This window comes from Heloderma suspectum, chromosome 3 (genome assembly GCF_057233095.1).
Source record: "Heloderma suspectum isolate Gila_16-S chromosome 3, 16-S_ref, whole genome shotgun sequence".
Lineage (NCBI taxonomy): Eukaryota > Metazoa > Chordata > Lepidosauria > Squamata > Helodermatidae > Heloderma > Heloderma suspectum.
Window position 1 is genome coordinate 320522516 of NC_139460.1, and position 207772 is coordinate 320730287.

The following is a 207772-nucleotide window of genomic DNA, read 5'->3' on the forward strand; positions in this document are numbered from 1 at the left end:
CTCTTCACCCCAAGCCCTGGTAATGTCCATCACATCACCCTGGCACTCATAAAGGGCAGGCCTCGTCGATTTTCATTCTGCATGAATTTGTCTCCCGGGAGGCCTCCATCCTATCTGAGGGACCCGGATGTTTCCCAGCTTTGGGGAAAAGAGGCACTTTGCGTTCTCCTGCCTCTCCCTCCCTTCAGTCCATCCTCCAGCTGCAGTGGCGGCAGCAGCACGTCTGGCTCCAGAATGCCAAGTGGAGGAGGTGGGGCTCAGAGCTGCAGCCTCATTCAAGAGATTTTATGAATAAAAATGGGCAACATGCCTGCCTGGCTTTTCAATGGATAGACTCAGGGCTTCAAAGAAAGGCACTTTGCACGCATTCCTGTGCCAACTGCCACAGATGCCGCTCCTGGCAGAGAAACATAAGGACGGCACTGACACACACACGCACAGGGCAAAGACAGACAGACTGAGTCATTCACTGCTGGGCAGAATTGCACACTCTTCCCCCCAGTCATTTGCACAGCCTCCTCAAACTAGCCTCACACTCGTCAGCTACACGCCCACAGCCTTGACCATATTAGAGATATAGCTTTTGGCCATGGTAGCTAAATGAAACCTCCACATCCAGAGGCTATCGCCTCAATGGGCTTCCTGGGATCATCTGGGCAAAACAGGTTCTTGTGCTCTTCTTATGCTCTTCCTGAAGCAGCTGAGACACCCGCAGTGAGGCTCTCTGTTCACGAGCTCTTGCAAACCCACAGCATCGTGGTCCCCTGCAGCAGGTGTGGGCAAGCAAAAGCCACATGTGGCCTGCAGAGTTTCCCTGTCTAGCCTGATGACTTCTCCCCAGGTCTCCTCTCCTTTTCCCTGAATGGTGTGGGGGGATAGTATGTGTGTGTGTGTGAGGGGGGGGGGAAGGTAAAGTGGTTTGTGGCCCCTGACCACTTCTCCCCACACAAGCGAATAAACTCCCCCACCCCTGCCATACTGGAGCCCTTGCTCACCCATGTACATTGCCTTCCCTGCCTTGCCCCAAAGAGTCCTGTGGCACCCGAAGGACTGGCAGATTTATTGTGGCATAAATGTTCACCCAAGAAATGGTTGAGTGTTTTCTGTAACACAGCCGAACACAGCTACCCCTCTGGGATTTGCCTCGCTGATCCCATTTCAACTCCCTTGCACTCAGCAGCTTGCATCTTCCCAAATCCTTGCACATCCCCACTCCATTTCCTCGCACACCTGCCCAAATCTGCAGGCACCCCGCACGCCAGCATTCTGTATGCCAGCCTTCCCCCGTGTGCCCTCCAGACGTTTTGGATCACAGCTCCCAGAACTCCTGATGATTAGCAATGCTGGCTGGGGCTGATGGGAGTGGAGGTCCCAAACATCTGGAAGGCACCAGGTCGGGAAGGCAGCTGAACACCTCCTTGACACAAGCACGGGAGTTTTGCCTTCTCCGCTTTGTTGTCTTTGCCCAGAGGCGCCCAGCTCACTCCTCCACTGGATCCAGCCAGAGGGATGGAGGGTTCGCAGCTATCCCAGCCCAGACTGAGCGATGCCACTGACCTCCTTTCCCCCGCTTCCCGGCTGGAGGGGGCAGGTGGTGATCACGGAGGCTGGCGGCTCCGATGTCGGTGGGGCGCTGCATCCGCTCCGGGTTGCGGTCAGACCGGCCAGAACGCCAAAGGAGCTCTCCAAGGTGCTTGGAGGTGCACCTTGGTGCACCTTGGAGAGCTCCTTTGGCGTTCTGGCCGGTTCTCTCCTTCAGAGTTCTGACCGGTTCTGTCCGCAGCCCGGAGCGGGCGCCCCGCCCCGCTGACATCGGAGCCGCCAGCCTCCGCTGCTGGCGACAGGGGGCTGCTCTCGCTCTCGCCCTTTGCGGCGGCGACCACGGGGAAGCGGGAGCGCCGCGCTGCAGGCAGCCCCGCCGGCGGACTTTCGCGAGGCGGCCCGGCAGACGGAGCGGCGGCGCGGCGAGGAGCTGGCCGCGGCGCGGCGCATTCACCCGGCCCCGTTTGCGCCCAAGGCGGCAGCTCGGCAGAGCTCCGCCGCTGCCTCACCCTGGCTGCGGGAGAGATGGGGAGCGGCGGGAGGAGCAGCCTCGGCCGCGCTCGTGGCTCCGGGAGCGCCCCTGGCCTGCTGCCTCTGCGACATCAACGACCCTGTGCGGGCAGAAGAATCGCAGAACGAGGAAAGAGCCAGCACGTTACGCGGCCCGGCCCGGCCCGGCCCTAGTCCTAGTCTCCAGTCACCACGGAGGGTCTTTGCCAGCCAAGATGCAGCAGGGAGAGTGATTTTTCGAGGGGTGGGGTGGCGGGGCTGGGAGGGGAGGGGAGGGGAGGGGAGGGTTAGCAGCGCCCTGCCCGCCGAAACAATCCCATCCTCATTTGCAGCTTGGGAGGGAGGGAACTCCCTTACCGGAGAAAAAGGCCAGGAGGGTCCCCATCACTGTCCTAGCGCATAATGACATCTACCTAGAACTGCCCCCTTCACTGAAAACTTCAAAAGGGAAAGGTTTCCCTCACCGCCTGAACAACTCATAAGAAGGGGGCAGATTGTCCCAGTGCACCATGGCTTCATTTAAGATGCGACTTTATTTATTTGCTTATATAGCACCAGCAATGTAGTCTTGTTTTAGAGCTCAGAGGGACAAGCCTCTGCCCCAAGGAGCTTAGGAGCGAAAATCTGACACAGGGAAAACAACAGAACATAGGATCATATGAAGCTGCTGCCTCATGAGGGAGACCACTGGTCCATCTAACCCAGTATTGTCAGCACTGACAGGCAGCGAGCCAGCAAGCCTGGGTTTCAAGCAGGAATTTTTCCAGCCTTACCTGGAGATGCTGAGATTGAACCTGGAACCTTCTGTAAGCAAAGCGGGGGTTCGACCACTGAGCTACAGCACCTCCCCTGAAGAAGGGGAGTGATGGGGATGCTCACAGGCGTGTAAACAGGAATAGAATATTGTGATTGCTTCAGTTATATGAACTTAGGCCTAGTCACAGTAGGGCAGCCTTTCCCTACCTGGTGCCCTCCACTGGCCATGCTGTCTGGGGATGATGGGAGCTGTAGTCCAACACACCTAGAGGGCACCAGGTTAGGGAAGGCTGTAATAGGGTATGGGAATTAGAGGTTTGTGCCAAAGGCCTTCAAGGAAAAGGTAGATTTTGAGGAAGGAAGAGAGACGGGGGCCAACACACAGGTGACCTGGAAGCCAGTTCCAAGAATACAGTGCAAAGCCTTTATGTAAGACTTTCCCATGATTTCTCTGCTCACATCCCTTTGGTTTTTAGGATTTGGGACTAGGTCTTCAGACAGTTTGGGCAGTCATGGGGACACTGCTTTACTTATTATGCACTGTGATTTGTTTATATTTTTGGTGCTTCAATAATACCCTGTGCTTTATATTCCTTTACTTCATTTGGCCTGCGTGACCATGTAGGATAGTCCACTCCCGTTTTACAGAGGGGAAAACCTGAGGTTGAGGTGGGCTTACCTAAGGCCATTCAGTGAGCTGGTGGCCAAGCAGTGGCTGGATCCCAAATCAACACTCTGGTACTGTAGTGATGGCTGCACAAGGGGCCAACGGGTCTTGTACAACATGGGTGGGCAGAAGGTAGATTGGGATCTACTAATAGATTGCCATGTGATCTCAGCAAGGGCTTCTGGCTTTCAGTTGTCTAACAGCAACAACTAAAAATCCCCCCCCCCCCGTTGCTGAAAAAGAATGCCTGGGGGAAAACCAGGAGTGGATTTTTATGTGAAAGGACTTGTGGGCTTGGTTCTGGTACAAATCAGTAATTCCTGGGATGAGCATGTGATCAGAGGCAGCCTGTCCCTTAATTCTTAGTGTATATTCACCTATCTCAGTGACTATTTTCCACCAGGCTTTGGTTGATGATCTTCTGGGTTTCAGTAAAATACCAAGTAGACCTTGGAAGCCTCACATCTGCCTGTCCCTGCTGTACAAAACATAGTCAAGCTCCTTGACTATTGGGGCTTAACAGCTGCCTTTGGATGGCAAGACTGGGGTGTAGGAGGGAGCTAGAGTTGGATGGATGAGTAGTAGAGATGGAGTAGAGGAGAGCTAGGTAATGGCCAAATGATAGATAAGGTAAGGTGGAGGTCCAGGAAAGGCTGGAGCTCTTGAGAAGAAGCACAGAGAAAGACAAGAAAGTGGCTTGGAGATCAGAGGAGAGAAGGCTGATCCACTGAATAGAGAGCCACTTGGTAGAAGTCACAGAGGCAGAAGTGGGAGATAGAGACAGCAGCCACTAATAGCAGAGAAGCCTGGATGAAGCAGAGAGGTCAGCAAAACAAGGTGAGACATCAAGACAAATTTCCAGGTGTAATGACATAAATAAGTCACCACTCAGATCAAATGATACATTTTGCTGCAATCAGACCATGCAGTCAGGCACAACTCATCAGGTATTGAGCAATCAAGTGATGACAAAGCAAATGACAAACATGCATGTGTGGGGGTGGCGGCACTGCATTTGCTCACCATTTGTCCCTTATTCCTGTTGCCCTCACTACTGCCTGTCTTCTCTCTGTATGCTTGTTATCTTTGTCTCTCTCCCTAATATTGTTTCTGCTACTGGCAGAATTTAGATCAGCCTTCCCCAGCCTGGTGTGTTCTAGATGTATTGGACTACAGATCCCAGCATCCCCACTCTGGGGAAGGTAGGAGCTGTAGTCCAAGGCATTTGAAGGAAGCTGGGTAGGAAAAAGCTGATTTAGTTTGTATCTTCTTTGGAGTAGCATTGTTGTTTGCCTATGTTATGCTGTAATGCCATTAAGGTTACGTTCATGTATGAATGAATGAATGATCAGTCCTCAGTGAGAGTGGAATATGAAACAGGCTAAAAATGAAGAGTAGAGGTTTGTTGTTTATGATGAGACCATGAACCTGCTGGACCTCACTCATGCTGATTTCTGTTGCATTTGTTATACGAGTGGTTTACAGAGCCCCCAAGTAGCCTGTTAAATCCACAGACGTGGCAGAAAAGCAGCGTTGCGGATCACAGGCACTGTAGGATGACAACTCACTCTATTCGTGTGGGCGATAATGGGCTCCCCATTTTGATCACTGTCAGCGGTGCAGGAAAAGGATCCCTTATCGCCGTTATACACAGCTCATTCTGCGTCAAGGTGATGCAGATGTTAATTACGTTTCCCTTAAAATCCAGCAGAGGCATTGGCGGCAACACCAGGGGAAAATGAATGAAGCTTTCTCCCCTCCAGCCCCCCCCCCGCCCCTGCCGGGAACTATTGAGAAAAAAAATGATAGAAAGGGAAAGATATATATTTGTGTGTGGTTTCTTCTCAAATTTAACAAAAAATATACATACCTGAAGTTCTGAGAAATGTTTTATTTCATGTATTTTATTTAAATAAAATAAAATGTTGTTTTTAGTGGGAGAATGGCTTTACAGACGCTCACAGACAGTCCCTGCGCACATATTGAGAATCTGGTGGCATCTCCTAACATTATGGAACATCAAGAAACATTCCCTAAATAAAGAATATAAACAGAGAATAGACGTTGTCAATTGCAGAGCTGCCAATCACAGTGGCATGGAGCACAAGTTCCAAGCAAAACGATATGGCGTAGGTGTGTCTGTCCGTGTGTGTTTTAGAAGCAATTGCCAATACCCTTTATTTGCCACTTTTGCCAAATGCTTCTGGAGCGGTGGTTGCATTCAGTATGACCTTCACTAGGCATTAGTGAGGATGTTACCACTCATCTCCCTTCATCTTCCCAACGGTCCCACCACCTGAATCGGAAGGAGGGATTGGCATGCAGCTGTTTATTCATTCTCTGCCAATGTAGCATTTTGAGACTCAAGTTATTAATGGGATGTTCTTCCTCACAGCAGCACTGCAAGCAAAGGGAAGAAGGATTTCCGCTCTTCCCACCCCCGCCCTGCTTCAGCAGAGAAGCGATGCAGCAGGAAAGCACTGCCCAGGGAATCTGAGCTGGAGGGAAGCATCCATATACAGGTGCAATCCTATGCATGTTAAGACAGAAATAAGTCCTGCAACTCCCAGCATCCTCCAGCCAGCCGTGGCTTTTCAAAGCATACAAAGTCTGCAGCAACATGTGGCCCAGGGACCACATACGCCATCCCCTCCAGGCCATGAGTGTGGCTCCCGCCACCCCTGCTGCCACCCCCCCCCACTGCTGAAATTCGGTGGTGTGGCAGCAAAACATTTGGCAGTTTGCTGCTGAAGTGTGGCATCAAACCACTCCAGAGACTCAAAAGTGCGAAATGTAGCTTGCTTTCAAGTAAAATGTGGCTCTTTTGCGTCTCTGTAGGGTTCCCCCCCCCCCGCCGTGGCTGGTGATGCAGGACTGTGGCCCCTGGGGTAGTCCAGGGGATGGAAATTGGTCCCAGAACACCCACAGTTGCTCACCCCTGGACTGAGGAGGGGTGGCTCTGACCACATTGTAAGCCACTGAATCTGGCTTGCAACATGGATAGCATTGCATCCCTGACCATTTCCATTTGAGTGTGCGCGTTAATATACTGGCTTGTATTCTGGATGCACAAACCCACATCCCTGGATGCTACTAGAAGGGGCAACAGAATTCCTACAGCCCAATTTTTTTTCACCCATCAGTAGTTGGGCTTGCTCTGCGCTGGACTGCTGTCCTCTATTATGAAATAAATGGCATCTCCTGCATCTTGACTGCGAGATGTACAAATGTCAGTCTTTAAAGACTTTCATAGACTGGGACTGCACATGTACCAAACTCCAGCTTTTAGTACAGGGAATGTACAGGTGTGACATTCCACCACCACCACCCTCCAGCCTTTAATAAAGGGAGGAGGAACCACTGCCCCCCGCTCCCGAGTTGTCCATCTGGCCTGCAAACTTCTTTTGCTGTTCCTCCAGTTTCTGAGTCACTCTGTGTGACTTCATGGACCTTTCTGGTCATTCTCCAACCTCACACCTCCATTAATGAGGGCATGAACAATACAATGATGCTTGGGCCTCAGTCACTATGTTCAGGAGCCTTGGGCTCTTGAACTCCAAGGTGACCTGTCTGCACCCCCTCAAAAGCCTTTTGCCAGCAAGCAAAGGCCTTCCTATTCAGACAGTTCTTTGGCTTGTCAGGATGATTATGTTCTCCTGCTGCCAACTGATCATTTTTTATTTTAATTGGTGGTGGTTTTTAACCTACTCATATGTTTTTGAGACAGCTGTTTTAAAATCTGTTATGTTGTAATTGCAGGTTTTATTGTTGCTAGCGGCCTTGGCCTCTTAGTGTGGTGAACTTTGGCCATTCTTGGTCAGCTGGTGAGCTACTAGCTTTCCACCTGCAGGTAGTGGAGGCTGGTGACTCCAGTGTCAGTGGAGTGATGGATTCGCTCCAGGTTTCAGTCAGAACCAGTCAGAACTGTGAAGGAGCCTGTGGGAAGCTGGTTGGCCACTGCCTGCAGGACTGTTTGAGAGATACAATTGGATCAGCCTTCCCCAAGCTGGTGCTCTCCAGATGATGTTCGACTCCCATCAGCCCGCGATATCTACAGGGCACCAGATTGGGGAAGGTGGAATTAGATAGCCTGTGTAAACCACTTTCAGGAAGAGGGGGATACAAATAGAATAAAGAGCTGATACCTCTTCACGAGAACCTGGATTCAGTGAACCTGGTTGACCAAAACCCCACCAAGAAAGCCAATTCCATGGGAAAGAGCTATGCATAAGAACATCAGAAAAGCCCTGCTAGATCAGAATAAGGGTTCATCTAGTCCGCATTCTGTTTGCACAGTGGCCAACCAGCTGCCCACTGGAAACCCCCAAGCAGGACATAACTGCAGCAGCCACCTCTTGCCCCTGTTCCCCAGCAACTGGCCTGCAATCAGCCCTGCTCTCTTGCTTGTGTCATTCAGAAGTGCATGCCCCATCCCTAGCCATTTCAGAGCAGCTAAGCTACCACAGAGCAGGGGTTACCTTAAAACTGCAGCACAGAGGCTAAGGGCCGACTGGGGAATGCTGGGAGTTGCAGGACTTTTTCTCTCTCTAAACATGCATAGGCTTGCGCCCTAAGAGTATTAGCTATGTGAACTAGGAACTGTCTGAACTCATCATCCATGAGATCACTACGTGGCCTTAGGCAGACTGCTCTCTCTCAGCCTCAGTTTGTCCCATCTTGACCTACCTTACAGGATTGCTGTATGAATTACTGCATATTAAGTGTTTTGAACAATCAAAACATGCTGAGTAAATGTTGGTGTTGACTATTGGCCATGAGGGATAGAAACCTTGTGTTTGTTTGTTTAAGTGAAGCTCTCCGTCTAATCAAAGCTATGGTTTTTCCAGTAGTAAAGTATGGCTGTGAGAGCTGGACTATAAGGAAGGCTGAGCGCCGAAGAATCAATGCTTTCGAACTGTGGTGCTGGAGAAGACTCTAACGAGTCCCCTGGACTGCAAGGAGGTCAAATCAGTCAATCCTAAAGGAAATCAACCCTGAGTGCTCATTGGAAGGACAGATACTGAAGCTGAAATATTTTGGTCACCTAATGCGAAGATAAAACTCTCTGGAAAAGATGCTGATGCTGGGAAAGACTGAAGGCAAAAGGAGAAGGGGACGGCAGAGGATGAGATGGCTAGATAGCATCACTGATGCAATAAATATGGACTTGAGCACACTCCAGGAGAGAGCGCAGGACGGGAAGGCCTGGCATGCTATGGTCCATGGGGTCACGAAGAGTCGGACACGACTGAACAACAACAACAACTATGCAAATTACTGGATTATACTGCATTAGGGACCTACTTTGTGCTCTGCAGGGCAAATGTAGCTATGCCTAGTCCTGGATACCCCACACCTGTGTTTGTGCTGGAAAGGTGTGCTGTAACAAGTCTTTCAAGGGATTGCTCTTTCTCCACCAGCACCGACTCTGCCTGGCTTGACAAATGTAGTACCTCTCAGTGAGTTGTGATGACATTTCCTGCCCTAAACATTCAGGATCTGTGAGTTCTCTCTGTGGCTTGAATGCTGCAGACAGTCTGTGCAGCTTCCTAAAATGTGGGCTGCGCCTTCTGCACATCTCTTCCTGGACTATCACTTTGCCTTGTGAGAAAGGAATGAGGCCAGGAGGAGGAAGAAGATGGGCTCGTGATGGAGTTCAGCATTTGAAAGAATTGCTCAGGAGATGGAGAAGATTCAGATCTGAATTGTTCACTCATTGTCACAACAATGACAATCACCACACATCAAAAAGGATATTGCAGAGCTGGAAAAGGTGCAGAAAGGGGCAGCCGACATGATGGAGGGGCTGGCTGGGGCAGCTCTTCTGTGAGGAATCGTTACAATGTTTGGTGCTGCTTAGCTTAGAAAAAAGGCGCGGAAGGGGAAACTTGAAATGGGGGTACAAAATTGTGCAAGGTGCGGAGAAAGTAGGTGAGACATTTTTCTCCCTCTCTCGTAATACTAGAATCCAACGGGGTCATCCCAAGAAGCTGGATGGTGGGAGATTCAGGAGAGATAAAAAAGAAGTACTTCTTCACATAGTGCATAGTTAAACTATGGAACTCACTTCCACAAGACGTAGAGATGGCCACCAATTTGGATGGCTTTCGAAGGGGGTTGGACAAATGCATGGAGGAGAAGGCTATCAATGGCTGCTAGTCCTGATGACTATGTGCTACCTCCAGGATGCCCTTATATACTAGTTGCTGGGGAACATGGGCAGGAGGCTGCTGTTGCAGTTGTGTCCTGCTTGAGGGGTTCCCGTGGGCAGCTGGTTGGCCACTGTGTGAACAGAAGGCTGGACTAGATGGATCCTAGGTCTGATCCAGCTGGGCTTGTCTTATTTAACAACAACAGGGTTGTCACAGTGCCTGTTGCTGTAACTTCATTGCCTGCCTGCATAGCCAACTCCAGAGGGAGTCAGGGTAGGACGTTTGCTAACAGTGCTGGAATTACAAGGGGGCCCCATTGCCTCTTGCACCAGCCACACAGCCCCAACAGAACTGTCATTCTCACTCTGAACAAAAGACCCAAGGTGGCCAAAGGCAGTGAGAAAGAATTCTCAGTTTGCACACCCATCTTTCAGGAGAAGGGGGCACACTGGGTCACCTTGCCTAAAGGCCCTCCAAAATCCTGGGGCCAGCATTGCCTATGACTCTGCATTCAGTATTGTTACATGCTCCCCACTTCCAAGTGATGAAACGTTCCAGGGGTTTGACTTCCCTTGTGGAGGAGAAGTTACTGGAGATTTATAATATTTCATTTATTTACAAATATACAAGGAGAACATGAGCTTTTCTACACAAAACATTTATAGTGCATTCATGATTCCTTACTCATGGTTGTTTTGGGGTTCTTTAGACATCAGTGATCCTCTAGTTACCCTTCTGTTTTTTCAGAGCACTTTCCCCAGGTTTTTTAGAATAGGGGAAATGGAGTATTATATCTGAAAGCGAAATAAAAGCTATCTTCCTGCTAGTGTAATTGAGATATTCCACTACAGCACAGTGCCATCTAGAGGTTATGTAGGTAAAAATCAGGAAAGGAAAAGCTCTTTGTGTAGAGCTTGGATTTCAATTCTGAAGTGAAACTGACAGTAGATACAGCAATTAACAGCCTCGTGTAGAAAAGCTCCACAAGCAGAGGCACACACACATACAACCCTACTAGGCAGCAGATCCACAAGCCCAAATCAGATCCCTAAAGAGGAGTAGCTGCACCCCAAGATGCCTTCTAGCCTACAGCTCGGAGTTCCTCCTCTGTCTCTTGAAAAACTGCAATTTCTTCCCACAGACAGACCCTAGACCAGCCCCCATGAAATGCATCACCTTCCCTAGCCTCCTCCCTTGAGAAGACACCACCCATCATGAGCAATTAGTCAGCCATCTCCCTAGCAAAAGGATGGTGTGGCCAGGAATGGCTGGCCATAGCAGGTTACATGTGGCGGGCTAAGGCAGCACTGCCTCTTCTAGCAAACAAAAGGGCCACAGAGAAGAACAAATGACAAGGCTCAAATGCTCTCACATTCATGAAGCTGGAACCTGCATGAGCCCAACTGCCAGGACTCTGGTGGGATGACCTGAATGTTCTTTTAAAAGCTCCAGATAATGTTGTTAATATATATTGCCATGAACCTACATTTCATTTCATTCCTTGCATTTCCATACCACCCAATAGCCAAAGCTCTCTAGGTAGCTAAACATACATAATATAAAACCAACATACAAAAATATAACAATTTTAAAAAAATGAACAGTAAATCCCAGGACCCATTAAAAACCTTATCATATGCTGTCAAATGCCTGGGAGTAGAGGAAAGTCTTAACCGAGTACCCAAAAGATGACAAGGTTGGTGCCAGACAGGCCTCACTGGGGAGAGGGCCACCATCAAAAAGGCCTTCTTGCCATCCTCTGACCCTCCCTTGGAGGAGGCACTTGGAAGAGGGCCTTAGATGATGTGCATAGCATACAGGTAGGTTCACACTGGAAGTATACAGATAGGCTCATACAAGGTCCTTGACAAAGTAATGCAACCCACCCACGCTTTCGCCCACAAGGCGTGTACAAGCTGTATATTAACTGTGAAGGAGAGGAAGGCAAAAGCTACTAGGAGGGAAAGAATGGGAAGAGCTCCAGTAAGTTGGGATGAATGAAATGGAATTACACCTGCTATGGGGTTTCTTCCAATCCCCACTGGATTTCAAATAATTTCTCTCATTCAGTGTTCCCCAACCTGGTGACCTCCAGGTATGTTGGACTACAACTCCCATCATTTCTAGCCAGCATGCTGGAACACACCTGGAGGATGCCAGGTAGGGAAAGTCTGCCCTGCCTTAATCTTTCTTTAAATATCAAAACAGAAGCAAAAGAAAAAAGAACTGTTGCTCACTTTTTGAACCTTTCCCGTATGACCTGTCCTATGATGGTCCTACTTGGGGCTTTCATATGCGTCTTTTCTCTTTTGGAAGTGACACATGGGGCAAACTGACGCAAGATGCCAAAGACAATGTTGCCAGCATCAAATAGGAGGGCGCTACAGTCTTCTTGAGCCTTGGACATGATGTTTCTGTTAACACAAGCCAAATGGCACTGACCTTTAAGGCCACAGCATCACATCTTTTGAGTCATATTCCGAACATGGTGAGACCAGCAGCGCTGGAATTTTTCTGTCCCAATTAACTGCTCCAAATGCCACTCAGATACCCAGTCAGGATCCACAATGGGGAAGAAATCTCACATGTACATCTGTTTTCATACTCAAAGCAATACAATGAATCAACACTCCTTTGCCCATTAAAAACATTTATGCCATCCTTCATAGCAGTAAGTGGTCACCGCCGAATAAAAGCAAAACCACAGAGCTAAAAGGTGTTTGGTAGGAGGCTAGGAGAAAACTCTCTTTCCATTCTTTGCCACAGGTGACTATGGGCTTCTTCACACGGAGCTTTTCTCCTGCTATTGAGATTACTCACTCACAGAAATTCTCGGGCCCTTTAGATGACGGTAACCTCCAGGGCGTCTCCTGCACTAGATGACCTTTATTCCATTTTTAAACAGATCAGAGATAATGAACTGTCAAATTACCCTGCTTGAGTTCCCTCTGTGGAAAGAAGGAGGGGGAAGGGGAGGGGGGAAAGGAAGCGTGTGTAAAGGGAGTCGGTAGTGATCCTGCATTTAAAATGGAAGCAGAAAGCCCCCTCTTAAATGCAGGATTTTAGGCTGGTGTAGAGATGCTCCTAGAGGTTGGATTTGGTTGGGTTGTAGGCATGTCTATTTCCCCCAGCTTTTCTGCTCTGAAGATGTGGGTCAAGCAATAGATGGTCCTAACCCACACTGGGGCAAAAGGAAAGTGGAAGAGTTTCAATTTCAGTGGGAAATGTTGGATGGGATGTAAGTAGGGAAAGGGTCTCACTTGGATGGGAAACAAGGGATGGGATTGTTCAGGGTAGGAGAGGAGTAGTGGGGTGGCGGTCATGGGATCCCTGTTCTTTCCTCACAATGAATTTCCTAAGAATAGCTGTTGTAGTAGCTGAGAACTGTACCATAAAGACTGAGACTGATTTTTGAGTTATGAATTCAGATTTTGCTCCTACCATGAACTAAGTTGCCTTAAGCAAGCCACTTTCTCTTAACCCCCCCCCACACACACACACACACACATGCACACATATTTGCAATATGGGGACAGGAGTTCTAGAAATTCCTGAGATCTGAACACTTGCAAGGGCTATATAATGCTAAGTGGCATTATTAGTTTATTTGCTGCAGTGGACAAGAATTCCTACTAGAACTCTTCTGTGTTCCCTCTAGGAACTTCTCAAACACTCAAAAGACAAAAGACGACATGGCACAAGCAAACCTCATCATAGAATCATAGAATAGTAGGGTTGGAAGGGGCCTATAAGACCATCGAGTCCAACCCCCTGCTCAGTGCAGGAATCCAAGTCAGAGCATCCCTGACAGATGGCTGTCCAGCCTCGTCTTGAATGCCTCCAGTGTGGGAGAGCCCACCGCCTCCCTAGGTCATTGGGTCCATTGTCGCATTGCTCTAACAGTCAGGACGTTTTTCCTGATGTTCAGCCAGAATCTGGCTTCCTGGAACTTCAGCCCATTACTCTATGTCCTGCATTCTGGGATGATCGAGAAGAGGTGCTGGCCTTCCTCTCTGTGACAACCCTTCAAGTACTTGAAGAGTGCTATCCTATCTCCCCTCAATCTTCTCTTCTCTGGTACTGGTACTTCCCGGGATTTGGAAGCTATGCTTCTATTAATGCAGCCCAAAAGAGTATTTGCCTTTTTTGCAGCCACATCACATTGTTGGCTCATATTCAGCTTGTGGTCGACAACAATTCCAAGATCCTTCTCGCTTGTAGTGTGGTTGAGCCATGTATCCCCCATCTTGTAACTGTGCATTTGGTTTCTTTTTCCTAGGTGCAGAACTTGGCCTTTATCCCTATTAAATGTCATTCTGTTGTTTTCTGCCCAGTGCTCCAGTCTATCAAGATCACTTTGATTTTTGTTTCTGTCTTCCAAAGTATTAGCTATCCTGCCCAATTTTATGTCATCTGCAAATTTGATCAGCATTCCCTGCACCTCCTCCCCCAAGTCATTAATAAAAATGTTGAAGAGCGCTGGGCCCAGGACTGAGCCCTGCGGTACCCCGCTCGTTACCTCTCCCCAGTTTGAGAAGATCCCATTAATAAGCACTCTTTGAGTCTGATTCCGCAGCCAACTGTGGATCCACCAGATCGTTCTTTCATCTAGCCCACTTTGAGCTAGTTTGCTCATCAGAATATCATGGGGCACTTTGTCAAAAGCTTTGCTGAAGTCGAGGTATATGATGTCCACAGCATTCCCACAGTCCACAAGGGAGGTGACCTGATCCAAAAATGAGATCAGATTGGTCTGGCAGGATTTGTTCTTGACAAATCCATGTTGGCTTCGAGTAATCACTGCATTGTTTTCAAGGTGCTTACCGATGGATTGCTTTATCATCTGCTCCAGAATTTTCCCAGGGATAATCACCGAGGAGCACATGGCTTCATGAATAGCAAGCATCAAGATACAAAATGTGCTCCAAGCCCTACTTTGCCTGAAAAGGCCCAATACATCGATCACATTTGCAACCCATATTTCCATCAAAGCGCTCAAGGTCGCATACTTGGGTCTACTAAATTCCATCCTCACAATAACCCTGCAGGGTAGATTTGGTTGAGGGACAGCTGCCCACAGCCACCTAGTGTGTTTTATAGGGACTTGAATCCAGGCCTTTTTTATCCAAGTCCAACACTCTGTGTACAGCACCAATGCAGGAAAGTGTTGAAAGCAGGATTTCAGCCCGAGGACTGAATTCAGTTTTGGAGAAGCTTTTGGGGGCCACAGTCTCACAGGCCATGTTGGGCAGGGGACAAAGGGGGCCAAAATAGCAAAAGCATCCACACTTTAGCATAAGCCTCTTACTGCCAGCAACTTGGGCTCAGCAGAGGCATGTCAACCTTTTAGAAATGCCACTACGCCAAAGCCAGGAAACCACCAAACAACCCGCCTTGGAGGAGTATTTGGGGAACACCAGCAGGCTGGGTAGAGACCTAAGTAGGCCAGATTTGGCCTGCGGGCCTGAGGTTCGACACCCTTGGTTTAAAGACATTGGTTTAGACACAGACTAAATTACTCGCTCCACTTGGTTCCCATTGAAATCAATGTGTCTTAAGACAGGACTAACTGGCCTCATTGATTTCAATGGGACCCATGTGTATTTATTATTATTAAGGGCACAATCCTATGCATGTTTAGACAGAAAAAAGTCCTACAACTCCGAGCATGCTGGGAACTGTAGGACTTTTTTCTGTCTAAACATGCACAGGATTGCACCCTTAATAGATTTATATACCGCTGTCTGTATTTAAAAATATCTCTAAGCAGTTCACAATTTTTTTTAAAAAAAACATCAAAATACATCATGATATGCATTAAAAGACAATTAAAATACATGATACCAAAACATTTATATAAAACATTAATAAAAACATTAAAACCAATTTAAAACCACTACAACACATAATTGCAGACCAACTGACCAGGCAGTTTGAACTAGTTGAACTAATGTAAGCTGCAGTCCTATGCATGTTTAGACAGAAAAAAGTCCTACAATGCCCTGGACTTTTTTGTGTCTAAACATGCATAGGACTGCATCTTTTGTCTGTATCCAGGCTGTTTACATTTGTCTACACCCCTGCAGCCTTTTACCAAAATCTAAGGGTTTCAGGCCTTATCCTCAGAATTTCTTGGTTTCTTACATAGAAATCATTGTGTCAGGGCGAGGTTCGGCTCATGAGCTGCCGTATGGTACATACCTGAGCCAAGGTCTCTTGGGCATGTTCTCTATCCTAGTGTCTTTGGGGTCAGCAACCAGAGTTGGAGAAACTGAACAAATTTGCGCTTCAGATAATGCATTACTGGCCAGTCAACAGCAGAAGGTCCGCCTCTGAGAATCTAGACTAAACCTGACCAATCCAGGGGCTTTGTGCTGCCTGCCAATTGCAGGAATCAATGTTGCACAATCACCTCCCCTCTCCTGCATGAAAATGGTGCTGAGGCCCGAGCATACACAGGTCCACTAAGTTCACTATGCCAGGTCCAAGACTCACTGAGGTGTCTTTCTTTACACAGAACAGTCCCCTAGCTTGGAGAGCTGGCAGAGGAAAGACCTCTGTTTGACGGGGTCTTCTATTTGGAAGGCTGTCCCCTTTGGGTCTGGTTCAAAGTCAAAGAAACATAAGGTGGGAGAGAGCAAGGGCCTTGAAGTTGCCCATCCATAGGTAACACCTGGACAGCACACTGAGCAGACATACAGGTCAATTGGTCAAAGTCTTCCCCACTAGGGTGAAATGTACTGTATTTCTATTAAAGTGATTATTAATTTATTATGATGATTAATCTAGATTATTATAGATTTTTTATTATTATTTTATTATTATTATTATAGATATTATTATTAATCTAGATTATTATAGATTTGCACCTATACATGTAAATTTGCATATGCAAATATTATGTAAATTGATACCCCTCTTTTGTCCTCCATTTTGTTGAATCATTTCCCTTTTTTCTCTTCTTCTTCTTCTTCTTCTTCTTCTGCTGGTGCTGCTGCTGCTGCTGGTGGCAATGTGGCCATGCTATTCCTTCCTTCCTTCCTTCCTTCCTTCCTTCCTTCCTTCCTATATATTTCTAGGCCACTTTTCTACTTTAAAAAAATCCAAAGTGGCTTAGAAAAAAATGAAACCAACTATATTAAACTAGTAGCAAGTATAAACTGTAAGATTTTTTAAAGAAAAAAACCTCTTCAAAACAAGGGGGATTAACAAAAGTTAGGTAAAATCAGCAGAGTGGCAATAACAGACAAACAAACCATGGTAGCATTAAAAGCTACTAAAAGCCTCGTAGAACCAAAAGGTCTTGATGTCTTCTGATGGGTGAAAAGTCCCCTTACCTTGTCAGGGAAGAGCATTCCACAAGCGGAACACCAACCCTAAAAAGGTCCTCTCCCTGGTTGCCTTTCTTGGTGAGGTCCCCAAAGGAGGGCCTCTTATACAGATCTTAAGGTTCAGGCAGGTCCATATGGAAGAAGGCAGCCTGTAAGAACTCATTCAAATTGAAGATGGAGGAGATGTTGGGAGACAGAGACTGGGTTCATACAGCACAATAACCTATACTCAAGGCTGAGTGTGGGTTGTCGTTGAACCATGGGTTGTTGTGTTGTTAACCACAAACAACCCACGAAGGGAATCCATGGTTTGTTGTTGGATTGTGAAGCTCAATGGCACACAAGAGGAGTGGCAGAGGCCACACATGGCCTTTGGGCTGCAGGGTGCCCATGTCTGGTGTAAGGGAAGGATCCTCCATCAATGACTGGGGCTGCAGGGCAGGGACAAAGCCCTCCCCGTAAATCCCTTCCCCTTCAGGAGTTGCGTGTTGCCACCCATGGTCTGGTACTTCATGAGCTCATTAAGCTATTCAGTATGTCAAGTAAGTTCTCATCAATGTAACATTTTCAATGATATTCCTTCTGCACTTCCCACTAATCTTGGGGTTACCAAGGCCTGTCTAAATGCAGGGTGGAGTATGTCACAGTGTCACTTTGCCTGATGAAAGATTCTTCCCCTTCTCTACACTTGTCGTAAAGAGAATCATATATCCCTAGAAATCTCACAGCTAGCTTAGTTCCACTTTTCAGGCCCTGACAGAAGTAGGGTGATGAGATGCAAAGGAGCTCCTGTGCCCCATTTATAGTTGTGCAGAAGATGAGGCTTTGGCAAGCACAGACTGGCAGGAGAAAAGTAGCGCTTTCCAACCTTCCCTCTTCTACACAGGTATTAAGAGTCCTTTTACCTCTGGTCAGCTCTTGTGGGGGTGGGCTCAATTCCCCATACTCACTCGAAATAGCCAATCAAGTTCCTTTGGCCAGAGGCCCCTAGGAACTCTACAATGGAACAAGATCTTTCCTCTGCTCACTTGGGCAATTCTAGAAGGAGTTCATAGAATCACAGGGTTGGAAGGGGCCTAGAAGACAATCGAGTCCAACCCCCTGCTCAATGCAGGAAGCCCAATTCCCAGGCGGTCTCCCATCCAAGTGCTAACCAGGGCTGACCCTGCTTAGCTTCTGAGATCAGAGGAGATCAGGCACATCCAGCCATGCTTCCTCCACCTCCTGCAACATTGCAGAGTTTTAGGTGCACCTTTAGACTGTAGCCCTCCCTAAATCTAAAGGGTAGGTGGATGGGACAGGGAAGCTGCCTCCAGATCGGCCCTGGGTGGGCAGTAGTATCACCTAGTACTTGAGAGGGCTGGATGTTACTGCTCTTAGACAAGGTCTAAGGGAAGAGGAGGCTATTTCCAGGAACCACATAGCCAAAGGGACAAAAGTGTGGAGGATACCAAGGGGCTGCCCTTAGGTTTGTTGTAGGAAATGCAGTTGCCTTTTAGACTGCTGCATTGATTTCTGTGCTTTGCCAGTGTTCTTCATGTCTGAACAGAATCTATAAACAAACTGATGCTATCAGGTGATGCTTCATAAGACATGCCCTTTGGCTTAGGACAATTCTTTGCCATACATTGCTCTCTGTACTCCCTTCCTCTTCTTTCTTCTGCCACAACAAACAGTCACACTTTCAGTCCCTTTCTTGCACTTCTGAAGAATTCCTTTTGATTTATGATCAGTGTTTTGAACAACAACAAAAAGTTTAATTCCAAGAACTCCATCAGATTCTTGGTCTATTCACCCTGTGCATTTCATAACTTGGCCAGCAAAAGTGTGGGGAGGAGAGAGAGAGAGCTGTAATCAAAGGTGTCCTACATTCTCTGGAGGCTACAATAGACTTTTTGTTCTTTTTGTAGCTTTTGCTTGCTGGATCGAATAAGAAATGAAATGAAATAAAAATTCTTCCCAATGGCTGTGTTTGAGGAGATGCTCTGACTGTGACAGAAGAAGTTGGGGATGTGAAAGGGCAGCCCTCAGCATGATGGCTAGTTTCCTGTTCTATAGATTTTTAAAAAGTGATTTGAGGAATTTAAAAATATGAAGTATTAATAACAGATCTGATCTAAATGTTGGTAATGAGGGAAACAGGAAACGGAGAGTATCAGCCAATACATTGGATAAATGTGAGGAAACATAGCTAAATATACTTACAATGCAATCCTATACATCTCTACACAGAAGTAAGTTCTACTGAATAGGGGATGAGTGGCTTATAGGATTGCAGCCTTAAGCAAAACGTACGTGTACCTCCTTCCAGTAAAAGGAATGAGGGGCTAAACCAAAGGCAGCATATAAAAAGAAGATTCGAAGGAGGGACTGAGCACCACATAGGACAATCTTCCCCAACTTCACACCCTGCAGATGTGTTGAACTACAACTTCCATCATCCCCAGCCAACATAGTGCCATCTGGAAGGCACCAGGTTGGGGAAAGCTGGCATGGAAGTTCCAGGAAAACATTTCAGGCCCATGATGAGCAACAAAAAAGATGAGAGTCTCGTCACACCTTCAGGAGTCTAACAGATTTATTATGGTGTAAGGTTTAGTGGACTAAAGCCTACTCCAATGGAAGCGTGTGCTGTAGTCAATGACCAGGTTAGCCACAGTGGTTTGTTCACCACCCCTGCATGTGCCAGGTGCATGCCGCCCAATTTCCCTACCTAGCCTTTCCAAGCACAGTTTGTTGTTACATGTGAACCCAGCGAGGGTGGCTGGCTGGGGTGGTTAACAAATCACCCAGCAACTCTACAACAGAGTGTGGGTTCTGGGTGGTTTATTAACCACCCCAGCCACTCACCCTCACCAGGTTCACATGTAACAACAAAGCTGTGCTTGGCAAGGCTAGTTAGGGAAACTGGGCGGCATGTGAATGGCCTGAGTGCAGCATGCACACGGGTGGTCAATAAGCCACTGTAGCCAGTGGTGGCTGGTGGCTCTTTCAGAAGGCTGAGCACCGAAGAATTGATGCTTTCGAACTGTGGTGCTGGAGAAGACTCTTACTAGTCCCCTGGACTGCAAGGAGGTCAGATCAGTCAGTCCTAAAGGAAATCAACCCTGAGTGCTCATTGGAAGGACAGATACTAAAACTGAAGCTCAAATATTTTGGCCACCTAATGCGAAGAGAAAACTCACTGGAAAAGACCCTGATGCTGGGAAAGATTGAAGGCAAAAGGAGAAGGGGACGGCAGAGGATGAGATGGCTGGATAGCATCACCGATGCAATGAATATGAACTTGAGCACGCTCCGGGAGAGAGCGCAGGACAGGAAGGCCTGGCGTGCTATGGTCCATGGGGTCATGAAGAGTCGGACACGACTTAACAACTGAACAAATAAATCAATTCTGGGTTTCAGTCAGAACTAGCCAGAACTCTCAAGGAGCTATCCAAGATGCTGAACCCTGTCCCCCAAATAGGTTCAATTTCTTGGACAGTTCCTTTAGAGTTCTGGCTGGTTCTGACTGAAACCCAGAATGGATTTACACCCCCGCCAAAATCGGAGCCACCAGCCTCCACTGACATAGCTTATTACCCCACTCCACCCCTGGCACATGCGAATGCAGTCAATCTGTTCATCTTTATGGTGCCACAAAACTCTTTGGTGCTTTTGCAGCAACAGACAAGCATGGGAGCCACTCCTCTGGAAACTGTTGCGGACTGCTTTATGAGTCAGTAAACAGGAGATGGGTGCAGCCCGTGCCTCAAGTGTCATCATCCATATTAGAAAGCCAGAAATGGTATTGCTGCAGGATGCGCCTTCCTACAGCTCCACGTGATGAAAGAGCAGATGGACTGTTCCTTCTTGCTGATCAATGACCAGTGGCCAATCAGGAAATGCAGAGGATGGAGCCACAACCTTTTCTTCCTTAAAAGGGGCTCATTGGCCCCCAGGCTCCTGACTGACACAGCAAAAGAAGACCATAGCTCCTGTTCTCAGCTCAGAAATGGGGGCAGCTTTTGTGGCTCCGACGTAGCCTGACTTTGCTTAAAAACATAAGAACATAAGAAGAGCCCTGCTAGACCAGATCAAGGGTCCATCTAGTCCAGCATTCTGTTCACACAGTGGCCAACCAGCTGCCGACCAGGGACCCACAAGCAGGGCATGAATGCAACAGCACCCTCCCGCCCATGTTCCCTAGCAACTGGTGCACATAAGTCCACTGCCTCTGGTACTGGAGGTAGCATATAGCCATCAAGACTAGTAACTTACCTCCTTTGAAAAGCACCCAATACTGGCTTTGATCCCACCTTCCATTGTAGCCCTGAGCGCAATCCTGCTTGATGTGATGAAGGCTGTGATGAAGCCGGTGAATATTATCTCAGCAGCCCCAAACTCATGCTCCAAGATGGGGGGGGGGGAGCGAGGAGATCAGAACCCTTCAGGAAGCCTCTGTTTTGCATGCAGAATTTTGTATTATGCAAATGAAGCATATGTGCAGGTATATGTTTAGCTGCTCTGTAGGTTTTAATCTGCTCCCAAGAAGGACCAAGCAAGGAGCAGGCAAGGCAAGAGGAGAGATACACAGGGGCTGGGTACAGGTGGGCAACAGAGAAGTGACAGGTACAAGTGGCCTTTGGAAAAGCGAAGAGGGTTTTGAAGGCTCTTGAATCCTGGACATGGGGAAGTCTGGGGAGCTTCCAGCGAGCATCACCAGGGCAGAAGATTGATCCTGGGCACTGTGGGTTCAGGCATCAGTACAATCACTGTTGAGGGGGCTGATTATATGGCAGAGTGGGGGACCTCAGGCCTGGGGGCCAAATATGGCTCTCCTGGGATCCCAACCTGAACCTCCAGGGCTCCTCAGATTGCAATGCCCCTTCCCCTGGCCCCTCTCCCTTTCCCCCAGCCATGACCACTTGCTGTTTCCCGGCTTTTGTGCAGCCCCCGCCCCCACTCCAAAAGGTGTAAATGCCTCTCCTAGGACTGAGTTATGGGCAGGAAGAGTTTCAAGCTCAATTTTGGCCACACGCCTTTTGCCTTTGGCCATGGCCACCACTGGAAGGCAGCCCCTGTGAGCTTCTCTGAAATATACGGACTCCAAATATACGGACCATATGCCACCGCTACTCCAAGTTACATACAAGATACCACTGACTTCCTGAGGGAGCTATGATCCATTGACATCTTCCAAAAAACACCATACTCCCTACTGCGGATGTTGAGGCGCTTTACACCAATACACCCCACAAAGATGGATGACAAGCCATCAGAAATTCCATCTGTGATGGTGCTACAGCATATCTAGCCACCAGTGGAAGCTAGTGGCTCCGATGTCAGTGGGGCGGTGAATCCGCTCTGGGTTTCAGTCAGAACCATTGAGAGCTCTGTTGCTTTGCACCTTGGATAGCTCCTTTGGAGTTCTGACTGGTTCTGACTGAAACCCGGAGTGGATTCACTGCCCCACTGACATCGGAGCCACCAGCCTCCACTGCTAGCCACCAAAGTAACTAATGGAACCTCTGGAGATTCATTTTAAAAATAATAATACAGAGCCTCCAGTAGGGATGGGCAAAAGAGTGACACGTCTTGCCACTCATCTCGTCCCAGATTCCTGTTCACATTTGTGATTGTTGCTTGCGCTGTGCAAACAGGAAATTTGTGCAAAGTGAGCAGCGATTGAACAGGAGATCTGGGCAAATTCCCCCAATTTCCCAGAGAGCTTCAGCTATTGGGCAGTATAGAAATAAATAAATAAATAAATAAATAAATAAATTTTCTCCACAGACTGAAGCAGGACTGATTCAGTCCACAGAGGAAAATTAGGAAACGTGTGCGAATAGGACTGGGAATTGGGAATGAGACGAATGCGAGCACATGTTTGACAATTTAAGACTATTTTCAATGGACACAAGGGAGCATTGAATTGGGCATGCTCACATTGTCACAGAGTATGAATGTAATGTGCATTGTTGATAAAAATACATTGTATTTCATAGGAGTGCTATTCCTAATTACCTGTGTATGGTAACTGTATGTGATCAGTAACAGATGTGATTAGTTCTGTCTGTGTTGTAAAATAACTGTAAGTAATGGAATATATTCTTGGAAATAGAGGAGGGTTGACACAAGTGGGTCAGTCAAATACTGGAACTAGAAAGCTGCTTAGATTAGCAAGGATACCATCATCTAAGTGTTAACTGGTGTCACTGGCAAACCTGGCTACATTGGGAAAAATAGCAATAGTGGTATGACCAGGTCCAAACCTTGGAATGAGGTTATCATAAGCATAAGAGCTATAAAAGCAGACGTTTGATCTGATTGCTGAGAGAGATCCCAGGAGAACAGGAAGCCTACCAAACATGATTACCTAAGCTCTGCAAACCATGCTTGCCAGATAGCTAACTATAAGAGCTTAATGATGACTGCTTTGTTGGTTGAGAGGAACAGAACTTTAATTTTAAGAAATATGCAAGCCACACTTTCTATTATGCTTCTAATTATCCTAATTGCATAGTGTGTAGTATTTTGTTTGTGTTTTGTTTGTTTCATCATTTCAAAGATTTGTTTTTCTCTAATACCATTTGATCAATAATTGTACATTTTGTGGTACCACTGTGTGTTATTTGGCTTGAGAGAAGTTTCAGGGACCACAACCCATACATATTAATCCTTGAAGCCCAAACACCCAGCTAGATTCATAAATCTGCTGCTGTGCGGGGTCTGTCCATATTGCCGCCGTTTCCAGTCTTGGTCAAGTGAGTCACAGACACAGGTGTTCAAGTTTGGGAAATGAGCTAGTCAGACGGAGCGGGAAGAAGTTGCCCATTTTTGTGAGCAAAAACAAAAATCCTATATATCCCTGGCCTCAGGATGCCACTTCATGTGACCTAATGCACCTGGGCCAATGTGTTCTTAGAACTCTTGCATGCTTGGGTTGTCCTGTTCATCTCAATAATGGGAGCAGCTCTGTCCATCTAGTTCAGGAATGTATGGCCTTCTAGATGTTGGTGGACTGCAACTCCCACCAGACCTTCCCAGCATAGCCAATGGTGAGGAACGGTGGGAACTGCAGTCCAATAATATCTGGAGAGCCATGTGTCCCCCACCCAGGGACTAGTTCCTTCCACTGAAATAAACTGGCCAGACTTGGTGAGCACGGAAGCCTCATGTGTGCACTGGAGCTCGTGTGCACATGAAACATCACCAGACTGTGATGACACAGAGTACACTCTGTCCTGGTTTTGGGCCACAATGGATGCAGGCTTAGGGACTGATGGTTTTAACACAGTAACGAGTTCTCCGTTTAAGTATGAAAACATATTATGAATTATTGCTTTGGCTTAGGATCAGCATGAATTCTCCAGGAATGCCTGCATCTCTCTGCTTTTTCTGTGGTCCCATTAACAAATAGGCACAGGAAGAGATGCATTTTTGGCTGCAAGCTGCAGAAAGAGCTAACCACCTGACAGTGCCTCCAAGGACATTATGATAACAGTAGGAGCTTAAGTTCAAGAGTTTTCCTGACATCATCAAGTCCTTTCCCCTCTCCCTGCTATGCAAGGCCTGATTCATCGCTCTGCCGCATTTGTGTTTCAAGCCTTTGATGCTTCACAAAAAGATTTTGCAAAGAGCAGCCAGCTGGCTTACCCGTCTCTGACATAAAAATGGCCCCAAGTTTCAGAATCTCAGTGCTGTTAATTTCATTCTTGGACATGTGTCTCTGTCTAAAAGAACAGGTGCTTAGAGGCACATTGCAGCCAATGCCAGGGAAATGCTTTTAAGACCATTGTCTTCCTCCCCCATTTCTTATTTATAAAAATAATATTTGGTGGAAAAATGGGTAATATTGTATAGCTGTTTCCCTTCATTATCACTGAAAGGGGGGAAGCCAAGTGGAAGACCACAAAAGGGGCATCGACATTTTGACATTGAAGGTGGATAGTCCAAAAGCATTTCAAGCTGCAATGGCTCTTCATCAGAGGATAAATGTTAAAATACAATGAACAATAAAAGAAATGTTATACACACACACACACACACACACACAAGCTAACACTTTGTCAGCCAAAGTTTCATTATCCAATTTGCCTAGTTACTCATGGTATGTCCCTGATTTCAGGGGTGGGCAGGCTTCATGCCTGCAGGTCTACTTGGCTGGTTTGTTTGAACTAGAGATCCACCAACTGGAGCTGGTGCAAAAAACATACACTTAGAATTAAAAAATTCTGAGCCCTATAATTTGTTTTAAGTACCCAAACTCACAGTTCTTCCACACACAAAACCACTCCTGATTACTCCAGGAGTAATTTCCTCATTTCAATGGTTCAACTTAGGGCTAGGAGGGAGTCTTTTTGTTGCTGCAATCCAGAGGTCCCCAACTTTTTTGGGTCAGTGGCACATTAGGAATTCTGAGAGAGTGTTGTGGGTGCTCTCACAAAATGGCTGCCATGGGCGGGCTTGCCTATTCAAATGGTGGGCATGGCCAGTCACAAAACACTCATTTCCCAGAAGGCAAACTGATACAATTAAAAGAAAAGTAACTACCGAAATACCAATAGAACCTTAAGCTGCCCAAAAACCTAAGTATAAAGCAGACGTGGGCTCGGAGTTCCAAAACACAAAACCATTCTTTTCAATCCCTCCCCCCCCCCATGGCACTGGAGGGAAACACCTCACTTTGCATCATGACAGCTTCCCAGTTTAAAACATTGCTTTTCATTTAAAAAACAAACTTCTGAACTAAAATTAACATCAGGAGGGGGCAGGGAGCTGGCAAATTTGTGTCCATGAAGACCAAGTTGGGGATCCCAATGTTATAAATTGGGAGTCAGAAATCTTTGCTGATCTATTTCAAATCACTAGAGTTCTGCCAGTTGATCTGTATCTACCTAATGCCCAGCCTTGCCTTGCCTCTTTATTTCTTAAAGACCTGTTTCAGCTAAAAAGATTTGTACATGTGAACAGGCTCCTTTGTATGTATCACTTGGTGGACTGGGAACTGGGGGCGGGGGGCGTGAAGGAGATGTGACTTCAGATGAAGTCACATCTTACAACCCCTTTCAACAAAGCCTTGATCAAGCAGGACTTACAACCCCCTTGAAAATCCCAGGGATCTTGCATTTTAGTGCACCTGCATGAGGATGCAGTCCATCTGCACTGCATTAGATATCATGCAGATCCATAGACATTGTCTACTTGGACTTTCAGGGGCATTTTGCAAAGTCCCTCACCAAAGGCTCCTGGGTTAACTTAGTAATCATGGGATAAGAGGAAGGGTTTCTTGTGAATTGGCAACTAGGAAACAGAGATGAGGAATAAACAGTCAATTCTCCCAATGGAGGGATGTAAACAGTGGAGTCCCACAAGGAACTGCATTGGGGATTGGTGCTTTTAAACTTGTTCATTAATTATCTGGAGTTTGGGGTGAGCACCGAAGAGCCCAGCCAGTCCCTTGGTTTACCAGAGAGCTGGGCATGAGGATGACTTTACTTCTCTGCCTCCATTGCACCCTTGGGCAGCTGTCTGACAGACCTCTTTTGAGTGATAATGGGGCTTACATCTGGATCCCAGGAAAGTTATGTTGGAAGCTCCAGACTCTATTAATGTCCAGATTAGATTGGATTACTGAATTGCATTATACATGGATCTGCCCTTGGTAACCGTTCGGAAGCTTCAGTTAGTACAGAATTTGTCTGCTAGGTTTCTAGCTGGTTTAGATACAGCTATGTTACATCAGTTCTGAAGGAACTACATTGGTACCAAGTCCAATTCAAGATGCTAGTATTTGCCTTTAAAGCCCTAAATGCTTTGGGACACTAATATCTGGCTACAGAATCGGACTCAAAGAGTGCGTCTCAACGGGACCTTCTCCAACCAGGGAGAGGTAACGACTGGGGTACCGCAGGGCTCAGTCCTGGGCCCAGTGCTCTTCAACATTTGTATGAATGACTTGCAGGAGGAGCTGCAGGGAATGCTGATCAAATTTGCAGATGACACCAAATTGGGAGGGATAGCTAATACTTTGGAAGACAGAAACACAATTCAAAGTGATCTTGATAGACTGGAGTGCTGGGCAAAAAACAACAGAATGACATTTAATAGGGATAAAGGCCAAGTTCTGCACCTAGGAAAAAGAAACCAAATGCACAGTTACAAGATGGGGGATACGTGGCTCAACAACACTACAAGCGAGAAGGATCTTGGAATTGTTGTCGATCACAAGCTGAATATGAGCCAACAATGTGATGTGGCTGCAAAAAAGGCAAATGCTATTTTGGGCTGCATTCATAGAAGCATAGCTTCCAAATCCCGGGAAGTACTAGTTCCCCTCTACTCAGCACTGGTTAGGCCACATCTGGAGTACTGTGTCCAGTTCTGGGCACCACACTTTAAGAAGGATTCAGACAAACTGGAGAGGGTACAGAGGAGGGCAACAAAGATGATCAGGGGACTGGAAACAAAGCCCTATGAGGAGAGACTGAAAGAACTGGGCATGTTTAGCCTTGAGAAGAGAAGACTGAGGGGAGATAGGATAGTGCTCTTCAAGTACTTGAAAGGTTGTCACAGAGAGGAAGGCCAGGATCTCTTCTTGATCATCCCAGAATGCAGGACACGGAAGAATGGGCTGAAGTTACAGGAAGACAGATTCCGGCTGAACATCAGGAAAAACTTCCTGACTGTTAGAGCAATACGACAATGGAACCCATTACCTAGGGAGGTAGTGGGCTCTCCCACACTGGAGGCATTCAAGATGAGGCTGGACAGCCATCTGTCAGGGATGCTCTGACTTGGATTCCTGCACTGAGCAGGGGGTTGGACTCGATGGCCTTGTAGGCCCCTTCCAGCCCTACTATTCTATGATACTATTCTATGATCTGAAGGAGCACCTCCTCCTCCCGTATCAACCTGCCCAGGCATTAAGCCTGTCAAAGAGGCTCTTCTCTGTATTGCATCTATAAGCAAAGTATTTTTTCCTGTACAACAGAAGGGGCCTACTCTGTGGTGGTGCCCTGACTTTTGAATGCCCTCCTATTGTGTCAAAATTGTATTCCTTTCAGTACCCAGTGAAAACCTTTAAATGCCTGAGCATTTAAAATTTGTAATTTTTACTGGTTGAAATAGTTTGTATGCCTCTCGATTTTACTGTATTTTGATTCTATTGAATATTTTATTTTTGTGTATGCTGTCCTGAAATCCATTTTCTGGATGAAGGCATGGTTTACAAATGTTTGAAATATGAAATTAATAACCACACACACACACACACACACACACACACCTGCCCCATCCCTTCAGCTGCAGGGGGGGTCACCTTCCCCAAACGGAGGCACCTCCCCACCCAGATCATTCCAGAGAAATCTCCAACAGCTTCTTAAGCATTGGCTTCCACTGAGGGCCATTCACGCTGTTTTGCCAAGTCCCAGGCTCTGACCAGCTATGACCTTAGGGAAGGGGTGGCCAGCCTGCGGCAACCTGGAACCCAAGTTAGTGACAGGGACTAGGGACTGACTTATCAGGAAGCAACCTAAAGCAGTAGCTTGGAACAGCATGTTCCAGACTCTTTTCTTCTTCTTTGCCTCCAGGCTCCATCTCTTGAGTATGCATGATTTTTTTTTTAAATGGACATGTGTTCAGAGTGTGGGGGCATCATTTTCACTTTCCATATCAGGAGCAAAATGACACTAGCCAAATTATGTATTTTTTTTTTTAATGTGATATACATCTGCCTGTACGCAGATGTATATCACAATTTTTTTTTAAAAAAAATACATAATTTGGCTAGTGTCATTTTGCTCCTGATATGGAAAGTGAAAATGATGCCCCCACACTCTGACCACCCTCCTCCTCCTCCACCCGCATACACACACACACCCTGACCTGAGAAACCACTCCCCAACCCCAGATGGGCCTGTATGTGTGAGAGAGTGGGGTATGGCAGTATGTTCTAATGGGTGAATGCAATCCTGTGCTCTGTCTCATGACATTATCTTTTGTTTCACTGTTGAATCCTTGCATATTGGCTATCTACAATTGTATTTTATAATATCTGGTCATGGCCTTTGGCAGTGGAGGCTGTGGCTCCGATTTCGGTGGACTGTGCACCCATTCTGAGTTTCAGTCGGAACTCTAAAGGAGCTTTCCAAGGTGCTGAACCCTGTCCCCTCCGAAATCGGAGCCACCAGCCTCCGCTGGTCTTTGGCTATATACAATGAAGATGGCAGTGGGGCTCTTCAGTACAAATACTTCCAAGAGCGGATAACCCGCAGTAATTCAGCGGTGAGGGGGAAGCCCTTTGCACATGCTCAGAAGCACCACGTGACTCCGCAACGTTCCGGAGCCGAGCCCCTCCTCCCCCGCCGCCGGGTGTCCTGTGGCTCCAACGAAGCTTTGCTGCTGACAGGCAAGTAACAAGACAGGGAACGCGAGCAAGGCCGTCGTCTGTTGTTGCATAAAAGGGGAAACACGGTGACGCCTGGCAGCGGGAGGGCTCAGGGGCGCGGGGATCCCCCGGGGATCTGGGCCAGGGGGGACTGGGGGGGCCCGCAACTCCCCAGGGCTCTGGGCTCTCGGGGATTGGGGAGGGAGCCCCCACGCCCGCGTCGCCCCCCCTCCTGTCCGGATGCCTCCCGCTCCCCCGCGGCTTCCGCTGCAGCCTCACCGCCCTGCCTCGCCCGCCCCCTGATGCCTCCTCCTCCTCCTCCCTTCGCTGCCACGCAGGAGGGGCCGGGGCGGGGCCGGGGGAGGGCCTTCCCGGGCAGGGGCCCGGGCGCTCAGCCCCGGATGCATGACTTCATCCTTCCGCCTGGGTTTCCTTTATGATGTAGGGCTGTCCCGAGCGCTCTGCTCAGACGCCGTCGAGGCTGCTGGACGTCGCACGCGCTCGCCCTAGCCGCACGGACTCTCGCCTCCCTCCCGGAGCCCCGTGCCTCCCTCCCTCCCTCCTTCCCTCCCTCTTGATCTCTCTGGGTATCGCCGAGAAAACTGACCGAGCCGCCGCCGCCGCCGCCGCCGCGATGTCCGAGATTCTGCCCTACAACGACGACAAAGTGGCTCGCTATGGCACCGACTCGGAAGTCAACGACATCTCCTTCAGCTGCCGCCTCCAGGACACCAACTCCTGGGGCAACCAGTCCAAGAGGCCCCCCAAGCTGGGCCAGATTGGCAGAGCCAAGAGAGGTAAGCGGCGCCCGTGCGTGGCTGCCTGGCTTTGGCGCACTGGGGGGGACCCCCCACCCCCCCATAACGCCCCATAACACCATCGCCCCCTCCCGGCTTTTGCCCATAGACGGGGCAGGGAAGGCGGGCATCTCAGCCACCCCGCGAACCGGATTTCAGCGTTGTCCCCGGAGTAAATCGAACCCCCCCACCATGGTGTTGGTTGGTTCCCCTCACTACCATCTCCGTGTCTCTCTTTTTTGCATCTGGCGCTGCAGTTATAAATTCTAGACGGATTGGTGAAGCCGGGTCCTGCCGCAGAGGGAGAGGGATGGTGGCGGTGGATGGATCTGAGCCCCTCTAAGGCCCCCCCCCGGCACGCTTTGAGATCCCCATTTTCATATGCAGCTGGACTTCGATCTGCTCGATTTGCCGCATAAATTCCACTCCTCCCCCCCAACACACACGTTTTCCCCAAAGCTAAGGTGCTCTACCGGGGCCCGCGCCTGCCCGCCCGGCCCCTCCGGCACGTTCCACTGGCTGGCGGCGCTCGCTTTTTAATCCCCTTAGCTGGCTGGCTCTGCGCTCCAGCTGGAAAAGGCAGGGAGCCATTTTCGTGGAGCGGATTTCATTGCCAGATGTTGAGTGGGGAGGGAGGCAAGTCAAGCGCAAACGGGTGCCGGGCGCCTCTCCTGCTGCCTGTTCTGACGGCGTGATGTGTGTTTACTCTCCTGTCCCTGCAGTTGTGATTGAAGATGATAGAATAGACGAGGTGTTGAAGGGGATGGCGGACAAGTCGCCTTCTGGGGTATAAATCTGCACGGAAGCGCCTGCACCCAGCTGCAGACTGATCCCTGAATTTTTAAGCACTTTTGGCTGTGCATGTTTGTTGGGATTGTGGACAAACAAGGAAAGCAAAGGAAGGAGATGAGGCTGCTGGCAACACCCTCCACCCCCAACGCAGACCCCAACCCGAAGAGGTAACCGATGGGGGTCACCCTCTCACCCTCCTCCGCATCCATCGGAGAGCCAAGGGGCAAAGAGACCTTGTCACCCAACGCTGCCCTGGTTACCAATGCTTGATGCCCAACCCCGGAGTTGCAACTTCCACAACCCTTCTAGAAGGAGCTTCCTTTTTCGGCGGAATGGAAGCTCTTGCGCCGCGAGGAGCTGTCCATTTCAGCACCGTCGCTCGACGCGTGAGGCTGCCCGCACCAGCACCATCTTCCCACGCGCCTGCACTTGGGGAGCTATCCATTTCAGCACCCCGCCTTGGATGCTCTGGCTGCAGAGCCGTCCACTGCAGCGTCTCTTCCTGCGCCCATGCTGGGGTGCTGTCTGTTTTCCCGCCTGCCAGAACCTTCTATCCCGCCTCCCCCTATTCCTTCCACCTGATCCACAGCAGCAGCCGCAGCAATGTAGAGCCCCCTCTTTTGTCTTGGGTGACCCCATGCCATGATATGAAGGTGCTGTTCCTCTGAGAGCTCTGAGCTATGGGATCGCCCAGTGCTCTCCATTTTTAAGGCGGGGGGGGGGTCTCCTTTAGCAATGCACTTTACAGCTTTCACTTTTTTGCAGGGTGGCTGTGTAGCTGACACCTGCATAAACATAAATACACATGCACATATTCAGACACACACTAATCTAACTATGACAGGTTCATTGTATTTGCAGTCATCACTTCTGTATTTCAAACTGACAACCTCTCCATAATACGCAGTAGCCCCACCACCACCACCCCCCAAAACCCAATCAGTTTGCAAAATACCAGCAGTTTAGAAGGAAACCCAAAGCCAGCAGTGCTGAGTGGAAGACAGAGAGGTTCTGACGTGGATGGACTATAACAATAATTTAAAAAAGACAGTGATTGTTTTGCTGTCAAGGGACATTTTTGCTCCATCTTTTTTGCATGAGCTTCCTGGTCTTGGTGCCACATCTTGGTGCCACTAGTCATCCCACTATGGCACGCTTCTTTTTAACAGAAACTCCTCATATTTGTATTTTTATATCTAAATATTTGTTAACAACAATCTGCTAATGTCTAATGTCAAAACGTTGCATCTAAAGATTGTTTGTATTTTTTCCCCCATAAAAGAAAGTCAGACAAGGTTTTTATAAGACGGATTTCCCTTTGGAAGGCAGATATATTGAAATAATTGGCTACCTTAATTATATATCAGTATTGGGCAGGACTTCTTGAATGTGTTTCAGGTTTTGCACACATCATCATTAACAAGAAATGTATTTAAAGAGTCTTATACTGTGATCAATGGCTTTGTTGATGGACTTTGTAGGAACATGATGAATTTAGGGGAAAAAAACTATTGCACTGTTTATGAATGTGTTCAGATAACTTGCTGGATATTTGATGCCTCTTTCTTAGGAGGGGATGTTCAGAGTTGTTTTTAATTTTGTACTTTAATTTAATTTTTTTTAAAGAAGCTAATTCTTGTCCATTGTGCATGAGAAACCATCATCTTTTCAATAATATACAATGACATTTTATGAAGACAAGCAAAAAAAAATATTGTCATAACATTCTAAGAATGACCCATTGTAAATTTTAATGCCATTTTTCACTGTACTGGTGAACAAAGCTCAAATGAATAAATACATACATGTACTGAAATAGAACAAGCCAGATCTGAGTATCTTCCTTGGTAAAGATCAAGCATGATCTAGGAGCCAGTTGATAGCAACACAACACCTGCCACTGCAACTTCACCACTGGCCAGGGACTTGGATCCACTGACAGAAATGGCTGAGAGATTGTTTAAACTGTGTTCTCTGAGGAATTCTATAGGAACCCTGCCAAGAACTGAACTGAGCTGAGCTACAGACCTTGACACAGGTACTACCTCTCTCTTTTTCTCTCTCTGGGCAAAATGCTTAGGGTTTAGGAACTGGGCAGAGAGATCCAGGTTTTGAGGAAGAGATATTCCAGCTATGGAAGCCTAAATCTCTGCAGTTGCCCAATTGGGATGGCAAGAACTAAATGACCTAGTTTTGCTTTATAGACAGAAATAGAAATTCAAACACCTGAGCAGCTTGCTGGATGTTAAATATTTTAGCAGAGCCTCTCAAAGGATTTGCCCTTTTTGCCTTTGGGAAAGGGAATGGGCTCTGTGGAGGAAAACGGCGGTGCAGAAATCTGCTCATCAGGGGCGCCTGCCTTGTGCTGGAGAGTGGATGCCTGACCAGAGAAGACTGCTGCATTTTGTCTGTAGTCTCAATCGAGAAGGTGGCAGGCTGACGGCAGCAGAACAGAAGGGGTGGCCCAGGGAGAAATGGTCATGACAATTAGCAAGTCCTTTGCTGGAAAAGATCACACCTGGGGACCATCTGTGTGAGGTTCCTGGATCCATTCCAAGCAGGAGGCCTTGGGAACGTCCTTCAGACCCTTGGGAAATGTTTGCAATGAGGGAGGACCCTAAGGAGAGATGTGTCTTTATTTCTCCTTCTATTTACCCTGAGATTGCTCTGGTCTCTTTTTAAAACTTTTTTTTAAAACAAAACAAAACATTCCTTTGGTTTCTTTAGTGGGATGCTGCTTCTGTTTTGTTTGTGTCATTTAACTCAAAAGGACTGTATTGCACCTCCTAAGTCAATAAGTCCCTGCCAATGCCACTGATAATGCAACACAGCAAGCTACAAAGCTACACACATGCAGATCTATGGGCATGCAAGCACAGAGAAAAAAATACAGCAGGTGACCACAAGTGCAAATGCAAAGCCAGACACAAACACACCATTACAAACAAGGCAGTGTGAGCCATTCAGCACACAATTCATTGGTACGTCTACAGGCACGCATGTATCCTCATACAGAGATCCAACAGCTGTATCATCAATACAGGTATTCAGAGCAATAGATGTCCATGAACACATTCATGCATGCATAGAGGTAAGCAGGTATACATACACTCTCACAAACAACTGTGTAGCATTGCACTCACAGCTAGGTGCATTAGAGGTGTGAACACACATACAGGCAACTACACCCGAAGAGTCAGAAAACAAATACACCCATTTCTAACCCCACCCCTACAATTCCAAAAGAGTTATCGGGGCAGGGAGAATTTCAGATTTTCTGAAATGTTGCTCTGCTGGGAGGAACCCCTTGTGGCTCCAGAAATTCCGGGTTCTGGTGGTGCTTGAGGATTGCTCCAACAAAGATGCATAGCTATGTCCTCCACCTTCTATGCCAGCTTCCTTGTCATGCTGCAGTCTCTGATGACGTTGCTCCTAATGCCTCAGGCTCCACTCAGCCCCAGCTGGCTTTGCACAAGGTTATGCTTTACAATCAGGTTCTTTGTTGCAAAAAAATTCACAGGCTAATTCCCCCTCCTGAATAGCAACGTTTAATTAATTGTATCACCTGACACCCAAGATCCCCAGACAGCCATTGTTTCCTGGAGTCACCCACCTCTTCCTAGCAGTAGTGACTCAAGCAAGCACCGAGCAGCACAGGGCCATGTCCAACACCCAGGGTCCCACTTGTGTCTCTGCACACTGCATCATTAGCAGGTAGAATTCACTCCCACAAGATCTGGCAACACTGGAATAGCTGGGGCTTGACCCTGGGGCCAAAATCCAGGGCTCTTCAGCTCAGGGAGTCCCCAAATGACCAGCTAGAGAGCAGCTGATGATGAGGGCATCAGAAGTAAACATCATTTTATCCCTGTAGTCATGATTGTGCCATGACTGGAGTGAGCTTAAAGTGCAAAATTGCACACACTCAGATGATGATGATTTTAAATCAGGGTTGGCAAACAGTTTTGTTGCTTCTACAATTCCTGATATGTTAGAACAGTTGTAAAGCATGGAATGGCAGTTGGGTGGGTGGGGAGAGAAATGTTAATTGAGTGCGTCACAACTGAAACAATACACATGGCCTTGTAAAACAGCCCCCAGGAGACCATTCAGTCCAGGGTCATAGAATCATAGAATCACAGGGTTGGAAGGGGCCTGCAAGACCATCGAGTCCCACCCCCTGCTCAGTGCAGGAAGCCCGATTCCCAGGCGGTCTCCCATCCAAGTGCTAACCAGGGCTGACCCTGCTTAGCTTCCGAGATCTATGCTGTTATAGCTGCACCACTGCTGGTGAAGGCCTCATGGTGATACCGTTACAGTAAGATGACACATTTTTCTGTATAGGAAGCAATCCTAGAGGTAATTAAGATTTGTCCTGCTTGCTTGCGCCAACGGCGAGCAGACTTCTTTTCTGCTATTGTAAAAAATACTTGTCCCGTCCATGAACAAGCTCAGGGGAATATGGATTTGAACGAATCATGGACATTCCTCGTGTCTCCAGCAGGAGCCTCAAGGGTTTTCCACAAACACAGCACAAACTACTAACTCTCCACTTATCTCGGTGACTCGCCCATTTTCTCAAAGGGGTCCACTGAAACAGCCTGTTAGCATTCTTACATCATTTTGAAATCTACATAGTTACTGCATTTTAGCTCCTGGGGAAATTATGTTTACTGGCCACTTGGGCACGGGAACCAGATCAACATTGGCTCAGGAAACCCCACGATTTGTCAGGTCACCCACCTCTGCCAAGTGTGGGCCTTGTCAAAGGGCTTCAGGGGAAGCAGAGGCTCCCTTTTTGCACCCAAATGTAAAACCTGGACACTCTGGTTCCGCAGCTGTTGCTCTATGATCTAAAAAAGGGGTGGGAAACCTTTTTCCCTGCTGAGGGCTGCATTTCCTCAGGGATACTTTGTCAGGGGCCACATGCCAGTCATGGGGGGGGGGGCTGAAGCCAGCAGTGGGTGGGTCACACCTTCTCTCTCTTTCTGCCACCACCTTCTCTCTCTCTCTCACCCCCCCTCCCCACTCAACCCCTGATCGCTTGCAGAGGGCTTTTGAAACTTCACCGAGGGCCACCCACCCCTGATCTAAAACCTGGAAGTATCCAATAGGCAACTTGATGGCCAATGAAGCAACAGAGTAATATGCATAGGCTTTCTCTTTTACTTTGAGAATTTTTCTTTTATAAGAATTTTTATAACTGTACATGTGTGCTTTGTTCTATTATTTTTCCTTTGCTTCAAAAGACCACTTGCTCCCATGTATTTTCTTCTGAATGGGTTCTGGGTTGCCCCATGTCTCTAGGGCTACAAACCTACACACACATACCTGAAAGCAGGCCTGCTTGCATTTCAGGGGGCTTGCTTGCAAGTGGACATGTATAGGAGTACCCTGTACACCTCCTAATACCACTGGACGCACCACCAAGATGTACTAAGTATTCAGTCCTGGATTCTTTCCTGTCCTAGGAAGATGCTGGAGGCAGCTCTGCCAAAGCAGAAGGGGGTGAGATAACCTCAGCCTCCTACCTGGGAAGATCTGTTAATTGCCCATCACAGGCAGCTGCTGAGTCTGAAGAGAGAGCTCTCTCCAAGATCAGCAGTGCATCTTCTGACAGATCACCAGTAGCATGGACGGCTCCTTAATAAGGATTAGGTAAATTAATGGGAGGACAGAGCTGACAACAACTGTTCAGTCTCTTAGCTAAATGGACCCTTCAGATCCAGCAGCAAAATGCCCCAGAATACCAGATGCTGGAGGTAGGCAACAGGAAATAACCCTCTAGGGCCAGCCCATGACGTTTTGCTGCCTTAGTCAAAGGAAAAGATGGTGCCCCTGCGCTCCACATACAGAAACCTTCTGCACCGGCAGCTGAATCTTGCTTCAATTGTTGTCGTTTATTCGCTCAGTCGCTTCTGACTCTTCGTGACTTCATGGACCATGCCAGAGCATCCTGTTGGCCGTCACCACCCCCAGCCCCCCCAAGGTCGAGTCCGTCACCTCCAGAATATCATCCATTCATCTTGTCCTTGGTTGGCCCCTCTTTCTTTGGCCTTCCACTTTCCCTAGCATCAGCATCTTCACCAGGGTATCCTGTCTTCTCATGATGTGGCCAAAGTACTTCAGTTTTGCCTTTAATATCCTTCCCTCAAGTGAGCAGTCTGGCTTTATTTCCTGGAGTATGGACTGGTTTGATCTTCTTGCAGTCCAAGGCACTCTCAGAATTGGCAGCAAAACAACTTCTTCTACAGTGCCCGAGGGTAGCTGGCTGTCTGGCTTCAGGGGTGTAGGGTAGGTCTTGGGGCAAGCACAGCTGCGTTCTCCAACATCTCACTGTCCCCCCCCCCAATCCCCAGCATCTGCCAGCTTAGGCGGCCACATCGCTCTGCCTTATGGTAGGATTGGCCTTGGCTACCCATCACTTTCACACCTGGCTTGTGAGTGCCCAGAGTATGTAGCTGGCCATTAGTGGAAACGCAATGGACCCGATCCTGCAATGCAAGACTTATCTTCTGAAGGCACCCATTTACCAGATGAATAAATAATTTGCATTTCTACAGAGCATTTCAAGTGTTCGACATGCTCCACCTACATAATCTCAATAATCCTTAGAACAGCCTTGTAGAACAGGCCAGTTTAATTATCCCCATGTGAATATATGAAGTTTCCATATCTTGCCTGATGTTGATCTGTTGATCCATCTAACAGTAGCTCTCAATGGTCTCTGTCCAGGTCTTTCCCAGCCTTGCTGCTGAGGGTCTTCTTTTCACTCAAGATGCAAGGAATTAAACCTGGAGCCTTCCGAGTGCAAAGCATTGGCTCTACCACTAGGTTATGCTCCTTGCTCCAGAAGGAAGGCCTTGCCATAGTACAGACCGGGTGTGAGAGAGAAAAGTGGGCTGAATAAGGCCATGGCATCTCTACACCAGCCTAAAATCCTGCATTTAAAACGGGACTTTTTGCTTCCATTTTACATGCAGGATCACGACGACTCCCTTTTTCACCCACTTCCTTTCCCCCCTTCTCCTCCCTGTATCTGAGTCTTCCATTATCTTTCATTTCACTCCTCTACTTGCTGCTTTCCCTCTTTTCACAGAGGGAACTCAAGCGGAACACAAGGGGGTAAATTGATAGCTCATTATCTGCAATCCATTTAAAAACGGAACAAAGGGCATTTAGTGCAGGAGACATCCTGGAGGGTGACCATGTAAAGAGCCCACAAACTTCTGTGAAGTAGCAATCTCAGTCGCAGGATAAAAGCTCTGTGTGAAGAAAGCCAATGTGCTGCTTATGGGGAAATGTGAAAGAGGGACTTCCTAGTTCACTCTCCTAGCCTCTATGTTGCACCAGTTTGCCTACCACATCTTCAAGCATGGATTCCACAGACCAATGGGATCCCCTCCCCTTTCCCAGAATGGATTGAGCTAGCCAAAACGGAGTGGCCATTTACAGGAACTAAAGAAAAGTGAGGTGTTGATGGTGAGCAGAGAACAGTTCAGTGAAAGCTCCCTTTCTCTTGCCTTAGGGGTGTGGGTGGATACTATCCTGTTAATTGCCAGTCCTGTTGGCTTCTGTATGAGGAATGGGGAGGGGGAACTACCTTGTCCTTCACCTCGGGGAGCAAAATGTCTTGGTCTCAGATCTAAGGCTCAAAAGGTACAGCCTGTAAACCAGGGCTGGGCAACTTGTAGCCCTCCAGATGTGTTGGACTATTTTAATATTTTATTTATTTGCTACATTTACAGCCCAATTTTCCTCCAAGAAGCCAAGGCGGTACATGAGGTACACAAGGAACCAAGGAGGTACATGATCCTCATCCTCTCTGCTTTATCCTCACATCAATCCTGTGAGGTAGATTAGGCTGAGAGTCTGTGACTGGCCCAAAGTCATCCAGTCAGCTTCATGGCTGGGGACTAGAACCCAGATCTTCCCAGTCCTAGTCCAACATCATAACCACACTGGCAACTCCCATCAACCCTCGTCAGCATAGCCACTGGCAAGGGTTCATGGGAATTGTAGGCCAAAACAGCTGGAGGGCCACACGTCGCCTTGCTGTAAACAGTGCATAGCTGATTCTAGGCTGCTTTGTGCCTGTCTTCTTGCCTTCTTCTCCTTCTGGCTTTTGAAGGGTGGGACAACCTAACAGTGACATTCTGTAGTAGAGGCCAGAATGTGCAGAAGTCTGAGGTGGCCAGCATATATAAGCTAATTTTCTAGTTCTCATGATTGCATAGGAAAATGTAAACATACACTGGCAATTTCTGCTAAAGGCTTAGAAGCAATGGATTTTATCAATCTGACTGAGGTTCCCAATGGCCATGGGTGGAACGTCACCCAGCTGGACACCTCCCAGCCCACCCAAAGGAGAAGCACAAACATTAATGCTTATTGTCCAGTCTTTGAACACCTTTGAACAATGGAAGTTCTCTTCTAAGGTATAAAACAGGGGTGGGCAACTTGTGGCCCTCCAGAAGTTGCTGGACTGCAACACCCACAGCTCTAACTAGCAGGGCCAGTGCCGACAGTCGGCATGGTTGGACACCTGCCAAGGGCCCACACCCTGCAGGGGCCCACTGGCAAGAGCCCCCTGGAGTTTCTCCTCCTCTTCACCATGGCAACCGGCATGTTCACCTGCCTCTCACTCTGTCCCAAACAATGGTGGTGGTGAGGAGGAGGAGCAGGAGACGCCATGGCCTGCTTGCTCACTGTCCCTCTGCCTGCCAAGCAAGCAAGTGGAGGCAATGACGACAAAAAGGATGAGGAGCAATTGCAGATGGTGACAGGGGTGAGAAGGCAGACTCACTGAGAGAGGGGGCCCAAGGAGGGTATCTTGCCCCAAAGCTGTCCAATACAGGCCCTCTAGCTAGCATAACCCAGGATGAGGGATGATGGTAGGTGCAGTCTAACAACATCTGGAGAGTTGCCCACCCTTGGTATAAAACATTTTTTGCATCTTAACTTCAGAAGAAATTGAGTTTTTCTAAAGGTTGTCCTTCTCTCTCTTGCCCAAGTCTCCCTCTGTCTCCTACGGGTCCTAACCCACCCACCCACCCACACAAACAAACCTTGCATTAGAAATTTTAAAGTACAGGTTACATACACAGTAGAACAATTTTTCTAAAACATGTATTTTTTTAAATTCCTGTCACAGGACATGGGGGTTTTAAGGACATGCATACACACTGCAGCTGGGGCGGGGGGCTTGCATTAAGACATACCTGCTGCATTTTACCTCCAGGGAAGTGCAAGCTAATGTCAAAGTGGTGGCTGGAGGGACATGCAGTGTATAGTAAGCAGGAATCTACCAGGAGTTTAGGTGCAGCCTTACCACTTGTCTCTAGGCAGAAGGAAACATCACGCACTCTTTATAGTTTTCTAGTTCTTGCCCTGGGAAAAACTGGGGTGGTACTGACCTCCACTGACAAACAGTGCAGTACCCCCAATTTTTTCTAGGGCAAGAACTGGAGGGGCGGGGGAATCTAAAGCACATGCTGGCTTCCCATCTGCATCTCTCCCACTCCCCACCCTGGGACCGCGGCGCCTTCCTTCACGACTCAATGAGTTTCTAGAACAGCCTCTTTCAAACGGGGAAAGCAAAGCAGCAAGTCAAAACAGTAGGAAGAGAAAAGGCAGGCATAAGAACTCTGCTCCTCTGGGTGGGAAGAGGTGGTGGTGCAACACAGAATGAAGCAAAATCCAGGCAAGGAACAAGCACAGCGCTGTTGTCTCCAAGCAACATTCCCCCCCCCCCCCGCAGAGACACAGTCCTGTCCAACCCTGTTAATAGATCACCGGTCAGGACTACCATTGCACAAGCAAGCACCAATGGATGCTATCGATCTGGCCATGGCTTCCAGCAGTTTCCATGGAATATCCTGAATGGTTGCCTGGGTTCCCCACTGCACTTGCTGACAGTAATGAGGCCTAGACCATGTTTCACACCAAGCCATGAGGGGGAGGGGGGAGAGAAAGAGTCAGACCTCCTTTCCTGCATCACCTCCCCAAAAAGGCTTCTGCAATCAAGGAAAGGAGGAAAAGAAATGCTGGCTGCAATCTAGGGGTTAGCAAGAAAGAAGGCTTCTCTCCAGTAGAGAGAAATATTCCCAGCAGCGATAGATAAGTTTGCCCTTCATGGGTTTCCAGCTCCCAGTAGACCACCTGCTCTGTTCTGCCTCAGCTACTAAACTAGTCTTTCAGAGACCAAGCTACCATTCAGACCCAGAATTTGATTTCACTGTGAGGGCTCAGCCTTGGACAATATAAGGCAATAATAGAGACAAATGAAACTCTGGGCATACGCAAAGGGCAACTTCCTTGCAACTGAATATAACCATTGTCAGCCCGCACGTATCTGCAGAGCTGGCCGAAGACATTTGGCTGCCCGAGGCAAAAATGGTGCCCCGCCTACCTAAAATGGTGCTTCCACCCACCTATGTCAAAGTTAGTGTGGCCACTTATGAATCATCAAAAAAGAGGACAAGAGAGAACACAGATGTGCTAAAATGTGCATATTCTAATATATATGTACAGATGCAAATTTAGAAATTATTATTACAATTTAAATAGAAATACCATATATCTCACCATAGTGTGGGAGGCTGTGACCAGGTGACCCGTGTGCCTTGCTCAGTCTGCTGCCCAGGTGCTGTTGAGGGGCACCTTCAAGGCCCTTTAGCTCTTCCTTCTGGTGGTTTTTTATCTTTAAACTGGACTCCACCCTTCAAATAGAGGACACCTTCAAAGTTGAGGATGGACAGTCCTCTGTCAGTCCTTCAAATAGAGGACTGTCCTCTGTAAAAGGGGATAACTAGCCACCATAGTACCCAAAGTCAGCCAAATTATTTTGACACCTGAGGCAGAAAATTCTACAAACACCTCTCCCCAATGCTGGCAGTAAAAATACAACAATAATAACAAAGTAAATAACTATTAACTTGCTGTGCAGCTGCTGAGAAAAAGTCAAATTCCATGGTAGGCATAAATATGAAAGGAATCAAAAATAAAACTGCCAATATCATGCCACCTTTATACAAATCTATGGCACGGGCCACACTTGGAATACTGTGTACAGTTTTGGTCACCTAAATAAAATAACATATCGTAGATTTGGGGAAAGGGCAGAAAGGGGCGACTAAAATGATCAAGGGGCTGGAGCAACTCCCGTATGAGGAAAGGTTACAAACGTCTTGGATTGTTTAGCTTAGAAAACAGGTGAGTGAGGGGAGACATGATAGAGGTGTACAAAATTATGCATGGTGTGGAGAAAGTGGATAGGAAAATATTTTTTCCCTCTCTCACAATAACAGAGCCAGGCCACATGAAGCTGAATGGTGGAAGATTCAGGGCAGATCAAAGGAAGGACTTTTTCACACAGTGCAGAGTTAAACTTTGGAATTCCCTACCACAAGACGTAGCGGTGGCCACCAATTTGGATGGCTTTAAAAGGGGGTTAGACACCTTCATGGAAGAGAAGGCGATCAGTGGCTACTGGTCATTAGGGCTATATGCTACCTCCAGTATCAGAGGCAGTGTGCCTATGTACACCAGTTCCTGGGGAACATGGGCAGGAGGGTGCTGTTGCACTCATGTCCTGCTTGTGGATTTCCTGTGGGCAGCTGGTTGGCCAATCTGTGAGCAGACTGCTGGACTAGATGGACCCCCGGTCTGATCCAGCACGGCTCTTCTCATCTTCTTATGCTGCCCAAATCTGCTGCCTGAGGCAGCCGCCTGACTCTGCCTTATCGTACGGCCAGCCCTGCATATCTGGGCTTAAGAGCAAATGCTTTGCATGCAGAAAGTCCTGGGATCAATCTCTGGCATCTCCAGTGAGGGCTGGGAAAAGGACACATGTCTGAGAGGCACTGCCAGTCAGGCAGTACTGAGCTACATGAGCAAATGGCCTGAAAGAGTCCAGGATAGCTTCCTCTGTTACTATACACCCCACTCCCCAAACCCTTCCTGCACATAGAAAATTAGCACATCAAGGAGAATCTGGCTTATTTCATGATGCTACCATCTGTGGTGATCAAAGAATCATAAGGTTGGAAGGGGCCTGCAAGACCATCGAGTCCAACCCCCTGCTCAGTGCAGGAAGCCTGATTCCCAGGCGGTCTCCCATCCAAGTGCTAACCAGGGCTGACCCTGCTTAGCTTCCGAGATCTATGCTGTTATAGCTGCACCGCTGCTGGTGAAGGCCTCATGGTGATACCGTTACAGTAAGATGACACATTTTTCTGTATAGGAAGCAATCCTAGAGGTAATTAAGATTTGTCCTGCTTGCTTGCGCCAACGACGAGCAGACTTCTTTTCTGCTATTGTAAAAAATACTTGTCCTGTCCATGGACAAGCTCAGGGGAATATGGATTTGAACTAATCACCGACATTCCTCGTGTCTCCAGCAGGAGCCTCAAGGGTTCTTCACAAACACAGCACAAACTACTAACTCTCCACTTATCTCGGTGACTCGCCCATTTTCTCAAAGGGGTCCACTGAAACAGCCTGTTAGCATTCTTACATCATTTTGAAATCTACATAGTTACTGCATTTTAGCTCCTGGGGAAATTACGTTTACTGGCCACTTGGGCACGGGAACCAGATCAACATTGGCTCAGGAAACCCCACGATTTGTCAGGTCACCCACCTCTGCCAAGTGTGGGCCTTGTCAAAGGGCTTCGGGGGAGGCAGAGGCTCCCTTTTTGCACCCAAATGTAAAACCTGGACACTCTGGTTCCGCAATTGTTGCTCTATGATCTAAAAAAGGGGTGGGAAACCTTTTTCTCTGCTGAGGGCTGCATTTCCTCAGGGATACTTTGTCAGGGGCCACATGCCAGTCATGGGGGGGGGGCTGAAGCCAGCAGTGGGTGGGTCACACCTTCTCTCTCTTTCTGCCACCCCCTTCTCTCTCTCTCACCCCCCCTCCCCATTCAACCCCTGATCGCTTGCAGAGGGCTTTTGAAACTTCACTGAAGGCCACCCACCCCTAATCTAAAACCTGGAAGTATCCAATAGGCAACTTGATGGCCAATGAAGCAACAGAGTAATATCCATAGGCTTTCTCTTTTACTTTAAGAATTTTTTATAACTGTACATGTGTGCTTTGTTCTATTATTTTTCCTTTGCTTCAAAAGACCACTTGCTCCCATATATTGTCTTCTGAATGGGTTCTGGGTTGCCCCATGTTTCTAGGGCTACAAACCTACACACACATACCTGAAAGCAGGCCAGCTTGCGTTTCAGGGGTCTTGCTTGCAAGTGGACATGTATAGGAGTGCACTCATTTATCTCAAGCCAACAAACACAAGATGTCATGATCCAGGAGAGCCCACCGTTGTGGCAAGCTAAATGAATTGTGCATGAAGTCCGGAATTCTCCCCGACAAGCCAGAGAGGTTGCACCACATGATCCTTTTAACTGAGATTCTAAACGAGAACACTTAAGGTCCTACAGTGCCCCAACCCCAAGAACAAGGAAATTGGGGCCAACTCATAGAATCATAGAATAGTAGGGTTGGAAGGGGCCTACAAGGCCATCGAGTCCAACCCCCTGCTCAATGCAGGAATCCAAGTCAGAGCATCCCTGACAAATGGCTGTCCAGCCTCGTCTTAAAGGCCTCCAGTGTGGGAGAGCCCACCACCTCCCCAGGTAATTGGTTCCATTGCCGTATTGCTCTGACACTCAGGAAGTTTTTCCTGATGTTCAGCCGGAATCTGGCTTCCTCTCACATCACCCATTTTAACTCACATCACCCATTTTAACAGGGGGGGTTGGCGGTGAAGCCATTACGTGCTACCTGGTTTGCGATTGCAGCCTCTGTTCTCGAGAATGCACGTGCTTGCCAAGATTTGGAAAACTAGAATAACTGGGTGTTAAGTGAGTAGTTACAGCAGGGGTGGAGAACTTCTTTCAGCCTGAGGGCCAGATTCAGTTTCAGAGTCCACATCCCAGGGATGGGCAGAGCCAAAGGCAAAAGGGGTGTGTCCAAAATACAAAAAAAAAAAAACGTAACCCCAGCAAATTGTAGCTTCAAGCTCTTACTGCCCGTAACCAATCTGTAGAAGAGGCACTTCAACCTTTGAGAATGGGGGGAGGGGCGGACGGCACAAAAGCCCGGAAAGTAACAAACGAGCTGGCGAGACATGACCGTCCTGCCCAAGAGTCCACGCAACAGGCCTTTTCCCACCAAGATCACTTCAGATGGCAGTGGAAGGGGGTGGCATGTTTAGAGATTCACCCAGAAACAACAAAAACTCTTGGTACAAGGAGTTTAAAGAACTCCTTGTACAAGAAGATACAGTGCAAGAACAGTGCAAGAAGATCAAAGGAAGGACTTCTTCACACAGCATACACAGTTAAACTATGGAATTCGCTACCACAGGATGTAGTGATGGCCACCAATTTGGATGGCTTTAAAAGGGGGTTGGACAAATTCATGGAGGAGAAGGCTATCAAAGGCTACTGGTCCTGATGGCTATGTGCTACCTCCAGTATCAGAGGCGGTGAGCCGATGTGCACCAGTTGACGGAACATGGGTGGGGGGGTGCTGTTGCACTCATGCCCTGCTTGTGGGTTCCTGGTCGACAGCTGGTTGGCCACTGTGTGAACAGAATGCTGGACTAGATGGATGTTTCTTACATCCTTGTGTGCAATGAAATGCCCTTCCTTAAATACTTCTGTTCCCCCGCCCTCAGCCATCCGAAAGTCTCCGACTTCCTTAACCAACTTCACTCTTCCTCCCTTTCACCACCCTTATGCTTGGAGCTCCATCCCTGGAGGTCAGCATGAAGGCCTGGGCAGCTCTCCTCCTTCATATCTCCTCCCAGATCTCTCCCTTTGGCACAAGCCCTTTGCACTCAACCCCTGCAGGAAACGATGCCCAAAATTGTGTCTCGGGACTAAATGCATATTCTTCCCATTTACTCCCCCCTCTGTCCTCCATCCTCCTCCCTTCTCTCTACTGCAGCCTTCCCTAACCCAGATGTGTTGGACTACAACTCCCATGATTGGGGGATGCGCTCTGTGTGGAACTGCCCTTGGGGTCAGTTCAGAAGCTGCATCTAGTGCAAAACGCAGCAGCTAGAATGCTTAGTAGAACAATCCAGTGTGATGTAGTGGTTAGAGTGTTGGACTAGGACTCAGGAGACCAGGGTTCAAGTCCTCACAGCCATGAAGCTCACTAGGTGACCTTGGGCCACTGACTCTCAGCCTAACCTACCTCACACGGTTGTTGTTGTGAGGATAAAATGGAGAGGACTATGTAAGCCCTCTAGGGTTTCTTGCAAGAGGAAATAAGGTGGGATATAAATGTAACAATAAATAAAATAAAAGCCTACCATATTACTCCAGTGCTGAAAGAATTGCACTGGCTGCCTATTCACGGCCAAGCAGAATTTAAGGTTTTGTGGTTGATGTATAATAAGGCCCTGAGCAGCTATCTAAGGGAGTGCTTCCTTCTGTATAGACCAGCCCATTCACTGCGGTTGTGTTGAGCAGAGATAACATCTTATGGCAACTCAAAGGAGGGCCTTCTCTGTGGTGGCCCTCTGTATTGTGGAATGACCTCCCCCTTAAAGATACAACTAGCACCTACAAGGCAGGCATTCTGCTGCTTAGTTAAAAAAAACCTATCTATTTGGGCAGCCATTCCCAGATACTGATTTTTTTTAATACTGACTTATCAAATCCTGGATATTTTGTTGCATGTTTTATTTTTTATTTATTTATTTTTTATTGAATTTATACCCCGCCTTTTTTCCTCTTGCAAGGAACCCAAGGCAGCTTACATTATCCTCCTCCTCTCCATTTTATCCTCACAACAACAACCCTGTGAGGTGGGTTGGGCTGAGCGTGTGTGACTGGCCCAAAGTCACCCAGTGAGCTTCCATGGCCGAGTGGGGACTAGAACCCGGATCTCCCAGCTCCCAGCCCAACACTCTTGCCACTACACCACACTGGCTCTTTTATTGTTGCTTTATTGCCTTGGTTTGATCTTGCAAACCCCCTCGTTTTCTTTTATGATGAAAGGCAGCACAGAAATAATTCAATACATTAAAAAATTGGCCTTACTGGCCGGAGATTATGGGAGTTGCAGTCCAACGTATCTGGGGGGCCCCAAGTTTGGGTGGCTTCCACTGTGGCCAGTTTTAGGCCCCGTCTCAAGGGGTTTGGTGCCTTTGTGTTGCCGCTCGAAAGAACGATGCAGATGGATAGTGCCAGATAGCAGCAGCAGAGCCGTCGCCGCAAGGGAGCCCCCCTGTACCAGATCTGACTACCTGTCCATCTGGCCTGGTATCCTTTCGTCTGGCAATGGCTTTCCAGGCACTCGGGAACAGAAGGGCTGTTGCTGTTGCACCCCAGCCATGGCAAACTGTCCCTAACCTGCAAATTCCATATCGATGTCGTCCAGCAGCACTTGAACAGCCGCTGGTTTGCCTGGAGCAGCAGCAACTAGGCTTCTTGAGGAAGGGAGAGATCTGGAGTTCCAACCCTGCAGTGGTCCTCCCAAGTGAAAGAGCCCTCAGCCCTGCAGTGCCGGCTGGGAAGGGGACATGGGCTCCCTCCTGAAGACTGGTTTCTTACACCTCTGAGGTGGCAAGGGAAAGTAGCACGAGAGAGAATTTGACCTGAGGGGGGAGGCTGCATCCACCCCGAAGGGCAACCCAAAAGATCAACGGGCTGGAGCAGCTCCCCAAGAGGAAAGGCTGTAATGGCTGGGACAGTTTAGCTTAGAAAACGGGTAAAGGGAGACATGATAAAGGTGTTCAAAATTATCCATGGCATAGAGTAGCCTTCCCCAACCTGGTGCCCTTCCAGTATCAGAGGCAGTATGCTGGGGAACATGGGCGGGAGGGTGCTCCTCGGGTCCTGCTTGTGCATTTCCTGTGGGCAGCTGGTTGGCCACTGGGAGAACACAATGCTGGACTAGATGAACCCTTGGTCTGATCCAGCAGGGCTCTTCTTACGTTCTTATGCATTGGGACTGAAATGTTCATAATTCCCAGGCAGCAACACCATTGGATAGGGAGACATTGATTTCCCCCCTTGTCTCATAATACTAGAACCCAATGGGGGTCACTCCCATGAAGCTGAATGGTGGGAGATTCAGGACAGATAAAAGGAAGGACTTCTTTGCACAGCGCATCTCTAAACTATGGAATTCGCTACCACAAGACATAGTGATGGCCACCAGCTTGGATGGCTTTAAAAGGACATGGCTGTCAATGCCTATTAGTCTTGAAGACTCTATGCTACGTCCGGTATCAGAGGCAGTATGACTACGTACACCAGTTGCCAGAGAACATGTGTGGGAGGGTGCTGTTGCACTCTCATCCTGATTTGGGACTTCCCAGAGGCATCTAGTTGGTCACTATGGGAAACAGGATGTTGGACTAGATAGACCCAGGGTTGCTTCAGCAAAGCTCTTCATAGAATCATAGGGTTGAAAGGGGCCTACAAGACCATCAAGTCCAACCCCGTGCTCAATGCAGGAAGCCTGATTCCCAGGTGGTTCCCCATCCAAGTACTAACCAGGGCTGACCCTGCTTAGCTTCCAAGATCATAGAATCATGGAAGAGTAGGGTTGGAGAGGGCCTACAAGGCCATCGAATCCAACCCCCTGCTCAATGCAGGAATCCAAGTCAGAGCATCCCTAACAGATGGCTGTCCAGCCTTGTCTTGAATGCCTCCAGTGTGGGAGAGCCCACCACCTCCCTAGGGAATTGGTTCCATTGTCGTATTGCTCTGATCAGACGAGCTCAGGCGCTGTCAAGGGCTCCTTGGAGGCCTCTCTCAGTCTAATCCAGTAGCCAAGTCCAGACACAGACAAAGGGATTCTTTTCAAAGCTTTATTCCTCTTTTACAACTTAACAACTCTACTGTTAGCAACTAGATATGAGCAGCAGAGTACCTATGCCCTAAGTTGGAACAGTTGGTCCCCGTTTGAAAGGGAATCACTGGCAGACCCTGAACCTATGGGCTAGGGAGAGTCCCTCCCCTTTTCCCTTGGATCGTCTAGGCGCAACCGTTGTTTGCGCGCCAACCGGGCACTACACCTCCTTTCCGCGCCCTCCATTTGGCGCCGCTCCCTGCGTCAGCGTCGCGCGTCCAGCAAGTCTGCTTCCCACGCTCTGTCACTCGCAGGACTGCTATCTAAGCTAGGAATGCCGGTGGGAGGAATCTCTGTCAGCTGTTGGCCCTGGGAAAGATGAGCACGCTCCTCTCCCAGGAGCGGCTCTTCTTCCTCAGAATCAGAACTACTCTGGGATTCTATGGGCTCAGTGTCCACCCTGACAGGCACATCCAGCCCTTTGCTTGGCTTCTTCTTAAGTTCTTAGCACCTGCGACTGGGTCCTTCGAACTGGAGGTGCTGAGGTTTGAACCTGGGACCTGGAGGTGCTAAGGTCTGAACCTGGGACCTGGAGGTGCTAAGGTCTGAACCTGGGACCTGGAGGTGCTAAGGTCTGAACCTGGGACCTGGAGGTGCTAAGGTCTGAACCTGGGACCTGGAGGTGCTAAGGTCTGAACCTGGGACCTTCTGCATGCAAAGCAGGTGCTCTCCCAGTGAGTTATGGTTCTTCTCTTAAGTCATCCTTCTCCCCCACATACTTGTTTGCTCCCTGCAGGGACAGGGTTTTGTTTTTCAAACAGGAGAGAGTTCAGCCATACAGAGTAGCAACGCTACAGCCCTCCGTCCGTAGCATGGGTCTGCTCGCTCGAGAAAGACCATTTGCACGATCAGTTGCTTCCAAGCGTGGGCTGGGTGAATGTCTGAGCCGGCACGGTATCTTCTCTGGAGATATCACACCAGTAGGGATTGCCCTGCCCAACCCCACTCCATGGGTCCCAAATTCACACCCAGTAGGGCCTCCCAGCTTCTTTCCATCAAAGACATCACAACCCAGCTCAGGCGAGACTCCTCCACCTGTTTTTAAACAAGCTCTCCCTCAGCTTTTGTGGCAAACCTTCAGCGTGGAATCAACAAATCCCCAGAGAGCACATGGGAAATGAACCAACCTAATTAACTTCAACTACTCCCGAAGTGGCAGCTGAAAAGTGCGGCATACATTTCCTCCACCAGCTCGGTCCAAAAAGGAGAGATAAATCTAGGCCATGAGCGACATTAATGGTGTTGTGCACACAGATTCTTAGTCGTCATCTCCGCCGCCCCCCCCCCCCCCCGGTAATGCAGAGCTAATAGGAAGACTAGGGTGCATCATAGTTCTGATCAGGACTGTGTGGGCGGCCAGGCACCTCACACCTCCTCTTGGTGGTGCAGCATCAGCTCAGCAGCTGCAGTGGCATCTTTGGCAAAAAAAGGAGAGGAGGAGGGAGGCAGCTGGATGACTAGCCAGATGACTGCAGAAATTTCCAAGCTCTTATAAAGCAGCAAGGAAAGGTGCTTTGCAGATGATCCCGAAGGGGGCTCAGGTTGAACAGCAAAGGAAACCATGGCAGGAGAAGCGGCAGAGAAAGAAAATGCAGAAGCTCTTCTATGTGAAGCCACAATAGGATGAGAGCCGACAGGGGGCTATTTTATCATTGCTTTTTTAAAAACCCCAACCCTTCATCAAAGGCGCTCAGGGTGGTTTACATGGTTCCCTCCCTCTCCATTTTACACTCACAACAACCCTGCAAGGAAGCTTAGGCTGAGAGATCATAACTACCCCAACGTCAACAAGACAGCTTCACAACTGAATGAGGATTTGAACCCAATTCTGCTGAATTCTGCTTCTAGCCCAGCTTTATTTATTCATTTCATTTATACCCCACCTTTCTACCAAAACATGGCACTCAAGGCGGCTTACAAAAACAATGTAAAATAGATTAAAACAAAAAAGCACACTGAAATACAATATAAATATAACAATTACAGAATAAAAACAGCATCCAGCCCACAGACCAACTTACAGGCCAAATGCCTTTTTGAATAAAGTGGTCTTTGCCTGCCGTCAGAAGGATAACAGAGAGGGAGCGAACCTAGCCTCCCTTGGGAGGGAGCTCCACAGCCAAGGAACAGCCACCGAAAAGGCCCTCCCTTGTGTTGCCTCCAAACGCACCTCTGATGGTGGCAGTCTCAAAAGAAGGGCCTCTACAGAAGATCTTAAGGACCAGGCAGACTCATTTGGGAGAAGGTGGGACTTTCAGGTAGCCTGGTCCCAACCTGTAGAGGGCTTTATAGGTCATAACCAGCACTTTGAATGCTGCCTGGAAACAGACTAGTTGCCAGTGAAGCTGCTGTAATAAGGGAGTTGCGTGCTCCCTCTAACCAGCCCTGGGCAACAGTCTGGCTGAAGCATTCTGGATCAGCTCAAGTTTTGGAACAGTTCCCAAAGGCCACATAGCGTACTACAGTATTCCAAAAGGATGTAATTAAGACATGTGCAACCATGGCCAGATCAGATGGGTGCAGTGGGTGCACTAGCCTCACCTGTGCGAACGCACTCCTGGCCTCCGCCAAGACCTGGGCATCCAGGTTCAGGGCTGAATCCAGAAGTACACCCAAACTGCGAGCCTGAATCTTCATGGGGAGTGTAGCCCCATCAGCACAAGTGGAATCCCTCACCTCTGTTGTATCTGGATTAAGCTTCAGTTAAGCCTTCCCCAACTCGGCGGCCTCCAGATGTGTTGGACTAGAACTCCCATAATCTCCAGCCAGCCAGTGGCCATACAGGTTGGAGCTGGCTGGCTTATGCAGTTTGCTGCCACAGATGTTATGGTGGGCACCGACTTAGATGGTTTTAAAGAAGAATTAGACAAATTCATGGGAGAATGGATCTAAGGATGCTAATTAGCTATGGTAGCTAAAAGCAGGGGTAGGCAGACCTCAGGCTTGTGGGATCTACTTTGATTGTTTTCCTATCTCTGAGACCCAGCAACTGTACTTACATAGCGGGGCAGACAAGGGTACCTCTGAGCACATCCACAGTGCAGGAATTTGTTTTCATTACCAGAACTGAGCTCTTAGCCCCTTCACATAAAAAATCACTCCTATCCTGCCCCCTTTTCTTTGTTTCAGGAGAGCGCAAGAACAGCTGGAAGTCAGAAACACATGTCGATCAACTGCAATTCAGTAAGAGAGCTACAAGTAGATCCCAATCCACCTTTTGCCCACCCGTGGCGAAAAAGAAACCCCAGGTTCAGAGACTGTATACCTCCACATACCAGATACTGAAGACAAGCAACAGGAAAAAGCCAACACCTTCAGGCCCTACCCTGCAAGTACTTAAAACATCCAGCAAGTCACTACTGGAAGCAGAATGTTGGGCCAGATTAGGGATGTGCGGACTGTGTAAAATCCGCTCCGTCTGTGTTTCGCAGATTGTCAGGCGCCTTGTCCGCTCACAGACAGATGCGATTCTTTTCCCTCACGTGGAAAAATACGCTGTTACGTAAAAGGTTTCATAACAATCTACATACTTTATCTTAGTACATAACATTTAGCATATTGTCCCCCATTCCATTCAACTTCTCCTCAGCAGAAACATGTGTATTTTCCTACGAATAAATAGACGTAAATTTCAGGAAAGTAAAAAAAACACACCCGAAAGTCCATGGACTCCGTGCAGCCTGAGAGGGCTGCACCACAGCGGATTCTGCAGGTCAGAATTCTTAGACCAAGCTCATTTTAGTCTGTCTGAAATTTCTTCAGCATTCCTAGGCCAGATGGCCTTTTGTTCTGATCTAGTAAGGAATCTTCTTCTGTACCAGCTAAGCATTATTAGGAGGCTTTTGAGTGAGTTTATGCACTCAATGCAAATTGCCCCCTCCTTCTCCCCCTATATGCATTAGGCACTGAAGAACATAACCCAGAAATGCAGGCACTGCCCCATTTACTTTCCCAGAGACTCCTGAATTCAACTCTGGGGATTCACTAAGTCACACTGCTATCTCTTTGTATTTGCATGGAAAAGGGCCCTTCTAATTTCTACAGTATAACTTGGCTGAATGCAGTCTGTTGATCAACACAGACTGTACATTGAAATGGAGGGAAGTGTTCAAAGGTACATCGCAAGTAGCGGGATAAATTCGATCTTCAATTGTTGCTCATCCCTACTGCTCCAAGTTTCTGTCTGGAGCTTATTACCTTTAATTTGGAAATCCCTCCACCTTCAGCAGCTGATCAGAGATAAGGCCTTTTCCCTGCTCAGCGCTGGGCAGGGAAAATGCCCCCCCCCCCCGATCTGCATGGATCAGCTGAGGAGGTGGGGCTGGCAAGGGAGGTGTGTGTGTGTGTGTGTGTGTGTGTGTGTGGAGCACATGCCAGGTGTGGCCCCACCCACTCTGGCCAATGGCATGACCAACATCTCAGTCTGGGGCCAATTGAGCCCTTAGGCTGAAAACGTTTCCTTAGGCCTGTTTTAAATTATATTTAATACTGATCCACAGCGGTCGGTTCTGCATGTCAAGCATTTTCCTAATCAGTAATGTAAAGCCAGCACTGTCTTTTTTGTTGTTTTTTGTTCAGTCGCTTCTGCCTCTTCATGACTTCATGGGCCAGCCCACACCAGAGCTTCCTGTCGGCCATCGCCACCCCCAGCTCCCCCAAGGTCGAGTCCGTCACCTCCAGAATATCATCCATCCATCTTGCCCTTGGTAGGCCCCTCTTCCTTTTGCCTTCCTTTCCCTAGCATCAGCATCTTCTCCAGGGTATCCTGTCTTCTCATGATGTGGCCAAAGTACTTCAGTTTAGCCTTTAATATCATTCCCTCAAGTGAGCAGTCTGGCTTGATTTCCTGGAGTATGGACTGGTTTGATCTTCTTGCAGTCCAAGGCACTCTCAGAATTTTCCTCCAGCACCACCGTTCAAAAGCATCTATCTTCCTTCGCTCAGCCTTCCTTATGGTCCAGCTCTCGCAGCCATAGGTTACTACAGGGAATACCATTGCTTTAACTGTGCGGACCTTTGTTGTCAGTGTGATGTCTCTGCTCTTAATCTCTGCCCTTCTCCTCCCAAGAAGTAAACGTCTTCTGATTTCCTGGCTGCAGTCAGCGTCTGCAGTAATCTTTGCACCTAGAAATACAAAGTCTGTCACTGCCTCCACATTTTCTCCCTCTATTTGCGAGTTATCAATCAAGCTGGTTGCCATAATCTTGTGGGGGTTTTTTTGAGGTTTAACTGCAACCCAGCTTTTGCACTTTCTTCTTTCACCTTTGTCATAAGGTTGATTCCTCATCTCCTCCTCGCTTTCAGCCATCAAAGTGGTATCATCTGCATATCTGAGATTGTTAATGTTTCTTCCAGCGATTTTAAGTCCAGCCTTGGATTCATCAAGCCCAGCACGTCGCATGATGTGTTCTGCATACAGGTTGAATAGGCAGGGTGACAGTGAATTTTATTCCATAACAAGAATAAAATAGTTGTGAAATTAGCTTGTACAGGGCAGGCATGCAGTGAACCCACAGTCTACCTTGTAGTGCGTAAAAGGGAAGCGCGTCAACTCGAGTTCCCCCAAACAAGTACACATCTTTTCTTTTTTTTTAACTTCCCCTTGCCCCAATACATTTGAGAAATCACATGGGTAATATTTTTTGTAATGTCTGAGCAGCCCTATATTCACTTTCTCTCAAAACCTACATCTGTTACATGACCCTTTCAATTTGCAAGTTTCTTCACATTTTATTTTCACCCTGCAAGGTAGGCCACTGTTATTCCATTTCACATACAGGGAACCAAGGTTGAGGGATGATGATTCGGCTAAAGCCATTAATCCATGGGAGGGCTGGGAACTGATTCAGACATCTCAGGTCTGAACTGGTAGTCCTTCTGACTGTATCTGGTTAATAAGCGCTAATAAACTTGGTAAAAACAGAAAAAAATCAAAATAGAAGTGCCTACCCTTGCTTAAACAGCATATAAAATATATAATTGCATTGAGAAATAATTTTTGAATACATTGCCTGAATCAACAGATGTACACAGATCACACATACCAGCAATGCTTTAAAGTAGCTTATTTCGCAATTATAAGTGCAGCAAATTTGGGTCTTCAGTATTCTGCATTGATATGCACTTTGTGTCATTTATATAATTGCAGCATTTACATTCTGAGAGAGAGAGAGAGAGAGAGAGACAGAGAGAGAGAGAGATGGATGTACCAACAGCCATGGACATCCTTACAGAGGGAGACAACTCTGATTAGATCTTATTAAAAATCCCAATTTTAATTTGCAATTAAAGTCAGGTGTTAAATCAATTAACATTTTCAGCCCTGCTAAGAGAGAGACACGGGAAGCAGGCAAAGGCAATGGGTCTTTGCACCAATTGTATTAGCAAAGCAGCATGCCTGCGAAGAGATCACAGATGCCATTGCAAATATCACTGCTTTACTCTAACTATCTCTGTTAGTTAGAGCTTGCAAACTGTAAACTTTGTGGACTTTGTGCGGGGTGGTGGTGGTTAAATGCCAGAAGGAAGCACTCCATTTGGAGACATCCTATGTGCATGGGGGGGGACAGACATGAATGTTTGTAAATGAACATCTTTTGTGCAGAGAAGACGACTCCTAAGGAGAGAACTGGGAACCCACTCTAGTACCGGGCTTCCCAATTACTCAAGAGACGGAAAAAGGATTAAAGCTATTTGCTTGTGGCAGAGGACAGAAAAGAAAGGCTCTGTCTCTGCTTCTCCCCATCCCCTCCAGATATACACTCCTGTGAGATCTACATCAAAGAGTGACTGACACACACACACACACACACAAATTCCTGTCTCTTCCTCTCTCTCCCTCGTCGTCCAAGATGGATGGACAGCATTAAAATGATTCACCGATTCTCTGGCAGTTTCATTAACATCCACAAGGAGCAGAGCTGGACTTCCTCCAAAATTAACGAACGGAGGGGGTGGGAACAGAGGTAATGAGGTGGGGGCTCTGCCAGGAAGCGGCTGAACATAGTGCTCTTTGACACAGATGCCCTTTGCGTGCCCGGGCTGCCGAGTTGTGCGCAGCCTGCCCTCGGCCTCTGCAGAGCTGCAGTGAGGTGCCAAGGGGCAGGGAGCTTGCAAGCCACCACCTGTCAGGAATCACTTAGCTCTGGTCCCTGGCTTGGAATGAGGACACAGCTGGAAATGACTGGCTTGCCCCAGGCACAGCCTCTCAACAGCCCCTGCAAAAGCAGAAGTTCCCATAGTAGTCTGGTTTGCCCATGTAGAGTTACTTTTCCCTGAACTGCATTTCCCTCCTTGTTTCAGAACCTTGGTTCCTTCCTGCCCTGAATCCACAAGCTGGGCTTGAGCCTGCCCTGAAATACTGACCCCAGCTGGTTCTTGGGGGTTATTTTAGCTCCTCTGTACCTGATTGCAAACTTACGTTCAGGATGCTAGGGCCTTGGTGCTAACATCATGATGTTCTGGGCCAAGATAACACGAGAAAAGCGGAACCCTGCAACTTCTATAGAAGTCATCCAAAATAAGCAAAATTTGCAGGCTCTCTTATTTAGCAAAATTTGCTTTCAGGTTTGCTAAGCTCAGCACCTGGGGAAAAGGCCTTGTTGAACTCAATGGAGCTTATTTCTGAGTAGAAACATAGGACTGTGCTGTTAAAAACAATGAGAACCAACGTTCTCAGGACACTGAATTCAGTGCCCAATGCTACCTATATTGAATTCAGCCAAGATTGTCTTCACTAGCCCTGAACCAGAGAATAACATTCACATGGATGGCTACCTTAAATCTGATTTGCCTTCCCCAGGAGTGTACCCTACATCTGAAAAATACTGGCACAATGTGCATTGTTTGTTTGTTTTAAGGAGGGAAAGGTTCTAGGCCATCATGATCACAATCAAACTAAAAGTGTAGTGAGAACTCATATTAAGTGTTCGGAAACCAGATGGATTTAAATGCGTTTTTTAGCATACCGTTTCCCTCTCCATACCAAAACCAACAACAGCATCTGACCATGTCCCATCCTTATTAATTCCTTGGCACAATACTGTTTCACAAAGCTAGGACCAGATGCAAAGGGGATGCAGGAGTCCTGTACCTTTATTAATTGTATAGTAGAGAGAATTCAAGGAGTTACAGCTTTTCACTCCTGCTAAACAAACTACATCTACCGCAATTCCATCTGCTACACAGTTATTTCAGCAACAGCAGCCCCTTCCTCCTAGATACATTAAATCTGATTCCCCTTTCCTAGTATGTGACACAGCCCACCCAATCTGGTGACTCCTAGGTTTGGCACAAAAAATATTCAACACAAAACATGAAACCAAAACAAAGCATAGGTAGTAGAATTTGAGATATTTTCGTGGAATACTCTAGACAGAGTATTTGCAGATAGGAACTCAACAGTGTGTGTGAGAGGAAGTCAGACAGACAGAATTGTCCCGGGCCTTATCCTGCCGTTATCATAGCCAGGACCACAAAGCCAGAGAAAATACCCATATTTGGGTGTGGTGGCTGTCATTTTAGAAGTCAGTGGGAGAGAATAAAACCACTCCAAGCCCCAAAGATGGCAGAGAAGGCAGCTCCAGACGCTGGATCTTCAGAGAGACCTGCCATCCCAAGGCCTGCTGGGAAACGGCAGCACACTTCGAAGCACCACCGCATTACAAATGGGAGAAAAAACCATGGAACAGTGGTAAGATTTTTTTAAAAGCCCAGAGATTCTAACAGTCCACCTCCCTTTCCACAAACTGGTTCATAGCTCTTAGGCGCAAGCAGAAGAGACTATTCGGAGGAGAAAAAAATGTTCTTTTCCTGCAACAGAGTTGGCGGCAGAAAACGTTCTCATCTAGTACCACTAGGAATTGGCTCCCGTTGCCAACTGCAGAGAAGGCACTGGATTTTCTTTTTTAAAAAATCATTATTAAATATGCAGGAATCACCCAAAGTGACCTGGAGAACTTTGGCACTGGCAGCTGAGCAGCAGGCTTTCCACGGGCCCCTCTCCCCACACTCATTCTTGCCCTGCAGCTCACAGTTCGACGGTGGAGAGATAATCCTCACTGTCCACGTCCTGGAGGTAGCATGTGGGGGGGGGAGTGGCTGGACGCAAGTGGAGGCTCCGCCCCAGCGCCAGGTCTGAAGGGGACAGCTCCTCGCCCTTCGTCATGACATAGAGGAAGTAGTGGAAGCCACTGCCGTAGGGGATATGTCGGATGGACCAGCCATAGTCAGGCTGCGCATAGTGGCGCTTGCGGAAGTGTGGCTGGGCAAAAGTGATGGAGATGAACCGCCCACCTGGCTGTAAGACTCTGCTGACCTGGGAGAAAAGAAGGACAACGTTACAGAAGACTCTTTGCTAGGCTAGGGTCACCCTTACTTCTCCCCCTCCCCCCACTCCAAGTCACTGACCCACACAGCTCCCACTACTACCACTCTGTTTTGGGCAAAACTGTATCAAGTTTCTAGTCCTCATGGCTACAAAGAAATCGCTTAAATATATATGGCCTTGAAAGCATCTAACTTTGGCTCAGACATTGGTGCACTCTGTGTGTTTGCATCATAGTAAAGACTCAAGTGGCAAGAGGCCGTGAAAACGTTCCCCTGCCCACAGCGGCTCCCTGGTATTATTTATACACCTCATTTTTTGTGTATTGGTCAATCATCCGTCACCCATTTGTCCTGGCAATACCATTACTCTGATGAGTAGACGAAGGTGAAAGATACCAATTCCTCCAAGAACAAAAAGGAGTCCTGTAGCACCTTAAGGACCAACCAATTTATCGCAGCATAAGCTTTCGTCAACCAGACTCCACTTCATCAGATGCAATTCTTCCAAAGTCACTGCATCAGCACAGCTGGCCTTGCCAGGGGCTAAGAGGTAGGTCCAGAGGAGCATTACCAACCCAGGGGATTGCTTCCCTCATTGTTGTGCATATGAGTTTAACCATAAGGATGTGTACACATTACATATAGATTCTAGGTACATGTTCTTGTTATATATTGGTTAAATTGAGACACAACGTGTACAGTGTGCCATGATACCCTTAGTTTGATATTTTCTGTCCTTTTAGTACTGTCATGTACCTGACATATGGTATGTATATGTGGGTTTCTGGGTGTAAATACACTACACATACATTTGAAGTAAACAGTTTATACTTTCAATTTTGTGTGTATAATTTTGCTCCTTTGTACATTATAAAACCTGGGATAGCCACTGCCAGTTAAGATAGAGCAGGGGTGGGAAACCAGTGGCCCTCCAGATGTTGGTTGGACTTCACCTCCCATGAGCCCCAGCCAGCATGGCCAATGGTCAAGTAGGATGGGAGTCACAGCCCAACATTTGGAGGACCATAGGATCCACACACCGCTTTGCAGATGTTGCTGAGCTAGACAGAACAGTGGTCTGAGGTGGTACAAGGCAGCTTCCATGTGCATGTGTATGCATGTACACACGTATACTAAGTGATAAGAGAAGGCCTAGCTAAGCCTTCCCCAACCCGGTGGTTTCCAGGTGTGCTGGACTGCAGCTCCCACCACTCCCAGCCAGAATGGCCACTGGCCATGGTAGAAGTGACGGCCACTACTTTGGCTGGCTTTAAAAGGGGACTGGACAAATTCCTGGAGGAGAAGGCTATCGACAGCTACTAGTCCTAGTGCTTATATGCTACCTCCAGTACCAGAGGCAGTATGCCTATGTATACCAGTTTCTGGGGAACATGGGAGGAAGGGTGCTGTTGCGCTCGTGTCCGGCTTCCGGATTTCTGGTCGACAGCTGGTTGGTCACTGTGTGAACAGAATGCTGGACCAGATGGACCCTTGGTCTGATCCAGCAGGGCTCTTCTTATGTTCTCAAGTTGTAGCCCAACACATCTGCAGGGCGCCAAGTTGGAGATGGCTGGTCCAAGTGACTGCCAAAACAGGCACCCTCACTCTTCACGTCCAGCAGAAATGAAACCTAAATATAGTTTAGCATAGCAGTTGAGGGTGTCTCCAGTTCACACCTCGCCTCTGCCATAATTTCTCCAGGTGGCCAAAAGCAAGCCCATATTTTCAGCCCCTGTTATATGGTGATGACAGCACCGGCCTACTTCATAAGGCTGAGTAAGGACGACTGAGATCATGTATGTGAATTGTAGTGACCATCCGAAGGCACTACATACATGCTCAGGATTACTAGTAGCTCACGTCCACCTCGCTACCCTGGCCTGTCCACCCTTACCCTCCACTCTGTCTTCTCCCCACTGTCAAACTTCAGACTGTAAACTCTGTGGGGCAGGATCTTGTCCTGAAGTACTGCACACGCCCTGTTGGCATTGTATCTTCCCCTCCAATCCAGTTGAACGTTGGCCTCTTCCAGCTGCTTTGGGACTTCTAAGGCAAGGAAAAATCCTGTTCAGTAGTCATCCAGTAGCTGCACAATGCGCTCTCCAGTGGTTTCCAACATACAGAGTGGTCATTACTCATTAGGCAGTTCTTGGGCAACACCAAGGGTTTCCTCTCCTGGGTCTGGCAAAGCAGCTGGCAATGGGTGGAGCTGGATAGTGGTAAGCAATGGAGCCATCAAAATAAAAGGAAGGGACAAGGTGGCGTTGCCTTGGGAATTGGTGAGCAAGATGGATCAAGGGATGGATGGATGGGTGGGTGGGCTGTCTAGGGTTCTGGTGTACCTGGGACCAGATTCATGGCCCATCTAGGGCTGAAGCAGGACCTTACGCCACACAGATCAGATCCAACCTCAGCATCCTTCTCCCAGTGGAGCACACTGGCCCTTACTCACCACTCCAGCCTTCTTCCCTGTCTTGTCCCAATCAACTTGGCACTCTGATCATCTGTGGACTGCTTCCTTCATACCTCTTCCTGCATATATGCCTTGGCAAAAATGTACTGCCACCAAGGACTGCAAGGGCCCCCCACCAGACACAGCCAGCCAGCAGCTCTGCTAACACAGCACTCCACAGTGCCAACCCCTCTCCACCCCAATATTCATGTTGGCCCAAGTCCCAGCATGGAACATCAGGGTACACAGGCAGCCTACCTCCAGTGCTAGGGGAGAATAATTCAGGGGAAGGTCATTGCCTTCATGATGTATCTGACTGGCTGCTGTTGGAAGCAGAATATGAACTCCTGGCCTGATCCAGCAGGACAGCAATGTTCTTTCATCACGCCCACCCCCGAGCCACTGACCAATAAGCACAGATTCTGGTGAAGCGGTGAAGCTGCCTTCTGCCAAGACGGATCATTGGTCCAACTAGCTCAGCGCTGACAAGTGACGACTCGCTGGGGTCTCAGGCAAGGGACCCCAGGTCTCTCCAATCACCTGAACCTGGAACCTTCTGCATGCAAAGCAAAGCAGACGCTCCCCGCTGAGCTACAGCCACTCCCCAAAACAGACTCTAGCAATAAAGGCATCTCCGCTTCCCGAGGCACCTCCACTAGTACGGGCAGTCCAGAGAAGAAACAAGGCACCCCACTTTCACCCTTGTTCAACATGCATCCCAGTTTCCACAGCTCCCTACTGTCTTCCCCACCCCACCAGAACATTCCTGAGCCAAGATCTTAAAGAGACACTATGTCCAAGGTACGGCTTGTTTGAAGCCGAGTGGACTTGACCCTTTTAATCATCATTTTCTCCTCGCTGGAACTAAGCTCTTGCTAATAGGATGGAAAAGAACATCAATTTTCTTGCTTGGCTTTATCCAAAGTCAAAGGCATTTACGGCCAGTGCCGGCGTGCTCGGCATGCTAACTCCGCCACTGGGTCTCAGCCGCCAGCACTTGGGCTCGCTTGGCTCCTCCCCCCCTCTCCCCCCAACACTCTGCTGAGCAGCTCCTGCCGGTGCAAGCAGCCGACCCAGCAGAGCCAGGAAACACCCCCGCACTCTGCTGCCTGGGGCCCCCTGTGACAGGTGGGGATTGAATGCCCTTCATCTCTTCATGACTCACCGGTTAACCAGAACATCCTGTAGCGGAAGGCTGGAACAGTCCTCTTAGAATGGAGCACAGGGGAGAAAGAAGAGGGGGCCTTTCTGCAGCCTGGGAAGAGAGAGAAAGTGGGCCTTTCTGCAGCCCGGCCGCTGGGACGCAAAATACGCTGACACCATTTGCGTCCCTGTTCTTCAAGTAATAGGCCACATAAATCTTTACATAGCTGATTACTGCAAAGAATAGGGACGCAAATGGCGTCCGCTACACGGATGCCATTTGCGTCCCAGCGGCTGGAAGTCCGCCAGCAAAACCATCCCCCCCGGTCCATGGAAAAATTGTCTTCCACGAGACTGGTCCCTGGTGTCAAAAAGGTTGGGGACCGCTGGCTTAAGTGACACAGACAGGACTTCGACTGGACTGGGACCCTAGTCTGTAGAATACTCAGCATGATGGGTGCCCCAGGCTTGAAAATCAGGACGTGGCAGCTGACAAGGAACAAAAGAAGACCAAGATCCAGCTAGTCCAATGGAAGCTGCCATGTACCAGGTTAGATTATTTGTGCGTCGGCGGCCCAGTGCTGTCTATTCCAGGAGTAGGCACCGTGGTGTCCATGGGCCCCAGGGCACCTCCAGAAACCAGCCTTGGTGCCCACTGGGGTGCCCTACCTCTCCTGCTTTTTTTTAATAACCCCTTGTTTAACTGACAGCTGGGATTGCTTCAAAACAAAGTGAGAGCCTCCAGCCGCTGCTACCTTTATTTCCCATGAATGCCTCTGGAACACGCATGGGGCTCAGAGACATTCTTAGGAAATGAAGATGGTGGACAGCTGTAGACCAACGCTTTCCTCTGCAGTGCGCCCAGCCAGTGGCAACAAAAAGAAGGGAAAAAAGAAACAGGGACGCCTGACTGAAAGGCTTGGGGTGGGGTGGGGGGGACAGCGCTAAAGATACCAGCAGGGTGCTAGGGAGAGCAGTGTTAAACCAGCTTGGGGGGAGGGGAGGCGTGATATGGGAAGCCAGCAGGAAGCCAGCAAAGAGGGGTTAGGGAATGCAGCAGAAAGCCAGTGGGAGCTAGGGAAAGCCAGCTGGAAGCAATCTTGAGGGTTAGGGAGGGCTCTGTGCTTGTATGCATGTGAGAAAGAGAAAGGGAGAGAGAGAGTTTAAGAGGGATTTTGGAGGGACCCTGAAAAAGAGTGAGTGCGGTTCTTCATGTGTTTGCAGTCAGAAAGAGAAGGGAGGGATCTCTGTGTATGCATACATGCATAATAGATACACAGGATGTGTGCATGCACATCACAGAGAGAGTGCACATGCAGGTGGCGATCCAGGGCGTGAGGGAAAAAGAGATGGGGGAAAATGAGTTGGCTGGCAGAGGGGGTGGGTAGAGAAAAAGTTTGCCTTCTGTGAAACAGGTTTCTGGTGGGGCTGAAATCCATGAGTTCAAAGTTGTTCAACGTGCCGGGGCTCAGACCTCTGCCTTGTACTCGGTCTTTGGGGCAGGTTATCCTTTGTGGCTAACCACTCCTCCAATAGCAGCCATTTTGCAGCAGCACCCAGGACAGTTTCTCAAACTGCCAAATGCATCAACAGGCCCCCAAAGGCCGCCTGCTCTCTTCTGACTGGCAGTGGCTTTCCAGGGTCTCAGGCATTATCTGTTACATGATCCCTTTTTTAATGGAACCTCCTGCATGCAAAGCATATGGATCTATCACTCAGCTATGGTATCTCCATCCTTCCCCTAGAAGACTTATTCATCTGACTTCCTTTGCAGCAGCAGAAGACTAGGGCCAGGATGAGAAGTACAGAACAGTCCAACACTTACGGTGCTACACAGACTCAGTGCATACCGTTGAGGAAGGAAGTATGGAAGGGGGAGAAACAGGATACAATGGGGTGTAGAACTTAGTAGGTGTCCCTGGCATAGGAAAATGCAGCAGGACTGAAGTCACAGGGGCAGGAGGAAGGTATCGCAACAGCCATTACAACTTCACAAAACTGGACAACGCTCTCCCAGCCTAACTACCTCACAGGGCTGTTGTGGGGATAAGGTGGAACAGCCCCATGCGTGTTACCCTGAACTCCTTGCAGGAAGGTTGACAGATAAATGACAGATACATACTTAGCCTTCTTCAGCCTCATACTGATTTGATCCCTCCTAAGAGAGCCCTGGGGGATCAGGAGGCCTGTCTAATTCAGCTTTCTCTTCCCAATCGCAACCTGATAGATGCTTCTGGGACGCTCACAAGTAAGGCAATAGCTCTCCACTGTTTGCACCCAGGGGTACACTGCCTGTGAATAGGGCTGCTCAGTAGCTCCATTTACTGGCTGCGGCTAATACCTGTTTAATTTCTCCGATCTTTTTTGTTTATTTTAAGCCATCTTGTAAACTACTGGTCATCATGACAGCTTATGATGGTGAATTCTATAATCTGGTACCTGGTGTGGGGGAAAGAAGAACCCTGCTGGATCCAATCAGAGGCCTATCTAATCTAGCATCCTGTTTCCCACAGTGGCCAAACAGATGCCTCTGGGAAGCCCACAACCAGGACAAGACAGCAATAGACCTGTCCTACTGCTGTTCTCCAGTGACCGGTATTCAGAGGCACAGTGCTTCTGATCCTCAAGGTAGCATATACCCATCATGACTCATAGCGATTGATAGCCTTATCTCCCATGCATGCATTTGTATAATCCCCTTTTAAAACTACCCAAGTTGGTGGCCAACACTACATTTTGTGGTAGTGAATTCCACAGGTTAACTATGCACTGTGTGAAGAAATCCTTCCTTTTGTCTGAATCTCCCATCATTCCACTTCTTTGGATGATCTCGGGTTCTAGTACTGTGCTGAAGAGGGAAGAACTTCTCCCTACCCACTTCCTCTGCAGCATGCCTAACTTATGCAGCATTATTATGTTCCCCCTTACATGCCTTATTTCTAAATTAAATAGCCCCAAACACTGTAACCTTTCGTCATAGGGGAGTTGTTCTAGCTCCCGCGATCATTCTGGTTGCTTTTTCCTGGTAGGTCCATCTCATGGAGCTCCGGGAGCAAGTGAGGCTATGAGACGGCAAAAGCCAAAAGGCAGACAGAGAGAAGTGATGTGCAGGGAAAGAGAGCACGAGCCTCAGCCAAAAGCAGAGATGCTGCAAGCCAAAGAAGGCTTCACAAACCCACGCGTGTCAGAGAAAGGCTCTTAGCCTGCTGGACTCAAAACCAACTCTTCTCTTTACAAGGAAAGTGTCCAGGTAGGACGATTTAAAGGATAGGGGGAGATTAGGGGAGGTGGGCAAACTGTAGCCTTCAGAAACAACCGAAGGTCAAGCGACATCATCCATGCTTGTGTAGAGGTTGAGCAAGGGGTGCGTGCATTAATGAGACAAATGGAGTTGGAATAGAGTTCAGGGGTTGTGATATTCCAATGGAAACTGATGACACGGGACAATAAACAGGGCAGATTGTGGAAGGGGTGGGGGACAAAGAAGCACCCAAGTCTAACTGCAGGAATGGAGAGGCGCATGCCGCCCACCGTGAACCAGGTTTATTTCACACACAAACACACAAGGCAAAAATGGTGGAGAGGAATAGATGACAGAGCCGAAGCAGGCCCATCACCCCCACTGAGCAGGATCCAGTAGGATACCCCCACCCCTGCCAGTGCAGCCTGCAGTTAACGGAACAGCGAAGGCTGTTGCTTAGAGACAGCTGCATGGAACTTTGCCAACTGACAGCTACTGCAGAGTCTCTGGGGGACCATCTAAGCGGGGAGGGGGGAGAGAACAAGGAGGCCAAATGGAAAAGCGCATTGCTCCTAGGGGCAGCGGCTCCAGAATACGCATTGTTTTCTCTCAGAACTTGGGGTTGCTGTATGAAGCCAAGATTCACAAACCAAGAGGCAGCTGATCCATTTAGCTCTGGGTCTACCTATCAACATCGTACCCAGAGGCCTAGTTGTCACTGAGGTGGCAGACCTGCATCTGGGCTGTAGCAATTCAGATTACAGCAGATTGAAGCTTGCATTACTGAATGCTCCCTACCTACCCCCCAAAAAAACTAAAAATTCCCTGTAGACAGAAGGTTAGCATGTCAGGGAGAAGGGATCTAGCCTAGCCTTAGACTCAAGGGGGTTGGACTCGATGGCCTTGTAGGCCCCTTCCAACCCTACTATTCTATGATTCTATGATTCAAGTTGCTTGTTTTCTATTCAGAAGAGCATCCAATCACGCATGCCTTCTACCTGCAATCTGAAATGGTATAGCCCAGATGAAGGCTTCCACCTCCACATGTGAACTAAAGCAGAATGAGGTGCTAGAATTTTGGACTGTACAACTTCACACTGTAGGCAGAAGCGTCGTATTTTTCGACACACATAAAAAGGCTCCAAGCATGTAGCAAGCTGACACATCAGGGAGACAGCTGCTCTAAGACTCTCTCTCTGATGTGCAAGTTTGCTAGTGGTGGGAGCTTTTCATATAGGTATTCAAAAATCTTATAATCTCCCCAACCCCAGTGTAGGTTGAAGTGGTACAGCCTCACCTCATTTGTCAGGTGTAGATTGTTCCAGTCTCCTGGAGTTCTACAGGCACCTTTCTTCAGAGCATCTACTCTCCAACTATTATGATTTATTCTTTATATAACACCATCCATGTACTTTAAAAAAAAATCGTTTGACAGGTCCTCATGTCAGGGGGTTTACAACCTAAAATAGACACACGGGAATAACTGAGGAAGGGTGGTGGTAAGAATGGAGGGGGAAGAATGCACAATTATTTCAATTACACATACTTTGGCTTAGTTACATAATATGGCAGCCTTCCTCAACCAGGCACCTTCCAGACGGCATCTGGACGGCGTCTGGTTGGTGAAGGATGTAATAGAGCATTGTGACTAAGGGAATGTCCCAAAGACCTCCTGGGGAAGGTGACTTATGGCACCATGAATTGGGAGGGGGAATGGTGGAGAAGCTCCTCATCCCAAACAATAGTCCGTTTCTCACTTGTACCCCAAAACCCTGTGGCCCCGTGGCTAGAAGTAGCCCATCCCTCCCCGCCTCTCTCTGGAGCCAGCTGAACGGGAGCAGAGATCCCAGAATAATTTTAAATAGCTCTGTCACCGCAGCCCGGTTGACTAGCTCCGAGGAAAATGGAAGCACACCAAAAACGCCTATCTGCGTGTCCAGTGACTGTGCGGGCTGCCTCTCCTGCTCCACAGCAGAGGCCAACCGGGGATGCCACCAGGCAGCTGGCAAGGGAGATGGCTCTATGAAGGGGGCAAGTGCGTTCAATGCAGTGGTGCAGGGAGCCAACACAGAGCGGCCAAGGCTCAGTAAAGAGGGTCTGGCACCTGGGCGCAGGAAGCCCATGCTGCCCACTTTTCCATTGGAGGGAAGAATCGATCCCTTGTCCACTTCCTCACAGGACTGGAAACAAAGCCCTATGAGGAGAGACTGAAAGAACTGGGCATGTTTAGCCTCGAGAAGAGAAGACTGAGGGGAGAAAGGATAGTACTCTTCAAGTACTTGAAAGGGTGTCACAGAGAGGAAAGCCAGGATCTCTTCTCGATCATCCCAGAGTGCAGGACACGGAATAATGGGCTCAAGTGACAGGAAGCCAGATTCCGGCTGAACATCAGGAAAAGCCTCCTGACTGGTAGAGCAATATGACAATGGAACCAATTCCCTAGGGAGGTGGTGGGCTCTCCCATACTGGAGGCATTCAAGTGAAGCTGGACAGACATCTGTCAAGGATGCTCTAACTTGGATTGCTGCATTGAGCAAGGGGTTGGACTCAGTAGTCTTATAGGACCCTTCCAACCCTGCTATTCTATGATTCTGCCAGAGACACACATGGGGTGTGCCACCTCCACATGACAGAACTCCCCAAGGGCAGCAGGGGGGGGGAGAGAATGAGAGAGAGGGAGACTGACCCATGGAATCACCCACAAAAAGCAGGCAGGGGATCAGAGGGAGAGGAGACAGGGAACTGCCTCCTCCCAGTCAAGGCAAAATGACCCCGGCTGCTCTGGAGTCCCTGGCTGCAGTGGGCGCTTGCCCCAGGCACACGAAGCCAACCCTGGTGGGAGCTGACATCAGTCAAGCTCTTCCCCCAATCATGTGTCTACCTGCCCCCCACCCTCACCCCCAGGCTGCCTTGGAAATAGAGATGCAAGAATGAGACACTGCAAGAAGACTTTGGAGAAAGATGCAGCGGGGGGGGGGGAGCATTAGCTACCCTCTCTCCACCCCCACCGCCCCCAAAACACACGACAAGCAGCAATTCCCAACCCCCTGCTTCCCCTGCTCCTCCACCTCCACAACAAAACGCACACTGCCAAATTCAATACGGGTACCCGCTGTTTTGGACACATCATACCAATTAATAATGGCCCAGAGGCATCGCCTATCCCTATTGCAATGCTGGGGCCCAGTCAATACGGAGGAGCGTTTCCATGGAAACAGGGACAATGAGCCGGTCAGAACTTGGGGGCTGGGGGAGAAGACGGGGGGGGGGAGAGAGAGAGAGAGAGAGACTCGCTAAGCTAATGAGATGGAACTAGGGAGAAAAGAGGGAAAGCCAGACAACCGAGGAAGGGGTGGAGTGGGAAGACAAAAAGACACAGCACGTTTCCCTTCCCAGCCAAAATCCCACAGGCCTAGTGGCAAGGACTGCAGGAGCTTCCCCAGGGGGGAGCGTGAGCATCCCTAAACTGTGCAATTCTTACCCACTGACCCCCACCCAGCTGCATTCAACGGAAACTGGTCCAAGGCGCTCTTCACTAGAAACGAAGTCCTCTGCCCAAATTACTGCCATCTGCAAGCAGCCGCTTTATGACAGAGAGGCATCGCCATGGCAACAGGGCGATTCAAACTGGGTCTTTTTTTGGTGGTGGCAGTGTTTGGGGAGGGTGGGGAAAAGAGAACAGAAATTTTGCACCTTAGCGTGCGACACACTGAAGAGTGACTTGGGGGATGGGAGGAGAGAATAAAGCCAGTGAGAGGCAAGAGGCCATCTTGGTCCAAGAGAAAATACCGGAGCGGCTTTGGAGGCTCTGATGCTCTCCTTCTCCTGTCCCAAAAAGATCTTCACCGATTCATCCCTCCTTCTATGGCATTCCAACTGTTAGGTTCTGGAAATGACCACTTTGGGTGGGCTGTGCAAGTATTCCCCCCTCTATCAGAATGAAGATGCCAAACCAGAAGAGGCACAAGAGAACCCCATGATTGGGGGGAGGGAGGAAGCCCAGGTCATGCCCCCCCCCCGACTCTGACTCCCATCTCACATGCTGACAGGCAGCAGGGAACCTGGTCGGGCTCAGCTGAGGGCTCAGGTTCAGTGGAGGAGGCTTTGATGCTCCCAAGGAATGGGCCTAGAATTTAGGAGGGCTCACCCCCAAAGCTGGTCTCACAGTTAGGGCCTCAGCCCTGAAACATGGGAAACAATAAAAACTAGAGAGTATGGAGCATACTACACAGAGTGTCTCCCTCTCACCAGAGAATAACCAGAGACATCCCCCCACCCCACCCAGCCAACAACAACAGTAAAAGGATTTAACGGGCAAGATTTCCAGGTCCAGATACATGTTCTCGGCATATGTGATGTCAGCTCTTGTTGTGGAAATAGTTAGAAGGATCATATCGAAGAATGAGGGGGGAGACAAAAAAGTCAAGCTTTGAGTCACTGTCCACATTCTGCATCATATCAACTCAGATTCCGTGTTCAGGCTAATTAATGAAAGACAATGCAACGGATGCCAGTATGCACGGGCTGCCTCAGTTTGTTTCCTTGCTCACTCTGGGCCTCGTATTTTAGCCTCTGCAGACCTCAGGCTCTGTGGGGGGTCTTTTTCCTGGAAAGAAGCTTTGGGTTGGAAGGAGGAGGATGCATACATGAGTGGCATTTGGGGCACATAGAGTAGGGCGACATGATGGAAGGTCAGAAGAAAGGGATAGACATCCCCATGGGACACGGATCACAGCCTTTGCAGACACGGGTCACAATCCAGCCCACAACATACCAACCTTATATAGCACTCATTCCAAACCAGATGTAATTGCAGATTGGTGTTTTTTTAAAACCTGCTGTCATAAGAACATAAAAGCCCCGCTGGATCAAACCATGGGTCCATCTAGTCCAGCATTCTGTTCACACAGTGGCCAACCAGATGCCCATGAAAACCCCCCAAGCAGAATATGAATGTAACTGCACCCACCCATATTGCCCAGCAACTGGTGTACATAGGCATTCTGCCTTCAATACTGGAGGTAGCACATAGCCATCAGGACTAGTAGCCATTGACAGCCCCCAAATGCATCACATTACACATGCTTACACTGAACTGCATTTGCCATTTCGATGCCCATTCTCCAAGTTTGGAGGGATGCTTTTGAAGCTCCTTGCATCCCTTTTTGTTTTAACCACCCTAAATAATTTGGTGTCATCAGCAAACCTGCCCACTTCACCGTTCGCTCCTAATTCCAGATCATTTATGAATAAATTGGAAAGCATTAGTCTCAATACAGATCCCCGTGGGACCCCACTGTTTACATCCCTCCACTGGGAGAATTTACCATTTATTCCTACTCTCTGCCTTCTGTTGTTTAACCAGTTACTGATCCAAAGAGGGCCATTCCTCTTATTCCATGACTGCTAAGTTTGCTCAGGAGTCTTTGGGGAGGGACTTTGTCAAAAGCCTTTTGGAAATCCAAGTAAACAATATCTACTGGATCACCCATGTTGATTCTTTTTTAGCAGGGCTTGTCCTTCTATATGCTTACTAATTTTATCATAACCACTGAAAAGGCACCTATAAAACAGGTTCCCTAGACTAAAAGCATTAAAAAGCGTAGATTTTTCAGAACAAAGTGTGATTCTACAGTAGTGGGGAGCAGGGAGCAAGAGAAATATTAAGCAGCAATGACACCTAACGAATGCCTTGAACCATGATTCAGGAGATCCAAGAAGCAACACATCTGAACAGTAAAGAATAGTGCCATCTCGCTGCTCACCTCTGTTAACACCTGGTCAAGGAGCATCCTGGCTTCATGTGAGACATTCCAGGGATCTGTTTCTTCCACCATCATGGAATCCAGAGTGCCCTTTTCTAAGACGACATTGAAGCTTCCATCCACAAAGTTCAAGGTCCGGGCATCCATCACTGCCCAGTGCAAACCTGGGCAGTGGGCGTAGCGGTCCTGCATGTTTGCGATACATACTGTCGAGTAGTCTATGCTGGTGATGTCTGTATAGCCAAGTTGGAAGAGGTCGTAACTCAGAGCACTGTTCCCACAGCCTGCAAGAGACATGGTCTTGGGTTAGTTGTTGTCAAGAATTTCACACACAGCAATGTATCAGGGTAGCTACCTGGAGGCATAGATCACGCAGGGCTTCTGCATCTTCTCTATAACTATGAGTAGGACATCTGTAAGACAGCCATTTGGTGACCCCAGTTCATCACTCACAATACAGCAGCTGCCATACTGGGCTGCAACATCCAGGCACAACTCATCAAAAAGCTACTGAATAGCCCTATGCAAAAGAAGAGTTCTGAGAAATTCAAATTTTGTATTAATAAACCAGAATTTTGAATATGTATTCACTGATCCTGAGCTTTCCTATTCACTTCCTACCATCACAGAAAACTGCCTCAAACCAGGTCAGACTATTTGTCTATCCAGTGTTGTCTATTCTGATGGGCAGCTCTCCAGGCCTTCAGGCAGAGATCTCTCTCATACCCTGCTAACGGACCCTTGTAACTGGAGATGACCTGGGACTTCATCCACACTCACAGAACCACAGCCCATCAAGACCAAAAAGAAACCCAAAGTGCTCAACTCCAAAGTGCTCAGCAAAACTGAAAATGCATTAACTTAGAATTCTAGTTTCAAAATCTGATTGTTGAAGTTTCAAAATCCAGTGTTCGCCAACTATTACCGTGTGATTCCCTGCGTTTTATTTCCATTCTATTTCAGAGCTCAATGTAAGGGGCACGGACTCCAGGCAAGCGGGAAGACAGATTTCCAAGTGAGATCTGAAGCTCAAAAAGTGGGGTAGGAACACAAGGGAGCATTCTACTCCCTCTCAAGACAGGTTAATTCGCTTGTTATCTCTGTAGAATGCACTGCGGATGGTCTGCCAGCCCAATCAATAAGACTGCTAAGGTAAGGACTGAGTGTTTTCCAAAATTTCAAATGTATGTGCTGAATCTGGTAACGGGCATCAAAGTCGATGTACTGAGAACTGCACCTCTCATTTATTTTCTTAAAGCAGCAAACCAGCTGCTTTTAGGGTTACAAAGGCAGGATCAAAAATGTGTGGCTGGGAAGCTCTAACCCATGAGCGTTCCAACTGGAGGTCAGCCTATATTAAAGGCGCTATGGACTTTGAAGAAGCACAAGTACAGGGCGAAGGGAGAAACGAGCTCAGCGGAAGACACGTCAAGCAAATCCTCATCGTGATCGCCTTCCACCTGGAAACCTATGTCCTCACTGCGGGAGGCTGTGTGGAGCCAGAATTCGCCTTTACAGCCACCTACAGACCCACTGCTAAGACTCTACCCCTGGAAGACAATCTTACTCGGTTACGAGTGATCACCATGATATGAGACATTCAAACTGACCAGTCCATGCCCTGGAAGGCCCTGATCATGCATCCTCCAGCCAAATCCTGCATGTACCTATTTAACACAATGCTGAGTCACGTGCGCGTGGGTGGGCGCGCGTGGGTGGGCGAAGGAGAAGTGTCAGATTACGTTGCCTTTAGATCGGGGAGGAAAGCCTCCTTAGGTCCGAGGACCAAATTCCATTCTGCAAAAGCTCTTGGGGGCCGCATTCCAGTGGTGGGTGGAGCCAAAGGCAAGTCGGGTGGGGGCAGGAATACCAGCCTATTTTAGTTTAACACTCCTCCTGCCAGTAATGGAGCCTTAGGAGAGGCAGTCCAGCCTTTTAGAAAGGTGAAAAAAATGCACAAACTCTGGGAAACAATTGCTGCCTGGGGGAAAGGGTGTGGCCATCTGGGGACTGCAGGAGGGCCAGGCGGAGGTTCCCCACCCCTGCTTTAGATGTGTGGTCATATCCAGCTACATTCCTAGAAAAGGGGTGGGGAGAGGCTAGGTTCAACACAGGCAGGACATGAATGCAAGAGCACCCTCCTCCCCATGTTCCCTAGCCAGTGGTGTATTTAGGCATACTGCCTCTGATATTGGAGGTAGGAATAGTAGCCATTTGATCACTTTTGTAATGGCCCCAGGCCTGTAACCAAGTCACCTGTACTTTCAGAGGGGCCTAGAGATCCACAATGCTTTGCTTTGGTTCATTATTAAATGAAATTTCCTTGCTAGTGAGCCTCTGAGCATGTGAGATGAGTCAAAGGCTGATGTTGCAGCCTCAGCACATTCCATGCTAAGGAGCTATGGTTTATCTTATCAAAGCCTAGGATGTGCCTGAGAAGTGAGGCTCTGTTTATGCTATGTTTACAGGTGTCTGTCCTGAGAAAGTTCTGATTGTTTCCCCTCTGATGTGGGGCTGTTAGCCTATGCTGGGAAAGTTGCAGATGAACGCTAATTAACGCTTGCTGCTGTCACGCTGCCTCACTGCTAACATGTATGGTATAAAACCCATTGTACCCCTTGGCTCTGGGTTCAGAGAAGCTGTCTGATCCAACCATTGGGTACGCCTGTGTGCTGTAAGTACTCAATAAAGTCTCCTTGTAAGCAAACCTGGATCTGGCTTACCATTATCTTGGCACCTCCAAACCTTAGCAGCCCACGGCCAGGGCATACAGCTTTCTCCTCCAGGAATTTGTCCAACCCCCTTTTAAAGCCATCCAAATCGGTCGTCATCACTACATCCTGTGGTAGCGAATTCCATAGTTTAACTATGCGCTGTGTGATGAAGTACTTCCTTTTATCTGTCTTGAATCTCCCACCAATCAGCTTCATAGGAAGACCCTTTGGGGTTCTAGTACTGTGAGAGAGGGAGAAAAATGTCTCCCTACCCACTTTCTCCATATCATGCATAATTTTGTAGACCTCTATCATGTCTCTCCTCCCCCAGCAGTCAGCCAGCATTCTGCAGCCACTGAGCATGCCCAGGCCTCACTGAGCTGCTCTGGTTCCCCCCTCCCTTTAGGGTTCTCCCCCCCCCCAACTTAAGAATGTATGTACTTCTACAAGCTTCGGGGTTCCTCCACACCAGCCAATACTTCCCTCCTGTGCACGGGCGGTACCGTTTTGGCTACATAAGGATCCATGCTCAGAGCTTGAGCTGTGGTTGCTAGAACTGAGTCTAGCAACCAGATACTTCTGTCGCCCAACTCCAGAATTGGGGAATTCGGCCGTGTCACCCTCTGAACCATTCCCCTTCAGTAGCTTACTGAATCTGGAAAACCACAAGCAGCTCGGGGGGGGGGGCAGTGGGTGACGCGGATCACAATTAGCTTAATTAGAGATGAAGCACAGCTTAATGAATGGGTTGCAAAAGGCACTTTAATTACTTTCACATTGAGCTTGGAATCTCTACGCCTTGCACACACATATGGGGGAAAGCACCAGGATGTCAACACCTCAGGACAGGCCATCCAGGCTATCTCACTTGCCTCACCTGTAGCCCCTGGGATTTTGATCCATCCTTCCGCTATCTCTCCTTCCCCTCCCCTTATCCTACTGTACAATGCATTCCGTGGGCAGCAGGGGAGACTTGTATGGCACAAGCCTGACAGTCCCATGCAGAATTTGGCTCCAAGATTCCATTCCCCCTGCATTGTACAAGTTTCTAGCCCTTATGAGCTAGAAAAGAGAGCAGCTTGCAGACACTGCAAAAAGAGGAAGGGGTTACCACTCAGCAGAGTGTGGGAATTTCTACTGTTTGGTAGGGGGGGGAAGCTTAACTTGCCATGGAAATGTATAACCTGGAACCAGGCAACAGCCACTTGAAAGCTTCCATCCTCCACAGAAAGCATGCAGAAAGGAGTTGTTGTTCAGTCGTTCAGTCGTATCCGACTCTTCGTGACCCCATGGACCATAGCACGCCAGGCCTTCCTGTCCTGCGCTCTCTCCCGGAGTGTGCTCAAGTTCATATTCATTGCATCGATGATGCTATCTAGCCATCTCATCCTCTATCGTCCCCTTCTCCTTTTGCCTTCAGTCATTCCCAGCATCAGGGTCTTTTCCAGAGAGTTTTCTCTTCGCATTAAGTGGCCAAAATAGTTGAGCTTCAGCTTCAGTATCTGTCCTTCCAATGAGCACTCAGGGTTGATTTCCTTTAAGATGGACTGATTTGACCTCCTTGCAGTCCAGGGGACTCGTAAGAGTCTTCTCCAGCACCACAGTTCGAAAGCATCAATTCTTCGGCGCTCAGCCTTCCTTATAGTCCAGCTCTCACAGCCATACATTACTACTGGGAAAACCATAGCTTTGATTAGACGGACCTTTGTCGGCAAGGTGATGTCTCTGCTTCTTACTATGCTGTCTAGGTTTGCCATAGCTTTCCTCCCAAGGAGCAAGCGTCTTTTAATTTCATGGCTACAGTCACCGTCTGCGGTGATCTTGGAGCCCAAGAAAGTAAAATCTGTCACTGCTTCCATTTCTTCCCCTTCTATATGCCAGGAAGTGATGGGGCCAGATGCCATGATCTTCGTTTTTTTAATGTTGAGTTTCAAACCAGCTTTTGCACTCTCCTCTTTCACCCTCAACAAGAGGCTCTTGAGATCCTCTTCGCTTTCTGCCATTAGGGTGGTATCGTCTGCATATCGGAGGTTGTTGATAATTCTCCCGGCAATCTTAATTCCGACCTGTGATTCATCCAACCCGGCGTTTCTCATGATGTACTCTGCATATAAGTTAAATAAGCAGGGGGACAATATGCAGCCTTTTCGTACTCCTTTCCCAATTTGGAACCAATCGGTTGTTCCATGTCTGGTTCTTACTGTTGCTTCTTGACCCTCGTACAGGTTTCTCAGGTGACAAAGAAGGTGGTCTGGTACTCCCATCACTTTAAGAATTTGCCACAGTTTGTTGTGATCCACACAATCAAAGGCTTTAGCGTAGTCAATGAAGCAGAAATAGACATTTTTCTGGAATTCTCTTGCTTTCTCCATGATGCAGCGAACGTTGGCTATTTGATCTCTAGTTCCTCTGCCTCTTTGAAACCCAGCTTGTACTTCCGGTAGTTCTCGGTTCGCATACTGCTGAAGCCTAGCTTGTAGGATTTTGAGCATAACCTTGCTGGCATGTGAAATGAGTGCAATTGTGCGGTAGTTTGAACACTGTTTAGCATTGTCCTTCTTTGGAATTGGAATGTAAACTGACCTTTTCCAGTCTTGTGGCCACTGTTGAGTGTTCCAGATTTGTTGGCATATTGAATGCAGCACTTTAACAGCATCATCTTTTAGGATTTTAAATAGCTCAGCTGGAATACTGTCATCTCCGTTAGCTTTGTTGTTACTTTGTTGATACCCCTTCATGGATCACTGCCTTGTTGTGGCGAAGGGGCTTGCGTAACTCAGTGAAGCCATAAGCTATGCCATGCAGGGCCACCCAAGACGGACAGGTCATGGCAGACAGTTCTGACAAAATGTGGTCCACTGGAGAAGGAAATGGCAACCCACTCCAGTATTCTTGCCAAGAAAACCCCATGGAACGTATCACAAGGCTAAAAGAGATGACGCTGGAAGATGAGACCCTCAGGTCGGAAGGTGTCCAATATACTACTGGGGAAGAGCAGAGGGTATTTCCAAGTAGCGCCAGAAATAGGGAAGCGGCTGGGCCAAAGCCGAAAGGACACTCAGCTGTGGATGTGTCTGGTGATGAAAAGAAAATCCGATGCTGTAAAGAACAATATTGTTTAGGAACCTGGAATGTCAGATCAATGAATCAAGGTAAGCTGGAGGTGGTCAAACATGAGATGGCAAGATTGAACATCGACACCTTGGGAATCAGCAAACTAAAATGGACAGGCATGAGCAAATTTAGTTCAGGTGACCATCATATCTAGTACTGTGGGCAAGAATCCCTTAGAAGAAATGGAGTAGCACTCATAGTCAACAAAAGGGTGGGAAAAGCAGTACTGGGGTACAATCTTAAAAACAATAGAATGATCTCAGTACGAATCCAAGACAAACCATTCAACATGTTTAGCCTTGAGAAGACTGAGGGGAGATGTGGTAGCGTTCTTCAAGTACTTTGAAAAGTTGTCACAGAGAGGAAGGCCAGGATCTCTTCTCGATCCTCCCAGAGTGCAGGGCACAGAATAATCAGCTCAAGTTACAGGAAGCGAGATTCCATCTGGACATCAGGAAAAATGTCCTGACTGTTAGAGCAATACGGCAATGGAACCAACTACCTAGGGAGGTGGTGGGCTCTCCCACACTGGAGGCATTCAAGATGAAGCTGGACAGCCACTTGTCAGGGATGCTTTGGCTTGGATTCCTGCATTGAGCAGGGGGTTGGACTTGATGGTCTTGTTGGCCCCTTCCAACCCTACTATTCTATGATTCTATGAACATCACAGTAATTCAGGTCTATGCCCCAACCACTGAGGCCAAAGAAGCTGAGGTTGATAGGTTCTATGAAGACCTACAACACCTTCTAGAACTAACACCAAAAAAAGATGTCCTCTTCATCATAGGGGATTGGAATGATAAAGTAGGAAGTCAAGAAATCACTGGGATAACAGGCAGGCATGGCCTTGCTGTACAAAATGAAGCAGGACAAAAGCTAATAGAGTTTTGCCAAGAGAACACGCTGATCATAGCAAACACTCTTTTCCAACAGCACAAGAGACGACTCTACACATGGACATCACCAGATGGTCAATATCGAAATCAGATTGATTATGTCCTTTGCAGCCAAAGATGGAGCAGCTCTAAACAGTCAGTAAAAACAAGACCTGGAGCTGACTGTGGCTCAGATCATGAGCTTCTTGTTGCAAAATTTCAGCTTAAATTGAAGAACGAAGGGAAAACCACTAAACCATTCAGGTATGACCTCAATCATATCTCTTATGAATATACAGTGGAGGTGAGGAATAGATTTCAGGGATTAGACCTGATAGACAGAGCACCTGAGGAACTATGGACGGAGGTCCGTAACATTGTTCAGGAGGCAGCAACTCAATCCATCCCAGAGAAAAAGAAATGCAAGAAAGCCAAGTGGCTGTCTGATGAGGCTTTACAAGTGGCTGAAGAAAGAAGGGAAGTGAAAAGCACGGGAGAAAGGGGAAGATATATCCAACTGAATGCAGAGTTCCAGAGAATAGCAAGGAGAGACAAGAAGGCCTTGTTAAATGAACAATGCAAAGAAATAGAGGAAAACAACAGAATGGGAAAGACTAGAGATCTCTTCAAGAAAATTGGAGATCTCAAGGGAACGTTTTGTGCAAAGACAGGCATGATAAAGGACAAAGAAGGCAGGGACCTGACAGAAGCAGATGAGATTAAGAAGAGGTGGCAAGAATACACAGAAGAACTATACAGGAAAGATCTGAATGTCCCTGATAGCCATGATAGTGCGATCACTGAACTTGAGCCGGACATCCTCGAGAGTGAAGTCAAGTGGGCCTTAGGAAGCATTAGTAACAACAAAGCAGAAAGGAGCAGACTTTAGCAATGTGAGAATCTCAGTAATAGCTCCCTACCATTCCTGCAGCCTAAAGAAGAGAAGTATGAATGCACATAGTAAAGATGCAGAGATTTCCCATTATTCCAGAAGACCAGGAATTATCACAACCATGATCTATTTCCCCTTCATAAAGTTTGGGCTTTACCCCCCAGCAAGTCTTTGGCGGAAACAGAATTGCCACAGTGCAATTTGCTGATAGATGCAGTATCATGTATGAGCAAAACAGATTAGGAGTCAACTGCGGGAAAGCCACAAACAAGCTCAAGGTTGCCCCTTTAAAGATGCACAGTTTTAAGGGTTACCTGATCTTGTGGTCATGAGTGTCCATAACACTCTGAGCATTCACAATTAAGATTTAATTAGAAAAAGGCATTTGGACAGGTTTCCTCTTGGGCAACATTGTGTTCTATATCTTTCTGACTATAATGCCTTTGGGGTAACCTTATTGACAAATTGAAAGCTGATAAATCACCAGGCCCAGATGATATCCATAAAGACACCATAAAGATTTCAAATATGAAATTGCTGATTTCCTAACAAAAATATGTAACATGTCCTGAAGATCAGCTTTGGTACCAGAGGGCTAGAGAATGGCCAATGTAATGCCAATTTTTATAAAGGGATCTGGAATGGGGGGGGGGGGAATCCCAGAAATTACAGGCTAGTGAGCTTAACATCTGTTCTGGGCAAATTGGTGGAAAGCGTTATTACATATAAAATTAGTCAGCATATCGAAGGACAAGCCCTGCTGAAAAAGAATCAACATGGCTTCCACAAAGATACGTACTTTCTCACTAACCTTTTAGAGTTCTTTGAGCGTGTCAATAAACATGTGGACATGGATGATCCAGTACACATTGTTTACTTGGATTTCCAAAAGGCTTTTGACAAAGTCCGTCACCAAAGACTGCTGAGCAAACTTAGCAGTCACGGAATAAGAGGACAGGTCCTCTTATGTATTAGTAAGTGGTTAAAGAACAGAAAGCAGAGAGTAGGAATAAATGGCAAATTCTCCCAATGGAGGGATATAAACAGTGGGGTCCCACAAGGATCTGTATTGGGACCAATGCTTTTCAACTTATTCATTAATGATCTGGAATTAGGAGTGAACAGTAAGGTAGCCAAGTTTGCTGATGACACCAAATTATTTAGGGTGGTTAAAACAAAAGGGATTGTGAGGAGCTCCAAAAGGATCTCTCCAAACTGGGAGAATGGGCATCACAACGGCAAATACAGTTCAATGAAAGCAAACGTAAAGTGATGCACATCGGGGCAAAAATCCCAACTTCATGTACACACTGATGGAATCTGAGCTACCTGTGATTGACCAAGAAAGAGATCTTGGGGCTGTGGTGGACAGCTCGATGAAAATGTCCACCCAGTGTGTGGCTTCTGCAAAAAAGACAAAATCCAAGTCAAGCATGATTGGGAAAGGAATCGAAAATAAAACCGTCAATATCATACTGCCCTTACACAAATCTATTGTGCGGCCATACTTGAAATACTATGTACAGTTCTGGTCACTACATCTAAAAAAGGTTATTGTGGAGCTGGAAAAAGTCCAGAAAGGGGCAATTAAAGTGACCAAGGGACTGGAGCAACTCCCACATGAGGAAAGATTACGAACGTCTGGGACAGCTTAGCTTAGAAAACAGGTAAGTGAGGGAAGACATGAGAGAGGTGTACAAAATTATGCATGGCGTGGAGAAAGTGGACCAGGAGACATTTATCTCCCTCTCCCATAATACTAGCACTTGGGGTCATCCCAAGAAGCTGATTGGTGGGAGATTCAGGATAGATAAAAGGAAGTCCTTCTTCACACAGCACATAGTTAAACTACGGAACTCGCTACCACAGGATGTAGTGATGGCCACACATTTGGATGCCTTTAAAAGGGGGTTAGATGGATTCATGGAGGAGAAGGCTATCGATGACAGATATATGCTGCCTGCACACTCAGAGGCAGTATGCCTATGCACCATTTGTTGGGGAACACGACCGGGCAGGTGCTGTTGCACTCATGTCCTGCTTGTAGGTTTCCTGTGGACGGCCAGGCGGCCACTGTGCAAACAGCATGATGGACTAGATGGACCCTGGTCTGATCCAGCAGGGCTCTTCTTATGTTCTTATATTCTTATGTTAACCTCTTAATCCACATCCACATATGAAATTAAACCTAAGTCCATGTAAATGCATTTGCTTTACTGTTGGGCCTCCGCCTGTCCTCCTGACTCTTTGATGTCATTCCCATAGCTGGCATTTATAATTGTAAGCTGTTTGGGAACTTGCTATTTTAGTTTATGTCACACTGCAAAGCACTGTGGACATAGTGAATAATAAAAATAATAATAATTCCTCTTTCTAACAGCAAGTCCAAGTGGTGAGTGTTGACAAGATTGTAGCCAAACTGAGGCCACTGAGAAACAAAACGGAGGTACAAGCATGCACAAGGGAAGTACAAAACATCTGGGTTTTAAAAAAAGCCCTAAGAGGGCATTCCCCCCACAGAACAACAAGCAGTAAGGAATGAATGTGCCGAGTAGCCATGGGATGTAGAGTGAGAATGAAATGTGGAGCGAGGGCTGGGGGCGGGGGGGGGGGGAGTGGCATGGTAGAATGTCCTGCTTGGGAAGGATAGCTGGTTGAAACCCTGAACAGGAGCACTTCTGTTAGAAGAGAAGTTACGTGAGAATGTTTTGTTGCAGGTCCCACTTGTTCCCTCGAACAGTAAACTCTGGCGGCTGAGCGACGATCAGTTTAGCCAAAAGTAAGGCAGAGGCTTCTACATAGTTGGGGTGGGGGGTACCCGATTTCTTTATTTTTAAAATCTGCATACTGCTCCTTCATCATCACTGGCCACCCCAGGGTGGTGTACCCAAAACTATAACATAATACAACTATACAAATTAAATGGAGGCATAAAAATTGTAAGACCACCAAATAGAAAACAATCTAAAATAAATTTTGAGGGAGGAAGGGGTTAAAAATGTAACAAATGGATTGAAGGACAAACATAAATAAATTATTCTTGAACCATCACAGACAACTTCCATGTCTCTGTAACACAGAATTTGGCGGGTGTGATGGTTTTCTGGCTATATGTCTAGGTACTGATCCAAAGAATTGCATAGTGAACTATGCACATGCAGCAGGACTTCCAGAAGCTTCTTCCAAAAAATAAAAAAGCAACCTTCCCCCCACCCCAAGCTGCCCCCAAATCTGACAGACTTCAAAACCTGCCTCTGGAGCGGTGCAAGAAGATTCTCGGAGGTTGGGAGGGAGTTTCAAGGGAACGCCGTGGACCATGACCGTAACACGGAGGGTATACAGCACCACTGTTGCCAAAGGAAGTGGTTCTTAGATCAGCCTCCCCCAACCTGGTGCCTCGAGATGTGCTGGACTGCAACTCCATCATTCCCAGCCAACACTGGCAGTCCAGCACATCTCAAGGTGCCAGGTTGGGGGAGGCCGGCCTAGTTCCCGAAAGTGCACGTCATAATAAAAATGTGTTTGTCTTTCAGGTGCCAGAAGACTCTGTGGTTTCTGCTGCAAGACACTGATACGGTGGCTCCCCATCTGGAAACTGCATTTATGACACAGGAGCCAGGATCCCACCATTCCTGCCACAAGCAGGAGATTAACCATCAAAACCTCAATCACAGCCAGACTGCACCATTGGCATTTTTTACTCCTTGCCACCTCGACTCCCCGTTTTGCCCCTCAACACCATATTTTGCAGCATAGCAAGTACCGGGTACCGTTAATCACACATTAGGCAGCTGGGTCCTCTAACAGGATCAGGAGATTAGACCCGGTTAATCCCAACCTGCTTGGTAACTCTAGCCTCCGTCCCTATATCAGATTAAGGAACTACCAGGTTAAAGCTACAGCAGCAGCAGCGATCAGATCACAGAGATAAAGCATCAGGTGGGATTAACGGGGGCTTAGAGTCCTCTCCTCCCCGGCTCAGTACTTTCCCAACTGGTAAACCAGGATTCTGTTAATCTGCAGTTATGATTAGGGTGGAGGGATGCACAGGGTGTATAGCACTGTAGAGGCCCTGAGAAAGATCAGCTGAAGTAACAAGCGCACACTATGCAACTAAACACAGGCGCATCGATGTTGCTCAAGGAAAGAGAAGCACAACTGGGCTGGCCAGCTAGCCATGCTAGGGACAAGAGCTGTTCTCCCGGCTGGTAGCATCCAGTTTTTACCATCAAGGCATTCCAAATTCAGCACACTGGAAATGAGCTAGGCCCCCTCGCTAAACACACAGGCCTCCTTGCACAATCACATCCTTCACTGTTGGTAATCTGCAGGCCTTTCAAAACCTAATTTGTTTGAAATGCCATTTGAAGGCACAGAAGAGGCCATTAAGACCAAGGCCTTCCTGCAAGGCAATCCCACCCACCTGCCAACCCCTCCCCACCCCCACCCCACCAGCTTCCACAGTTCAGACTTCGATGTGCCAGAAAAAGATGCAGATGTGCTGCAGAGCGTCCGGCTCTAGCCAAGCCACGTGCTACAGTGGCAAACTGTAACATCCAATTTTGTATGCATGAGCAAGCAAGGGCCAGTTTGCTGCTCCAGTCAGGGGGCTGTGGCTGGAGACCAGGAAGATGGGTTGGGTTTGCCATGCGTGCCACAGGAGTCCTTTGGACACACAGAAGCCTTTCGCAGATACTGCCTGCTTCTTAGTCAAGCATGGTTTAAGTCTATGGAAATTTGCTACACTGCGGGATAGACAACCATGTTCTTCTGCAGCCATGAGAAGTAGACACTTGCTTTTTTCAAAACCCCAGGCATTAAGATTCTATGCATAAATTCTGTAAGTGCAGAACAACTCTATCTGCAAAGGCTGATCTGCAGGACAAGCCTGTCTTCCAAAAAGGCAGTTTCCTCAATATGAAATGCTGTGTGTTTCTTGGGGGGGGGGGGTGAGTGGATTTTCATTATATTATTTTTAAGGGTATGGGGCTCCCTTACCAGATTAAGCTGCTTTGACAACCCTTGTTGGGCCCATAAGGCAGGATATACATTTGTAAAATATTTAAAGATACCCAGCTTGTAGATAAATACTAAAATAGGTGTATTTTTACACCAGATACAGGCAGCCAAAGCTAACTTGAATATTTAAGGCTCGTGCAATTAACAATCTGCATATAATTTCCATGGCAGATGCCAAAGTAGAGTTGGCGGACAAGTTGCTCTTACTCTACAATATTCCTACTATAAATCATCCGTGCGAAAAGCCTGAGTCAGCCCCAGAAAAACTCTGACAGACAGGTTCAAATCCCAGGAGACAAAAAAAGGGGAATGTCTCCTTTTCACTTGACTCTTTGTTTTCAGTTCTTCCTGTGTTTCTACAAATACATTTTCAGTTTCATCCACTGCAATCATGAGGGCCAGAAACATAACTTTTATGCACATGAGGATTCCGAAGGATTCTGAAAACTGCCTTGGCAACTGCACATGGTGCCTGTTTCACCCAGCAACAATAACACCAGGAGGACAAATGTGTAACACGGTCTGACAATCACTAAAATATTTTAAAGGGTAAAAAATGGAGAGCAAGTTCCTAACCCTCAGTTCACTACAGAAATGTGGAAACTAAGATAGGAATCAAAAGGCTTCCTTGAGCAAACATATAGAGAAAGTCACCCCTAACGCTTCCCAATAAAACTCCTATAGAAGCACCTATGCTGAACCTTCACCAGGAACCTCAAAGGGGCTTTTCCCCAACTTCGTGCCTTCAAGATGTGCTGGACTACAACTCCCAGCATCTACCAGCCAGCATGGGAGTTGTAGTCCAATGCATCTGGAAGGTACCAGATTAGGGAAAGGCTGGGTCAGATCATCCTCTAAGATTCTGGTCAGTGAATCTCAAAAAGGATATTGTAGAGTTGGAGAAAGTGCCGAAAAGGGCAACTAAAATGATCAAGGGGCTGGAGCATCTCCCCTATGAGGGAAGGTTATAGCAAGTGGGTTTGTTTAGCTTGGAAAACAGGTGAGTGAAGGGAGACACGATACAGCTGTACAAAATTATACATGGTGTGGAGAAAGTGGATAAGGGAATATTTTTCCCCCTCTCTCATAGTAACAGAACCTAAACCCATGGGTGGGAGATTCAGGACAGATAAAAGTATTTATTCTCACAGCAATTCCCTAGGGAGGTCTCCACACTGGAGACGTTCAAGACGAGGCTGGACAGCCACCTGTCGGGGATGCTCTGACTTGGATTCCTGCACTGAGCAGGGGGTTGGACTTGATGGCCTTGTAGGCCCCTTCCAACCCTGCTATTCTATGATTCTAGCACATAGTTAAACTATGGAATTTGCTATACAAGATTTAGTGATGGCCACCAATTTGGATGGCTTTAAAAGGGGGTTGGACAAATTCCTGGAGGAAAAGGCTATCAAGGGCTACTAGTCCGGCTGGCTATATTTTACCTCCAGTATTGGAGGCAGTATGCCTATGCAGATCACTTGCTGGGGAACATGGGTGGGAGGGTGCTGCTCGTGGGTTCCTGGTCGACAGCTGGTTGGCCACTGTGTGAACAGAAGGCTGGACTAGATGGACCCTTGGTCTGATCCAGCAGGGCTCTTCTGATGTTCTTCGGGGAAGTAAGCTACAGAATCCATTCTAGGGGTACCACGCTGCCATCTGGTGGTGGCCAGAAGCATCTGGATTCTGCTTGTTTACAAAATGTCACCCCTGCAGCAGAAATGCAAAGTGTCTCACTGCACTTCCCTCCACCGTGATGATCTGTGTCCTCTCTGCAGGACGCTGCAAGTTTGCCTAGGGAAATGAGGCACTCCAGCAGCACACGAGGAGTGAAAAGGAGAAACAGATCAGAGCAACGTCTCTTGTAAAGAGAGGTGCAAAGGTACATTCCTTTGTTTTCCAGGCAAGCGCAGCCGCATCCAAATGGAATCCTAGAACACACAGGCTCCATTAAAACAATATTCTCCGCAAGGTTGTAGGGAAAAAAGCTTGGAATTGCCTTCCCCACTCAAGCGCCCTTTCCGACACCACCTCCTTCTTTGCCAAATGATTTAAGATATTATTTTAAAATCTGAAACTTGACAGAATTATGCAAAATGAAGCATCACCATGCATGGGAAATATACCCAATTTGCAGGATTCATCCCAACAGGGGGAGCTACGAATCCCAGACTTCTGCCAGCCGCTTTTACTTGCCGTGTAAGGAACAAACGACCTCCAGCTCAGATGCCCCAGCAAATCCAGAATCCCACAGAAAAGCCAACAACTTTCTCAGAAGGTGGTAACTGGCTCACAGCTGCTGCTGCATCTCCACCCCCTCCACGCACAGGTTGCAATCCGATACATTAGCCCAGTGGAGGCCGGTGGCTCTGATGTCCGTGGGGCGGTGAATCTGCTCCAGGTTTCCATCAGAACCAGTCGGAACTGTAAAGGAGCTCTCCAAGTTCTGAAGCAGCCTCCACTGCATCAGCCTTCCCCAACCTAGTGCCCTCCAGATGTGTTGGACTGCAGCTCCCATCATCCCCAGCCAGCATGGGAGTTGCAGTCCGACACATCTGGAGGGCACCAGGGTGGAGAAGGCTGCTGCACATACTCATCCTGGGACTTACCCCTGTGTAGACATGCATGTGATTGTGCTAAGAATTCCCCCCCCTTGCCTCAACTGCATCTACATGCAATCACTCCCCGCCACCCCACGCCTCTAATTCATAGCAAACAGAGAGCTGTTTGTTTTTTTTACATACAACCCTTATTTCCATTAGCATTCTCAGCCCCTTTAAAGGCATCCTGTCCTTAGGCCAGCAGAAGGGACTGATGCCAAACAGGTACAGGTTTCCAGGGAGAGCGACAAATCCCACATATGCTTCAGATGCTGGGCGCTCCCACGCTGCCAACCATGTGCCGCTGCTGCCCTCTAGTGGCTCTATCGTGAGAACATCCTTATGGCGCACACACAGAAGGGGTCGCAGACCTGGGGCTTGAGGGATCTCTGCTTTTTACCAGAATCCAGAGGTCCACTAACCAAGAGCCAAGTGCAAAAGAGTGCGTGCGCATGTGGAGGGGGGCGTGGAGTCCATTACCTATTCCACCCCTTGAGCCACATACAGTATATGCAAACAGATATATATATATACCTGAGTTATTATAGATCAGGCATTCCGACACAAAACTCTTTAAGGGGCTGGCGGAGGGGGTCAAAGGCAACTAATTCATAGTACTCCTATTTTTCAGGTGAGGAATACTCATGCTAAGAGATAAACAATTAGCACAGGGCCAGCCAAGGCAGATACTTTTTTTTTTTTTAATGTTCCCTTCTATTTGCTATTGCTAAACGATGGGGGGGGGGGACTCTGGATGCAGCCCCCAAGTTCTCCCACCAGGCCGCCCCCCTAGATCCCCTGGCCGCTCGTCCTTGTTTGGCGTGCTTTGTGTTTTCTGCCTTTAGCTGCTCTGCGGCTAAAAGATGCCCCCACAAGACTGGAATGCGAACAGAGGCGCCCCACCGTTTCCCTTTCTTCACTCTTCCTCAGAGCTGCTGGTTCTTCTCTGGAGCTCTTTGTCCTTCTTCAGAGCTCTTTGGCTCTATCCAGAACTGCTTGGCCTTCCAAGCTCACCACCACCCAGTACCTTTGCTCCACCAGGTCCTGCTCAGTCGCAGCCAAACTTTTCGCTGCGGAGGATCCCCTCAGCCCTGAGTTATGCTGCTATGCTGGCTGGAACTCCTCTTGCGTGTGTGTGTGGGGGGGGGGGGGGAGGCTGCAGAGAACATCGAATTGCATCCCATGTTTGCACCGATTGTGTAGCTTGGTTCTTATGACTCGCTCCTGACCATTACCAATACCTGTCCCCTGTGATCACTTTTCTGGCCACTTGCCTATCTGAGTTTTTGAGATTTAGGGTGCAATCCTATCTAGACAGAAAAAAGTCCTACAACTCCCAGCATTCCCCAGCCAGCATAGCTATGCATCCTACTCACGTTTAGACATTTTTCTGTTTAAACATGTGTAGGATTGCACCCTAAATAAATTTATGCTCCATTTTCACTGAGCCAAAATACACAACCCAGTACCAACAGGAACAGCTTTTACGAGGGGCAAAAAGAAAGAGTCTTGTTGCACCTCAGGGCACAATCTTATGCTTGTTTTGACAGAAAAGCGGGAGGGGGGGAGGAAAGGTTCTTCCTGTGCAAGCACCGGGTCATTACTGACCCCTAGAGGGACACCGCTTGCACTGGCGTTTTCATGGCAGACTACAGCAGGGTGGTTTGCCATTGCCTTCCCCAGTCATGACTACCTTTACTGTCCTATAACTCCCAGCGTGCTCAGCCAGCGTAGCTACGCATCCTATGCACATTTAGACATTTTTCTGTCTAAACATGCATAGGATTGCACCCTTAAAGTCACATGCATTTATTATGATCGGAGCTTTCATGGACTTGAGTCCGCTTCATAAAATGCATGAGGTGTTATCCTCAGTTAGCAAATATATTCATGGGTGGGATGTAACAGTAGGAGTTCAAATACCACCTCCCACCTTCCTCCCACTGGTGAGGACAGAGGGAGCCTTCGCAAACATCCAGCAAATGTCATTTTGCAAGCCTCCACATTGTTCTCCCCTGGATTTTTGCTTCCTTTTCTCTTCAGGACGGGGGCATCAGACAGCCTTGCTACTTGCTCCTTTCAGAGGTCTCTAACCATCCAGGTAACTGCTGGGATGCACACCTTTAACCATTCATCCTACAAGAGAGCATGCACTGTAGCCATGTCACTGTTCGGGCGCGTGTCCCCTCTTGACAGTTTCTTCCCTAGGTGGACCCTGCTGATGCTCTTTTGGACTGCTACCCAGCTGGGGCTGCAATCATATACCCTCTTACCTGAGAGTAAACCCCAATAAATGTCGAGCAGACATGTACAGGATTGCACTGTACAGTAAGGAACAGGGAGGTGAAAGCTACATTATTATTATTATATTTATTTATATCCCGCCTTTTCCCCAATACTGGGACTCAAGGTGGCTTTACAACATTAAAACTTATAAATAGAAGTATACAAAAGTTAAAAATATAATTAAATCATCAATAATATTGAAATTGTATAAAAAATCAAAATGTTAAAAGACAACAAGGAATATAACCATAGTATCCATCCGTCATATTCTCACAGGTCCAGACTAGCTATCCCCAAAGGCCTGCCAAAACAAAAAAGTTTTTGCCTGCCTGTGGAAACATACCAAGGAGGGTGCCACTCTTGCCTCCCTGGGAAGGGAGTTCCAGAGCCTTGGGGCCACCAATGAGAAGGCCCTCTTCCGTGTTCCTACCAGGCGAGCCTGTGACGGTGGCGGGACAGCGAGAAAGGCCTCCCCGGAATATCTCAGGGCACGAGCAGGCTCATAGGGGAGAATACGGTCTTTCAGATAACCTCGACCCAAGCTGTATAGGGCTTTATAGGTTATGACCAGCACTTTGAATTGTACCTGGAAACAGACTGGGAGCCGGTGAAGCTGTTTTAGCAAGGAAGTGGTATGTTCCTTGTAGCCAGCTCCAGTCAACAGTATGGCAGCAGCTCTTTGAACCAGCTGAAGTTTCTGAGCACTCTTCAGAGGCAGCCCCACGTAGAGCGCGCTGCAGTAATCCAAACGGGATGTAACTAAGGCATGTGTCACCATGGCTGTCAGACATTTCAAGGAGCGGGCACAGCTGGCGCACTAGCTTTAACTGTGCAAATGCACTCCTGGCCACCGCCAAGTGTGCATTATACACACTTAACTGGAAGCAAGCCCCACTGAACTCAGTAACACTTACCTCTAAGTAAACATATTCAAGCTGACACTGCATCTGTCTGTCGTAGCAATGGCCAGACAGATTTAACCCCCACGCACACCTCCCCAAAGCGGCAACAAAGCCTCAGCCAGCTAAGAAGAAAGTGGGCCACCTGCTAAGTCCCAGACAGGCCATCCCATCTTCTCCTCCCAAAAAAAAGCCTTGCTTGGTGGAGCAACATGGCAGCAGCCCAGCTGTCCCAGCAGCAAACCTAGAGGCAGGGAGGAGGTGGGCCCCAGGCGTGATTCTGTTGCCCCCGCAGCAAGGTGTTTCCTTACTTGGAGCCCCGATGTCCTGGGAGAGAAGGAGATAGGAGGGAAACTGCTGCAGCCAGCTGGGTCCTATGAACCCCTACACGTCCAGCTCATTTGTTCTCCAAGAGATCGCATAGCCATGAGAGAACATGCGTGAGTACAGCGTACCCATGGGTTGCATTTGAAGGGGAGGGGAGCTTTCATTTATTTGTGGCCTTTGGAGGGGCATTTTAGCAGATTCCCTGTTGAAGCTGCAGCCCAGTTAAAGAAATGCATGCGGAAAGGGATAAAGCTGTTATTCTACACAGCTCCATGCATTCCATCACTTCTCTGAATGCTGTTAAGCATGCTGTGAGTCTCTCTAGATCGTTGCAGCTGAAGCTCTTGCAACTGTGAGCATGCTTGGCTGTGTGCGCACTCCTTACCCTGTGATCCTATGCATGCACACTGCTTATGAAGCTTTTTAAAAAATGGAGATCCCCCAAGCAGGCAGACCCCTCCATCTTCTTTATGGGTGGTGCAGGTTTGGCTACTAACTGACAGCACTCACGAGGGAAAATGAGAAATATAAAGAATAACTGGAAGCGTAAGCGACTGCAGCTCCTCTGTTCCAAGTCACTTACAACCCGACCATGGGAAAAACTGACATGCGTTATATACACACACACGCCCCTTGCAATGTTGTGAAGACCTCACAAGAAAGCAGACTCTCCTCCCAAAAGCTATAAGGGGAGAAGGGGGGGAACTTAATGCTTGGAGATGCAGCGGGGCCACCACTGAGGGATCCGCAAGGACACTGAACACGGTGCCATCTTTAGGGTTAGGTGGACAGTTTAATGTGAAGCGTGATGAATTTCAGATGTGAATACTTGGAGGCAGCAAACACCACCACCAACACACTGTGAAAAGTGAATAAGAACAGTAAGTAACTATGATATGTTATTGTGAAGAATTAGAATTCATACAATTAGATTCAAATTAGAATCCGCTCTGAAAATGGAAGCTGCTGGGTAGTTTAATAATAAGGAAGCTGCTGGGTAGTTTAATAATAAGCCCCTTGATGTGCACCCTGCTTTACCCTACGGATGGGGTGTACCGTCGTAATTCTATGTATGCGACACACCAGCCTTCCCCAATCTGTAGCCCTCCGTGCTGGTTGGGAAGGATGGGAATTGCAGTCCAAAACATCTAGAGTGCACCAGGTTGGGGAACGCTGGCGCGCGCGCGCACACACACGTAACTGCTGCCCTCCTGATGTGTCCAGATTGGCGGGGGATTGCGGGAGCTGTAGCCTGACACATCTGGGGGGCACCAGCCTGGAGAAGGGCTGCGCTACAGCCTTGCAGAAGACCCTCAAATAAAGGGCAGGGGAGGCGAGAAGGAAATAAAGGCTGCCCAGCCCACACAGATCGCCGCCGCTGCTGAACGGAGCAGGAAGGCGAGGAAGGCGACTCACCCAGCACCAGGATCCGGTCTCCCGGGCTCAGCGCCGTCTCCAGCTGCTCTCGGAAACACTCCAAGCCCCCAAACCATTCCGCCGGGTTGGCCCCCTCGCCCCGATACCGCGACTCCCAGAAGTTTCGGTCCCGGTACCGGGCGTTGGAATCTGGCAGCTGCCTCCGCGGGGGCCGCGCCATGCTCCGGGCGCGCGCGAGCCAGCCGGGGGCGCCCGGGCGAGGGCGGCGGAGCCGAGCGGGGGACGAGCGCGGAGGGAGGCGAGGCGAGGCGAGGCGAAGCCCCCGACTCCGCTCTCCGCCCACGTGCTCCCGGGAAGCCCACGTGGAGCTTCCGGCCGCCGCCTGGTGCGAGCGTGGAGAGCCTCCCAGGGAAACGCGCTCATCCCCCGCGGCTGAGCGCTCCCCGGGGCAGCAACCCCGCTCCTGGGCCGCACCGCTGAATGTTTCTGCAAGGGGGCGCGGGCGGGACCCTTAAATACGGAAGACGAGCCCAGCGGGGGGAGGCTGAACCAGAAGCCGTCTTTCCCCCCGACTTTCAGTTTTCTATGCGCACGCGTTCCCTGGGCGGTTGCATTCAGGCACGTCAGTCCCCACCTGCCGTCTGAAGTGGTACAGCCCGCACTTGAGTTTGCCGCCTCGGAGAGGACTATGAACTTATCCTGTCGCCAATTTACCAGGACAAGCACAGAACAAAAGACGGCGGGGGATATGCGTTCTTTAGGACTCCATCTTATGCATGTTTAGGCCGTAGACGCTGGGATCTGTAGGATTATTTTTTCTGTCTCACATGCGTAGGATTGAACCCTAAGAGAACGGTCGTCGTCCCCCCCGCCCCCATACGCATTTATTTAGTTCTACTAAAAATATCTATACTCGGCCTTTATAAGCAAATGCCAACTCAAGGAAATAGGTGTGTCCTATCGTTGCAAATTTTGAGGAAAAATCTTTAAACGTTTTATTTCATTTCAATCCGCTTTTTATTGATTGATTGCTGGGAGTGCAAGGATGCCCTGAAAGGCGGTTTATACGTTATTTACAGTGCAATATTCTGCGTGTACAGGTGAAACCTGTACGAGGGTCAAGAAGCAACAGTAAGAACCAGACATGGAACAAGCGATTGGTTCAAAATTGGGAAAGGAGTACGACAAGGCTGCATATTGTCGCCCTGCTTATTTAACTTATATGCAGAGTACATCATGAGAAACGCCGGGTTGGATGAATCACAGGTCGGAATTAAGATTGCCGGGAGAATTATCAACAACCTCCGATATGCAGACGATACCACCCTAATGGCAGAAAGCGAAGAGGATCTCAAGAGTCTCTTGTTGAGGGTGAAAGAGGAGAGTGCAAAAGCTGGTTTGAAACTCAACATTAAAAAAACTAAGATCATGGCATCTGGCCCCATCACTTCCTGGCATATAGAAGGGGAAGAAATGGAAGCAGTGACAGATTTTACTTTCTTGGGCTCCAAGATCACCGCAGACGGTGACTGTAGCCATGAAATTAAAAGACGCTTGCTCCTTGGGAGGAAAGCTATGGCCAACCTAGACAGCATAGTAAGAAGCAGAGACATCACCTTGCCGACAAAGGTCCGTCTAATCAAAGCTATGGTTTTCCCAGTAGTAACGTATGGCTGTGAGAGCTGGACTATAAGGAAGGCTGAGCGCCGAAGAATTGATGCTTTCGAACTGTGGTGCTGGAGAAGACTCCTACGAGTCCCCTGGACTGCAAGGAGGTCCAATCAGTCCATCCTAAAGGAAATCAACCCTGAGTGCTCATTGGAAGGACAGATAATGAAGGTGAAGCTCCAATATTTTGGCCACCTAATGCGAAGAGAAAACTCCCTGGAAAAGACCCTGATGCTGGGAAAGACTGAAGGCAAAAGGAGAAGGGGACGGCAGAGGATGAGATGGCTAGATAGCATCACGGATGCAATGAATATGGACTTGAGCACGCTCCGGGAGAGAGCGCAGGACAGGAAGGCCTGGCGTGCTATGGTCCATGGGGTCACGAAGAGTCGGACACGACTGAACGACTGAACAACAACAACAAGTTCAAACACTGTGTTCTTCACAGGACCATCCTATACAGGTCTACTCCGAAGCAAGCCGCACCGAGTTCGGCTAAGCGGGCCACGGATTTCCCCGTCAGTCTGTTTTGCCTCTGCCACGTGCCCCAGCGCCGCGTTCGTGGTCTGTTCCATTCCGTGGCGTTTCTCACGCGTCCTGCACTTCCTCGCAAGCCGCCCTGAAAACCTTCACGGTGGGGCCGCCTGTCAATATTTTTTGTGTGTATTTATTTAATTAATTAAATTTATTAATCGCCCATCTGCCCGGTCACCCAGCCACTCCGGGCGATGCACAAATTTATTAATCGCCCATCTGCCCGGTCACCCAGCCACTCCGCGCGATGCACAAAGCATATAATAAAAACAGTTCAGAACAACAAAATTCTACAATAAAAACGTTTCCTAAAACACTGGAAGTAAGCGGAAGCAAAGGACGTCCAGCCCCGGCCCGCTGCTGGCGACGGTTTCAAGCGCCGCCCCCGGCCAGAGGAAGCGAGGCGGCGGTGCGGGCGACGCGGCGGCCGCCTGCGGGTCGTGGGGGCCTGCCAAGAGCCGGAACTGTGCGCGCTGGGCGCGCGCTGGGGCGGCGGGGCGCTTTGCCCGTTGCGCGCGCGGCGGAAGCGGCGGCGCGGCGGACCAGGGCGGGCCGCGCCGCGCCGGGCGGGGGACATGGCGGCCGGGCCCGGGCTGCGGAGGAGGGGGGCCGCGGGGCTGGGGCACCCGGGCGGGCCGCCCTTCCTGCGCCAGGGCCTGCGCCGGGCCTGGCAGGACAAGCGCCTGGTGCTCTTCGAGCCGCAGTACACCCCGCTGGTGGCGGCCTGCCTCTGCCTGGCGGAAGTGGGGGTCAACCACTGGGTGATACAGAGAGTGGCCTGTGAGTGAGCGCCTGCGGCGACCCCACCGGCCCGGCCCGGCCCTGTCCCGTCCCGTCAGGAGGGCGCCCCCGTCGCGGGGGCGCTGCGCGGGGAATCGATGGGCACCAGCAAATCTGGGGGCTCAGGGGCAAGGGGGAGGGGAGGGGAGGGGAGGGACGGAGGAATACAGACCATGCCCGCAGTTGTTTGGGTGGCAGCGAGGAGCACCGACAAATCCTGAGGACTAGCGTCCCAGCGTGCTGGGTGGGAGGCTGGAAGCCGGGGCACTGTGCGTAGGCGTCATGGGCAGGGGGTGGTGAAGTCAAGAGAGAGCATTATTTATTTATGTATTTATTTCATTTCTAGACCGCCCAGTAGCCGAAGCTCTCTGGGCGGTTCACAAAAATTAAAACCAAACAGCACACAATACCAAACAGAATACACGGATAGTTTTAGACTTAATTAGGCAGACTTCAGGCTTATGGAGGCTTTGTTTTTTAGTCGAATCCTGAGATCCGGAAACCACAGCCTAGTGCAAAAAACATAGTTTAGAACTAGGGAATTCTGGGCCCTGAAATGTGTGTGCCAGAACTGAACAGAGCCTGCCGTCCTTCCACACTGCATCCACTCCTGGTTACCCGGAGCTTTCTTCATTTCAACAGAATAATTTAGGGTATTGGGAGAGGAGTCACGTTGTTGCAGCTGTTCAACAAAATCCTTTGCTGATCTACTCCAAATCATAGAGGGATCTTCCAGTAGATCCAGATCTACCTTGTACCCTCCCACCCCATCTCACTGTAGAGCTCTCCTTTTAGGCCCAGGTCTTTCGAGCTGCTGAACCAAGCATATATCCATACTTGACGGTGCAGCTTCCCCTGTGCTCTCCCCACAGATACAGAGATTGACTGGAAAGCCTACATGGATGAGGTGGAGGGTGTTGTCAATGGGACCCTGGATTACATCCAACTAAAGGGGGACACAGGCCCCCTTGTGTGAGTACCAGTTACCTTTCAGGCATAAGGAGGGTTTCAGAAGACTATAGATCAGGAGGGTTGGGGTGGATACATCTCCTCCTAAATCTTGGGTTGGGCAGCAGGGCAGCGTCTCTTCTTCCTCTCTAGTTTCTTCATTCTCTCTCCACAGGTACCCTGCTGGCTTTGTTTACATATTTCTGGGTCTGTATTATGTCACTGGCCATGGCACCAACATCCGCCTGGCCCAGTACCTCTTTGCTGCACTTTACCTCACCACATTGCTGCTAATTTTCCGCATCTACAGCCGAACCAGTAAGGTCAGTAGCCACTACAGAATCTCAAGGAATCACTAAAGATTATTCCTTTTCTTATTGCAGATAGTAACCCCCATCCAAGCACATTCATCTTATGGAGAATTTGTGTGATCTGAAAGTGAATGCCAAAAGCAGGACAGCAGGGGGGCTTGTGGTTAGGGTGGAAGGGCAGAAATTCCAGCAATTTGATTTGCTGAGATTATGATTTATACTTTATATAGAGCATTCAATCTTCGTGGCACTCTACACAGTGATATAAGCAACAGCTTAAAAAAGATAGTTCCCTGCCCCAAGGAATGTCCAGGTTAAACTGATGCTGCAAACTGTGGAATTTGGAAACTTTGGTATACATTTCTCTTTTTCAGAAATGTGGTGAAGGTTTGTATAAATGCACTCTTGTGTTGTGAAATACATGTTTTCAGTTCTGTGGCTGCACCTCTTTTTCACAAGATGTATCAAGGAGGACAATCCTGAGAATATGAACTTGCTTTTTGAGAAAATGCAAGATATTCATGGTAAAGGGGAAAGCTTTTGGCAGCTTCTGTTGGGTGCTGGTCAAATAAACAAGGGCAAGGTTGTGTTTCCAGTTGCTGGACAGACTGAGATCTTCACTCGGCTGAACCCCCAGCCTGAACCTTTAGGAGGTGCCATGAACCCACACAGACAGTTTGCACGTTCAGCAAGAAATAGAGGCTATTTGTTTAATAAATGTTGTTGAAAGGTGCCCATCTGTAGAATGGGATCTGCAGCAGCTCGAATCCCATGGAGCTGGGGCTGCACCAATGGCAGATGGGTCTGATTATTCATTGCCAACTCTCCTACAGGTCCCCCCCTATGTTTTCTTCTTCATGTGCTGCGCCTCCTACCGTATCCACTCAATCTTTGTCCTGCGCCTTTTCAACGACCCGGTTGCCATGGCAATCCTTTTCCTGGCTGTCAACCTCTTCCTGGAGGAGCGGTGGTCCTGGGGATGCTTCTGCTTCAGGTGAGACCCGCTTGGAGCCAATCCATCCATTGATAGGGGTGGGGGGAGATGCAAAGTGGGGACTTGCAGAGCCTGTCTGTTGGTTCACATGGTGCATCTAAAACTTGTGAAACTTGATTCTTGGCCTCTTTGCAAATCAGCCCTTTGTGCCACTCCCCATTTATTTTCTCCTTCTTTCCCAATGTTCCTCCTGAGAGAACCTGCCTATGAAATTCCATCTCTTGTTCAGGCTTCACCTCTCAGTTCTGCCCTTCCTGACTCAGACAAGTAGCCTGTCCATAAAGACGGCAGAATGAAGTGGTAGACAGCGCATGCATGTGCATGCGTGCACTGTTTTTTAATGCTCCTCTACATTAAAAAAAAATTCCTGCAGATAGATAACCAGGACAGGGATCTACAATGTCTGGAAATTTTGAAGTCATGGAAAAAAATGTGGTTTTCCTGTGGAGGTGGGGGATGGGGATGGGGCAGTAGGCAGAGTTGCAGTTGACGGTAGGAATTTGAAATTTTGGTTAAAATCAAAATATATGCAAGACTTACTTTCTTATCAAACGCACTTATTTTAGTGCTTTAAAAACGTAAAATAACAACATTTTGTTATTTAGTGCTTTAACATCATTTATAATTTAGCATGTAGAACTGTACAATGTGGCACATCCATGAAATTTTACAGAACAATCCTATGTATGTTTACTCAGAAATGACCCATTCTGTTTAGTAGCATATACTCCCAGCTAAGCACACACAGGATTGCAGCCTCAAAGTGTAAATGCCTTTCAGTGCAATCCCATACCTGCCTACTCAGAAACCCTATTGAATTCAATGAGGTTGAACAGCATGTATAGGAGCAGAGCCTTAGTTTTGTATAAGCAAAAGTACATTAGATGCAGGGTACTTGCTCCTAATATCTCCAAACTAGATCAGAGGTCACCAGAAGGAGGCAAGTAACAATTCACAAGAAAACGAAGGCCCTGTTGCTCCTCTCATGAAACTGGAAGCATCATCTAGTGTAGAAATGTATCCTGTATTTGAGTGTTGTGTACGTCTACACAGAATGCACAGGAGTTATCACTCTAATGCTGTAGATTGTCTTACATTAAAATCCCCAGGCATTTGAGAAAAATTTTGTCTTCCAAAGGGGCATTTTTCAGTATTCCCTCAGTGTGTGTATGTAGAATGGAAAAAGAACCCTTCGTCCTCCTGCTGATTTTTTCCATTCTTTACCCTGGGTCTTCACATCTCTAAACCAGAACAGCAAGCTGAGAGCTAATGTAGATCTTTTCTCCTTGATGTGCTGGTTTTGTTCTTGCAGTGAGTCTCTGATGTGCAAAGGCATTCAAAAGTAGTAAACTCCACCTGCAGTCTGAAGTGGTAGAATCCATTCTTCCGCCTTGGAATTTCACCACCTCATTCTGCTACATATATAGGCCCAGTTTTGTGAGAAGTACCATTCCCAACCACCCACTGCTTGACAGAATTGGCTATCTGTCCTCAAGATTTTTAACTACTCCCCCATCCACGCCTCCCTTCATCATTTACAAATTTCTGATTCTCATGGCTAAGCTTTCCACCGGTCATCTCCCCTTCTTGTTTCTTTTGCTCCACATGAACTGAGCAACAATTGCCCACTTTGTCTGTCTCCCATTCCTTTCTCTGTCTAAAACATCTTCCCCCTCTCTGTTGAAGAGGCAGTCTCCCTCTCCCTTTTTAAATCCCCCTCAGGGCCACTTCTTCATCCCAGCTGTGGCAGATTCACACTATCTTACTTTGCTCCTCTATTGCCCCGTCTGTCCCTTATTCCATTCCCAGAGGTAATTCATCAGTCCCACTTACCTTGCTTGTCCAGTGTAGATCGTAAACCTTGTGGATAAGAATAGAATCTTTTTGTGTTCTGTACTATTGGTGCTTAGTCAATATTAAATAGCAATGGTAGTGGACTGGGCATGTGGAGACTGGAATAGAGCTGTGCTAGCTGCAGGCACTGATGCTGCCCCTTGTCTGTCCTCCTCCAGCCTGGCTGTGTCTGTGAAAATGAACATCCTGCTCTTTGCGCCAGGTCTCCTTTTCCTTCTCCTGTGGCGCTTTGGCCTCCTAGGTGCTGTTTCCAAGCTTGCCATCTGTGCAGTCGTGCAGGTAAGGAGAAGGGGGGGACCATAGCTCAGTTTGAGAACAGCAGCTTGCTAGTCAGAAGGGCGCAGCTGCAGTCCTTGGCATCTCCAGTTAAAAGGATTTTGGGATAGGACTGGGAAAGGCGGCTGCCAGTCAGAGTACACAATACTTGGATAGACAGACCAATGTTTTGACTTTGCAGACAGCAGCTACATTTGCTAGTGGCATGTGACCTGGTCCCTTACTTAACTACTACACTGTTTGGTGCGACATGGCCGCTGCACCACAACTTCCTAATTTACCTGCCATTGTTCTCTGGGCTGTTTAAACTTCTTCACGTGGTGATTATTCTCGTGATTTAAAGCCATTCATACGCATCAGCTGAATACACAGTTCAAGCCACAAATCTTCTTTTCTGGATATTTGTGCTGATGGGTGAAACCCTGCCTGCGTTTATGGCCACATGTGAACAACCTATTTTGTGCAAGACTGTGTAGGGTGCTGGTGGGGTGGGGGACCACTTTTCTAATTCTAGACCTGCCTAGTGACAGCAGAGTTGAGGCAAGGAGCTGCCTACAAGGACTTGGAAAGATGCATAGGTGTGATCATGCCCCAACCCTCGAATGCTTATACCCTGAGGATGGCGTTATCAGTATCTCAGGCTTTATTGTTTAAAAAAGTTCCTAGGCCTCATGCTTTCTGTAAATATGCAGGCAGTACCTCTGCAAAGGCCTAGAAGTCAGAGAGTGTCTGGATTGGTCTTCCAGTGATTCGGATGAGGCTTCTGTCTGTATACATCTTTCTCCATGTCATCCTATATCTCTGTCATGTGTCCCATTACATTTTTCTTCCTCTCTTCATGTCTAGTTCTTTCCAAAGAGTACAGATTTTGATGAATAACCTAGGAATAAGTTCTGCCATGTCTAGTTCTTTCCAAAGAGTACAGATTTTGATGAATAACCTAGGAATAAGTTCTGCAAAGGAAGTGCATATATGCCATGTTGTTTTGGACAACTGCATATTATTGCGCAAGTTTTGTGCATGCAAGCATTTGCACAATACTTATGGAACAATTCCCAGTTGCACAAAACAAATGCCAGCTATTTTTCCCTGGTATTTTATTTCTTAAATTGAGGGGAAAATATGATTCATGAAGATGCAGGCAAGTAAATTGCCCCTCCTGCAAAAACAGAAGACAGTTAGCATTGGCAAAGCTTGGAAAAAGCTTTTTTGGCAAGAGAAAGCTTATTGCTATGTACACATAGGGTTCAATTACTGTCCTGCAGCAATTAAGATTAGGTTGCCAAAAATAAATGCAGCAGGTCCTTTGAACAGACACTGAGCAAAGCTGAACGGCAGCACAGATCATTCCAAAGATAAAAAGGGGAGGTTTGAGGTAGTAGATATGGGAGCCAAACATTGTTTTCACATATTTTGCCCATTGCTGCATTGCATCATGAGTGTTTTAGTCTTCAGATAGCAAAAGTTAGGATCTTGTGTATCTGATATGGCAGATGTACTTGTTGTTCTCCAGCATTAGTGCTAAGATAACAGAGCACTGCCTGGATGAATGTACAGCAGAGCATATGAAACAGTATGAATATGCCTCCCAACAGTTTTGTTGCATGAATGGAACCCCAGACATCAACTGATTTCTGCCTTGGTTGGAATTGAGTGGCAATATTAACCAGTAGTGCCTATGGCTAGAGTGTGACAAGCTGACTCAGCGTCTGACAACCTCAGCTTGTTCTTGGGGAGAGCGTTTCAAGGTACTGGTGTTTCTTGCAGGTGGTTCTGGGGTTGCCCTTCTTGGTGGTGAACCCCACCGGGTACCTGACCCGCTCCTTTGATCTGGGCCGCCAGTTCCTCTTCAAGTGGACAGTAAATTGGCGATTCTTGCCAGAAGAGGTTTTCCAACACCGGGCTTTCCACCTGGTGCTGCTGGTTGCCCACGTGACTGCCTTGGGGCTCTTTGCACTGAATAGGTGGCACAGGTGAGCTGGCAGCTTTGTTCCTGCACTCGCCGGAAAGAAGTGCAGAAGGGACACAAATCTCTGAGACTCCCCCTAGCCCCCAAATAGTGTGATTAGTATTGTCAGATTCCCTTCAGAAAGGGAGTTCTGATGCATTTGGCCTTGGGGTTAGCTTCTAACTCTCCAGCACTAGCATGATGCAGTACCTGGTGTGAGAAATACGAGGGAGAAAGAATGAGACTTTGGCACACCCCAAGCCCACATAATTTTAGCTTGTATTATTATGATACTTTTAGCAGTCTGATTCTGTGGTTGAACTTGCTGCCTTCAGAGTTCATGGGGTCCTGGCTAAAGCTCCTTCCCTGATGGTCTGTGTCCCCGGATGGAAAGCTAATCCTGGCCCCTCCCATCCCAGTCACAGAATCGTGCTCCAGTGTAATGGTGCAAGTCACTACTTGCATTAAAGTTGGTGTGATATAGTGCATGAATGTTGGAGTTGGACCAGGGGGTCCTGGGTTCATGCCCCAGCATAGCCATGATGCTCATTCATGAGAACAGCCCTGCTCGGTCAGAGCAAAGGCCCACTTTGTCCAGTATTCTATTTCCAACACAGATAAGCAGATCCTTGCAGACAGCTTACATTCAGGGTATGAAGGCGTGCTCGTGTTCAGCATCTGGTTTTCAGAGAGAAGCTGCCTTAGAGATTCCGTTTAGCTGCTCAGAGGAGTTGGTGGACCTATTGAGAATTCCCTTCAGTCACCCGCTCTCAGCCGGACCCCTCTCACCCATTGTTACGATACAAATATGACACAAAATTACTAAGGAAGAGCGATTGATAAGATACGAGTTTGAACCATAATGAAATATCCATTTAGGGCATCTCAGAAGACTGTGGGGCAGGTGGCTCAAACTAGTAGCTCTGTCTTCCACTTCAAGGAAGGCCCAAAGGGCCCAAGATTGTGAGCCAGTATGAGCTGAGGAGAATTCTTTCCTGACCTCAAATATCTGGGCAGTCTGCACAAGGGAGATGATACTGGGGTGCAGGTTACATCACCCAGAATCTCATCTGTAGGTGGCGGTGATAGTAACTTCTTCCGGGTGGATGCTCTGACAAGGAAGGGGCCATTTTCTTATGGACTGCAACAGCTCTGTTTCTTATCTCCCCTCACCCATCCCCAGATCTGATGAAAGCATCCTATCACTGCTGAAGAATCCAGTGGAGAGGAAGAGCCCTTTGCAGCCCCTCTCAGCCAATCATATCCTTTTGCCAAAGGGGATGACCGGACCACATGTGCCTTTCTGATTCTGAGGGCTGGAGCGGGACGAGCCTGAGGTTAGGTCCAGCACCCACCCCAGAACTGTTGCAGAGATGCGCTCTGAGTTTTGTGCAGTGTAACCTTACCTTAACAGAAGGCTACAGGTGGTCTTTTCTCTCTTCACTTCCAATTTCATCGGCATTTGCTTCAGCCGCTCCTTGCATTACCAGTTCTACGTCTGGTATTTCCACACTCTGCCCTACCTCCTCTGGTGCACACCTCCCAAGAAGCTTGCCCACCTGCTAAAGTACGTACCTGCATGGGGATGCTGATAAATGATTGTAATAACATTTGTCTGTCTACCTGCATGGGCCAAGGAAGGGGTGGGGGAACACAAGCCAAAGGGCCTCCTCCTGTTTTAGGGTCTGTTCACCATGCCAGCTGTGTGCTTATTTTCTTCAAAAAAATCAAGTTTGTGACTTGTGTGGAGGATCTCGTGGGGGCATACTGCAGCTGGATACAGCTTCCCCCGGGGAGTGGTCACACCTGTGAGTGTGGTGGCATTTTACTCAGCCACCACGATTACAGAACTCAGGGATGCATCCAAAGCTTCCCTTCCTCTGGATGCAACTGTTGATTTATTGAAGTATTTGTAGGATCACCTTTCTCCCCTAAATGGCATTCCACTCTGCTAAACAAAAAATAATTAAAAACCAAGTCAAGATCACAAATAAAACTTCAAAGTGGTGGCAGAGGAATAACATGCCATAAAAGTGCATTGAAAACAAGTTAGACATGTTAAAACAGTTCCAGCAGTCAAAGAAATCACCAAGTGGGTAAGAAAACCAGCTACATGAGTCTAATGCTAAAAGCTTGGTAAATAGGGCAGCCTCCACCTGGAGTCTACAATATATACTTTTAAAAAATGGTGCCGACCGCCGCAAAATTGTGACACTTCAGGGACAAAGAGGGAATTCAGCCCCTCAACTTATAAAACTCTTCATTCAGCTGCCACCATACCATTTAAATAGATACCTGGCAATTGCCTCATCAAAAACTCTCATAAAAGGCCCCCCATATTTAGAGGAACTTAAACCTCTTACTAATGCATTAACCAAGCAGAAGCATGTGTGGGCAGAGTGTAACTTTCCCTAGTGTATGATTAGTCCAAGTGAAAAAATTAATTTAAGGGCATTATGAAAGTGTCTTGTGGTACCTTAAAGGCTAACAAATTATTATGGCATAAGCTTTTGTGGACTACAGTCCACTTCAACAGATTCATGAAATGTTAGCCTGAGTTTCCAGGTATATATTACACCGGGGGGTTGAAAGCAGTGAGGTCAGAGAGAAATGTGCTGGAAGTACAGACAGCGACAATCTAGTTTTCATGACATTGGGAGAAAAAAGAAGAAAAGTAATGGTAAACCTAATCATGCAAGCTCCTACACAACCTGGCCTGTGATGTTTGTTTCTTACAAACTTGGTTGCAGAAAATGGTCCTTTGTTAAACCCATCTCTAGAGATGGAAACAGACCACCTGAAGCATGGGTGTGGGGTGGGCAAAGAGGAGAGTGTTAGATCCAAGGGCTGTATGTATGTCAGAATTCCCCCCAAAGCAGGGGAAGCAGAAAACCCCACACCTTCGCCTTTCTGTACAGAGCCTCACACGGCTCTCTTGAGTGGGTCCTGCCCCAAACTAAGCACTGGCCAATGGCCGCCTTCTCTTCCTCTCGCTTCAGGGTGCTTATCCTAGGTTTGATTGAGCTCTCGTGGAACACATATCCCTCAACAGTGTACAGCTCAGCCTCCTTACATGTCTGCCACGGCATCATTCTTCTTCAGCTCTGGTATGGGACGGTGCCCTCCTCGGCCTCCCAGGAAGGAAAGCGGCCTTCGAAAAAGGCAGAGTAAGCACTGGAGAAGAACAGCCTCCGACCACGAGAGAATCCGAACAAGAGAGTCTGGGCTTGGGCTGGACGTTGCTCTAGGGCAGCTGCTGATGGTCCATTTCCAATCCCTCCCAGAGGCTGTTGCTCAGGCAGAGGTACTGCCTTCTGGCCCTGAGTTGTCTAGCTTGATGGGAGAGTGGGTGGGAAAGAGTGCAGGCCACATGCCTGCCACTGGCAGTGTGGAAACACCTTCAATAAAAACAGCTGGGGCCTGGTTTGAGGCCTCTTGCCTCTAGAGTCTGTGTTTAATCTTGTGGCTGCAGTCTGTGCATTGCCATGGGATGTGGCATCCCAGAAATATTAGCTTTATTTTTAAAGGACGTTTTTAGGGCTTTTCGCTGGGGATAACACTTCAGCTTGTAGACTGAATGGGAAAGTCGCAGCATGGGGTGTAGTGAGGTGGGTTGGGAATAGGAATTAAGTAAAACGTGCAGTAGTTATGGGATGGGCCGTTACCCCTCCTCCATGGCAAATCACTCCTCCTATAGCAAATGTGACACTCAGCAGAAAAGAGGAATGCAGCCACAACAGGCCAGTGAGAGATGAGGGAATTATTGGCCTACTCAGGAGAACCTCAAGGTTTGTAAAGGACATAGACTATTTAGATTCTTTTCTTATGGTTCAGTCTCAGCATCTCTCAGGTGGCGGGGTTGGAAAGCTCTCAAGACTCGAGGTCTTGAGAGCCACTGTTAATTGGAGTGGACAATATATGGTGAGAGCAATCATTGGCTTGACTGAGCATAAGGCAGCTTCAGCCACTCACATTAGATATGTGGTAAAAATGCACATTCTAGAGTGAGGCTCTTTGAACTTCCTATGTTTAGCAAATTTCTTGTGCCAAGTAAATGGACACATCCCCATTTGCTTAATTTGTTAATATATTCTAGCGCTAGAATTTGGTTATCTTGGCACAGAACGGGGGGAGAGTTATGTTTTCTTTTCAAGTACAAATTTCTCTGATTACATCACAGTATCTTAATAAGGAACCCGACACAAGATGTGGTGAAGAGCAGCCGTGGGCCCGCAGTAGCAAAGCACATACTTTGCATGCAAAAGATCCCATGTTCTGTCCCAGCATCTCTCAAGTGGCTCATTTGAACTTCCTGTGTTCAGCAGACTCTTTCTATATTGGGTTATCCATCAAGAAACCCTTCCATGTTGACCATGGAATCCCTCTGCATTGCAAAGGATTCTGGGGCACATTTTGAGGTACATTCAGCAGCTTCCAGCCATGTTTGGTGGGCCTACAGGAACTGCATTCCAAACTCCCTTGCAGCTGAGCATTGCGGATTCCACCACTGGGAGATTTGAGAATGCTGTCCTGCACCCTAAAATATATATGTTTCAGTATTTTAAAACACACACTTTTGGTTTCAGAAGGGTAAATACTGCAAGGCAATTGAGGGTGGCCCTGGTTCTTTCTAACAGCCCACTGCCAGTAATTTACAATATGGGCGTATATCCTGAAAAAAATAACAGGCTGGTACCAACATACAGGGCTATGACATTATAGACTCTAAACCAATCCTCTTTATTGGCACCCGGAAAGTTGAAGGCCCAGGCTGCTCTTCGCTCCTTCACATATTATTTGGGTTGTAACACAGCATGTTCAGTTTGATGTTCTCATCCCAGTGGCGAAGCAGCAGGAAGAGTTGGCGTGCTGCCCCTTTAAGTGCGGCGACGTCCACACCTTCTGGCAGTTGCTGTACCCGCAGCCAGGCATCAGCCTTGGCTGCCAGCAGCTCCCACTCGACAAAGAACCCAGCACAGCGGTGCTCCAGCCAGGCCAGAGCTACGGCGGTGGCCCAGCTCATACTCTCCAGGTCCCCCTCCTCCGGCTCCAGGCCTGTCTCCTGCAGGCTGACACTCACTTCAGAGGCATCTGAATGCGAACGGTCACAGGCATCTGTCTCGGAGCCACGCCCGCTGTCCGCCTGTGCCCACACAGTAGCACTCAGCACATCCGAGCAGGTGCTGTGTGAGTGGGGTGAGCCTGGCTCCATCACCCCCTCCTTGCTTGTCCCCACTACCTCTTCACCGCCATCTGGGGAAGGCTGATTTGCAGATGCCTGTGGGCTGCTCTTGGCTATTAGCGCCCAAGGGGAGGTGCTGGAGGCGGGGCTGAGGCTGGCACGGTGGGAGGCATAGGGAGAGGCCCGACGCAAGCGGTCCAGTGGGATCTGCACAACGTCCGAGAAGCTCTCTGTCAGCTGGAACATGCCTGGGGCCTCCTGCAGCCGCACCTGCGGTGGAGGGGGGAAGCTGGATGTGCATTTAAAGCGTAAAGCGACTGGGCCACAGTCCGGTGAGAAGCTCTCTTGTGCAGCTCCCATTCATTTCAGTGGGTTTGTGCAGCAAAGCTTCCTAGGCATTGTGTCCTGCACTCTAAAGCAGGGACAGGCCCCTCAGAAGGAAGGCAAAAGCCCCGTTATGGCCTAGTAGTTTGCATATTACCACTGCAGAGTGGGAAGGGTTTTCACATCGTCCAGGCCTGAGACTGGGCTGGGCAACTGCTGGGGTTACTTCCCACACCAGTTGGACTAAAGATAATGCCACTTTCAGGGCAGGTGTGGGAAATTGGGAAGGGGCCCTTACCAGTGGGAGGTAGTCATGAATGGCGCTGTCACAAGAGGAGTGTTCATTTTCTGGAGTCAGACACTGTGGGCGCAGCACCAGGCCTTGTCCCCGTCGCCGGCTGATGCTGAATCTGCAGAGACAAAAATTGTCCAGTGAAAAATGTCAGGCTGAAAGGACTCCCTTGCTTGGACCAAAGGTCTACTGATCTTTGTAAGCTAGCCTGGAGCCTTTTTGGACTGATGAGAGGGGTAAAAATGCAATAAATAATGTTGACGGTGTTGAACCTCTTTCAGTTCAAGGGCCAAATCCAATTTTGGAGAAGCTCTTGGTGGCTCCATTCTGGGGGGGGGTGGGGGGGTGGCAGGGGCGGGGCAAAGGCAAGGGAGCAGGACCAAAATGCCAGCATCTTTTAGCTTACATTTCTTATTGCCAGTAATTAAACCTTAGGAGAGGCATTTTGACCTTTTTGAATGAAAAAAAAAAAAGAAAAGGCAAAAGTAGTGAACCCACTGAACAACTGGGAAAGGGGTGGGGCCCTCTGGGGAACCTTGGAGGGCCAGATTAGGACCCAGGCCTGAGGCTTAACAACACCCCTGTTTTATACAATACAGTACGTTTCCTACAGCAGCTGGCCCAGACTGGCCAAGGGAAGCATGAAGCTGTTCCTTGCCTGCCCCCAGCATCTGATGCTTGAAGGTATACTGCCTCTGTACATGGGTTCTGTTTAGCTATCGATGGCTGTTAGCCACAATAATAGTCAGTCTACTGCACTGGGAAAGATGAACGGCAGGCCAGCCTCCTCCACCTATCCCAGGTTAGGTGGATCAAACAAGAGTATAGCACACAGCAGAGGAAAAGCAGATGTCTCTTTGGGCAGGGCCTTCAACCCCCTTCCCTGTTCGGAGCTAGATGTTATGGGGCTGCTCCTGCATGCTATAATACCAGGTGAGAGGTAGGAGGCTGCGGCTGACCGCTCCAAGTGCCCCAGCCTTCCCCAACCTGGTGCCCTCCCCAGCCAGACTGAGCAATGGCCCTGTTGGCCAGCAATGATGAGAGTTTTAGTCCAACTCATCTGGGAGGCCATGCTTCCTTCCGCCATGCTGTTGCCTAGGGCTGGATTAAGTTCATTATTTCTACTGATTGAGCCACCTTCCTTTGAAACAAAACAAACCCTTTTCTGTTTTTGCAATCCCCATCCTCTATTAAACCCTTCCCCACTGTCATCTTTTTCGCTCTGTCCATCTTAAGAGTGGTAAAAACCTCAGGATGGGTCAGTTCTGTATTTTGTACAGTACCTAGTACACCATTGGTGCTAAAATATTTGCACAGACTGCCCAGGGCCATCTCACTGGGAGCACCTAGGTTCTTTGTTGATGCTCAGTAAGATGATACACTCTGAGGATGTTGGTGTTGCATGATCTTAATGGCTGGAGTCTTCCCAGTGACGATCAAATAATAAACCTTCCTGCAAATGATCACATCTCCCTTCCCAGCCTTCCCCAAAGGTGGCCTTGAAAGAGTCACCTGGAGCCTACAAAGTTCTCCATCGACTTCTGGGAGCCCACAGGGACAGGAGAAGTACTGGAAGCGACACCTAGAACAGCAAGAGGGAGACTAGTTAGGAACTGGGGAGTAGCAGATAGACCAGGCAGCTGCCTTTCCAAAAATCTACAGCTGCAGCTTCATTCACATGGCTGCATCTTAATGGCAAATACCTCCCAGTTGAAGCTTCAGTGCCCTGCACAGCACAACACTTCCTACATCTAGCAAAAGTAGAATTTACAGTATGTAAGCAAATATATACAGAGCTTAACATCCAACTTCTCTTGGTGCAGAATTTGGCTTACCTTAGCACTGAGTTTTTATCTATTTTAGCACAGGGTCTAATACAACTCTGGGCATGCCTAACTAAAACCTTCACATTTTCCAACTGTGAGTAGGACTTACCATCAGGATAGTTTTGCTTTTCTTGGGTGGCAGAGGATACACTAATGGGAGAAGGAGGAATCTCTTGGTCTAGGAAGCAAAGAAAAATGCAGATACTACAACTAACTGACACAACCTGCAGGGAAGTACCTCACAACAGTACATTGTCCAAAGTGAAGGCAGATGCTCACAGCATATAAAGTCAGAAAGAAGCCGCTGCAAATCACAAGCTGAAAGGTGCACAAAGCTCACACCAGTCTAAAAGAGGATTCAGTAAAGTCAAGCATGGCAGGGAGGGGTGATGCTAATATATCAAGTGTGTGAAAGGGACCTCTTCCCGTGATCAGAAAACCAGCATGATTTGCCTTCAAAAAGTAACGATGGATTGGATTGGACTGGATTGTTGCAGAAAAGGTTGGTGGCAGAGGGTTGGCACCATCTTATAGAGCACCTTTCTAAGCACTGCCCTTTTCTGGGCAGATTGTGTAACCACTGTTAATCTGCGAGACTAAATCATCTCACCATCATTAGTAAGTCACAGTTTCCCAGCACTCAAACTGCTATGTGCAGTTACTTGGAAGCAGAGCTATTTTTTGCCCCAGAAAGTATGAATACATGTACCGGAGCAGAAGTGATTCTAAAAAACGTTTACCACAGCAGCAGGAGGCTCCAAAATATGTTTAGGGCACAGGATGGGGTGGGTTTATCCCTTTCCAATCACCCCTCCCCCGCTGCTTTCCTACTCTGAAGGGGAAATATAACAGTTCCTTATATCTTTTCCCCTGCAGGGAGAAAGATGTGTAGAGTTGGGGGGGGAAGAAGATGATTTTTAGCAGACAAGTGGCCTGCAGGGAAAGGGTTAAGCACACCCTCCCTGTGCTGTAAAAGTTGTAAAAGAAAAGGTCAGGAGACACCTTCACCTTCCCCCTACATCACTTATAGTTTGGCTCCATCTAGCACATTAGTCTATACAAACTATACTGGTTTCACCAGTACTATTGGATGGCACCCATGACAGCTGAACCAGGTGTGCTGCATGTCCCTCCCCAAGTTATCCAAACCACTTTGAACAGCCTTGCCAATTTGTTTTTTTTGTTTCTGACTGCTTCCCACCCCTTTCCCTAATGCCTTTGTGGCTATGCACTCTCAGTTTTCAGCACACAAGTACATACCTGTTCCATTTTTTCAAAACCTTCCTTTCCCTCCAAAGCAAGATCAGCCTGGACAGCAGGCCTAAACTGTGCCCCCACATCCATTATGGTTGGGATTGAAGTATTTCACACGTCTATTGCTAGTACATTACTAAAACAGCGTTTTTCCTGTCCCCCTCCTCCAAAGAAAATCCTTAAAAGTCTCATATTCACCTACCAGCAGATGAGGAATGGATAGAAACGATGAATACAACACTGGCTGGGTTCAGCTGATCAGTGGGGGGAGCAACGCAGCATCGGTTGTTTCCCCTGCCCCCACGTGTGCCAGTCGTGCAACCGGGATTACCGTAACTACCCGTGCCATAGCATGGGTTGCTGTGCCATCCGAGCCCGGCACATGGCACAGCTGTAGTGACTTTTCACCCACCCTACAACCCTTACTGCTAGCCGTGGGTTGTAGGGAGGGTGAAAAGTCACTATGGTTGTGCCATGCACCAGGTTTGGATGACACGGCAACTGGTGATGCCGTGCAGGAAATTAGGGTGATCCCAGTTGCACAACCGGCATGCATGGGAGCAGAGGAAACAACCGATGCTGCATTGTTTCCCCCGCTGATCACTGATCCTCTAACCGGCCACCCAAAACACAACTGTAGAATACAAGCATCTACTTGATGGATAGACATCTAATGCCAACATTTGCATCCAGGCCCTAGCCTTTCAACACCATTTGTTGATTTAACATGCTATGCAGGTATGTCCAAAGCACTGTGAATATGAACTGTCTGATTACCGTGAACAGGTCCATCACTGTGGTTACCTGATGGGAGCCAAGGATTTGACAAAAGACCCTTAATGCTCCTTTAATGGCTACAAATGTTATCCTGAATGGGTAGAATATGAAACCTGTGCTCTGCATGGTGTGTGCGTGTGCGCGCCTATTTGCACATAATGACAAGTCACCGTGGGTTAAGTTATCTGCGGGGGTTGTTGCTGCATGCTGCCCAACATTTTTAAAATGCAAGCCGTAGCAGATGAACCCAGCCAGGGTGGGTTGTTGCTGTAATTAACAAACCACCCACAACCCTAAAACAGCCCATGCCATGGCATGGATTTAAAAAAATGTCATTCAGCACGCGACAACACGCCCTATGGGTAAATTATCCCATGGTTGTCGTTACATGGAAACCAGGTCTGTTTGTACAAGAAAAACAGCTTCCAGTCTGAATGGAAAATGACATAGAGAAATCTTTGAGTGTAGCTGGAGTTAGCTAAGCTGGGGGCTGCCTTAGTTTTCGGCTACTGTTACTGCTTTCTCAGAACCTGATGCAGGACTGCCTATTTGCTTCCACTATGCTTTGCTTGTATATTTGAAAATAAAACATGTTACCAAAAAAGATACCACAAGTCTCCAATGCTGTCCTGTCCAAAGGAAACTAAACTCTGCGTCCCCACTTGGCAACAGTACATTTGAATGAAAAGTTCACTCCCTTTGCATGAGTAGTGCAGGTAAAGGGTTCAAATTAGACAGATGAAGCGAAACTGGTACCTGCAGAAACAGGAACATCATCCAGGTCCTCCGAGACCGAGTCCTGCCTCTGTCCCAGCCCTGAGTAACTGCGCTGACGCCGGCTGACTGAACGGGACTCTTGCTGGTAGCTGTATAAGCCCTCTGGAAGAAAGGACATTTCATTAGGGTGTTTAGATACCTGCCTGGACATCATTCTGGAAATTCAGTTGCAGAACAATATTGCTTTCTCTGCATTAAAGCACACTGATTTTATTGTACTACTAGTAAACACAGTTTGCATTCTGCAGTCATAGATATATTCCTGGCTGCTACTGGAAATCTTCCTTCCCTCTTCAACCAGAGACGGATTCAAGTTGATGCAGTTAAGTGCAGCAAGAAAAATATTTCTCCCTAGTTACCTGGCCATGCCCGAAACACATCAAAAATTTCTATGCAGGGCAGGGCAGAGGTCTGCAAACATTTGGGTTACTCTCAGCACTTGCTAGCAAGTAGGGGTGTACGAAACCCTGCTTACCTGGCTCTGCCGGGTTCTGCAGGTGGGGGGAGGCAATCCGTTCCTCCCCCTCGGAATCCTGCCCGGCTGGCTCCGCTCCGCAGCCAGGCTGCGGAGCCACCGGCCGGGCCAACCCGCAGTGGGGCCTCCAGCCGCTGCCGGGCTGCTGCGGACGCAAATGGCGTCCTGTGTAGGGGACGCTATTTGCGTCCCTACACTGGCCCGTGACAGGCTACGTAAATATTTACGTAGCCTATCACGGCTAAAGCAGGGATGCAAATGGCGTCCCCTACGCCATTTGCGTTCCCGCTTTAGCCGTGATAGGCTACGTAAATATTTACGTAGCCTATCACGGCAAAAAAAAAAGGGGGAACGCAAATGGCGGCGGCTACGGCGGCCGCCATTTGCGTTCCCTTATTTAGCTGTGATAGGCCTATCACAGCCTCCGCAGGGACGCAAATGGTGTCCCTGCATTAGCCATGATAGGCTATGTAAATACTTACGTAGCCTATCGGCCATTCGAAAGACACAAATGGTGGCTGCAGACGCAGACGCCATTCGAGGAGCACTGGAACGGCCGACAAAGGTAGGCTCCATTCTGGGCCCATTTCGCAGGGTGGGGGAGGTGGGGACATTCGGCCTCACCGAGATCCGTGGCGGAATTCTCTGCCATGCCTACTAGCAAGAGAGAAGTTTGTAGAAGCAACCAGTTTTGTGCTGACTTCTACAGCACAGAGTCAATTTTAGGACTAATTTGGAACCTGTGCTGCCTGCTAACATTGCTTCTTAGTCTATAAGTTGAAACAGGCATTTATACAAAGAACAAAAGGCAGAAAATATTCCTTAACAAAAGTTTATTCAGCCAAATATGGTGTTTAGGAGAAGAAAAAAGGCTTAACACTGTACAGGATCATTAATTACAAAATCAAGTAGTAAAGACAGGTTGCTACCTGTAACTGTAGTTCTTTGAGTGGTCATCTGTGCACATATGGGCTCTGCACCTGTGTGGAGCCTCAATTCAGGAAAATTCTATAGCTGAGGAATTTTGGTGGGAACCCTTCCCCCACCATCCTAGTCTGCATGTCCCTAGTGGGTTCCTGCTTATTCCGTCAGTTCCTCGAGACCCACATCGTAGCCTCGGAACCAAGAAGAAATACCTTCATTGAACTTGAGTATGACACCGAAAAGGGGAGGGAGGGTGGGTTGTGTGAATGCACAGATGACCACTCAAAGAACTACAGTTACAGGTAGCAACCTGTCTTTCTTCTTCATTGTCTCTGTGCATAGGCAAGTAGAAAGCTAGCTTATAAGGTGGTGGGTCAGTGTTGTATTACACTACAGAAGAAAGGGCGGTCTGACCAGTCAGTTCTAGCCTGAACATCCAGTCTGTTATGTCTAATAAAGGTAGACTGTGTTGACCATGTTGCAGCGTGGCACAGTTCTGGGATGGCAACCCCTCTGTCGAATGCAAATGGAGCAGAGTGAGATCAGACTGGGCAGACAGTTTGAGTCCAGCCAGGTCATACGGTAGTTCAATAGTAGTTATGACCCAGGATGCAAGGCATTGAGCCGAAAATGGCTGGCCCTTATGCTTGCCATGGGTACAGATGAACAGGCGAGGCGAGAGTCGGAATTGTTCAGTCCTTGACATATAAAAGGCCAAAGCATGGCACACATCAAGCATGTGCAAGGTTGACTCCAGAGGTGTAGATGAGGAAGTAAAGAACACAGGCAAAATAATGTCCTGGTTTAAATGAAAATCCGATGCAACTTTTGGCAAGAAAGCAGGGTCAGGTCTGAGGACCACCTTGTCTTGGTGAAAAGTGAGGTAAGGCTGGTCTACTCTGAGTGCAGAGTTCACTGGCTTGGCATGTGGATGTAACAGCCACCAAAATGCCACCAAAAGGAGGCGTAGGTTCGTAGTCACCAGTGGCTCAAAGGGCTTGGATGAAAGTGCTTTAAACACTACCGAGAGGATCCCGCTCAGGACAGTGGAATGAACTGGCGGTGCCAGATTCCCGATCCCCTTCAGGAATCTCTTCGTTGTTGGATGTGAGAAGATAGAGAAGCCTTCCATAGGAGGGTGAAAAGCAGAAACAGCAGACAAATAAACTGTAACAATGACAACTTGGGTCCTTGCTTGAAGAGGGAGAGAAGAAATTGGAGTATTAGGTGCAAGGAGCACTAGAGTGGATGGAAACCTTAAGTGCGAGCAAAAGCGGAAAAAGCACTCCATTGTGTAGAGGGCTTACGAGCAGCATCGAGGATTCTCTGTATTAGTGCCGGGAACAGTTCAGTCTCTGTCACTGAATTCTCTATGCCATCAAGCAGAGAGTCGCTAGGTCTGGGTGTTGGATTTGGCCGTTCTCCCTAGTGAGAAGAGACAGATGCGTCAGAAGATGACGGTAGCTACCTTGCAACATCCTGAGCAATGGGGCGAACCATGGTTGGTGGAGCCACCAAGGACTTATGAGGATGCATTTGGTACCGTCTGTCCCAATTTTTGCTAGAACCCTGGTGATCAGTAGGAATGGGGGGGAAAGGTAGAACATTGTTTCCACCCATTTGAGAACAAAATATCTCCTTATAAACCCACACTACGAACTGCTTGGCTGCAGAAATTCTGGCACATGGCATTGTCCCAAGTGGTGAATAGGTCCATATGTGGTACGCCCCAGCTCTGAAACAGAGTCCTCAGGACTGATCTTCCAACTTTCACTCATGGGAGCTAAGCCTGGTCCACCAAGACACTGTCCACGCCAGCAACATCAACTGCGACCAGTCTGATCAGACGAGGTGAACACTGAAAGATCTCTAGCATTAGAACAAGTAGTGGGAGTGATCTCGTACCCCCTTCCTTGTTCAGGTACGTGACAACCGTCGTATTGTCCAAGGTGACCTGGACCAACCTGCCCACTAGGTCCTGCTTGAATGCATGAAGGGCCTTTTTCACCACCCTGAACTCTAGCAGGCTGATGTGTTGACTTGCCTTTGTGGTTGACCATTGTCCATGGACTGTGAGGCCCAAACAATGAGCTCCCGATCCCAAGAGTGATACATCCATAGTTACTACTCGCGATGGTGAAGGTTGAAGGAAGGGCATACCCTCCGATAGGTTGGCTGGCACCATCTACCATCATAACAAATCCCTGACATCCTGTGGGAGCTGCCACTTGGTCCGACTGGCATCCAGCTTGGTATCGAAGTTGCGTATGAGTCAGTTCTGCAGAGGCCTCATATTCAACCAAACGTAGTGGGCCATGGATGTCATTGCAGCCATAAGGCCTAATAAACGTTGGGTTTTGAGTGCTGAGATGGATTTGTGAGAGTGTACCTCCGTTGCCAGCAACATTAGTACCTCAATTCAGCCCTGAGGGAGGAATGTCCTGCCTGAGCGGGAGTTTAGCAGTGCCCCAATGAACTGCAGAACTTGTGTAGACTGCAGGTGAGGTTTTTCAAGATTGAGGCATAGTCTCAGACTCTGAAGCAGACTGAAAGTCACCTCTATTAACCGAAGAAGATGGTTCTGTGTTGACGCCACCAATAGCCAATTGTCAATGTACGGGTACACCTTGACACCTTGCATTTGAACATGGGAACCATCATGCACTTGGTGAAGGGTAGCATCCGGAAGTGGTAGACATCGGAACTGAAAGCAAATGGGAGGTAACAGTGCGATTCCTCTATGACGATGTGAAAATATGCATCTTTGAGGTCAATGGAGGTGAACCAATCTTCTCGAGTGAGAAGAGGGAGGATAGTAGCCAGAGAACCCATGCAGAACTTCTTGGGTGAAATGTGCAGGTGTAGTTCTCGGAGGTCCAGGATCAGCCAGAGCCCTCCATCTTTCTTCAGTACCATGAAGTGCCAGGAGTAGAACCTGTCGCAGAGATGCAAATGTGGAACAGGCACAATGGCTCCCTTCCTGAGAAGTGTGTTGACGTCTTGATGAAGAACAGTCAATGGAGCCATGACTTCCACAGTATCGAGCAGAGGATGGTATCGAACTCAATCCTGTAACCCCTTCATATGATGGAAAGAACCCAGGAGTCCTGTGTAATGTTGCACCATGCCAGATGATAAGAGGACAGAAGAGTTATAAAGATGGAAAGGCAAGCAGAGGGACGAAGAAGAAGGGGGTTCAAGTCAAAGGCGCCACTTATTTCTGTTGTCAGTTTTGCGGCGATAACTACAAAACTTCGAAGTCAAGAAAGACTTTCCCGATGCCACTGGCTAAGAATGCTGCTGCTGCTGCTGCTGCCGCTGCTGCTGCAATGAAGCCAGTTGTTGGGGCTGGAATCTGGTGGTAGAGCCCTGAAACCAGAGCTGTTGTGGGGGTGGCTGCTGGGGCGTGAACCCCATGCAATGCGCTATGGCATGGGCGTTCTGTACCGAGTCTAATGTGTCATCAGTCTTTGCATTAAACAGACCCTAACCATCGAAGGGCAGATCTTTGATGCGGGCTTTAGTTTCCTGGGGAAGGCCAGCCGACCTCAACCAGGTGTGACGATGCAGGGTGATGGAACTGACAAGGACTTTTGAGTCACAATCGATTCGATGGTGAGACATATTTATTTGTTGTCTCGATAACTTCATTGCCTCAGATTGAAAAAGGCGGCCCAGTTTCTTCTTGTCATCCAGAAGATGCTCAAAGAGGCAGCTAACCTTGTCCCACAGAAGCAGTTGGTACCCCAGTATAGCTGCCTGATAATTTGAAATGTTTAGGCCCAACGTTGCAGAGGAATATAATCTCCTCCTAAGTAGTTCAAGACATCTACCTTCCTTCTGAGTTGGAGAAGAATGTGCCCTCCGTGACTGCTGCCTTGACAACCATCAAATTCGGATCCGGGTGTTTAAACAGGTATTCAGTGTTAGCTTCCTGGACCCAATACATTCCCTCCAAATGGTGGCATAGTGGAGGGAGCATTCCAAGATTGTTTAATAGTCTCTTCCAATGCCGGAGAGAGTGGTATAGGCCTCACCTGGAGTACTGTGTCCAGTTCTGGGTACCTCACTTTAAGAAGGATGCAGACAAACTGGAGAGGGTTCGGAGGAGGGCAATGAAGATGACTGTTTCAGGGGACTGGAAACAAAGCCCTATGAGGAGAGACTGAAAGAACTGGGCATGTTTAGCCTTGAGAAGAGAAGACTGAGGGGAGATATGATAGTGCTCTTCAAGTACTTGAAAGGTTGTCACAGAGAGGAAGGCCAGGATCGCTTCTTGATCATCCCAGAGTGCAGGACATGGAATAATGGGCTGAAGTTACAGGAAGCCAGATTCCAGCTGAACATCAGGAAAAACGTCATGACTGTTAGAGCAATACAACAATGGAACCAATTCCCTAGGGACGTAGTGGGCTCTCCCACACTGGAGGCATTCAAGATGAGTCTGGACAGCCACTTGTCAGGGATGCTCTGACTTGGATTCCTGCACTGAGCAGGGGGTTGGACTCGATGGCCTTGTAGGCCCCTTCCAACCCTACTATTCTATGATTCTATGATTCTATGAATAATAAATCCCCTAATAGGCTTAATTCTATAAAGTATATGACAAGATATGCCAAATGTTCAGTATATGAGAATGGTATGCTTTCAGTTCAGTATATGAGAATGGAGGAGAAAGAAATACTTCTATGGATAATAGAAACTATGTTAATTGGTTTTGGATAGCCAGTGGTCTGTCGCTTCCAAAAGGAACTGAATGAAGAAGGGCAACTATGAATTCCAAACATTCCAGAAAGAAACTCTCAGAATTGCAGAAGTAGGGACAGCCACCAAGTTTCTATCACTCATGGTATAATTTCTCGTCAAAGCTGAATAGAGGAGGCTCGGAGAATCCAGGGATTCAGGTTCTGACCTAAGAAGCAGAGCCGTGTACATCCACTCCAAGCAGACCCACCTTTGCTGTGAACCTCAAGGGCTGAGGGCAATGTTTCCTGAGTGGAAGAGTCCACAGGCACCACGGATGTATAAATGGAGGGGGTGTTGCAAGCCTTGCTGGACTGCACAGCCTTAAGGCGGAACCTTCGTGAGAAACCTGTGTAGAAGGTGGGAGACAATCCACATTATTTTATTTATTAAATATATATTTTATCACGCCTCAGCTCAATGAGTGCTTGAGGCAATTGGCAATTACACCATACAAATAAAAGGCAATTTCAAAACCACTAAAAACGAAACAGATAAAATACATATATTACAACAGAACAGAGGAACCCTCTAAAATCAAGGAGGGACATTATCCACTCAAACTCAGTGGCAGTGTATAGTTTTCACCAACCGCCTAAAGGCCAATAACAAGAGAACCAACCTAACTTCCCTGGGGAGGGAGTTCCACAACTGGGGTGCTGCAGCACAAAAGGCCCAGTCTCAACTACGCACCAATCTCACCTCTCTAGGAGGCGGGGCACATGACAAGGCCTCAGATGATGCGCACAGGCTTTGGTCAGGTTCTTACAGGAGGCGTTCTTTCAGATACCCTGGCGCCAAGCCATTTAAGGGCTTTATAGGTAAGAACGAGCATCCTGAATTTGGCTTAGAAACAGGAAGCCAGTGAAGCTGATTCAAGTTCAAGCGAAGCTGTGTTACGTGGTCTATAAAAATGCACACCAGATTACAGTCGGGCCACTACGTTTTGCTCTAGCTAAAGCGGTGGCTAAAGTTAGGAGAGAAGATGGATTCGGGACACAGGATAGGCAAATTGAGAACACCAAAATTTCAGCAACAGAGTCTCAAGCTTTTGTTTCTTTGTTCCTTCAAACCTGTTTGTATTCCCTACGGCTTCCAGGATGAGCTTTAACATCTCAGAATCCGGCCTATCTAAATTCAATTAATTTGCATAATTTGTTCCAGCTGTGGAATTTAGCTATTCTTACCACAGAATTCAGACTTTTCTCCCCCCCACCCCCCCAACACAGCCTATACACCAGGAATTGGCAACTGGAGACCTCAGACCCGTATTCAGCCTCCTGAATGCCACCAGTTGACCCTTGAAGTTGCCAGCCTGTGACACCGAATGCCAGCAGGAGGGTGCCAATGCACTCACGTCCTGCTGGTGCACGTCCTGTAGGCATGTGGTTGGCCACTGTGGGAACAGAACACTGAACTAGCGAGGGCTCTGGTCTGATCTAGCAGGGCTCTTCTCATATTCTTAACCTAGAGGCAACAGGGGTACGTAGAAGGCTCAGTGACTGTGGCACAAGGACTTGCTTGCAGTCCACTTTGGGGAATGGGAGGGAGGCTAGTTCACTACCCTCCATCCTCTCTTTAAAGTAGCCCTACTGTAAATGCCAGGTGTTGAGCAGGGCTATACACAGACCTACCAGCACAGCAATCAAGGCAAGGGCAGGCTCACCGTGTTCCAGTTCAGCTTCTCTCTGGGCCACTTTCTCGTTATCCCGGATGACGGAGCCAGCAGTCAGGCGGTGAAGCAGTCTGTCCCAGGTCTTGCTCTGCTGTTGCCGTTGGGAAGTCTCCTCTTTAGCCTGGCTATCTTTGGCAAGGAGCAGAGAATCCAAGGCAACGGTCACTTCCCAGGAAACTGGCTTGCTGGCACTAAGCGCATGGATCACGACCTGGCATCGAAGCGGCGGCCAGGTGCTGCCTTCACACTCTCCCTGCTCAGTTGCTGGTGATGCACTGAAAAGGTATGGGGGCTCCAAAAGTGTGTCCCAGTCCAAATGGGCAGGTGATAGCAAGTTGCCTAGGAGAGTGCGAGGGAGAGGTCAGGTTTTGCAACAGGACACAGTCTCCCAGCCTGGACTCAGACAGACACCTCTGGAAGTTCACACCCAGGTGATGGACAACCCCACTGGTTGTTCCTAGCATCTGATACTCAGGATTATGCACATACCCATATCTGACACTCAGTTACCACAACTGCCAAATACTGCAAGATCCAAGAGACCGCAAGTGCCTGCAATGACCACTTAGGGCATGGTGGTCACTTGTAAATTCAGTAAGGGACACTTGCAACCCCGTTCAATGCTCAAGAGTGGGGAGAGATTATCAGCTCATTTCTGGTCCCAGCATTAGCAGGTACGGTGCAATTTCTCTTGCCAGCAGAAATAGTAGCTGCTATTTCACAATGGGAGGGCACTGGGCACTGACTTAACACGGCCACCTGATCCAGGATGAGTCTGGCATGTGCTGGCGCCAATCCTGCAAAATTCTCTCCACAGATTGGAGAGCTGACAATCCTGCCTGTCCCAAGATGTAACCCTCTTCATGTTAGAGAAGGCCTGGGGTTTCGCTTTTCTCGACAGCCATCCATGCTCTCCATAATGCTGGCCAACACAGCCCTTAGAGGTGGCAAGCTTTGTGTACAAAGGCCATTTCATTGTTCTGGAGATGGGCTTTGGATTAATATTGGCCCAGGCAACTGCCCAGTCAAGGGCGGGTGGGGAGGAAAAAATGGAGCAGTGTTGCTGATAAAAAAACACTTTTAAAAATCCTCTCCCGGTTAAGCCCTGTCTCTGTGGAGCAGGCAGGACCACATTTGAAAGGCGGTTATTCTTCCAATTGGCAGAGATGACAGTTCTAATTTGCATAAGCCCTACCTGAGTGGGAGGAGTAACCTACAAACCTACACTAGGACACAATCCTCCACTGAAGGAGAAGAGAACTCTGTATCCGCCCCGTTTGCTAGTCTCAGCCATTCCAGCTTTCTCTTGCCTCATGACAGAGGGGGGCCTTGGCCCTTCTCCCCTCCCAGTCAGTTCCCTCAACCTCCTTCCCCCCGTCACTCACTGGAATCACCAATGCTCTTCCGCAACTTCTGCAGCTCTGGCCCGATATCATCTAGCTTCCCTTCCAGAGACCGGTTCCGCTTCTGGGACACTTTCTCCAGGGCCCGGCGCAGCCGATGGGCATCCAGCTCACCATGTGGGGAGGAGAAACTCCTCCCAGACAGGGCAGCTCGGGCCAGTGCCTTCTTCCTTCGCACCAGCTCCTCAGAGCTCAAGGCCATGGACACCTTAAGAGAAGGGACATAAGAGGGTCAAGCCTGGGAAAACTTGAAGGAACAGCTTCTAAAGTTACTGTAAGGAAGCAAAATCCCTTCCCTTGTTCAGATCCAGTGCTGGGCCTACAACATCTCTACATCTGAAGTTTATTCTCTCTCTCTCTCTCTCTCTCTCTCTCACACACACACACACACACACACACTCACACACCTACCTATGGAGCACTTTTAAAATTATACCAAGGGTGCTCAGAGATGGTTGAGAGGCCTTGGTTATGGATTCTGGGGGGTTCCTTATAGCTTGCTTAAGTTTTCCAAGGAAGGTTTTATATTCACATTTACAAACCCAGTTCAAGCAAGATCCACCTTAAGCCTTATGTGTGAAAACAATAACAATCTGAAGTTAAAGCTAGCAAATAAATCAGACTGTATCGAGCACAACTCCCTTCCCCAGCCCTATGGAATTATGGGGGGACTCTAATCAAGGCCACTCTAGAATGGCTTGATTCATGTAACCCAGACATAAAGGCTGCCCTGATGTTGCTTTGCTTGATTCATGTTTGTCTTCCAAGTTCTTCCACAAGCCCCTCTCAGGCATGAAGTTAACATGAAATTGATGCTTGCCTAAATTCTACAGAAACTGATATGATCATAAGAAGCCATTCTTTAGAATCGTGTGGATCAAAGTTCATATGAGAATGCAGACTCATTGTCTGGATTGCTACCATCCACTTTTACTGCCGCCCCTTCATGGATCACTGCCTTGTTGTGGCGAAGAGGCTTGCGTAACTCAGTGAAGCCATAAGCTATGCCATGCAAGGAAGTCAAATCCATCCATCCTAAAGGAAATCAACCCTGACTGCTCATTGGAAAGACAGATACTGAAACTGAAGCTCAAATATTTTGGCCACCTAAGGCGAAGAGAAAACTCACTGGAAAAGACCCTGATGCTGGGAAAGATTGAATGCAAAAGGAGAAGGGGACGGCAGAGGATGAGATGGCTAGACAGCATCCCCAATGCAATGAATATGAACTTGAGCACACTCCGGGAGAGAGCGGAGGACAGGAAGGCCTGGCGTGCTGTGGTCCATGGGGTCACGAAGAGTCAGACATGACTTAATGACTGAACAACAACAACAACTTTTACTGCCAGCTTTGATCTCCATTCTCCACTTTCATCTAACTGGAAATGTTCCCAAACCCTACAGTAAGTGAAATTGCATTGTGAAGTACAAATTAACCCAGTCCTTTTAGGAATTACTCTCCTTACCACACTAAAACAAAAGCAATGTTCCATGAGAAAAGAAGGTTTCACATGCAACATGATGCTGTGACAAATTGTGCACCCTCCATCCATGCTTCCGTGTCTTTTGTGAAGGGGAAACTTATACATCTCCCTTGGCAGAGAGTTGCATGAGCTATACCAGCATCGGGAACACATGCATATCCTGTAAGAGGAGATGTGCAAGTTCTCTGTTCGCACAAGACATAGGAAGCATAGAACAAAACATGTCCTTCACTCATGCAAACTCCTCTCTCTCTGATCTGCATCATCATGTGTGAGGAGGCTAAGGCTTGCTCTGCAAATTATGGTTTTCAGACGGACACCAATTGAAGCAACTTCTGCATGATGGCTTATCCCCATAGTCACTAGAGAGTGCCTTACCTTAGGACCAGCACCAGGCTGAACCTGGGGGATTGGAGCAGACTTGGTGGAGGAACTGCACAGTGAGACGCTCTTCTGGCCCTGCTGGGAGCTGCCCTCGGGCATCTGGGCTAAGGGGCCTCCCTCTGGAGGGACATCTCTGGAGCCAGTGGACTCGCTGCTGGTGGAGCTGTGAGAGAGCAGGCCCTGGCTGCGGTCCGTGCTCACCGAGCAGTGGGTGAGCACGTACTGCTCCTGGATGTAGGAGGGCCGGTAAATCCGCTTCCAGATGTCTCCTCCTGACACAGGATCCCCACCTGCCAGGGAGGAGGATTTGTGGTGACTGGGATAGAGACCTTCACAAGCTGTCCAGTGTCCCACCTGCACCTCAGCTGGAAATCCCAAGATGTGAACCCGGGAGCTCCTACATGATCTGCAAAAAGCTCTGGCCTCTCACCACCATTTAGTTAATCTTCAATGTTTAAAAAGGGCCCATTACTGTTCAGTGGACCTGGAACAAATTTTGCACATTCCTGGCCAATCCAGGAGGAGAGATCCCAAAGAAGTTACTTCCTTCCCCAACCTGGTGCCCTCCAGATGTGGTGGACTACAACTCCCATCATCCCCACCCAGCAAGCCCATTGAGTATGCTGACTGGGAATGATAGGAGCTGTAGCCCAACACATCCAGAGGGCATCAGGCTGTGGAAGGCTGTCCGAAACAAATGCCGCCCCTACCCCGTGTGATCTATATCTATTATTATTATTATTATTATTATTATTATTATTTCTATACTGACCCATAGCCAAAGCTCTCTCGGTGGTTTACATTAAGTTAAAACATTAAAATACAATATACAACGTTTAAAATCCAGTTCCAGAAAAGCACACAGACAATATATGCAAACAACATAGAGCTAAAAACAACTTTGAACAGTCAGTCATAACTAAAGACACATCCAGGACAGATTAAAACACATCTTGTGCTGCCAAATGCCTGGGAAAAGAGAGAGGTCTACTCACTCTTCATAGACTCGTCAGTGCCCCCAGCTGAGAACTCCAGGGATATCTCATGGGAAATTTCGTGAAGGGCTCTACAGACGTCTTCGCTCTCCCCAGCTGGGTGTGGATGGGCTCCTTCTTGTCCTATCGCCTCCTCCTGGGATGGGAACACCGAACCTGCAGACCCCCTAGAGAGACTCCGGCAAATCTGTTCTCTGCCCTGGTGGAATACAATGACCAAATAACAATAATAATAAATTACTGCAGGCATGAAAAACATCTCTATCCTGAGGGGGAGAAGGAAATACCCACACATAGGCACCTTCCCGCTACACATCACTGGCCAACCAAGGCAAGTTGACTACACGAGCCGGCCACTAATTAAAAGTGGGCCCTGTTCCCCAGTGCGGGGACAGCCATGGTTTTTAAGGGGATGGGTGCTCAACTGTTGCCTTCTTGTCTCGGAAGCTGGCAATGTGGTAAAGGGTGCAGTAGCTGATAAGCCGGTCTCCAGGATATAGGGCTGCGATCTCATTGGGCGACAGCAGGGCCTCCATGGTGTCGGGCACATACCAGTCTATCGTGATGTCACTCACAGCTGGCTCAATTGCTTTCTTCAAAGACTTTATCAGCTGGGGAGAAACCAGAGATATTCAGCATCTTTTGTCTCATTACCAGGTTCTTACTGATTTAGAGACATAGACTGCACTCTCTGTCAACTGAGTAGAACCCAAAGCATTATTGGCAGCCGTGACAGGCAATTCCAGATGGAGGGCTCCTAGCGCTATCAGTCAAAAGATATTGCGCAGCTATTTATTCTTTCCCTCCTTAGCGGATTCTCTGTGGTGAAAAAAAAAAAAAGGCAGATGGAGTGGTGAAGAACCATGAGGTTGCAAATGGAAGATGACAACATCTGGACCCCTGTTAAAATTCTGTGAATGAGGCAGAGCGATTTCCCAGCAAAAGCTTTATCCGGAAGCACCCTAATAAGGAGTCACAGTAACAAAATAATTTAAAAAACCACAGATTAACTCAAACTATCAACTAAAACAATTGACAATAACAAAATTAATAGCTACAGAAATCTCTATAAAATTCCAGCTACAACAGAAGTACCAGTTTCACTCACCCTCACTCTCAGCCACTCCTACAGGTTTCATATTTGTATGTGCAGCTGGAAGGTGATTTCCAAAATGCAGAGGCGGACAAGGAGGGATGGCTTTTTATTGAACAGCATTAGAATATAGGGTTGTTCTTTAAAAAATACAATCATAGGAGCCAACAGGGTAGCTGGTCCTCCTCAAAATTCCACAGTCAACCCTCTACCCCAAATAATTAGTCTCTACACTGTTTCTGTACCTTTATTTATTTGATTTACAAAATGGTACCCTCTGTCTCCCCTTCATGGATCACTGCCTTGTTGTGGCGAAGGGGCTTGCGTAACTCAGTGAAGCCATAAGCTATGCCGTGCAGGGCCACCCAAGACGGACAGGTCATGGCAGAGAGTTCTGACAAAATGTGGTCCACTGGAGAAGGAAATGGCAACCCACTCCAGTATTCTTGCCAAGAAAACCCCATGGAACGTATCACAAGGCTAAAAGGGATGACGCCGGAAGATGAGCCCCTCAGGTCGGAAGGTGTCCAATATGCTACTGGGGAAGAGCAGAGGGTATTTCCAAGTAGCGCCAGAAAGAGTGAAGCGGCTGGGCCAAACCCGAAAGGACACTCAGCTGTGGATGTGTCTGGCGGTGAAAAGAAAATCCGATGCTGTAAAGAACAATATTGTTTAGGAACCTGGAATGTCAGATCAATGAATCAAGGTAAGCTGGAGGTGGTCAAACATGAGATGGCAAGATTGAACATCGACATCTTGGGAATCAGCGAACTAAAATGGACAGGCATGGGCGAATTTAATTCAGGTGACCATCATATCTACTATTGTGGGCAAGAATCCCTTAGAAGAAATGGAGTAGCACTCATAGTCAACAAAAGGGTGGGAAAAGCAGTACTGGGGTACAATCTTAAAAATGATAGAATGATCTCAGTACGAATCCAAGGCAAACCATTCAACATCACAGTAATTCAAGTCTATGCCCCAACCACTGAGGCCGAAGAAGCTGAGGTTGATCGGTTCTATGAAGACCTACAACACCTTCTAGAACTAACACCAAAAAAAGATGTCCTCTTCATCATAGGGGATTGGAATGCTAAAGTAGGAAGTCAAGAAATCACCGGGATAACAGGCAGGCATGGCCTTGGTGTACAAAATGAAGCAGGACAAAAGCTAATAGAGTTTTGCCAAGAGAACATGCTGATCATAGCAAACACTCTTTTCCAACAGCACAAGAGGCGACTCTACACATGGACGTCACCAGATGGTCAATATCGAAATCAGATTGATTATGTCCTTTGCAGCCAAAGATGGAGAAGCTCCATACAGTCAGTAAAAACAAGACCTGGAGCTGACTGTGGCTCAGATCATGAGCTGCTTCTTGCAAAATTTCGGCTTAAATTGAAGAACGTCGGGAAAACCACTAAACCTTTCAGGTATGACCTAAATCATATCCCTGATGAATATACAGTGGAGGTGAGGAATAGATTTCAGGGATTAGACCTGATAGACAGAGTGCCTGAGGAACTATGGACGGAGGTCCGTAACATTGTTCAGGAGGCAGCAACTCAATCCATCCCAAAGAAAAAGAAATGCAAGAAAGCAAAGTGGCTGTCTGATGAGGCTTTACAAGTAGCTGAGGAAAGAAGGGAAGCGAAAAGCAAGGGAGAAAGGGGAAGATATACCCAACTGAATGCAGAGTTCCAGAGAATAGCAAGGAGAGACAAGAAGGCCTTCTTAAATGAACAATGCAAAGAAATAGAGGAAAACAACAGAATGGGAAAGACTAGAGATCTCTTCAAGAAAATCGGAGATCTCAAGGGAACGTTTTGTGCAAAGACGGGCATGATAAAGGACAAAGAAGGCAGGGACCTAACAGAAGCAGATGAGATTAAGAAGAGGTGGCAAGAATACACAGAAGAACTATACAGGAAAGATCTGAATGTCCCTGATAGCCATGATAGTGCGGTCACTGAACTTGAGCCGGACATCCTCGAGAGTGAAGTCAAGTGGGCCTTAGGAAGCATTACTAACAACAAAGCTAGCGGAGATGACAGTATTCCAGCCGAGCTATTTAAAATCCTAAAAGATGATGCTGTTAAAGTGCTGCATTCAATATGCCAACAAATCTGGAACACTCAACAATGGCCGCAAGACTGGAAAAGGTCAGTTTACATTCCAATTCCAAAGAAGGGCAACGCCAAAGAGTGTTCAAACTACCGCACCATTGCGCTCATTTCACATGCCAGCAAGGTGATGCTCAAAATCCTACAAGCTAGGCTTCAGCAGTATGCGAACCGAGAATTACCGGAAGTACAAGCTGGGTTTCGAAGAGGCAGAGGAACTAGAGATCAAATCGCCAACATTCGCTGCATCATGGAGAAAGCAAGAGAATTCCAGAAAAACGTCTATTTCTGCTTCATTGACTACGCTAAAGCCTTTGATTGTGTGGATCACAACAAACTGTGGCAAATTCTGAAAGTGATGGGAGTACCAGACCACCTTACCTGTCTCCTGAGAAACCTGTACGAGGGTCAAGAAGCAACAGTAAGAACCAGACATGGAACAACCGATTGGTTCAAAATTGGGAAAGGAGTACGGCAAGGCTGCATATTGTCACCCTGCTTATTTAACTTATATGCAGAGTACATCATGAGAAATGCTGGGTTGGATGAATCAGAGGTCGGAATTAAGATTGCCGGGAGAATTATCAACAACCTCCGATATGCAGACGATACCACCCTAATGGCAGAAAGCGAAGAGGATCTCAAGAGCCTCTTGTTGAGGGTGAAAGAGGAGAGTGCAAAAGCTGGTTTGAAACTCAACATTAAAAAAACTAAGATCATGGCATCTGGCCCCATCACTTCCTGGCATATAGAAGGGGAAGAAATGGAAGCAGTGACAGATTTTACTTTCTTGGGCTCCAAGATCACCGCAGACGGTGACTGTAGCCATGAAATTAAAAGACGCTTGCTCCTTGGGAGGAAAGCTATGGCCAACCTAGACAGCATAGTAAGAAGCAGAGACATCACCTTGCCGACAAAGGTCCGTCTAATCAAAGCTATGGTTTTCCCAGTAGTAATGTATGGCTGTGAGAGCTGGACTATAAGGAAGGCTGAGCGCCGAAGAATTGATGCTTTCGAACTGTGGTGCTGGAGAAGACTCTTACGAGTCCCCTGGACTGCAAGGAGGTCAAATCAGTCCATCCTAAAGGAAATCAACCCTGAGTGCTCATTGGAAGGACAGATAATGAAGCTGAAGCTCCAATATTTTGGCCACCTAATGCGAAGAGAAAACTCCCTGGAAAAGACCCTGATGCTGGGAAAGACTGAAGGCAAAAGGAGAAGGGGACGGCAGAGGATGAGATGGCTAGATAGCATCACGGATGCAATGAATATGAACTTGAGCACACTCTGGGAGAGAGCGCAGGACAGGAAGGCCTGGCGTGCTATGGTCCATGGGGTCACGAAGAGTCGGACACGACTGAACGACTGAACAACAACAACAACAAACCCTCTGTCTAGCAGGTGCTTGGGGTGATGTGCGAAACATTAAACTTTACATAATACCCAAGGAACAAAAACATACAGTAAAATACTAGTACTAGAAATATTATAAATACATACATACATACATACAATTGTTTAAGGCCCGCTTCCTTTGTCTTATCAACAACTGCCACAGCATAGGACTATTAACCTCTAGCTCAGGATTTCTCTGGGAGACAAATGGGAACACCCTGTGGAGAACTGCAGCCACCTGGTCCTTCTATAGCACTCCCTGCTGGAAATCACTTTCAATGTAATGGCTTGTACTCAAGAAAGGAGCGCCTCTGAGCATATTCAGAATGTTCCCTCCTCTCCATGGAGTAACTAACAGCTGAAAAGAGAACACTTATTACTCATGTAGTGCCAACCATGTTGTTGTTGTTCAGTTGTGTCCAACTCCTTGTGACCCCACGGACCATAGCATGCCAGGCCTTCCTGTCCTGCGCTCTCTCCCGGAGCGTGCTCAAGTTCATATTCATTGCATCGGTGATGCTATCTAGCCATCTCATCCTCTGCCGTCCCCTTCTCCTTTTGCCTTCAATCCTTCCCAGCATCAGGGTCTTTTCCAGGGAGTTTTCCCTTTGCATTAGGTGGCCAAAATATTTGAGCGTCAGCTTCAATATCTGTCCTTCCAATGAGCAGTCAGGGTTGATTTCTTTTAGGATGGACTGATTTGATCTCCTTGCAGTCCAGGGGACTCGTAAGAGTCTTCTCCAGCACCACAGTTCGAAGGCATCAGTTCTTCGGCATTCAGCCTTCCTTATAGTCCAGCTCTCACAGCCATATGTTGCTACTGGGAAAACCATAGCTTTGATTATACGAATCTTTGTTGGCAAGGTGATGTCTCTGCTTCTTACTATGCTGTCTAGGTTTGCCATAGCTTTCCTCCCAAGGAGCAAGCGTCTTTTAATTTCATGGCTACAGTCACCATCCGCGGTGATCTTGGAGCCCAAGAAAATAAAATCTGTCACTGCTTCCATTTCTTCCCCTTCTATATGCCAGGAAGTGATGGGGCCAGATGCCATGATCTTAGTTTTTTTAATGTTGCGTTTCAAGCCAGCTTTTGCACTCTCCTCTTTCACCCTCAACTATTATTATTATTATTATTATTATTATTATTATTATTATTATTATTATATTTATAACCTGCCTTTTCCCCAATACTGGGACTCAAGGCGGCCTTACAACGTTAAAACTGCTGCAATTAAAAACTATAAATAGAAATATAAATACAACTGTATAAAAGTTAAAATATAATTAAATCATCAATATTAAAATTATAAAGATATTAAAACATTAAAAGACAACCAGAACAATAAAAATGGTATCCATACGTCGCATTTTCCCAGGTCCGGACTAGTTATTCCCAAAGGCCTGCTGGAACAAAAAAGTTTTTGCATGCCTGCGAAAACATATCAAGGAGGGTGCCACTCTCGCCTTCCTGGGAAGGGAGTTCCAGAGCCTTGGGGCAGCCACCGAGAAGGCCCTCTCCCATGTTCCCACCAGGCGTGCCTGTGATGATGGCAGGATGGCGAGAAGGGCTTCCCCTGAAGATCTCAGGGCATGAGTAGGCTCATAAGGGAGAATACAGTCTTTCAGATAACCTGGACCTGAGCTGTATAGGGCTTTATAGGACATAACCAGCACTTTGAATTGTGCCCGGAAACAGACTGGGAGCCAGTGAAGCTGTTTTAACAGGGGAGTTGTATGCTCCCTGTAACCAGCCCCAGTCAGCAGTCTGGCCGCAGTTCTTTGAACTAGCTGAAGTTTCCGAACACTCTTCGGAGGCAGCCCCACATAGAGCGCGTTACAGTAATCCAAACGGGATGTAACTAAGCCATGCGTCACTGTGGCCAAGTCGGACTCAGGCTCTTTAGATCCTCTTCGCTTTCTGCCATTAGGGTGGTATCGTCTGTGTATCTGAGGTTGTTGATAATTCTCCCAGCAATCTTAATTCCAACCTGTGATTCATCCAACCCAGCATTTCTCATGATGTACTCTGCATATAAGTTAAATAAGCAGGATGACAATATGCAGCCTTCGTGTACTCATTTCCCAATTTTGAACCAATCGGTTGTTCCATGTCCGGTTCTTACTGTTGCTTCTTGTCCCTCGTACAGGTTTCTCAGGAGACAGGTAACGTGGTCTGGTACTCCCATCTCTTTCAGAATTTGCCACAGTTTGTTGTGATCCACACAATCAAAGGCTTTAGCATAGTCAATGAAGCAGAAATAGATGTTTTTCTGGAATTCTCTTGCTTTCTCCATGATCCAGCGAAAGTTGGCGATTTGTAGGGATGTACAAAAGTCACTTACCTTTCCGCGGATTATGTTGATTGGGGGGGGGAGGCGTTCCGTCCCTCCCCCTGGAATCCTCGACGGGGGCGGGAGGCGATCCGTTCTTCCCCCCCGGAATCCTCCAATGGCCGGCTGTGCTCCGCGGCAGCTCTGCGGAGCAGCTGGCCAGGCCCAGCCAGGCCAGAGCCGTCCGCAGCTGGATTAATGGTCGCGGAGGGCTCTGGGGGAAAAAACAAATAAACCCGCATACGCAAATAGCGGCAGCTATGGCCACCGCCATTTGCGTTCCTTATTTTTGGCCGTATTAATCTACGTAAATATTTATGTAGACTAAGACGGCCAAAAATAAGGAATGCAAATGGCGGCAGCCGTAGCCGCCGCCATTTGCGTATGCGGGGTTTTGCTTTGTTTTTAAACCCAGCCATGATAGGCTACATAAATCTTTACGTAGCCTATCACGTTGTGTGTGTTTTTTTTTAAACCCAGCCATGATAGGCTATGTAAATCTTTACGTAGCCTATCACTTCGTGTTTTATTTTGTTTTTTTTACACAAGACTGCAAATGGCGGCAGCGGCGGCCGGTTGGAAGACCAGCCGCTGCTGCCGCTGAAGCCGCCGCCGCCCGGAAGATCTGCCCCAGGTAAGTCTCATCCCGGGGGGGATCCGCGGGGGGGCGGGGGGGTGGGAGGCCGTTCTGCCACGGAGTTCGGGGGGCCGAATGCACTGGCATTCGGCCTCACCGAGATCCGTGGCGGAATTCTCTGACATCCCTAGTGATTTGATCTCTAGTTCCTCTGCCTCTTCAAAACCCAGCTCGTACTTCCAGTACTTCTTGGTTCACATACTGCTGAAGCCTAGCTTGTAGGATTTTGAGCATCACCTTGCTGGCATGTGAAATGAGCGCAATGGTGCGGTAGTTTGAACACTCTTTGGCATTGCCCTTCTTTGGAACTGGAATGTAAACTGACCTTTTCCAGTCTTGTGGCCACTGTTGAGTGTTCCAAATTTGTTGGCATATTGAGTGCAGCACTTTAACAGCATCATCTTTTAGGATTTTAAATAGCTCAGCTGGAATACTGTCATCTCTGCTAGCTTTGTTGTTAGTAATGATTCCTAAGGCCCACTTGACTTCACTCTCGAGGATGTCCGGCTCAAGCGCTATCATGGCTATCAGGGACATTAAGATCTTTCCTGTATAGTTCTTCTGTGTATTCTTTCCACCTCTTCTTAATCTCATCTGCTTCTGTTAGGTCCCTGCCTTCTTTGTCCTTGATCATGCTCGTCTTTGCACAAAACGTTCCCTTGATATCTCCAGTTTTCTTGAAGAGATCTCTAGTCTTTCCCATTCTGTTGTTTTCCTCAATTTCCTTGCATTGTTCATTTAAGAAGGCCTTCTTATCTCTCCTTGCTATTCTCTGGAACTCTGCATCAGTTGGATATATCTTCCCCTTTCTCCCTTGCTTTTCACTTCCCTTCTTTCCTCAGCTACTTGTAAAGCCTCATCACACAGCCACTTGGCTTTCTTGCATTTCTTTTTCTTTGGGATGGATTGAGTTGCTGCTTCCTGAACAATGTTACGGACCTGCGTCCATAGTTCCTCAGGCACTCTGTCTATCAGGTCTAATCCCTGAAATCTATTCCTCACCTCCACTGTGTATTCATAAGGGATATGATTTAGGTCATACCTGAATGGTTTAGTGGTTTTCCCTACGTTCTTCAATTTAAGCTGAAATTTTGCAACAAGAAGCTCATGATCTGAGCCACAGTCAGCTCCAGGTCTTGTTTTTACTGACTGTTTAGAGCTGCTCCATCTTTGGCTGCAAAGGACATAATCAATCTGATTTCGATATTGACCATCTGGTGATGTCCATGTGTAGAGTCACCTCTTGTGCTGTTGGAAAAGAGTGTTTGCTATGATCAGCATGTTCTCTTGGCAAAACTCTATTAGCCTTTGTCCTGCTTCATTTTGTACACCAAGGCCATGCTTGCCTGTTATCCCGGTGATTTCTTGTCTTCCTACTTTAGCATTCCAATCCCCTATGATGAAGAGGACATCTTTTTTTGGTGTTAGTTCTATAAGTTGTAGGTCTTCGTAGAACCGATCAACCTCAGCTTGTTTGGCATCAGTGGTTGGGGCATAGACTTGAATTACTGTGATGTTGAATGGTTTGCCTTGGATTTGTACTGAGATCCTTCTATCGTTTTTGAGATTGTACCCCAGTACTGCTTTTCCCACCCTTTTATTGACTATGAGTGCTACTCCATTTATTCTAAGGGTTTCTTGCCCATTGTAGTAGATATAATGGTCACCTGAATTAAATTTGCCCATGCCTGTCCATTTTAGTTTGCTGATGCCCAAGATGTCGATGTTCAATCTTGTCATTTCATGTTTGACCACCTCCAGCTTGCCTTGATTCATTGATCTTACATTCCAGGTTCCTAAACAATATTGTCCTTTACTTCGGTTTACAGTAGTGGGTTCCACTCTCAGGGTGGACAAATAATGTACTTTGGGAGTGGGAGTTGGAAATCCTTGTGTTGGCAAAGTATGTTCTTCGGAAACTGTCAACACCTTCTTTATGCAGCCAGCTCACTGCTCATTTTCAGCCACTACTGGCTGATTTAAGTAGGGGATTGAAGCTAAATGCTAGGAAGCAGACCTTCTCAGATAGGTTCACCTCCACTTCAAAACATTAGTCACAATTGCACCCACCCCAACCAAGCCATTCAGCCCAAGAGGCAGATAGCACAAGGATCATAGAATCATAGAAGAGTAGGGTTGGAAGGGGCCAACAAGACCATTGAGTCCAACCCACTGCTCCGTGCAGGAATCCAACTCAAAGCATCCCAGACAAGTGGCTGTCCAGCCTCATCTTGAACACCTCCAGTGTGGGAGAGTTCACCACCTCCCTAGGGAATTGGTTCCATTGTTGTATTGCTCTAACAGTCAGGATGTTTTTCCTGATGTTCAGCCAGAATCTGGCTTCCTGTAACTTCAGCCAATTATTCCGTGTCCTGCACTCTGGGATGGTCAAGAGGAGATTCTGGCCTTCCTCTCTGTGACAACCTTTCAAGTACTTGAAGAGCGCTATCATATCTCCCCTCAGTCTTCTCTTCTCAAGGCTAAACATGCCCAGTTCTTTCAGTCTCTCCTCACAGAGCTTTGTTTCCAGTCCCCTGATCATCTTCATTGCCCTCCTCTGAACCCTCTCCAGTTTGTCTGCATCCTTCTTAAAATGTGGTGCCCGGATCTGGACACAGTACTCCAGACGACGCCTAACTAGCGCTGAGTAGAGGGGAACTAGTACTTCCCGGGATTTGGAAGCTATGCTTCTATTAATGCAGCCCAAAAGAGCATTTGCCTTTTTTGCAGCCACATCACATCGTTGGCTCCTATTCAGCTTGTGATCTACAACAGTTCCAAGATCCTTCTCCCTTGTAGTGTTGTTGAGCCATGTATCCCCCATCTTGTAACTGTGCATTTGGTTTCTTTTTCCTAGGTGCAGAACTTGGCATTTATCCCTATTAAATGTCATTCTGTTGCTTTCAGCCCAGCGCTCCAGTCTATCAAGATCACATCGAGGATTATTGTTCCTTAATCATAGCATGCCTTGGCTCAGCCTTGCCTCTCAGCTGCTGCTCCTCCTCCAGTGCAGAGGGGAGTAGAAGAATGGGCCATACGGTTTATGGTGTGACAAACAATATTAATAGATGAGAGCAGGACAGAGCATTTTAGATGTTATATGGCAATTATTAGAATAAAGAAACATTATTGGGAAAAATGCAATAAAGATTTGGTCAGGTTAAGCTTGGTGAAAAAACAGGGATTCCAAATAGAGTGTTCTCATTAGCTGGGGAAATGACATAACTCCTACAGGATTGGTAGCTTTTGGTCTGGTCATTCAGATCAGCTGAATGCCTACAGAGAGTTAGGAAAGTGAGGAGAAAGGTACTATGCTGGACTATGGATCTGTTATAACTGTGTACAGCCTGTGTTAAACTGTGTTTTGCACACACTGTGGGCATGGCATAACTATTGAGACTAACCGACCACTAACATTGGTGGTTTTGAACCCACTACCAAAGAACTGGCAGAAAAGAAGAACACATACCTTGGGCTGCAGCCTTTCACCTGGGCTTAGGAATTCAGCACGACCTCTGCTCACCTTCGCCAATCCCTTCAGGAGTCTTCGGCAGGCACCAGAGCCCAGGCCAAAGGTGAAACACCTATTGGAAAGAAGTCCCAGCACTTCAGAGACATGCTGAGACCAGTTCACAGAACCACCCAGCCTATTTCAGGGCTGAATGCATTCCGTTCCAAATTCTATTGGGATGTGTCCTGTCACGCTATGGCACAGCACTTTTGAGTATGCAGAGTGCTTTACAGTTTGTATCTCATTCATCTTCACAAAAGCTGTGAGATTTGCTGCTGAAGAATCATAAATCATAGAATCATAGTATAGTAGGGTTGGAAGGGGCCTACAAGACCATCTAGTCCAACCCACAAGTTGGACTCACAAGACCTGAGGCTGAGGCCTTTTCTACACGAGACATTTATCATGTGCTCGTCATTCCCTACTCATGGTTGTTTATGGATTCTTTAGATGATATTGTGACCCTACAGTTTCACTTCTGGGTCTAACCAGCACTTTGGGGAGTTTTTTTAGAGCAAGGAAAATGCAGCCTTTAATTGTGCAAGTGAAAGAAAGTGCAAATTTCTCTTGAGTAGTTATGCTATTCTGCTATACCACAGTGTCACCTAGAGGTTATGCAGCAGAAAAGCAGGGAAGGAAATGCTCTTCATGTAGAGCTCAGATCTCAATTCTGTGACACAATCGAAAGCAGATACAGCAGATTAACATCCACGTAACAGCCTCATGTAGAAAAGCCTTGAGAGGCAGGAACTTGCTCTTGGCCACCCAACCTGTTCATGGCTCAGGAATGATTTGAACCAAGGGCTCACAGGTCCAGCTCTAAGTGTAAAGGCCAGCCTTCACCAATCAGGAGCCCTCCAGATGTGTTGGACAGCAACTATCATTCCCAGCCAGCCAATGGCCATGCTGGCTAGGAATGATGGGATTTGCAGTCCAATACATCTGGAGGGCATCAGGTTGGGGAAAGCTGGTGAAGACAGATTTAATATTTTAACAGAAGTGGGGGTAGTTTGTAAGTGCCCTCCATTGCATTCAGCACAAATGTACGTTCCTTTCTGTCCCAGGGCGATGTTTGCAAAAATTGGTTCTGCAAGTGTGCAGTGTGGTTCAGTTTTAAAAAGTGAGAATCTGGTTGTGGAGGGTATCTATTGACTAGTACCTAAAACACACCCACACCCACTTCTAATCCTCAGAGCAATTTTGCAACCATTGCAGATGCCTGGGATCTCTTTTTAATAAAGTGAAGGATGAACATAATACATATAAATGTACATATGTCACTTCAAAAATATTTTTTTTCAAAAGCAGACAGCCTGCATCGAGCATGAGAAGAAAGAACGAGATGGATGGCTGAATCAGTGTTCCTCTAGTTCTGCCTTCCCCAACTTGGTGCCCTTCAGATATTTTGGACTGCAACTCCCATCACGCCCAGCCGATAGTTAGGGATCACGGGAGTTGTAGTCAAAAACATCTGGAAGGCACCAGGATGGGGAAGGGTGCTCTAGTTGCTATCTATTTGTGAAAGGCAAGTTGTGAAGCCAGGATCACAGCATGGGTGAAGAGCCCAATGTGACCACTGCTGAAACATTATGTCTGTCTTATTAACCCCAAACCAGAAAAGCTCACTTAGAGCCTTTGCTCTAGGTACAAGGCACTTATGGAAGCATTGACTCCCCTATGAGCCCTTCTGCCCTCTGTCAGCACAGGGTGCCCTGCTTTGAGTTCCCACAACAATACTGCAGAAGACGTCAACGGGGGCTCAGAATTAAGGTTTTAGCAGTAACTGGTCCTAGTTTGAGCTTCTACATGATCAGTTTGAACAGACCCTGCCACATCCTCCTTTTGGAGGGATTTTTTTTCGACAGAAGCCCTGGGCCTTAGTAGTTGCATGTCAGGCAGAAATTAACAGGTGAAGCCCTTCCCATAATGGAAAGGAGCAGACAGCTAGCATGACATAGTGGTTAACAGCATGAGCTGGAAGTCTCTGGTTACAATTTCTGCTCAGCCATAAAGTCTCTAAATGGCCTTGGGCGAACCAGTTGCTTCCACCCTCAGCCTCTGTACTGGCCAATATGACGATAGCAGCACTGGCCAATCTTACAGAGTTGATGCAAAGATCACTGAAATGACATACGTGAAGAGCTTTGAGCACTGGAAAAGCTACTTAAATGCTAAGCATTATTGGATTTTGCTCCTCATGAGTCTATTAAAGGCCCAGAGCTTCTCTCCATGGTAAAAGCCAACCCAGATCCAAGACTCTTTTATGTACAGCATCGCCATAGTTCTCCCTGACTGTAAATACAGAGGGCTTTCTCCTATGCAGGCCCATAGATAGGACCTTGTATATACAAAGTGAGATTATAGCCCTACAACAGAAAAGGCCAGCATCTGAGACCAGTTCGCCTGATTCCATACCTGACAGTGCTCGCCTGCCTCCTGACCAGCTCAATGACCTTGCCTGTGTTGCCAACACTGGCATCCGTGAAGAGGAAGAGCTGTCGTGGATACCCGCGGTGAAGAGGCTGCCCCAACATCCAGGTCAGAGCAGCCAGGAGGTTGGTTCCACCCATGTCAGCCCGTAGTCTCTGAATGTATTCACAGGCCAGCCTGAGGGTCTCCTGTAGACATGAGCAGATTACAGAGGTAGCAAATGGACTGAACCAGACTCTTACCACAAAAGAACCGCCGCCACCTATACACCACAGACCATTATGATTCTGCCAAAGCACATACATTTTGTGGCAAACTCACTCAAATTCTGCACCCTGAAGGGCCAGATTATGTGACCTGAATGCATTGTGGAAATAGTTTGCATACTCTAAATGACCCAGTTTGCACGTTACGGTAGCAAATTGTGGGTTAATTTGCCAGAGTTGCATGCCGCCTGCCACCATTTTGAATATGCAACCGTCAATCAACTCAATCAAAGTTCACTTTGTGATGACTGAACCCAGACACTATGGGTTAATTGTGGGTTAAACAATCCAAAGTTAACCTACAGTGAGTTGTTAGGTTAACTTTGGGTTGTTTAACTGATGAGTAAACCATAGTGAGTGGGCTTAGACCTCACTGAGCAACCTCAGATTGGGCTGATTGGAAGCTGCATATTCAAAATGGCAGCAGTATGCACCAGGCACGCGCTGCAGCAAATCGTGGGTTAATTACAAATTACCGATTATGATTTAACAATTGTAGGTAAACGATCTGCTGCCGTTATGTGTGAACAGGCCCAGTGACTCCTGCTACTTGCAGGCAGTGGTGGAGTGGAACGGTGCATTTTGAAGTGCAGGCGCTCATCATCACAATCCCCAAGGAGAGTCCAAAAATGCAGGCAGCATTTCAATCTATATCAAGAAACCAGTTCTAGCAGTTTTCTCCTTCATTGGGAGCAGGTCTTTTGTACAATGAATGGGTCTTGATTGCCCATTCAAGACCATCCCACCCCAAAATACTTTGCATTACAACAGGGAACAATATATTGTTGCTGGGAAAATCCATTCCCCCACCCCAGCCCCACTCCGCCCCAGGTACTGTGGGGATTGTAGTTAAGCTCAGAGGAAACAAGGAAGCCTGAAGGTGGTGGTGGTGGTTGATGACATCATTGTCCCAGCGAATCAAAATGTCCTGGGACTTTGACCCTGCACACCCTGGCTCCACTACAACACTGCTTACAGATAAAGGAAAAGGAGCTATGAGGCACAGCACAGAAGCCAGCTGGGAGCCCTGGTTCGCTTGCTGTCCAACTTCTCAGACTTCACCAGGCATTGTTTACACATTTACAAGCTTATTTCCATAGCTATAAAGGAATAGAAATTAGCTAAAAGTGCCAGGAGGCTGATTTGCCAGATGTCAAATTCTGCATTTGTGAGCCATGTTAAACTCTGAGACCGCCCCCCCCCCCCCGACCATAGTTCCAGAATACTATAGAAATAAGGGCCTTTTCAGTTGTGGATCCCTGCTTTTGGAATGCCCTTTCTAGGGAGACTCATCTGGCACCAAATCTGATATCTTTCTGGCATCAGGAGAAGACCCTTTTATTTGCCCAGGACTTTCAGCACATCCAATACCAGGTTTTAATCTGGACATTTTTATTACTTCTGCTGGTTTTTACCATTTTATTACTCTGCTGCATTATTTTATGTAATTGTTAATTATACGTTACTGTTTTTCTGATTTTGTTTTATTACTTGTTAGCCACTCTCAAAGCTTGCCAGCTGAAAAAATTCTTTAATAAATAATTTCCAGAAGGTAGCCATGTTAGTCTATTGCAGAAAACACAATGAAAGAGTCTTGTGAGAACTTAATGACAAAAAAAGAATTATTTTAGCATATGTTTTTGTGGACTATAGCCACTTGAAACTCTCAGTAACGCTCCATGCATCTGATAAAGTGGGAAATAGTCCATGAAATCTTATGCCAAAATAAATGTATTAGTCTTTAAGGTGCCACTAGATGGTTGGTTATTTTTAATAAATAGAAGTACTGGTCACATCTCCCTTTCTCAGCCCTGATGCTGGAGATACCAGGAACTGAACCTAGCACTGAGTTGTAGCCCCTTCCTAATCTTTTTGCCTTTCTCTTAGTTAGTCAGTAAGATACACAGTTCATGTAATTGTAAGCAGATCTAGGTGAATTCTGCAGTTCCACAATCATGCTGCACAAGCTGGCATTTGACATGGGATGCAGAATTCAGTATCCTGAAATTGTTCAGCCTTTGCTTGTTTAAAAAATTCTGTAACTTCTGTAAACCGCCCAGAGAGCTTCAGCTATGGGGCAGTATAGAAATGTTAATAATAATAATAATAATCATCATCATCAGCAGCAGCAGCAGCAGCAGCAGCAGCAGCAGCAGCAAGTTTCTGGCACTTATGGCTATGAAGATAAGTTTGAAGATATGTAGGCAACAACTGGCAAATCTCAGAAGCAGAGAGGAGGTGGGCAACCAAGCAATATTTCAAGGGATCATTGGACAGACCCTCCATGCCTGCATAGCTTCAGGTCCCAGCCTATCCCTAATAGAGTAACCTGTACAAGATAAACCAATCTATGCCAGATTTATGCTTTGCATAATATACAGTGGCCACAGAATTAAACTTTTCTTGGGTTACTTGGGCACAGGATGTTCACAAGAATTGATGACACAATGCTTTCCTCCAAGAACAGAATCAGGTCAGCAACAGCAGACCAGCACATGGCATCCCTGCAGGCTCACAGTGTGGTAGTCAAGATCCAGCCATGGGGCATGAGGGGTGATCAAGAAGCCTCAGTGGGCAGAATACTCACACTGTTACAGGGCTTGCTTGTGGTGAAGACAGACTTGATGTTGGAGCCAAAGCCAGCAACATTCAACAAGGTGCCAGATGGGAGGCTCTTCACAGCCACCATCAGAGCATCCTGAGCAATGAGAGAGAGAGAGAGAGAGAGAGAGAGAGAGAGAGAAACAACCTATAAACAACCCAAAGCCCAATTAACTATTGGTTACATGGCAAGGGGGGTCAAGTTGCCTGTGACTGAGCGGTCCTAATTTTACTTCCAGTAAAAATGGGATAGTGAAATTGACAACACTTTTTCAAGTGCAAAGTGATATTGACCAAGGTTATTCACAGAGTTGTGGACAAGATCATTCCTCGAGACAGTCACACATGCATGCCTTAGTTACATCCTGTTTGGACTACTGTAATGCTCTCTATGTGGTGCAGCCTTTGAAAGCTGTTCAGAAGCTTCAGCTGGTCAAGAATGCTGCAGCCAGACTGTTGACCGGGGTTACAGGGAGAATGTGACCCGCTTGTTACAACAGTTTCACTAGCTGCTGGTCTGTTTCCGGGCGGAACTCAAAGTGCTGGTTATGAACTATAAAGCCCTATGTGGCTTGGGACCAGGCTACCTGAAAGACTGCCTTCTCCCATAGGAGCCTGCCCAGTTCTTAAGATCTCCTGGAGAGGCCCTTCTTTCGAGACCATCGCCTTGTGGCAAACCACTGACACGAGCATTTCATCACAAGGAACTTTTGGGCCCTGCTTGCCAACCAGCTTGCCATAAGGGTTGTGTGAACTGAGACCCACAAAGGTATCCCTACAGCCAATATAACTTGCATGTTTCTGTACAATGTTGTTTAGGTCTCTTTCGGATGCTTTCACAAAGATGATAATAAAGGTTAATTAGGAGATGTTGTTCAAGTACTAGCTAACAGGCACAACAATCCAGAACCATTAAGTAACATAATTAAGATGTCAAAGCAGACAGCTCTAGGCAGCAACGCGGCTCCTACCAAACATGGGTCTAAGCTCTTTCCAGTCCCTTCTTCAATTCTTGACAACCTTTCAGCTAGCTTTCCAGCAATCAATCGCACAAGACGGGCCTGTGTCCAAGCTAACTTGAACTTACTGGGACTCTACTCCAACCCCTTTCCTTCTCCTACCATGCAGAACTGGGAAACTGGAGAGAGGGAAAAGCACCTGCATGTCCTTGCCCAGGGGGGTGTCTCCACCAGTGATTTACTCCGACCTGGCTGCGTGTTGAGATCATTAGGGATGCATGATGTCATGGCCATCCAGCAGCCACCCCGGAGCTTATCAGGGAAAAACCAGATTTCCTGAGACTGCTTAAAGTCTGATTCTTTTCCTCAAGTGTCAAGTCAGGTTCTCCCTGGTATAGTTGCTGTGTGCCCCAGCCCCCGCATTTACCTCAGGTATGCTAGCCCTGCCCAGGGGTGTGCCTTTCACCACGACCCCAGTCCAGGGGTGTTTCCTGTGTGTTTCCTGTCCCTGCACAAACCAATTAGTGTCTCCTCAGAAGTAACTCCCATTGTGCTGAATGAGGCTTGCCCTCTGAATGCCCACATCAGAACTTACACAGATCCCCCTCAATGGAAATGGCACAGTTTAAAGCCTAATTCCCTAAGTGCAGTTAAGCGTGATCTCAAGGCTCTGATTCTCCATTGTTTGGTTTACTGCCTTAGGAAGTAACTACTTCACAGCTTTGTTATAGACATCCTGTGCAGTATCGGTTTGGTTAGAAAGGGGGCTGGTTTCCTATCCCTGTGTTCTCCTGCCCTTTCCCAGCACAACCCTATGTGTGTCTACTCACAAGTAACACCCATTGTGTTCAATGAGGCTTGGGGATCATTGGGAGGCTTATCTTACAAATGCGCACAAGGGGAAGTAACTATGTCACACCTTCCTTACAGAGCCTGGGGGTTGGGGAAGCCTCTCTTATTGGTTGAGCAGCCCCTGCCACTCAGATGATGTTCGCTCCAACCTGGAAGTGAGTTATGTGAAGCCACTTAGAATGGTGCGATGTACACCATCATGGAGCCCTGCCTGGACCAAAAGCGGCTGCTACAAAAATGCAGGTGAGCCACTCCTCCCTTCTCCTTCCATTGTCGTGGAGACAGGGCCCAGGCCATACTAACAGCAAGGAATAAAATCTGAGACCTTTGAGGACGTTTGAGCATCTCCCCCTTAAAGCCAGAGATAGATACACTGTTGAAGTCCACAAGAAAGGTATCATAATGCAAGAAATTAACATAATATTTGGGCATACTTTTCACAAACTTGGCAGTTGTTGAAATTACAGCTGGAGAAGGTTTTGTATATATTCTACAAGTGTTGGAAAAACTAGCTCCATTATACATGCACACACACACACACATACACACAACACATGTGGTATCAGAACTATGCACCATAGTGCCCATTCAATATTCAGTGAGAATTGAAAATCTTATGGAAAGAGATTTGAAATATAAGATAAAAACTTTATCTGAGGCCTCTGAAGAACAATCAAAAGAACAATTTTGGCCTCTGAAGAACAACACAAAAGAACAATTTTGTGACAGGCAATCTCATTAGGGTTTGCCTATTTGAGCTCATTATGATGAACACAAAGAACCAAACACCAACAACATTCTCTGCAAACTCCAGCCTGTCTCGATTTCACCTGTTATGTGCTTGGGTCATTCTTCTTACTCAGATTTCCAAAGATGCCCATTCCACTGTCCCCCATTAAGGGGGGGGGGCATAGCTCATGTTTTGCATGCAAAAGATCCCAGGTTCAATCCCTGCATCTCCAGGTAGGGCTGGGAAAGACTCCCCTGAAACCCTGGAGAACTACTGCCAGTCAGTGCAGAGCCTCCAGGGAATTACTCTTTCCCTGCAGCATCCTGTTCCTGCCAGCCTGCCAACATATGTTTGGCAAGCAGGCAAAAGCCCAATTCTCCAGTGAAAAGAGGCTATATAAGGATGACTCCTTGCGTGCCCTTTTACCCTGGAGAATTGTTGTGATAGGGGTGAGGTTATACCTCATCCCCATCGCAGCGCTGCTGCTGAAGTTTGCTGCAGTGAGAAAGATGCTTTAACCTTGCAACAATTTACCAGGGAAAGAGGGCACACAGAGATGACTCCTTGTGCGTCCTCTTTCCCTGCAGCATCAGGCTCCTGCCAACCAATGCTCCAAGGCAGCACCAGCAGTGGTGAGGCAGAGGGGGGCATGTGGTGTGTGTGTGTGTGGGGGGGAGTGCACAAATAGCCATGGAGGGCCACATGTGGCCCACAGGCCACCACGTGTGGTTCATGGGCTGCACGTGTACCACTCCTGTTGTAGATGATACTGAGCTAGATGGACCAATGGTCTGAAATGGTATAAGGCAGCTTCTTATGTTCCCCTAGGCCAACACTCCATTTACCTTAATCCCATCAATGCTGAGGCCTCTCGTCCTTCCACTCCGGTCTATGAGGAACAGGATTTCCCGAGTGACAGTCTGGAAATCAGTGGAAATGCTGCCCACCTCAGGGCAGAAATTCAGCATCAGGACAGGATTGTGGAAAATGTCTTTGTGGAACCTCTTCTGGACAAAGGCCACCTTGGAGCAGAGAACGGAAGAACGGATGTTGCAACTTTAGGCTTCTCTTCTACTGTTCCTTGTATATTCTCATGTAGCCTTCCCCAACCTGGCGCCTGTGTTAGACTACAACATCTGGCCATGCTGTCTGGGGATGATGGGAGTTGCAGTCCAACACATATGGAGGGCACAAGGTCGGGAAAGGCTGCTCATGCTTTTGGCACCTCTGAAAAGTTATACTTCAGCCCCCTAAGAACTGTCTTGCTAGGTCAGACACAATCCTGTCCTGTCCGGCACTGTTTCCAATGCCTCTGGGAAGCTTATAAGCAGGGCATGAAGGTAATGGCCCTCTTGTTTGTCTCCAGCACCTAGCTTGGAGATACATTGCCTCTGGTGGTCCCAGATATCATGGCTAGTGGCCATTGAAAGACCTCTCTCTATATGGACTTGTGTAATCCTTTTAAAAGCATATAAACCATTGTCCGAAGCCTTAGTTTTCACATAAAAACTAACACTAGATTTCTTTTCCTTGACATACTAGTTTTCTATGGGCAGGGAATTTGTGTCATTTTATTTTTTATTTACAATATTTTTGGATCACTTAGAGGGGTATACTAAAAATGAAAAATACAAGCAACATTAAAATATCCACAGTCATGCAAACATTATCCAAAAATCAATAAAGGAGATAACACGCAATCTCTAAAACCAAGTGCTATACAAATTAAAGCAGTATCAGCCATTCCCAAAAGCCTGGCAGAAGAAATTAATCTTAACTAGCCTCATTAAATTTAATCATGACGAAGCTTCACAGGCCTCCTTTAGGAAGCCATTTCATAATTGTGGTGCCAGAACACAGAAGTTAAATCACATTCTCTCCGTGTGATTCCAATGTGGTACAATCCTGGGAGGCCTCTACCATATGTTTTTAAAGATTATTTTGCTTCTTCCTGGTTGTCATAGATAGCACCTATGTACCATTTCCTTTAATTTTATGAATTTATCCATATCCCGGTCTTCCCCCCTGGCCTTCCCTGTAAGGACACATTAAGACAGAAGATGAGGTTTCAGGACATCCATTTCCACAGTATACAAGAGTGCTTTGGCTCAAACTGGTACCTGAGCAGACCACACAGCTAATAGCGACCAACACAGGCTGCATCGTCCATGTGACTGGCTTCCCATTTAGCATGAGTAGGAGAAAGATTATACTCCATCCCTCTGCAAACTCTTCCAACACTCCCAAATTGTGTGCTGCAAGAGTGATGTGGGAGCAAGGGATGCTGGTGTTGAGATTCTCTTAGAGTTGGTTAGGGATGATTGGAAGCTGGTTAAAAGACAGCCAAGATGTTATATTGGCTAGAATGTCAGATCAGGGAGAACTGGGTTCAAATCCTCACTCAGCCATGAACTCACTGGGTTACCTTTGGCCAGTCACTCTCTCTTGGCCTAACCTTCTCCACAGGACTTAGGTGAGGGGAAGAACACTGTATGCTGTTTGAAGCTCCATGGAGAAATGGCAAGATAAAAATGTAATAATTGCATGAGTGTGTTGCCCAGTTTGTTTTGTAATCATTGGTTTTAATTGGGTTTAATGTTTTATTAAGGTTTTATATAAATGTTTTAACCATTATTATGTATTTTAAATTTATTTTAGTGTATATTATAATGTATTTAATGTACTTAATGTAAACCACTTAGAGATATTTTTAAATGGCAAGTACATTTATTAAATAAATTATTAATTAAAATCAAAAACTTATTACAAGGCACTACAACCACTTCCCCCATCCACATCCCACAACCATGTAGGTAACTCTTATTTTACTGCCTTTTTGAGATACCAGAGGCTGTAGAGATTTGGTAATGCTGGGCTTAACCACCTGGTCAGAGTCTATAAACTCTTCTACCACATACAGTTACAACTGCGACCTTACTACACGGGTCCTGGTCATTTGAATCCATGTTTACACTGTCCCTATATGACCCTGAAGAAAAGTTTCCCTTCCCAACTGGTTACCTGTCTCTCCCCATCATTGTCTTTTTTGGAGATGCGAGCATAATCCCGACGGTTCCTTATGTGCGCCTCATATTCGTGATACGTCATAGCACCATCTTCGATGATCAGGTGTGGATGATGAGGTTCTGGGTCAGGGGTGGGGATTGTAAAGATGTATGAGAGTTAGAATGAGTAGAGAGAGTTGGGCTGTTTGGACCTGGGTTCAAAACCCCTGCCAGCCATGACTCAATTGGTGGCTTTGAGCAACTCCCGGTCTTAGTTCCCCATCTGCAAAATGGGAATAAGAGCCACCTCCTCCCATGGTGACCCACTGCACAAAAACAGCCCGTTTGGTAGCTGACACCACACTGAGCAATTTAAAATGGTTTCCATATGGGAGATACCTGGTACGCACCAATCCTTAGTATACCTAACTTTTTTTTGGATTGTACCATGAGAGTCCTTTATGATTTGCACAAGCAGCACAGATATCGCTGCAGTCAGCATCGTCTTTCCACACCATTCAGATACTGTCAGAAATTGTAGAAACAAAAAATAGTACTGAAAATACTGCACAGGTGGAGTTTTTCCCCGCTCTGATTTCACCATATGCACAGAATAGTTTCTCCATTATGCTGAAGGGTGTGTGGAATCCAGGGGAACCTACGTGCACATGTGGTGAGAGTATACTGCAATAGCAAGTTTCTGGAGGCAGTTTTTTTGGTTGAAACCTCCAAAATTGTTCCACAAAATATTGAACCCAACCCCAAACTGGCACTTTTGTTATCATTTGAAGATAAAAATAGGGAGGTTCTGTATAAAGACCTTATAATGGCTCTCACAACAGCAGCCCACCTAAGAAGAAGGGATCAGAAACTTACAAGCTGGAGATGAGGTGTGCTTGTGTGGGGCATCTGGCTCTTCTTGAAAAACTAACCTATCAGACATGGCTGTGTGGGCACATGGCTAAAGCTGAGGCTTTTTATACTGCCTGGACTAGTTTATATCCTCATTGCATTCCCCCAACCAAGTTTTATTACACTTACCCCCCCCCCAAAAAAAAAAATATTCAAAGTGTAGGGGGGACATACATACAAATGTCAACTTCAATGTAATTTAGATTACAATATAATTTAAATTAATAAACAGTTTATATCCTATGTGAACCAGGATCCCCTTTCCCCTAGACCAGCCTCATCTCAGATATCATTTTGAAGAAAACCTTCAAGTGAGCCTGTTAGAATGAAATTCACAGTTTGCCATTTCATTGTATGAATAGTCTGCTGAGCCTCATACTGCTATATATATGATGCTTTAAAAACACATGATCCCTCACCAGGGGTAGGCAACCTAGTGCTCCCCAGATGTTTTGGACGACAACTTCCATAATTCCTTGACAATGGCCATGCTGGCTGGGGCTGATGGGAGTTGTAGTCTAACACATCTGGAGGCCACCAGATCACCTACCCCTGCCACATGTTTGCTTCTTCTTCTTCTTCTTTTTTAGCATTTTGTGTTTGGATCCTTCCTTTTACTTACCGCGATAAAAATACCCTAATGAAAAGAAATGAGATAAAGTCCAGAGGTCTTATGGAAAGAGATATGCTAGAGCAGCTCCTGTGCCAATAAGGTTACATGAGAAGGGGCCCTAACAGGCGCTACAGAAGTAATATAGAATAAACTTTAAAAAAAAAACCATTCAGAAATCAGTATCTCTCATTTGGAAGTCTACTCTGGTGTCAGTTGCAGAGCAACATCTGGGAGGTTCAAACAGCTCAATCTTACGGGATTGCTCTCACAGGCTAGTAGCTCCTCTGCACTTTTCCCTGGAGCATGTATCTTACATTACCCAAGGGTTCCACAGTCATAGTGATCACAGCTTCTCCTGGCTCAAGAGAATTCTCTTACCACAAGGATACAAGATAATCTCCAGGTTCCTGTCACATCTGTGCTTCTCTGCCAAGGTAATGCATATCGTTGAGGCAGAGCTAGCATAAGGATTTGCATCAGCTCGAAGAGCATGAGATGGGCTCTCCAATCCTGCAAGAAGAAATGAAGGAAAATAGGAGGGGTGGGGGAGAGATAGAACATTAGTGTTTGCCTTACATGTTTCTAATATAATATCCTCTAAAACAGCCTTCTCAGACCTGGTGCTCTCCAGATATGTTCGACAGAAACTCCCGTCATTCTCAGCCAGCACGGCCTTTCAACATCTGAACATAAGAACATAAGAAGAGCCCTGCTGGATCAGACCAAGGGTCCATCTAATCCAGCATTCTGTTCACACAGTGGCCAGCCAGCTGTCGACCAGGGACCCACAAATAGGGCATGAGCACAACAGCACCCTCCCACCCATGTTCCCCAGCAACTGGTGTACATAGGCTCACTGCCTCTGGTACTGGAGGTAGCACATAGTCATTTATTTATTTATTTATTATTAAATTTATTAATCGCCCATCTGACAGGTCACCCAGCCACTCTGGGTCATCAAGACTAGTAGCCACTGATAGCCTTTTCCTCCAGGAATTTGTTGAACCCCCTTTTAAAACCATCCAGACCGGTGGCCATCACTACACCTGTGGCAGCGAATTCCATAGTTTAACTCTGTGCTGTGTGAAGAAGTGCTTCCTTTTATCTGTCCTGAATCTCCCACAAATGAGCTTCATGGGATGACCCCGGGATCTAGTATTTTGAGAGAGGGACAAAAATCTCTCCCTATCCACATTCTCCACACCATGCATAATTTTCTGGACCTCTAACATGTCTCCCCTTACCCTCCTTTTTCCCAAGCTAAACAATCCCAGCTGTTGTAACAGCTGTTGTAAGCTGTTCTCCCTCTCATAGGGGAGAAGCTCCAGTCCCTTGAGCATTTTAGTTGCGCTTTTCTGTACCTTTTCCCGCTCTACAATATCTTTTTTTAGGTGTGGGGGGGAGCACCTAAAATCTGGAGAGCACCAGGCTGGGGAAGGCTGCTCTAAAACTTGTCAGACGGAAACAGCTGCACTTGTTTTACACTGAGCATGGGCTGGTTCATGCAACTGTACCCACTTCAAGACTCGGCATTTTTGTGTGTGTACGTTAGGGGTAATGTGAGTTGAACAGTTAATAGAAAGAAAAACTTCATTACTCGGTAGTTGATGACCCTCAGTGGTTGATGACTGCCTCCATTCAAATGCACCATGTTTATGTTTGAGATTTTCATGGCATTTTTTTTTTTTGTATTCTTGCACATTGTTTACAAAAACACACAGGCACAAACACACAGGCACAGATACTCTGCATCTGCCTGAATGTTCCCGGATTGTCTCTCTCCTATCCACAGTTTTTATAGAATTCCCATCACTCCTTGTCAAACCATTCCAAAATTGATAAAGGCTTAAATACTGTGGACACAACAGAACATGCAAATAATACATATAGTTACATAGCTTTCATTAAGTTACATAGTTACTACTTTTGTGGAGCTGGATAAATTTTCAGCAGAGATTATTTTTTTACTTTATGCTCAGACCACAAAGAAGTCATTCCTCAGCACAGAAAGATGGACATTTTTACTAGACTGAAGCACATTGAGGCCACGAGTGCGGCATCTCTCAGAGGGATGGGACTTGAGCCAAGTCCTAATGGGATTAATCCCCTTGTCTGTCTGAAGCATATGGCTCAGGCTCTCCAAAGTTACTTCCACCTTTCTCCTTCCCTTGCTTCCTTGCTCCCCCACATTCATCATTCTTTCATGAGAGAAAAAGAGTAAGCTCAGCAATAAAACTTATATAAATCCCTAGTTATAAAAAAGAACCAAGATTCCCTCTGCTACTTTCAACGAGCTACTCCATAAATCTGTCACGTGGTGTAACTAACCACAAGCACTTCTGGGAATGGTTTCATTCATTCACCCTTCCCTTTGGACCTCCTTAGTACAAGGTGTCTCTCCTATTATTCTAGTATCCAATCTTCTGAGATCATGAGTGATTTTTTTGAAGGGCAGGGGAAGATCAGAAAAAGCAAATAAACTGCATTTCCTCTTGCCCAGGAAGGAAGGAAAATGAAAAGGTAGAGCTGGCATTACACCCTCAAGTAACCTGCTACTGGGTCAGGAATGGACAGTGGGATGAACAGAAGGGATATAAGGAGTTCCAACCCCAAATGCAGGAATCTGCTCCCCTTCACCAGTGACAGATTCCTCCTCAATATTTATTTATTTATAACACTTATATACCATTTAATATTATAAAATATCTAAGCAGTTTACACACAAATAGATATCTATGTATCTGCTATACACTTATGCTTTGGCAATACTGTCATTTGTCACCAGGGCCAGATTTTTAAAAATACACAGAGGATCCTTTTTCATGGAATTTTATGGTGAGTCCAGATGTTGGGTGATTCCAGTTAGTGGGCTCCTAGAACTACCAGTCAGAAGACATTGTGCTGCAATTGTCTTTCCTTTCCTTTCCTTAAAGGATATTATGCTGTAAGAAAAAAGGCAGAAGGTGCCTTGGGAAAACATGGGAGGATCATGAGCGGAGATAATGACCATGTCTGGACCAACGATAAAATTCTGTGAATGAAGCAGGGCAATGGTGCGATAAAAGCCTTACCTGGAAGGAAGTACCTATTGCCATCTTCCACTTGTAACCTTCCCATCTTTCCTCACTGCACCTTATTTATTTATTTATTTCATTTCTATACCGCCCAATAGCCAAAGCTCTCTGGGCGGTTCACAAAAATCTTCTGAGCTTTTCTACACGCGGCATTTATTGTGCACTCATGATTCCTTACTCATGGTTGTTTATGGGTTTTTTAGGTGACATTGTGATCCTTCAGTCCCATTTCTGTTTTTTAAGAGCACTTTCCCGGATTTTTTTAGAGTGGGGAAAATGGGATATTATTTCTGAAAGTGAAAGAACTATTTGTGTATTTGTGCTATTCCCCCATAGCACAGTGCCACCTAGTCGCTATGTAGTGGAAACACAGGAAAGGAAAAGCTCTCTTTGTAGAGCCCAGATCTCAGTTCTTCAACAAAACTGAAAGTAGATCCAGCAATTAACAGCCTTGTGTAGAAAAGGTCTCTGTCTTTTTTCTTTCCATAAAAAATCCATTAAGAAGGAAACGATAGAATAGCAAAACAATGCCTTTCAAGTGCTAGCGCTAGAAGCCCCCCATCTGGAAGCAACCATACTTTCTCATCTCCCTATAATCCACATGTGAAGGCAAATGTGGGCACAGCTTCTCATTCCTATCCCCCCATACTGTCCTCTCCTGTGAAATCCCCCATGGTACAGAGAGGATTCTGTTCATGCTGGCAAAGCTATAGTTTTCTCAACAGCTGGGGGCTTATCTGTTGCTTCTCCCTTGGGCTAAGCCACCATTTTCTGTCTTGCAGGTAGTTTGCAAGAAGCCTAGAACTATGAGCAGGATCAGCACACTCTTCATGTTGATAAACTTCCACATGACCGAACCATAATGGGGGTCCCACTCTGTGGAGTACTTAGCATAAGGGTGAACTCAACCCTGCTTGCCATGACAGTGAATTCCATAAACTGTGTGTTATATCAACAGACAGCAAGAAATTTCACTCTACTTAATTTAGTGTACTTTACTAAATAGTGTAATGATAATTTAAAGCCTATTTAAATTATAAAGATATTTGGACTTCTCTCACACGGCATCAAACTTGGTAAAAACATTCCAAGACACTTTGATCACCAGAACAGTCTGAAAATGGAACCTTAGATGCCTTTTGCTTCAAATTCAGGACATGGCACTTCCCCCATAATGGTGGCCAGGACTCCAGCGAAGATCCAGGAAAGATGCACCTGCACTGGAATGGAGGGATGTTGGAATTCCACATTCACATGCTTGAATGAACCCTGGATTGGGGGAGGTGGTGCTGGTGGAGAGAAGCCTCTAGTGGAAGCCTTGAACATCTCTATGCTAGCAAAATGCAAGCAGTATTTACTAGCATCCATTTCTAAAACTCTACATTTCCCCTTCTCATTCATCTTGTTAAGTACAGGATGAAAACTTGAAACATCAAAACCTAGGTAAAGCAGCCATGCTTTTCCTACTTTTGGACCAGAAAGCCACGTATGCAGCATTAGTACCCAAGTGATTTCTTTTTGAAATGTGGATTGCCAGGAACAGAAGGGGAAATCAGCCCTTGGAGAGCTTCGGCTATTGGGCGGTATAGAAATGAAATAAATAAAAATAAATAAATCAGTACAGAAAAGACATCTCTGTGCACTTATACTATAGGGTTGGGAAAGTCATCAAGTGCACTTCCAACCCTGTCCAAATCTGTTTGCGATGTGCCCTTTAGCAGCAGTACCGACCCTCCAAAGACATACACTCAATAGATGCCACATCATACCTGCCAGTAAACAGGGTCCCTTAACCAGCATCTCAAAGGTGAACTCGTAGGGAAAGGGATTGTAAACCTCACCCCGGAAGACATCGGTGTCTTCGGGAGGCATGAAAAAAGACTGCTCACTCTTCAGACCAGTGGATCCAAAGCAACTGGTGGAGCTGAAGAAGAGAGAAAAGTCAGAAACCAGAGTGCCCTGGTCTGTACCAGGGCATGGCTCAGCTCGACAAATGACCTTATCTTGCAAGACCTGCAAATGGCTCCTTCTAGGATGAGGTGTTTATTTGCTATACAGCTCAAGGCCTGCAAACAGGCCTCCTCAGAGATTGGACTAAGCTGCACAGGTGTTTTTTTCTGGTGTGGTAGTGATGGTGGGAATGCAAAAGCAGCTTTCAAGTAAATCAACAAAATCAACAGAAAGCTCACCAGAAGGATTTTTTTTAAAAAAATCCCATGTTCCCCAGATCCATATAAATGCATCCCAACATTCTGAAAGAGATACAACAATGCTGGAAAGAGATAGTTTGTTTTCTGTAGGAGAAATGCTGAAAAACACAGGTTGCTTACCTGTAACTGTAGTTCTTTGCGTGGTCATCTGTGCATTCACACATATGGGCTCTGTGCCTGAGCTGAGCCCCGTTTCAGGAAACTTCTATAGCTGAGGAGTTTTGGTGGGAACCCTCCCCCACTGTCCCACTGTGTGTGTCCCTAGCAGGTTCCTGCTTATTCCCTCAGTTCCTTGAGGCCAGCACTGTAGCCTTGGAACTGAGATCTTCGGTACCCACATCAAACTCAAGTATGACGCTGAAGAAGGGACAGCTGGTGGGTTGTGTGAATACACAGATGACCACTCAAAGAACTACAGTTACAGGTAAGCAACCTGTCTTTCTTCTATGTGGTCTCTGTGCATGACACATATGAATGAGTAGTGAGCTGACTTAGAATCACAGAATCACAGAATAGTAGGGTTGGAAGGGGCCTATAAGACCACTAAGTCCAACCCCCTGCTCAGTGCAGGAATCCAAGTCAAAGCATCCCTGACAGATGGCTGTCCAGCCTTGTCTTGAAGGCCTCCAGTATGCGAGAGCCCACTACCTCCCTAGGTAATTGGTTCCATTGTTGTATTGTTCTAACAGTCAGGAAGTTTTTCCTGATGTTCAGCCGGAATCTGACTTAGCAGAGTGTGGGTCAGTGTCCTACTGCAGGACAGAGGAAAGAACTGTATGACCAAAGGAGCAGTCTGCTCGAGCCCTAACATCCAACTGGTAGTGCCGAATAATGGCCTCAACCAGGTTGCAGCCCCGCACAGGTCAGGGATGGTGACTCCCCTCTCAAATATGACCAATGTCGCTACTGCACAAGTAGAGTGAGCTCAGACTGGGGCAGACGGTTTATTTATTTATTACATTTCTATACCACCCAATAGCCGGAGCTCTCTAGGTGGTTTACAAAGATTAAAAACATTTAAAAATACAATATACAGAGATTAAAAACCATTTACATAAAAAACACATGAACAGACAATATACACAAAAGAAACATATATCTAAAACAACTTTGAACAAACAATCTCAAAAGCAAACAACCATAAACATAAGACATTCCAGGATCGATTAAAACTTATCATATGCTGCCAAATGACTGGAAGAGAAAGGTCTTAACCTGGTACCAAAAAGATAACAATGTTGGCACCAGGCGGGCTTTGTCAGGGAGATCATTCCATAATTTGTGGGCCTCCACCAAAAAGGCCCTCTCCCTTGTTGCCGTCCTCCGAGTTTGAGACCAGTCATCTCATACACTTGCTCAATTGTCTTAATGACCCACAAGGCAAAGCATTGTGCCAAGACTGGGAGCCCCTTGTGCTTGCTGCTGTAACAGATGAACAGATGGGAGGATTATCAGAAAGACTCAGTCCTCAGCTTGTAAAAAGCCAGCGTCCAATGAACATCCAGGGAGTGAAGGGTCAACTGGAGTGGAGTAGACGGCAAAGGAAAGAAAGTTGAAAGAACGGTGCTTTGGTTTAGATCGAAGTCCAACCCCATTTTGGGAAGGAAACTGATGTCAGGACAGAGAACTGCCTTGTCTCTGTGAGAAGTGAGATACGGAGTATCAAGGCGGAGGGCGCATAACTCGCCAGAGCATCGTGCCAATGTAATGATCACCAGGAATGCCACCTTCCAAGTCAAGAGACAGAGGTCCGCAGTTACTAGTGGCTTGAAAGCTTGGAGGACAAGACCTGCAGGATGACCAAAAGGCTCCAAGTTGGTACCATCCATTGAACTGGAGGAGCTAGGTTGTGGCCCCCCTGGAGAAACTGCTTTGCCTTTGGATGCAAGAAGATAGAAAAGCCATCAACTGGGTGAGAGGTAGTAACCACAGCAAGGTAGATGTGAAGAGAAGAGAGTTTCAAACCTTTGTCGAACAGCGACAACAGAAACTGGAGAACTTGGTGCAAGGAGCTCCAAATGTGATCAAAACTTTCAGTAGGTGTGAAGGACGAGAAAGCAGCCCACTTATGGGCATAAGAAAATCTTGTGGCAGGCTTACGAGTAACATCGAGGATGCGCTGGACTGAAGCGGGAATGCTATCATCAGGACTGATTACTGGATCCTCCACGTCATCCTCTGGAATGTCTGGACTCCAGGTGCCGAACTCTGCCTCACTCTGGGGTGAGAAGGTGCAGAAGCCAAACGTAGTCACCCTTTGCCAGGTGCAGGCTGGTGAGGCCACCTAGGGGTGATAAGGCTAGAGTGTGTCCACACCTATCTTTGCCAGGACCTTGGTGATGAGTGGAAAGGGGAAAGATGTAGAATAGCACCCCTTTCCATACAAACATGAAGGCGACCTCCACCAATTCCAACTCGAGGCCCATTCAACTGCAGAATACTGGGCAAGCTACATTGTCCTTGCAAGCAAAGAGGTCAACATCTGATGTGCCCCACCAATGAAAGAGATTGGTCAGGATTTCTCTGCCCATCTCCTACTTGTGGGAGGGCAGCAAAGTCCAACTGAGCCAATTGCCAAGTACACATTAGCTGCGTGCATCACTACCAGCCCAAACCAACGGGACATGAGTGGTGCTGGGGAACATGGGTGGGAGGGTGCTGTTGCACTCATGCCCTGCTTGTGTGGTTCCTGATCAACAGCTGGTTGGCCACTGTGTGAATAGAATGCTAGACTAGATGGACCCTTGGTCTGATCCAGCATGGCTCTTCTTTTGTTCTCATGACATATACCACTGAAAGATCTGGAGAGTGAGGGCGACCGAAGGGAGTGATCTTGTGCCCCCCCACACAGTTGTTCAGGTATGTGACAACTGTGTTATTGTCCCACCAGGTCCAGCTAGAATGCCTTGAGCGCCTTGTAGACTACCCTCAGCTCCAGCAGGTTGATGTGCTTGGTGGTTTCCTTAGGTGACCACTGACCCTGTACCACGAGGCCTCCACAGTGAGCCCCCAATACTGTCATGTTCCTTCGTCCTCCCCCTTCACAATCAACGCACTCCAGGAAACAAGGCTTCAGGCTCACTACTTTATTACTTAATGAGTAGCTTCTTTACAAATGCAGATTTTAGGAAACTCTCAGATTGCAATGAAACAGCTAATCCACACATCTACAAATATCAATAGAGGATATGAAGTGGAAGTTAGGAAAGTTGCCAGCAGTCTGGGCAAGACCTTCTTGGCCACACTAGCTTCACAGGGATGCCCCCTCCCTTAGAGTGGCTCCCTCCTAGGTAGGCTTTTGTGACTGGCCAACTTGGTGGGGCCAAGGGCCCTGCCTCTAACTTTTCCTGCTTCGCTCTGCAACAGACCCTAGCATCTCTCAAGTCATGCCCCTCATTCTCCTCCTCCTTCTTTCCCTCCGAAACTTGAGTTCTCATGGTGGAGGAATAGGGGAGCCATTTAGGCTGGGCCATCTGTGTGTCAAGGTCTTGGGAAGGAAGTCTTGCCATATCTGGGCTCACTCCCCTGGTTCTGGCTGTTCCCATTCTGAATCTGAGTTGCCAGACATCTCCACATGCTCAAATTCATTCCTGACAAATACATGGGGTGGGGAGGGCTGAAGGAAGGGAACGCCCAGAATAAGGTGTTCTGGGCGTTCACTGTTCACCATTGTGACGAAATCTTCCCCACAAAGGAGTTTGAAGCCAGATATGAAGGGCATCATGCTCAGTGTTGAACAAGCAGAGGAACCAGTTTTGCAAGGTCCGCATATGCAAGCGGGCATATCATACGACCAATGTTGTTGCTGCCAAGCCAAGGAGGCACTGGATTTTGAACCTCATATAGTCCTCTGAGCAAGTAACTCAGCTGCCAGAGAAGCTAGAGAGTAGGCTATATTTCCTCACTGACATAGAGACCTAGCTTGTTTAGGAGACTGCAAGTCATCTCAATCAACCGAAGAAGCTGGCACCTGGTTGAAACTACAAGTTACCAATCATCTGTGTAAGGGTAGCTCCCCGCCCCATGCACCCAGAAATAGGAGAAGACTACTGCCATACACTTTGTGAAGACCCTCAGAGTGGTAGCGATGCCAAATGGCAACACCTGAAACTGGGAGATGTCGATTCCAATCATGAAATGGAGAAATCATTGGTAGGACCTTTTGATCATGATGTGAAAGTAAGCATCCTTCAGGTCCATCAAGGCGAACCAGTCTCCCTTGGACAGCAGTGGTAGGACTGATTATAGGGAGACCACATGGAACGTCCTGGGGGTAATGTAGTTGTTTACGTCCTGGAGATCCAGGATTGGATGAAGCCCTCCATCCCTCTCCAGTACTGCAAAGTACCGGAAGTAAAAACCATTGCTGAGATGATGTGGCGGCTTGGGTTCTATGGCGCTTTTCACCCAGAGGATTTGTACTTCTTGCTGAAGGACCAGTGATGGGACCATTGGTCGGAAAGTCCTGAGTGGAGGGAAGGCATCAAATTCAATCCGGTAGCCCCTTTGGATGATAATGAGGACCCAGGAATCTGATGTAATTTTGGTCCAGGCTGACAGAAAACAAGACAGGCAAATTCCGAAGACAGGAGGTAGAGCAGAGGGATGAAGAAAAAGAGGGGGAGGGGAGTCAAAGCCTACCTGTGTCACCGTTGCTGCCCCCATCACCCTTGTGGCAAAAGCTTCTAAACTTGGCCAAGGAGTCCTGCTTTCTCAGCATTGGAGCCTGCTGTTGAGACTCATGCCCTGATCCTGGTTTTGGTAAGGACACAATACCAGTGATGTGCTTGTATGAAGGAGGAAGCTGTTGGATCGATCCCATATACCATGCCATATTTCGTGCCCTCTGGACCAAGTCCACAGCCTCGTTGGTCTTTGCACTGAAAAGTCCGTGGCCATCAAACAGCAAGTTTATCCCTCTTGGGATAAACCTACTGACTTCACCCAGGCATGGCGCTGCAAAGCAACTGCACTGACTAGGACTTTATCGTCGCAGTCCACTTGGTGTCGAGACATGTCGATTTGCTGCTTAGACAGGCGCATAGCCTTACCCTGAAACACCAGAGCAAGATCTCTTTTGTCCTTGGGGAGCTGTTCAAGGGTGCGTCCCATCTTTTTCCAAAGGAAAAGCTGATAACTTGACAAAGCCACCTGGTAATCTGACACCCTTAATTCCTAGGGTTGCTGAGGAATATAGCCATCTGCCAAGTAAATCGAGGTGGCGACCCTACTTGTCAACAGGGGAGCAGTGGAGTCTCTGTGATTTACCCTGTGCTGCCTCAACATCAATAGTTTGGAGTAGGGTGAGTGAAGAGGAAAGTAGCATCCTTCTCCTGAACTTGAGACATCCTCTTGTGTAGTTTATACATGGGAGACATTGACAAGGAGGCCTTCCATGACTGTTGTATGGTATGGTGCAAGGCTGAAAGCAGCAGAATCGCCACTGGCCTGCTTCGGTATTCACAGCGTCAAACACTGGGTCATCGATAGTAGAGATGGTTTGCTGTGTCTCAAGACCCAAAGACTGAGCCATATGAATGACCTGATCTGAGAATTGCCCCAAATCCTCCAGCGGAGAGATTGCATCATGGGATCCTATTGAGGCATCTGGCGAGGAGACGGACAGATGCAATGAAGACTGAGAGGTCAAATCCAACTGATATTCATCAGTACCAGAAAGTGGGGAATCCACTGGCGGATTTGGCTTATGTTGTTGTGTGTCCTGTGCCCTCATCAGGTGCACAGAACCGCCAAAGCCAAAGGAACCTTGGTCAAGCGGTGAACTGGTGGAGGACACATAGGCATCATTTCATTCAATGGATGTGTTGGTGGTTTAGGCGGTGGCACTGGTTGGGAAGTTATCATTGGAGGGGGAGCCAGGAAGATACTGTCATCATCCTATGGTCTTGAGATCATGGCTGATGGTTCTGGTTGATACCAACAAACATCATGGTCATAGAACTCCTGGCGAGGATAGTAGTACTTCCGGTGGTATTAGTCCATACGATCAATGTCCCAATCTCGAACTCTCCTGTAAGGCATGTCCCATTTGGACTGCCTGTCTCAATCTGACAACAGTGATCTGGACCAGCATTGATGCCACTTGTAATGTCTAGAGGCATGACAATTCTGTACTGACGCCACTGAGAAGATGGAGTCCAGGGACTGAGGATGGCATGCTGAAGCCCCTCCATATCAAGGCGATTGGTACTGATTGTCATGAGGCAGTAACGGAGGCAGCTGGACCAGGAAAGCATCCCTAATCTCCCCCTCTGACGTTGATGCGACTGGTACTGGGTCTTGTGCTGGGACCAATACAGCCTTTGGAATCAGGGATTGTCGCATTGGTGGAGGACTGGGAACTGCGGTTGGAATCAGCGAACCGATTCTGCCATCTTTTTTTAGCTTTTCTTTTTCTTCTTCTTATGCTCAGGTCACGATTTAGAAGCTCTGGCCTTTTTCGTTATCTTTTTTGCCACCAATGGAGTCAAAGGCCACCCCGGCGTGAGTGGGACTTGTCTGTTCAGAGACTCCAGCTGTTTCAAAGTATGAGCTAGATTATGGAGCGAAGTTGACTCCAACACTTGTATAGGCCACGATGAGGCAGATATGCCTAGATATGCTAGGAGAAGCTAAGCCATTATCTCCTTTGGTACCTCCACTCCCCCCAGCGCCCGAGAACAGCACATAGCCAATCGGATTGATTCCTTTGGGCTTGTTTAGTGAAAACCAAGGCAAAAAAGGCACAGGGAATATCCGTCTGTCAGAGGTAGTTTGCTTCCACAATGTACACACTTCTGAAAAGGTGCCTGGAGGGCCATATGCCTGTCGGATGGTCACAAGATCGCAAAAATGAAATAATAAAATGATAACACAAAGTCAGAGGAAGAAGAACAGAAAGAAGAGAAAGAATAAAACCTTGGCAAAATGCTTTCAGAAATCAGTGAATGCGGAGAAGTTCCCTCACAAGGCTACCACAATGGCAGTTGACAGAGAACTGAGCAAATAGGTGGGAAGCCACTAGGGACATGCACGCTGGGACCATGGGGGAGGGTTCCCGCCAAAAGTCCTCAGGTATAGCAGTTTCCCAAAATGGGGCTCCATGCAGGCACAGAGTCCATATGTGTGAAGCGCAGAGACCACAAAGAAGAACTAACTACCTCATGATAGATTCTACCACAGGGGAACATTATTTACAAGAACAATTTAACCCAGCAAATATTTCACGAAGTTTTCACCTTAATGGTAAGGACCCATTTTGGCAGCTTTACAAAGGCATGATAAACATGGGCTGAGGTGTAAGCTGGGCACACTTCTATGGCAACTGCACAATGGTTTCACCACATGCTGAGCCCTGCTCAGACCCACCCAATTTACTCTTTCAGATCACCAATTTTGATCATGTAAATTGCTTCCTCAAGAATGAGAGAGTTGTGGGGTGGGGGAAGACAACTAAATTTGAACACTGGTCTGTGGGTTTAGAAGACAATTTCCTGCTCCCACCATGGCAAAGGGTCATGGGTTACAATGCTAAAATCTTCAGTCCAACCTTTGTACAAATTCCATTAAAGGATACAAATGGGACCAGCAACAAAACATTGCGGTGTGTGGAGTGCTCCTATTCAGTGTTTCAGTGAGTCAGCCATGCCCTCCTCCACAATACTCTGTTCGATTTCTCATCTCATCTGGTTTTCTGCTCCCCACCCACAACAACAGTCAGTCAGCGTTCTGTGGCCACTGAGCATGTTCAGTCCCCATTGGGCTGGGTTTTTCCCCTAAATATTTGTTTTTATTTCTGCCAACTGTGGAGTTTCCCCAAGACTGTTGATACTTCCTTCTTGTACATGAATGGTGCCATGTTGGTTACAGAAGCACTGTCACTTGCCTCTGAACATCAAAGATAGAGGGTATGATGCTGAGTCAGGGTCATGTGACTCCCAATGAGCTTCTAATTGGCCCAGACTCCTATACTCTATTATTTGTGCCACATACCCAGGGCTTGAGTAACTCTTGTGCGGGTTGCTGCCTGGACGTGTGGACTGTGGATTCACACTGACTGCAGTCCTTCAGCTCACAGGCCACAGTAAAAATGGTGGTCAAAATGGTGCTCTAAGTTAACCATCTTCAGCCCCCTCAAGATCATGTTTCAAGCCCTTTGGCTTCTCTGAGGTCTCTCCAGTTCCTTACACACACCTCAAACCTTCTCTCTTTTTCTTCTGCGTTTACCCACTAGAGAACCCAACAGGTTCTCTGATGTGCATTATGCTGAAAGCACAAGGCTACCTAGGATGTGGGAAACCATAGTGGGAGAGTGTCCTACAGTGCAAGGTTGTTTGGTATGGTGATGCTGGAGTGCAAATTGAGAACCTGTATGAGTCAGTGTAACAATTCTACCCCCCTGTGTCCTTCTCATGACATAGCTACTTGCTGGCTATTAGTGGCTCCCAAAACTTCCTCAACCCCCATCCCATATAGCAGAGACTGCGAGAAAGCCATGAAAATCACCATAGAGCCAACCTGTCGTCACACAAGCCTCTTGCCTCACTTTCACTTTCGGGGATGGATACGATGAAGGGCATGAGCACAGATGGGAAGAGGACACGTAATGCGCCACTTGGCAGGGTTGCCAGCTCCTGGCTGCTGCTGAAGATCACAGTCAAAGTTTCTGAAGGCCCAATTGGACCTGTGCTGATGATGAAAGTAGAACGAGCTAAGTCTTCATCAAGGATCAAGTGGCCTAGGCGGAAAGTAGAGAGGAGGTAGTTAGGAAGGTGCCTTGGACAGACTCATGGGGGAGGCTACTACCTTCTCTATGCTAGAGTCTAAAAGCACATCACTACCCAGACAGCACAGGGAAGACTAGAGTCACCCATAGCCCTCACTTCCTGCTCCCATTTGAAAGCTACCACTGGGATGGCAAAACCACAATGCATGTGGCGGAATCACTCTAAATATTACTAATTATCTCACTGAAGCTTCTTGATGTCGTATGTACATCCCAGTCATTCTGCATACTCTTGGCAAACTGAGGAAGGTTAGGCCAAAATCTGTGGATTTATATAGCCACCCAGTAATATTTTGCAAGCAGTCTTGTCATGACATCCCATGTCTTTGGTCACATACACAAGAAGAGATTAAAAAAATACAAATTCATCAAACGGTGCCAAATCAAATTCCTCATAATTAGCTTACGGCATAGTAATCAGGAAATAAATCTGAATACACCCAGGCACAGAGTTGCTTACCTCCAAGGTGTTACCTGAAAATGGTGTTAAATACAGTGGCCAGACAGAGACTTCCCACCTTCAAGCATGGCAGCAATTATTGAGAAGCACTTGGTGATTGGATTTGATCTATTCAATATCTGTCTGATTATATCCACTGTCTGAAATGCTCAAAGCCATTTCCCTTCTTTTGCTGGTTGTGTCTCTGTTGGACCCAGGACTGTTTCCTTTGACAAGCAAAGGGCTGGATGTGCCTGATCTCGTCTGATCTCGTAAGCTAAGCAGGGTCAGCCCTGGTTAGCACTTGGATAGGAGACTGCCTGGGAATCAGGCTTCCTGCACTGAGCAGGGGATTGGACTCGATGGTCTTGTAGGCCTCTTCCAATTCTATGATTCGATCCTTTTGACAGAACTCTGGGCTCCAAGCCCAGGGTGTTCCAACCTGGTGCCCTCCGGATATGTTGACTATAACTCTCATCATCCCCAGCCAACATGGCCATTGGCTGCACAGGCTGGGCTGATGGGACTTGTAGTCAAATACAACTGGAGGTCACCAGGTTGGGGAAGGCTGTTCTAAAGCTATTCCAGCTGTCCAATGGATCTCTCTAACCTGCCTTTAGCTCTAGCCTATGGATAGTGTTCTTGGAGTTGGAAGCTGATCACTTTATCACATGGAAACAGAAGAGGAAAACCACCTTTGGTGATTCTTCCACACCAAGGATATGCCTATTTGAATCTGCCATGAGCTGGTGGGACAAAGCACTGCAAGGAGATGTTACCACAACCAACCGTTAGCGCAGCAGAGTGGCTGGTTCCAACTTGCAGTACAGTCAAGGCAGCAGTCCTCCAGCCGGGGCCGGTTCTGGATCTGGAAGGTGAAGGTTCTGCTTCCTGTCACAGCTGCAAAGCTGGAGATGACCTCTGACTCCTCCAGGGGATAAATGAATATTCCTGTGCACAAAAAGCCAGGCTGATCCCCAAGCAACAGTCCTCCCATTGCATTCATTTTATCTGTCTCCTTATTATAACTATCACAGAAGAGGTGGAAAATGACACCCAGTTCCATACAGGGCAAGAAACCTCAGCTTCATCCACACAGCTATTGTAAATCATCTTAATTCTACCATAAATTAAAGGTACAGATATACCCTGTACCCAGAAGAATCTGCTGGCCTCTTCAGGAATGAAGACTTCACAGAAAAGATTTAAGAGTGATAGGAACATGGGAAGCTGCTTTTTTATAACAGACCATTGGTCCATCTAGTTGACCCTGACTGGCAGTCGCTCTTTAGGACTTCAGGCAGGATTCTTCCCTAGCCCTACTTGGAGAGGCCGGGAATTGAACCTGGGACTTCCTGCATACAAAGCAAGTGCTCTACCACTGAGCTATGACTGCTACAGCAACAAAGAAGTAGTCCATATCTATATGTGTCTGCCAACAGGAGCCATGCACCTGAAGCAGCACAAAAAGAAAGGGTCAAGGACCAACACAGTACCTATTCAATCAGGAACAGCATTGCCTACCATCTATTCAGGTATAATCTGCCGGTGAAGCTCCAAATAGCTCTTACCTTCCACAGGCTGCTGCTCCAGGTTGATGTATGTAAGGTGAGCAGTGAGTCCCAGGGAATACCCATTGGCACAGGCCTTCACACATGAGCTCTGTAGAGGAAGGGCGGTCCAGGCTGGCAGGCAGTACAAGCCCGGCATGATCTACAGATGGAACTAACAAGCCGCACCGCCCACAGTCAAGTTGAGAAAAAACAAGGAAAAAGTAGTGAGGAAGCTAAATCAACAGAGGAGGCAGGGGTAGAACCTTCTGTTCATGCTAGTATAAAGACCGTGTCACCACGGGTGCTAGAAGTCTGAGAATGATTGGATGAAAATATGTTTGGCCGCTTCCCTTGCGACTGGAACAACTGTCAGGGAGCATTTCCTTCTTTCCTTCCCTCTATGCCTCTCAACTTTCCAATTATGTCCTGCGTCAGCTCCCCTTCCATGAGCACGCCAATAATATGACCTCTTCCTACTACATTAAAGCAAGCCTCCCCCCATCACAGCAAACAGGATCTTCCAACCCACCTCCCTCCCTCTTATTCATCCACACAATCAGCCTCTCTCCTTCCAATAAGAACCCCCTCCCATTACATGAAAGCATAGACAGACCTACCCTTCTTCTGTTGCAGGGAAAGGGGGTGTCCCAAGCCCCCACCCAAGAAGCCCCACCTCCACCCCACCTTCACCCAGGCCTGAAAAACAAAAGGTGGGAGGTGTGGGGGGAGAAGGAAAAAAATGCTGCCTTTCTCTCACCAGCCCTGAGCCAGGGCCATCCAAAATGGTGCCATTCTTGCACACACACACCCTCTCTCTCACTCACACACACACACAACCCCCCCACCCCGCGTGCAGGGCATCACGGGAGGAGCAGCAGCAGCCCCTCCCTCCTTGCTCTCTGATTTGTTCCATTGGAAACAATGCCAGTGTGGTGTAGTGGCAAGAGTGTTGGACTAGGAGCTGGGAGATCCAGGTTCTAGTCCCCACTTGGCCATGGAAGCTCACTGGGTGACTTTGGGCCATTCACAGACTCTCAGCCCAACCCACCTCACAGGGTTGTTGTTGTGAGGATAAAATGGAGAGGAGGAGGATAATGTAAGCCGCCTTGGGTTCCTTGCAAGAGGAAAAAAGGCGGGGTATAAATGCAATAAATAAATAAACAATGCAATCTGGGCAGGGGGAGCACAGCCATTGCCCCTAGCAACTACCCTGAGGCCTAGCAGTGCCCAGTGGAGCCTGTCCGTGAAGCAAAACAAATAAAAACAAACCCAAACAGAAACAGAAAAAAGGAAAGTGGGACGATGCAGGTAATGGAGGTCAAAAACACATGATGTCAGATCAGGCGCTGTTTGGCACGGAGCAAATAAATGGCACTGAACTGTAGGAGACTGGCGCAGAAGAAATAAACATACTGTTTTGCTATTGAAGCTTGAGCTTTGAACTTCTTTGAAGTTCAAAATTTTCTCCATATCTACGCTGCTCAAGCTTCAATTTTTTGAAAAATGAGTAAAATCGGTCTGGGAGATCTCTAGTAATAAGCATTATGTTAAAGTATTCTTATATAGATTAGAGAGGATCTGGGGACCAAGAAGAAGGAGCCAGAGTCCCAGAATCTCCTCTGGAAAGAACTTAGATGTTTTCAACCCACTTTATTAAGGCAGAGCAATCTGCATGACCAGATGCACATTGCTCTGATCCTTATTTCAAGCCAATAGTGAAGTGGCCAAGCAATGACTTCATCACTTACTCTGTTGTCTTACCCTGAAATGAAGCTTATTGGAAAGAGTACAAACCCCTGGGCAACCGGAGTAAATGTGTTTGGTACATGACCATGTTGCCCCAGAGGCAGCCTAAATCAGGATTGAGACAACACACACGTACTGTCAGAGCCTTGTAGGTTATAGCCAGGATTTGATTAGAAGTAGCCTGGAAGGGCTTGGGCCTATTCAGCCTCTGGAATGTCAGAATCTGTGTGAGTCTGTCTCTATCAGTGTTCTCAGAGCAGAGCCAGGGGGGATTCACCCAACTCCCTGTCCAGCTGCTGGTCTGGCCTTGGCCGGCAGGGAGGCTGGAAGCTGTCTGTGGCAACCTCACAGAGGTGGGGTGGGGTTTGCAGAAGGGTCACCCAGGTTGGAGCGTCACTGCTGGAGGGCTGAGCAGTGCCGCCCTGTTTAGACAGAGGCCTTGCTGAAAGGCTAAAGGCCCTTGTCTGTCAAGGGATCCGGAGGGGGTGTCTTGCAGACACGCCTTCCCTTTTAAGCTGCTGCAAAGGCAAAGAGCCTTTGCTAGGAACATCTCATCTTCATTGCTCGAAGCCTTCTCTGTTTGGATCCATCATCGTCTGGGCTTTTGGAGGCACTCTGCGCATGAACTGGAACTCTGGATTGTTAAGGACTTGCCATGAAAAGTACTGTGAGGCTTTTCACAGACTTGAACTCTCGTTTGTTGTGGATTGTGTGTCTCTGTTTGTAGTCAGCTCAGAGTACGGCAGGCTGGGTTTGATCTATGACTTTTGGACTTCCCTCTGCCAGAACTCATGCAGTGTGGAGTTGCCAATGCGAAAGTGGTCGAACTCCTTGCGTGTGTGGGTATGCCCTTCCCTTGATCTTGACGGGCCTCGACCATGCAGCCTGGAGTTATCAACGGAAGATTTCAAGTTGGTCTAACTCTCTATGGGTGTGGTCTTGTTTTGGCCTTTTCAAGAAGTTATCCCTTGATTACCTGATGAGTTCATTCCAGGAATCATTCCCTTTCCATGTCTGGGGTTGGAACCCCATGTAAGGACTGTCTGAGTTACGTATGCCAGGAATCGAGTCCCTTCCCTTGTGTTCAGAACCATGGAAGTGGCAACGGAGAAACCATGTTGATGAGGATCTCAGTCATGGTAGTTGTTGTTGTTGTTCAGTCGTGTCCGACTCTTCGTGACCCCATGGACCATAGCACGCCAGGCCTTCCTGTCCTGCGCTCTCTCCCGGAGTGTGCTCAAGTTCATATTCATTGCATCGGTGATGCTATCTAGCCATCTCATCCTCTGCCGTCCCCTTCTCCTTTTGCCTTCAGTCTTTCCCAGCATCAGGGTCTTTTCCAGAGTTTTCTCTTCGCATTAGGTGGCCAAAATATTTGAGCTTCAGCTTCAGTATCTGTCCTTCCAATGAGCACTCAGCGTTGATTTCCTTTAGGATGGACTGATTTGACCTCCTTGCAGTCCAGGGGACTCGTAAGAGTCTTCTCCAGCACCACAGTTCGAAAGCATCAATTCTTCGGCGCTCAGCCCTCCTTATAGTCCAGCTCTCACAGCCATACGTTACTACTGGGAAAACCATAGCTTTGATTATGCGGACCTTTGTTGGCAAGGTGATGTCTCTGCCTCTTACTATGCTGTCTAGGTTTGCCATAGCTTTCCTCCCAAGGAGCAAGCGTCTTTTAATTTCATGGCTACAGTCACCGTCTGCGGTGATCTTGGAGCCCAAGAAAATAAAATCTGTCACAGCTTCCATTTCTTCCCCTTCTATATGCCAGGAAGTGATGGGGCCAGATGCCATGATCTTCGTTTTTTTAATGTTGAGTTTCAAACCAGCTTTTGCACTCTCCTCTTTCACCCTCAACAAGAGGCTCTTGAGATCCTCTTCGCTTTCTGCCATTAGGGTGGTATCGTCTGCATATCGGAGGTTGTTGATAATTCTCCCAGCAATCTTAATTCCGACCTCTGATTCATCCAACTGGCATTTCTCATGATGTACTCTGCATATAAGTTAAATAAGCAGGGGGACAATATGCAGCCTTGTCGTACTCCTTTCCCAATTTTGAACCACTCGGTTGTTCCATGTCTGGTTCTGACTGTTGCTTCTTGACCCTCGTACAGGTTTCTCAGGAGACAGGTAACGTGGTCTGGTACTCCCATCTCTTTAAGAATTTGCCACAGTTTGTTGTGATCCACACAATCAAAGGCTTTAGCATAGTCAATGAAGCAGAAATAGAAGTTTTTCTGGAATTCTCTTGCTTTCTCCATGATCCAGTGAAAGTTGGCTATTTGATCTCTAGTTCCTCTGCCTCTTCGAAACCCCGCTTGTACTTCCGGTAGTTCTCGGTTCGCATACTGCTGAAGCCTAGCTTGTAGGATTTTGAGCATCACCTTGGTGGCATGTGAAATGAGCGCAATTGTGCGGTAGTTTGAACACTCTTTGGCATTGCCCTTCTTTGGAACTCGAATGTAAACTGACCTTTTCCAGTCTTGAGGCCACTGTTGAGTGTTCCAAATTTGTTGGCATATTGAGTGCAGCACTTTAACAGCATCATCTTTTAGGATCTTAAATAGCTCAGCTGGAATACTGTCATCTCCGCTAGCTTTGTTGTTAGTAATGCTTCCTAAGGCCCACTTGACTTCACTCTCGAGGATGTCCGGCTCAAGTTCAGTGACCGCACTATCATGGCTATCGGGGACATTCAGATCTTTCCTGTATAGTTCTTCTGTGTATTCTTTCCACCTCTTCTTAATCTCATCTGTTTCTGTTAGGTCCCTGCCTTCTTTGTCCTTGATCATGCCCGTCTTTGCACAAAACGTTCCCTTGAGATCTCCAATTTTCTTGAAGAGATCTCTAGTCCTTCCCATTCTGTTGTTTTCCTCGATCTCTTTGCATTGTTCATTTAAGAAGGCCTTCTTGTCTCTCCTTGCTATTCTCTGGAACTCTGCATTCAGTTGGATATATCTTCCCCTTTCTCCCTTGCTTTTCGCTTCCCTTCTTTCCTCATCTACTTGTAAAGCCTCATCAGACAGCCACTTGGCTTTCTTGCATTTCTTTTTCTTTGGGATGGATTTTGTTGCTGCCTCCTGAACAATGTTACGGACCTCCGTCCATGTGTTTAGCTTTGGACTGTTCTGGAATTACAAACAGCCTATAGCTGCTGACCATCAGCTATATGATTTCTGAAGAGTGTAACCATTAAGCTTTTGCCGTGGGATTTCCTGAAATAAAGAAATCTCACTGATTTGGGTGTCTGGTGTCAGACTGCCTGAGCCTGTGCGCTGGGGGGATCAGGAAGCCTGACACTCACCTACATAGTGAAGACTGTGTAAATGCTCCCGCTACAGCTTCTAATGGCAGCTTCCCTCCAGGGGTGAATAGTAGCTTTTGGGGAGAACATTTTAATCAGATCCACAGTGTGGAGTGGAAATACACTGTGTGCCACACCCCTGATCCTGATCACTCTGCACCCACCATGGGTGCTGCTGTTTCAGCTTCAAAACAACAGATACATGAAATTCATTCATGCATCATCTTGTCTGGGCCTTAGTTTCTTTCTAACTAAGTTCAGGGAATGGATACCCAAACAAATAGGCAGACACCAGAATACATTTACTGAATAAAAATATAAACTATACTAATTCCTAAACTGCAATGGTCAACAATAAAATCTGTCAGGATAAAGTGTAAAATGCAGATTAAATAAAATCACAAATTTAAAATAAACTACTGAAATACTCTTTGGGACCTTTCTGATGTTAGTATCACAGGATTTGTTGTTGTTCAGTCATTAAGTCGTGTCCGACTCTTTGTGACCCCATGGACTATAGCACGCCAGGCCTTCCTGTCCTGCGCTCTCTCCCGGAGTGTGCTCAAGTTCATATTCATTGCATCGGTGACGCTATCTAGCCATCTCATCCTCTGCCGCCCCCTTCTCCTTTTGCCTTCAATCTTTCCCAGCATCAGGGTCCTTTCCAGTGACTTTTCTCTTCTCATTAGGTGGCCAGAATATTTGAGCTTCAGTTTCAAGTACCCTTCCCCAACCTGGTGCCCTCCAGGTGCTTTGGATGTCAAGTCCCATCAGCCCCAGCCAGCATGACCAATGGACAGGAATTCTGGCAGTTGTAGTACAAAACATCTGGAGGACACTGGGCTCAGGAAGGCTGTGCTGGAGTGTGCACCTCTTCTAAAGCACTCTGGTAAGGTCAGAAAATCTAAGCGATACAGGAGTCCCCAATATGCCTCTTTCTCATGCTGGTATTGCCTCTAGAAAGGTTCTTTGTCAGCAGCCCAAACTGTAAGGGGAGAGATCATGTCCCGGTAGTCACAATTCTTCCCCTTCTGCATGCTCAGGAAAACAGTCTTCCTGTGTGGGAAATACCTGGTTATACTGGTGGACCACTGGACAATTTCTGGTGGATCACCTAGTCCTTGCTGGTTGCTGGGATACTTGCAAAGGTGGAACTTGATCTCATCTGGAAAGGCATATTTCTCTACTCTAAATCATAAATTCATACACAGAAAAAAGTTGCCTTACAGCAATTTTACAAAAACAAACAAACAAAACATACAGGAGGCAGATTCCCTAAGCATGGCCTGATCACTGATACACATACTTTCAAATGTGGGTTGAGGCAGGATCTTACCCTTGATCTTGTATACGTGTATTTTTGTCAATGCAGATTTCTTCTAAAATGTGTTTTCTTTACATGTTTGTTGTGATTGTGTGTCACGTTGAGTATTTTCAGCAGAAGATGATTAACAAGTTTGCAAAAAAAAGAAGAGAGAGATGTACTATATCTGAATAGTGTCAGAACATTCGCAAGACCAACTATCATATTAAGGGGAAGAAAGAGATGACTGGCTTCACCATGTGAGCCTGAAAATAGTGGTGTAAATCTACCCTCAGATTAAGCATTCACAAGGAAAACACAGACAGAGTTTATAAACATCTTTGATCAGAACTGGACTGTCTTCCATGATCCGAGATGTTGCTGGTGTCCATGTGGCTTCAGGTTTTGCACCTTCAGCCACTTTATGCTGACCTGTATCAGATTTATTGATGCTAATTATTAACGTCCCAGCAAATATTACAGTACCTTTTAACATCCTAATTGCTCTCTACTCTTTTCCCCTCCACATGTGAGGATAAGTCACCCAGGTAACCTCCGTGGGTGGCTTAGTGGGTGGGAACAGCAGATGCTGCCCTCAGAAACCAAGCAACCCTCTGTGGTTCAGTCTCTTAGAAGGTCTGAGCCTCACTGACAGCTCAGCCAAACTGGAAGATGATCCATATTCTGAAAACAAATCTTTGTTTCCAGGTGACCTTCTATATAACTGTATATGTAGCACTGGTTACATTGGAGAGGTCCTGGGCAGCTGCTGCTCATGCAAAAGATGGCATGGAAAAACAAACAGAGATACTATGGAAAGCAGCTAATCAACCCTGAACATGCTTGGATTCAGTGCTTGTATTTCCTTTTGCAATGTAAACCATGACTTGCTGAAACAGATTGGGACAGTTGCTGTTTTATTTAGGCTGCTGTTATGGTTCGAATGATTATATACTGTTTCAAGAACAGTAACTATCAAGCCAGTTGTAAGATTTCAGTATAGAGACTTGAGATTTTGGTCAACTGGATTTATAATGCACAGAATAAAGTAAAAAACAACCCCCCCGCCAAAATCATAAATGCCCCAAAGGAATGAAGAGAACATAGAATACAAAGCACAAATGAGAAAGGGAGATACTTAAGTTAAAGGAGTTGTAAATGTGGTTGCAAACCTGTAATTTGGGAAATTAATCAACTGAAACGTGTTGATTACTCACTGCTCAATTTTTATAGACTGTGCTGTTGCAAGTTGAGCATATGTGTTTATTTTGGAAGCCAGTTTGGTTCTAGTGTTATGGTAAAGGAACAACCCCCCCCCCCCAAATATTAAGGATGGCCTTTGCTTCTTACAACAATGACTGGTAGCTTTTAAAACATTGATTTATAAATAGGTTTTTTTTTTTAAATCACAGCTGTTTTAAAAATCCATAGTATAAATATGGATGCTTTAAAAATACAATATTTAGAACCTATGCATGACATAGTAAATAAAATAGTAGCTTTTATTTGTTAAGCTGTGAGTTTCTTATATGTACTAAAATGTTGGCAATATGCTAATTTATTTAAACCAAATTAATTAACAAGTTGATTGGTTGTTAAAAAGGAAGGTAAATAATTGACTAAAATAAAGCTATTACATCATGTCATGCTGGAGAGTTTCTACAGCCTATAGCTGGTCAGAAACAGTGTGTTGGACTAAACGGACCTAGAGTCTGCTCTTGCATGGCAATTCCTATGTTCTTAAGAAGTATTAAAATGGTTGACATGCTTAGTTAAAAAATATAATCCATCTCTTTGTAAAACAAAGTAAAGGTACTACAGTAAGCTTAGCATGTCATATGCACTCACAAATGTCTGACCAATGCTGGTGCAGGGGCCAAAAAAAGAGATCTAAGTACAAATCCTCATTTGGAAATGAAGGTTAATTGAATGGTGTTGGGCAAAGTAACTTCTCTTGCTCCCGCTCATGAGTGATAGAGGCACGGCAGTTCCACATTAAGAAACAGCATAAGCTCTAAAAAAACAACAACCCACACCCAGTGTTTGGGGGATGATAAGCAACCAGTCATGTTCATGTTCAAGTATGGTCCACCTGTTTCCCCAGATGTCGATTCCTCCCTTCCTTTCATCACAGTCCTTTTGCCTATACCCAGATTCTAAGAGACCTACAGTATTAGATACCAAACAAAAGATGTAAATATATGCAAACTAAGCTATTCTGCTGGGCAAAATTCTTTGTGCAGAAATTCAGTATGACATTTGGATTGCTCTTAGTGCAGAATGAGGAGTTCTGTTAAACTTTAAAACGTTAAAGAGTGTGAACACTACATTGGGGTTGAGCTCAGAGGCTGCTGCAGAGCTGCCCAGACTGACACTAAAAGTGCTGGGCCCTTAAGAATTAAAAATAAATCCTGGCTTCAGCCCCAGTGAGTCCTCTGGAGCCTGTGAGCCCCAGCATTTGCCCAGTCGTGGTGAAGGCGAGCCTCTGTGGCCCAGGTTACTGAGGGAGGGAGAGTTCTGGAGATGCCTCCTGTTTGGAAGGAGGCAGATTCACACTTTCCAGAAATGTAATAGGCAGCCTCCTCTGAGGTTGGGCAATTCTTCTGCGGCTCTGTAATAAGTATGATTCAATGCTCCAATCGCACCCAAGGCAAAGATGGGCACAACTGCCCTTCCCTAGTGGAAGCCGGTTGGAAGTAAGCAAGAGCAGAGCAGTCAGCCATGCTGAGGTGTAGCCAGTAGCCGTGCCAGCTCCAGGTGTTGGAGTGCCCTCAGGCAAGACACCCTCGGTGGGCCCCCTCCTTCAATGAGCCAACCTTCTCAGTGCCGTTGATTGTCATCAGCGGCTCCTGCTCCTCTTCTTCTTCTTTTTCACGACTGCTGCCACTTCCTTGCTTGAAGTCAGAGACCCAGTGAGCAATGCACTGCTCCTCCTTCTCACTACCACTGTTGTCTGGGCTGGAGCGAGAGGCGATGAACAAGCAGGCTGCAATGTGAAGTGGAGGAGCAACTCCACGGAACTGTTCTTAGTGGGCCCCTGCTGGAATGTCCACCCTTGGAAGGTGCCCGACCATGCCTACCCTTGACGCCAGCCCTGGCCAGTAGCTTCCTCTGCAGGTGGTTATTTGGGGCTCTTTAATTTATTAAATTATTATTTTACTTCTCATTATACTCTTGCAGTTCTCTTGTAGCACAGAATTTGGGGATTGCTAGCTTACAAGCTACCATGAGGAGAAGGGATCGAGTGTCAGAAGGACATCAAGAGGCGGGTAGGATGAGACTAGCTTGGAATGGCTTTCTTAGAGAAGTGAACCTCGAGAGAGGGACTTGGAGAAGTACACAGAAGCGGCTTCAAAGTTTTTCCTTTCTTTAAATGTCAGCCAGTTTTTAGGACAGAGGTGCAAAGCTACGCTAACATGATCTGAGACGTCTACCTGTTATTCATTTCATGTTTGATCCAGCAAGGGCTCACAGAGAAGCGTTCTTGGTGGTTGCTCTCCAGTTCTGGGACTTGTGAGATAAGCTGAAACCTAGGCATCATCCAGAGACTTTGTAAGCTCCAGCCTGGCTGCGTGTTGAGGTCGCGTGGTTTATATGACATTGTGGCCATCCAGCAGGCATCCCAGAGTTTATTGCGGAAAAACTGGTTCTTCTGAGACTGGTTATAGTCCAACTTTTCGTCTTTACTTCAGCTCAGTTACGGTCCTGTTGGGGTGTGTTCCATCACCCACACTCACGTCAGTATCATAGTCCTGCCCATGGGGGCTTGTAGCCCTGCCCATGGGGGTGTGTCGCTCACTGACCCAACTCTTTCCCTCCCTGTTTTCCAGATGTTTCAACGCCATTTTGGAGCAGGATGCCGAGAGACCAACTTTTAAAAAATAAATTGAAAATAAGCGCAAGATCGCTAGTGCGTATAAGCGTGCTATCATGGGCAAGCAAGTGCTCCCACTACAGCCTGAAAATAAGTTTTATCTCAGGTCGCTTCCCCAGAACTACATGCGGGGAAGATCCATGGCTAATATTCTTTTGTGTCCTTCGGTCCCCTTTCGCAAGCTTCATAGTTCAGCTTTAGCATATTACATGCGAAGGCGCAAACCCTCTATGTTAGTATCCCGCTATCGCTCTGTCATGAAATGGCACTAACATGCATTTGCGCTATCGTGCAATAGCGCATTAATTCAGGGGCGCCTGCTGACTCCTGTTGTAGTCAACGAGGTTTGTCCTTGAAATTGCGCTATCATGCTTTTGCGCTATTGTGCGATAGCGCATTTATTCAGGGGCGCCTGCTAATGTGGTAGCCTGGTATTTAGAGGGAAAGGGGAAAAAATGGGCGGGATGGGGCATTGCTCTGGGAAGTCTACTCAGAAGTAGATCCCATTGTGATCATTGAGGCTTGTTCCCGAGATTGCTGTTAAGGGGAGTAGAGCCTAGAGGGGGGAGCCTCTCCCACTGGTTAAGCAGCCCCTGGCAGTCTGGTGACGTTCACTTCCAATCCCCCCACCCCACCCAGAAGTATGTTTCTGTAAGGGATTTATAATGGTGCGGTGCAGTCCTTCATGGAGCCATGCTGATTTCATGAAAACTCCGGTATTCCTTCGTTTGCTTTGCCCTTCTGTTTTCATGGAAACATGGCCCAGGACTAAGTATGGGTTATTTTACCCCAGTTTATATTAAAATATGGATAGTTTTGTAATGTACTTGTTAAAAAACAACAACAACCTGAGCCTTTGTGTACAGGATACATTACAGATTTAAAAATTAAACATTTAACTTAGGGAACTTGGTGGAGCTTATTAGCATTAATACTTTTGTTACTACAATTCTTGCTTTTCACAGTTCTTGTCTATCTTTACAATTGGGAGGTCCTTTATGTGGAGGTCCTTACGACACTGGCATCCATCTATTATCCTCTTGAGTTTGCTCAGCATTTTTTCCAACTTTTTTCCTGCCACAGAAAGTCTTGACCTTTTGAGAAGGGCGGAAGAGTAGCTCATTCCCCCCAGGTAAGATGCCCAGAGCACTTCCATCTTTTTTTACAAGGCCTGGTTTTGCCTTGGTTTTGTAGTGCAGGCAGTGACGTATCCAGCAGGTGAACCTATCACTGCTCAGCACACAGCCACTATAACCTTTGAGGTGGGTGCCATTCTATCACTCAGTTTATTTACTTATTTTAAATAGCAATCTTTTACTTAAAGTATGGCTTTTCTGGCAATATATTTTTAAATATTAAAATGTTAGCGAAATACTGATTAAACAAGTGTTGTGATGCTGTAACACTCTACTGCTAATTTAAACAATAAAGAAAAAAAGCACTGCTCTGTTGGTGTGGCAAATGCCACGGTAGGAAAGCAGTTGGCGAGACTCTCCAGAGTGCCTGCTGGAGGCAGCGGGGCAGCAGTGGTAGGCCCGCCTGGTGGTGGAGGGGGAGCGGTGCAATGCACTGCTCCTCCCACTCTGCCGCCTGATGCGGCCACCTCACCTTGCTTCATGGGAGGGCTGGCCCTGCCAGAGGCAAAGGGAGGATGATGGGGAGGTGAGATGATGGGGATCAGGAGATGGCCTACTGGGGCATCTTGTCTAAGGGTCCTCCAAAACCTGGCATTAGCACTGACTAGCTAGTTTTGACTGTAACCCCCCAGGAAAGTTAACGTTTTCCTCTCCACGCCCAGAGCCCCAACATATTTCAAACCAACCTGAAGAAACTGCAGGAGGCCATTAAAGACAGATCTTGTCCCCAATGCCTCTCCTTACATTTTCAAGAGTCCGGGCTGAAACATGCAACGCACGTGTCTCCTCTGCCATGACACGGAGTGGCTACAGCTTCACTGAACTGTTTACCAAGGACTTACCATGGAGGCTCCACCGGCTGCTTTTATTTTATTTAATCATCGGTACCCTTTACATTTCTCTTACCAAAGTAAACAAGACCCATCTGGTCTTTATATGTTTTATGCAGGCAGCTGTGAGGCAGCCTGCAATGAATAAACACAGACCCACAGGTTCCCATTCCGTGATTTTCCTTTCCCTTATCAGTTCCTGGGAATACAGGGACTGCAAACTTATTGATATTATGATGCCTCTGGACTTCTGCTGCATTCACCCAAGCAAAAGAACCTCTTCTACCTATCTACTGGTGACATGTGATGTGTGGTGGTGGGAGCGCAGAGAACATTTAAAAAAATTGTCATCTTCCCCAATTTGGCTCAACAGGTGCCCCTATTCACACAATCCCTTGCATACATGGGCAGATATTCTGTTGTGCTTTCGTATGGGGGTTGAAATGTGTACATGTATCAATACCATCTGCAAGTCATTGTTTCTAATGTATGAACTTCTGAACACCTCCCCACCCATGTTACATCTACCCAGAAACCTGCCATTTTTATCCTTGAGTAGAAGAGCTGGTGCAGCTGGAGAAATCAATACTTTTGTACTTCCTTTACCACCCTGCCCCTCAAGTGGTGGAAGGGTTTTTCCAGGCTTTTCCAGGGCCCATTCCTTATTATTAGATGAGATAGTTAGGGTGCCATTTGAAATAAACTGCTGATTTATAGACATACAGGTTAAATACATAGCAAGCAGACACACACATAGGCAGGCAGTGTGGTGAACCCCCCAAAGCAGCATCAGTAGGTTCCAAAGCAATAGCAGCACTCCACAAGTCCCTCCAGGAGTCTTTCCCTCTAGCCCGGGGGTGGGGACCCTCTTTTAACCCAAGGGCCAAATTCAATTTTTGCATTCCAGTGGTGGGTTGGGACAAAGGCAGAAGGGATGGGAACAGAAATACCCAAAATATCAGCATGTTTTAGTTTACAGCTCTTACGGCCAGTAACTATGCCTTAGGACAGCATTTCAACCTTAAAAAAAGAGGGTGGGGGAACTGAGCAAAAGCTGGGAAACCACCAAAAAAATTGGCATTTGGATGAAAGGGGTGGGGCCAGGAGAAGTGGACATGGCCATCTAAGAAACCCTGGAGGGCTGGATTGAGACTGCAGGAGGGCCAGATTTGGCCCATGGGCCTGAGGTTCCCCATCCCTGCTTTAGTCAAATTCAAATTTCACTCCCTAGCCTGCAGGTAGGGATGGTTTCCGGTGCCTTCCAAAGCAGATTAAGTATGTTACAGTGAGTTGACCATCCTAGACATATGTTGTGATTCTGAAAAAAAACTCAAGAAATACACCAGTGAATAGTGACAGTCACCCAAATGTGGTTGTCAGATTCATTGATGTGCGTGTGCAAAAATATAAATCTATATTTATGTCTATTTTGGGACATTACTAAAATTCAACTGGGATTGTCGGCATTCACTTAAGAATATCCAAAATGTGGCAAGTACTGACAACCACTGTAACTTGACCATCAACTAGAAGGCTACACAAGAACTAGAAAGAAGAAGGCTTTCTCTGCATTTGTCACAATAGAACAGTGTGGCTGGAGTAACATAAAAGAGTTGCTCCAGCGATAGTTGTTGTTCAGTCATTCAGTCGTGTCCGACTCTTCATGACCCCATGGACCATAGCACGCCAGGCCTTCCTGTCCTGCGCTCTCTCCCGGAGTGTGCTCAAGTTCATATTCATTGCATCGGTGATGCTATCTAGCCATCTCATCCTCTGCCGTCCCCTTCTCCTTTTGCCTTCAGTCTTTCCCAGCATCAGGGTCTTTTCCAGAGAGTTTTCTCTTCACATTAGGTGGCCAAAATATTTGAGCTTCAGCTTCAGTATCTGTCCTTCCAATGAGCACTCAGCGTTGATTTCCTTTAGGATGGACTGATTTGACCTCCTTGCAGTCCAGGGGACTTGTAAGAGTCTTCTCCAGCACCACAGTTCGAAAGCATCAATTCTTCGGCGCTCAGCCTTCCTTATAGTCCAGCTCTCACAGCCATACATTACTACTGGGAAAACCATAGCTTTGATTAGACGGACCTTTGTCGGCAAGGTGATGTCTCTGCTTCTTACTATGCTGTCTAGGTTTGCCATAGCTTTCCTCCCAAGGAGCAAGCGTCTTTTAATTTCATGGCTACAGTCACTGCCTGTGGTGATCTTGGAGCCCAAGAAAGTAAAATCTGTCACTGCTTCCATTTCTTCCCCTTCTATATGCCAGGAAGTGATGGGGCCAGATGCCATGATCTTCGTTTTTTTAATGTTGAGTTTCAAACCAGCTTTTGCACTCTCCTCTTTCACCCTCAACAAGAGGCTCTTGAAATCCTCTTCACTTTCTGCCATTAGGGTGGTATCGTCTGCATATCGGAGGTTGTTGATAATTCTCCCAGCAATCTTAATTCCAACCTCTGATTCATCCAACCCGGCATTTCTCATGATGTACTCTGCATATAAGTTAAATAAGCAGGGGGACAATATGCAGCCTTGTCGTACTCCTTTCCCAATTCTGAACCACTCGGTTGTTCCATGTCTGGTTCTTACTGTTGCTTCTTGACCCTCGTACAGGTTTCTCAGGAGACAGGTAACGTGGTCTGGTACTCCCATCACTTTAAGAATTTGCCACAGTTTGTTGTGATCCACACAATCAAAGGCTTTAGCGTAGTCAATGAAGCAGAAATAGACGTTTTTCTGGAATTCTCTTGCTTTCTCCATGATGCAGCGAATGTTGGCGATTTGATCTCTAGTTCCTCTGCCTCTTCGAAACCCAGCTTGTACTTCCGGTAGTTCTCGGTTCACATACTGCTGAAGCCTAGCTTGTAGGATTTTGAGCATCACCTTGCTGGCATGTGAAATGAGCGCAATTGTGCGGTAGTTTGAACACTCTTTGGCGTTGCCCTTCTTTGGAATTGGAATGTAAACTGACCTTTTCCAGTCTTGCGGCCATTGTTGAGTGTTCCAAATTTGTTGGCATATTGAATGCAGCACTTTAACAGCATCATTTTTTAGGATTTTAAATAGCTCAGCTGGAATACTGTCATCTCCGCTGGCTTTGTTGTTAGCAATGCTTCCTAAGGCCCACTTGACTTCACTTTCTAGGATGTCTGGGTCAAGTTCAGTGACCACACTATCATGGCTATCAGGGACATTCAGATCTTTCCTGTATAGTTCTTCTGTGTATTCTTTCCACCTCTTCTTAATCTCATCTGCTTCTGTCAGGTCCCTGCCTTCTTTGTCCTTGATCATGCCTGTCTTTGCACAAAACGTTCCCTTGAGATCTCCGATTTTCTTGAAGAGATCTCTAGTCTTTCCCATTCTGTTGTTTTCCTCGATTTCTTTGCATTGTTCATTTAAGAAGGCCTTCTTGTCTCTCCTTGCTATTCTCTGGAACTCTGCATTCAGTTGGATATATCTTCCCCTTTCTCCCTTGCTTTTCGCTTCCCTTCTTTCCTCAGCTACTTGTAAAGCCTCATCAGACAGCCACTTGGCTTTCTTGCATTTCTTTTTCTTTGGGATGGATTTTGTTGCTGCCTCCTGAACAATGTTACGGACCTCCGTCCATAGTTCCTCAGGCACTCTGTCTATCAGGTCTAATCCCTGAAATCTATTCCTCACCTCCACTGTGTATTCATAAGGGATATGATTTGGGTCATACCTGAATGGTTTAGTGGTTTTCCCTACATTCTTCAATTTAAGCCGAAATTTTGCAACAAGAAGCTCATGATCTGAGCCACAGTCAGCTCCAGGTCTTGTTTTGACTGACTGTATAGAGCTTCTCCATCTTTGGCTGCAAAGGACATCATCAATCTGATTTCGATATTGACCATCTGGTGATGTCCATGTGTAGAGTCGTCTCTTGTGCTGTTGGAAAAGAGTGTTTGCTATGATCAGCGTGTTCTCTTGGCAAAACTCTATTAGCTTTTGTCCTGCTTCATTTTGTACACCAAGGCCATGCCTGCCTGTTATCCCGGTGATTTCTTGACTTCCTACTTTAGCATTCCAATCCCCTATGATGAAGAGGACATCTTTTTTTGGTGTTAGTTCTAGAAGGTGTTGTAGGTCTTCATAGAACCCATCAACCTCAGCTTCTTTGGCCTCAGTGGTTGGGGCATAGACCTGAATTACTGTGATGTTGAATGGTTTGCCTTGGATTCGTACTGAGATCATTCTATCGTTTTTAAGATTGTACCCCAGTACTGCTTTTCCCACCCTTTTGTTGACTATGAGTGCTACTCCATTTCTTCTAAGGGATTCTTGCCCACAATAGTAGATATGATGGTCACCTGAACTAAATTTGCTCATGCCTGTCCATTTTAGTTTGCTGATTCCCAAGATGTCGATTTTCAATCTTGCCATCTTATGTTTGACCACCTCCAACTTACCTTGATTCATTGATCTGACATTCCAGGTTCCTAAACAAAATTGTTCTTTACAGCATCGGATTTTCTTTTCACCACCAGACACATCCACGTCTGAGTGTCCTTTCGGCTTTGGCCCAGCCGCTTCACTCTTTCTGGTGCTACTTGGAAATACCCTCTGCTCTTCCCCAGTAGTATATTGGACACCTTCCGACCTGAGGGGCTCATCTTCTGGCGTCATCTCTTTTAGCCTTGTGATACGTTCCATGGGGTTTTCTTGGCAAGAATACTGGAGTGGGTTGCCATTTCCTTCTCCAGTGGACCACATTTTGTCAGAACTCTCTGCCATGACCTGTCTGTCTTGGGTGGCCCTGCATGGCATAGCTTATGGCTTCACTGAGTTACGCAAGCCCCTTCGCCACAACAAGGCAGTGATCCATGAAGGGGTGCTCCAGCGATGGCCCACCGCAACTGAACTCAAGTTAACTTGTCATACTTTAACACCGCAACACAGAACTTCTTGTTGTTATGAGGAGAGGTTGCCATGAGTGGTCTATTCAGAGGAATCTGAGCAAAATGAATTAATTTCCTGATTGCTCCAAGGCATGTCAACATGAGCATGAAGTGAATTTGGTTCCCGTTCAAGATTTACTTTTTTTTAAAATAACACAACTAGCTTATGGAGCTCTTATGGCTGTGGAGATATGCCTGCAAATACATGGGCTCCAGTAGGATCCCAGAGAGATCCCAGAGCAGGGCAGAAGTACTCAGAAGGTGACATTTCATTGTTCTGCATGAACTTGCCCTTCCTTCACAGCAGTAGAATAAATTATAGTAGAGCTGGAAGGGATCTTGAAGGTCATCTAGTCCAACCCACTGCTCAATGCACGATCCACAATGCGGGATGCAACTATGGCCTCTGCTTAAATAAACCACTGCCTTCTGAAGCAGTCTGTTTCACTGTGGAGCAGCTCTTACTGTTAGGAAGTTGCTCCTACTGTTTAGCAGAAATCTGCTTCCGTGTAATTGCTGCCCATTGCTTCTAGTCTTGTCCTCTGGCATAACAGAGAACAAGTTTGCTCCATCTTCTGTGTGACAGCCCTTCAGTCTGTTATCTAACTGTTAAATGACAGGCTGACTGTTATCTGGTTGCCACTGACTAATCATGCAAGACAAATTTATGCAATCTGAATAAATTATGTAATTACAGAATCTGGCTTTTCCTGGCACATTATGCAAACTACAAATACCCCAAAGAGACCCACAGGTAAGACTGTCAACAGCCAACTTGTTATTTAACCAACAGACTTCTGCAATCATTGAGATATTTTACTTTCACTTTTGTAAACCACCCAGAGAGCTTCAGCTATGGGGCGGTATATAAATGTAATAAATAAATAAATAAACAAATAAATATTTCACAGAGGCCTTATACCAGCTACATGCATAGGATTCCCTGGCAGTTCCAGGATTCCCTGGCAGTTTCCACTGCTGATCAGGTCCACTCCTGCTTAGCTTCAGAAGCAGGAGCACTTTCAGACCATTCTCTGGCCTCCAGACAAATCACAGTTTTATGAACCACCACTCACCTAGCCAAGCCTGTGAAAACAAAGACACCAAGTTCAGACAGTAGTAGGTCAGTACCTGTAGGAAAACCCAGAGAAGTTGTCAAGTGCTCACGGAGATGTGTCAAGTGGTTAAACAGACACACAAGCATTCTAGCTCACCGTCTTGGTAGGTTAGCTGAAAAATGGAGTAGTTGGGAACAGTGAGTCACCAGCACAAACTGAGATTTTTCTTCCCAGGATTATGAGATAAGGACAGTATTCTAAATAGGGATTACCCTATTTACACTCCACTAGCTGCCCCCAGACTGCCCTTATTACACCAAGCCCCCCTCCAATTGGTCATCCTTTCCACAACTTTTGACATTACTGATCATGCCAACCAAGTTCTTACACCCACTCATAACATCCTTCCCTCCTGCCCAGGGCAGGAGTTCCACAGAGGGGGACAAAAGTATTGGACCCAGTGACATAAATGATGATAATAGACACATGTCAGGTGTTAAGATGATGCCTCCTGCTGGAATTCACTGTCTTTTCCCAGACCTGCATTCAGATCAGAAGGATCTTAAAGTTTAAGGATATAGAACCCACAAGCCAAAATTAATGTCCACACTGAAGTTATTTGGGGCTGTGATGCCTTCAACTTGAGAATGAGACATAAACGTGGGGGGCCCTTCACCCATCTTCTTGGAGCAATTTTTATTTATGTATTTATTGCATTTATATCCTGCCTTTTCCCCTTTTGCCAGGAACCCAAGGCAGTTTACATTATCCTCCTCCTTTCTATTTTATCCTTGCAACAACAACCCTGTGAGGTAGGTTGGGCTGAGAGTCTGTAACGGGCCCAAAGTCACCCAGCAAGCTTCCATGGCCAAGTGGGGACTAGAACCTGGATCTCCCGCTCCCAGTCCAACACTCAAACCACTATACCACATTTGATTAAAGCCCACTTAGAAGTTGCATTTACTAAAACTGCTAAGCATCTGATCATATGCAAAGTTCAGGCTAAAATGTTATTGCCAGGAAAATTGGGAAAGCTCTTCATCCAGCTAAACCACAAACCCACTAGCTTGGAACAAAAGGAATACCTCTAACACTCATCCCTCCTATTTCTCTTCAGAAACAGTGGAACAAAATGGTCACTGTATGCAAGTCCTATGTGCCTCCAGTTGAGGACTTAAAGGGCTGGGAACATTTACTAATATATTATGAGTTACAGTAAATAATTAATATGGTACACATTCAGTACTGAAGTGCAGGTCTATTTGTGATGCAGCAGCAGAAGCACCTGCCAACACAGCTGAAAGGTGTGGTGTGCCATGTTCCATTTGCTTCCTTTCTCATTCAGAAAATGTGGGTCACATCTGCAATATGGGTCTCTCAGTCATTAGGGCAAATTTTCAAGAATCACTTTGTAATGAAGCAAATAATTGTTTAAAAGAAAAGATGGGAAATAAGGGCATGCTAAAGTTATTTCTCGTTCAGGGATTGGCAGACACATCCTACCGACAAAGGCTTGCCCAAATATAGCCAGGGTCTTATATAGTTGCTGTCCCCTTTTACAGCCATACCCACCTACTCTCCCACTCATTTGCTACCCTACAAAGTTACCCAACACAACTGATTGTTAAGGGCTTACCTGGAGAATGACACACTGTCTGCAGTCTGAACAGCTTGGTTTGGGATGAATTAATATGGATGAAAAATCAGCACCTGGATGGGCTTCTGCCATCAAGACTGACCAGAAACCTAGTTGTTCCAACCTCCCAGCCTCTGTCTTTTCTCTTCTAAGAGGAAAGCTGGCAGATCTCTGCCTCCCCGTGAGACTGCTTGCTTGCTTACACATACACACTCCCTCTCTGCTGCAGACTCTCTCTAGTGCTGGCTTCCTCAGTGCCAGAAGTAAGGGAACTGAGCAGCTACAAGCCTGGCCTAATTAAAGGGCCAGGCCATCTGGATGTCTAACAGCAATGTGGAGAGAGGACGGCCAGTTCTCAGCAAGTACTGTCTTGCTTCTTCTTCTCAGGATGACAAAGCTTGTCTGTCAGAGGCAGTTCAGGAACAGGAAGAAAGTGTCAGAAAGGCATCTTTACCGGAGACAAGACACTGGGTGTAGTCTGTACAAATAAAATAAAAAAACAACCACCAAGAACCCCACAGTTGGGACCAAAAGACTCCAGATCCTGCATCAAAGAAAAGCAAATCCTGTGTCCGGAATAATGATGCTCCTTTGCAAAAATATGCAGTTTATTCTTGTAGCAAATGTAAGGAGTTTAACAGAATATTTTGGCAAAGACTGGAGTGGCACAGGTCAGAGAAGTAGGCAGAGTGTCAGCTGCAGGGAACTGGGGATAGGGACCAGCATCAGAGCCTTGAACAGACACTTTCAGTAGTTGGTCCATAACCATGAGGGCTAGAAATTCAATTAAAAGTTTACTTTTTACAACTGTGGCACACACACAAATTTGGGATACACCCTGGAGAACTGCTGCCAGTCAGAATGGATAGCCTGACCATGGGCCTGATGCATGACTTATCTCCTTACCTTGGGTGCTTCTGCCTTCCTGGCTTCAGTAGCAGAAATGAGTCAAGAACAGAGATAACTACCTGGAGCATTTGAGGTAAGGATAGGGAGTGGGTAAGAGTTCAGCACCCCTCTCCTGCAAACTTCTCTTACTGTTGCACTCATTTTCCCATAGGTTGGGCTTCAGCCCTTGCTCTTAATGGCTCCAGTGTCTGCCAGCTGCTCTGCAACACCAGAGAGGAGCAAAGAACTCAGGAAGTTTCACTGGAGGACTCACCCTTGAAAAATTCTGGCCTGGAATGGACAAGGAAACACAGAAGATCTATTATTTGGCTGCCTACAAATGCATCCAATGGCATCATGGGTACATAGGAGAGAAAAAAACCAAAATAAAGGATTGTAACTAGAAGAATCTATATAAGAATATGTTAGTGTAACACTTATTACTAGAGATCTACCAGACCGATTTTGCTCCTTTTTTTTTTAACTGAAGCTTGAGTAGTGTAGACATGCGCTTTAATAGCAAAACAGCATGTTTATTTCCTCCACACCAACCAGTTCAGTGCTGGTTTATTTGCTCCATGCCAAACAGTGTCTGATTAGACATCAGATGTTTTCAACCTGAAACTTAAAGAAATGCTAAATGATGTTTTTAAGAACAGCGTGCCAAACTGCGCCTCATCTGATACCATGTGTTTTTGACCTCCATTACCTGCATCTTTGGCCCAGCCGCTTCACTCTTTCTGGTGCTACTTGGAAATACCCTCTGCTCTTCCCCAGTAGTATATTGGACACCTTCCGACCTGAGGGGCTCATCTTCCGGCGTCATATCTTTTAGCCTTGTGATACGTTCCATGGGGTTTTCTTGGCAAGAATACTGGAGTGGGTTGCCATTTCCTTCTGCAGTGGACTACATTTTGTCAGAACTCTCCTCCATGACCTGTCCGTCTTGGGTGGCCCTGCACGGCAAGGCCATGCCTGCCTGTTATCCCGGTGATTTCTTGACTTCCTACTTTAGCATTCCAGTCCCCTCTGATGAAGAGGACATCTTTTTTTGGTGTTAGTTCTAGAACGTGTTGGAGGTCTTCAAAGAACCGATCAACCTCAGCTTCTTCAGCATCAGTGGTTGGGGCATAGACCTGAATTACTGTGATGTTGAATGGTTTGCCTTGGATTCGTACTGAGATCATTCTATAATTTTTAAGATTGTACCCCAGTACTGCTTTTCCCACCCTTTTGTTGACTATGAGTGCTACTCCATTTCTTCTAAGGGATTCTTGCCCACAATAGTAGATATGATGGTCACCTGAATTAAATTCGCCCATTCCTGTCCATTTTAGTTCGCTGATTCCCAAGATGTCAATGTTCAATCTTGCCATCTCATGTTTGACCACCTCCAGCTGCTTATTTAACTTATATGCAGAGTACATCATGAGAAATGCCAGGTTGGATGAATCAGAGGTCGGAATTAAGATTGCTGGGAGAATTATCAACAACCTCCGATATGCAGACAATACCACCCTAATGGCAGAAAGTGAAGAGGATCTAAAGTGCCTCTTGTTGAGGGTGAAAGAGGAGAGTGCAAAAGCTGGTTTGAAACTCAACATTACAAAAACGAAGATCATGGCATCTGGCCCTATCACTTCCTGGCATATAGAAGGGGAAGAAATGGAAGCAGTGACAGATTTTACTTTCTTGGGCTCCAAGATCACCACAGACGGTGACTGTAGCCATGAAATTAAAAGACGCTTGCTCCTTGGGAGGAAAGCTATGGCAAACCTAGACAGCATAGTAAGAAGCAGAGACATCACCTTGCCGACAAAGGTCCGTCTAATCAAAGCTATGGTTTTCCCAGTAGTAATGTATGGCTGTGAGAGCTGGACTATAAGGAAGGCTGAGCGCCGAAGAATTGATGCTTTCAAACTGTGGTGCTGGAGAAGACTCTTACGAGTCCCCTGGACTGCAAGGAGGTCAAATCAGTCCATCCTAAAGGAAATCAACGCTGAGTGCTCATTGGAAGGACAGATACTGAAACTGAAGCTCAAATATTTTGGCCACCTAATGCGAAGAGAAAAGTCACAGGAAAAGACCCTGATGCTGGGAAAGACTGAAGGCAAAAGGAGAAGGGGACGGCAGAGGATGAGATGGCTAGATAGCATCACCGATGCAATTAATATGAACCTGAGCACACTCCGGGAGAGTGCGCAGGACAGGAAGGCCTGGCGTGCCCTGCTCCATGGGGTCATGAAGAGTCGGACACGACTGAACAACAACAACCTGCATCTTTCCACTTTTCTTTTTTCTGTTTGGGTTTTATTCATTTCGCTTCATAGGAAGGCTTCATGGGGCACTGCTAGGCTTCAGGGCAGTTGCTAGTGGCAGTGGCCATGCTCGCCCCCCCATTGTATTTTTTCCAATGAGACAAATCAGAGAGCAAGGAAGGAGGGGCTGCTGCTGTTCCCATGATGCCCTGTGCATAGCTGGTGCTTGTGTGTGTATACACACACACACACGCACGCATGTTCTGTTCTAGACCAAGCAGAAGCCCACAGGGATCAACACCAGGAAGCAAGTAGCAGGGTAGCAAGGAGTCAAAGCAAAGCAGGCTGGATGTTGAACCACCCAGGTAAGCTCCTTGTGATCACCTTGCTCAGACAAGGTCTAAGCCCAAACTGAAGCCTTTTATGCTACAGTCCCAGACTCCGCCCTTTTCTTCAGAATGGAAGCCTTAAAAGGACAGGCCTCTGACCTGTAGCCTAGCACTCCTCCATCTCCCCAAGCGCTCATGCCTGGCATGCTGCTGCCATTGGTGCATTCCCTCCCTGGAATGTGGGGCTCTTGTAGAAGAGGGGGCGGGTCCAGTGCTGGGGCTAGGCTCAGGGGTCTCTGGAGGCTCATGTTGGGCGGGGGGCCCTCTGGCAGTTCTGCAGTGGTGTTTCCTCTGTTGGCACCACTGGGTCTTTGGCCTCAGAGTTCATGCCACTGCTGGACTCCTGGGTCATAACAGTGTAGTGGATGGGCCCTTGCAGCAGGAATGGCAGACCAGCACTATATCGGAGGGCTCTGGCTCAGGGCACATGAGAGAAATGCAGTGTTTTTTCTTCTCCCCCCCTCAACTTACCTTTTGTTTTTCAGGCCCAGGTGAAGGTGGGGGTGGAGCTTCTTGGGTGGGGGCTTGGGACACCCCCTTTCCCTGCAGCAGAGGAGGGGTGGGCCTGTCTATGTTTTCATGTCATGGGGGAAGGTTTCTCATTGGAAGGAGGGAGGCTACTTGTGTGCGTGAAGGAGAGGGAGAGAGGTGGGTTGGAAGACCCTGTTTGCTGTGGTGGGGGGAGGCGTGCGTGCTTTAATGTAGTAGGAAGAGGTCATATTATTGGGGTACTCATGGAAGGGAAGCTGATGCAGGACATAATTGGAAAGCTGAGAGAAGAAGAGGGAGGGAAAGAAGGAAATGCCCCCTGACAGTTGTCCCAGTCACAAGGGAAATGGGCAAACATATTTTCATCCAGTCATTCTCAGACTACTAGCATCTGTGGTGCTACAGGCTTTACACTAGTATTCAAGAAGGTGCAGCTGGAACACATCTGCAACTCCATGCTGGATGTGAGGAGGTTGTTATTTCAGGGTAGTACACCTGTGATAACAACCTATACATTCTTATACGAAGGCTGTCATTGTCAGCTATAGGAAATAGACTACAATTTCTGAACAATATGCTGCTATTACGGTAACTATATAATGGTTATACATTAAAACTGTATAATTACTGAACAATATAATAAGATTTATTTATGGGTAGCATGTACTATGTTCTACAATACTGAAGTAAAATTCACTGATGTAGTTAGAATTGACTTAGAGCTGAAGCAGGAAAAAGAACAAACTGAGGAAAAGGCCCTCAAAAATCCACCAATCATGCTAAAGCAGAGGGTTCTGCACCTGCCCCACAAAGTGTGCTTGGCCTACTGCTTGTGCTACTTTTGCTTTTTATGTACCCTGAGGAATACCATATTTAGCCAGTCAGAGCAGAATCTACCACCAGAGTAATATCATTTTCTACCAACTGTAGAGGGATATTTGCATTTTGAGGGTTGTCTTCCCTCTGACCACTAGGCAATACTTCACTATTTCGCTTCAATTTACTTTATCTAGTGCACCATCTAAAATTAATCTCCAGCTTTGCTGATGGAAGAACTGTCATGCTGCTCTTTACTTCTGCTCTCTACCTAACCAGAAACTGTGTATTTCACCCAAAGCGAGGGACAGAGCTAGGTAACGGCCGGCTTTTATGTTTTCAGAAATGGGAGTCAACCATTGCTGCTTTGTCCTGGAATTCTAGATGTAACCTGATACATGCAGCACCTCTGACTGACTAATTCAAATCCAAATCAAGTTTATCAGGCGACCAATTACAGGTTATAGCCAAAAGGGAAATGTATAGCCAAACAAATCATGCACTTACAATACATAAATAATACACAAGAGGCAATGTCCTTAAACCAAAACAGTTGTGTCAAAAACTTGTCTAGGTTGGGAGTCTTTCACAGCAAATATGACTGTATTAAACATAACAGGCTTAACCATGCTGGACAGCAGATATTTAATTTTATCCATGTCACTATGAGTGGCTACCACCTCTAAGCTTCTCTTTAGGCATTTTTTTCTTGCAGCTTCATAAAGCTGACAGTATAACATTGAAACCTAGTTTGCATGTCACAGTGGCAAATCGTGGGTTATTTAACCCACAATTTATGGGGACATGGGCTGCTTCCACTTTCTGTTAAATAACCGATCAGTGGTTGTGAGCGGGACATGCAAACCCAGACTGCTGGGTTGTTTAGGGGCTGAACAACCCAGTGGTAACCCATAGTTTGTTGTTGGGTTAACCTCTAAACAACCCACTGATCCAGGTTCCCATGACATGCTCACTACCTCCGATTGGTCTGATCAGAGGTTGCTTACAGAAAGTGGAAGTGGCTTGCACACAGTGCACATCCTGGCAAATTGTGGATTAAATTTACTGGCCAACCAATTACTATTCCAGGAGTCATTTTGGGCAAAGCAGACCCCCAAGTAGTTACATTTATTAGTCTACTCCAGTTGGTGCCCAACCAGTAGACATTTGTGTTTTGTGGAGCAACTACCCAAAACCACAGCTTTGGTCTTAGAACAATTGACATAGAGCTATTCTTTGGTGCATACTTCCCCAAACACTTTCAACAGTCTCCTCATACCTATTTGGGTTTGAGATAGCAGAACTATGTCACCTGAATATAGCAATATATTCAATTGCTGCATTCCTACAGACACTGGGAAGTTAGAATTGTCAGATAGTTGGACAATAATGCCATTCACATATATATTAAAAAAAGAGCCAGGAGACAGCCTTGTTTTACGTCATTTACTGGCCTTCCCTGCCTACTCGTATTTGCATTGTAGTGCCTGTGTACAAGTTCTTAGGACTCCTTCTCACTCAGCTTTTATCCTATGATTGAGAATGCTCCTCCACGGAAGGTTGTGGGCCCTTTACATGACCCCGTGATCATTCAAGGCGTCTCCTGCACTAAATGCCCTTTGTTCTATTTTTAAATAGATCACAGATAATGAGCTATCAAATTACCCCATTGTGTTCCGCTTCAGTTTCCTCTGTGAAAAGAGGAAAAGCAAGAAGAAGAGCAAGATCAATGAAAGATAATGGAAGACTCAGATACAGGGAGAAGAAGGGGGAAAGGGGTGGGCGTAATGGCCTCAGGCCTGTAACCAAGTCACCAGTAGTTTTAGAGAGGCCTAGAGATCCATAATATTTTCTGCTTCGGTTCATTATTAGTGCAATTCTCTCTGGCTAGTGGGCCTCTTGGCTGGGAAGATGAGTCAAAGGTTGACATCCTCGCCTCAGCACATTCCATGCTAATGAGCTCTGAACTGTTTATCTTAACAGGGCCTAGGATGCGCCTGAGAAGTGAGGCTCTGTTTATGCTAAGCTACAGGTGTCTGTGCAGGGAAAGTTCTGACTGTTTTCCTCCTGAACAAGCACTGTTAGTCTATGCTGGGAAAGTTGCAGATGAACACTAATTAACGCTTGCTTCTGTCATGCTGCCTCACTGCTAACATGTATGATATAAAACCCATTTTACCCCTTGGCTCTGGGTTGAGAGAAGCTGTCAGATCCAACCATTGGGTACGCCTATGTGCTGTAAGTACTCAATAAAGTCTCCTTGTAAGCAAACGTGGATCTGGCTTATCATTATCTCGGCACCTCTAAATTCTGGAAGCCCATTGCAGGGGTATACAGTGGGGGAAAAAGAAGCATGTGAAAAAAGGAGTCGTTGTGATCCTACATTTAAAACGGAAGTGGAAAGCCCCGTTTTAAATGCAGGATTTTAGGCTGGTGTAGAGATGCCCTTAATCAGGATCAGCAGGTGCCTATCCATCCCAAGCCTCCATAGTTTGTTCTCTCTATTTATCCTATCAAAAAGTCAGATCTACAAAAATAGCATATAAATGCTTCTTAGGGGCACCTGCATATTTCTCTCTCTGATGATTTAAAACAAAGCACTGATCTACGGCAGACTTCCCATGCCGGAAGCCTGCTTGTTCATCCACAGTGATGTTACGTTGAGGCCAATCCTCAAGCTTATACAATAAGTAACACATGCACAGTTTGGAGGAAACATCCAGAAGACTAATTAGATGGCAATTAACTGGGAGTGATTTATCCCCGTTCTTAAAGATTGGAAACACAATAATGCATTCCCAGCCCCTAGGAAATCTGCCAAAAGAATTAATGTAAGTGAAAAGCTTCACAAATATGGATGCCTACCGCTATAAATTGTCCAGAAACATCTTTGGGGGGAGATTGGCAAAGTTCTCAAACACAGCCCTTTCCCAGCATTGAAATTAAACACTTCCTTAAAGTATATTTCCCAAGTCTTGCACATGAGATACACATCCAAGCTGTATTTAGATTCCTTGACTATGCAGGGCATCCAGCTGGCAAAATTTCATTGAGTTATCATAACTGACTAGAGCCCTTCTAAATCTGACCATATTTGTGCACAGAAAAGGGCTTGTTTTTGTTTCAGCAATATTCTGTACAGGTGGGGCTTCTTGGTCCAGATGCTCATCTCAGGGTTAGTGGCCCTGCCTCTGTCCTGTCTGCTCAGAGAACCAAGATCATGTTTCACTTCTCTGCATTCTGAATCAAACGAGCCCAAGGAATGATGGGTTAGCTTGAAGGGCAGGTTATCTGAGCAGGAAGTACTCAGGTGTTTCACAATTGCATGGTATAGAATCATAGAATAGTAGGGTTGGAAGGGGCCTATAAGGCCATCGAGTCCAACCCCCTGCTCAATGCAGGAATCCAAGTCAGAGCATCCCTGACAGATGGCTGTCCAGCCTCGTCTTGAACGCCTCCAGTGTGGGAGAGCCCACTACCTCCCTAGGTAATTGGTTCCATTGTCATATTGCTCTAACAGTCAGGAGGTTTTTCCTGATGTTCAGCCAGGATCTGGCTTCCTGTAACTTGAGCCCATTATTCTGTGTCCTGTACTCTGGGATGATCGAGAAGAGATCCTGGCCTTCCTCTCTGTGACCTTTCAAGTACTTGAAATGGGTAATGGATCATGACTCTCTACCCACAGAAGTTTAGCTCTAAGATTGATCACCTGTTCATTTAATAGACCCTCCTCTACTTATGTCTGTATTTTAAAGTCCCATCTCAGTCTATGCTTCCATTGTTGTACACATGCAGGGTCTTGATCCATTCCCTTCATGATATCCAGGAAGCTTACCAGCTCCATAAGCAAAGTCTGATGGTTGCGTGCTGGTTGATCTCCAACCACAAAATTCTTTATGTAGGAGGAACACTCATAGTTTATCAAAAATAATCTATGACACTTTTGCCCTTTAAGGAGGAAAATGTGAAGTTTCCTGAAGAATCATCACACCCAGTGCCATTACAAGGAATCAGAGTAAACTTATAAGCTAACTTAAACAAGCACATGTGTGTGTAATTTCTTAGCTTATTCATAGATATCCTAATTGGGAGGTGCGCTATGTCTTACATACTCAGTCTGAGCTTTTTCCCTGCTAATAGATACTCATCACCCATTCTTGCATTAAAGACCGCCCATTAAAATAATTAAACATAGGAACCTGCTGATTAATTGCTTCCAGATGGGATTCTATAATACCCCATATATCAGAATTGTACCCTTTGGAACCTCTTGGTAGGATATACATGTTTATACAGATTAATTTAATTCTCTTTGAACTAGACAAATGAATAATTTGTAGGCAAGATGACTTAGGGCTTCACCACGCCAGGCTTTTTATCCTGCAATTTACTGGAGCTTCTGCTTCCGGATTCCTTGCGGGATTAAGATTGGCTCCTTACACGTCTGACACATGCTGCTTTTGGGGGGCTGTCTTTCTTGGCAATTCTCAGCAGCCTCTTGGAATTTGCTGCTTCTCTCAGCTTGGTCTAGGAATTGGATGGAGCAGGTGTGGGGGAGAAAATACTGAAAAGGCGAATGCTTTGTCAGAATTTGCTATGCTTTTTCTGTTTCTCCTCATTCTGCTGACTCCACTGAGGTAGCAGAGAGGGCACCCCAATTTACCCAGTCATCGAGGACCCAGAATATTTAACTCCATCAACTCCATATTACACGTTTATCCTGCCATTTTTCCAAAGAGCTCAGAGCAGCATACATGTCTCCTTCCATTATACAACAACTCTGCAAGGTAGCTTAGGCAGAGGAGAGAAAGGAGGCAGGGGGTGGGGGGAGATACCCCAGAGTATCTTCCCTTCTTCTATGATGGAGTAGCTTATCATATGGAGTCACCCTATATTTACCTCATAGTGCTATGGTTACAGTGGAACTGCGCAATTTGACACAGCCATTAAAGCGGATTTACATTTAAATACTGCATTATCTCCTTTTAAAAAGCGGGATAAAGGTAAAAAACTGCAGGAGACACCCTGGAGGTTGACAGCGTCATGTAAAGGACCCACAAATTTCCGTGAGTGACCAATCACGAGCGTGCAATAAAAGCCTTGTGTAGAAATGCTCTTAGTTTCAAGTAGCTGAAAATCTGTATTTATATTGGTAGACACCCCAAAAGTGAGGCCACTTCTGCTCCTCCTTTTCTTTTGTTCCTTCTTTGCAGACAATGAAAATGTTGTACATCCCTGCACCTCAATTTTTTGGTCCCAGTTCTCTTGTAGGCCACATAACAGAAACTGAGCGAGGTACTCAAAGAAGCCCTGATCCCACAGCTTATTTCCCCAACCAGAATAGGGGGGTATCTTCATGGAAACCCATTAAGAATCGCTTTCAGCTTTTCTCTGCTTTTTCCTGAAATCAGCTTTGGTCTGTCAATGGCACACTATGCTGAAAAAAGCAGACAATACCCCTCCCAAACCAACGGCTTTCACAGGTCACACTGCACTCTAATTTGCCTTACTTTGGAATGGGTTGGGCAGACAGAGTCAATCAAGTATGAGAGGCTTGTTCCCTGCCCCTCTCTTTCCCCTGCTCAGGGACAGGAAATGTATTGTAAGAGATATCAGGCATCCAGAGAAAAGGCACAGAGCATTTTATCTGGAAGTTTCCCTACTTCCCACCAACAGGTGTCGTTGCCAGTCTTTCTCCACAGAAACAGGACTCCTATATTACTAAAGCATTAAACCCTTAAAACGTTAAAGCAGTGAATAACATATCCCATTGCTGGATGAGTGTCTCTGTAAACTCCCCCTTCTATGCATGTTTACTCAGAAGTAAGAAATAAATCACGCTCCCCTGCAGTGAATCTTTAACGTGTCCCAGTGCTGGATGACAGTCTCTGTACACCCCCCTTTTCTGTGCATGTTTACTCTGAAGTAAGAAATAAATCCCACTCCCCTGCAGTGAACCTTTAACATATCCCAATGTGTACGGAGCCACGGTATATCACTAAAGCGTGAAAACACTAAAGCTCTTTTGCTCCTTAAACGCTTTTGCACTGTAACCCTTTAACGCTTTAGCGATATACCCTGGCTCCATACGCATTGGGATGCATTAAAGATTTACTGTAGGGGAGCAAGATTTATTTCTTACTTCTGAGTAAACATTCACAGAAGGGGGGTGCTTTACAGATACTCTTATCCAGCATTTGGATATGTTAAAGATTCACTGCGGGGGAGCGATATTTATTTCTTACTTCCGAGTAAGCATGCACAGAAGGGGGGATATGTTAAAGATTAAAAGCAGGCTACCTAAGGTGAATGAGTGTCCCCACTACTGCTGTATTATGAGGGGTCACTGCTGCGCTCCTGAGGATTTTCTCAATAGGAAAACCTACTTAGATTGGGGAAACAAGAGGGAATGGGGCATCCCATGCCCTTGACTACGTCACTGCCAGGTCATAGAGGCACACCCAGGATTTAATGCAGGGGGACATGGCACACTGTGGCAAAATTGTGTGGGAGTTGCATTTTAGGAAAAAGACGCAGTAAAAGGACTTTACCTACCTGGGTAGTATTTGAACTCCAAACTTGGAGGGAGCCAACGATCCAATGCAGGATGGGCAGAGCACAGAGGGGATCTTATCCTCTGTGCTCCGGCTGCCCTGCATTTGTGGCTAGGCAGCTGATTTTGGCTATCTAGCTGGGGGCTTCAGAACAGGGGGAGGAGAGGCTGGACAACACCTAGGAAATGTCATAAAGATGCTTCTGCTGTCTCCTCCCCTCCCCACCCCTGGGAGCACCCCCTTTGCACGGCAGTTACGAGCACGGAGATGGGATTCCGCCTATGTGGCAGCGGGGGAAGGGGTGGGGAGCATGGTTTCTGGGAACCGAAAAATCCTATGGCTGTCTAGTGGACATAGGATTGCTCTCTAGCAGGACACCAGTACCTGATCTTTTATGTCTAGTGATATAGTCCTCGAAAGGTTCTGTATTCCAGAAACCTTGCCTAGCAAGGGCCCCCAAGCAACTGGCCAAAGATTGAGTCACTGCTTCATGGTCACCCTCCTTGGCTGAAAATGATGCTAGTTGGAATATCTCATTGGGGGCTGTGCCCGCCTCTTTGTCTAAATCAATCAAATGGCCTACCAAGAATTTGGAACTTTCTGTCTTACTCTGAGATTCCAAATACTGATATATTTCATAAGGCATTGATGCTCCCTGCACAAGATGCTCAGGCATAGTACAAACAGAAAGTGGATGCAATTGTTTGAAGTGGCATTTCGCTCCAATACCAAATTTATTTAGGAAAACTCTGGCTCTAAGAATAAGTCTGCTGTATGCTGATTAACGTGTTATTATTGTTCTAGAATTTTGATCACCATAGAATAGATAGCCCACACTCTCAAAATCCACTGCAACAACAGAACCCACCTCTGCCCGCTTCAGAATTTGCAACAAATTGATCTTCCAGTTGGTCTATGTCAGTAGCCCTTATGGTTTAGGAGAAATACATAAAACACTTGATTCATTAAAATGAGAGAGTTGCACAGCATCCATCTGCTCCTTCTCTGTGGAATTATAAATCTGTGAGAGTAAAGCATTAGGCACAGGGACCAGAGAACACTTTTGTGATGTAAGTTCTTGTATAGCCTCCTCTGCACTAGAATTTTCACGCGAGGCTGAGGAAGATTATATCCGATCTTGATATTATCTCCCTTAGCTTTCACTTTTGTCCTGGGCTTTGGACTGTTTTTAGCCTTATGTTTGGCTTTTAAAGGATTAACATCATTGCCCAGCCATTTAAGAAGTTTGTAAAAGTTAAATCTATTATTCTGTGTCCTTGAATTAATGCTTTCCTTTAGTGTGCTGATCATTTTGCTTTTATGCCCTTGGTTTTTGATGCCTTTGCTATTGTGCTTTAACCTATGCCTCATTCATTCAGTCTTCAATCTCCGTCTTGAAATTGGGTCTAAAACGTAGACCTCATGGCTGCAACAACTGGTTTAATTGTTGGACTTTTCTGTTTCTTCTCCCATCCTCTGCTTTTGTATCAGAAAGAGTTCTAGAGAATTCAAATGCTTCCACATTATTTTGTGACATTTTCATTGGTTCTAGTAAAGGTGTTGCCCGACTGTGGATTTTGGATTTTTTTTTCTCATGGGCCAATATGGCTATCTTTGTGCTTTTGGGGGGTGGGGGGCAGGGGGGAGAGAATATGATACTGTCATCAATTGCACTACCAAAAGTTTCCCTCTTTGTTTTCTGGATGTATTGCAGAAAGTGACCAATTGTTATCAGGTACGTTGGTCCATGAGCATTTGGTTGTCATGATGATCCCCTCCCGCCTCACCCTTTTGGGCTCAGTTTGCTGCCTAGGGGCAACACCCAGTTCAGATATAACGGAAACCCTAATTTCCCATTATGAGAATAAGCCTGCATGAACATCTGGCTTGCACTTTCCCCCTTTGTGTACACGAGAAAAAGCACAAGGCTATGGGCTTTATCGTGTTCTGGTCCTGTTTTTATGTAACTTGTTGTATTATTATTGTTTTACTTTTTATTTTATGTTTCCAATGTGTATACCGCCCAGAGGACTTCAGCTATTGGGTGGTTTAAAAATGAAATAAATAACTCTGGGAACTGTGCTTAGGGTTGGGAAATACCCTGTCCAAAACCCTGTAGAGCTGCTGCCGGTCTCTGTGTAGATGGTCTCTGAGTTAGATGGTCTATGTTCCTGTAATCTTGCCCATGGATATGGGCACTGCAGGACTGTTAGCATTATACAGCACTATTTTGAGCATCCAGCTGATAGCAGAAGACCAATAGTTGTGCTCAGGGTCCACCAAAGACATTTTGCTGCTGGAGGCAAAGGACAAAATGGCTCCTCCTGCCTCGGAAATCCCACATACAGAAGCTGACCAGACTGGCAGTTGAATCTTATTTCTACCCAGGCAATGAGAAAGGATGCCCTGGTGTACCTGTGGGGAGCAGGCTAGCTTAGGGGTCACAGGGCAGCCTGTGTGGTACAAACACGCTTTTCCCACCAATAATTTGCTGCTGCTGCTACCTGCCCCCCGCTCGCCCCCAGCATCTGCTGCCTGAGGCAACCACCTCCATGAACAAAAAGTGTTAAAGGGCCGTCATTCAAATCTCCACCCATCACTGACCGATTTGGGGCCAATCACTATCTCTCAGCCTAACCTACCTCCAGTGTTATTTTGAGGATTCCCCCCCCCCCCGAAAAATCCTATGTGGTCAATCTTGAGCTCCTTGGAAGGAGAATTGGATAAATAAGCTTTCCTCAACTGGGTGCTCTCCAGAAGTTTTGGACTGTAACTGCCATAATTTCTCATTAACAAGGGAGCTGCAGTCCAATACATCTGGAGGGCACCTGGTTGGGAAAGGCTGGGATAAATAAACAAATAATACAAGCGCCTTCAATTCAAGGCCAACTGTCAATCTAGTGGAGGGCAAGCTGAATGTGATGGTTAAAGTTCTGGAACGGCCCCAATCACGTAGAACAGGAGTATGTGTATGGTTCTAAATTTTAACTGCAAAACAGGTGCACAGTTGAGGGGCACTAAACCTTTTCCACTTACCTCCTTGCAGTCTCTCTCCCCATGGGCTTTCCTTTTGGTCAGGGTTCCAGTATCAGAACCCTGTCAGGGAGAAAAATGCCTAGGAAGAAGGACTATTAAGAGAGGTAAGCCATGGGTGGGAGGAGGGTTCTACACTCCTTACCCAGATATCCCTTTTGCCCTCAACACTGAACCCCACCTGCCCCTTTCTACATTTGGGGGCAGTTCTGTGTTTAAACACATGCCTAGTTTGTTTCCCTGCTGTTGCTTCAAGATAAACATGGCTTGCTGCCAAACTCCTGCACTACCCACCTGTACACTGATGAATAAAGAGATTAAAAATACATAAGTGTATCTTTAGCCTCCGGTGTGCTGGAGTGGGGGTGAGGGAACTTACCACCTGCTGACCTGTTGCTTTGTACCATGTGGCCACACAACTCATCCTCCAGGTTCTGAGATGAGAAAAAGTCTGCTGACTATGGCAGAGGGAGAAGCTTTGTTGTTTGGCTACATCCCTGAAGAATATGCATTTAGTCTGTGCATGCAGCCCAGCAGCACACACAGCAATCTCATTAGAGTAGCACTGTAGCACACATTAGCAACCCAGTTCTTCTTGATATACTGCAGGACTCTCTTGCATCTGCTGTAAGGGTGTGGCACATTGAGAAAGCTCTACGCAGATGATTCTTCTTCCATGCTTTAAAGATGCAGTTAAGACCCTACAGAAAATCTATTGTAGCATTTTGATCCCCTGTATACAAAATATTATACACTGACTATTTCTCCCTCCTCTGGATATGAATGTCAATGCAAAGTATTACTGTAATATCTCTGCTGCAATAACCTTTCATGAAAACTTAACTACTGTACCATACTAACCAACTGGTCACTGAATACTGTAATGCAGTATATTTCACATGCAATTAGGGCTGCCATGTGGCAGCCCAGAGATTTCTATTAAATCTGGCACCGAGTAGGAAAACACAGCGGCCATGGTTTCCTCCTGTCCATTCTCCTCCTAGTCCTTTCATTCACTCCCCCTGCCTGCTACACTTGGAGTCCTGTTTGCTATAGCAGGCTGTGGAGGGGGTGGATGGAAGAATTGGGGTGGGGGAGCATGTAGGAGAAACTACAGCTGTTTCATCTTAGCAGATGAGGAAACTCTGGGTTGTGACCCTGCAATTGTATTACATACACATACACAGAATACATACACATTTCAATATAACGCAATAGTAATATGAATACCTTTTGGAGATCGTTATCCTTTTTTAAACAAAAATAAAATAACAGCTGTCCTTTCCATTCACAACTGATGGGATCTGCCAACCCCGCCAACCCCGTTTAATTTTAAAATAAATTTGTATTTCACTAAAAACAATTGGGGCCTTTTCAGACCATTGCTTTACTGTACAGTAACTATACAGTCATTACACAAATTGGGATGAGATGTGATGGCCATTGTGTGGCTACTACCAAAGGCAGAAGCCCCATATCTCCTCCTCTTTTTTATATAAGCAGTTACATTTAGTAATGAAAAAATGCATTTTTCCCACCCATTTACCCACCCTTACAAGTGACAGTCAATAATGTGAGACAACATGACAACATATGTGATAACATCATATATAGGGAGAGTGAAGGAGGAGATTCTGGGCTGTTGATTTCAGCAGCACCCATAGGATGTAGTTCTTGCCTCAGTTGCAGTGTAGGATCAAAAGGTTGTTCCAGTCAGTTATTCTAACTGTTGCTGAGAAATAATATTTTCCCAGCACTCAAATGCAATGGGTTGGTTTGCATAATTGCTGTAGCCCATCGTGGCTTATTTAAGCCACAGCGGGTTGCAGTGCATGCTGGTGGCCATTTTGAATATTCAACCCTCGCAGGGGGTTTTCATGGTTTGTCCTGTCATCCGAACCTGGGTGGCAGGGGTTGTTTGAGGGTTCAACCTCTGCCAGGGGTTGAATATTCAAAATGGCTGCTGGCACATGCTGCAACCCACCATGGCTTAAGCCATGAATGAACATGCAAACCCGGTCAATATTTTGTTACTTAGAAATTGTGATACCTCCATCCCACCCAGCTAGAGGGTCCTTTGCTGTTTGGAGTGCCATTTGCACGGCAGTTGTGCAACTGTGAAAGGCACTTATTAGACAGCAGCCATGTTTGCACGTAACAGTAAGCCAGAATTCTGGAGAATCCTGGCTTATCATTCATATGCAGCATGATCATGAATATTGCCTGATTATTCCTGCTTGGCTTCTCCTGCAAGTGGGAGCATCTAAAGTAACCAGGAACTTACAAGGGAGGAAAAAATTAGTGCTAAGTCTGAACCTGGTTTGTTGCTCTGGATCCAGAAGCCAAATTTAAGCCATGTCGATGATTTATTATTGTGGTTGTTGTTGCCAGCCTGACTAGCGAGTATGTTTTAATTTTTTTATATATCTGCAATGCTAATTGTATTTTTAAATGTTTTTAATCACCTTGAGCACTTTAGGGAGAATGGTGGTAAATATATTTTATGACTAAAATAAGGGAGAAGTCCATATCTGTTTGGGAAAGCCCTCACAATGCCCAAACCTGAAGATCTTCCAGAAGTGATGGAAACACATTGTTATTCAAGCAGTGTTTTGGAGGGCTGGTGATAAGCAAGTGCTTTTTTTTTCAATGGCTACCATTGTCTACTCAGAGCTTAATGGGACTTACCACAGGTAAGTGTAGGACTGCATTCAGGAAGTGCTTTAAAAAGTTATGTGTATGGAGCACTCGTTTCTAAGGATATACCTACATGGCACAGACTCTCTCTCCCTCTCTCCAGAGAACCATAGTTCTATGACATCTCAGACAGACAGTTCTTAGTATACACACCATAATTTCCAGTCTTCTTTGTGGGAAGACATAACAGCTGAACTGGCATAAAACCAATATGTGGTATATATATATCCTATACATCATCACCCACTCTGAATCTTTGGGCTTCTCCACATGGGGCTTTTATCCTGGGACTGAGATTGGTTACTCACGGAAGTTTGTAGGAGCTTTACATGATGTTGTCAACCTCCAGCGCCTCCCCTATGCTTCTGGTAATTTCTGCGGCTTTATTTGAAACAGAAATAATGAGGTAATAAAAAGCGGTTTGAAGCAGTTACTTGGTCTGTGTAAAGAGGAAGTGGCACTGTAACAACAGCATCATCTAGTGGCTGTATAATGAAACATATAGAACTTGCAGATAATGCCAATCCTCCAGAAAAAAACAGTAAGTGTGTGAAGGAGCCCATCTGAATCCTGCAAAGAATCCGGAAGCAGAAGCCCTGGTAAAGTTGTAGGATAAAAACCTGATCTGGAGAAGCCCTTTGAGGCTAAATCAGGGGTGGACAGAAGGTATATTGGGAGATCTGCAGTAGATCAGCAAGAGCTTCTGACTACCAATATTTTAACTATGGCAATTAAAATCTAAAGTTCGTAAGTTATGTTCCCCCCCCCTTTTCTCAAACTATGATTTTAAAAATCTCTCTGCCATGACTCACTTAATGACCAAGTGATTAGTACAACAGGAGTATTAATTGGCCATCGTTGTGGTGTAGTGCTTAGAGTGCTAGAATAGGACTGGTGAGACCTGGGTTCTAGTCCCTACTCTGCTATGAAGCTCACTGGGTGACTTTGGGTCAGTCACTAACTCTCAGCCTAACCTACCTCACTGGGTTGTTGTGAGGATAAAATGGAGAGGAAGAGGATCATGTACGCCACCTTGGGCACCTTGGAGGAAAGGCAGGGATATGCATGTAACATATAAAATGGATGAATGAATAAATGACCAGGTCTTTGCACAGCTCTACTAGCCACTTCCAGAGTTTTGTGTACAAACCTGATCTATAGCAACTCAGATGTAGGTTTCTAATTGTATATACAATGATGGTTCATGGGGTACAACAGGTAATTGACTTCACTGTATTCCTGCTCCTAATTTGCACCTGGCTCTGATTGGTGGACACTGGGGTTCTAGCAAAAACAAAGTAGATCCCACAAGCCTGAAGTCTTCCCACCCCTGGGCTAAAGCACCAAATATATTTTTTTTAAAGGGAGAAAAAATACATGGGGAGAAAAGTAGGCGCAGAAATATTCAGCAGTGTTAAAATCTGATTCTGACATTACAATTTCCATGAAAGAAAACCATGGGAGACATATACACAGAGGAAAGCTATTATAGTGGACACAGGCCTATTCAGCTCCCTCTGGAGATGAACAAATTAAAATGGGATGGTCACTCCCAATCTAGCTCATACCAATATTGTATTCCCCTTCCTCCCAATGGATTATGTTGGAGTAAGATGCCAATCCTCCATCTTCCCATCACAATGAGGCCAAAGTTGGAATGGTATGTGCTTATCTGACAGAACGGGGACATGACCGCTTTTTACTGCAGGCCATGGATCAGCTCCATGGACTTTTAATTAAGGAAAAGTAAATCCTATGCAGATGGCCTTACACAGCTGTTGTGAGGGTGTCCTAGCAACTGTAACCTTGCCTTTTTGGATATTAAGCAGCAGAAGGTGCAAACTGACAGGGATCTGTTAATCCTCAGCCCACCCAAAGGGAATAAGGTGTTCTACGGGTATCACATGACTTCCTGGGATGAAAAATCCAGGGACATTGTTTTAAGTACAAAGTGACCCTGGTGGCTAGAAAACCATCTTTACTCAACTCAAATGATATGATAAAAACACACACTTCCTCAGGCAGTTCTGCTCCCCTCAAGGAACAAGGAAAACCTAAAGAAAACAGACCTTTTTTTGAAAGCATGGAAATCCTTTATTTTGAATTTGTAAATTGAACAGTGCAAGTATTAAATTATTGACCCAGAATACCTTTCTTCACTTTTTCCATCTGAGTTTGGCTGATGGAACAACCATTTCTAAATTGTGAAATGTGGGTTAAAACACATGCTGTTGGAATTATTTTTTCTCCTTCTGTGCATTCAAATACAAGCATGTCCTAATTTGTTAACATTTTACCACTGTGATACTTACAATCTTTTTGGTCACCAAAGATTAACAACAGTGCAACTCTATCCACCTAATATATTGTATACCAGTAAGCTGGTATAATGGAATCTCAGCTGACAAATACACAGAAGGATGGACCTGCTGTAGCGAGTCCCTCCTATTTTCTAATTCCACCTGAAAGCTGGTTTAAACCCATTTCTGTAAATCCCAACCCATCTTTGCAAAAGACTCTTTGTCACAATGTTTATTCAAAATGTGATTACAAAAACAACACTCCCCAAATAAAATACCCAAAAGTTAACTTTTTAAAAAAGTTGCAAAAGCATTACCCTAAAAAGATACACCTTCCCCAAATATACAAAGAACTCAGTTTAGAACCAATAGATGAACATGTTCTAGTAATTCCTTGCTGAAGTGCATATCCTTCACTGCACAGCAGCACTGCCAATTTTGGTGACGCTCACTGGGAATATGGAATTGAAACTCAGTAGGAATGTTCTCCTTGGTCAGCTGAGTGCACATAATGACTGGTGTGGTGGATTTGGTACCGGAAGAACGGGCGAGGAGATTCAGTGAGTTCTCACAGCCGTGTCCTGAACGCCATCTGGTATGGTAGATGCATAGAGACTTGTGTAGCTTAACATAGTGAGCAGATTTTAGTCAGCTTTAGCTAACCAAGGTGGGCCCCTTTGAAGGGAAGCTTCTAGAAGTGGGCCTCTGTATATTTTGGTGCCAGGCAAGTACAGCTCTCTATATATCAACAACTGTACATTTGCCTCATTACTTCTCTCCCTGAGATAAGGGTGTAGTGTCTTATCTCACCCATAAACCGGGAGGCTCCTCTCCTCTCTTGGAATGTTGGGGCCTCTTTCTTCTAAGGAAAGCAATTAATCCAGGCCAGGATGTTTTGAGAATCTTCTAGAATGTGTGAGTGGGCTATATAAGCTGGAGAACAAAGGAACCCAGTTTGATCTTGCTTCAGGGAGAATTGCACAGCGGTCTGGAGAACTTGCTTTGGTCCTGGGAGAAGCGTTCTGTAGTTTCTTGGGGAACCAGACACACACACATAGAGGTGGACAACTGTTTTGTATGGTGAAGAAACATGACCTTTCTTTGTGTAATCTTTCTACCTCCATATATCATCTTTGTGTACTTCATAAACCGTTAACCTCATCCATTTGTGATTTGCTTTGCTTCAGCATCCATGAATCTGGTTTGATTGGGACCTAAGTTAATTAGAATCCCAGAAAAAAATTCAAATTAAGACAACTTGGAACAGATAACACAATAACCCACACTCAAGGGTTGAGTATAGGTTGAGTGTGGGTTGTCATTGAAATGTGGGTTATCATGTTGTCTGAATTTCAATAACAAACCATGGTTTAACCATGAACAACCCACAGTTCACAACCCAATAAACCATGGGTTCTCTTCATGGGTTGTTCGTGGTTAACAAACCATGGTTTGTTACCGTGGCTGCTGTAGGACCCTGAGGCCTTTTTGACCTCCTCATGATCCCACTTCTAGTCACCACTTGTTGGGTTCTCTTTACCTGACGGTGGGGGCTCTCTCCCTTCTTCCAACCAGTACCTATGCTCCTGCACTGGTGAAATTATCCCCCAAATCCCTCTTTTCCACACACCCTTGGGTGACTACAGAACTACTTGCCACCGGATCTGCCTTTCCTAGTCACCAGATCAGGTGCTTTGGTCATTATCTCTCCTCACCCTGCCACCTTTAGGCTCTCTCCCACAACCCTCTGTTGGTGTATTGTGATGCTTCACCACTCTCTCAATTGCTGCCATCAATAACCCTTTTAGAACTGCCTCCTGCCTTTTTGGTAGCACAGACCAAGCAGCCAGCACGTGGTGGTTATTTCCCGAAACCCTTCTTAATTACTAAAAAGAAAACTGTCTTTAAAAAATTGAAAGCAAAGAAGGTTTATTTGGTACAACAGGACTGGAAATAGGAACTGGGTTGGGGTGAGGAAAGGTTATCAGGAATAATGAATAAAATAAGGCAACACTATAAACTGCACAATATAACTCTTGCTTTTAGTTCTAAATTCAAAACCTTTCACACTATCTGACTCACTCTCTAACCCACAGACTATCTCACTAGATGTTCCCACTCTTATCTCTCAGTCTAATCCCTGATTTATCTAGTTGTTCCCAATCTATCTTAGTCCCAGACTTCTCACTCACAGAAGCGATCACTCCACCTTTTATGCACAAGCTCATCCAATCACACTGCATTCCATTCTCACTCAGCCACACCCCCTCCCTTCCACTTGCCAGACTGTCATTCTTGCCCACCATCTGCCAAACCCCTGCCTCACACTCACCTGTGAATCATTCCAGATACATACCTGCCATCCTTACATATATACAAATCTTTCCTATTTACATATTGTACGTGTGGAATCGCCACAGCTGGTTTCAGACAAAACAATAACCCACATGTCAACAAACCATGGTTCAACAACAACCCACACTCAACCCATATTCAACCTCTGAGTGTGGGTTATCGTGTTGTTTGAACCCAGCCAATAAGTAGCAGCCCCAAGTCTCTCAAGCCTACTGTGTGGACAAAATGCACTTTTTTTTTAAGAAAAAGAAAAGGGACTCCAAGAAAGACTACTCCCTTGCAAAGTCTATTTTATTATTTCCTTGAAATAGCTTTTTAATATGTTTAAGAGCAGGAAAAAATCTAAGAAGTCCAAGACAATCAGTGCAATCAGTGTGCAAAGCACACTGTATCACTTATTTTGCCACAGTGGTAACCTCTGGTGGAACTTAATCCCGCAAGTGAGATGAACCAAGTCCACTCCAGTGCTGCAAAACAGAGCATAGGACACTGTTCCATGGAAACAGTTTGCCATGGTCTTGAAAACTTAATTTCTTGCAAGCATCTGAAGTGTGGTTTTGGATCAGCAAATTAAAAGAGCTGGTGGGAAAACAGTTACCAGAATACTATACCTAAACACACAACCCAAATGTTGATGTTCTCTGGCTCTTGGACATGTGTTGGTGCATGCACGAGGCATTCAGTGATCCACTTCAAACATTTTTTTTTTTTGGGGGGGGGAATATGAATGCACATTTACAACCTGAATTCAACAGGGATGTCTCAAGGCCTGCCATTTTAATGGTAACCAAGTTGTTGAAGAAGAGCTCTCTCAAGAATTTTTACTTCTTAGGTTCCACTTCATGTGCCAAGAGAAACCATAGAGGAGTGCAACTGAAAGTTTCATAATAGAAACACTCACTGTGGCCGCTAACTGCAATAGTTCTCCTGTCTTGTCTTTGAGGCAACACTCAATTTATATTGTTGGCCAACTGTTGCTTTTTCCTAATTGTTCCATTCTGTTGTCATTCCACATTGCTGCATTTGTTTATCCATAAAGGGAACACTGGGAAACACAAACGCTACAGACCATGGATGCACAACCAGAAATAAGACAAAGGATTAAAAAAACAAAACACCCTCTCAGAACTGACAAGGACACAAAATGATGTGCTTCATGAAGGCCAAGTTAGGCCAAAGAAGAAAAATATGATTGAACAAGACATGGAGTCATCGCTCATTAAATATAACATTACCAAAGAGAGAGAGGAACAGCTCAATAACACCACAAATGGCAATTCAAATCATAATAAACAAAAGGAAAGTAGAGGGTGAATTGCATTTTTAGTGGAACATATTATGAGTGCCTAGAAACTGGGATGGATGTCCCAGTAACAGAAGTAATATCAAGAAAACCAGTACAAGGATCATGCATTACTTGAAAAAAATGGCACCAAAACCCCAACCACATCTGGAAATGTGCTGAGATAACATAATGCATGACTAGCATTTTTTCATAATGTTGCTTCTGTTGATACAATTTTTGCACTTCTGATAGGATAATCTAGTCAACAGCACTCTCTCATGGCTAATGCCTACCACCGGTTAGCTATTGCAGAAGCAGAAATAATCTTTTAGAGTGAACTACAATTCTGCTTTCCTTGTGACAGAACACTGACAGTGATCGGTTCATTCAAAGTCCAGTACAACTCCTGCTTAACTTTACTTTGCTCACTCAACTGAACAAAGGCCACATATTGAAAGATACTATGAGAAGCAGCTGGCTAAAATAAAAACCAGCAACTCATTAACACTAAAGTGGCATATTTTGACAAGACAAACCTGAGATACTCATAATTTTCAAAATCTGCTGCTCTGCCGTAATGGGACAAACTGAATTGATTAAGGCAGGCTTGGAATTCATAGGGAGAGCATAGTTAATCTTGAGTTTGATTTAAGGGTTAAGCTTCAGCTGGGACGCACCGTATTTCAACACATGCCAAGAGTTCTTGAAGCTAAAAAAAAACCCTAGCAAAAAATTGCATGAGATTCCAGAGCTAAAGGAAAGCAGCAGCTGCTACAGAATCAAGAACATTTGAAGACAGATAAAGAAATGGAATTGTGAAAAGCAAGGATGGGCAATGGGGAGGAAAAGGCTACACTCCAAGGTCAGGAGAGCCCACCACATGTGATGGATTCCTTCATACCTGTGGGTTGGAACAAACCATTCAGTCCAGAGGCTACAAGGAGGAGGAAGGAGGAACTAGGGATGGCGGAGAATTTCTCCCCGAAACTTCGGGGGGCCGAGGGCCAACGTGTTCGGCCCCCCGAACAAGTTTCGGGGAGAAATTCTCCGCACCCCCCCACCCCCTGCACTCCACCCGGGACGGGACTTACCTTTGCCGAATGTCCCTCCCGGCGGCGGGTCCAGCCGGCGGTTCGGCGGGTGTTCATCCTGGGCGGCAGCGGCAGCCGGTCTTTCGACCGGCTGCCGCCGCCGCCATTCCAATCAAAGAAAAAAAAAAACACCCCCGTGATAGGCTACGTGACGATTAACGTAGCCTATCACGGCTAGATTTGCAAAGTTAGCCGTGATAGGCTACGTAAATCGTCACTTAGCCTATCACGGGTGACTTTAAAAAAAAAAGCGTGTACGGATAATGGCGGCCCCCATAGGGAGCCGCCATTCCCGTTCCTTATTTGGTCGCTGTAGTCTACGTAAATCTTTACGTAGACTATGGCGAAAATAAGGGCAACGCTATTTGCGTAAATCTTTACGTAGACTACAGCGACCAAATAAGGAACGCGAATGGCGGCTCCCTATGGGGGCCGCCATTAGCGTAGGCGCTTTTTTTTTTAAAGTCACCCGTGATAGGCTACGTGACGATTTACGTAGCCTATCACGGCTGACTTTGCAGATCTAGCCGTGATAGGCTACGTTAATCGTCACGTAGCCTATCACGGGGGCGTTTTTTTTTTTTTTTTAAACTTTCGAGTTCGTGGCTGGGCGAGGCGGGAAGCCTCCTCCCCGGCCTGAATTTCGGCCGGGCGAGGCGGGAAGCCTCCCCCCCGGCCTGAATTTCGTCCGGGCGAGGCAGAAAGCCTCCCCCCCGGCCTGAACTTCGGGGGGAGCAGCGAAGCGCCTCCCCCCCACCGCGAACAAGCTTCGAGGACAGGTAAGTCACTTTCGTCCACCCCTAGGAGGAACAAGCCTCTGAAGAAGCCCTCCGCTGCCCTCTGGTGGAGCAAGCCTGTAACAAGGGAAAACCTTCAAGCAGGGGAGCCCCTTTTCAAGCTTGGGGGAGCATGACCCATGCCGCCAGGGCCTACAAGCAGGGGCCCGCAAAAACGCACCCGCAACTTCAAATGCAACAGTGAGCCAGTCTCCCCCTGTCAGGGTTGGATTGGAGCCCACAGAGCCCCAAAGCAGTTCTGATTCTAAGGAAGAGCAACTACCTATGGGAGAGGAGCCCTCTCATCACTCACAGGCACAGCGGCAGGGAGAGATTCCTCCTGCCTGCATTCCTGAGAGAGATAGTGAACCTGGCAGTGAAAGAGCAGGGGATGGGGTGTTGGTGGATGCTCGGAGCTGACGCAGGGAGAGGCACCAAAAGGAGGGCGCTGAGAGGAGGCGCTCTGCCCGCTTGGCGCTACGACAACAATTACGTCCCAAGGACCCACGGTTAAGAGGGAGGACCTCTCCATAGCCCATAATTTCAGAGCTTTCCTGTGCTACTCCTTCAAACGGGGACCAACTGCCTTACCTGGAGCTTAGGCAACTCTGCTACTACCCCAGTGCAGTTCCTTGCTTAGTCGCTGGAAATTAGCGTCTGGAAGAGTCATTAAATTGTAAAGGAATAAAGCCTTGGAAAGAATCCCTTTCATCTGTGTCTTGAGTTGGCTACTGGAGGGGACTTTAAGAGGCAGCTAGGGCGCTCCTGACAGCTTGGTCCCCGTTCCTCTTTTTTTTCTCTCTCTGCTCCTCTCGCGTCGCCTGCCTCGCAGCATGGGACTCTTTCTCCTGGTTCTCTTGCCTACA

General features: G+C 46.9%; 4 protein-coding genes across 6 annotated transcripts; 2 read left to right on the forward strand and 2 right to left on the reverse strand.

Moving 5' to 3' along the window:
• Window positions 1-29744: 29744 nt before the first annotated feature.
• Window positions 29745-32730, forward strand: CAMK2N2 (calcium/calmodulin dependent protein kinase II inhibitor 2). The gene is made up of 2 exons (XM_084842087.1): window positions 29745-30125; window positions 30848-32730. The coding sequence occupies exons 1-2, from the start codon at window positions 29963-29965 to the stop codon at window positions 30916-30918; spliced, it is 234 nt and encodes a 77-aa protein (XP_084698213.1). The 5' UTR covers window positions 29745-29962; the 3' UTR covers window positions 30919-32730.
• Window positions 32731-55062: 22332 nt separating this feature from the next.
• EEF1AKMT4 (EEF1A lysine methyltransferase 4) lies at window positions 55063-91189 on the reverse strand. The gene is made up of 3 exons (XM_084847649.1): window positions 90869-91189; window positions 70730-71013; window positions 55063-58117 (listed from the first exon to the last, which is right to left on the reverse strand). Exons 1-3 carry the CDS (start codon window positions 91047-91049, stop codon window positions 57830-57832), a joined length of 753 nt encoding a protein of 250 aa, XP_084703775.1. The 5' UTR covers window positions 91050-91189; the 3' UTR covers window positions 55063-57829.
• Window positions 91190-93454: 2265 nt separating this feature from the next.
• On the forward strand, window positions 93455-104065 carry ALG3 (ALG3 alpha-1,3- mannosyltransferase). Of its 2 annotated transcripts, none has more exons than XM_084847653.1 (9): window positions 93455-93811; window positions 94684-94783; window positions 94935-95082; window positions 95904-96064; window positions 98077-98197; window positions 99962-100167; window positions 101326-101401; window positions 101564-101709; window positions 103142-104065. In XM_084847653.1, the coding sequence occupies exons 1-9, from the start codon at window positions 93607-93609 to the stop codon at window positions 103311-103313; spliced, it is 1335 nt and encodes a 444-aa protein (XP_084703779.1). In that variant the 5' UTR covers window positions 93455-93606; the 3' UTR covers window positions 103314-104065. The 2 variants fall into 2 exon arrangements, with proteins under 2 accessions (XP_084703779.1, XP_084703778.1); XM_084847652.1 differs by having other exon boundaries at window positions 93532-93811; window positions 101326-101402; window positions 101567-101709; window positions 103142-103598.
• Window positions 103562-182379, reverse strand: VWA5B2 (von Willebrand factor A domain containing 5B2). 2 transcript variants are annotated; one of them, XM_084847650.1, is made up of 22 exons: window positions 181976-182379; window positions 162194-162347; window positions 161412-161573; window positions 159916-160135; window positions 150958-151112; window positions 146493-146624; window positions 144606-144730; window positions 142430-142606; window positions 139030-139140; window positions 136162-136364; window positions 133705-133819; window positions 123083-123268; window positions 122658-122856; window positions 121657-121952; window positions 119777-120002; window positions 118383-118730; window positions 116928-117065; window positions 110554-110676; window positions 107876-107944; window positions 107453-107522; window positions 105947-106058; window positions 103562-105594 (listed from the first exon to the last, which is right to left on the reverse strand). In XM_084847650.1, exons 2-22 carry the CDS (start codon window positions 162330-162332, stop codon window positions 104929-104931), a joined length of 3972 nt encoding a protein of 1323 aa, XP_084703776.1. In that variant the 5' UTR covers window positions 162333-162347; window positions 181976-182379; the 3' UTR covers window positions 103562-104928. The 2 variants fall into 2 exon arrangements, with proteins under 2 accessions (XP_084703776.1, XP_084703777.1); XM_084847651.1 differs by lacking the exon at window positions 181976-182379 and adding an exon at window positions 162933-162993.
• Window positions 182380-207772: the final 25393 nt, after the last annotated feature.

Excerpts from the sequence above, each read along its gene's own strand:
- CAMK2N2 (XM_084842087.1), top strand. The coding sequence starts at position 29,963 with ATGTCCGAGATTCTGCCCTACAACGACGACAAAGTGGCTCGCTATGGC. Across the intron at positions 30,126-30,847 it reads GATTGGCAGAGCCAAGAGAG|TTGTGATTGAAGATGATAGA; the intron begins GTAAGCGGCGCC and ends CTGTCCCTGCAG.
- EEF1AKMT4 (XM_084847649.1), bottom strand. The coding sequence starts at position 91,049 with ATGGCGCGGCCCCCGCGGAGGCAGCTGCCAGATTCCAACGCCCGGTAC. Across the intron at positions 71,014-90,868 it reads AGACCGGATCCTGGTGCTGG|GCTGTGGGAACAGTGCTCTG; the intron begins GTGAGTCGCCTT and ends TGTCTCTTGCAG. Across the intron at positions 58,118-70,729 it reads TTGACCAGGTGTTAACAGAG|GTCAGCAGAGTCTTACAGCC; the intron begins GTGAGCAGCGAG and ends CTTTTCTCCCAG.
- ALG3 (XM_084847653.1), top strand. The coding sequence starts at position 93,607 with ATGGCGGCCGGGCCCGGGCTGCGGAGGAGGGGGGCCGCGGGGCTGGGG. Across the intron at positions 98,198-99,961 it reads CCATCTGTGCAGTCGTGCAG|GTGGTTCTGGGGTTGCCCTT; the intron begins GTAAGGAGAAGG and ends TGTTTCTTGCAG. Across the intron at positions 101,710-103,141 it reads AAGCTTGCCCACCTGCTAAA|GGTGCTTATCCTAGGTTTGA; the intron begins GTACGTACCTGC and ends CTCTCGCTTCAG.
- VWA5B2 (XM_084847650.1), bottom strand. The coding sequence starts at position 162,332 with ATGCCGGGCTTGTACTGCCTGCCAGCCTGGACCGCCCTTCCTCTACAG. Across the intron at positions 144,731-146,492 it reads GATTATCTTGTATCCTTGTG|AACCTCATCATCCACACCTG; the intron begins GTAAGAGAATTC and ends CCCCTGACCCAG. Across the intron at positions 110,677-116,927 it reads CCTTGAGGTTCACAGCAAAG|AGGGCTTATACAGCTACCAG; the intron begins GTGGGTCTGCTT and ends CCTTTCTTCCAG.